This window comes from Equus caballus, chromosome 19 (assembly GCF_041296265.1).
Source record: "Equus caballus isolate H_3958 breed thoroughbred chromosome 19, TB-T2T, whole genome shotgun sequence".
NCBI lineage: Eukaryota > Metazoa > Chordata > Mammalia > Perissodactyla > Equidae > Equus > Equus caballus.
The window spans coordinates 42071505-42359862 of record NC_091702.1 but is presented as its reverse complement, the minus strand read 5'-3'; the positions used below and the strand labels follow the sequence as shown (position 1 = coordinate 42359862).

The 288358-nt window shown below is 39.1% G+C and overlaps 4 protein-coding genes and 1 long non-coding RNA gene across 12 annotated transcripts; 4 read left to right on the top strand and 1 right to left on the bottom strand.

Annotated features, from left to right (window-relative positions):
- Positions 1–5687: 5687 nt before the first annotated feature.
- On the top strand, positions 5688–7929 carry LOC138918942 (small integral membrane protein 29-like). The gene is made up of 2 exons (XM_070242508.1): positions 5688–5737; positions 7578–7929. The coding sequence occupies exons 1-2, from the start codon at positions 5688–5690 to the stop codon at positions 7927–7929; spliced, it is 402 nt and encodes a 133-aa protein (XP_070098609.1).
- A 9245-nt stretch (positions 7930–17174) lies between these two features.
- On the top strand, positions 17175–66676 carry APOD (apolipoprotein D). Of its 2 annotated transcripts, none has more exons than XM_005601895.4 (5): positions 17175–17476; positions 53548–53698; positions 59508–59629; positions 62925–63013; positions 66186–66676. In XM_005601895.4, exons 2-5 carry the CDS (start codon positions 53576–53578, stop codon positions 66419–66421), a joined length of 570 nt encoding a protein of 189 aa, XP_005601952.1. In that variant the 5' UTR covers positions 17175–17476; positions 53548–53575; the 3' UTR covers positions 66422–66676. The 2 variants fall into 2 exon arrangements, with proteins under 2 accessions (XP_005601952.1, XP_001500887.1); XM_001500837.5 differs by lacking the exon at positions 17175–17476 and adding an exon at positions 49620–49925.
- A 17886-nt stretch (positions 66677–84562) lies between these two features.
- Positions 84563–107896, top strand: PPP1R2 (protein phosphatase 1 regulatory inhibitor subunit 2). The gene is made up of 6 exons (XM_001500822.7): positions 84563–85475; positions 95520–95627; positions 97802–97879; positions 98393–98487; positions 103304–103471; positions 105460–107896. Exons 1-6 carry the CDS (start codon positions 85354–85356, stop codon positions 105504–105506), a joined length of 618 nt encoding a protein of 205 aa, XP_001500872.3. The 5' UTR covers positions 84563–85353; the 3' UTR covers positions 105507–107896.
- Positions 107897–133830: 25934 nt separating this feature from the next.
- LOC138919177 (uncharacterized) lies at positions 133831–140675 on the bottom strand. 2 transcript variants are annotated; one of them, XR_011429154.1, is made up of 3 exons: positions 140550–140675; positions 134387–134501; positions 133831–134214 (listed from the first exon to the last, which is right to left on the bottom strand). It is a non-coding gene; the product is annotated as an uncharacterized lncRNA (long non-coding RNA). The 2 variants fall into 2 exon arrangements; XR_011429153.1 differs by having other exon boundaries at positions 133831–134210.
- A 91-nt stretch (positions 140676–140766) lies between these two features.
- On the top strand, positions 140767–284662 carry ACAP2 (ArfGAP with coiled-coil, ankyrin repeat and PH domains 2). 6 transcript variants are annotated; one of them, XM_070243483.1, is made up of 25 exons: positions 140767–141248; positions 192176–192233; positions 212314–212433; positions 213235–213288; positions 230553–230611; positions 232289–232472; positions 234670–234714; positions 238611–238706; positions 244563–244637; positions 249482–249594; positions 254308–254328; positions 257398–257449; positions 258361–258461; positions 259032–259137; positions 263611–263819; positions 264165–264234; positions 266245–266336; positions 267705–267889; positions 268494–268598; positions 268983–269075; positions 270127–270314; positions 270734–270843; positions 272162–272272; positions 274469–274530; positions 280177–284662. In XM_070243483.1, the coding sequence occupies exons 1-25, from the start codon at positions 141196–141198 to the stop codon at positions 280275–280277; spliced, it is 2463 nt and encodes an 820-aa protein (XP_070099584.1). In that variant the 5' UTR covers positions 140767–141195; the 3' UTR covers positions 280278–284662. The 6 variants fall into 6 exon arrangements, with proteins under 6 accessions (XP_070099584.1, XP_070099585.1, XP_005602160.3 ...); XM_070243484.1 differs by lacking the exon at positions 254308–254328; XM_005602103.4 differs by lacking the exon at positions 268494–268598.
- Positions 284663–288358: the final 3696 nt, after the last annotated feature.

The window sequence follows — 288358 nt, the reverse complement described above, 5'->3', positions numbered from 1 at the left end:
AGTCTAAAGACGTAAAATATTAAGCTCAGGAGGTAGCTGGGGAGCTCCCTCAGAAGCCAGGTTTCTGCCCCGTGAACCCGACAAACACAGCTGCCAGGCTGCAGGGAGTGTGAGCGGAGTAGTAAAGCTGACATGCAGAAGTCCCGCAAACAGAGAAGGGGAGAGTCCCGCCCCCACTCCAGCTGTCCGTCCTTGTCATGGGTCTCATAAGACCCTGTTGTTGTCCTTTGGCTCAATTCTCCTTTTCACTTAAACTAGTTCAAGCTGGCTTTCAGTTGCTTACAACCAAACATGTACTACCTACTATGATTTCCCACCATGGAGCACTGTGGAGCCTTAAAAAGACTGAAGTCAAACGTATGAAGAAACAAGGAAAGAGATCCAGGACATATTGTAATGTGAAAAAAATCAAGGTGCAGAACAATAGGCATACCATGATTTCATTGAAAATTGTTTTTTAATTTTAAGAGCACTATTTGTGTAATATACAAAATTACAAACTGTTACTTAGGCATGAAAAAAGATGTGGACTAGTAGACACCGAACTCCCAATAATTATTATTTCTAAGGGATTTGGACGGCAGAGGCAGTGAGGAAATTCACTTTCACTCCAAATCCTGGTGTATTACTTTTTTAATTAAAAAGGCTTCTGAGCCAACCCTGACAGCCTAGAGGTTAAAGTTCAGCGCTCTCACTGCTTTGGTGGTCCGGGTTCCATTCCTGGTCGTGGAACCACACCACTTGTCTGTCAGTAGCCGTGCTGTGATGGCAGCTCACACAGAAGAACTAGAAGGACCTACAACTAGGATGTACAACCATGCCCTGGGGCTTTGGGGAGGGGAATTAAAAAAAGGAAGATTGACAACAGAGGTTAGCTCAGGGCAAATCATTCCCTGTGAAAAACAAATAAATAATAAAAAAATAAAAAGGCTTTGGAGGGCAGGACAGTGCCCTACATCATTTTTTGTTTTTTTTCAATTGCTCCAACATTCATTTATGCATTCTACAAATATTTACTGAGCCCCTGCTTTGGGGAGTTCTAGCCTCTGATCTAGCCCCTGGAGACACAGCAAACACCTACCTTTAAGGAACATCCATTCCAGACCAACACTGAAGGCGCACTAGGTTAAAAAACAAACAAACAAGAGCCTACAGGATCCAAGGAGCTAAGATATGGAACCATAAGTGGAGGTGGGGCATGGACAGGGCACAGAGCCAAAAGCAGGAGAGGAAAGTGGGAGAACCAGAGAGCAGAGCAATCCTGGAGACACCACTGACGCCCAAGGCAGCTCATTGCAACACAGAATTATGCCCAGCACTTGTTGGAACCGGTGAGCTGGATTTAGTCGAAGGCACTGAGCCAACTGGGTGGCATGTGAGGGATTGTTATAAGCAGTTCCGGCCATATAAGAGGCACAGCACAGATATTTGTTAAATGAAGGAATAGCTACATTAAGTAGGCACATTCACCCTTGATCACGTCAGCACTAAGAAAGCCACCAAGACCTTCCAACGTAACCAGCGGAGGGAGAATGTCAACCTTTGGGAGTGTGGCTGCCCCTCACCACCTCAACTCCCGCCTCCAGGGAGCCCCTCCCCTTAGGCATGCCTGAAGCTGCTCCCCTTTACTTTCCACCCAGACACGGGCACTGACCTTTCCCCTATTCCCGCTGGGGCCGGGAGAGCAGAGTTGTTCCGAAACCGGCGGAAATGTTTGCCGGGTCCTGACCCAAGGCTCAGAGCAAACTGAGGGGAACTTCACACCTGAGACAACAGGTAGCCTCTGATTCCTGAGGCGATCTCAAGGGAGTCACCCAAGGGACGTTGAGATAATAGCAAATGCAAAGAAGTCCCTGGGGACAGCCACTCACATCTGTTCCCATCTTTACTTGATCTTCCGAGATCTCTGTAGTGTTTCTGCTCCCTGAGGTTCCATGGGACAAAGAGCGAGTGTTCACCACTTCTCCCCCATCCTGAGGGCAGAGAGCCAAAGGGAAGCCCTGAAGACTGGTGGAGCCCACACCTCCTGTTCTGTTCTTTGCTATTCTTTGTGTGTGTGTGTGAGGAAAATTGGCCCTGAGCTAACATCTGTTGCCAATCTTCCTCTTTTTGCTTGAGGAAGATTGTCGCTGAGCTCACATCTGTGCCAATCTTCCTCCATTTTATGTGGGATGCCACCACAGCATGGCTTGATGAGCAGTGCTAGGTCCACACCTCAGGTGCGAACTGGGGAAACCCAGGCCTCTGAAGTGGAGTGTGTGAACCTAACCACTACACCACCGGGCAGCCCCCTGGTCTTTGCTATTCCTAAAGTGCTCCAAGGGACAGGCTCTCCAAGGGCAGCCTGCATCAAAATGACAAAGCTGTGAAGAACTCCTACTCTAGAGTCTAATAAGAAATTAGCAATTCAGCAGTTCTGAACACTTCTCAGAGTCAAAAAATTGGCATCCAGTTTCTGCCGCTCTCTTGCTGTGTGACCTTAAAACCTCTCTTCCCTGAATCTCCATCACAGCGGACACAGAATGACAAGGCAGGCTTGGGGAACACTGCAGACAGCTTAGAGTGCCGATGTTCCCTCATTTTCATCCAGCGTGATGCCCTCCTGACTCCTCCAGGAACTTCACTGCCCTTTCAAGTTCCCAGGAGCTGTGATCAGGGACGTGCAAGCGGGAGGCAAGGTGGAGAGCCGGAAGAGAGCCCAGCAGCACTTCCCAGCAGTGGGACCAGCCCTTATGAGAAACCACAGCGAACCAAGCTAGCTAGAGGTGGAGCTCTCCATTTAGTTGAGAAAAAGTTAAGCCGTATGTTGAGTTAATAGTCTCATTAAATATTATGGTCCAACAGTGTAGCACCGAACATTTTGGGTAAATAATACTCCCTCAAGTATCAATAGCATCTGCCAGCGATGAGTGACTCACCATGTGTACAGTTATAATAGCCTCACTTCTCTTCTAGGAGAAATTAATCTGAGTGAGACAACTTGGTTTGGGCCAGAAACAGTAAGAAAGTCAATCTAATGGGCTTAAATTAATTAAAATAAGGTTTTGGAAGATGCCTCTAACACTTAGGGCCGAACAAATTTATGTACCATGAAGTTGTAGATATTTATTCCGTTAATAAAATTACCATATAAATAATGCATCATTTCGCTCCCAAATGCTCAATGGTGTTTAAAGCAGCAGCAACCTCAATCCTTGGAGCGTGTTCAGAACCTTGCCTTCCTGACTACTGCTCTACCTCCCAAGTCTTGGAGACTCCAAGCTAAGTGGGAAAGGTCTTTGAGACCCAGGCCAGATGACTGCCCTGGAAAGGCAGTGGCCCTCTCAAAGATCCAGGGCAGCTGACGATGGGTCCTTGGTGGCAGGGACGGCTGGCAAGGAGGTTTAGGCTTGGCAGCTCCTCCTGCAAGATGCATCTGTGCTTCCTCCCACCACCAAGCCACTCGGCTCTTGAACCACGCAGCCTCTACCACTTACTGCTGAGCCTTGAGTGCTCTTGCATGGTTTACGTCATTTGTCCAGAACCGTGCATCTTGACCCATCTCCAAGAGGCGTACCCAACTCCAAGTCCACACTGACCTGTCCTGAACTTCCCAGGTGTGTCTTATTTCCTGTCTTTGGGCTAATCTTACCTACTCTTTAAATCCAATGCTAGTCACCCTTTCTCTCATCTTCGCTTCCATTCCAGCCCACTCCTTTTAGGTGTTCAGTGGTCCCCTAGGGCTAGCAAGTGTCCTACACCATTAGGGAAGAGGGACATCTTATCGTCGGAGAAACCTATGAAGAAGAGGGACTCGAGAGACACTGCTCAGAAGTGGAGCATCCTTCCACAGGGAGGTGCCTTGGAGACAATGGAGCAGAAATGGGCCCTCAAAGCTGTGTCTGCTCCTGGGCATGCGCCCTTTACAGAATACCCATATTCCATCGGCCCCAGCACATCAGACCAAACACCAACTTAGGAGTGTTGTCAGGGGATGCAGGGAGCTGGGGCTTGGTGAACACAGAGCCGCCTGTCTTTTCCACTCCTCCTACCTCTGTCCCCCTCCCACGGTCCTGCCGCCTTTTTGAGTCTCCAAATAAAAATTAGCTTATTCTACCCCTCTCACTCCAAAAGTAGAACTTCATTCATTAAACCAAAATTTATGGAGCACTTACTATTCGCTCTAGGCACTGGGGATATACCCGGGAACAAAGCACATAAAAATCCCTGTTCCCGTGGGGCTTAAATCCCAGTGAGGGAGACAGAAAATAAACAAGATAAATAAGGATTCATATTGCCATGGTGATAAGTGCTGAGGATAAACATAAAGTAGGAAAGGAGGATAGAAGTTGTCAGAGACGATGGGATGGTGGTGCAATTTAAAGCAGTTTCACTCCAAAGGTGATATCTGAACAAAGATTTAAAGAAAGCGGAGTAATGAGGCACACAGATATCTGGGGACCAAGATTTGTGGGCTCTCGTAGATCCAAGATTTGTGGGACCCAATGTTTATACAACTTTGAGACCCTCTTTAAGAAAAAGAATATAAAGTTATTAATATAAAGTTAGCTGCACGGCTTTAGACAGGCCCATGTAAGTTAAGCGCCAGAAGCTCACATTAGCTCAAGAGCAACCGCCTTGCTCCGGCAAGAGCGCCTGCTCAGAGAACAGCAAGTGCCAAGGCAGGCGCATCATGCGCAGTGAGCACAGAGGGGCCAGGGTAGCTGGAGTAGAGCCAACCAGGGGAAGAGCAGGACCGGGTGCGGTCAGAGGGAGCTGGGGCCAGATGACCGGGGATGTCGGACTTTGGCTTTCCTGGTTGGGATGGAAGCCACTGGAGGTTTTTGAGAAGAGGAGTAGCATGATCTGGCTTCCATTTTGAAAGCATCCCTCTGACTGCTTTTTTGAGAATAGACAATATTTTGAAGTAGGTCATGGATGGAAGAAGGGAGAACAGTTAGGAGCCGGTTGGAACAATTTAGGAGAGAGATGATGGTGGCCTGGACCAGGCTGGCGGCCGCAGAGGTGTGAGAAATGGCCTGATTCTGAATATGCTTGGAAGATAAAGTCGGCAGGATTTGCTTCCAGATCAGATGTAAGGGCAGGAGAGAGAGAGAGATGGCAAGGATGACTCCGTGCGAGGATTTTGTCCTGTGTAACTGGGAGGGTGTAGTTCCGTTAACTGAAATGGGGGGAATTTGAGGGCAGATTTTAAGTGGAAGATTAGAGTTTAGTTTTGAACATATTAACTTTGAGATGCTTCCACAGCCCAAGGAAGAGATGGAGTCTGGAATCCAGTCGGGAAGAGACTTGGGGTGGAAAAAATAACTTCTTGAACCTGGCTTAGATCCCTAATGGAGTGAATGTGGACAGAGAAAGGAAGTACTCCTAGATCTGAACCCTGAGACCCTCTGATTTAAAAGTGAGAGAAGAGAGAAGGAACTGGCGGAGGAGACGAAGAAGGAACAGGCAGGAGGTAGGAGAAGAACCAAGAAAGAGTGATCTCTTGTAAGCCCGGTGAACAAAGAACATGAGAGGCAGAAGTGGTCAAGTGCTCCAGATGCTGCTGACAGGTCACGACCCGAGGACTGAGGAGGGCTGCTGAATTTAACAACATGGGGAGATCAGTGGTGATAGGAGGCATACCAGAGGGGATCCAGGTCTTAGCAGAGTGAAAAATCAAGCCACAATTAAACCTTCAGCCTGATATGTCTGGCTGTGCTGCCTTTAGCCCCTGTAAGCAGTTCTCGTCCATCAGGTCTGGTCCCTGGGACCTTCCTCCTTCTCTTAGGACTTGTGGGCTGTTCCTGCCTCCTGGTTCTTTCCAACCCTGCAAGCCAAACTCAGACACCTGGACCAACACTTCACCTACTGCAAGCCACTAATTTCCCAGCCCACCAGGATTCTATATCCCCTGGGTGGGAAAAGAAGACAGAAAAAGCAAGACAGACAAGGAGAGAGAAAGAAGTGAACTGGAGACAAGTGAGTTGCCCATTTTTAGTTTCTGATGTCAGTGAGTACCTACTGCCTTTACTTTGTTGTGAGTTAGCTATAAATTTCAGAACTGTATCAATGACTGTGAAGACGGTGCAAGTTGGTGGGAAGGTAGCTAAAACAACATTTTGTTTTTCTGTTTACAAAAGGACTTTCCTTCTTTTTTAACCTGGTAAAAATAGGTAATCATCAAATGAATGTGCCTAGCTTACCAGAAAGCAAACTGAAAGCCCAAGAAGAGGCCGCTCTAAGGTTTATAGTATAAATCTCTGATTTAGCACAGTTTCCCTTCCAGCGACCTAATGCATGTGTACTCTAGGAACACACAGTAGTCCCCTTTAATTGTTCCCCTCCTGACCTTTCTGTTGCTGGTCTTTACATTCAAGTTTTAAACCTACTATAAAACCTCCACCACATTGTTCTTTTTATTTAAACAGTCAATTGTCTTCTAAAGAGATTTAGGTAATAAGGAAAATATTTCATATATTTACCCATGTAGTTGCTCTTCATTCGTCTGTGTAGATTCATATTTTCATCTGGTATCATTTTGCTTCTGCCTGAAGGACCTCCCTTAACCTTTCTCGAAGTGCAGGTCTGCTGGAGATGAACTCTTTCAGCTTTTGTATGTCTGCAAAAAAGCCTTTATTTCACCTTGTTTATAGGATACTTGTGCTGGCTCTGGAATGCTGGTTAACAGGTTCGAGTTTTTCCTTGCACTGCTTTCCAGAGGTGACCCCACTGCTCTCTTGCTTGTGTTTTTTCCAGTGAGAATCTGCTGTCCTCTTTCTTTGTTCCTCTCCGTGTTTCCTTTTGGCTGCTTTTAAGGTTTTCTCTTTATCACTGATTTTAAGCAATTTGATTATGATGTTCCTTGGTGGTGTTTTCTTCATGTTTCTTATGTTTGGGGTTTATTGAGCTTCCTGGATCCATGAGTTTATAGTTTTTATCAAATTTGGAAAAATTTTGGTCATTATATTTGCAAATATTTTTTTCTGTTCTGCCTTCCTTCTCCTCTCTCTGAAGCTGACCTTTGACTGGCTCAGGAGGCAGTATATGTCCAAAATGTGCTGGGGGAAAAAAGCATAGCCGGGGGCCAGCCCAGTGGTGTAGTGGTTAAGTGTGCTCTCTACTTCGGTGGCCCAGGGTTCGCTGGTTTGGATCCCAGGCACAGACCTACACACTACTCATTAGGTCATGCTGTGGCAGCATCCCCCATACAAAAATGGAGGAAGACTGGCACAGATGTTAGCTCAGCAACAATCTTCCTCAAGCAAAAAGAGGAAAATTGGCAACAGATGTTAGCTCAGGGCCAATCTTCCTCACCAAAAAAAAAATCAGTTTTCTCAGTTCAACTTTTCAGGAGAGTTTGGACATTTATCTTTGAATAATTTCGCTTCATCACTGGTATTAAACCTGACAGTGCATCCTATTCACTCCTAGGGACTTAAAAAAAAAAAGGATAGCTAGTTGTCTTTTTGCTTTTTTAAAAAAAAATTATCTTAGGCCCAGGAACCTAAGGAGGGCATTTGTGGCAGACTGCAGCAGCAGGAGGGAGCTCAGTGGAGGTGCCTCCTGAGACACTACTGCCCATGCCAACTACCCAGCCCTCCGGCTGCCAGTGTCACGAGTAACTCCACAGTGCCCAATGCCACCCAGGCCAATAGTGACTCCATGGTGGGCTATGTGTTGGGGCCTCTCCTCCTCATCACCCTGGTCGGTGTGGTGGTGGCTGTGGTAATGTATGTACAGAAGAAAAAGTGGGTGGGCCACCTTCACCATCACTTGCTCCCCATGTGCAGCTACCACCCCACTGAAGAGCTACACGTGGCTGAGCAGGAGCTGCTCTTTGACATGGGAGACCCCAAGGTGGCACGTGGCTGGCAGAGGGGCTACCAGCACAAACAGATGCCCTTGCTGGATGTCAGACATGATCTGACCTCTTGCCCTGAGCTTTAGAACCTCAGGGTCCTGGAGAGCCTGGGCACCAAGTGGTCTGCTGCTTCCCCCTCCCATTTGCACCCACCCAGCTTCCCCTACTGGGTGCTGGGTCTCCACTCCTCCTGCCACCGGTCCCCAGAAGCACCCATTTCCTAAGCGCCTGCATAGCAGCCAGTCTCCACCACCACCTCACACCCCCCAGGCCTTCAGTCCTTTGTGGGCTCTGAGCCTACGCCCTCTCCCAGGGGCTAAAGGGAAGCTGTTCCTTCTGGGGTGGAAGGGTGGCTGGGAGATGGAGCCTCACCCTTTCCATGGGCACCACCTTTCTCTAGCCCTCCCTGCCTTGGCTTTGGCATTGTTTCCATGGTGACAGGGCCTAATGTATCGTATTCAGTGTATATATTTTGTAAATGAAATTTTTTTTTTTTTTTTTAAGATTTTATTTTTTTCCTTTTCCTCCCCAAAGCCCCCTGGTACATAGTTGTATATTCTTCGTTGTGGGTCCTTCTAATTGTGGCATGTGGGACGCTGCCTCAGCGTGGTTTGATGAGCAGTGCCATGTCCGCGCCCAGGATCCGAACCAATGAAACACTGGGCCGCCTACAGCGGAGCGTGCGAACTTAACCACTCGGCCACGGGGCCAGCCCCTAAATGAAATGTTTTTTGACAAAAAAAAAGTCTTAGAGTAAGATAGATTTTAGAAAAACATACAAATAGCAAGTAAACAACAGCCATTAAAGAGAGAGAGAGAAGAGAAAAGAAAAATGATAGATAAATTTGAAAGCAGAAAATGTTTAAACACTCACGAAAAAAAAATAACCTAAACAAAATCAAAATATAATGACAAAAAGAGGGGAAGAGAATAGAATACATATGACAAAGAACTAATTAGCTTAATACACAAGAAGACATTTACAAATAAAGAAGACAAAGATTTGAAAGAAAGAAAGAAATGAGCAAAGGATATAAAAAGGTAGTGAACAGAAAAAAAAGTGAATGGCTCAGAAACATGTGTAAATGTGTTCAACCTTACTAATCTTAAAGACACACCCGTCACAGCTACATATACAATTTTCACCAACAGATTGGCAGAGATTAAAAACTTGGAAATGACCCGCCCTTAACATTTGCAGGGTTAAAGCAGCAATACAAATACATACCCACATATCATATAATTAAATACTTAAAGGTTATAAATCAAGCAAACTGTTAAATAAAATATGTTCTTTTCTCTTACCTTAACAAAGACATCTCAGTCACAACCTAGAAGGCCAGGTTCAAGTTTAGGATCCTCACACTCCTCAGATTTCTGCACCAGATCCAGCTCCCAGGCTAGCGTCCGTAGCCACCCTCCCACTTCTTTTCCCGCCCCAGCTCCATCCTCCACCTCAAGCTGCCTTATGCCCGTGTGTGTGTGTGTGTGTGTGTGTGTGTGTGTGTGCGTGTGTGTGTGCGTGTGTGTGTGTGTGTGTGTGTATACCCCACCTCATACATCCAAGCCCCCTCTACACTTTATATCTGGTTACCCCTTGGCCACCTTATACCAACCATATACACTCTGAAAGGTGGATCTGGGAAGGGGCCTATGCAGACCCGAGAGGGAAGCTTAGGGCTCTTTGGGAAGGAAATTGTGAGGTCCCAAATCCCCAGAGCACGGTCAAGAAGGGGAGCGCAGGCTCTAGGTGGGCACATGCCCTTGACTCCATAGAGCACAGGCGCTGTGGGAAAGGCACAGCCAGAGGAGAGCCAGAATGGAGCAGGCTACGGCTTGGGGCTCATGGTAGGAGCCCCCCCAGGCCTGGTCCCAGGGCGGTACTAGATGCAGGGAAACAGACAGGTTCGTACGCTAGTTGTTTCCAATAAATTTGGGGTGGAGAGCAATTTGGCAATGTTCTCCAAAATTTGACCCAGCAGTTCCACTTTTAGTGATGTGCCATCTAGATTTACTGGTAAAAGTGCCCAATGATCTATGCATGATTACATTCACTATAACACTATAAAACCAAAAAACCTGCAAACCATATAAACATCCACCTGACGGTGAATGAGTAACTAAATTATGGCACCCTCAAGCACTGAAATATATTTTGCAGCCATTATATAGGATAGGCTGGTGTGAAAGATCTTCAATAGATATATTTTTAAGTGAGAAAAGCAAATTAAGGATCTAATGTGTAGTATGACCAACTCTGTGTGTGTGTCTATTATGTTTACATTTGCTAAGAAATTTCTAGATGGAATTACAAGAAATTATTGAGTTATAGGGAGTTACTGACCCTGGTTAGTAAGAGCAAGGATGGGGGCCAGCCTGGTGGTGCAGCGGTTAAGTTCACACGTTCCGCTTTAGCAGCCTAGGGTTTGCCAGTTCGATCCCGGGTGCAGACACAGCACCGCTTGGCAAGCCATGCTGTGGTAGGCATCCCACATATAAAGTAGAGGAAGATGGGCATGGATCTGAGCTCAGGGCCAGTCTTCCTCAGCAAAAAGAGGAGGATTGGCAGCAGATGTTAGCTCAGGGCTAATCTTCCTCAAAAAAAAAAGAGCAGGGATGGATGGGGACGGTTTTTGCTTTACCCCTCTGTCCGTCTGAATTTGTTGTCAGAGCATTTAGGACTTTCATAATTAAAACAATAACAAAAAAGGCACTGAGTAAAATATCTCAGATACGTCCAATAACAACCTGGCCTCAATCAACTACAGAACCGAGGACCAATCACGTGCAGGCCACATGCTGGGCACTGGGGTGACACAACCATGAGTCTGAGGATCTCCTTTCCAGTCCAGTGGCATTTTGTTCAGCCATTTGCTGCCAGATGTTTCTCCTTCTTCATTTCCAAGGTGTCAGGAACCCTACAGAAACCCAAGAAAGAGTGTGTCACACACCAAAGCGTGTTTTCTTCGTGCATTTCCCTAGAAGGCTGCCAGCACGGGCAGTGGGTCAGAGCCCCTCTAACTGCTGGTTTGCACACAGCTGGCAGGGGCCCTGCAGGCTTAGGGAGGAGCTCAGGCCCTGACCTGCCCCGGTCTCACTGATGTGCACAGCGGATCAGAGGATTCTTCTGTTACTAGGAAAACAACTCAAAGGCAACCCTCCCCAGTAGTGAGTAAATATCAACACCCCCAATCCTGAGAGAGGCCGGCAGAGACGATCTCTACCCAGGCAGAGTCCTCCACGGTTAGTTCTTGGTTATTGGTCCGGGAGCTCCTGGACCTCAGGGACCAGACTAGATTAATCTCTGTACCTCGATGCCTGGCACAGTGCCTGGCACGTAGGTGATGCTGCACAAATGTTTGTTGAATTGACATCAGAGCCTGTCCCCTCCCCCTGCCACATCACACCTCCTCTGCAAAGAGCTGGCGGCTCCTGGGCTTCATTGCTTTGGGTTTGGGACAGTCAGCTCCCTGAAGGTGGTCCATCCTCTTGCAGAATCTGCATCCAGGAGAACTCACCACATGAGGAGCTCCTGATGACTTGCTCACTTTGATGCTGAGAACTTATTCCAGAAAATTTAGAAAATAAAAATTACTAGTATTACGAATCAGATAAAAATTATATTTCCCTTACCTTCCTGCTCTAACAGAACCCCCCATGGGACATACTCCCCTGGTGGATCTTCTGGCCTCACATTATTTGTCCATTCCCGTGTTCCCACTTTCCTCAGCCTTTCTACTCCTTCACTACCATCTGCCAGGGCAACCCAGGCTTTTCCACTTTGGCACCCAGCACTGGCTGTCACTTTCTCAGGCTTCTAGGAGCCACCCTGGAGTTTGCCTCATCTGCTGGGGTCCTTGTCAGGGTTTTAAACTCATCATCCTGGGAACGTGCCCCCAAGTAGCTCCTGCTTCTCTCATCTTCTACCCCAGGCCCGGGCTCAAGCGCCGGTTCCCTGAGCAACCAGCTGTGTTTACTTAAGAAGCCAGGGCCTGTTTGGTACCGAGCCACCTTGTATTTGCTTTGCCTCCTCACCTCCCTTTTCTCCTCACTCTTACTTTCCTGGAACTCAACCCCTCTCCTCAGTAAAGCCTTAGCATGCAAGCTTTGCCTCAGGCTCCGTTTCCTGGGGAAACTGGGCCAGGGCCAAGATCCTAAAGATTTAACCTGTTGTGAGAAGGGAAGAGAGGCTTTCTTCCTGGCCCTTGGTGGGGGGAGTGCCCAGAGTAAATCCATCTAGCCTACGGATGAAATGGAAAACCCAACTTTCATGGAAAGCTGTTAAAAGTTAAGAAGGGTACCATAAAGGCTAATAGACAGACATTTAATGGGTACAAAATGTGGGCCCTCCCTGAAATGACACAGCATTTTTTAATTGAAAACAGCTTGAGGATGGTGCTTTGCTGAGGCATCCCCAGGCAGCAGGGGGCAAAGGAGAGGGGCAAGAGGGGGTACCGTATGCTTCCTCAATGCTCACTTGGTTCACAACCTATTGTATATTTCTGCTTTCCTCATGGTCCATGAGGCTCCAGATCCTGCGAAGACTATGAGGAGTTAGTGAGTGTGGCGGGGTGGGGATAGAGGAGGGAGTAGGGGGACCTGTTTCAGGATTTTTAAGAGGCTTTAGTGTTTAGAAGAGCTACATTGCAAGAAAAAAGGAGGGGAGTGTTCATTAGGCAAAAGCGGGTGACCAGCACACCCAAGGTCCTTAAGACTTCAAAATCACAGGCTTTCTTTTACATACAAGTTCAACCCAAGACCCCTTCCAGGAATGGCTTTGTAGTCAGTGGGAGAGGAGGGGCCTTGTAAAGAAGACAGGACCTCACCATGCCCAGCAGAGGAGAGAAGGGTAGATCTTGTGGTCATAATTTGGCAAACTTTAAAATGGCTGTTTGTAGGCCCTGGTGATATACATTTGAAAGGGGTATTTGTCCCGTGAAACATTGAATCTATCCTATTGTTGAGACTCTACTTTTCTTCAGCTTCTATCATGAAGCATTGTCTCATTTTGGAGAGGCTCATTTGTTTATCATACTCAACCAGAAGTGACCAGGAAGTTCAAAGTCAAATGATAGGTCTGACTTTGTATCTCACTATCGAATACTAAAACCAATTATTTCTTCTGGGACTCCAATGCAATGTTTGATAAAGATACAGGATCCAAAGGGAAATATGGGGTCCTGAGCAAAAGAAGATCAGATTCCATTTTCACTTCACAAGATGCCCCTGATTCTACATGACAGTCCTTAAAGGCCAGAAGAATGAAGAAAATACAAGCTAAGACAAATGAGAAGGGACCCGTGCCCTGATGCATGGTTCTCCTGAGAGAAGGCAGGCAGAACAGTTGCTGGAAGAAGCGGATGCTCGAGAGATGGTTCTCAACCCCGGCTGCACGTTGGAACCACCCAGGGAGCTTTAAAAAGGGCTGATGCCTGGGTACCACGCCCAGAGACTCTGATTAAATGGTCTAAGGTATGGCCTGGTGGTCAGAAAGCTTCCCAGGTGATTCTGATGTGCAGCTCCAGGCTGAGAACCAATGTTCTAGAGGAGACATACTTCTGTTCTTGATTCTCTTGTCTCCATCTGTTACTCTCTTCGCTGTTCTTCAGTCATTTTCCCCTTGCTATTGGCCAAGGCAGCTTGCTCCAGAGCCCAGATGGGTTGTGCTGACTGGTCAAGTCAGGAGTGGAAGTCAGCTCTCCGGTGTGCCCTGTGCTTACTTCCCAGGCTTCAGCTTCTCCTCTGCCACCCTGAGTAGAATACATTCCCACTCTCCTGGCAGCACGGCGAATACAAAATAAAGCTTGAAGAGTGCCATGAGTCATCCACAAAGCTCCACTGGGAAGAAAGACACTGAAGAGGACAATTTGAGGTCGACACAGCCAGAATTCTTTTCATTTCCCTTTTAGTTTACATCAAGTCAAAAAAAGCCCTCAGTGGGGAGGTTGAGAGATTCTTTCCCCATTGATAAGTCTATTAGGCTCCTTATGCCTTGAAAAGTGAATCAGTATTCTTTCAGGCTCAGATAAATGATTTCTGCTGAGACCCATTTGGACGTGGGAAAAGCTCTTTGTAGAAAGGAATAGCAGTTTCTACAGAATTCTGCATTCCGGGTGGCCATAGCTTTCACTTCCTGGAGACCTGATTACCCTTCAAAAATAAGTGGCATCCTTTTTATTTTATTTCAACCAGAAATCAGCCATAGATATCAGAGGCTGAAGAGATAAGCGTTTTATCTTTAAAGCAAAACTAAATTGGGCCATCAGATTATAGTGCTCTAGAATCTGGCACATACGAAGAGCTTGGCAAACCTAGTTTTATTATCCAGAGGTGGTATTGGCTCTGCAAACCATCAAAGGCGAAATTGCTGCTTCACTTTTAAGCAAGTCCAGGTGTGACGGCCACACCTGAAAAAGCAATGGTGAAAGGACAGCCTGCCTGGGAGTAGGGGAGCAGCAAGGGGGAGAATCGCCATGAGTTTGCTCCACTTCTCTCTTTGAAGCCAGACAGAGCTCTAAGAACAGCTTGGAGCAGTGGTTCTCAAACCTTAGTGTACAACAGAATGACCCTCCATTTCTGATTCAGTGGGTCTGGGGAGAGGCCCGAAAATCTGCATTTCTTTTTAAAAATTGTTTTATTGAGGTCACATTGGTTTATAACATTATGTAAATTTCAGGTGTACATTATTATATTTCAGCTTCTGTATAGACTGCATCAGTTCACCACCAATAGTCTAGTTTTTATCCGTCACTAAACATATGTGCCGCTTTATCCCTTTCGCCCTCTCTCCCATTCCCCTCTGGTAACCACCAATCTGTTCTCCTTATCTATGTGTTTGTTTATCTTCCACATATGAGTGAAATCATACAGTATTTGTCTTTCTCTGTATGACTTATTTTGCTTATAATACCTTCGAGGTCCATCCATGTTGTTGCAAATAGCACCATTTTGTCTTTTTTATGGCTGTGTAGTATTCCGTTGTGTGTGTGTGTGTGTGTGTGTGTGTGTGTGTGTATATATATACACATATACCACATCTTCTTTTTTTTTCTGTTTTATCTCCCCAACCCCCCCCCCCCATACATAGTTGTATATCTTAGTTGCAGATCCTTCTAGTTGTGAATACCACATCTTCTTTATCCATTCATCCATTGATGGGCATTTTGGTTGCTTCCAAGTCTTGGCTACTGTGTTTCTAATAAGTTTCTGGGTGATGCTGATGTTGCTGGTCTAGAGACCATATTTTGAGACTCACTGGCCTGCAGAAGGAGAAGTTAAGAGGAAGGTTGTGCTATAATGCTGGAAAACCCACTGATGAAAGTAGCCCCAAAGGACTGTGTCCCTGGAAAGTTTTTCTTAACTTGTGAAAAATAGGTGCCTTGTTCTTTTCAGCCAGGAGTGACTCAAACAAACACCATGAGAAGCTTTTTATTTTGCTAAAAGAAAATCATGTTAATAACATCCTTTTATGATGATGACTTAAAACACCATTTCTAGCCTCTGCGTCTGGGCCACCCAGTACTGTCCAAGGACACTGAATTCCTTTCTGCATTGTCTTCCCACCCCCTGCTCCCAGCCTCCATTGGTGGCCTGATAGAATCTCAAAATGTCTTGGTGAACAATTCTGTAAGGTTTTATTAGCATTGAGTTAAACAGGAGTCTTAACCCCAGTTTTGCCACTAACTAGCCACATCACTTCTCTCTCTCTGGGCCTTGGCTTCCCCATCAATAAAAGGAGGGTTTTGGATAAGATAAGTAGAGTGAAAATGACAATATTTTGATATTCATAGTTTACTTGGCACTTGCACAATATTATCTCAGTTAATCCCCTGTGAAATAGTTTTTATTCCCTCCCCATTTCTCAGAGAGAATTGGAAAAGCACAGTGATTTTTTTAAGACCAATATAAAAAATGGCCACATAGAAAATTCTGCAAAAACTACCACTGAAGATACAGTCCCTTTTGCTACTCAGTGTCCCTTACATAACAATTTATGTGAAAAATTCCTCCTAAAATTTAGTGCCTGATAAGTATGTCCCTGCGGAAGATGTAGCAGGCCTCATTTTACAAGACAATCAGCTTCCTAATCCTTAATATTTTTCTTTTGTTCCAGCTGCCAGGAAGTTTAGAACTAATTATGCCTAGATTATAAAAACCATTTAAATCTCAAATTCCTGGTAACAGTATCTCTCACATCCTCTAAATCCTAGTGCCTCCATGTGTTCTTAGATGGATTATGTGTGATTAGGGTGACAGCGTAATTTACCATCTAAATGGGACCCTTTTCAGAGTGAAAGGGATACTGTAAATAATGACGCCAGGGTGACAGATGTAAATCAGGCCTGTTCCAGGCAAACCGGGATAGATGGTCGCTCTACCCATAACTGGAAATACACCTGGCAAAAATTAAACACAAATAATACTCAATTTGACCTTGCAGGCGCAGCAGCTTGGGGTCTCATTAATCTCAGTAAAGTCACATAGAGCTGAAGATAGATTATGATTCCTAGGAAACGACGGCAACAAAAAGGTCCCAAAGGTATCTCGGAGACCGAGAAGGGAGAGGGTGTAGCGCTGACCTCCCATACCGCTTCGTCTTCCAAAGCTCCGCCTCCTAAGCCCCATGGGTGCCCTGTCCCGCGGCCGGTGGCAGCCTTAAAATTCCTTTTAGGATGGGCTTAAGCAAGGGAATCTGTTTAGAAGGGAAAGGAGAGGGAGGATTTAATCAGAATTGTGTAGCACTTTGTTGAAAATTGGAAAAAATGTGGATTGTCCATCTCAATGAATGGAGCGGCGCTGATGAAGATGGTGGGGTCCTGAAAAGCCACAGTCAGCAGGCAGTTCCGCTGCCTCGCAGGGCTTGCCGCCCCAAATCTGCATGCTCACTGCTAGCTCCTCCCCCCAACCCCGCCCCCGACACACACCCCCGCCCCTGCTGAAGACAGGACTGACCCATGTGCCATTGCAGGACCACGGAGGCACAGATGGAGGCCACCCCAGGAGGCACGGACGGAGGCCAACCAAGGGTTGGAGCTTTCAGCGGACAACCAGGTGCCCTCGTTCATACCCAGACACACTGCTTGAGACCTTTCTCACCTCCCCCTTTTCCAGTCCCAGAGACAGGTGAGCTTGCTGCGTCCAGGTGAGTCAGGGGTGAGGGGTGGGCTGAGTCTTGGGTGTTACAAGAGAGGAGGATCAAGGACAGATGTATTCGTCCATAAACAGGCCTGAGAGGCCAAGTATGCACGGTCGGGCTTCCTGGAGCCCGGGAGTCCCCTCGTCCGGCCTCCCCACTTCTCCCTGCCACACCCAGTAAAGCTCCGCCAGTCTCACTCCCAACAGGACAGACTCCTGCGGTCACCCGGCCGGAGGAAGCCGCTGCGTCTCTTCCAAGAACTAACACTAGAGGTCGCTCTTCTCCAACGTCAGGCAAAGTGCAGCGGAAGGGAAAGCTCCAGCTTCTGCTTAATTGCACTGTGGAAGGCCGGCCAACTGGCCCTGATCAGAGGTGGCAGTCCCGGCCCGCCCTCGTCCCAGGTGGGAAGGCGCTGCTCGGGGCAGACGAGGAGGCTGAGTACACCAAGTTCCAGGGAGGCCCAAGGTTTCGAAGGAGAGGCGGCGCTGGGCTGGACGGTGAGATGTGGGCCCATGAGGGCGGGGGCCCATCTTCATAGTCCTTTCTCTTGTCCCGGCTGATCTGTTGTGGAGAGGATGCTGTGCTCTGCAGGAAGTTGAGTGCCTTGGGATCTGAGGAGCTTCCTGGCGGCAGGGCCGGGAAAGACCCAATCCAGGGAGAAATACTTTCCACAAGAGATGAAACTTCTGGGAGCAAGAAAAGCCTGTGCAATCTGGAGAGCACATGAGCTAATATGTGTGTGAACTGTAAAGCGCTGCCCACACCCATTTTTAATTGGCTTGTTATTCTCTGCAGATATGTGAGGCTGAGGCCTCCGGTAAGAGCCATCTTGGGCCAGGGCTCCCAGGGTGTTCCCCAGGCTGGCTTGCCGGTTCTCTCTCCCTTCTGTTCTTCTTGGCCAGGATTTTCTCACAGAGGCTTGGTTTTCTGTGTAAAAAGGGAGGATGGCTTCCAAAAGGCAATTCTACCAACTTTAGTTTTCTAGTCACAACCTATTTTCAGCTGGAAGCCGGAGAGCTGGTTCCGCATGCAGATAAGAACACTGAGGTTTAGGGAGGTTAACACCTTGCTGAGAGGGGACTGGAACCCCCCACCTGCTCACTCCCCAGGCGGTGTCCCCGCACTCCACCCAGCTGTCTCTTCTCACCGGAGAGCTATTTGCCTTTCTCAGCAAAAGACGCAGAGGTGAAAAGAACACTCTGCCAGGGCTGAAAAGTTTCAGGCTAGGCAAAGGCCTCAAAACGAAAACAAAACAAAAGGCAAACAGAAGCAAGCATTCCCTCTGAGCCCTGTCGACAGTCCCTCAGTCACGGAGCAGTGCCAGTCTCACATCCATGAGCCGTCTGACTTGGGCCTTTGGGATGGGCGAAGAGGTCAACGGCCTGCCTCCGCAGCACCGCAAGCTTTTCTTCATCCAGACCAAATGGCAGAGCTCAGCAAGGGCTGGTAATGCACCACCAGTGCTCCGTGTGTCCCCAGAAGTGCAGCCTCTCGCGTCTTCAGTAGAGAGCAGGTAGGAAATGGTTCCACATAAGGCCCAAGGTAGCCTGGCAGGTCCACAGGTGTGGCACAGTGCAGCCCCCTCTTCCCTTTGGGAGGAATAGTGCAATCTGTTACCCAAGTGTAAAATGACCTAGGGGTCTCCCATGACAGACTGTCCAAGCTGGGCATCCTTGGGGGCTATGAGTCATGCTGATGCTGTTGAACACAGGACGTGTGTCTCTCTGTGGGTGGGTCATGGTAAGCGCTAACCGAATCATTTTTTCCAGCCTCAGAAACCTTTATCTTTGGTCATGGACCTTTTCAAGGAGAAGGTTGTCACTGACAATGTGTTTCTCTTCCCGCTGGTGGGAGGGACATGAGTGTCGTCCTACTGTGTCTGAGTCACCGTGTTTCAGAGGAGAGGGGCTCCCTCTGTTCCCTGTTAGTTCTCAGATTGATCAGGCCCCTATCCCAGGGGAAGTGCTAGAGCCTTCGGGGTTGGTGACAATGTGCTTCTGGATGAGAGGCATTCGCTATGGGGGAACACAAAGCCCCCTCTCCTGTTGGGGTAACCTCCCCGAACCTTGCCTAACAACAAAAATGGGGATGATCAGGATCTCAGCCTTTTCTAACTGAGAATAATGTAAAAACCCTAGACATTCAACACCCTCCCCAACCTAGTCTCCTGCCCTGATGATAGAGGTGTCAATCACGAATGTTTGTTAAGCGCTTGCTGTGTGCCAGGTGCTAAACAGATGTTGTCCATGTGTTATCTTATTTAATCCTCATAACAATCCCCCGAGCTGGGCACTATGTCCACTTTACAGCGAAGGGCACTTGTTTCCATTTTTTGTTTTTTGTGGCTTTATTAAGGTATGATTGACAAGTAAATATTGTATATATTTAGGTAGTACAACATGATTTTTTAAGGTATACAATGTGATGATTTAATATATGTATACATTGTGAAATGATTACCACAATCAAGTTAATTAACACATCCATAATCTCACATAGTTACCTTTGGTGTGTGTGTGTTTGGTGAGAACACCAAATATCTACTCTCTTAGCAAATTTCAGGCATATAATACAGTATTATTAACTATAATCACCATACTATACATTAGACCCCCATGACTTATAACTGGAAGTTTGTTCCCTTTGACCAACATCCCCTTATTTCCCCCACCCCCAGCCCATGGCAACCATTCTACTCTCTACTTTTTTCAATTCCACATAGAAACGAGATCAGACAGTATTCATCTTTCTGTGTTTGGCTTATTTCATTTAGCATAATGTCCTCAAAGTTCATTCATGTTATCACAAATAGCAGGATTTCCTTCTTTTTTATGCTGAATAATGTTCTATTGTGTACATACCACATTTCTTTTATCCATTCATCTATCAGCGGACACTGAGGTTGTTTCCACATCTTGGTTGTTGTGAGTAATGCTGCAGTGAACATGGGTGTGTAGATATCACTTTGACGTACTGATTTCATTTCCTTTGGGTGTATTACCCAGAAGTGGGATTGCTGGATTGCCAAAGCAATCTTGAGAAAGAATAAAGCTAGAGGCATCACACTGCCTGATTTCAAACTATACTACAAAGCTACAGTATCAGCACAATATGGTTTTCACATAAAAATAGACACATAGGCCAATGGAACAGAGTAGAGAGCCCAGTAATAAACCCACGCGTTTGAAGTCAACTAATCTTTGACAAGGGCACCAAGAATACACAATGGGGAAAGGATAGTCTCTTCGATAAATTGTGTTGGGAAAACTGGATATCCACATGCAAAAGAATTAAATCAGACCATTGTATTACATCATACACAAAAATTAATTTGAAATGGATTAAAGACTTAGGTGTAGGTATATTTCTGGGCTCTACATCTTGTTCCATTGATTTGTGTGTCTATTCTTTCACCAATACTACACTGTCTTGATTACTGTAGATTTTTTCTTTTTTTGAGGAAGATTAGCCCTGAGCTAACATCTGCTGTCAATCCTCCTCTTTTTTGCTGAGGAAGACTGTCCCTGAGCTAACATCTGTGCCTGTCTTCCTCTACTTTTTTTATATGTGGGGTGCTTGCCACAGCATGGCTTGACAAGCAGTGCGTAGGTCCACACCCAGGATCCAAACCGACACCCCCTGGGCTGCCGAAGTGGAATGTCTGAACTTAACTGCTGGGCCACGAGGCTGGGCCCTACTGTAGCTTTATAGGAGGTCTCCAAGTTGGATAGTGTCCGTCCTCTGACTTTGTTCTTCAATACTGTGATGAAGAACAATATGTTCTTCAATATTCTGAGTCTGAGTAGCATCTTGATAAGCAGAAATGGAGGTGAGAGCACTCAGGAGAGGAAATTGAGCAAAGGTTCAGTAGAGTAAAGGGGAGATGCATTTGAGGACCAGTGAGTAGTTCCAGTTGTCTGAACCCTGGTTTTATAAAGACTGTGTTTTCTGCAAAATAGATGCTTCCAACCCCAGATGGAATCGTTCTTTCCCGCGGGGCTTGTAAGTACCCCAACCTGGAGAGGAGGGGCGGAGGGAGACCCTAGAAGCTGACAAGGGCGTTTTGCCAGCCATGGAGGTCAAGGGCCCTGATTTAATATCTTAAATTTTTGTTGATAAGATTTCTATCTTTCAGCCTGATGTAAGGACAGAAAGAGAGCCCCCAGAGGATTTTCCAGCTATGAGGAGTCAGTGAGATTTTGGGGAAGACACTGATTTGGAGTCAGGAGGCCTGAGTTCTGGCTTGGGCTCTGCCATTCCTGGCCTCATGATGTGGTACAAGTCACGTCCCCCTCCGTGCCTCAGCTCCTTTGTCCCTGCAGTGCGAAGACGATGGGTGTCCTCTCAGCCTCCCAGGGAGGATATTATAAGGAGCAGTTAGGGAATGTGTGTGCAAGCACTTTGTAAACGCTGAAGCAGTACACAAGTGGAAACGGTTATGAAATTGAAGGAGGTAATCCTGGAGGGCGAGGTGCCGTCAGGCGTCCAGCACATGGTCATCATGTTGCCCTTTTCTGCTTCCCTTCCCAAGTAGGGGGACGTGCGTTTCATCATGGCTTTTCATGAATAATTACAAGCCTCAATGAGGATGCTCCATCTACAGACCCAGTCCTGCCCTCGCCTTGCCTTCATATATTTGTAAGTCCCTTGAAGGAAAAGGATCTGCCATTTTTCTGTATGCCCACAGTGCCCAGCACAGGGTCTTGCATGTAGGAGACATTCCAAGAGTACAATGTTGGCCTTTTAGAAACAGAACACATTGGGGGAGACCTCACTTGATAGGCGTTAATATGACAAAGTTAGCTCACCACAAGCTTGGCGTGAATCAGATGATTAAAAAAGTAAATGTGCCATGTCTGGTAAAGGAGAAGATGCACACATTCAATGACCCAACCATTCTAGCCACAGCTACTGACCCTAGAGAAGCTCCTACACACATGCACAAGGAGCCATGATCAAGAACGTTCACTGCAACACTGTCTGTAATGGAAAATTGGAAACAGCCTAAATGCCCATCAACAGGAGTGTGAATAAACACGTTGTAGAAAACACAATAGATTGCTAAATAGCAGTAAATGAATCAAAGTAGGTAAATCTCAAAAACTTGTTATAGAAAAACATGCAATATGTTTCAATTTATATGAAGTTTAAGACATATAAAACAATGTTATCCAGGGGCTGGCCTGGTGGTGTAGTGGTTAAGTTTGCATGCTCTGCATCAGTGGCCTGGGGTTTGCCGGTTCGGATCCCGGGCACAGACCTAGCACCGCTTATCAAGCCATGCTGTGGCAGGCGTCCCACATATAAAATAGAGGAGGATGGGCACAGATGTTAGCTCAGGGCCAATCTTCCTCAGCAAAAAAAGAGGAGGATTGGCAGCAGATGTTAGCTCAGGGCCAATCTTCCTCAAAAAAAAAAATGCCATCTATTATTTCCTAAAATATACAAAGACATGCATGGGAAAAATAAACACCAAGTTGGTGATAATGGTTTCTCCAGGGGAGACAGGGAAGAGAGTGTGAAGGGAGTGCCTAGGGGGTTTCAATTATAGCTGTAAAGTCTGAAGCAAGTGTGGCATCATATTATTTCCAAAGCAGAGGAGTGGGCTCTTAAGAGGTTATTTTATTCAGTACTTTTTACATACCTGATATATTTCACAATTTGAAAAGCACTTTGTCAACAAGAGGAGGAAAAAAGCTTTAAATGAAGCTTAGCTTAGGCTGCATTCATAAAAGCAATGTGCCCCAGACGAAAACAGTGATTAGTCTCTCAAGTTTGCCACGTGGTGGCACTGCACTCCCCAGGAGGCCTGACAAACCAGAGCCCAAGGGGGAGGGATGGGGATGCTGGAAGGAACCATCTCTTGTGAAGAAAGTTAAAGGAAGAGGAAACATTTAACTTGGAAGAGAGAAGATTCCAAGGGGCATATGACCACAGCCATCAAATATCTCAGGTGGGGCAGGAAGCCGACATACACCTGTGACCCTGCACAAGGAAGTAGGATAGAAGCTGGGAGGGAGAGGAGGCAGACGGAGCTCACCCTCAGTCACAGCTGTTGGACGCTGGACCCCAGCGGGTGGGAGTCTGAGCACCGCCCCGCCCCGCAGGGGTTAGGAAGAAGAGCTGATCTTCCAAGCCTTGGGGATGCTGCTGGGAGGACTCCTGCCTGTGTCAGAGGTTGTCTAGATAACCCGTAAGATCCTTTCCAGCTCTGAGAGCCTTACAAATTCAAGTTGGTATGAGCCTATAGTCGTAAAACTATAACGCAGCATTTGTTTTCTAGTGTTAACATCCCAAAATGTAACAATAACAAATATTATTCTATTGTAATTTATCCCATCTTCTGGGAGTATCTAATCTTTTTTCCTTTCTTTCCCTCTGTTTTTCTCTGACTGTGTCTCCATGTTGCTGGTGGGTTTGCCCCTCTGTAGGTTGCTGTCTGCATCTCTTATGTCTTTGTCTTTTCTTTCTGGTTCTCTCTTTGATTCTCTCTCATTTTCTCCCTGCTTCACTCTCCTCACCCTCCAACACTTCAGCTCCCGCTACGTCATTTCCTTTTTTGTTCCCCAAGGAGCATTATTTCATATATATTTTTTAATCAACTTTATTAAGATATAATTCACATATAATAAAATTTGCATATTTTAAGGATATAATTCATGAGTTTTGACAACGGTATTAACTCTGGAAGCTATCACCACACCCAGACAGAGTATTTCTATCACCCTAACGCGTTCCCTGGTGCCCTTTGTGGTCGGTCCCCTGCCCATCCTCTGGCACCTGGCAACCACTGATTTTCTTTCTGTCAGTATTGTTTTGCTTTTTCTAGAATGTCATGTAAATGGAATGATACAATATGTAGTCTTTTGTGTTTGGCTTACTTCACTTAACATAGTGCTTTTGAGATTCATCTGTTCTTGTGCATATCTGTAGTTCATTCCTTTTCATTACTGAATAATATTCCATTGTATGGATTTATCACAATCTATGATATTCACCACATAGATAGTCATCTATTCACCACTTGGTGGATATTAAGGTTGTTTCCAGTTTGGGTCAATAAGAATAACGCAGCTGTGAACATTCGTGTAGCATGTCTTGATGGATATATGTTTTTATTTCTCCTGGGTAAATACCTACGAGTAGAATTGGTGGGTCATATGGAATGTGAGTGCGTTTAACTTTATAAGAAATCATCAGATTATTTCCAGAGTGGCTGTACTCTTTTGCACTCTCACTGGCAATGTCTGAGAGACCCTGTTGCTCCACATCCTCACTAACGCTTGTCAAGGTCAGTCTTTTTAATTTTAACCATTCTAGTGGGTATAAAGTAATATCTCATTGTGGTTTTAATTTGTGTTTTCCTAATGACAAATGATGTTGTGTAGTTTCTCAAGTGCTTATTAGCCATGCGTTTATCTTCTTTGTTAAAGTGTCTGGTCAAATCTTTGGCCCATTTCTTTAATCGAGTTGTCTTCTTATTACTAAATTGTTAGAATCCTCTATATATTTAGAATATAAGATTTTCATCAGATATGTTGCAAATATTTACCTCCCATTCTGTGGTTTACCTTCTCATTTTCTTAACAGTTCCTTTTGAAGAGCAAATATTTTTAAATTTGATAAAGTTCAATTGGTAATTTCTGTTTCATGGTTCATGCTTTTTGTGTCCTAAGAAGACTTTACCTAACTGAAGTTCACAGAGATTTTGGCATAGGTTTTCTTCTAGAATTTTTAGAGTTTTAGTTCTTGTGTTTAGGTTTACGACTCATTTTAAATTAATTTTTATATACGTGGTGTGGTATGGGTGGAATTTCATTTTTTTCCAAAGGGATATCTAGTTGTACTAGCACCATTTGTTAAAAAGAGTATCCTTCCCCCCATTGAATTACCTTACTACTTTAGTCAGGGATCAAAGGACCATGTATGCATGGATCTATTTCACGACTCCACTTTTTCTTTGATCTATATGTCTATCCTTCATTCTCCTGCCACAGTCTTGATTAATGTGATCTTATAGTAGATCTTGAAGTCAAGTAGTGTAATTTCTCCAACTTGGTTCTTCTTTTTCAAATTGTTTTATTATTCTCACTTCTTTGCAATTCCATATCAGTTTTTAATTAACTTATCAATTTCAACAACAAAAACAACTAACTCTGTTGGGATTTTGATTGAGATTGAGATCAATCTGTAGATTGATTTGGGGAGAACTGAGGTCAAAATGATGTTGAGTCTTCTGATTATTGTTAGTGTGATATATCTTTTCCCATCTTTTTAGTATAACTCATCTATGTCTTTCTACTTGAAGCTGGTTTTCTTTTTTTTTTTTGATAGCAAATAGTTGGGTCTTACTTTTTAAATACAATCTGACAACCTTTGCATTTTAATTGGAGTGTTAGACTATTTACAGTTAATATACTTTTCTGTATAATAAACCAATGAAAAGGAGTCATAAAAAGTACTCCATCTAAAAGAAGACAGGAGGGGCCGGCCCCATGGCCGATGGTTAAGTTTGTGCACTCTGCTTTGGCAGCCCAGGGTTTCGCCAGTTCGGATCCTGGGCGCAGACATGGCACTGCTCGTCAGGCCATGCTGAGGCCACGTCCCACATAGCACAACCAGAGGGACTTACAACCAGAATATACAACTATGTACTGGGGGGCTTTGGGGAGAAGAAGGGAAAAAAAAGAACATTGGCAACAGATGTTGGCTCAGGTGCCAATCTTTAAAAAAAAAAAGAAGACAGGAAAAGGAGAAAAACAACAACAAAGAACATATGGAATAAGAAGAAAACAAATAGTAAGTTGGCAGATTTAAGATTAGATTTTTTTAAAAATATCAATATTATCACTAGGTAAGTAATTTTTGGTTGACAGATTTTTTGTTTATTATAATAAAGATACCACTTCACTGTTTCTGGGCTGCATAGTTCCTAATGAAAATAAGTTTATTGTCACTTTTTTTTTTTAAAGATTTTATTTTGCCTTTTTATCCCCAAAGCCCCCTGGTACATAGTTGTATATTTTTAGTTGTGGGTCCTTCTAGTTGTGGCATATGGGGTGCTGCCTCAGCATGGCTTGATGAGCAGTGCCCTGTCTGCGCCCAGGATCCAAACCAGCGAAACCCTGGGCTGCTGAAGCAGAGTGCATGAACTTAACCACTCGGCCACGGGGCCTGCCCCTATTGTCACTTCTGTCTTTGTTCCTCTGTATTTATTGTCTCTGTCTTTCTTTTTTCTGGTTTGCTTTAAGATTTTCCCTATATCTTTAATTTTCAGCAGTTTGTCTATGATGTGCCTGGTAAGCATGTTTTTGTGTTAATCTTTCTTCCAGTTTTCTCAACTTGTTGACTCTGTGGTTAGTCCTTATTAGTTTGTTTTTGTCTTTTATTAACTGTGGAAAATTCTCTGTCTCTTCAAGTATTTCTTCTGCCCCATATTCCCTCTTTTGTCTTCTTTTGGGGCTCCAGTGACATATATGTCAGACCATCTGACATTGTTCCAGAGCTCTTGAATGTATGTTTTGCATTTTTACTCTTTCTTCTCTTTGTATTTCAGTTTACACAATTTCTTACCTATCTTTAAGTTCACCAATTTTTTCCTTCTCCTGTGTCCATGCTGATGATAAGACTGTCAAAGTAATTCTTCATCTCTGATATAGTGTTTTTCACATCTGGCATTTCCATTTGACTTTTTTTTTTTTTTTTTGAGGTAGTTTTTCCTTTTTTTTTTTTAAAGATTGGCACCTGCGTTAACAACTGTTGCCAATCTTCTTTTTTTTTTCCTCCTTCTTCTCCCCAAAGCCCCCCAGTACATAGTTGTATATTCTAGTTATGAGTGCCTCTGGTTATGTCCATTTGACTATTTTGAATAGCTTCCACCTCTTTGCTGAAATTCCCCATCTTTTTATGTATGTTGTACCTTTTCTGCTAGTTCCTTTAACGTATTCATTATAGTTATTATATGAGTTTCCTATTGCTGGTATAAGAAATTACCACAAACTTATTGGCTTAAAACAACATAAATTTATTGTCTTACAGTTCCAGAGGCCAGTAGTCCAAAATGTCTTAAAGTGCTAGAATCCAAGTGTTAGCAGGGCTGCACTCCTTTCTGGATGTTCTAGGAGAGACCTTGTTCCTTGCCTTTTCCAATTCATGAAATATTGTCATCACAGATGCACACAAGTCCCCCTCTTATTTTATTTATATATTCCCTTTTATCCCACTTCCATCTCTCATTCCTCTCTCTGTCCCCTACGTGGGTAAACATCCTAATATATTTAAGGTAGATCTTTTTGTTTGTGTTCTTATAAAATATATTTTGTTGTTTAATATATATATATATGTCTTAAATTACATAAATGGTAGTGTGATTTATATCTTATTTCATGTTGTACTTATATCTTATTTGGTTTTTTGCTTTTTAAACTCAGCACCGTATTTCTAAGACCATGCATGTCATTATGCATACAACTGATTTCTTGCCTCTAAGCACTGCATAGCACTTCAAGGTGTGCGGACACCATAATTTATCTTTCAGGTACTCCAGTGGCGGACTCAGATTGCTTCCAACTCCACAAATAGTACTGCAATGAATATTCTCTTACATGCCTCATTATAGACGTGTATGAGGTTTTCTTTGAGGCATACCAGGAAAGGAATTGCTGGGTCATAGGATATATAAGATTTGACTAAATCCTGATTCTCTCCAGAATGGCTGCACCAGTGTCCCCTTTCCACCAGCAATTCATGAGGTGTCCTATAACCCACAGCGCCACAACACTTGGCATTATCCAGCTTTCCAACATCTGCCAGTCTAATAGGTGGAAAGTGCTATCTCTTTGTCATTTTAATTCGCACTGCTCTGATCACTGGTTTAAGTCAGTTTGCCTTTTATCTATGTGACTCGGAGTTGTTTTTTTCTCTCTTGTATCCTCAATTGAAAACGTTTCCCAGGCCCTTTTTAGAGCTTCCCACAAGTATCATTTGGTCTTTGTGCCTTGTTTATTGTCATCACTGATGACAATCAGATGTAATCAGAGGCAAACTAGTTCTTTCCTCCAGTCCTTGGCTTATGTGCCGAATGTATTAGGAACATGCAGATGCCTGAATTTCAGTCTGAAGCTTGCATCAGCAAGACTTTTGCCGCCATAGTGTTTGTTTTATTTTTAATTGCAATAAGTAATTAAATAGCAAGACTTGTATTTTTTGTTTCCGCTTTTTCTCCCCAAATCCCCCTGGTACATAGTTATATATTTTTTTTAGCTGTGGGTCCTTCTAGTTGTGGCATATGGGACGCCGCCTCAGCGAGGCCTGACGAGCAGTGTCATGTCCACGCCCAGGATCCAAACTAGCAAAACCCTGGGCCGCCGCAGCAGAGCGTGCGAACTTAACCACTCAGCCACAGGGCTGGCCCCTATAGCAAGACTTTTTAATCACCATACTTGGGGCTCCGTACCCAAGAAGGGAAACCATTCCTTTCTCAAGGTGTTTGCCGTTTATTAATAACATTTAAAAGTCATCATTATACTGTCTTTCCCTTCTGGGTTGCATGAATTATCGGTTTTAAAATCTAAGGCTGTGTCTTGAAAATACGTGCAGTTCTGTGAGGAGGGTCAGGCGTATGCTGTGGAAGAAGTTGGCTCAAAAGTAGAATTTGGAAAACTTAATACTCTGTCCAAATATTCTCTCACTAGCAAGCCAAATAAAAAATGATATAAACTTCTTCTAAATACTTTAACATTTTTAAACAACGTTTTAGGTATCATACTAAAATGCCAGTGCTTACGGCACTGCAGGCTGCGTGCACACGTTGAGCAGGGTCAGGATCAAGCTACATAAACCCTCTGAAAGTAGATTCTTCTAAGGTCTGATGTAGTCAAATTTCCCTTTTCGAGTCCCTGGGACTCTTGTCACACAAAGTCCCAGAAACTGTTTTGCAAATGTGGTCATCAGTTTCCCTAGTCATCTGTCAATGGCATTTTCCATCCTGGATGTTTTCTGAGTTCTACCTAGATTTTCACAACAGAGCGGTCTGTTCCTTCTAGTCTAGTCTGATCTTCTGCACCGGTGGCCAAATTTTGCTATTAGATGAACTACATTTAGCAAGGACAGTCTGATGCTTTAAGAAGCAAAAAATGCCCCTCTCCTCACCTCACCCCACTGATGCTCATCACCTCAGCTATGGGTACGTTAGAGAAGCATAGGGCTGTCATGGTTTTAGAACTGCTCATTGGGAGCCACCCCACTCTTTAGTAGTAGCAGAAGAGAAGGCTGCATCCAAGGCCGCACTATGCAGTTGTACAGTTTGCACATTGCACAAAAAGGCCCAGTAGAGCTGGTGAATAGAGACTGAAATCCAAGCTATGCGTCCTGACTTAGAGATGGGTCTTCTCAGAAGGGGCAACACAAAGGTGCCCTGTAAGCCACGAGAGGCCCCACAGGGTCAGTGTTGGATCCAAAAGGGCCAGATCCAGGACTTAGGGAGGGGTGAGAATAGGCTGAGGTTGCTGTTCTGTCCTGAACCCAGACAATGTATTCTCTGTTGCACCCTGTAAAAATTATATGCTTGCGAGGCTGCCAGAAAAATTGCAGAGTGGCTTCAGATCCTGGGAGAAATGAACTGCATCAATGGTTCTCAGAGGAGGGAGGGGGAATTTTGCCCCCAAGGGACATTTGGCATTGTCTAGAGACGTTTATGATTGTCACAATTAGGGCCTGCTACTGGTGGTTAGAGGCCAGAGAAGCTGCTAATCATCCTACAATACACAGGACATTCTCCCACAATAGAATTATCTGATCCCAAATGTCAATAGTTGAGGAGCCCTGGGCTGCATGAAGGTAAGAGGAATGAATTTCCTCCATTGGTGGACGTGTGGGTAATAACCAACGGTAATAATGTGGTTGTCATTTTAATCTAGTATTTAAGAGGAGCCAGCCGGATACTTTGGTTTTCCCTTGAAGTAAAGGTTCCTCCTCTACCCCACCCCACCCTCACTCCCTTCCCACTTGTCTCCCTATCGCCGTGGAAGACAAGATGCTCAAAAGAAACTTCTACACGTGATTGTGTGCCTGTCCATGTGCATGTGTCTGTGTGTCTATGAGAGGAAGAAGCAGACAGAAAAAGACATTTAGAGATGCAGAAGGAGATGTGCAGAGAAAGATAGTAAGAGAGTCAGGGCAAGGGGTAGATGGAAAGACAGAGACAGAAAAAGTAAGAGAGAAAACAACTACAGAGGACTGACATCCAACTAAATTTTTTTTCAACAAATACCACCTATGATATGCCAGATTCTGGAAATTCAGTGATAACAAGTCAAGGTCCCTGCACTCAGTGAGCCCACAGTCGCTCCAAGAGACAAAGGCAACCGGCTGTGACACGTCGAAAGTGGAAAACTCACGATAAAATCACAAAGAAAGCTGGAGGGGACACGGAGGAGGGTACCCAGGGAGATTTCCAGGGGAGGCAACCATTGAGGTGAATGGGGAGGAGAAGCAATTTGTCTGATGAACAGAATGAGGAGCGAGGATTCTTGGTGTCAGGTTTGGGGAATGGTAGAGCATTGGGAGGTGAGGATGCAGGCTGGACTCGGGCAGTGGCGGTGGCGGAGGTGGGAAATGAGGTTGGAAAGGGCAGTTATGAGCCCCCATAATCCCCAGCGCAGGATTAGACCTTGAATCCATGCTTGAAGTTGTACATGTGGACGATGCTGGAGCTTCTTGTATATTTCCTCACCTCTTTCAAGTTCTTGCTCAAGTGCTGCCTTGTCAGTGAAGCCTACCCTGATGACCCTGTGAAAATTTCAGCCCACCTCCCTGGCATTCCCAGCCCTCTTCTCTATCTTTTTCTATAGTACGAATCATCTAATACTATGCTATATTATCAACTTATTAATTTAATGTTTGTTTCCCTTGACTAGAATATAAGCTTCATGAGAGCAACGATTTTCTTTTATTTACCAATATATCTAGACAAGTGCCTTGTGCATAGTAAGTGCTTAAGAAATATTTGCTGAATGAATGAATGAATGAACCTGGGGGCTGGAGGCATTCTCCCATCTGTGAGCTCCTTCCCAGAACTTTCTGTTTCTGATGGCCGCTCCTCAGCAGGTGAAATCGTTTTCTAGTGTTGTATGACAAGTTACCACAAACTTAGGGGTTTAAAACAACACACACATGTTATATCACAGTGTCTCTGGGTAAGGAGTCCAGGCACAGCTTGGTTGGGTCCTCTGTTTAGGGTCTCACAAGGCTACAATCAAGGGGTCAGCTGAGGCTGGATCTCACCTGAAGTTCTGCTGGTGAAAGGGCCACTTTCAAGCCCCTCGGATTGCTGGCAGAGTTCACTGCCTGTGGCTCTGTGTGTGAGGGCCTCAGTTCCTTGCTGGCTGTTGGCTAGAGGCTGCCCTCAGCTCCCAGAGCCCATGTGCAGTTTCCTGCCGTGTGGGGTTCTCCAACATGGCCACTTTCTTTTCAAAGCCAGTGAGGGAGACAGAGACTCCAGCAAGATGGGCACTACAATTTTAAGTAAAATAATAATGTAATCTCATGCGCATAATCACCCATATCCTGTCACCTTTGTCAAATTCTATTATTAGAAGCAAGTCACAGGCCCCAACCACACTCAACAGGAGGGGATCACATAAGGGCGTGGACACCAGGAGGTGGGATCATAGAGGCCATTTTAAGAGAAAGCCCACCACAGGAGGTGACAGCTGGAGGTGATGCTTCTACTTTGAACGCCAGCAGTCCCCTGGTCACATGCACACCTCAGCCTCTGCGCATATGAGAGTTATTTACGCACATATCTGCGTCTCCCACAAGATTGGGGACAGAGACTGTTCTCACTCATCTTTAGTCAGTTTCTAGCACAGAGCTTGACACATAGTAAGTCTTCAGCTTTGGATGAATGAATAGAAGGAAGGATGGAAAGATGGATGGATGGATGGATGGATGGATATCAAATGAATTAATTTATGGATGGATAGATGAAAGGAAGGCAGAAAAAAAGGAAAATGTGGTAAGAAAACAAGGGTCAAGGCAGAGCGCCTGGACAGAATGAGTGCGGCCCTCACCTGACACTGGGGCCACAGTGTGAAGGAGGAAGATGAAGCAGTAAGCCAGGTCTGCTCATGGTCCCAGCCTGTTCCTGGAACTGCCTCTTGGAGTCTTTCTATCGGGGCAGCCAAGAGACCGGAGGCAGGCAGTCCCTCTTTCCTAGATTTTCTGCTTTCTCCTCAGGAAATGGGAGTGGAAAAAATCATGAGAGATGTCCAAATGTTCCGTGTATGAAGGCAGCAATGAAATCCTGTAGCTCTTGGTGACTTTGGCAGGTCTGGAGGTAATTTCTTAAGAAATAAACTGGAGGAAGAAAGCATTCCTTTGTAATCCTCTCCAAAGCCCCAGGCAGGCTTTTGATAGCAAAGGATTTTAAAAGTGCCTCATGCCGTCAACATTGAGTTTTGAGCTAAACTCCTTGAGCTCCTGTTACAGTGTGGGATGATGAGTCCAGGCTGATCAGGCCTTGGCCTCGGAGTCCAAGATGGAAGGCAGGTCCCTGGCACTCGTAGTTCTAGAGGTAGGATCTCAGGCTGCCATTTCTCTGTTGGAACTGTGAGCAGGGCACACTCTACTGATGATGCTTAGTGTGTTTTCCACACAGTAAGGCCTCATGGGAGGAAAGATTCTGACATCTTTTCTGGTGAGAGCGTTAGACTAGGTGGCCTTGGGTTAAACCTTTACATGTGCATACATTTTTTTCCCCTTTTGCTTGCATTTTTATGATTTCTTTTGTGCCCCTGATCCATGACAGGTAATTTGCTTTCTGTCAGATAAAGGCCATTAATAGCCAAGGTGAGTGAATCGCCACAAGGTCACACTGGAGGCCATGATATTTATGTCTTTGCTAATCAGGGCCAGGCTCTAAGGCTGAGGGACACCGTTGTCTTTAAAGGTGACAGCTGAGCCTTTTGCATGGGTCCGTGTTTGTAAAAACCTTTGTAATGGAAACCTGTGAAATGCTTGGTGCTTAGTCTCCTGGGGAGTAGCGGAAACACAGAAACTCAGGATATTCTGACCCATGAAGAGAATGTCAGATTCCAAGATAAGTTACTAGCTTTAAAATGAAAAGTTTAGCCTGGCTTTCTCTTCCTGTGTTTTCTTTATAACCTATCAGCATGCCTGCACCTGACTGAAGCAGCTTAAAACAAACCCAGAGAAGCCGGTGAACAACAATGGGATGCTGAAATTGCCCTGAGAGCAAAATGGGAAGGAGAACTTGGAATTTCCAAAGCACAGGGCTCATCCTTGTTTTGAAAGCAGTGTCCTCATTTGAGAAGAAAGGGGCTTTAATCTGTTTCTCATCACACTGACTTGTCCCCTAGCTGTTTGCTTGAGTCCTTCCTTTATCTGGAGAACTCCAAACATGAGGAGCACAGTTCCTCTGGATCCAAAGCCGGCAAGCAGACCTGGAGCCATCGTGAGAAACGTTACAAGACCCTCGAGTTCCCTGCGGGGTGTCTGTATTCTGAGTCCACACTTCAGGACCCAACCTCTAAAAGCTGACTTGGCGCAGGTGGAGAGCTTTTGTATAAAGGCTTCAGTACGCACCAGTTCTCCTGCTGGGTGCACAGCGCTTTGCTTGACACTAGGAGGAAACACAAGAGGAAGAAGGTCATGGCCCTTACACTCTGGCGACAGAGGTGAATTATTCCAGGGTCACCAGGAACCCCTGACCAGGGAACTGACTCTTGACTGGGGAACAGTTCCAACTCAGGTACACCTGGTGGTCACAGCCAGTCTGAGTGGACTCATCCTGGGGTCCAGGGCAGTGTCAGAGAAAATTCAGAGCCATCACCTTGCTCATCTTCCCAGAATGGGCTACTCTAGCAGGTTTTCTGTGTAGGAAAAAGAGTGCACACACAAACACACACACACACACACACACACACCCTAGTTGTTCATCCCAAGAATGTTCTCACAGGGTCCACCCTGTAGCCCGTCCCTTCACCTGACTCTTATTTTAATTGAGAGGTTTTTGATGGCACAGCCTGGGCTCACTTTCAATAAGTAATTCTTAATAAATAGTCTCTGTTAGAAAGACTTGCTTTGCGTGTATTCCCCTTTTCAACATTGGAACAAAAGGAAAGAAAAAGACTCATCATCTCCCATTCTCCTACTGAATCTTGTGTGATTGTCTCTTTCCTCCCAAACACGGGTCTCTCGCACTGCTAGCTTTCTATCTCTACTCGTATTGCTTCTTAAGAAATTTAACCTCTGGGGAGTATTTTTCAAATGGACGGACACTTCTAACAAAGACTGCTTTCTTAATGGGTCCGTATCCTTTCAACTTTCTAATATTTAAAAATGCATTTAGATATAAAGGCCTTTCCCATCTATCTTATCTAGAATGAGCCGTACTTTCCTGCCCACCCTGGACCATTTTTCTCTATTTACACAGACTCATTCATTTTTTTTTACCCAGTTTTATTTGTTTACTTGATTTTTTGATCTGTCTTCCTCCACTGAACTGTAAGCTCCACGAGGACAGAGACCACGTCTGTTCTGCTCCGTACTGAGCCCCCAGCACTAGCAGAGCATCTGACATAGAGGAGAATCTCCTTAAAATATTTGTTGAATGAATAAATAAAGTAGAATGTTCATAATGAGTGGTATATCATGGTTTCCTTAACTAATTAAAAGTAAAATCTAGGGCACAGCAACAGTGGAGGGTAAGCAATGCCAGATATGTCAGAATTGGGTTTTGGGAGAGTGGAGCAGAGTGCAAAGGCTAACAGGGCTGACAAGTCAAATAAAGGTGCCCGTCATCATGGAGTTAAATGCCCACAGCTGGCGCAGGAGTCAGAGAATTTGAGGGAGGATCAAGGGGATTGTGGGGCAGTTGTGGGCCTGGTCACTTCATGCCAATGAGGTGGGCCAGCAGATAAACGACAATGTGTATGAGCTACAAAATGGTGGCTGCTTCACTTCCATCTTCTATGTCTCACGTGAGAATCCCTCTTGTAGCTCACCCTAACCAAAAACATACAGGAAAGGAAATTCTGGAAAATGTGATTTAGCCTAGCCACGTTGACACATTACAAAGCCACTGCAGTGGGCTCTCACTATTTATTGAACAAGTGCTTGAATGAACGAATGAATGAATGAATGTGTGAACTGGCATGGCAGCAAGAGGCACTGGCCATCTGGTCTCACTAGAATGAGACCTCCACAAGGGATGGGATTTTTGTCTGTTTTGTTCATTGCTGCATCCCCAACACCTAGAATGGTGCCTGGCCCATGCAGGTGCTTAATAAAACTTTGTGGAATGAATATTAAATGGATCTGACCCAAAGTCAGAGGGACCTGTGTGGAGTCATTAGACGACACAACCACATGAAAACTTTTCTTTGGTACAGGGTTTGGGAAATGTGGTGAGGAGCTGTTTTATACATTTAGCATAAAGGGGCATAAAATGGAACAAAGGAAAAACCATATTTCCTTCTCTTGCAACATAGCTTGGGGGAGCAAAATATTAAACTGTTGCAGTGACTGCGGAACAAATATCGTAAGTAATAAGCCAATTACAGAGAAACGTGGCTGCTGAGAGCCAAGAATCCTGGTTAAGGGATAAAAGAGGGGAGAGGAAAAGTTAGAAGCATTTTATTCACGACCTTCCTCAAGGCTATGTGGGGAGCTACAAAGCAGAGTAAATTCTAGAGGGGCCTTGACCTGCTGTGAAACCTGGACAGGCCACGGATACCCCAGGACCAGAACCATTCAGTTAAAACCAGGCTGCACCCTGAGGTAGTTTAGAAAGTCGCACTCCTGGAACTTAGTCTGGGAAGGCTTAAGGTTTTGCTCGCTCAGCCTTTCCACTTCTCTATTGGAAGGTCTTACATAAACTCTGATGCAATTGCAGCATCTCTTTAACTCCTCTGTCTCCATATCCCTCCATAAGACCTCATTTTTGTTTTGAAAGTTGTATGCCCCTCTACTTCCACGACTCTTATCACTGTATATCAGAAATACCAAATAATAACCATGGTTCTCTCTGGTGGGACTACTGGCTTCTGTGTGCTTTTCTTCTTTGTGCTTTCCTGTGTTTTTTGTATCTTTTGGATTGAACATGAATTACTTCTATAATCACACCCACAAAAGAGTTATACTTTTATGTACTATAACTAAGTTGGCTGGAGCAATGAAAAAGAGAGCTATTGTTTGTACATTTTTAAAATAAATATTGCCAGCAGCATCTTACTTCTCAGCATGAGCCACTTAAAGTATAGATACTGCTTCGAAGCTACAATATCATTGGTAAGTGAGATACCTGTGGTGTACTGATGATATAGTACTTGTACTTGGTACTAGAATTGCTTTTAGACGTAGCTCCCTGGGGAAGTTTATCATCTGCCAAATGTTGTTGGTCTTCGACTTGAATTAGACTTCCTTTGATCTTTCTACCTTATATAAACTAAAAGACTATATACTTTGTCTACAAAAATACAATAAAAAATCAAACAAAAGGAGGTAACTTTGCATTTGTTATGTATGGTATCTGAAGAATCGCATGGCTAGAGGTTAGAAAAAAGATGTCAAGAAGTGGTGTTAGTGGACATGAAAAATGCAGTTATCATTGTGTTGTGGATCTAATGAGCAATATAAAATTTAAAAGAATGAAAACTGATTATTTGGCTTTTAAATTAAAACCAGGGTATATTTGAAGACCAAGCTTTATAATTCATCCCTATTTTCGTGGCTGGTTAAAATCTGACAACGAAAAGATCAAAGTTTCTTCACCTAAATCTCCCTAAACAAAGCACTAGAAGTGGTCTCAGTAAAGTAGATATGGAAGATTAAGATCTTTCTAGACCTTGGAGAGCTAAATTTTATTTTATAAGTTTTCCCCTGCCCTAATTCTTGGTAGAGGTGAGTCAACGAGAGGCGAGCTCATTTCTTCCACGAGTCGCAGTCCTGGCCTTCCTCTCCTCCGCTTCTTTCAGGCTTCTTCCTTATTTTATCCCCATGTTCAGCGGTTCAGCCAAGCAAGGCCCAGGGCCCTCCTGAGGGGTGAAGCCTAGGTGTGGGGACATGCTCACTGCCCTCTTCCATCATTTGTATTCAGGCAAAAGTGGGCGAAATGAGCATCAGGGAAGCCTTGGGAAGGGATGTGAAGGATGGAGACAGACAGAGAGTCAGGAAAGGGACCCTCACTGCCTGGGAAGCATGTGGAAGGGAAAAGACCAGCCTTTCTGTGAGGAGAGAATTGTGGTAACACTGCGTATATGTGCCTGAGTTCCAAGTTTGGTTTGCACTAGATGAGGCAATGACCTCTTTTTCCCACAAAAAAGAGCCTGTCCAAAATTAGCCAGGTGCTTCTTTCTATCCTCTCCAGATGGGCTCAGGGCTCTCACTAAAATCCCAAGGCTGGTTCCAATCCAACCACTAGAGGCTTATCATAAAAAGTCTGCCTTTCTCCTGGGTCCAAGGGCCTCAACTCTCAGCCACAACACTTAATCAGATATCTATAATAAACCCTCCTCCTCAAATAATCAATTCTGCAGTTTGGTAGAAAAACCAACCAGACCATTTGGGTCCTGCAAATAAACTAACCTATGGAATCATGGAATTTTCCCATTCTCAACCAGCCATTTTGTGCTGGAGAGACCAAACTTTATATTCACCAAATGTCCACTAGATTGAGTGCTGAACAAGCTCATAGGGGTAAGACTGTGAGAATGATACACAGATAAAACTCTTCTGGTGTCAAAACAAACTCCATGAGGACAAGATGTACTTGGGGTTTGACTGCAGCTCTTCTGTCTTGTGGTGGGTTACTACAGTTCATCAGGAAAATAGTTTAGAATTTGCAAAATCTTCAAATCCTGCCTTGGAGAGCCTGTGCCTCTTGGCTTCCTTACAGCTCCTTTGTGACCATAAGATAGGTTTAATAATCAGCCTCTTGGTTGCACAACTATTATTATCCCCATCAGAGTAACACAGTTCAGAAAAATAGAACCTGTGTTTGCACTCCCTGTTTCAGATAAACAATTTCATCCAAAGAAAAGAGCAGCTGCTATTTACCCATGACTTTAGTCCTTTCCTGGCGCTGAAGCTGGAGGGCCAGCAGCAAATGGTTTCAAAATAGAAGCATCTTCCCCAACTGCACTCTCCATATGCCCTCCTCCCTCACCCCACAGCCTGTGTCTCTGGCTCTCCTCCCCCTTGGTGAGTGCATATGTAGAAAACAAATGGAAGGGCTGGCCCGGTGGCGCAGCAGTTAAGTTCACACGTTCAGCTTCAGTGGCCCAGGGTTCGCCGGTTCGGATCGTGGGTGTGGACATGGCACTGCTTGGCACGCCATGCTGTGGTAGGAATCCCACATATCAAGTAGAGGAAGATGGGCACAGATGTTAGCTCAGGGCCAGTCTTCCTCAGCAAAAAAAGGAGGCTTGGCAGCAGTTAGCTCAGGGCTAATCTTCCTCAAAAAAAAAAAAAAAAAGAAAACAAATGGAGACCCAGTGGGTCCTGGTGCTTCTGAGGAGGCCCACAGGCCCTGGTGAGAGCTGATGATTTGGGAGGTGGAGCAAAGCCAGTGGGCCTCGTTTAAAGACATAAGCAGAGTTATGCAAGGATCCAAGGGTTTTAATGGTTCCCAAGCTAATCTGACCCTCCCCCAACTTCCCTCTCTGACTCCCCTGACCTGCCTGGGGTGCTGTCTTCTTCCCATACTAGGTACCAAATGACAGTCATGGAATGTTAAAGTGGCAAGAAAGAGGATGAAACTTTGACTGGGCAGAGGCAGTGCCTTGCCAAGGTCAGCCACAAGGTGATGACAGTGCTGTGCCTAGAACCCTCCTGTCTTGATTCACAGACCTGTGCTCTTTCCAGGAGCCCTAACATGAAGAGGATTCTTTAACTGAGCTGTTATGAAGATTCTCCCAGATCCAGTGCCTGGGTATAAATAATAATGGCCTGTCAAGATACCAAAATTGAAATAAGACAAAATAAGATAAACCTTAGTTGGCTATAATATCACTGAGAGGACACTACGAACTGCCCCATCCCCAAGAGTCTCAGGGGATCTGAGTAGGGTCTAGAAACGTGGTGGAGATGGCCAGTCACATGAATTCTTCCTTCCTTCTGCTGTTCACCCAACAACCATCTGTATAGCAGGATTCATCCCTAACACTGTTTAGCACCAGGTCTCTGTAAAATCACAGATGCTCAGGAAAGGAAGGGGCCCTAAAGAGTGTGCAGAATAACCAAGTGTCTGGGTGCATATAAAAGCACATGTGTTAGAAGCAGCTGCAGGTCTGAAGGCAGCTTCCTGATACTTCAACCCACGCCTGTGTCCGCAGATCCGCTTGAGGCCTGCTTATCTGGTTAGTTCCTCTAAATGGGCAGCAGTTAAGCTGTATATTTCAAACCAGAATGTTCACTATGCCACTTGAATTATTCCATTTAGCAGTCTACACTGCAAGACTCCAATAGGAGAACTGGAAGTGACCCTCCACTTATCCATTTTCAAATCTAAAATCCTATGGCTTTCCCTCCGCTCCGCAGGATGTCCTAATGTAGCCATTTATCTCCTGCACCGTTTCCTCAGCCCATGCTGTCCCTGGACCAGAGATGTGCTTCCTCCCAGCCCAACACGGATGCCGTGGGAGGCCTGGTACAGCGACCTGGGTTGGGCTGACCCCGCCACTCCATCTGCTCACAGGGACAGTGCTTCCTTTGTACCATTGTTTGGTTTTTGTTTTTGGTTGCTTTTTTTTTTTTTTTTTACTTTTGTTCCCCCCCAGTTTCAAACCCAGTCCCTCAGGGCCTCAGTTGAAGCAGGCCCTGCCCAAGCACATCCCCACACCAGAACTTGTAATTATTCCCTAAACAGGCCATGAACATCTTTTTAAATGACCCTCTTGAAGTGGGAGGGTCTTGGGAAACCCAGTCACTTCCCCTCAAATGGAGGCACCAGCTTCTGGAAAATTCCACAGCCTTGGGCACTAGTTAGTGGGGAAAAAAGGGGTGAGGAGTGAATTAGGTTGACACCTAAATCTTTAGGCCATCAGTTGGGTTCTTTTGAGTGAATTAGGGTAAATCTCCAGGAATTAAAATTCTCAACCTGCAATAGTTTCTATGACAACGTGAAGATCATCTCAGGATAAACTGTAGAGAAAAAAAGGTAAATTGTATGTGTTTATCCTTTAGGGTTGTGAGGTGGGAACCTCCTTTTGGCCCAGGGGTCTTTTTTCACATGAGCCCCTCCTTGGCCCTTATATTAAAATCACAGGCCTTCTATTCATGACTGAAATTTCCCTATTTGAAACAGATTTGATGAGCCAGATCTTTCTTTCACATATGTTTCTTTTAAAAGTTGAGTTTGTTTTCCTAAATTTTTGTTATTCTATGTCAAAGCAGTCCAGTTCAAAGAAACAGAATGTACCAGAAACAGAGATTTAATCATTAAAGGCAAAATGTATATGTCATATTTACTTGAGGGTTCGTGACACCAAAGATAAAAGGATTCCTGGCCTACCTCAGGCTTTTTGCCCTAGAGACCAGGGTCCCCCTGTGGTCCCAAGGTACCCAGAGTGGTACCTGCATGGCTGAGCTAGGCACCTGAGATGCTAAGGGTCCCTAAACTTTGTCCTTCTCTGGAGTAGGGGTGGCTGGGGGAGGGGGAAGATAAGAGACCACTTGCCGCCCCCAGATGGGCAGGACAGAGTCTCCCAGGGCCCTTCATGGCAGGATGCAGAGTTCCTGAATCTTCGGGAGTTTGTCTGGTTAGTGGCCATGTCTAGCTTTTTCCATAAAGGCCACTGCTCCAGGTGAGATAGGCTGAAGGCAAGAGACCAGAGCAACTACTGCGAGCGGCAAGAAGCTGGAAAAGCACACTCCACAAGGATTTTGTCTTGTACATCTTCCTGGTGCCTAGCAAAAAGTCTAGTCCTTAGGAAGTGCTCAGTAACCATTTATTAAATTAATAGATGATTGACTTATGAGAACAGGTCAAAGATTTAGGCCTGGGGTTGGGGGAGACAGAAGGAAGTCTGACGGATTAGTCAGAAACGTCAGGAGAATCTTAATAAGTCTCAGAATCATTGGCTCAGCAGAGAAAATTCCTTTAATCCAAGACCCAGGTCCAAATGCAGCTCCCACAAAGGTTGTGACATATGGTCTGAACTTAGTGACACTTGAGCTTTCTTCTATCAAATTAGATGGTGGCCTGAGCTAAGGCCTTGCCACTGGGGAAAGAGGGAAGGGATAAATAGAACTTCAAGAGGCCGGGTGGAGAGAATTTGGGGAGTGAAAGTATGTAAGTGTTGAAGAAAAGTGACTCAAAGGTGAAAATAACTTAGAGACAAATATCTCCTTCACAGGGTTCCTGTAGGAGTAAGGATTAACACACGAGTCCCTGCAAGAGGGGCTGTTCGGTATTTGGGGGCCATTCGGTAGGTGCTTCATAGAAGCGGCTTTCCTCATCCCTCTCCATTTTCATTAAAGCCAGGACTATCCTGGAGGCACTGCCGCTGCTGTCTTTATCTGAGTCTCATGACTGAAGACTCGGATGGACACACCCCTGCCTCTACTGGTCCCCACTGAACAGATAGAAATAAAAGTGTCTTCTCTCCAGGGCTGCATCAGGAAAACCCTGAAAGCCATTCTCTCACAGTCAGAATGTTTCCTTTGTTCCTCTGAGACAGAACCAACATCTCTGTGAGGCACAAAGAGGCAGCCTGACTCATACGCTGAGCAGACGCTGTGGGCCGAGTGATGGCTGCACGGTGGTAGCTGGGGCTGCGGCCCTGAGATTCCGGTACTTGTTGTGGTATACATTATGATAACAGGCAGAGGACCTTTTAAAAAACTGAGCATATATAATTCCAAACATCATGTTCACATTTATCCTCAGACCTCCCAAACACGCTCATGCTGAGCTCTCCTGGGATGTCTGCAGGGCCCTTCAGGAACTGGAAAGGACCAGATACAAGTCTGGCCACATTTCTGGTTCTTTCCCCTACAAGTATTTTAATCCCCTTATTTATTTGACAAACATTTCCCAACCTCCTATCTTGTGCCAGGCACTGTTCTGGAAGTTGGGGCTTCAAAGAAATAAGGCCACATCCCTTCCCACATACAGCCTTGTAGGGAAGACAGACAAACCAGACTGGGATGCTGTGTGACGTGTTAGAGCAAGTTGGTGCACGCAGCCCGAGGAGCACAGAGGAGGGCCACAGAGCCCGACCAGGGTTTCAGAGAAGACTTCCTGGAGGACGAGCAAGAGTTGGCCAGGTGAAGAAGGCAGAGAGGCCTTCCAAACAAGGGAGCAGCAAGCAGGATGCACAAAGGCAAGGCAGACCTTGGCTCAGTGGTTCTCCCCCTAGCTGCACATTGGAATCATCGGCAGAGCTTTTAACAGTTCCTGATGCCGGGGCTGTCATACAGATCTATTAAGTCAGAATCCTTGAAGGTGGGGCCCAGGAATCAGCCTTGTTAAAAGTACCCCAGCTATATGTAGCCAGAGTTAAGAACCACTGGTCTAAAGAAGAGTCGCTAACATAAGAAGTTTGGAAAATAAAAGCCTGAAGAATACTATAATAGCTTACTGTCCCAGTAATTCTGAAACAGTGGCTCTTGGACCCAACGCAAAGCATGCAAGGCCAAAGCATGCATTGATCTATTCTCGAGTCTGTGATGGATCTACTATACGGCCCACACCCACATCTGGAAACCAGTGAAATCTGTGGTTCTCAGTCCCCTTCTGTCCCCCACACTCTCCCCTCTGCCTACCCACTTTCTCCCTACAAGAGATGCTGCCCATGAAAAACCACTTGCCATTCTTAATGCAGTGTGCTGTGGTTCTCAAATCCAATAATACTCTCCTCATAGCCCTAAGGAGCACCCACTTATAAATACTAATTTCAGAAACCTTAAAAGAAGGCTTCTAGGCTGAACTCCAGACACAGTACAACACCACCACTTGTGACAAAGCAAATAATGGATCAATAAACCAAACTTGGCCATTTTATTAAAGACTTGGATGAAGACACAGAAATCCTGTTCTTCAGATTGGGGCATGGCCCAGTCTGAGAGGGAGAAGGACCGCCTTGGACCAAGAGACTGGCCGATAGCTCCCCTTCGTGAGAAGGCGAATATGGAAGTGGGTGTGGATCCCAGTTCAGCCACTCGCTGCACCATGTTGGGCAAGATACTGAAGCTCTGTGAGCTGTTCTCTCCTCCATGAAATGGCAACAATCACATTTACCTAATGACTGCTCTTGGCTTAAAGGAGAGAATATATGTCAAGTACCCAGCATAACAAGGGTCCAGTATCCGAAGGCTGGCTCATCAGCCAGTGGTAGCTCTTTTAAGCAGGATTTATTCTAGCATCACACTTCATTATCAGAAATGTGTTACAGGAGGGGAAATAACACAGCGGGTAGAGGACAGGCCAGGTTGTGACTTTCTTCTTGCTGCTGCTCTCCCTCCTCTTTCATCTCTCTCGAGGTAGCACATGGCTCCCACAACATCTCAGTCTGCTCCTCTCTCTCAGGGGTAGTCCCCAAATTCACACTGAGTGTGTGTTTGGTGCAGTCTCTCCACCCATCTTCTGGGTGGGTGGGAAAGCCAAGAGCCTGGTCTCTCCCTCTACTGGCTAGGCCTCTGCCCCTATGTGCTGCTCCATAACCTGCTGTTTATTGACCTCTCTGACCCGCCCTGGGAAATGGCCCTTCACTCCCCAACACTCAGCTGGACTTGGTTAAAAGAAGTTTAGTTCCCAGAAGGTATGTTAATAGAAATTATGTCAAATCCAGCAGGGACCCCAGAGATCCTCTGGCAGATTCCTACCCTTTTTGTGCCACAGACCCCTTTGGCAGTTTGGCAAAAATGTCCATAGATGCATAAAATAAAAGATACAGTATCACAAAGGAGTTCAATTCTACTGAAACACATTCTATCAACTTTCCATGGAGTTCCATGGATTCTATATTATAGACACCCGAGAGCTGAACCCCTCACTGAGAGCCTGGGGAGCTCACCAAGGTCACCCAGCTAAGAAGTGAGAGAGCGGGGGCAAGAGCCCATCTCCCTCTTCCTGGACCTGGGCTCTTTCTGCCAATTTATTTATTATTTTAGAAAATTAGGAAGAACAAAACAGAAATCTTACTGCTTCTGCACGGAAAAATCCTGAATTTTGTTCATGTTGGAAGGTATGGATGAGGCCCTGCTCCCCTATATGTATTCGTGAGAACTGACCTCATTTTGTACAGAATTGCAAATCTGGACAAAGATTGTTTCCCAGCAAACATCTGGAAAATCTTAATGCCACGATAACTTGGCTGAGGATTCATCCAGTGCACTGGTGATGGTGGCAGATGTACCAGCTCCTGGAATTTGATGGATGATACTGTTGGGCTGAGGATTGAATCGATGGGTTCAATTCCTCTGCTTTCAGGTGGCCGTTGTCAAGAAGTCTGGAACACCAGTCTGCGAGCCCACTGCAAAAAACTCAGCCCTCCTGCCTCGCTCAACAGTTGTTAGGAATCAGTGAGCAATTCCTAAGCAACTGGCGTCATCTTTCTGTGCAGAGAAGGTTGGAAAGCATTGAACACCTGGCCTCTCTCCCAGCCGAACCCTTTAACCCCTTTCCCTGCAGGGACAATAGAACATAATAATTAAAAGTGGGGGGTTGCAGTCACACCTCAGGGCTTAGATTCTCACTTCATCACTTTAGAAAAGTTGTTTGACCACCTCTTCCCACTTCAGATTTTCCATCTCGCTAGTGGGAATAGTACAAAGGCCTGCCCTGCAGGATGTGGTGGCAATTAGAACTAATGTATGGAAAGCATCCATGGAGGACCTGATGAGTAGAGTTCAATAGTGAGGAGCTATTATTAGAATCAGTTCTAGGTTGAATGCTGCACCTTCCCCACTATGTCCCTTATTGAATAAAGCAGATGTTAAGGCAGGTGTAATTAGCAGAGTGACTGTGTTCAAAGAAGCCCGTTCACCAGGATCAGAGCAGACCTGTTTACTTTATCCAACATATCTCAGCAAGATAAGCGACTTGACCACAGCCACACAAAGAGAAAATCCTGCATCTTCTCGCCACTAAATCTACATACCTCCCTGCATTTGGTTGCCTACCCTCTGCCTTCCCTCTTGTTTCTATGGACTCAGAACCCTTGCTCCTCTCAAAAGCCAGCCTCTCCACCTCTGGATCCCGCCCCCTCTCTGCTGCTCAAGGCGGCTCTCCACCTCTCTCTCCTACATAGGCAATATTTCTCTTCTACTGGATCATCCCCATGTGCATGCTCTTACGTCTCCCTTAACCCCTACGTCTCCTTTCAGCACTAATTTCTCTACTTTCCTTCAACTTTAAAAGAGAGTGGCTGTCTCTGTGTCCCCTCCTCAATGCACTCAAATTGGGCTTCTATCCCCACTATCCACTGAGACTGCTGTTGTCAAGGTCACCAGTGACCTCCATGTCGCTAAATCCACTAGCCACTTCTTTGTTATCTTTTTTGACCTTTCAGCAAAAGTTGATTATTTCCTCCTTCTTGAAACGTTTTCTTTCCTTCGCTCTGTGATAGCCCACTTTTCCTTCTTTCTCTATTATTGGCTCCTTCTCTACTCAATCTCTACAGGTTAGAAGGTACCAGGGATCTATCCTGAGCATCCTTTTCTTCCATTACTGTATGCCCTCCCTTGGTAACACTATCCAGTCCCATGGCTTTAGTTCCCAAATCTCTACCTACAGCCCTGACTGTTCCCCAAGACTATCCATCTGTCTTCTTAACATTTCCACTTGGATGTCTAATAGGCAACTCAGATCTGATTTATTCGTGAAGAACTCGGGTTTTCCCCCCAAACTTGCTCCTGCCTCAGTCTTCCTAGTTTTAGTGATTCGCATGAGCATCCACCCAGTTGTTCAACGTGTAAGTCTAGGAGTCGGTCCTCATTCCCCTCTTTCCTCATCTTCCATATTCAATCTATCAGCAAGTCTTGTCCACTTTATCTCCAAAGCATGTTCCAAATTCATCTTCTTCTCTCCATTTTTATTGCAATCACTCTTGAATGAGGGTCATAGCACCTCAGCTGATCCCTCTGTAACCATTCTACAATCCATTCTTGACAGGCAAGCCTGAATGGTCTTGTCACACTCGTGCTTAAAACCCTCCAATAGCTTCCCTTTGAACTGGAAATAAAATCCAGATTCCTGAAAGCAAGATATAATATGGCTTCTGCCTACCTCTCCAAACTCATTTTGAATCACTTTCCTCCTCACTCTCTCCGCTTCTGCCACAATGCTCTTTCTGTCTCTTAAAAACACCAAGTCCACTCCCACCTTAGGACATTTGCACGGGCTGTTCTTCCTGACACGCTCTTCCCCATGATTCTTGAATGACTGATTCCTTTTTATCATTCATATCTCTGCTGAGATGTTGGTGCTCAGAGAGGCCCTTCCTGACCACCAGCCTCAAGTAGCCACCCAGTCACTCCCTGTCACATCATCCTATTCTCTCGTATATATTTTTCTGTCCAGGTGTATGACTCTCCTCTGGAAGGTAAGCCCCACGAGGGCTAGGACATTGTCTTTCTTCTTCACCACTACATCTGCCGGACTTAGAACAGTGCCTGAACATGGCATGCTTGATATATGTTGTTGAAAGAGTGAATGATTGGGTGAATGGATTAGTAATAGAGCCAGGACTGGAACCCAGGCCCCCACCTTCCAGTTCAGCGTTCTTTCCCCCACGCCACGTCAAGTTGCAGTTTTCACCACTTTGATTGCTTTCTTGCTGTTCACCAGATGCTTGGCACCATTCAACTCTCGACTGGTTCCGGCTCCTAGTGATAAAAGAAATGGCCACAAGAAAGCAGGAAAGCGAGAAAAAAGGGCATCTGAATAAATCATGAAGTACATAATAATTCCCACAAATAATGAGAATTAAATGTTCTATTATTCATTCAATCATCCAATAACATTTAGTAAACACTTATTATATGCCTGGCATTATGCGATTTACCAGGGGTAAAAAGACAGACCTACTCTGAAGGATCTGACAGTCTCCAGAAGGAGATGGCAGCCTTGTGGTGATGCGTAACATAGCATGATGGGCCCAAGAACAAAGTAACATGTGCTGAGGAAACACAAAGCAGAGAGCGAGGAATGCTGCGTGGAGTGGCCAAGAATTCAGGAAGACATCCCAGAGAGGGGAACTTTTGAGCTGAGTCTTAAAGAGCAAATATGTGTCATGGAAAGCTCTTCCTCTGGGTTTTCACAGCAAAAGTATAGTTGTGTTTCCCCTTTATTTGAACTGACAAAAGAAAAATCACTTTCGAAAGCCCTACAGGATGATTCTGGTAGTTGAAAGAAGCACTTATTAATAAATAGAGAAATTTTCATCAGGGAAGCCTTTTTTTTTTTTTTTTTTTTTTAAGATGGGATAGTTCTCTATTTCTTGCTACAAAAAGTCCACCAAAACAATTTTGCCTTTGCTGAGTTTCTTATAGTGAAACCCTCGAGGCAATCACCTATAGGATGAAAGATCACCCAACCAAAGAATTACTTTCCTGTAAAACCACAGGCCGTCTTCTTGAAGAAATGTGCTGTCGGGTAAGAGCAAAGTTTTGCGACAGGTGAGAGAATGAAGTAGATCTACATGTGTTGATATAGAGAGATACATTATCTCATGAAAACAAGCAAGTTTCAGCACACTGGAAACTGTTGCTATTATTGTTATTATGTTAGGATCTCTGTAAGAATAACCTAGAAGAATGAAGGCAAACCTAACAACGGTTCTCTCTGAGATATGAGGTTATGAGGCACTTACACTTTCTGAGTCCTACATTTTGGTACTGTTTTAATTGTTTACAACAAATGTATACTATTTTGGAATTTAAAAAAATAAAGACTTATTTAGAACATAGGTCTGACTTGTTTTATGATGCTTAAGAACTTGTGCTTGGTTCTATAGTCCAGAAACACTTGAAGAAAGGATTTCCCTGAATTATATCATTTGCCAACATTTTCAGAAAAATATAAACCAAGACCCAGAAAGATAATGTGATTTTTCACATGCTGTGACTCCTACACTCGTACCTTCAGCTCCACAGTGCTTGATTCAATGCTAAGGAGTAAAACACATAATACATCCTTCTCCAGCTCATGCATTTGGAAACTTTAGTAACAGTGCTTTGTGGAAAACTATGCAACTCTTTAGAGTAGAGGGAAATATTCTTTTTATGAGGTTGACAAGAGGCTAATCGTGTATTTCTTCATTGACAGGCAATTCTTGGTGAGAAATGTGATGCAGGTAAAGAAGACACAGAAACTTACAGGCTAGTCCTGTCTCAGGAAAACAGTTCAAATAGAAGTCTCTTGAATGTCACCTCCAGGTCCTTTTGCATATGTTAGAATACTCAGTAAATTCTTTGAATAGAGAGGTCCCTTCCATTCAACTTACAAGTATTTATTGAGCACTTACAACGTGCTCTGGCCACTGGGGGTACAGCAGTAAGTCAATGAGACAAATTCTCTGCATTCGCAGAGCTTATGTCTTAGTGGAGAAAATACAATAAGCAAGAAAATACATAAATGAAGGGTGTAATTTCAGGTAAAGTATAATTAGGATATAATGAAGCAGGTAAAGTGATAGCAACAAAGTTATTATTATTTTTTTTTTGAAAGGTCAGGAAGGCCTGTTATAAAGGAGGTGACGTTTGAGGAGGGGTATGGAGTGAGGCAGGGGGCGTGCAGAGGTCTGAAGGGAAGGCATTACAAGGCACAGCAAGAGTCAGTGCCCTAAACAGGACGAGGAATTCCTTATTTTCCTGAAAAGGTAAGGAACATCCCAAAGAAAGAGCTCTTGAAATTTGATATGTGAAGGATTCACTCTATTGTTGTTGTTTTAATGTTTATAAGACCTAGTGCTGTAAATTTCTATTGCTTACAAAGTTGAGAATGGATTTTATTTAGGAATCTGAATCTACTAAAAGGTACCCTCTTACCTATATGCCACTAATAATACCTCCCGCCTGTCACAAAGACAGAGAATCCAATTAGTAAGAGTCAAAGTTGTTCATTTCACAGAGAGAGATGAGACCCAAGCAAAAGTGCCCCTGGGCTTAAATCTGCACACCCCCACCCCAAGCAGCAACAGGCTGCCTAGAATATGGAGCTGGGAGGATCATAAAAGATACGGAGAGAGGAGCTGCAGAAGACGCCTTCAGCATTCTTAGCTCTTAGCCGCAACTATTACAGAACTGGCATCTCCCCTGTACACCCAGTTCTGGTGGAAACAGAAACGACAGTCTCTACTTCACAATGGGGAGACTGAGGCTCAGAGAAGTCGGTGGCTCGCCCAGGATCACAAAGAAAGCCAACTCTAGTTCCTAACCTTCGCTCTGCTGCCTGAGCCGCACCCCATCCCAGGGACCACACAGGGCGGCATTCATGCTCCATTTCGGGCAGCGGGATTGCTGACTTCTCATTTACACAAAAATGAAAAATAAATACCAGATGTTTGAAAACACGTTGCAACTCATCTTACTGGAACTTAAAAGGGCATTCTGACTGAGAAAATTAAATTAGAAAATCCGCGTAGCAAAAAAGATGTTTTGAATGAAATAAACTTTGTCTTTCTCACACACACACACACACACACACACAAACAACATCTCTTTGTTTCTTCTTCAGGGAGCAGCTGTGAAGGAAATTGGGGGAGGGGGATGGACATAACATCCCATCTTTGTGTTTCATACAGAGCTAAGCTTTTAGGCCAGCCTCCCTGAACTGTAGGGGGTGTGGCATGCATTAAAATTAAACTTCAGTGACCCACTGAAGCTTATAAAATAGCTTGGGAGAAGCCAGTCACCAAGACAAGGCATCTCGAATTGGATGATTTTTGCATGTGGAAACTGCCTTCATCTCGATAAGAAACGGTAGGTACTGTAGTTTTCATTTTCATTTGTGATAAATAATGCTTAAAATAGAGACAGTCTTGACTTTCAATTGTCCTTTTTCAGCTAAAAATAATAACTAACCCAGTTGAGTGCTTGTGCCAGTAGCTCTGCAGACTTTGTCTCATTTCTCCTGAAACAACGTTACAAGACAGATATTATCAGTGCCACTTCTCAGGTGAGGAAACTGAGGTTCAGCTATCCTAAGCAACAGGCCTAAGATAAGACTGCCAACAAATGCCGGAGTTGGCGTTGGGTGCCAACCAATGCTGACACACCTCAAAGTCTTCTGCTTGCACTGTGCGCCCTCCCTCTACACTATATGAGACAATGAGAAAATTCTCCATACACCTATACTGTACCAGATGAATTCTCGGGGAGTTGGTATCCAACTGTGCACTATAATAAAATTAACTGAAAAGTGAACTGGAATTAATTGTGTGAACAGAAAATGCATTTAACAACATGGCACAAAAATATTTTCTTCAGAAGAAATGTTTTCTTGTTAGATTCAACAGCTAAATGGGTTTTTAAGACCAAATGTACAGTGGAAATGTACTTTCTTTTATCACGTGAAATCTAAAAATCTAGTCTTTAATATTCTGCAGCTCCTTGAGAGCAGGGGCGAGGTCTACACTAACACCCAGGCATTAAGAGGTTAAGAGCTTGGGCTCTTAGGAGACCTGGGAATAAGTTCTGGCTTCACGGCTGGCTTACCGGGAAGTAACCTGGGCAAATTAACCTCATTGAGTACCAAGAGAATGTCAGCCTAGGTCCCTTCCATATAGAGTATTGTGGAGATTCAGTGCATAGTACATGTGAAATGGAGGCCAGGCTTCTCCATGGGGAAGCTCAATGAGAGTGAGCAGCAATTTGCAGAGTCAGTGCTGGCCCAGGGTGGATGCACCATAACCTTAGTAGAATTCTTTCCAAATTACTTAATATTCAGTTAATATTTAATCATGTTTTTTTTAGTATTTCAAATCTCCTCCTCAGGACAATCTTCCCATTAGTGTTAGAAGAAGATGCAAAAACATACGTGATACGTACCCATGTTCATAGGTATACGTACATAATGTAATTTACCCTCAGAAGGTGCTCAATAAGTATTGGGTAAATTAAAATGGAAGGGGCATTGAAAAAAGTTATGGGTGCTATCAAACCTTTCTCTCACAAAAAGTTTTAACTATCAGAATAAAACTAGTACAATAGAGAGGCATCTTTGGAAGAAATGCAATCAAGGGGAATTAGCTTTGCTCTGAAATCCTCCTACAGCACTAAAGAACATGTTTCAGCTGACAATAGAACATTCTGTAATAAGATATTTGTCAGGATAAGATGTGGAACTAACTTTTGGTGTAACTGTCACGTGGTGGAGTGAGACTCATCAGGTCACAGAGGTAGGTGTTTTTTGAAAGCCACCAAATGTGGTGCGCAGAGGGAAGCTTGGCTCTGGGGCGCTGCAGAATGGAGAGCTGGAGGAGGGCCGAGTCCCAGCTCTCTGCCCCCTCTGGGCCCTGGCTTCCCCATCTAAATACCTGGGGGGAACAGGTTGGATAAATGACCTCTAAGAGCCTGTCCAGATTGGGGGACCCTGTAGAATGTGCATAATGTGTGGCCATCCTTTGAGGTTAGATCTTCTGGGCAAGGCACTGGGCTTGGAGCCTCCGGGGAGCCAAGAGTAGAGCTCCAGTGTTTCTAAGGAACTCTTAGAAATGGAGGCAATTTTTGTGGGTTTAGGCTGGGTTTCTACAAATCTACCATCCCCTAAAATGTTAAAAGACAGGTGTTGTTTACATGGTGGGAGGGGCTGAAGGGAAATGGAGCCTCAAAAACTAAGGAAGACGTCCCACTGAAGACCTGCTCAAAGGGGCTCTGCAACGATCCTTACCCCCCACACCCTCCCACCCTCCCCCCACTGCCTACTCCCCACCCCAGCTGGCAGCTTGTACTCATTATGTAACTGTTCTTTTGAAAACCAGGCAATGAAATCTCCAGAAGAAAAGCTATTGATTATTACAGGTTATTTGGAGGTTTAGAGACTCATAATAAAGTGGTTATAATTATTCCTGTTATGACACATCCTTTTAAATGCTCAGATCTGAGAACATTTTGCTTGCGTTGATTCAGTGCTCCTCATCCCAGGGAGAAAGGCCAAGAGCTGGAAATAGCTCTTGTGCAACTACAGGCAAGGAGTCACAAGGGAGACTGAAAGCAAGTCAGTGAAAGAAGCAGGGAGCTGCCCGGGCTGCTGTGCTCTGCCAACAGCGCTGCAGCCTCCCATCCCTGCTCGCTGCCTCTCCTCAAAGCAGTTTCCACTGCCAAGGCCGCTGGGCTGAAACGCTTGTTGCACAGTTACATGTCAGCGGCCAGTCCTTCTCTGGTTAAATACACATCATCTATGAAAAACACCTCCAAGAGAAAGTTCAAAAAAAGAAAGATGCTACTCTAAATTCTATTGTCTCATTTAATTCTTGTGAAACTTCATAAGGTTGGTATGATTATTATTCCCACTTCATAGACAAGGACACTGAAGCATCAGTTGGACCCTTACTATGTGCAGAGCCAGAATTCAAACCGGGCAAGGTGACCCTGGGGTCCCCAGCACACTGCTCCCTGTTAAGGCCTCCAGGCCTGCTCCTGGGCTGGCAGACAGCCCAGCAAGATGGGACAGGGGTGGGTGGGGGCCAGGGAGGCATTCCTCTGATGAATCTCATAGGACACTAAATGTTGTGTATGGGTTGTTTTCGTTTTTTTCCTCTCTCATGGTTCCCTGCGTGGTTTCAGTCTTCCCCTTTGCCCATCCCCCCTCCACATTGTTTCTGTTCCTTCAACAAGAACCTAGTGCCCCTGACGCTGTGAGGTTTCTGTGGGTGAGTCCCAGGAGAACAGACATGGTGCCCATCCTTGAAAATTACGTAATTAGGTGAGGGAGGGTTGCAAAATAAATCTAACGAACTCTATGTAGGGGCACGAGCCTAGGGCCCTATAACAACCCTATGTCTTTCTGGCCCCCTTCTGGGCAGGATGCCAACCATCTGGGATTCGCAATGATCCAGGGCCTGGCCAACCCAAACCTTCATTTATCTCACTCAGAGAACACCACGTCTTAAAGGAACACAGAGCCCTTCCACGTGAGCTACTGTCCCTGGGAATGCTGGTTGTATCAAGGACAGTCCCTTTTGACAAGCACATAGTCTTTGGCCTGTATAAGCGACCCCCTCTCTGTCTGTGGTAGCAGTAACTCCATCCAGCTGGCCGCCACTGGACACTCCCCATAAGTAAGACCCCATCAACCCTTATGTCTCGTACACCATCTCTGGGTCTTTTCTTTGGTCTCTCCACAACCTATCCCACCCTGGGCGTGCGGCCAGACACTCTAATACCAGGCAGAGTGTGCTTCCGCGGGGGTACAAACAGTTCTGAGAGAGCTCACAGGGAGGAAGGCCTCACCGTGTTGCTGACAATTCGGGTGGCCCTCTAGGGCCAGGAACTCAGACAGGCTGCCCACGAGGGACCGGCCAGCCCAGAAATCTGTCTCTGGTCCCTGCGCGTCCTTGGAAGGCTCAGAACCACTCCAGCTGCCTTGTTTCCCCCACTGCAGGTTCCACCGACAGCCACCCAACGCCAGGATGGTGATGGCACTGCTGCTGCTCCCCGCACTGGCTGGCCTCTTTGGAACAGCCGAGGGGCAAGCCTTCCACCTCGGGAGATGCCCGACTCCTCCCGTGCAGGAGAATTTCGACGTGACTAAGGTGTGGTAAAAGGCTGAACTCCCCCTGTTTTTCTGTCTCCTGTTTGAATGAGCGTTCTACCCGGTTTAGTTTTATTATTCTGCTGTGAGTACCACAGCAAGCTTTGGGGTAGGCGGTTATCTTACTTGGGGTTCCCCCACAGCAGACTCTGAGACAAGACCTGGGGAGCAAAGAGTTTTTGGAAGATGATCCCAGGAAGCACGAGTGGGCATGTGGGGAAACTGGGGCAGAGGGGGCAGAAAAGCAATCAAAGCAATAAAGGATTTGTTCATGAGCAGGTTACTCTGTGAACAGCGGGGTTCAATCCTGCTGGGGATCCCCCGAGGAAACGTCTAGAATGTGCCTCAGATTGTTCCACAGATGGAGGCAAGTGGGCTGTGGGAGCTCCCGTGGCCCCGGCAAAGCCTCCTGGCAGAGGAGACACAAGGGCTCAAGGTGGGAAGCTGGCAGCGTGTGTGGGAAGTGTCTGCCACGGCTGAGGTGAACTCACAGCGGGGCTGAGCGGGCCCGGGACCAGGTATCAACAGCAGCTCCTGCAGTCCTGTTATCCCCATTCTACAGACGGAGACACTGAATGTCAGAGAGCTTATAGCCTACCCAGGTCACACACACAGTAAATGCAGAGTGGGATTCAAAAGTAGGCTTCCCAGTAGTGAAGGACACCCAAGGATCACTCAAACAGGACCTCGGAAAGGACAGAACTCCCCAAGGGGCTTTCTTGTTACCTGCACTAAAAATATAGCAATATAACCAGCCTCCCCCTATATATGGCTTTTCTTCCTGGGATCAAGCCCAACTTTACTGTATTTATGTATGGCTAGTAGGGAAGGAACAGCAGAAAGAGGCAGCTATTCGATGACATAACTTAGAGGCTCCAATTGCTGCTAATTCACACATAGAATCTTCCTGTTAAGATATGTTCTCCTTAGTAGAAGTTTGGATCTCATTGAAGAAGCGCCAAACTTGTTATGAGTAACATTGAAGTTGCTATCAGTCACTCACACCTCAGTGTGAATGAGTGTTGGGACCTCTGAGGGGATGGTTAGGTAGAGGTATGAGGGAAGAGAGTTCAAAGCCTGAAGAGGGTGTAGAAGGAGCAACATCAACAGAGAACTCCCACAGGGGAGGTAGGAAGGGGAGATACAGTACACTGAAGTCTACACTGATTTACTCCCGTAATGAAGGGCTGATCACTTTATTCAGGCAACCCTGGTAGCCCACACAAGGCTTTACAGAAAAAATCCAGGGAATTTAAGTCACATTTCAGTTTTGGGGTAAAAATCCCCAGACACTTTGGAAATTATAATTGGTCTAAATTTACAAAAGTCCTTTGAGGAGTAAAGCAGGCTGTTTAAAATAACAGTTTTATTGAGATATAAGTCATATACTATATAATTCACCTGTTGAAAGTGGTTTTCACTTTCATGGGGTCTTAGTGTCTTCACAGAGTTATGAAACAATCATCACAATCAATTTTAGAACAGTTTCATCATCCCAAAAAGAAACCCCATGCCCATTAACAGTCACTCCACATCTCTCCCCAACCCTCCCTGCCCCAGGCAACCAATAATCTGCTTTCTGTCTCTATGAATTTGCCTACTCTGGACATTCCATAGAAATGGAATCATACAAACATGTGGTCTTTTGTGATTGAGTTCTTCTACTCAGCATAATGTTTTCAAAGTTCATCCATGTTGTAGTATGTATCAGTACTGCATTCCTTTTCATCCCCAAATAATGGTCCACTGTATGGATTATGTCACATTTTATTTTATTTGTTCATCATTTGGGTTGTTTACACCTTTGACTATTAGGAATAATGCTGCTATGAGCATTCTTGTTCCAGGTTTTTGTTTGTTTGAATGTTTTTGTGCAATTTTTTGTGAACATACATTTTCAGTTCTCCTGGGTGCATACCTAATAGAATTGCCGGATCATATGGCTTCTCCATATTTCACCTTTTGAGAAACTGCAAGACTGTTTTCCAAGACAGCTGCACCATTTTACATTCCCACTAGCAGTGTATAATTCCAATTTCTCCATATCTATGCTCACACTTGTTATTGTCACCTTTTATTTCTAGCCATTTTTAGTGGATACGAAGTGGTATCTCATTGTGATTTTGATTTGCATTCCCGAATGGCTAATTACAGTGAGCATCTTTACGTGACCTTATTAGCCATTTGTATATCTTCTTTGCGGAAATGTCTATCCAAGCCCTTTGCCCATTTTTTAACTGGGTTATTTATCTTTTAACTACTGAGATATGAGTTTTTTGCATATTTTAGATACAAGTCCCTTATCAGATATCTGGTTTGCCAGTATTTTTTTCCATTCTGTGGATTGTCCTTTCACTTTATTGATGTGTCCTTTGAAGCACAAAAGTTTTTAATATTAATGAAGTCCAATTTACTTATTTTTTTCTTTTTTTGCTTATGTTTTTGGTGTCATATATAAAAAAGCTTTGCCTGATCCAAGGTTATGAAAATTTGTTTCTATATTTTCTTCTAAGACTTTTATCACTTTAGTTCTTACATTTAAGTCCTTCATCTACTTTAAGTTAAATTTTGTGTATGGTGTGATACGGAGGTATGACTTCATTCTTTTGCATGAAAATATCCAGTTGTCCCAGAACTATTTGTTGAGAAGACTATTCTTTCTCCATTGAATAGTCTTGACATCCTCGTCAAAAATCAATTGACCGTTTATGTGAGAGTTTATTTTTGGACTCTCAATTCTATTCTATTGATTTATATGTCTATCCTTATGCCCATACTATACAGTCTTGATTACTATAGCTTTGTAGTAAGTTTTGAAATCAGAACACATGAGTCCTCCAACTTTGGTTTTCTAGCTATTCTGGGTCCTTTGCATTTCCATATGAATTTTAGGATCCGTTTGTCAATTTCTGCAAGGAAGCCATTTGGAGTTTTGACAGAGATTGCACTGAATCTATAGATTAATTTGGGGAGTATTGCCATCTTAACAATTTTAAGTCTTCCAATGCATGAACATAGGATGTCTTTTTCGTTTACATAGGTCTTCTTTAATTTCTTTCAACAATGTTTTATAGTTTTCAGAATACGAGTTTTGCATTTCTTTGGTTAAATTGATTCCTAAGTATTTTATTCTTTTGATGCTATTGTAAATGGAATTTCCTTAATTTCATTTGCAGGTTGTTCATTGTAAGTATAGAAATACATTTGACTTCTGCATATCAATCTTGTATCCATTAGCCTTGTTGAATTCATTCATTTGTTCTAATAGTGTGTGTGTGTGTGTGTGTGTATTCCTTAGGATTTTCTACATACAAAATCATGTCATCTGCAAATAGAGATAGTTTTACCTCTTCTTTTCTAGGATTCTTTTTAAACATTGCATTCTGCTTATTTAGGTAGAGACACTGACGCTCAAAAAGATGAAAAGGCCATCACGAAAACAATAGGAGATCATGAGGGAGCATGACATGAAAATCAATCTTCCACCTCTGAGTTTCCTCTTTTCTGGAAAATCACGCTTCCTCAGTTTTAATTGCGGAACACTAGGGTCACCTTAACAAAAATAGAACTATTTTAAATGCCCTATATAAATAATGAAGCTTTTTCTGAGGATGCCTATGAAACCAGTTGACCTCTAACCTTACTCCTGGTGCTTTAAATTAATAAGTTCATTGGTTTTATTTTTTATTTTTATTTTTTCCTAAAGATTGGCACCTGAGCTAACAACTGTTGCCAATCTTGTTTTTTTCTCCCCAAATCCCTCCAGTGCCTAGTTGTATATTTTAGCTGTGTGTCCTTCTAGTTGTGGCATGTGGGATGCCACCTCGGCATGGCCTGACGAGTGGTGCCATGTCCGTGCCCAGGATCCGAACCAGCAAAACCCTGGGCCACTGAAGCAGAGCTCGCAAACTTAACCACTCGGCCATGGAGCCAGCCCCGTTACTTGGTTTTAATTGAAAGGTGTGTTTTAATAAATGAGTGGAAAATTTATGTCACAAATGTAGACATATATTTGAACAGAGAACCATGTGACCGAGGCAATATTGCCACCTATTTGCAGTATGTTCTCATTTCAAATTCTGACTTTTTGAAGGTGAGTACATCTCTTTCACTTCATTCTGTTGAGTAATACATTTTTAAATTTCTAAAATAATTTGAATTAATATTTTGACTAGGTAAATATATTCACATGGTTCAAAATTCTAACGATGCAAAAGAATATACAATGAAAAATTTCCCTCCCCCTCCTGTTACTCCAGCCTTAGTGTCCCTCCCCATTAGCAACCAGTAAAAACAGTTTATCGTGTATCTTTGGGGAGCTACTGTGTACATATACAAACAGATACATACGTAACTGTGGTGGGCAGGATGATGTCCACACCCTAATGCCCAGAATCTCTGAATATGTTCCTTTCCTTGGAAAAAGGAATTTTGTAGATGTGATTCCAGTTACGGATTTTGAGATGCAAGAGTAGTATAAATCCTTAAAAGCAGAGGACCTTTTCCAGCTGTGGTCAGAGAGGGATGATGATGGAGCAAGAGCCAGAGATGGAATGAGGGAAGGATTTGAGCTGCTTTTGCTGGTTTTAAAGGTGGGGGAAATGGTTCTCAAACCAAGGAATGCAGATGGTCTCTAGAACCTGGAAAAGGCAGGAAGACAGACTCTCCTCTAGAGCCTCTGGAAAGCAGCACAGCCTTGCCAGCACCTTGATTTTAGTCCAGTGAGACCCAGGTCAGACTTCTGCTGTACAGAGACCACAAATTTTTGTTGTTTTAAGCTTGCAGTAATTTGTTATAGCAGCAACAGAAAATTAATATAGTAACCTTTCCCCTCATTTTTACATGAAAAGTAGCTCAATATACACACTATATACACTATATTTTTTACCTGGCTCTTTTTCCAGTAAATGTATCTTACAGATAATTGCACATCACTCTTTTAAAAGAGACTGTGTAAGATTCCATTATATGGATGTGCCATCATTTATTTACTCAGTCTCCTACTAATGCTCACTTAGGCTGTTTCCTGTCTTTTATTATTACAAATAGCACTGCAATGAACAACCTTATACATACATCATTTTTTTATTATCAGGAAGGTACATTCCCAGAAGTGAAATTGCTAGCCAAGAGTATATGTATTTTCGGTTTTGCTAGATGTTGCCAAATTGCCCTCCATGAAGGTTGTAAGTCTGTACGTTCTCTTTGCAAGGCAAACATATGGAAGGGGGACAGTGCTGCCTCCCCGCGCCCTCACCCACATAGTGGCACACATCCTTTATGAACTGAGCACGAGCCCAGTGGAAGAACGACACAGGTCTTCTAAACCCTGATCACTTGCCAAAAGCCTTTGTGACCAACTCCCTGTGTGGGATCATGTGAAGAGAAGTTAACCAACACTGGAGCCCCAGCTCCCCACAGTGCACTTATCTGACTTTGCACACAACTCAGAGATTACTTGTAGGATCGTAAAATGTTTGAGATGGAAGGCATCTTACATCATCTAGACCCATCCCTTCCTTTTACAGCGTTTAGAATTTCACCCAGATTTTGGCTGATGGGGACACTGAGAGCATATCTAAAGAAAGAGCACTTTCGGAATAGAATGTGGCATTCAACCAGTGCCCACACATCCGATTCGCTTATGCCCATTTGAATCAATATCTTGTTCAGTTGCTGCTTGAAACAATGCAGCCCATTTTGCCTCGTTTCCCCAGGAAAGGGCTCTGTTCTGAAAGACAACAATGGGGAAGAGTTTGCAGGTCCCTAGAGGGCCACAGGACTTGCTCTGCTTGTGGTTGTCTCTACAGTATCTTGGAAGATGGTATGAAATTGAGAAGATCCCAGTGAGCTTTGAGAAGGGAAGCTGTATCCAAGCCAACTACTCACTAAAGGAAAACGGAAACGTCAAAGTGATAAACAAGGAGTTAAGGTGAGTGGCTGTGGTTTCAAAGGCAGTGCACATCCTGGAGCCAGCCCTTTAGAGAGCTGTCCTGGGGTGCCTGGGTGTCCTTGCAATCCAGTTCACGGAGGACACAGTCATTGCTGGGTCTGGACTGCCTGCTCACAACAGGTCCTGAGATGAAAGCTTTTGTCAGGCAGCACCGTGGAGACTAGATGTCACTCATTCATTTCTGAGCACCTGTTGTGAGCACTTATTTTGTACCAGACCCTGTGAGAGGCACTAGGGACTCAACAGTGACCCAAACTGCAGGGTTCCTGCTCTCATTGCAAAATAGATACCCTGGTACCATCTTGTCTGACCTCCAACCAAGAGAGAAGCCCATTCTACATCATCTCCTGACAGGGGGCATCCACTGTCTGAATACTTCCAGGAAGTAGGAGCTCATCACCTTCCATGACAGTTTATCCCATCTCCAGACAGCTTTAACTATTAGAACACGCCTTTTCTTATTAAGCAAGAATCAAACACATACATAGTCACATTCTAGGTTATGTGAACAGGATAGCCTACAGAAGTGTACTTTTGTATTACTGAGGGCTTCTAACATTGATTTTTGATGCAAAAATTCACACTTTGGAAAGCAAACACAAATTTTAAAAGACCCCCGGGAAGAACTCCTACCAACCTTCCATCAACAAAGATAAGAGTAACAATAAACAATAGCAACTAATATTTATTAAGCACTTCCTATGTGCAAGGCACTATTGTGTATCTGTATGTATATATACATGTGTGTACATGTATACATATATATATATGTATGTAAGTGTACGTAAATGAGTATATTCATTTAATCCCCATAGCAACCCTGAGGTAGGTACTATTATTAATCACATTTTTATGGATGAGGAAGTGGGATACAGAGAGGTAAAGTAATTTGCCCAAGAGTCACACAGCTTATAAGTGACAAAGCTAAGATTCGAACCCAAGGAGAAGTGAAATGGGGATGAGAATAGAAGACAGCTGAAAGAAAGGCTGGGAATGAAGGGCCGTCCTTCCTGTTCCCTACAGGATTTGAGAACTGTGTTCCACTTCAAGAAAATAACTACAACCCAGCCTGGAAATCACTCAGCTAAGACAGGTTTTTGTGACCATCTCATTATCCGCTAAGCTTCTTGTGGCTTGTGAGCCAAAACACAGTGCATAAACTTGACCCTGCACAAACCAAAGAAACAAAATAATAATCTTGAGGGCCTCTAAAGAAAAATCCAGCCCATTTCAGAGCCCAGGAAGGAATCGAGATGCAGACACCCAGAAGATCTCACAGGAATTTTGTAGGCTCCAAAGTTGCAATGATTTCATTTCAAATATTTTGTCTCATTCTAAGACCAAGAGTCAGACAAAGGCGCAGACCCCAAAACCCATGAGATTCCTCCACGCTCCTTCAGAGTTGGCCAGGAGTCCTCTTTACCGCATCCTGAGCTGTAGGTCAGTCTGCCTCTAGGGTCACACTCGTTTAAGGCACAAGGACACGTGGAGAAAGGTTAGTTCAGGAAAATGGTAGTTTCTCCTCCCAGGAGTAATGCTGGGTGAGCCGAGGGCATGCAGGGAGTCTGAGCAGAATCCTCCCGCCAGTGCAGAGAATCTGAGGACCACATCAGCTGGACAGGCTGGGAGCAGAAGGGCTCAGGCTTTGGGACTAGACTGCCCGGTTTTAAATCCTGGTCGTACCACTTGCTCACAATGTGATCTTAGTTTAGTTATGATAATTTTCTAGGCCTCAATTTCCTCCTCTATAAAATGACAATAATAATAGAACCTCCCCCCCTAGGGTGTTTGAGCATTCAAGGAGGTAACCCATGTAAACCACTTAGAACAGTGTTTGGTATGTAGTAATCATTTCATAAATATTGCCGATTATTGTTAGTCTGCTGCTACCCTTGAAAATACAAATGTGTTTTTCCCATGAACGAACTGCGAGTTAATGATCAGACTGGTGTTTCGAAAACTCTTCTGGTGCAAAATAAAAGTGATGGTGAAAAGGGGAAAAGTCTATTGGGAAGAGACTGGTTTGTTGCCAAGCAACTGTATGCAGATAGAAATGGACCATCTTCCCTGGCTGGCTGAGTTCCAGGTGAGAGAGCGGAGCACAGTCTCCAGCCCAACATGATGATAAACAGAAAATGCAATATCCAGGAGCATCAGAGAACATTCCGCACCCTCTCATACCTATTGCTTATTGTCTGGTTTCTAGGACATCCATCACCACTAATCACAGCCTACTGACTTTTTGACACACATTATTGCTCTAATTTTGTTTGTCTGCCCCCTTGAGGACTGATGAACAGGCAGCTCCTCTGTCGGCCTCCTCCGAAGAGCACCCTGACGCCGAGCACCCTCCTTCACCGCCTCCATCCCAGGCCTTTCCTGTCTCCTCCAGGTCCATGGGGTCACTGGGAGTTATCCAGAAACAGGGCCAGCTCCCTTCAAAGAGTGAAAGCATTTCATCCAATTTAAAACCACCACTTTTCAGACATATCACCATTTCATATACCACTAAGAAAAAAACAACACCACCAATTATAGGTGTAAGGTGGCATTACTTGTAAGATGTACATTTCTTCATATTTAGTGTCTCTGATAGCTGGCTGCCCCTGAGAATCACTGAAATGTGGTAAATGTTCCCTCACTGCCTGCTTTTACCTGGCCTACCCTGAAATCTCCCGTGGAAGAGTTCAGAAGTTTGCTGAACTAGAAGGGGTGTCCGAGCTCAGACACAGGAACCCTTTATGGGACAGATGGTGTCACATGGTATCACCGAGGACCAAAGAGGGGAAAAGCTTGCAGGTCTCTAGACTCTAGGTTTTGCATTATTTTCAGTAATCAATTCACTCCTTATTTTTCCTTTGGCCCCTTCTCATTTTTAAAGAAATGATTCTTCTTAGAGTATTGGGTTGTTTTGTTTGTTTTTCCCTCCTCTTTGATTCTCTCTTGATTTGGAGCCTGGGAGCAGGAAACAGCCTTACAGGCCATTGCATACAGTCCAAAATACAGTGTTGAAGTGCAAGGGCCTAACATATTATCCAGTCCTGGAGCATTGCAATTGTTCCTTCTTATCACCCCAAGGCTCTCTTCCTCCCTTGGTCTCAGAGACAGTCACAAAGGAAAGGGGAGAGAATGGAACCAGGGTCCAGCCTGCCTTCAAGAGCCTCTCTAACCAGAAATCACAGGGTTGGCCGCCATGGTACTTAGTGTCATAAATCTTGCCTGCCATTGATTTTTGACTTTCAGTGAGTTCAGATTTTTTTTTTACTCACTGCAGATCTGATGGGACTGTGAATCAAATTGAAGGTGAAGCCACCCAGAGCAACCTCACAGAGCCCGCCAAGCTGGGGGTTAAGTTTTTCTGGTGTAAGTATCCGCTTCTCTCAGGAGGTTTCAGGGACAGGAGATGTACATACTGAAGGCTAGAACCCTGGGTTGGAGCACTCCTGTCACAACTGAGTGTCATCGTATAACGATCAATACATAATGATGTGTGGAGCACCTGCCACATGCCAGGCACTGGGCTGGACGCTGGAGATGCACTGTGAGCAAGACGGCGCTGGCCCTCGTCCCCACGGAGCTCACATCCCAGTGTGGATACTGACAAGTACCCAGGCAATTGACCATAAAACTACAGCAGTTGTTTCTATAGAGGAAGCACAGATTGGAGCGTGTAGTGCACGAGCAGAAGGACACCCAATCTAGGCTTATTTCCCCAAGGAAACTGAGGTCTGAAAAATTAGTAGTTATTAGCAGAACAACTAACATGGGCAAAAGTTTGGAGGCAAAAGACGACAAGAGAGGGGGTAAGTTTGAGTCCTGGCCTTGCCGCTTTCCAGCCACGTTGTTAGGGTCCTTGAAAAATATTTAATCACAGGCATTTGCCCTCTGAGTTCTGGGCTAACTGAGGAATGGACACAGGCAACAGAGAAAGCACTGAATATTAGTTTTTTTGCTGATATAGATACACTGGAGTATTCAGCTCAGAACAGTGAGGGTTTCTGATGCCAAAAGTAGTTGGGAGCCCCTCTCCCCACCTGTGGGGCGGATACTGAAGTCACCGGCCGCAAAAGGAATCACTACCTGCCCCCACCCCCACCCCCAGGCCTCCACAGATCAAGCCCCTAGAGTGGGGCAGAGAGGAAGCTCTTATCTTATAGACCAAGATAAGAACGCTGGGAGAAGGAGAAAACCGTTCTTCCCACGCATGCGACTCTGGGCAACTAACCTCACAGCTATGCCCAGAGGCAGGAAGATAAACTAGATAACACACAGCACGTGCTCTGGAAACCGTTAAGGAACCGTTAAGGTACATGTCAGCTTCTCTGCAAATTAGAAATTTCTACAAATAAGAAAATCAGAGTACAGAAAAGCTGGGCGATGTAGGCAAGGTCACTGCTAATTAGAGGCAGAGTTGGGACTAAAACCTAGGTCTCCAGACTCTTAATTGAGCGATGGGGATGGGAGTGAAGGCCATTCTGTGCACAACCTTCATAGGGAAGCCTGCAACAGGAGCTATAGGAGGGGCAGGAGCTGTTGGCTGGGGAAGCAGAAGGGGAAGAGATTTATTCCGGTTGAAGAGATCAGATGTTTGCATTGGGTCTTGCAGGGTGGGTGGGAGAATATGGAAAAGGATGTTCCACATGAAGGGAATAGCATGAGAAAAGGCCTAGAGAAAGAAGCCTAGAGCATGGGAGGGTCCATGGAGCAGGAGACAAGACTGGGAGGGCCTCACTAACTTTTGTAGAGAGTTTGAAGTGACTTCCATCAGCGATAGGAGACTGTCAAAGTTTTCTAACAAAGAGACATGGCAGTTTTCTATACTAAGAGGAAATATCTAGGTAAATTTGTGCTTGAGAGCTAGGCCATGTGGGAGGAAGATAGAAGGTGCATACCTGGGTGTGTGCAAGTGGGGCGTGACGTTGCTACTTCTGGAAGAGGTGGAAGATGTATTTTCCCCAAATCACTCAGGTCTGAAGAGCTCTCAGAACATCTGGAAATACACAAAGCAGTTGAAATTCAAAGATAGCAGATATATGATGAATATGTACTCTCATGAGTGAGCCGGGCAGGTGGCACCAACAGTTGAAAAGTCAGTCAGAAACAGCCTTCAGTCTAGGTCCTCCAGCCTTGTCCAGGCTTCTGTCCAGACATCCTCCAAGTGTCCTTCTGTTTTCATATTTATAAACAGGTAGGAAGTCAGAAGGAGGAGGGACCTTGGTGGGTGGCCATCTGGACTAGTCTTCTCGTGGTGTCCTGATAACCAGCTGGGTCTTTGACCCTCAGCCAAGCTCTAAGCACTCACAGACTGCCTGCTTTGTCCAGCAGCTTCTCATGGCCGCTCACGGGTGCTGAGGTCTAGTACAGTTTGGCAAACAGAGGGATTAGTTTTCAGTGGAGAAGGTGGGATGCTTAAAATCCAGGAAAGCAAAACACCCCTGACTTGCTTATGTGTGCAGGTCTTTGTTTCTTATGGGGTCAGCACATAGCTTTCTCCCATGTGGGTCCATCTTTAACTTTAACAAGCTGGGCTATGAGTTTTCCTGGCCTTGGACCTTGGTTGTGGAGGTCAAGTTCACAGAGGAGTTTTCTGGATTCAGATGGAAAGGATAAATGCTCCCTCTCTCCTCCTAAGGACCTCTTTAATCTTGGGCTTTCTACTCTATACAGATGTCAACTGATAAATCTCTGTAGGCCCTTTGTGAGAAAGAGCTTATAATCTGTTACCACCTGATTTACCATATTATTAAGAATGGACAGATATTTGAAGGTCATGCAGGAAGAAAAACAAACCAACATTAGCCCCTGCCTCCTCCCTTAGGCAGGCTCAAGAGGAAGCTGAGAGGGGCCAGTCTGGTGGCGCAGCGGTTAAGTTCGCACATTCCGCTTCTCGGCAGCCAGGGGTTCACCAGTTCGGATCCCAGGTGCAGACATGGCACTGCTTGGCAAAAGCCATGCTGTGGTAGGTGTCCCATCTATAAAGTAGAAAAAGATGGGCACGGATGTTAGCTCAGGGCCAGTCTTCTTCAGCAAAAAGAGGAGGATTGGCAGCAGTTAGCTCAGGGCTAATCTTCCTCAAAAAAAAAAAAAAAAAGAGGAAGCTGAGTGGTACAGACTCAGAAAGCCTGGGGCCCTGACCTTATAGTCCTGATTCTGCTTAGCCAAGTGGTGCCTCCATTTGCACTGCTGCTGAGTGTAGCCTGTCAGTCCAGGGAGTCCAGCCAACATCCGAGTTACTGTGGGCTTCCGGAGACTGACCTGCTACCAGGGACAAAGGATCCAAAATGGCTCTGAACTCTTGCTGCACCTTAGAACCACTTTTAAAAGTCCTGACCAGCTCCAGATCAGAATCCAGGGAGGGACAGAGGGAGGTGGGCCTAGTATTTTTCAAAGCTCCCATGTGATTCTCCCACATGAAGCCAGAATTAAGAATCACTGACCTAGAAGAATGGGCCCCAGAGCCTGGCTTCCAGGGTCCTGGAGATGAAGGTTTCTCTTGCATTGGTCCCTCCTAATACTGCCCTCCTCTGGTCCTCAGTGATGCCTTCTGCTCCGTACTGGGTCCTGGCCACCGACTACGAGAACTACGCCCTCGTGTACTCCTGTACCACAATCATCTGGCTTTTTCATCTGGATCATGTTTGGATCTTGGGAAGAAACCCTTATCTCCCTCCAGAAACAGTGACCTATCTAAAAGATATCCTGACCGCTAATGACATTGACATCGAGAAAATGACTATCACAGATCAGGTGAACTGCCCCGAGTCCCTGTAACGAGGCTCTAAAGGGAAGCCGCATTCACTCCATATTCCTTCTTTTGCTTGGCTTTTCCCCCACCCCACTGCACCCACCCACTAACCAGCCCACCACGGCAAACCATTGCAAATACCAGAGGGAAATGTGACAGTGGAAGCCAGTGTAGAGGAACTCACGGAAAGTTGGCCCAAATGCTTAGTCATGCACCCTGTTACCTTGCAAGCCTAATAATAAACTTGTTGCTGACCTGCTGTGCTCACAGTAGATTCCGAATTGGATTAGTTATTATGGGTTTTTAATTATAAGCTATGTTTAGAAATCCTTAAGCAGTTATGTAGGAAAAAAAAAATTAAACCCTGAACAGTTTAACGATAACTACCTTGTTTCTGGAGAAAGAAAGGTGATGGCACAGGCATCTTCTGAATCCAGGTGCCCCCATCTTGCAGTTGGCACTCCTTTAGGGGGACCATTTGGGGGTTTTGAGTCTCTGACAGGCAGTTTCCTTGAAGTATTTACTTTCTCATCACAAGGTCTTCAGAGTCAGGCTGAAGAATGGGACCATCTTAGGGTGTGTGCAAGGAAGAAGAGAATCTATCAGGGAGAAGATTATGGGGATATTTTTTAAGAAAATGACTTTTTTTTGGAGGGTGGGGAGGTTTTTTACTTAACTGATATTTCCTGAGCCCCAACTGCATTCCAACCATTGAAAAACACAGACCACCCTATTCTCCCCCAGGAACTCCCAGACTAGTGAGGGAGACAGACAAGTAAACATGCAGTTATGATCCTGGCTGAGGCGCCAAAAGCAGAGGCCTATGGAGGGGGCTGTGGGAGCTCCGAGAATGTCTCAGCCCCTGCAAGCCACGGGCTCCCACCAGGTTGCACACTCTCGCCTCTGGGTGTGCCGACTTCAGGGAGGCAGGAACCACCTTGAGGGTTTTTTTTACATTGTGACTTTTAAAATCAGAGAGACCTCAGAATTATCACCCTACAATTTCTCTGAGCCCACATGACATTTATAATCTACTAACATTTGGGGAAATGAATAGAAAATTAAGCCATTTGATTTGGTTTTTAATTTTTCAGCATGAATATAAAGTATTAATTTTCTTGAGCACTTGATGCTTTTTAATGCTTTATATTAAAGGTAACAAAAAAAAAATCCAAGGATCTTAATATGTACCATTTTCATTTTACTAAATAAATACGACCACGAAATGGAGCTTCCAGTTCAAAATTCCTAAAGGCTGAAAAACACTGGGTAAAAAGGCGGTAAGGCGGAGGTACGCATTGAAGGAGAAGACCCTCTCTCCCAGCTCTGCGGCCGCTGCCCCTTTGCCCTATCACACTGCCCACCCCGCCAGAGAGCACGTGGCTCCCCTTCTAGTCTGCAGTCATTCCCAAGAGTGTTAAGCTGCCTATCTCTTACGTCATGGTACAAAATAAGTTGTGATTGCGTTTCTCTTAGCTGTCTGGTAACTTCTAAAACAATGAAAGTGACTACGTTTTGCACCTTTTCCAGTGTCTTGCCCAAGACATAGGCTCAAATTTTTATATGAATGGATTACAGAAAGGGTGTATAGATGGATGGACATGGAGGCACCAAGTATTTAGAGGAAACATGGGCAAAACCAGCAAAAAATCCAGAAGGGAGAGAAAGAAAAGGAAAGTGGGAAGTAAACAGCAAAATGGAGACAAGAGTATATAATAAATCCCCATGTCCCCATCATCGGCTCCAACAGTCATCAACATTTCGCCAGCCTTGCTTCAGCTATCACCCACCATCCTCCAGTTTTTTTCCTGGAGTGTTTTGAGGAAAATCCCAGACAGCACATCCTATTATTTGGCTCATAACTACCTACATATAAATCTCTAGCCAATACAGATACTTTTAACAAAAAATACAAGGTTATGTTTTATTTCCTGAAGGTGCTCAGAGAATGTACTCTCTGTGTAAGTTTAAAATTATTCCATATAGGGGCTGGCCCCGTGGCCGAGTGGTTAAGTTTGCGCGCTCCGCTGCAGGCGGCCCAGTGTTTCGTTAGTTCGAATCCTGGGCGCGGACATGGCACTGCTCATCAGACCACGCTGAGGCAGCGTCCCACATGCCACAACTAGAAGAACCCACAACGAAGAATACATGAAGAATACTATGTACCGGGGGGCTTTGGGGAGAAAAAGGAAAAAATAAAATCTTTAAAAAAAAAAAAAAATTAGGGGCTGGCCCCGTGGCCGAGTGGTTAAGTTCGCGCGCTCCACTGCAGGCGGCCCAGTGTTTCGTCGGTTCGAATCCTGGGCGCGGACATGGCACTGCTCGTCAGACCACGCTGAGGCAGCGTCCCACATGCCACAACTAGAGGAACCCACAACGAAGAATACACAACTATGTACCGGGGGGCTTTGGGGAGAAAAAGGAAAAAATAAAATCTTTAAAAAAAAAAAAAATTATTCCATATAATCCAGGTGAAAAGGAAGATGTATGCACAAAAATGTTCATCATGGTTTTACTTATAGCAGCCCCTAAACTGAAAGGAGCTAAACTATCAAACATATAGCAGAGGAATGGGATCATAAATTATGGGACAACCAGTTGATGTAATCTTGTGCATTCATTAAAATTCGTAGTTATGAATACTACACGGCCACATAGGAGCTGGTGTCTCCCCACCCTCACTCACTGCTTGGGGGTGGGGCCGGAGGTCTCTGCACATGGCCTTGCTGCCTGCAGAGCTAGAGTCTGGAGCATGTGCCCCACCTCCCCGGCCACACCCAAGTGGACCAAGATGTGTCCACCTGAGCTATTGACAGCCACTAGGATTCAGCCTTCAATCACAGGCCGAATCGAAACCTCTGATTTTTGTGCCCTAACTGAATGGAAAAGATATATTAGGCCAATCAAATCAGGATTTGACTTTAAGAAAGCTGTAGAGAGAATGATTGAAAACTCAGGAACCGTCAGGTCATATAGTTTGGGGTGGCCATTATTGGCCATGCACAGCTGAAGTTATGAGAGTGCAGAATAGAAATGCAAAGATAAGCAGGGGTCCCACCTATGCCCCTGACAGAGCAGCTTCCGTAGCTAATGGCTTTCCGTGTCCTAGCTCCCATCCTTATGGAGCTTAGCTGTCTTAGGTTCCCGTCCTTGTAAGATTAGGCACATACACACACACACAACGTTTTTCTGAGGTAAATTAACTTGACTAAGTGATTGTTCCTTGCAACCAAATTGGCCCTACGACAAGGATTCACATTATAATGTTGAGTGAAAAAAAGAATGCAGCATTGTAACTACGTTATGTTTATAGTTACACAAAATGATGGCATAAAATCAAGGACTAAAAGTGAACAGAAAAAATGAAAGCAATTATGTGTTACAGTGGTGGAATTACAAGGTGATTTTTTTTCCTTTGCTATTTCTGCTATGGGTGTTTGTAGTGTAGGCCCTAAAACTTTAGACCCTAAAACCTCCTTCTAGTTCAGTCTGACCCTCTGGCAACTCTAGCGCCAAGCTTCAGAGAAATAGGCCTCTTCTTCCAACAATTAGCTAAGACTGTGAGACCTTTCTAGACTATTCTCCCATTCCACCACACTCCCAATACCTCTGAGATGATGGCTTGATTTGTGAAGATAGGATGTGTTATAAAACAGTCTTTACCACCACCAAGTACCTGCGTGCACTTCTAGGAGATATGAAGGGAGATATCGGGGAATTTAGAAAGTTTTTATTTTCACAGTTATCTAAACATTGTGTTATTTTATAAAAGATTTCCCAAAAAAGCAACCACTCACCTTGATCATTATGAGAAACTACTAAGAATTTTTAATGTTTTATTAAATATGGTCAACTTTTATGCTAAAATCAGTATTTTGACTAAGTACTAAGTATGAAATTAAAATAAAGGTATCAAGAGTTATCTAATGTTTTCCGGCAGAATAAGGTAGTCTGAACGGTTGGTAATGCTGAGAGCTGCCGTGGCGGAAAGCTCATGGTGATGGGACCGAGCGCTAGTCCCAGCTCCTGACTGGTTACTTAGCTGCTTACTCCAGCAGCGTCCTCCCCTCACGTGCCTGTCTCCCACCTGCTCGTCGTGGAAAGAGCCAAACTAGATGAGATCTCTCTAAGGTCTCTTCTAGGTCAAACATCTTTAGTTCTATAGTTTTGTACTGATTCATTGAGTACAATTTTTGCTAGGAAGGAAGGAGTACCTGTACCTTTATAGGGAAAATAAGCTATAAACTTAAAAGACCAACTCTTGGGGCCAGCCCAGTGGCGCAGTGGTTAAATTTGCATGTTCAGTTTCTCCGCGGCCCCGGGTTCGCCGGTTCAGATCCCGGGTGCAGACATGGCACCACTTGGCACGCCATACTGTGCTAAGCATCTCATGTATAAAACAGAGGAAGATGGGCATGGATGTTAGCTCAGGGCCAGTCTTCCTCAGCAAAAAGAGGAAGATTGGCAGTAGTTAGCTCAGGGCTAATCTGCCTCAAAAGAAAAAAAAAAGGTCAACTCTGTGCATTGTTTTGTGTCTTCTTCTAATCCTTATTTAACACACACACATGCACATACATACACACACTTTTTAAAATCAACATATATATATATCTTTTTTCACTTGCTAAATTATTTGGATGTACACATTTTTCCATAGGGATATACACATTTTACTCATACAATATGTCATGTTCTATACATGCATTGGAAGTATCATATTTAACTCTCCCGAATTTTCCTGGGCTGCTAATTATAATTATAATATAAAAATGCCAACCATAAGCCAACTCTTCAGCATCTTCCGTGCAACCAGAGACCCAGGGGAGCAAGAGCTCACTGAATGATAAAAGCGACTCTTCAGTGAGCGAGGTTAGAAGGGGAACTTGAGACAAGTGCTGTCACAGGCCAGAGCTTGATACACATGATCAAATACACAAAGCTTTATCCCAAATCTCCTAACCTGGGGGTGCTGAGGCCCTAATGATGCCTCTGGACACCTGCAGAGCAGTAGGTACCCAGCTTCTGCTCAGACGCTTGTGGTGCCCTCGGATTGACGTGCATTCTCCTGGCCTGACACCGCAGCCCTCCCAGCGGTCCTCCCAACCCAGGTCTCCCGCCTCCTCTCTCCCTGCTCCTTCTCAGCTTCCCAGTCTACTGGTTCTCAACCAAGGCATGCCACAATACCAGGGAGAACATCTCAGAACCTTGCAAAGACATCCCAGAATGGGGAGAGAGTGGGCAAAAGAGGGCAAAGATTGCAAAAAATTCCCCTGAGCAATTCAGATTTACTGTCAGGCCTCAACTAAGAACCATCGCTTTGACTGCTTACTGCTCCCTGTGTCTCATAACTCCGTGGCTTTGGTGCACATCATTCCCCTCACTCAGATCTCCAGCTGTCAAAACCCAACCCTCCGAGTACGTCAGTACTTCTTTTTTTTAATTCTCTCCAAAGCCCCCCAGCACATAGTTGTATATTCTAGTGGTAGGTCCCTCCAGATGTGCTATGTGGGACGCCGCCTCAGCATGGCTTGATGAACAGTGCCATGTCTGCGCCCAGGATCCAAACCAGCAAAACCCTGGCCCACCAAAGCAGAGCATGAGAACTTAACCACTCGGCCACGGGGCCGGCCCCTACGTCAGTACTTTTGCAGAACAATTTGACAATATCTAGCAAAGATGCTGAAGGCACAACCTTTGAACTAGTAATTCTATTCTCTGGTAAATATCCTAGAAACACTTCTGAACGTGAGCACAAAGAGACATGTGCAAAAAATGTTCAATGCCTCACTATCTGAAAGACTAAGAAACTAGAAACAACCTAAATGTTCATCAACAGAAGAACTGATTTTAAAATTGTGGGATACACACACACACACACACACACACACACACACACACACACTCTCATACACACACAATGAAATACTACGCAACAGGGAAAATGGAGAGCTACATGTATCAACACATATAGCTTATAAAATATATATTTATATAAATTTGAAATATGCAGAAGGATAAATGCAAAAAGCACTATGCAGAAAAATACAATATACTACATATAAAATGACATTATTTCAGAAGAAAACATAAATAAGAAAAGTGTAAAGAAATTCAGAGAATAATAAACACCAAATTCAAGGTCCTGGTTACCTCCAGAGGGTGGAGGGAGAGGGTTGGAAGTGGGTAGGAGAAAACAAGTGCCTTCCATTGATTGAGTAATTGCATTAGTTTCCTGTGGCTGCTGTAACAAATTACCACAAATTTGGTGGCTTAAAACAACAGAAATTGATTCTCTCACAGGTCTGGAGGCCAGAAGTCCACAATCAGTATCACTGGGTCAGAATGAAAGGGTGCGCAGGGCCACACTCCCTCTTCAGGCTCTAGGGGAGATTCTGTTCCTTACCTCTTCCAGCTTCTAGCGGCTGCCAGCATTCCTTGGTTTGTGGCCACATCATTCCAATCTTCAAATGTCTTTCTGCTCTGTCTTCACAGGACCTTTTCCTGTGTGTGTGTGTGTGTGTGTGTTTGAAACCTCCCTCTGCCTCCCTCGTATAAGAATACTTGTGATGGCATTTAGGGCCCATCCAGATGATCAAGGATAATCTCCCTATCTCAAGTGCCTTAATTTAATACATCTGCAAAGACTCTTCTTCCAAATTTAGCCTTTACAAGTTTCAGAGATTAGGACCTGATATCTTTGGGAGAGGGCATTTTTCAGCCTGCCGCAGTAACGTGTTATTTCTTAAGCTGAATGGTGGGAGATAGCAGACAGAGACTCATGGCCATCCACCTTGAGTTACAGTTATCTCTTACATCAGACACAGAGCGTGAACTTCCCACAGAAAAGAGAAGGCTCCGGAGGCTGCAGAGCAGTGTGATGGGAGTAACTCAGTGAGAAGGTTGGAAGACTGGGAGTCATGCTCTAAGAGTGGGGTGTATGAATTTGTCATTTCAGAGGTGAGGCAATTCTGGTTAAGATGAGAACTCTTGTCCATTTTTAGAATTTTTTGTGAATACTTTTTAAGATGTTAAATTATAATATTTAAAGAGTGGCCCCTCCTCCAAAAATTAATGAGAGACCTGAAGACTAAAAGACAAACAAAAAAAAATCTTTCAAAACTGAATGGATTGGATGCTAATGTCTAGCAGTAGATTTTCAAGCATTGAGGACAGGTCAGGGAAGAAAAATTCCAGTTATATTACATAGGCAGTCACTAGTTCCACCTGCTTTTAATCTAAGCCTTCTGTTTCAACCTCTCCAAGGTCAAAAGAGCTGCCAGTGCTCTGTGAGTCATCTCAGTCCCCAGGAGGTGACAAATGGGCTCAGGAGCTCCCTGGCTCACATGGGCAGGGCTGGAGGAAGCAGGTGGCCACTCCTTTGTCAGCACAGTTCAGCTGTGACTAAGCACATGTTCATTCTTTGCCTGCAGCCTGGTCCAAGCAGGACTGGTATGGCCAAGACATGCACCACAGTGTCAGAGGACTCCCTGCATCCTCCCTTGCCAAATGAGGGTGTGGTTGGTAATAGCCGGGACCAACCCTACTGGAGGATGCTATGGAAATCTATAAAGTTGAGGCTGACATCTGTGGCGTTCTGCCTAAGGGCATTTTGTCAACAAAGTGTCCTGTGCATGGGAAACAGTCTAGACGGGTCATTTTTGCACCTTTGGATCACTGATATGAATAACCTCTCTACCTTGGCAGACTTAGAAGCTAAGGTTGTTGGCATTTCATTGGTCAAGCCTCAGCTCAGATGGCATCTCTACAGGCATCTACCTAGAAGTGATTGCCCCAGTTACCTTCCATCCCATCCCCCTTTTGATTTCTTTCTTACCACTTTTCACAATCTGCAATTATCTTGCTTTCTTATTTGCTCATGTATTTATTGTCCATCTCTCCCACTAGAATGTAAGCTCTCTGAAGACAGGAAGCCTATTTTTTTTGTATACTCATATCCTCAGAGCTTAGGATAGTACCTGACACATACCAGGTACTCAATAAGTTTTTACTGAATGAATGAGTGAATGAACGAACAAATGAATGAATGCAGAGGCTGAGTAAATGTCCCAGGACCAAGAAAGAATCAGTCATAGAAGTGAAGACAGAACCCAAACATCCTATATTCATGTGCTTCAACATATTCAGCTAAGACGGCTTCCCAATTTGCTATTTTCACAACGTTCCCACATTTACCACTAAAATATCATCCCCTTCATATGCACATTCATTTTCCAACTGGAGAAACTGGAGCCCAGCAAAGTGAAATGACTTGAACAAACCTACATGGCTAGTTATAGTTATGACTTGAACTTGGACCCTAATTTCTATCAGAGAAATAATTTACTCATAAGATGATTCGGAGGTTTTACCTTATTTTGTTCCTTTCCCCCACAAAGAAAACAACAAAACACTTCCTATGAGAAAAGTGTTTTTGTCTCCATTAGACAAAAAACTATGGTACAAAGTCAGTGTTACATTTGGCAAGTCAATAACCACTACATAGGGGGTTATATTTGAGGAGTAATTATTAAGGACACGACTTTAGCTAGACTTGATGATATTCTGTGTTATCAGAGATGAGTGAGAGGAGAACATGCTGCTCCCCATGGCTTATCAGGTACACGAGATGATCAACATTGAAGCGTTGGACTTAGACTCTGGTTATTTTTAGCATTAGAGATATTGTTTCATATGGTTAAGGGCCAAGTCTACCAGGAAGCAGAGGACTGACTGACTTCCTGAGACCTTCCCAGCATCTAGGACCATCTGGACAAGGACAGCGCAGGAAGCCTGAAGAACAGGAGCTTCTAATACTCCCTTCTCCTCCTCCCATGAGACTGTGCTGCCTCCTTGTGATTTGAGGGGCAAATGCTGATGGCGTGTACTTAATACATTGATAGAGAAACTTTACTAGTTTCTTACTAAGTCTGAATGTTTTATCTGCGTCCAGTTCTCATTTTCCCTTTGTGTGTTGTTGAAACGATACCCCGGCTCATTCATTCGCCCTATCTTACTTCTTTCTCCTTGAAAATGTCACCTGTCCTGAAGCCTGTTTTGAATTATAATAGAAACGTATCACCATCTGTCATGGGAAGGAGAAAGAATTTTTTTCAGCTCAAACAAATAAAAGCCCTGAGGTGCTATAGCTTTTCATAAGTAAGTTCACTGCCAACCAACAGCAAAAGAATTACCTACAGTAAGAGGAAATCATGAAGATAGGTGATTTACCAAAGAATAGCCAATCTTAGAGAACCTTAGCTCTCAAACAAACCTCGTGGCTTACTGATATTCTTCATTAATTATGTTTAGTATTGTAGTAGCCACTCCCACCACCATCCTAAAGAAAGGCATCACCTTTTAAAGTCACAATGAGCAACCCAGGAGCAGCTTCCTAAGAGACAATTTTCAGTACAGAATGATGGTACCCTAAATGTTAAACACAAAACTGGGGGCAAAAAATCACACAGCAAAGCAACTTAAAATGAAAAATATTATTTCAGACTAATAAAAGAAAAGGAAAAAGAAACTATTCAGGTAGTAGAGCAACTTTCTTAAAACAAAATCCACAGAACATCCCAGAAAACATTGCATTAAACCACCAAATTCAATACAGTCAAGAAACAGTATGGTAGTTTTCTGCCTAAGGAACAAAGATTGATAAGCTATGCCATGTTTTCAGTTATCTTCTCTGAGGACTGGTTTGACTCATTATTTGAATTATGCCTAAGAACGCTGATAGCTCGCGTATTAGCTCTGGTAGGAAGGCAGCATTCCTGTTCTTAGAATTACTGCCTCTGAAAACAAATCCAATGTGTCAACTCTAAATTATCTCCTTGACTCTTAGCTATTGATTGGCTAGCCTGTCTCTCCTACTACGTGGTGAGGGCCTCACAGGCAGGAACCCTGACTTTTCATTTTTATAACCCTTTCTTCTAGTACAGAGAAGCGAAGTTATCACACGGTCAGGCGTGGAACCTGGCTCAAAAGTCAATCTCCTTTTGAGCACTGTTTTTTTTCATCTGTTCTATTCTTTGTTCCTATCTTTTTGCCATTTTAAAGACTTTTAAAAATATTTTGACCAAAAGTACCTCGGATTTTTTATTTCAAATTAGCTCTTAACATATTTACAACATTTTGTGAATGATGGTATTGTTAGTTTCCATATGGCTGTTATTTTTCTTTTATTCACTATGGACCCAAATCTCAAAATCACTAAATAATATACTGGATTCTGAGGTGCTAATTATATATACTATAAATTGTAAATACTAATTTGTACCAAATACTATGGGTGACTAAAAGCAAGTTATTTCAAGCATTTACAGTTGGGATCCACCCACAACAACAGTCTTTGGAGTCTCATATAATCTCCACAACAATGCTTCCAGTTGCCTGCCAGGAGCTCCCTCCCCACCTCACCCAGGCTTTACTGCTCAGCCCCCATCACGGCTAACTGCAAACACCACCTCTTTGAAGGGAGGTACCTTAGAGTCCGCATCTAATGTCTGTGGAAATCCAGCAAGTCCATCAAGAAAAAACAAAATAAAAATGCCAAAAATTAGGCATAAAAAAAAAAGCACAGGCTATTCTCACGGAAGCCAAAAGGGCCGTATTTTAGGTACATTGCTTTAGGAGAATTGACCTGGAGCCTGCTTGAGTTGCTCACGATCTAGAGGGAAAGGTAAGCTAGAAAATCAACCATTACAATATAGGACCCAGAGACCACATAGGATTGGGCTGCTGCTATTGAGGTTAGAATGGGGCATTATGGGAGCACAGAGGAGGGTCAGGGAAGATTTCACTCAGGTGCAAATCCTGAGCTGAGTTTGGAAGAACGAGCTACTATTAGCCAGAAATAGAAGGGTAAGGAGGTGTCATCCTAGGCAGAAGAAAGACTGTCATCCAAGAGAACTCAAAGAATTCGTAGCATCTGGGGTCCAGGGTCTGTGGAGGAGCAGTGGACTATGAAGCTAGATAGGTGGCCAAGGGTCAGACCACCCATAGCCTTGTAAACCATGACCAGGAGTTCAGATTTCAATCTGAAGGTGAAGGGGAGTGATGGAAGGATCTAAAGCTGGCAAGGAATTTAACTTGCATTGTGAAAATAAAATCAGGAGCCAGCCCTGATGGCCTAGTGGTTAAAGTTCAGCGCTCTCACAGCTTGAGCAGCCTGGCTTCACATCCGGGTCATGGAACCATCTCACCTGTCTGTCAGTAGCCATGCTGTGGTAGCAGCTCACATAGAAGAACTAGAAGGACTTACAACTGAGATATACAACCATGCACTGAGGCTTTGGGGAGGAAAAAAAAGAAAGAGGAAGATTGGCAACAAATGTTAGCTCAGGATGAATCTTTCTCAAAAAATAAATAAATAAAATAAAATCAGAATACCAACTTATTAATTCATGGTGAAAAGAACATCCCTAAAGAGCAGATCAGAAGCCGGAGTCCTCTGGGAAGCAAATCTTCTGCCTTCAGGTCGGTTCCAAGGGATAACACAGTCTGATGAGGAAGGAGTTGGTGAAGCTCAGGCAACAGGCTAAGGCAGCCTCATTCACTACCCAGGGGGATCCCCCTACCACCAGCCCAAACACCTTCCCCCTGGGGAGGGCGCTGTCCTGAGCAGATAATATGGAGCAAAGGCTCTGGCAGCAGAGGCAGATGGAGAGAGGCTGGGTGAGCTTGATACAGCAGAAGCCTCCATGAATTAATATGAACCCACCCTTGCATGATGGCCATTTTCCTATCTGCTTGGTTGGAGCCAGCCCACACCATTTTCTACCAAATATTCTGATTATCACCCAGAGGATAAGCAGTTTGCGAGGCATGGAGGCTGGAGTGCCCAGCAGACAGCGCTGAGGAGGAGAAGAAAGACTGAGGTGTCTGGAGATGACAGTGAGGAAACAGGCTGCACAGCCAGGGAGGCGGAGGGTGACAGGGTAAGAGGCCTAGGGAGAGGAACTGGCCTTAGATGTAAAAAGACTTGTCCACCTGGCCGTTGGAACTCTCCCAAAGCTGGCTGAGCTGGGAGAGAAGTGCCGCCAGCCCAGTTGGCTCCTAAAAGCAGCCGTCCCAGGAGGGAAGAGCTTGCCTGGGCCCCAGAGCCTGGAAAGACTGAAAGTGTAGTTCAGTGCCTGGGGCCGGGGGAGGAGAGAGCAAAAGACATTTGTGTTAAATTCTGCTTGGAGTTCTTTTAACATTGACTTAATTTTATTATATTCTAATCAAGAAGTATAATCTCACATTTAAGAGGTATGCTAACTTGATCCACCAGAAGATTTTATTCCTGCCCACTCAGTATAAATTTTCTTTATTTCTATGTCCCTCTGTAGAAGGAGAGAAAGCATGAAACAAAAGCAGTTAATGTTTTTATGCGTTCTCTTTGACCCTGAAAAATCTGAGGGAGTTTCTCCTGCTGCCTTAATGCAGTGTTTCCTATCTGGAGGCATCTAGCAAGATCAAAGTGCGTTTCAGCCATGGTCATCCAGAAAGCACCACAGCCGTGCACCACCGTGTCCGTAGCACAGAATCACACACGCTTCTGGACTCTGTTCTAATGTGGCAAATGCAACTGCCTTTGACGGCACAGCTGAGCAACGTGTTTAAGACTGTCGGAATATTAGGGGTATGGTAGGCCTTTATAAAATTAAGATAAAAATTAGTGTCGACTAAGGGCCTATCTTGGACAGAGTTGGGTTTCCAGATAGGTAAACCATTAACAACAGGCAATTAGAAAGAGCAGTCTGGTTAGTTACCTACAATACAACAGTATTGGTGCCACAGTTGGAAAAAAAAAATGTCTAGGGAAAAAGCTCCTTTTCACTTTGGCTTCATTTTTAATTCAATTCAGTTCAAGATGCTGGCTAGAAAACCCTATAGATGAGAAAGAGTGAGCAAATTCTTTTGTGCCCTAGAATGTTCTTAACAGGAGATATAAAAGAAAAGATTATTGGAAACCAGTATTTCCTGCTTTATGTTTCACAGATGAGAATGTTTGCACAGAAACCACCAACCCATGTGGCCCCTGCCGCTGGTTTCCCAAGCGTGAGCTTTTCTCCACAGTCTCCCTGACCTCTCTCTCTCCTCACTTCCAGTCCCAGGGGGGAAACGACCCAGACCAGTTCTTGTGAGAGCTCTGTGGTTCCTACCACGGATTCCTACCCCGCCCTGCCTCATCCACAGATCACAGATGGTCTGGAACCTTATCCAGAGCACAGGCCCGCTTAATAACATCTGACTGACACAAAGAGGAATATACCTTCACGAAAACAGCAACATTGCCCTCACAAGGCACAGAACCAACGCTCAGAGAGACCTAATTAAAACCATATGTGTGTGTGTGTGTGTCTAAAAATGAAGATTTTTTTTGTTTAAGAAAGGGTTCCGAACCTAAAATGGAAAGAAAGAAAATACCGGCTGTAGTTCAGTTTATGAAACCAAGCAATAGGTGATGCCTAGAAAAGGGCCTGGCGCATAACAAGCCTTTAGTAAAGATTTCCGACTGATTGTTGACAGCACAACTCTCCTTGAATGCCTTCTCTACCGTATTCAGCAGACTTTCTTGTTTCTATTATTCCCTTTACCGCATTGTAGCTGTTAATACCTCACTCTGCCATGTAGAACAAGACATGTAATCAGGTCATTTCCCAAGAAACTGATATTTTTAAGGGTAGTATTATTTGAGGAGGAAATTTCAGAAGAGTTCATTTATTTACTGATTCGACCAACATTCATCAAGAGCTTCCCATGGACAGGCACTGATTCCTTCAGTCATGCTGCCGGGGAGCTAAGAGGAGAAATGCACTTGCTCCCGAAGAGGCTGAAGAGGCAGCAGGAGAGACAGACGCTTAGAGAATTATGATACCATCAGACAGAGGAATGCAAATAGTTCCTCAGGCTCTCGGCGGAGGCAAAGACTACCTCTGCCTGAGTGGATGGGGACAGAAGAGACCTTTGAACTGGGGTGATTACAGAGCAAGAACAAGGGACAGCGTTTCACACAGATGAGTAAAACACGGAAAAGTGAAGGAACATGGGGTGCTCTGGCACCTTGAGAAGCGTAGTGTGACTGGTGTGAAGAACACAGGGAGATGGGAAGTGAATGTGAAAAGATAGGGAGCCTAGAAAAACAGATGGGGCCAGATTGCGAAGGCCCAAGGAGGTCAGACTTCATCCTAGGCAATGAGCAGTCACTGAGGACTGAGCTCCCTGAGTGAAAGACGAAAGGGCAGAAGGGTCTACTTGTTTGCCCTATGCCTAACACCGAGGCTGGGAAAGCAGAGTTGAATTTATAAATTGAAGTTCATCACATAACCCAACTTTTTTTTTAGTATGAGAGCAGTATAAAGAAGAATGGACAATAAGGAAAATGGAGATTGGTCCCTAAACCAATCTGGAGACTGTTACAACAGTCAAATAAAAATAATAAGATTATATATTTGAGAAACTTCAAAGTAGAAGAAATACAAGTAAGCACAAATACAGTTAGTAAAGTAAAACTCTTCCTACTCTACACAATGACTATGTGGGCTTCAGTGTATATGTAGAGTTTCCCATGAGGTGTTGATACTAACATCACGTATATTCTGAATCAAAGTCTATACTCCTTATTCCATTATGAGCTCATAGAATAATAAAATGCAGTCGAATCTGGCAATATTAGCACAATGAGATTACAATAGATGGCATTGCTTGCTTACTCCTTGCAATAATTTACAAACTAGACCAGTGGACACTTACGGAAAATTTACAGTTCCAAAAAACTGAGTGATTTCTGGCAAGCACAGATTAATCTGTAGCTTAGCCAGGAAAGTAATTTACGTTTCCTACTCACCATTCCAAGGTTGTTCACACCACTTATCCCGCCTTTTTTTTCTTTCCATTTTTTTGTCTAATGGGTTTTTTAAAAAGTAAGTACTTCTCCAGATTCCCTCAATTTAACTAGTTTTTAAAGGGTTAGGAAACACCTAGGAACTAAGGAAACCTTTGTATACCCAACAGGTGTGCGTATGCTCTGTGAGTCTCCTCAGAAAAGAATTCTGGCAAGTTGTTGGCTTTTGTGGTGAGGCGAAGGAAACTTTCTGGTAGATATCTTCAGAGAAGAGAAATGGTGGGGAGTTCCACAGTAGCAAATCAAAGCCATTTTTTTAGCAGAAAATGATTAATCTTTGTCCTTGGCTTTCTTTCTCTCTTTTTAATACTTTCTGTATTTTGGCCTTAGTAGCCGATTCCAATAAGCAGAGAGCCAACTGGCTCGGCCGCATAAGGGGATGCATTAAACACGTCTCCTCGCCTCCTCCCTATACGTAGCACTGACTCAGGCAACCGTGATGAAGTCTTCAGAAAGAGAGCAGAAATAATTGTCAGATAGTTTTTAAACAGGTATATATATTTAAATATATGATTTGCCTTGAGCTCAAGAGCTACCTCTAGAAACTGAAACCAGAATGGAAGCTTCCATCACTCGGCAGCCAAAGCCTCGACACGCAGGAAATGTAACACAAATACAGCCAAATTAAGTGCCTGGGCTGTTTGGTCCAGATGACTTCCTGCAAGAGTGGATCTCAGCAGAGGCAAGAAGGAGAGCTCTGTGTAGAAGCACTTGGAAATCTTCTTTGGGCCACAGTGAGAAATAGTGGTTCAATTAATCTAAAACATAAGGAAAAGCTGCACTGGGCTTCACAATCTTGCAGTCAAACTAATATCTCATTAATTGTTAAACATTAAGAAAGTCCTCTCCCTCTGCGTTCACTTTTTGTGGATTTGGGAGTGGAAGAAACAAGGGGCAAAAGTTTGACTTTTGATGAGGGACACATTTTTTTGGGTTCTTCAGAGAACTCATCATCATTTCCTGTTCCAATGCTTTTTATTTTATTAACTGTAATAAAACACATTATGTCATACTGTGGTAACTCTTTTCATTAGAAGGTCTCAAAGCAAGGCCGTGCTTAATTAAGGGCCCAGTTACAGTCAGGTCTAGGGAGGTGACTGCCGGGCCCAAGCAGGAACAAAGCAAATCTGCCTAATAATTTAGAGCAGGAAGGGAAGTTTTTGTTTTCCCTTGAAAACTCGATGACCATCGCTGACCTGGACTCCTGCGGACAGGGCAGGAAAGGCAATGCAGGTGTTGGAAGCTGCAGTAGAAAAGACTCAGGAAGGGAGGTAGCCATTCTGCTTCCTCCTCAATGACAGCCCTCTCTCTGCCCCAGAGGCTGGGCTGGGCAGGGCTGTCAGGGTGTGATGTCAGATCCACTGGGTAGTAGGAGACATGTGGCCAGGAACAGAGGCGGGGCCAGGAGAGGGAGGTGCCAAGGGTGGCTGATGAGGCCTCTGCTGGGGTGGTGGGTGGTGGGAGGGGAATCCCTGTGGAACACGCACAGGCTCTGACTAGAAAAGTTGGTGCCCTCTGCCCTTCCTGCTCACTTCCCCCTCCATTGACACCTTTACTGAGGCCCTGTTCCATGCCAGAAACTCACCTACAGGCTGGGGGCCAGGCAATAAAAACAGAATAGTTTTCAGGAACCCTGAAGTTGTTCCTGAGGAACAGAAGTCTAAGAACAATGAACTGAGTGTTGCTCCTCAAGGAACAGAGCCTGTGCTAAGGGAGATGAGATTTAGGTCACAGAGATAGGAGACTTGAGTGACATTGCTGCCATGGGGGAAGACAGAGTACAGCCCTTCCCCCATCCACATTCTCTCCTCCAACCCTCTACGCCAGTGGCTGGACGTTGCTGGGAACCAGGTGTCAGCTCAATCTAAGGAAGAACTTTCTGAGTCAGAGTTGTCCAAAGATAAAATGAGCTGCACTGGCAGATGGCGAGCTCCTGGCCCCTGGGGTTGTTGGAGAAGAGGCTGTACAGCTACCTGGTGGGCATGACAAAGTCCCTTCCAGACCTAGTAGTCTGTGAATCCACAGGGGCTGGTCTGCTGGAGGCGGCAGTTCTGGGTAGACTAGTCTGCTCTGCTTTGGCCTGGCATGAGGATGATGAGGATAATCAGGGAAGAGTGGTGGGAAGGAGCCTGGTGATGAGGGAGTTGAGACTGGGGGTACGAGTGGGAGGGAAAGGGATCTCTAGGGCTGCCATAACAAAGTGCCAGGAACTAGGCGGCTTTAAACCACAGAAATTTAATGTCTCACAGTTCCGGAGGCTAGAAGTCCAAAATCAAGGTGTTAGCAGGATTGGGAGCTCTAAAGAAGAATCTGTTGTATGCCTCTCCCAGGTTTGGGTAACCCCAGGCATTCCTTGGCTTGTAAATGCATCGCTCTAATCCTCTGTCATCACACGGCGCCCTCCTCGTCTGTCTTCACATGGTCATCTTCTTATAGGGGCATCAGTCATATTGGAGTAGGGTGGGCCCTACTCCAATATGATCTCTTATTTAACTAATTAGATCTGCAATTACCCTATTTCCAAATAAGATTACTTCTGAGGTACTGGGGGTTAGGGCTTCAACATATATTATTTTTAGGGGAACACAATTCAACCCATAACAGAAGGCAACTTGCTTAATCTCTGAGACCTCCTCTCTTTCCATCTGTATAACTCTGATGCTGGCACCGCATGGAGATGGGCTGGGGGGCTGGAGTGGATACCAATCCCTCTGCCGGCCCTATTTTGACTTCAGATACAGCATAGTTCTGAGCTTGTTCCTAGGGCTTTGAACTTCTGCCCTTTCCTTTACTCCACAGAATCCACTTCTCACAATATCCACAGCACCCCCAATCAGGGCATCCACATATCCCGATACTCTAGAGCCTCAAACTCTTGCTCTCACCAAAGTCCTCCCTGAGATCCTTCATTCACGCTCAGAGAGGATAACTGGGGGAGGGTGTGTGGCGGAGGGCTTTTGTTTTTCTCCTTTGGGACTCATCAAAGAAAGACCAAACAGTCCCCAAGGCTTCTGGACTATTTCACCCAGTGTAGGACAGCTGGTTACCTTCAGGGAATTCCCTAGATTTTTTGGAGGAACACATTATAAACCACAATTCTAGGAACTTCTGCCAGTAGTACCTTCCATAGGGTTACCAACATAGAGGAGAATGTGGTAAAAATGGGAAACACTAGACTTGGACATAGTCCATCCACTTCGGGCTATGTGACGGTAGTGGTCAGGTCACTTCCCCTCTCTGTCTTTCAGCTTCCCCAACGGTAAAAATAAGTTAGACTATTTCAACACTGATATTCTATGATGTCATAAAAGTCGATATTCTATGATTTCATAATAGGTCTCCAAGGGCCATTCCAATGCTGATATTCCATGATTTTATAGAGAATTAAACTTTTTATGCAGGTTAACTGAAAGGAAAGAGAAGATAGACATCATTTCTCTGAAAGTCAGCTAACGTCTTTGGGGAATGATGGCACCTTCGAGCCTCAGTTTTCCGATCTATAAAATACAGAAATAACAATATGGACCTCATAAAGCGGTGGGAGTGAGCGTGCTTGGAGAGATGTACAACTCTACACAGGCAAGCCAGGAACGTCCCCAAGTTTCTCCGCAGCAGCTCCTGGGCTCCCTGGAGCCGAGCCGGGATAGGGGCGAGTCCACCGAGAGGGCCGGGAGGGGGCGGGGCGAGGAGGTTGGCTTTGTTCTCGCCCCGCCCCCGCCCCCCCTAGATATCGCGAGAGGGCGGGCCCGCTTGGCTTCGGCGTCGGCGTCGCTCCCGCGCTGGGGCGCTAGGCCGGCTTCTCTGGGGTGGCGGCGGATAAAGTGCCGGTGGCCAAGGGCGGGCGCAGGGCCGCCAGCCGCGCGGCGTCGGCTGGGCGCCAGAGCGTCGGGGTGATTGTGTCGTGACAGCGACGCCGGTAGCCGTCTCCGCGACAGCAGGTGCGGCTGCTTTAGCCCCTAGCGGGCTCGGCGGCTGCTTGGCGAGTGTCTGCTCGCGCCCAGCCCTTTCCTTCCTGGACCCGGCGGGCGCCAAACAGCGACGCTGAGCCGACCGCCGGAGCGGCGGGCAATGGCGGCCTCGACGGCCTCACACCGGCCCATCAAGGGGATCCTGAAGAACAAGAGCTCCACGACTTCCTCGGTGGTGGCCTCGGCCGAGCAGCCCGGCAGGAGCGTCGACGAAGAGCTGAGGTGAGAGCGGAGGGGCGGCCCCTCGTCCCCGGGGCGGTCTGGGAAGCCGCTCCTTCGCGGCCCGCGGCCTCGCCCTCCCTTCGCCGCCGTTACCGCCCCGACCCCGAGCCGGCGCGGGCCCCGGGCGGGCGGGGCGGCTGTGGGTGCGGCTCCGGCGCCGCGGGTCTCCTCCTCCGGCCGGGCCCGGGGCTGGAGCGATCGTCAAGAAGGCAGGAGCTGTGACGTTGATCGTGTTTTCCTTTTTTTTTTTTTTTAATATATACACATATATAGTATTTTTTAAACATCCATCGTGACCTTTGAACTTTCGGAAATTGGGAACGTTAAAGAATCAGATTGAAGTTTCAAAGCTTCACCTGTTAAGCTTTTATTTCTTAACCTCGTATCTGAGCTATTTAAAAATTCTTCAGTAATTAAAGTGTATTTTCTTGGCTTGGGAACCCTTTAAGATCTAGTCTCACGTTAGGGCGACCCCTCCAAAGAAGAGAGACTTTCTCCGTTTTTCTAATTGCCCTTCTTTCGCAGTCATTCCTTTTTATGTGAACATTATCAAAAGCATCATGCCACGCTCTTCTTAGGTCCTCGATTGTCGTTCTCTCTGCACTGAGAGAAACCAAAATTCTCCGAGTCCTTGATCTATATGTAATGGAAAGCTGCTTATTGCTAATTATTTTTGCATCTGCAGCGACAGTTTGAGTGCTTTCTCGTCTTTGTTCCTCTTGAAAGACATATGAAAGCTCAGAACAAATCAGAGTAGCAACTTACAATGATCCAGTGATAATTTAGCTGCTCTTGCATGCTCACAGATACACATGTAAAAAGATGTTGACCCCTAGAATTGTGTGTAATAGTAAATAATTGGAAACAACCCACGGTCCATTAATAAGGGCTGGTGAAATACTAATTATGGTACATTTGTGTAATAGAACAACATACCAGCCCTTGAAAAAGAATGAGATAGGTGTTTATGCACAAAGATATCCAAGGTGCAATGCCCAGTGAAAAAAAGTTGCAATACAGTATACGTATATAGTGTAAAATATACCATTGGGTTAGAAGTTCTAGGGAGCTTGGGTGTTATACTGAAAATATAAGGACCCTACATTCTGGAAATAAGGCTTAAGAAAAGTTATCATTGAATCTATAAAGTCATAAAGCTAAAAATGAGGATGTTTATGAAAACTTAGAATGTTGGAACTAGGGCACACCTGTTTAAAGGATCATTTTAGAACTATAAAAGGAACTACTACTTGGTGGTGGCAAATTTATGGGGATTTGTGTTACCCTGAAGAAAACGAGTTGGATCACAGCTTAGAATCGTGGCTTGTTGGAGTTGGAAAGGACCTTAGTTTGTCTAGCAGCTCCCCCACGCCCACTCTCTTTTGGATGCTTGACTCTTACCTTCTCTAAGATGCTGTTTTCCAACTTCTCTTTGGGGTCAGATGCTTCATATGGGGTTGAGAGGGTGGTGGGCAGTGGTTGTAGTTCATGGAACTAAGAAAGCAGAATCTCACCAGAATATAGCTATAACAGGAAGACCAAGATAGTTCAAAAAGAAAACAAACCATAGAAGGCTCTTAGTCAACTTCAGGGTATTCAGCAGCAGAAGTATGGTTCTCACTGGCATTCATATTATTTAGCTATTCTCCAGTGTGTGCTTCTTTTCGTTTAGCTACCAAGTTCTTATTATTTTCTTAAGTCTTTCTCCGCTTCCTTAACTTGTACTTATTCTCAACTTTGATCTGCTGCAATTTCCCAGGGCCCCAGACTATGGGTTGGCCTCGCTCTATAATTGACAGGGGTTTCCCTACGGGTCTTTCTGCCTCGAAAGCCACCATACTAGACTGACTCACCTACAAAGGGCTCCACCTGTAGGAGCTGCTGGCAGGGAAGATTCACTTAAAAGGGGCCTTTTGCAAGGTGGGTGACTTTGATTGACTGGTCTGTTAAAGGATTATAGTCCTGTCTTCAAAGAGAGCTACCAAGCCCTAATTCATTGAGGTTCATGGTGTTTGCTTCCCAGTAGTAAAAGAGGATGGGCTTTTTCATGATCAGTGTTAGATGATTGTAAAGCAAAGAAACTAACTCTGTTGGTAATATAGTATAGATTATTATTTATGTAACAGCTCATGCAAACAACATTAGTGACTTTATGAGAGCCTCTTTGAACAGAAACTATAAAAGTATAGTTGAACACATTTAAAACAAACTTTTTGTAATGTTTAATTTAATTACAACTAATATTCCCCCTTTTGTATAAAAGGCTGAAAATAGCTCTTTCAATTACAATGCATTTAAAATTCAGAAACTAATAAGTGTAATGGTTTAACTTTAAATGTTGGAACAGAGCGTAAGGCAAAAGAATCTCATATTAATGTGAAAGTGACCAGGGATCTAAGTCAGTTGTCACTGTTCTCTATGGTTATGTTCTGTAGTCACCACAAACACTGAATTAGTGAATACTGAACCATTGCTCCTAGGGGAAGTGCAGAGTTAGGTTCCTGCAAGCCTTTGGTAAAAACACTTTGATCAACCAATCAATACATAGCCTTTTTAAATTTGTTTCTGTTTAAAGACACCTTATTTAATTTGTATTGTTGATTCATTAACATGGAACATGTGGCCAACAGCACTGTGACTCACGCCTGAATGAAACTGATCTAACACCTATTTTCTCCATAAGGCACATCACAGCCTGCTTTTGCTTAGGATCACTAGACAGCACTTCAGCACTGCCCTCGGTTAAACAGCGAATTCACCAACAAAAAGCACACAAACGCAAAAACCATGGTACTAAATAGATTGCAAAAAGGACACTTGTTTATGGTATGATTGCTGAAACAAGAAGGTAGAGTCTCACCTTGTTTAACCTCGGCTGGGAATGTGTGCATCCGGCAACTCAAATTTTTTCCTGTTCTACACATGTCTGGGGAGACCGAGAGAGCTCAAGTGTTGATTTTGGATTTACAGGTAAATTTTAGCAGGAGGCAAATTTGCAAATACAGAATCCACAAATAGCTATACCTTTTATTGGTGCCTTTTTTGTGTAAAATGCAGTGGTAGTTTCCTTTTTCTGCAAACCTCCCCCCATCAGTTGTGAGAGGATGTTATTTAACATAACATTTTATTTAACATAAAGAGATATTACCAAGGGATTTCTTTTTAAGGCCAGAAGTTGAGTTGTCGTATTCCAGTGGTCTCTAAATTTTTTTTTTTTTTTTAAGATTGGCCCTGAGCTAACATCTGTTGCCAATCTTTTTTTTTTTTTCTTTTCTCCCCAACGCCCCCCAGTACATAGTTGTATATTCTAGTTGTAGATCCTTCTAGTTCTGGTATGTGGGACACCGCCTCAGCATGGCTTGAGAAGTGGTGGTAGGTCCATGCCCAGGATCTGAACCGGTGAAACCCTGGGCCACCAAAGCAGAGCGTGCAAACCTGACCACTCAGCCATGGGGCTGGCACTAAGCTTTTTATGGGAAAAAATTCAAATATGTTTGTTTATAATTTATACATATACAATATACACTTAAAATGAGGTTTATATAGGGCTGGCCCCGTGGCCGAGTGGTTAAGTTCGTGCACTCTGCTGAAGGTGGCCCAGTGTTTCATTGGTTCGAATCCTGGGCGCAGACATGGCACTGCTCATCAAACCACGCTGAGGCAGTGTCCCACATGCCACAACTAGAAGGACCCACAATGAAGAATATATACAACTATGTACCGGGGGGCTTGAGGAGAAAAAGGAGAAAAAAAAAAAAAATCTTTAAAACAAAAAAAAATGAGGTTTATATAATGCCATATTTCAAATAGGCCTTAGAATTTTTTTCATACTGTTGTTAAAACTTTTTTGGTGGGGAGGATGTCTCAGTGCTGTTATTTTCTTATTGTTCCCATTGTACTTTGCGTTGGTACTATTATCTTCAGTGAGTGGTTTCTTCTGGTCCATTTGTCAGGTACTCTTTTTTTGAGGGTTAGTTCAATTGAAACTGGGTGGGATCTGTAAATCCACATAATTAGGCATAGAATAAATCTCAGTACATTGCAACACACAGTTCAACTAGTTAAAACACTGTTATCTCCTATGATTGTGGAAGTCTCATTCTTTCAGGATATCTTGAATGTAGTGCAAAGCTTGTGAACGTCTAACCTAACAGACCCAGTAAGTGTGTGCATTTCATCAAAAACAAGACATCATTGATTCTAAGAAGTACCATGATTTTATGTACCACCAAGAAAGAAAAAAATACTGTCAATTGTAAGATGCCATCCATTTTAAGATACAGTCTGTCTTCAGAGATATTAAAATGAGAAAAATATGCATTTGGAGTCATTGAAAATAGGATATTAAGTGTCACTAAAGCTTACCTTATGAGAAGTGTTATAGGTTAGTGATTAATCGGGGGCCAAATTGCCTGGGTTCACATCTCTTCTGCTACTTATTAGTTTGTGACTTGCAGTGAGTTATTCATTTATACCCGTGCCTTTAGTTAATAAATGTAAAGTGTTTCACCCAGTACCTCACCCTCAAATGTTAGTCTTATTCTCGTAGAAATAAATACAGAAATCTCATTTTTCCCACATTTCAGTGGGTGGTTTTACACAATGTGCTTTAGGGTCACTACGTTCAATTCAGATTCTATAGTAGTCTTATGTAATGTGGGCAAATTCTGCTTGAAAAAAATGTGCTTGAATTAATTTCCTTTAATATAATTTTTTATAAGCATGCTTCAACTTTGTCTTTTTCTACCTATAAAAGGATATGGAATATAGTCAAAGGCTCACTGAGTAAAGTTTTCAAAAATGACTTTTTATTTACTAATTGCTTTTATTGTTAAGTCTTACTAATCCTTCAGTAATGGTGTCAAGCTTCAAAGTCTTGTACTTTGTCACCCTACATAAACTGAATCTTCATTTGAAGAAAGAACCATTTCTTGAAATGTGTAATTAAAGTTTAACACCTTGAAGCGAAATCCTGCTTCCCACTCCAAGCTCAGCTAAAACTATCAAAGAGCAAGTCACAAGCAACGAGAAGTACGAGTAGGTCTTCGACATGGTATCATATGAGCTATCCAAGTGAAAGTGAGAAGTGGTGACTTTTCTGGACTAGATTTAGGCTGCAGGAAAACCAGTCACCCAAGGGGGAGGGGAAACTGGAAACAGCAGGTGCTTTCACCCTCACAGCAGATTTGCAGGGTAAGTGGTGGTGCCTCTATTTTTTGTAAGTGGGGATAATGACCCAAAGAAGGTCGCAGGAACAGTTGGTGATCATGTTGGGATTAAAGTGAAGTTCACTCCTTGGGTTTTGTTACTCCACAACTAGCGTTCATTCTACCAAAACTTTAGAGATGCTAATTTCCATATTCACCGTCCTCTGCCACCTGTTTCTTCTACTTCACTACTTTCCACCTAAGAATTCCTACCATTCTTTGAAACCTGTTGTTTTATGCCCTTATTTAAATTCATGTCTTTGCAAGATATTGTTATCTTCTTTGGATCTGAATAATTATAAGGCATTCTTTTTTCTCTTAGTATTGTGTTGAAGTGGAGTGAAGCTTTGAATATGTAAAACTTTAATTCTGTTTAAAGTGGAAAGTAAACTAAATGGCAAACTAGGAAAAATTAGGGCTATAGGTAATGTGCTTTACACCTTATATATACCTTTGGATTATATATAATGTGGTTTAAACCTTCTCTTATAAATTTGTGTGAGTTCTTGACATTTATATAGATGTAAAGAATTGAAATTTATATGAAAAAAACTCAGATTTATAAGAAGCTTTCAATAGATAGGCAAAGATGTAAACATAATTCATACAAGGAAAGTAAAATAACAAGCACTTTTTTATATTACTCATTAGATTATGAACAAAGGAATAACACCAAACATCTTTTAAATACCGATTTGTACCTGCTCAGTGGAAAAAACACACACAAATACCCAATCCTGGCAAAGTTTGTTAATTACCAGGGACATTACAAATAGTCGTCTCTTTTAAAAAAGGTATATGGCATCATGGAGTGAACTCTAAAGCTCTTGACAAATTTTAACCCGGATATGCCTGTCTAAAAACTCATTGACTGGAATATGCACAAATGTGTTCATTTCTGCCTTATTTTAAGTAGGAAAACCTCAGATTCAATCTAAATATCTAATATTAGGTGACTAGTTCATTATTAAATATTATGCTGTTATTAAAAAGGTAAAGAGTAGAAAACACAAGTGGCTTATTATGATAAAATATATATACTGATAGCTTCCATATCAGTATGTGTTTTTTATATACTGTATATACTGTTTTTTTATATATACACAGTATATGTAGTTTCATATATACTAATAGCTTATGTATTTTTTCACATATATTATACAGAGTGGAAAGAATATGAAGAAATCAAAATTGTTAATGGGTTAGGGTGCTGGAATTATAATTATTCAGCTTTATCCTGGATTTTAAGAAAATATTTCTGCTTGAATTGTACAGTTCTTTTTCTTCTGTCATTATCTCACAAAACAGATTTAAAGGGTGTTTGGGTTCCACCATTAGAGATACCTCTTAAAGTCCAAAGGTCCGTCTTCAGTCTTGTATCCTAAGCAATAATGATGATAAATTGTCATTTTGATTCAATATTGTTGACATCATTTAGGAAATAACTTGTTTTATTTTGAGATTAGGAACCACCCAACAGGTCAATAATATGTGCTTTAAAATAAATATTTTAAATTAAATAATTAAATATTTTATTGTAATACACATACAGAAAAGTAATTTTAAAACTTAAGAAATTATTATAAAGGAAACAGTCTTGTAACTACCATACTGGTGAAGAAAAAGAATGTATTCCATCACCTCAGAAATGTGTCCTGCCCTTCCAGTCTCCTCTTCCCCCAATGTAACCACTATCCTGACTTTCCTGGTAATCTCCTCAGTATACATCCCTACACACTTTAGTTTTGCCTGCTTTTGAACTTTATATAAATAGAAATGTGCTGGTTTTATTTTACAGTATCTTTAATAGGAAATATTAATAGGACTGTGTATTAACATAGGTTTTATGAAACTTTTGCCTTTGCTTTTCTGTTTCTGACCTGGTCTTAACTCTGGCTGTCATGTCAGAGGCATGTCTCTCAAGAGGGAACATTTAGTTACTGTATTATGGATCTCCCTTCGTTTATTAATTGAATTGCTTTCTTCATAAAATTAATCTATTTCTCTTAAAACTTGTATATGTTTCTTTCATTAACCTACTAATCGAAAGCTGCTTTGTCATTTCTGCTATCTAACATCTTTAGAGGTGTATCTCTTTTTCACTGAGTTTCCTTATATAGAATATGATCGTGAACAGACTTAATCGTTTATCTACGAATTTCTGCAAATTTAGAAGGCAGACTATTTATAGCAAAATAAAATGTCTGAAACTTAGTTAAATAGACAACTGATTGCTTTTTAGAAAACTCATTCTATGGGAGATCCTAAATATTTCAAAATCATTTAAATTTTGAGTCTTGCAGGACAAAAGTAAAAGGCATTCAGTAGAAAAGCAATTTAAATATCTTTTCAGAATACCTTATCTCAAGCCGTTTTCTACAGTGCTGAGTGAGATCTGATTTCAGGGTTTTTAACCCCAAACTTTATATTTTAAAATCGTAAAAACTCCTTATATTTGTATGGTGCTTTTATGATTTGGTTTCATGGACATTATTTCAGTTGATTCTTTCAACAACCCAGTATCATTAGAAAGACGCTTATTAAAACTCCATTTTGGGCCAGCCCTGGCGGCCTAGTGGTTAAGTTCAGGGCACTCCACTTTGGTGGCCCAGGTACAGTTCCTGGGCGCAGACCTACACCACTAGTCTGTAAGTGACCCTGCTGTGGCAGCAGCTCACATAGAAAATGAGGAAGATTAGCAACAGATGTTAGCTCAGGGCGAATCTTCCTCAGCAAAAACCAAAAAAACACACAAAACTCCATTTTATTATAATTTCCATGTAGACTAAATATAACCTAAGAGAGGATGTTTGTTGGACTTGCCTGTAGTCACAGGACTAGTGGAGGATGCCTGGAACTTAAACCTTAAACATCTATCCCAGTTTTGTTGTGGTTTTTTCCCCCTGCCACAAGACCAAATATTGCTATGATAGACTGTCAGAAACTAAGCATCTAAAGAAATCAGTATTGTAAAGCAAGGTCTGTTTACCCGGTCTAGTTGATCATGTTTTTTTTTTTCATACTGGCAACATTGGAATTTGATTAGTTGAAAATTCAGGTGAGTTCCATGCCAAATGAATAAAAAAGCAGTTTAACGAGAAATCTTGTTTCTGTGCCTAAAATTAATGACCCATATGTCTTAATTTTTAGCTGCTTATAAGCTTTTAAGATTTTGACTATTTCATGGTGAAGAAACATTAGCCAGCTTCTGACTGTTTTGGGGGAAAAGTGGGAGTTGTAGTCTCAGTCACCTGTGGAGTATGTCTAGGCCAGTCTTTGCCTCTTGATAAAACAAAGGGTAAGTAGGCTTGAAAGGAAGTTGTAGTTAAAAGTACTTAGTCTGCCATGGAATATTGCTCAGCCTTAAAAAAGAAGGAAATTTTGACATATGCCATAACATAGATGAACCTTGATGACAGTAAGTGAAATAAGCCAGTCACAAAATGACAAATACTATATGGGTCCACTTACATGAGTACCTAGAGTGGTCAGATTCCTAAGGACAGAAAATGGCGTGATGGTTGCCAGGGCCTGGGATGAGGGGAGAATGGGAAGTTTAGTGTTCAAGGGGTACAGAGTTTCACTTGGGAACGATGAAAAAGTTCTAAAGATGGATGATAGTGATGGTTGCACAACAACGTGAATGTACTTAATGCCACAGAACTATACACTTAAAAAATGGTTAAAATGGTGAGTTTTATGTTACTTATATTTTACCACAATAAACATATGAAGAAAAATTGCTTAGTCTGAAATAGGAACACTGTGGGCCCTTTAGGGTAGAAAGCAAAAGAACGTAAGGTCAGTCTCACCTGCCAGAGTGGGCACATGCAATTTTTTAAGGTGACTCAGAGCATGGAGAAGGGAATATGATGGTAAAATTTAAGTATGTCATTCTTCAGGAACATTTCAGGATCTGGGTAGATTTAGGAAAATTTAAAAATCTGTAGTAAAACCTCACCAATGTGGACCACATGGAGAAAGGATGATTTGAATCTGTAAAATCTGCATTCTTTCTAAAGTAGTTTTATTTTTGAGTATATAACCAACTCAAAAACTGTGTACATATATTGTTGGCTGGCAGAGAGGTCTTTGATGTCCTTTTTAATGCTAGATAAGGATTTGTAATTAAGGCATTTAATTATTGAGCACCTTAGTAGTTGTGGGAATATTTTTTGAATGGATATTAACAGATGTTCACAAAGCATTTCTATTTCTCTTAAGTAGATTTATCCCAAATGATTTGTATTGATACATCATTTCTTATTTTTATAATTTAAAAAAACTGAACTATAAGTTTATTTACAACCTGCATCTTTATTTAGTAGTATCTGAATTTAATGGAGTTTTCTCTGTAGTTTTATGTTCTGATTCTTTTAATTGTTATGGATATCTCCGAAAAAATTAGGTCAGAGAAATATTCCTCTTATGTTTTTTATCAAACTGTCACTAATATATAATAAATCAAAAATCCTTAACTACTGAGATCAGACAATGTGTAAATTTCAGTTTTTGCTGTTTTTAGTTCTATAGGTCAAATGAAAACTAAGCATGTCATAATGTAGTGTTTTTGAATGCCTGGTAAAGATTCTGAATAATGTGTTTTTAATATGTAGGCACTAAGTAATCTATAAAATATTTACTGACATTTTATTGTAATTCTTTATGGCTTTTTCCCTAGTCAATTTCTATTTTAAGAAAGCAGATGTAAAAATAGAAGTTAGCAGTCAAATAGAAATTGATACGTGGGATTTGGCTATTTGTGATTTTTGTATGTGCACATTTTTTATCTTTGACTGCTCTGATGGAGGAAAATTCTTTTTCATTTTAATTTTAGTAAAAAATCCCAGAAGTGGGATGAAATGAACATCCTGGCAACATATCATCCAGCAGACAAAGACTATGGTTTAATGAAAATAGATGAACCCAGCACTCCTTACCATAGGTAATGTGTAGACATCATTCCTTTTCTGACTTGTTCCCTTTTGCCTTTAATATGCGTTTCTGGATAACAGCCAATTTGAATTTGTTTGTTTTTACATTTGTTACTGGAACACTAATTACTAACCCAACTGCATATTTTTATGTAATAGTATAAGTATTATGTAACTTTAAAATTATAGAATCCACTTCGTACATTATAATTTTAGTAGTAAATGTTTATTTGTTGTACCTCAGTGGTCCCTAACTGCTAATGATGCACACAGGTTAGTGACTTTTGCCTTCCTTAAAATAATCTATTTATAAAAAGGAAGATGAAGATGGGCTTGTTTGCTTCCTAAGTAGGAACCAGAAGCTTACTCGGTGTTTTGCAGAAAAGGATAACTTCACAAATGGTAACTCTTTTTTAACCCATTCAATGACAAGTGATCATTACTACTGTGTCTTTATTTTTTAACTTACACAATGTAGTTCAGATAGTTGCATTGTGATTGGCAGTTTTGAGTCTTCTAGAATGTTTTCACTGAACTGTAAAGTGACAGCATGTGGCAGTAATTAGTATTACCCTATACCCTAACTTGTATGGAAAAAAATAAAGATTTCCAGAACTGAAATATTTTGTCATTGAAGTAAGACAACATAAATGCGGAAGTTAGTATTAAAATAGAGTTATGAAATTCTTTAAGTCAGTGGATGAAAACTTTGAAATATAAGTTGAGATAACTTGGTAGTAGTAAAAACAAGAATAAACACAAAGATTCTGACAAGGGTAGAAAGAAATAGTGAAATAGGTACAGATACTGAAACTGAATATTAATAAAGCTTGAGAGAAGGAATAAACCTATCATTTATGAAAACTTTAAATCCTTATTTTTCTCCTAGTTATAAGCATATAGTTTAAAACATATCTTAAAACTTTTATTGTCCCAGAAGCCAAAGTCAGGGCTTTCTTCTTTTTCTGTAAAGGTAGTAGACATCCCTTACTGATCTCTGTTGGTTGGAGATAACTATCCTAGAAGAATTAAAATCAGTCATGGTTTAAAGAAATAGCTGTAGCCGTTATTTTTAGATTGTTTAAAGTATTGTAAATCTGAATGATAGATATTTGATACTGCTTTTTTTCTCTTTTTCACATTACCCATATCCTTCCTCTGAGAGTCGCTAAAGTTATTTGATCCCTAAGCAATCGAGGCTGTATGTATGTACAGATATAAATGTTCAGCTTTTATCAATTTAGTGCTCAGTTTTATCAATTCCTTTTATGGAATTTTCTGTTCTTTTTTTCTTCTTTGAAGACTTTTATTTAACAGAAGATGATACTTTTTATAGAAATACGTTATCCTATGTAAGAATCTCACTCTAATATAGACACACAAACCCATAAATATAATTCATCTGTTAATTTTATAGCATAACCTAGAATTTTCTATGGAACAATTCTACAAATTGACAGATTATTTTATCCTCCTCTGCTTAATCATATCCAGTAACGTACGTGAGTTTATTTCAACCCTTGGAAAAAAAGAGCATCATTTAAACTATAGCACTTATTTAACTTGTCTCCTTAACTAACTAGTAAAGGTATAAACAAGCAATTTTTTTAATATATAACTCAGTTCTGCTTTATACACCTTTCAGTGGCTTGAGAATTAAAGATGCCCAACTTTGCAATTAAGTGGGGAGCAAATTTTCATTAGGGGGTAGATTGGGTAAGCTAAATAGCTTTTAAACTTCTTAAATTAGGTTTTTAGGATCAAATTTATTGTTTTACCTAAGCTTATGTCTGCGTAGATCATTTGTCTCTGTCTTCAGGTTGATGTACAAATACGTTATCTAAAACCAGACCGTGGCGGGGGGGATTTGCATTGTTTTTCCCTCCCACTGGATGGAATAATTGAAGTATTTCAATTTTTTTCAGATGATTCAAGTTTTCAATATTTATTTTCATGGTTGCAGTAGTGGTTTTTTAAATCATTTGAAGCCTTTTCTTGATTTGTGCTATGCTTTTAAATATTTGCCTTAAGTAGAAACTATTTAAAATTAAACTTCAAAGATGACAACAGAGCTATAAATATGTTGATATTTTAACTAAGTCAGTAGAATTATGTTTCTCTACTTTGTTTTTCTGCTTGAAAAGTTGTAGTTCAGGTATTAATTATAATGTGCATGTCATCTCAGTATGGTCGGTGATGATGAAGATGCATTGAGTGATTCAGAAACCACTGAAGCCCTGACCCCAGATATCTTAGCTAAGAAGTAAGTACTGATGACAGTAAAGCATTTTCACTTATGCTGTTTTTAATTGTGCAAACTTAAAGACGTTTTACTTTACTCATACAAGTGTAAATAAAAAATACATGCTAAGTTTATCTTCATTTTTTATAGTCTTGTTTCTAGATGCAAGTGACAGAAGGGTTAGAGTGCCAGAGCCTGGTGCACCGGATTCCTTGTGTCAATTCCCTATGTTTTCTCTTTTTTTAAAAAAAAATATCCTGCCACCTGGGTTTTAAAGATGAAATGAGAAAGGCAAAAATAAGTGAATTTGTAAAACTCTATTCCTTTACTCTTCATTGATTTGTCACCCTCCACTCTTCTTATTGTTTATTGGTTTCTACACCCATTCTCATTCTTTTGCTTTTTATTTTCCTCATCAGATTATAGCTAGCATATTTTGATCTTTAGATGTTTTTATGAGACTCAAAACTTGAAAAAGACACTCAACTAATATGACAGTATCACCATGTTGATTTGTAAATGATTCTTGTACAGATTAGCTGCTGCTGAAGGCTCGGAGCCAAAGTGTCGGCTTCATGAACAAGAAAGCAGTGGAGATGAGGATAGTGACCTCTCACCTGAAGAACAAGGTAGTTTCTTTCTTTTACTGCTTTCAGCATTATGCTAGTAATTTTTGCTAAAGTAAATCCAGTATTTGGGAGATTGTCAAATGATTTTCCTTTTTGGGAAGTGGATGGTGGGAGATTAGGGAGCTTGATATTTATAATTCAGATTCTACTTGTGTGGATTTGTTGTATAACAGCTTTTTTCCCCTTGATTTCAAGAATTTGGGAAAATATTACCTTTTTAAAGTAATTATAAGTGTTCCTTTCTTTGTACTTTTTTCAGTGCCTGATAAAGAGTAAATGCTCAGGAAATACTTATTAAATTAATGGTTTTAGAGTCATTGAGTGTGTGGATGGTCTTCAAGTGGATAGCAGTAAGAACTAATTTCCCAATTGCTTGTGTCTTAAAACAGTGATGAAACTTACCACATGAACCAAGATGGTCACATGTAGAGTGAAAATTTTTATTAGGTCTCATCAAACAAAAAGAACAATAGTGTCCTAGAAAGGGGAGATAAAGACAACCCTCTCCACGGGGCTGGAAGAGGCTCCTGTAGCCCATACAGCACATACACAGTACAGGATTACTACCTGCCCATGGCTTCTGCTTGCACAAGTAACAGTGGCTATCTGTTGAGGGAAGGAGAGAAGGAAGATATTCTACCATGTTGCTATTTATACTTTTTGAACCATGTGAATGTGTAGTCTTCTCAAGAATTAAAAATTGTTTATATGGTTTATTTTCAACTATTTTTAAAACGAAAAACCAAGCCTATATGTAGGGAACAAGCAAAACAAAAACAAACCACACCTTCATAAAAAAGAAGAGAGTAGCAGTGTAGTTGAAACCTTGAAATGCATGACTACCTGTACTGTAAAGAAGTTGAGAAACTTTAGAACTAAGATTCCAAACATTTGCTAGTTAACTGTCAGGATCTTTGTCATGTGTAGCTGCTGAGGTATAATTTGCTGTTCCTTCCTGTGATCTTCAGAATATAGCTTATTCAACAACTATGATAGTCTGAGCTTAATTGTTGTAGAACAGAGCAGTTTTACATATAGCATAATCTCAAGTTGTATTATTATCTCTTCTACCCTCAGTGACTTCCTGACTTATTTCCCAAAAACATATCCCAAAAGGCCCTTGAAAAGACTTTCAAATAGAAATTGTTTCTGGAGCTGGTTTTCATTATTCTCTAAAAACAAGATCTATTGAGAACAAGGAATTTATTATTAACTTGTATTGTCAGTTTTTATTAGGGGGTTTTTCCTAAAGTTGTAGTTCCATGAATTAGCCAGCAGGGGGAACTATTTGACCAGTTACAATTGTACAAATTGGGTTCCCACTAGTAGAGGTATTGATGCATCTAGGTGTTTATTGCTTTTAAATAAATTGCATCTTTGAAAATCTTTGTTTATTGACAGAAATTCTTAGAAAAAATTATCTTGTAACTGATAGCATGATAATTAAGAATTTGGCTATGGAGTCGGTCAGATCTAAGTTTGTCTTAGGTGTCACTTGTCTTATTTTCTTAATTTCTCTGAGCCTCAGTTTCCTCATTTTTATAAATTGGTAGCTATAAAAATTGGTGAGTGTTAAATGAGATAAAGAATTTAAAGCAGTTAACACTGCTTCTGGCATATTGTAAGTGCTCAGTAAGTATTAACTTTTAGTAGCTTAAAATAATTGGTATGGGGGCCGGCCCCATGGCCAAGTGGTTAGGTTCGCGCATTCCACTTCGGTGGCCCAGGGTTTCAGCGATTCAGATCCTGGGCGAGGACATGGCACCACTCATCAGGTCATGCTGAGGCGGCATCCCACCTGCCACAACTAGAAGGACCCACAAGTGAAAATATACAACTCTGTACCAGGGGGCTTTGGGGAGAAAAAGGAAAAATTAAAAAGAAAAATCTTAAAAAAAATACTTGTAACTATTTAAAAGCTATAAAAGTCTGCTATGTACATCGCAGAATTTTACTATATTTTCATATACTTTATTGTCTAAACTTAAAAAGTCACTATTATAAATAGTCCCATCAGACAATAGGCATAAATTGAGACTTCCCTGGGCAAACTGGGACATGTGGTCATCCTAACTATATAGTAATTGAAAAAACAGCATATACAACAATATATGGTTCATTTTTAGAAAAAATCTAAAGTTATAAAATGTTAATGGTAATGTCTTGAGTGAGAAAATTGAGTCACTTTTTTTTTTTAAATTTCTGCCATGAATGTGTGTTACTTTGTAATGAAAAAAAAGGCATTAGCCTTTTTAGTAAATTTATCTGGTATTAGAGCCAGTTAGAACCATTTTTTTGTTTGTTTTTTAGTATTGGCTTTTACATCATCTGAATACTTGAAAGGCATCACTAAAAATTTAGTCAAGAGGATTTGATCTTTTTATTGGTCTCTTTTTTGATTTTACTTCCTCTACAATATGGTGCTCACAAATTGTGAAACAAAGCACAAAAGTAATTTATAGGTAGAGAAGCAGAAAGATGCCTGGCAAGATCTTGGTAGTTTGAAACAAATGTTTATGGGACGATGATATGGATGTTGGTCTCAGAACTTCCCTTCTCTCAACCCAAATAGAGGCTGAAAATTAGTGGAATTTTTCTTTATTAGTAGTGACATGTAGATCAGTAGTGACATGAACTGTAAATGCGTGTTTTTAAAACAAATAAGTATAGATGATGATAAAAACTTGGAATTAGAGGACGTTGAGAAAGTACTTTGATACCCTTATTTTGAGAGATTTCTTTATGCCTTTTTGGCATTAAAATATTTTTATGGGGGCCTGCCCAGTGGCGCAGTGGTGAAGTTTGCATGTTCTGCTTCGGCGGCCTGGGGTTCGCCTGTTTGGATCCCAGGTGTGGACATGGCACCGCTTGGCAAGACATGCTGTGGTAGGCATCCCACGTATAGAGTAGAGGAAGATGGGCACGGATGTTAGCTCAGGACCAGTCTTGCTTAGCAAAAAAGAGGAGGATTGGCAGCAGATGTTAGCTCAGGGCTGATCTTCCTCAAAAAAAAAGAAAAGAAAAGAAAGCTGGGGTAGCTATAATAATTTCAGACAATAGATTTCAGAGCAAATATAATACCATGGAAAAAGATCATTTCATAATGATAAGTCAATTCATCAAGAGGATATAATAATCCTAAACATTTATGCACCTAATAACAAAGCTTCAAAATATGTGAGGCAAAAACTAATAAACTTGTGGGACAGCTCTGGTGGCCAGGTAGTTAAGTTCAGTGTGCTCCACTTCGGTTACCAGGTGTAAACCTACACTGCTCTGTTAGTGGCCATGCTGTGCTGGCAGCCCACATACTAAAAATAGAGGATGATTGGCATGGATGTTAGTTCAGGGCCAATTTTCCTCAGCAAAAAAGAGGAGGATTGGCAGCAGATGTTAGCTTAGGGCTAATCTTCCTCAAAAAATATATATATTTTTATGAGTATCATAATAAAACTATGGTGACTGAGTTTAAATGCTCTTGTTTGGCAAACAGTTGGCAATTTTGCATCAGCCTGCTTTTTTGTTTTTTAATTTACTGGTCTAAGAAATTTTAAATGGTTGATCGTTAAAGAGCTATTAATAAAATATCAGTTATATTGATTTGCTGCTCGTTTTATGTTTCTATGGTGAAGACTATAAATGAAAGAGTAGTCTAGAATCACTTCACTATTCCTTATAACAGGTTTTTCTTAAAATTATTCTGGGAATGAGGTTATGTTTTTAGCCAGCAATGTTTTAAATTGTGGCAATTTCTTAATGGATAATAAGAATTTTTAGTGGAATTTTTCTTTATTAGTAAAAATAAAAAACTTGAAACTATTAAAATTACCCCGTCCTTCCTTGACCCAGAATTCACCACTGTTAATTGTTGAGTCTTATTTTCTCTGTGTGTGTATATGCATGCATGCATGCATATGCATGCAGGCTTTGTACATTATGTATGTTTGTACATTTTATATGTATATATATAATTTTCCTGTATCTTTAAATTTTCTTCCCAAGTATAACTACTAATGGCTTTTATTTCTAGTCTCCCTTTAAGATATACTTGAGGGGGGCCAGCCCGGTGGCGCAGTAGTGAAGTTCACACATTCTGCTTTGGCGGGCCAAGATTCACTGGTTCAGATCCCGGGTACAGACATACGCACCGCTTGTCAAGCCACGCTGTGGCAGGCGTCCCACATATAAAGTAGAGGAAGATGGGCACGGATGTTAGCTCAGGGCCATTCTCCCTCAGCAAAAAAAAAATAATAATAATAAAAAAAAGAAGGATTGGCAGTGGATGTTAGCTCAGGGCTAATCTTCCTCAAAAAATAAAAAAATTTAAAAAATGGCTGGCCCCATGGCTGAGTGGTTAAGTTCACACGCGCTGCCTTGTGGCCCAGGGTTTCACCAGTTCGAATCCTGGGCGCAGACATAGCACCGCTCATCAAGCCATGCTGAGGCGACATCCCACATGCCACAACTAGAAGGACCCACAACTAAAAATACACAACTATGTACCGGGGGCTTTGGGGAGAAAAAGGAAAAATGAAATCTTAAAAATAAAAAAACGTAAAAAAATAAAAAAGATGAACTAGCAGAGGTTGGCAAACTTTCTGTAAAGGACCAGATAGTAAATATTTTAGGTTTTCTGGGCCTAGTGATCTCTATTGCTGCTACTCAGCTCTGCCATTGAGCACAAAAGTAGGCTTAAGCATTACAAACACGAATGAGCATGTCTGTGTTCCAGTAATACTTTACTTACCAAACGTGGGCTGTAGTTTGCCAGTCCTTAAGCTAAAGATTTCCTAAGCCTATTTTTTGTATCTTGTAGAAAAAAAGCGACAGTTTGAAATGAAAAGGAAGCTTCACTACAATGAAGGACTGAATATTAAATTAGCCAGACAATTAATTTCAAAAGACCTACACGAGGATGAGGAAGATGAAGAAATGTCAGAGACTGCAACTGGAGAAAGTGTGAATATGGAAGCATCAAATGAAGGTTAGATGTTTTGAAAATATCACTGAGACTCTTGTGATCCTTTGTGCCTACGTAATATACTTTATTTTATTTTAAACTTATGAAGAACCTCAGAAAATTTTGTTGAGATTCACTTATTATGTCAAAGTTTCTAAAATTTCAACCCTTGTGGCCAGTTTCAAAATAATAAGGTTTTCACGCCCAGAGTGATTTAAAGACCATCTGTTATGTTATACAGCTGGTGTTTTTTTTTTTGGTTTACTTGCCCCTAAGCAATGATGTTTATCTTCGTGTTGAGCTATATTTTGTTTTTAATGTTTCAGGTCATATTTTATCTGTCATAATCTAAATTAAGGTTTAAACTGTTTTAAAGAAACACTTTTGTCATGGAAGATTTGTTTTAATATCCCTTCAGGTACAAAATATGTCTTATCTTTCCAATGTTGATTCTTTTGACTATTGGATTAAGTTATTGGCTGATTTTTGGTTTTGTTTTCTGTCTTGAACAACCAGCCCCTGCAGCCTACCAACTCTTCTTGATCAGTCCTAGGACACAGCTTTTATTTGTTTATTTTTAATAAACTGTTATTCTGATATTCAGAAGGTGAATAGTCTACACCATTAATGGAGATTTCATGCTTGTTTACCTACTCTTTGTATTTGCAAACTTAGGCTTTTCAGTTGAGATGTAACTTATTTGTTGTGCCTTGGATGGTTAAGTCTTAGGAAAGTAAATAATTATTATATTATTGTTTTGATGAGCATATATGAAATATGAGTAATTCTATGATAGAACCTGATGACCGTGTCTCAGGATTACAGCTTTTTTTGTTATTCCATATTTTGCTTTCAGCCTTTCAGTTTGTTCCTTACATCATTTCATTTCTATTTAATACACCATAGTCATTTAGCTTATATTTAGCTTGAACAAACTTGATTTTGAGTAATTCTTATATGTCTCTCTCTTCTTCTTCTTCAATTTATTATCTGTTTTTAGATGACCTGTCTCCTAATTGGTCTTTGGTTTCCCATTGACCTAGGTCTTGGTGATTTCTTTTGATGTATTCAAAGTGAATGTTTCTTTGGTTATAACTTTTCGTCAATTTCTACTCAGACTTTCAGTGTCATTTCTTAGTGACTCTGGCAAAGCACTGAGAATACCCCTCATTTGCCACTGAAATCTGCACCAGCACCACTGTGCCAGAGATTAAAGGGCGTTCTTTTATAAGCCACAGCTTTTGAAAAATAACTCTGGCCGTTTTTCTCTCTCTGCTTGTAAGACATTAGATTTCATACACTTAGTACATAAATATATTTTTTCATTTAAATGTAATAGCAAATGATTAAAATTTGTGTTAGCTTAGTGCCTGATTTTTCTTCAGTGGAATGAAGTACTCCTTACATAGGAGTATATCCTACTTAGCTTCGTAAAGTCCACAAAGATAGGAAAGACTACATAGTAACACATAAGGAAGAAAGTTTCTTATTTATCCTCTACCCTTTTTGGGCCCTTAAAAAATTCTTTACCAGCTTTTAAAATCTCCAGGTTCTATGGAACCCATTAGTCTTTGAGCATTTTCATTCTCCCTCTCCCCCCGCAGCCTTGCCCGTCCCCACCAGTTTTATTTCAGTTTTTTAAAAAGTGTCATGTTTAGACTCTGAGAAAATATTTTACTGTTTTGAGATCATAAATGCAGGTCTTTTTATAGCTCTGGATGTTTGAGTTGTAATAAACTCTTAGCTATTCACCTGTGATTTATGCACAGAAATGTTAAATCTGATTTGTCCTGTCCCCAAGTAGACACTCCTGTTCCGCTCTTCAGAGTATTTAGGGAGTATACAGATTTTCTTTCTCTCAGACTCATTAGCCTGCATGTAATATACCTTATTTGTTCTCTATATTTGTTTATCATCCATGCTCCTGAAAGGGAACTTCAGCGCAGGTAGTTCCAAGGTTGGCAATACACAACAAACAAATTACGTTGACTTTTTTTGTTTTATCTTTGCAGGATCTACTACAAGTGACCAACTGCAAGACACATCACAGAGTTCATAGAAGAGATTTGTCCAACACTGTAACTGTCAAATACAAAACCCTGTTACTATACTATACTGCTTGTTCTCTACAATTCGACTCAAGTACCAAATGCATACCAGTTATTATATATTGCCAAGAATTAAATAACTTTAGAGACTAATTAGACTGAAAATTCCTAATTGATACATATATTCTCGTGCCTAGTACTTCACCACAGATACAGCATAATGCCATCAGTCCAAAACTGCATTACTTTTGTAAGAACACTGGTTAATTTGTATATTATATAGCTTTTTATGCTTTAGAGGTTAAACAGTACCTTTGGGGCGGGGGGGTATCTAATTTATTTTCTTCACTTCTAGATATGATAGCTCTTATAAAAAGTTTTTTTTTAATCAAAATCCATTGGAACAACAGATAATATAGACTGATAAATATTCAGTCTGAAAAGTATTTTAACACGTCTTCAACTTGATTTGTCTGTTTAGTTGAAAAGGATTATAAGAGTTACTGTTGCATTTTCTGACCTCCTACCTTTAAAATTCCTGTTGAGTTGCTTTATGTTTACAAGGAAAGGATTGAACTTTTTCTCATCAAAACTAGCTTTTTTCACAAATTATCAGGTTAAACTTACACCAACGTCTGCTCTGACTTTTCTTTGTACACTCAATGGGCAGACTTCAGATCAGTTTTTAAAATATAGTTCTAATACAGTTTCACCATTCCCTTTATTTACCTTTTTTAACCTCCTGCCTTTGTTTCTTACTCCTTTCCGCACATACGCACACAATCCTTTTTAAGGATCATAAAGATCGTCCTGACATTGGGCACTCTTCCTTCTCTCACATATTCTGTCATTTGCTGCAACAATGAAAATCTTGTTTTGACTATCAATGCCTGTTAGCTCTTCTAATACAGGGAGACAATGGATTGAATAGTAGCAGTACTATAGACAGGAAATATAATTCAACTGCAGAATTTCTACACCTCTCTGATTTACAGCTTGCTTATTAAATTGCTGTTATTAGTTTATTGTTTGACTTAATTAGACCCTAGAAAACAACTAAGAGGTTTTTTTGCATGATGAGAGAACTGTGTGTAACCAGTGATATGATGATAGCTCCTGAATGTATAGACAGAAGTTAACCTGAACACTTTTTAATTTAAAAACTTTAAATAGTCCCTACTTTAAGGAATATGATAATGTATATTATGACAAATGTACTTTATTCTTCTAGTACAGTAAGATTTGAATTTTTTTTCTGAATTGAAGTGCAGGTCCTGTGTATCTTGGTTTAGTGATGGTTTCATTTGTAGTCAGTTATTTGAATCTTAATTTTTTGTTAGTATCAAAAGAATCCATTATTTGAACAGACTTTCTACATAATTTCTGTATGTTGTATATATGAAATGGCTTTTAGTGAACAGCTTACCTTCCACTTGCAAGTTTCTGGAAATATCAGTATGTCAAAATAAAAAGTGGGAGAATTCTTTGGTGTTAGACAAATGTTTTTATTATTTTGAATGTCTTTTTTTTTTTTAATGGGATCCAATCAAAGTACTTCTGAACTGCAGGTATACTATTCCAACTAAAACATATTAGCTAGTAATACTGCTGATTTATAAATAAAACAGTGTTTATCTCTGCTTTCTGAATTTAGAATGTTGAGATATTCTTATCTGTTTAAACCTATTTTGGGGGATTTAAGCTTATGCATATGCTGTGTACATATGTTCGTGCACACAGACCTCTTGGTTTTCTCATTTTGAGTTCTTAGAAAGTATCCACGTACTCTCTATTTGTAGCAATAGCTGCTGCACAGTGAAGAAAAGGTGAGACCTTTAACAACTGATTATTTTGGTGTTTTCAACAAACTTTCTTGAAACTTAAGTCACAGGCAAACTTATTTCTGGTTTCAGGAAGTTCTAGATAGTTATCTCAGAGGAGTAGGACAGGATAATAGCATGTTCAGCAGGATTTTAGGTGGTCAAATGTAACTGAGTATAACTGTTTTCATCAAGTCATGAGTTCCTAATTGACATGGTATTGGATTATGCAAAAAATGAACTTTTAGGATTCAAGTTAGGTTTTCCTTTGGAGAAAGTTATCTGTCAATGTTCAGTTCTAGCCAAGGTAGATTTTACATTCAACTTTTTAATCAATATCACTTCCTCTGCTTAACAATTTTGGTGTCATCTTTTCTGTTTATTCATTTTTCAGTCTGAAATTCAGCAGTGATGCTCTTTAAAATCCAAAACATATAATGGTATAAATGGATTGTTAAGAATAACTTTAAATTGAAGATTAAAGCAAAGTGCCATTTTCCCTAGACTTTCATTTTGTTTACATTTTTTCCCTTTAAATTAGTACACTAAACATGTCATAATAAAATACAGTAATCTGACAATTGCCTGTGTGTGGATTTTATTTCCTTACTACCCAGCTGTGGCAGGGCTGTGTTCCATTGGCCAAGTGTTCTGGATGCCAGGAGAGGCTCTTAGTCTACGTTGTCGCAGAGTAGTTTGTTTCATTGTGATAGAAATGATAACAAGAGCTACAATTTATTGAGAACCTGTTATTTGACCTTGCCCAGCATGATGCTAGGTCTCTAATGTATAATCTTCAAAACAACTGTGCAAGCAGGTGTTCTCAGCACTTCGTAAGTGGGGAAAATGCTCTTGGACAACTTATTCAGTCTCGATTTCTCATACAAGCTAAATGACAGGATTCAAATCCAGATCTAACTAGATTTCATGCTCTTTATCCATGCTTTTTTAGATGTAGAAAATTCTCTCATTTTAGAAGTTACACCTTACAAGTAAATTTTATTTGAATTATTGATAGACATCGTGTGATTTAGGAATAGCATCTTTCACATGTTTAGTGTTTTTGTTTTTTATTTTAGTCTGAAAAATTGGAAATTATTTTGTTTGAGGTTTATATGCCATTTAGGAAAAATCTCAAAAGCACAAATACTCAGTAGTTGGAGATGTCTAAATGCATGTGATTTGGTTGCATTCTGCGAGTTTGTTTCTAAGCAAGATGTTTCAAACTCAGACCATGATTTTTTCATAGAATCAGTGTTATAAAGTAAGTACCAACCTAGCCTATAAAAATTAGCATATACTGGGTGCCAGCCCCATGACCGAGTGGTTAAGTTCGTGCCCTCACCCTCCGCTTTGGCGGCCCAGGGTTTCTCTGGTTCACATCCTAGGCGCGGACATGGCATTGCTTGTCAGGCCACTCTGAGGTGGCATCCCACATACCACAACTAGAAGGACCCACGACTAAAAATATACAACTGTGTACGGGGGGGGGGGATTTGGGAAGAAAAAGAAAGAAAAAATTAGTATGTACTTAAACTAGCATTTCCCAGTGTGTACTGTGGAAAGGATTCCATGAGCAAATAAGTTTTGTGCATGCTATACACTTGATTCCCCTATCCCCTTGGAGATTTATTCTAATGCACATCATCATATTAAAGGGTCTGAGACATCCTGTGTAAAGAACCTGTTTAAAACTTGGTTTAACCTAGGATTTTTCAAACATTTCACCATAACCACCCTTACCCCGCTTTTGCCTCAAGTAGCATCCCAGATAGAGGTAGGAGAATAGGCTAGGGTCTGTAACATCATGAAAGTTGAACTTCCTCCTGAAAGAGGAAAAGATGGAAAGAGAGAAGACATGGTAGCAATAACTATAGTATTAATGGGTTGTATATAATTTGCCAAACATAAAGCCTTAATTTTGGGTAAGTTACACAAGAAACTGTAAAATACGTATTCAGGACAGATAAATTAAAGGTGGTTGATTATAAGCTACCGTGGTTCAGTATTGATATGACTGTTGCTTAAAGACTTGCTGCTCGAAGCAGTTTTCCACAACGCCTTGTCTTCCCCAATAGCTCTTGCATAACTGGTTGACAGGAGCACATCTGTTGCTCATTTGGAAAATAAAAGAGCAGACAGCAAGTGACTCTGGTTTGTGGCTCACACCCCCAAGCCTTGCTTAGCTGCCCCAACAGAGTGTTTGGGGAGAGCGGTGTTTGGCTCCTACACTTTAAATTTGGGTTTGACTCATCTAGTTTTTTATTTGAGGAATTATTTGGGGGAGGTAATGCTGAGAGTAGGTAAGTGAGGGTGGTTTTGGCAAGTATTTAGTCATGATTTTATCTCAACTGCCCAACCTGAAATTTTTTCCAGTAAGTCTGATGAGTGTGCAGCATTTCAGTTCTATTACCAATAGGAATTGGAAGAGAACGCCTATAAATTTTTGTTCTCTGTTTAATTCTTTTTGGATTGATGACAGAGTGTTGACTAGAAATAGAAGAGGGGGGCCAACCCAGTGGTGCAGTGGTTAAGTGCGCAGGTTCCGCTTTAGCGGCCGGGGGTTTGCCTGTTCGGATCCCGGGTGTGGACATGGTACCGCTTGGCAAGCCATGCTGTGGCAGGCGTCCCACATATAAAGTAGAGGAAGATGGGCACGGATGTTAGCTCAGGCCCAGTCTTCCTCAGCAAAAAGAGGAGGACTGGCAGCAGATGTTAGCTCAGGGCTGATCTTCCTCAAAAAAAAAAAAAAGAAATAGAAGAGGATTGTGCAGGCTGATCTTTCGTATCTTGATATCATTTGATCTCACTTTTTAAGCAAAGGGGATTATTTATAAGCAGCTTTGCAGTATGCCTTGGTCTAATCAAATAGTTCAACCTGAAAAAGTGTTACCAGTAATAGACGTAACAAATATAGAAAAAGAAAGTTTAGTGCTACTCTTGTTTAGTTACATTCCCTGGTATCCAAAGTATCTCTTACATAAGCAATTACTTAAAAGACAGAATATGGTTCCTCTCCCGATGTAAGAGTTGCCCAAGTGATAAATAAGCACTGTGTTATGTGGCACCATGCCAACTCATTGAGTCATGTGGACACAAGACTTTCCCTGCCTTCAAAGACGTTCAAATTTACATGGGGGCCGGCCCGGTGGCGCAGCGGTTAAGTTCGCACGTTCCGCTTCTCGGCTGCCTAGGGTTCACAGGTTCGGATCCCGGGTGCAGACATGGCACGGATTGGCACACCATGCTGTGGTAGGCGTCCCACGTATAAAGTAGAGGAAGATGGGCACGATGTTAGCTCAGGGCCAGGCTTCCTCAGCAAAAAGAGGAGGACTGGCAGTAGTTAGCTCAGGGCTAATCTTCCTCAAAAAAAAAAAAAAAACCAACAAATTTACATGTACATACAGAGCAGAGAGACTGCTTTGGGGGAACAAGGAAGGAGTAAATACAGAGCAGAGAGACTGCTTTGGGGGAACAAGGAAGGAGTAAGCAATACATTTACCCTCTCTAGCCGTTCTGAGGAGGCCTTTCTGATGGGGAAGGCTGGGCTAATAATAATTAGCAAGACTTTGTTACTTAGCAGATTTTTATGCAGTTTCCCTGAAAATCAAAGTAAGATCTCTATAGTCACCTACCACAAAATTGTTACTTAGCAAGATAGAAAGATCCTACAAGAATCAGAAATGTCGAATGATTTTTCTCCTTAACAGAACTAAATCCAAAATGTTGGATAGAAGTTGAACTTGAAGCAGATTTGCGGATTGTTGCCACTTAAGCATCTGCTACCATTTCAGTAATCCCTAAGTCAGTTTATTGGGAGAAGGGGAGTGGGGTGGGAAGGGTCTGGGTCAAGACCACAATTATGGGTGTCCCACTGTAGTTTGAAACTATCAGGAAGTATGTTCCAGTCCAGTGCTAACTTTGAAAAACAAATTGGTCTATGCTTCCCCCAAGTGGGACTGTCTTGAGTTTTTCATGTTAAATCACAAAGTATAGAATCCAATCTCTCATTCTAAGCTTCAAGCATTGTTCTGTAGACCTAGAGTCATCTGGAATTTTATGGTCTTGACGAGGACACACTGATAAATGTAAAGATGAAAGGAAAAGACGTTTATTTTTGAGAACCTTACTGAACATTTATTAAGCACCAACTATAGGCCCAGGATTTGCTGGGCAATGTGCATAAAAAGGTAAATAAAACACAGTTCTGAGAAAAAAGCTATGGAATTAGTGTGACCAAAATCAAAACATGATAAAAGAGAGGTAGAATTCTAGAGAGGGTTCAGAATGTCCGTTGCTTCCATAAGATGCTTTACAGGTACCAAACACCATGTCCAAAACTGAGCTGTTTATTTTTCCTCCAACTATTCTTAATTGCTCTATCCCCAAATGAATAACTTAGCACCGTGTTCTCTCTTAATGTTGGTTCGCTTCATGCTCTCAAACATGCAAGAACAGTCCATTGGTAAAGCTTTCTGACTCTGCCTCCATGATGTCTCTTAGATCTCTCTCCTCTCCAGTCCTTACTGCAGTATTCTAATCAAGCTGCCATCGTGCTTTACCTGAACTGTCAACCCTCCTAAGTAATTTCCCACTTCCATTATATCTGTTCCCAATTCACTTTCTGTAACAGCCAGCATTGCTGCCCTACTTAAAGCCTTTCTGTGATTTCTCTACCAGCCTTAAGAGTGAGTCCAGGGACCGCCCGTGGCCGAGTGGTTAAGTTCACGCGCTCCGCTTCAGCGGCCCAGGGTTCAGATCCTGGGCGTGGACACGGCACCGCTCGTCAGTCCATGTTGAGGCGGCGTCCCATGTGCCACCACTAGAAGGACCACAGCTAAAAAAAATATACAACTAAATGCTGGGGGGATTGAGGGGGAGAAACCAGAAAAAAAAAAAAAAAAGAAGATTGGCAACAGTTGTTAGCTCAGGTGCCAATCTTTGAAAAAGAAAACAAAAAAAATGAGTCCAGATTTCTTAGAACGGCTTACAAAACCGTGTGCACTGGCCCCACCCGGCTCTTCAAGTCTTCTTATGCTACTCTCCTGCTTACTTATTATAGTCATACTTTTTTTTTTTTCCAATTTCTCCAATTCACTTTTTTTCCCTTTTTTAGGGCCTAGACACTAGCAAGTCCTTCTGCCTCAAATGCTCTTCAGTAATTCTTCATATGGCTTTTCTTCTCATTATTGAGCTTCAGACATAACTTCTCCAGAGGTGCTATTCCCTGCCCACCCTATCTAAAAAAGATATCTTTCCTGTTCTTCTCAGACTCTTGTTTCCTTATCTGGTGGTTTTGCTTGGTATGTTGCCTGACTTCCTCACTAAATAGAAAGCTCCATGAAGGCAGGAGCTCTTTTACTTACTCCAGTATTCTCAGAGCTTTGTATGGACCAGCTCAATAGAAGCCTGGATAAATGTTTGTTGAATGAATAAAAGGAAGACAATTATTTATAGTGTGATTTACCTTTTCCTTTCTTTTTTACCTTTTCCTTTCTTTTTTACCTTTTCCTTACTATTACCCTTTTGCCTCTTCATATACTTAATGTTTGAATATTAGAACTAGAAACGATTTTAGAAATCAACTAGTCTAATGTCCTTGTTTTTTCAGAAAAGTCAACTCAAGCAAAGAGAAGTGAGGATTACCCAACTGGTTTTTGGCAGAGAAGAGCTTAGAATCTAGTTTCTCAGCTCAAATAAACAAAATCAGAAATGAGCAAGGAGAAATAACAACAGACTCTGCAGAAATGCAACGGATTATAAGAGAATACTACAAAAAACTATATGCCAACAGAATGGATAACCTAGAGGAAATGGATAAATTCTTGGACTCCTACAATCTCCCAAAGCTCACTCAAGAAGAGGCAGACAATTTGAACAGACCAAGCACAAGGAAAGAGATTGAAACAGCAATCAAAATCATCCCAAAGAATAAAACCCCAGGACCAGATAGCTTTCCTGGGGAATTCTACCAAACTTTCACAGAGGATTTAATACCTATCCTTTTCAAGCTATTCCAAAAAATTAGGGAAGATGGAACACTTCCTAACACATTCTATGAGGCCAACATCACGCTGATACCAAAACCTGACAAGGACACCACGAAAAAAGAGAACTACAGGCCAATATCACTGATGAACATAGATGCAAAAATTCTAAACAAAATTTTGGCAACCAGAATTCGGCAATTCATCAAAAGGATCATACATCATGATCAGGTGGGATTCACACCAGGGACACAGGGATGGTTCAACATCCGCAAATCAATCAACGTGATACACCACATCAACAAACTGAGGAATAAAAACTACATGATCATCTCAATAGATGCAGAGAAGGCATTTGACAAGATCCAACAGCCATTTATGATAAAAACTCTGAACAAAATGGGCATAGAAGGGAACTACCTCAACATAATAAAGGCCATATATGACAAACCCATAGCCAACATCATACTCAATGGGCAAAAACTGAATGCCATCCCCCTGAAAACAGGAACGAGACAAGGATGCCCTCTATCACCACTCTTATTTAACATAGTACTGGAGGTCCTGGCCAGAGCAATCAGGCAAGAAAAAGGAATAAAAGGAATCCAAATAGGGAGGGAAGAAGTGAAATTCTCGCTGTTTGCAGACGACATGATCTTATATATAGAAAACCCCAAAGAATCCATTGGAAAACTCTTAGAAGTAATCAACAACTACAGCAAAGTTGCAGGGTACAAAATCAATTTGCATAAATCAGTAGCATTTCTATACTCTAATGACGAACTAACAGAAAAAGAACTCAAAAACACAATACCATTCACAATGGCAACAAAAAGAATAAAATACCTTGGGGTAAATTTAACTAAGGAAGTGAAGGACCTATATAATGAAAATTACAAGGCCTTTCTGAGAGAATTGGACGACGACATAAGGAGATGGAAAGACATTCCATGTACATGGATTGGGAGAATAAACATAGTTAAAATGTCCATTCTACCTAAAGCAATCTACAGATTCAATGCCATCCCAATCAGAATCCCAATGACATTCTTTACAGAATTAGAACAAAGAATCCTAAAATTCATATGGGGCAACAAAAGACCCTGAATTGCTAGAGCAATCCTGAGAAAAAAGAACACAGCTGGAGGCATCACAATCCCTGACTTCAAAACATACTACAAAGCTACAGTAATCAAAACAGCATGGTACTGGTACAAAAACAGGTGCACAGATCAATGGAACAGAATTGAAAGCCCAGAAATAAAACCACACATCTATGGACAGCTACTCTTTGACAAAGGAGCTGAGGGCATACAATGGAGAAAAGAAAGTCTTTTCAACAAATGGTGCTGGGAAAACTGGAAAGCCACATGTAAAAGAATGAAAATTGATCATTCTTTTTCACCATTCACCAAAATAAACTCAAAATGGATCAAAGACCTAAAGGTGAGACCTGCAACCACAAGGCTTCTGGAAGAAAACGTAGGCAGTACACTCTTTGACATCAGTATTGAAAGGATCTTTTCAGACACCATGCCTTCTCAGAGAAAGGAAACAATAGAAAGAATAAACAAATGGGACTTCATCAGACTAAAGAGCTTCTTCAAGGCAAATGAAAACAGGATTGAAACAAAAAAAAGCAGCCCACTAACTGGGAAAAAATATTTACCAGTCATATATCTGACAAAGGCTCAATATCCATAATATATAAAGAACTCTCACAACTCAACAACAAAAAATCAAACAACCCAATCAAAAAATGGGCTGGAGACATGAACAGACATTTCTCCAAAGAAGATATATGGATGGCCAATAGGCACATGAAAAGATGCTCATCATCCCTGATCATCAGGGAAATGCAAATCAAAACTACACTAAGATATCACCTTACACCCGTTAGAATGACAAAAATATCTAAAACTAATAGTAACAAATGTTGGAGAGGTTGTGGAGAAAAAGGAACCCTCATACACTGCTGGTGGGAATGCAAACTGGTGCAGCCACTATGGAAAACAGTATGGAGATTCCTCAAAAAATTAAAAATAGAACTACCATATGATCCAGCCATCCCACTACTGGGTATTTATCCAAAGAGCTTGAAGTCAGCAATCCCAAAAGTCCTATGCACCCCAATGTTCATTGCAGCATTATTTACAATAGCCAAGACGTGGAAGCAACCTAAGTGCCCATCAACAGACGAATGGATAAAGAAGATGTGGTACATATATACAATGGAATACTACTCAGCTGCAAAACAGAACAAAATCATTCCATTTGCAATAACATGGATGGACCTTGAGGGAATTATGTTAAGTGAAATAAGCCAGCGAGAGAAGGATAATCTGTGTATGACTCCACTCATATGAGGAATTTAAAATTATGGACTAAGAACAGTTTAGTGGATACAAGGGGAAAGGTGGGGTGGGGGGTGGGCACAAAGGGTGAAGTGGTGCACCTACAACACGAATGACAAACATTAATGTACAACTGAAATTTCACAAGATTGTAACCTATCATTAACTAAATAAAAAAAAATAATTGATTTTAAAGAAAAGAATCTAGTTTCTCTGACTCCTTATTTTCACAATAAATCTCTCCTTGGCTTGAACATCTGTGGCTCTGTCTTGGCTTGGTGGTTGTATTTTTTCAGAGTGGAGGGAGTTCAGAATTAACTCATTGTTCACGATCATCTGAAAATGAGTACTTCCACTCAAGTAAAATTTCTCAAAACTGAGCCATAGTACCAAAACTGACATTAGGCATTTTGGAAGTAAATCTTGCTTAAAGAATGGTGCCTTTTCCAATATTCACAAACCAAGGATCCCAGACATAATCTTTACTTGTTGACTCCAGTTTGTTCTTATGAACATTGATTATTGTCGTGTCTGAAATACAGTCTTGCTCTCAAGAGCTATTGAAGCAATTTTTCCCAAACCTTAACATGCTCGTCTTTTTCGAAATTAAGACATCTGAGAGTAGTTACCAGCTTCTGGATGTGGGCTTTGTGACTGTTTTCGTTGATACCAAGAGGCTTGTTTTCATTTCCAGCTTCTTGTCTTTGTTTCTGGCTGTAATTGCCAAAAAGCTCACACCAGGATGAATGGGCCATTACTGTAACGTAGTTCTCCTTGAACTGCGCCCAGCCCTTCCTGTTGTAGGAAGCTTTTTAACACTTTCAAAAAGATATCAGTTGTCAGACTCTGTGGTCCAACTAGAACACGGGTCAAAAAAGTTCTATGAATTTTAAGAACCAGACTTTGAATATCTTGAGATTTCTCTTCTGCCCAAATTCCAGAAAATTATTCCATATGTTGATGAGATTCTCCTGAAGAATTCAAATGGAAGGCCATACTTTACCTTATTATTCTTTTAGATATTTTTCTGGATTAGTTATGTAAATGCAAGTGAGTAAAAATATGGTGACTTTTCAATTATTTTAAATGATGAAAAGATCCATTCGCTGGATTTACGTATAGTCAGAGGGTGTTGATAGACCAATAAAAGATATGTTTGGAACCTATCTTGAATATCTCAAACAGTCTACACAGTATATTACATGAATTATTTAATCCCCAAAACGAGGGCTAATGTGACAAAGTCTTCATTAGATTTAGGGTCACTCGGTCATGGTGACCTTGATGAGAATTGACTTCGTTGGCCGTATGAAGCTGGAAGCCATATTGGAGGGGCTGAGGAATGAGTGGAAGATGTGGAAACAGATACTGCCTGTGTAGGAAGCTTGTTCACGAAGTTTAGCTGTAAAAGGGAAGATGGAGATAGAACAACAGACCACACGGCGCAGAGATTTCTATGTTTATAATTATATTTAAAAAATTTTTTAGTATAGACTTAGAAGATAGGAAGGAAAGTTTCACCTTTTGTATATTGGTATGAATGCACACATTACTAGAAAAGTTTAAAAATTAATCACCAGCAATAACAGTTTGAAAAGAGATTTATGAATGCACCTAATCAATAATCATCCCTTACGGGCCAGCCCAGTAGCACAGTGGTTAAGTTCCCACGTTCCACTTCTGTGGCCTGGGGTTCACTGGTTCGGATCCTGGGTATGGACTTATGCACCTCTTGTCAAGCCATGCTTTGGCAGGTGTCCAGTGTATAAAGCAGAGGAAGATGGGCACGGACGTTAGCTCAGGGCCAATCTGTCTCAGCAAAAAAGAGGAGGATTGGCAACAGATGTTAGCTCAGAGCCAATCTTCCTCAAAAAAAAAAAAAAAAAACAAACCTGTGCCTTACTGTTCTGTGAAGTAGCTACCAGCTCATCTGTGCACTTTATAATGTACACATAATGTTTATAAAGCATCACATTGTGGCATCTTCTCAGCCTGTTTTTTTAATGCAATGCCCAAAGCACATCATTGTTTTCTGTAGTGTAGGTTTATGAGATCTATATTAATTTTTTCCATTTATTTTCATGTCATTTGCCTTCAAAAGATCATCTATTTTTAAACCATTAATTAGTCTCTAAACAGATGGCGCAACAAATAAGAAATCTTTTCTAAAGTCAGAGGCTTTGGTATATATTGTTAGGATCCCAAACTTTATGCTTCTCTGTTCACACATCTTATTAACAAAAGTTGTTGCATCCAAAATTTAGTTAAAAGAAAAATTAAAATGTCTACTGATGGCAAAAAAAAAACAGTCTACTGAGAAAAATATTCAAAATTACCACCCCCTATATTCTGTTAAGTGAAATTTTGGACAGTAAAAGTGGCAAGTCTTAGAGAAAGAAGATATTCTAACGCCCCAAAACAAAACACTCGCGCACAGAGCTGACAGCTCGGAGCTAATTTTGGAACTCAGCAGTCAAAGCAAAATTTTCCAAAAAGATATCCGAGAAAAAGCAGACTTTTTAAGTTTACATTCTTTTGTTTAAACTCCATGTGTACAAAACTAAACTCATAAAATTTCCCTACCAAACAATGCCGTAATTGTGGAGCAGCGTCTTCCTGTCACCCGTGTTATGCACAGGCGTCTTTAATGCCCTCCTTCCCTCATCCTTACATCTTATAAATTACCAAGCTCTGTCAATACTACCCTCAGAATAACGCTGGACTCTGTCCTTTTCTAGCTTCTCGGTAACTGTTCTCACTCTAACCCTTCCTATTCCCGGATGTTAATTTCCTTTTAAAACAAATGTAACCGTACAGTAAAATACTCCACGTTTAGAAGCCCCTGGCTCCCTACAGCCGGCAAGATAAAATCGAAACTCAGGCCCTCAGGTCCTTTATGCTCTGGTCCTGATCCAGCCGTATTCCTACCCTGTAAATGTCTCCTGAGTTTGGGTGAAGTTGGACTGCTCTTTTTTCACTAACATAGCTCTCATTTCCTTCCGTCTTTTCTATATCAACCCTCTATCATTCTGATCTTCTCTGTCTTTTACGTCAAGTTCCACCTCCTTCATTAAGTGCTTTCATATGTGATGTTTTTTCCTTTGAATCCCTATTACGTTATGCTTATTTCTCCCTTACTACGTTCTGCTCTGTGTTATAATTATTTGTGTACCTGTCTTCTCTTTCCTGGATTAACCACGTCTTTCTTATGTTTTTCTAACACATAGGAAGGTGCATGACAAATGTTTAATTATTCTTGAGTTTGGAGGTGTGTGGACTAGTGAAGTGTTAGGATGTGATCCAGTCTGTAATGACGGAGCCCTTGTATCAATTTATAGCTGGGTGTGGGTGGAGGGACCAAGAAGAAAGTTTGCGTAGATTCCAGCGCCTTGGACCTGTTTCTCTATTGGATGTAAGAAAACATTACAGCTGCATTGCTCTTCCTTCCTCTTTTCTCTAGATCTGGGCACCAAGCAAACTTGCTGGATTGCCAAGGTATTATCCATGTGTGGAGTCCAAAGATGGGATTTGGGCTACCACAGACACCTCTATTCAGTTCAGTTAGAGTTGAGTTTATCCAGCCTGAGCAAGGCCTTACACTATTCAAAGGAGATAGATATTAGTGATAACAGGGTACCTCAGAGGACTGGAGTAGGTTTGGTTTGAACAGCTTCTGCTTCCAAATGCTGGTTAGCAGAAAAACACAATGATATTTTATATTTTTCAGTGACATGTGGGTCCATGAGGATAAAAATGTTAATTTCAGCAGATGTGTCGATTTTACTCAGGGAAAAGGTGTCAGAACACTGTACCATCACCAAAAATAGCTCCTTGAAGGCACTGGGTGCCTGCTTCAGAAAGGTTAAAAATAAAAAAAAATTTTTTACATACTTTTCAAATGGTGGTAAAATATGCTATGCTTTACACAAGGACTTTTTCAGTGTGCTTATTTATTATTAGGATAGTTTCTTGCATAACCCAAGGGATAAACATCTCTGCCAAGTTTTCATAAATTCCCAGGGATTTTTCATCTGCCTCTTCCCTTCCAAGCTATTTATTGACATAGGAAGACTTGTTTAACAGCATTTTGTTATCCGCATGCGTCGTAATCCAGTTTTGAAAAGATCCAGTTTTGGCCGCTATTCAATTCCAAGAGAACAAATTAAGTAAGGTAGGTGACGGAATAGCTGGTTGGCAGCTGGATTTCAGAATAGCTTTCTTCTTAATCTGGTTTACTTCAAAAATACATTACTCCAATTTCCTCCTTAGTTTCAAACAGCAAAAAAAAAAATTTGCTAAATATTCTGAAAGTAAGAGAGAAGTTATAAAAATATGAAATAGGATGAATTTGTGGATTTGGAATCACATCACACTATTGAAAACAGATGATGCTTTTTCATCACTACGCAAAGTGGCAGAAATAGCACCACCATGGTACTACATGTATTAGGTTTTACTGAGATTGAAATCACTTTCCCTGGAAAGCAACAAATACAATGAAAGCTTGAGATAATGTAAGTCATTCCTAAGGTGGCTCCAATGCTAGCACGAGGTCCTCTGTAGTTCTGAAAACTTGGGTTGCCAACACATTGGCAAAGTCTGTGCCTTGGTTTATCAGCAAACCTAACAGCTGATATCTAACTTTCATCTTCATTCATCTTGTAACATGAGTATTGATTTTTGTTTAATTTATCAGAATCTTGAAGCGTTGTATAAAGAATGTTGTATAGACACAGACTATTACAGATATCTTAGAAAATCAGAAAGCATCTTTCATAGAACGTATGTATACTGAGAGTCTTTTGGTGCAAGTGACAAAAACCAAATTTTTAAGCAAAATAGGAATGTATGGCTCACATAACGGTAAAGTCCAGGGGTCGGTCTGACTTTAGACATGGCTGGATTCTCGGCAGGCCTTGGTCTCCACCTTTGACTCCGCCTCTCTCTGTATTGGCCTCATTCTCTCCGCCTGGAGGTAGAATTGGCTGCTGGTACCTGGTGTACATCATCTTTAGAGGCTTGAGATGCCAGAAAGAGAGAGCATCCTTCCCCTACAGTCTGGCAAAAATCCCGAGAGGACTCTGATTTGGCTCAGTCTGGGTCTTGTGCTGCTCCTTCTTGGAACATCACTGTGGGTGTACGTTGGCGAGGGGGCGGAGATGGAGATGGCAGAGTGCGGATGTGGGACTCTGGGCAGACTTGGGTGGCATCTCCACTCCTCACCAGGACTACATGGACCAAGAAGAATCACTAGGGAAGAGGGCGGGCTGGTCCCCTAAAGGAAGGAGCAATGGGCAGATAAAGCCCTTCGGTATGCTTATTCAAGCTCTTTATATTTAAGCATTTTAATATCATTCAGAACTTTGGGGGAGGCCGAGGTTTCATTTATTGTCTGAATGCTACAACACTTTACAAGAAATACACGTTGAGTTTTTCTGTTTAAAAACGTTTTTTCTTTATACGTAAATTTTCTGTTTAAAAAATATATTACAGATTCTGAACTAGAGAAGTCCACATTAATGAACTCAATCTGTTGTACACCTCAATAACTAATAGTAATAATGGCTAACACTTATTTGTTCTAGAAATTACTATAAGGGTTATATATGCAATATCTCATTTAATCTTCAAAACAACGTTAATATGGGAGGTACTATTATTACCACTATTTACAAGAGGGGAGACTGTGGCACTGAGAAACTAAGGAACCTGTCCAAGGCCACACTGTAAGTGGTGCAGCCAAGATTCCAACCCAGGCAGTCTCTAGAACCTATGCTCTTCTTAACAGATGGGCCATATTGCTGCCTAAGTCCATGTTACACCCCCACCGTCTACTTTTGTGTTGCTCTTGCATATTTTTGCTTCCATTAACTTCTTACCACAGACATAAAATCCACTCTCTCTGCCATGACCTGCAAGGCTATGCACGACCTGGCCCCTTCCTACCTCTCCAGCATCATTCACCACTGTCTCCCCCCTTGTTCACTCCTCGCTATTCCTCAGATACGAACCCCAAGTTCATTCTGACCTCAGGAAATTAACAAATTCTGTTCCCTCTGCCTGGACGGCCTTTTCCCCAGATTACTGTCCAGCTTGCTCTCTTTTTATTCAAGCCTCTGTCCCATGTTACCTCCTCCTGGAACACCCTGGAATGCCTGTCCTGTTTTATTTTCTTCCTAGCGTTTATCACTCTTGAAACGACCCGCCTGTCTGCTCTTGTTTTTGTCGGTCTGCCTTTCCACTAGAATGCCAACTCCATGAGGGCGAGGATTTTGTCTATTTTGTTCCAGATGTGTCCCCTGTGTCCAGAGCAGTGCCAGTCACACATAGTAGGTGCTCTGTATTTATTGAGAGAATAAATTTAGTTTATCCCAAGAGTCTATGAGGTAGACAAGGCAGAAAAGATCATATTCTTTTTATGGTTGAGACGGCCTCAGAAAGATGAAATAAATACCTCAAAGGTATTGGCTAATAAGTGGTTGGGACTAAAATGAGATTAAAATTGCTCCCTCAGCGCTCTCGGGTCTGGGCATTTTTCACTGTACCACCATAGTCTGCCTGATGTCATCTGTTTTTCTCTTCTGTGCCTCCAGAGTGGTTACAAAACATTTCTGAAATTACTGTCTGCATCGCTCATCACAGCAACCAAACCACAGCTCAGATTGACAATAGTCTGAGAATTCTTAAGTTAGTGGCGTTCGCATTTGCTGTTTCTTGACACAACTTTTCTATGGCTAAAACTTTGAAATACGTATAAATCTGTGTCCTTTACTCCAACGCCTATTCCATATGCAGTCAGAATATTTAGTGAAACCCAAATCTTCACTTAATTTGAAGGAATTTAATTCATTTATTCAATATGGGTTTGAATTTCACCCTTCTATTTACTGGCATAAGTCATTTAATCTCTCTGGGCCTCAGTTTCCTCATTTGGTAAATGAGGATATAATGGTACCTACCCCATAAGGCTGTTTTGATGATGAAATGAGACGACGTAAAGTGCCTGACACACAGCAATGGCTCAATAAACAGGAGTTGTGAACTGTGTTCTATGCACTCAGTGGTGTGAGAATACAACGAACAAGTCAGATTGGAGCCCTTCTTCCTCAGAAGTTAGGCTAATAGGGAGATAGTTAAATAAACACAACATATTTCAAGTACTCTAAAGGTGGAGGAGAGAGTGTCAACCTTGGAGTTATCCTTGACTCCTCTTCCTCTCTCTCACCCCACATCCAATCCATCGGCAAATCATGTCAGCTTTCCCCTCACAAAACATCCGGAATTTAACCACATCTCGCACCTTTCCTGCTGGCACCCTGGCCCGGCCGTGACCTACTCTCACCTGGATTACTCTGACAGCCTCCTACCCGGCTTCCACCTTGTCCTCCACAGCTCTTTCCCACCAAGCACCCGGGACGATCCTGGTAAAACTCAGGTCAGATCATGTCATTTGTTGTAGGCAGAATAATGCCCTCCCCAAAAGATGTCCATGTCCTAATCTCTGGAACCTCTGAATGTGCTACTTTACGTGACCAAAAGACTTCACAGATGTGATTAAGCACCTTGAGATGTGCAGATTATTCTTGAGTATTCTGGTGGGCCCGACCTAATCACGTGAATCCTTAAAAGTGGATCCCTACCCTGGCTGTGGTCAGGCGGAGATGTGGCTACAGAAGAATGATCCCAGGAATGTACGTTGCTGCCTCTAGAAGTTGGACAAGCCACAGAAACAGATCCCCCCAGAGCCTCCAGAAGGAACACAGCCCGGCTCACACCCTGATTTTAGCCCGGTGACACCTGTGTCTAGCTCCTGACCTCCAAAACGGCAAGATAATAAATTTGTGTTGTTCTAGCCACTAAATTTGTTACAGCAGGAATAGAGAACTAATATACCACTCTTCTGCTCAGAACCCTCCAGTGCCTCCCCATCTCACAGTGAGACAAAGTGACCATGCCATCTGGCCCCCTGTCCCTCTGTGACCTCACCTGCTGCCGATTTCCCCCGGCTCCCTCTGCTCCAGTCACACTGGCCTCCTTGCTGTTCCATGACCCTCCAAGCACGCTCTCGACTCAGGGTCTTTGCACTGGCTGTTTTCTCTTTACAGACTACTCCTCCTCCACAGACCCACACGGCAGTCTCTTACTTCCTTTGATCTCTGCTGAGATATCACCTCCTCGATGAGCCCTTCCCTAACCTCCCGATATAAAACAGGCGCATGCCCCTTGTCCTGGGCACACTCTATCCATGTGACTCTGCTTTATTTTTCTCCTGAACATTTATTACCACCTGATATATTATTTATTACTTATCCCCCCCACCCATTCTGGAAAATATGAGCTCACGAGGGCAAAGACTTGGTCACTTTTGCTATCTACCTCCTCACATGGAGTAAGTGCTCAGTAAATGTTTATCAAATATCAAATGAATTGAATGAATGAATGAGGGGAAGCGAGGAGGAAGAAGGGAAAGAGGGAGCTATGGGAACACAGAGGGCATATCTAAGGTAGCTTGGAGGAATGAGGGAGACCTAAGTGAAGCTGAAGTAAGAGTGAACCCATGCACGAGGTGGCTTATTTTAGACGTAGGGAGCATCATGCATGCGGTCACGTAACTGGTCAGGAGGCCAGCGCACACAGGACAGCATGATGAGGCTTGGAGGCTATTTTAAACAGCTGGATCCTCTGTTCATCACTGAGGGCAGCATGGCTAAGTGGCCAAGACTGCTGACTCTGGGACTAGCTGCTCCTTGGCCTAGCAAATCCTAGCCCTGCCTGTTACCAGCTGTGGGTCTTTGAGTTCATTACTCATCATCTTTGTAAGATGAGTGTGATAACAACCCATACTTCTAGAGCTGTTTTGAGGAATACATGAGTGAAACATATGTAAAGTGTTTAGACAAGGGCCTGGCACATTATGAGCATGCTGTGAGTGTTAGCTATTATTATTACTGTCAACCAGGGGCCACTGAAGAGCTTTATGCAAAGGACTGGCATGATAGTACTCATGTTTTAAAAGCCTTGCTATGGCTGTGTATGCGTGCTTGGAGAATGACAAGCATGGAAAATAACTGTCTTCTGAAAAGGGCTTTACATGAAATATGAGACCTTTTAAACTAAGAGTGCTGATTACTCCTACTTTCAGAAACTTTTACTACATAGTTAGAAGTGAGTTAGATGGCTCAGTATGAAATAACACGAGGAGTTTTTGCTTATGTGTATGGTGCTTTTCAGAATGCAGGTTGTGCCTCATTAGTGGGCCATAGACCAATTTAGTGGGTCAAAAATAGCTTTTAAAAAACAATAATAGAAAAGAAAGCAGAAGGGGCTGGCCCTGTGGCCGAATGGTTAAGTTCGCGCGCTCTGCTTCAGTGGCCCAAGGTTTTGCTCATTTGGATCCTGGGCGAGGACATGGCACCACTCATCAGGCCATGTTGAGGTGGCGTCCCACATGTCACAACTAGAAGGACGCACAACTAAAATATACAACTATTTACCAGGGGGCTTGGGGAGAAAAAGGAATAAAATAAAATCTTTAAAACAAAAAAAAGAAAGAAAAGAAAAGAAATCAGAACCTAGCATTTGGAAATGGTAATATTGTGTCATGCCATTCCTGTTTCAATTACATATATGTATATATTTATCCTCACATATGTATATATGACACACTCACTGGTCAACACGTAAAATGTATTTCTGACTGTGGATCCTGGTTTCACAAGTTTGAGAAACACGGCTCCAGGGGAGCGGTTCTAATTCTTGTTTAGCGAGCTAGCTGTGTCACCCTGGGTGAGTCCTTTCGAGGATCTTCAAGGTTCTTCTGGCTCTGTAAAATTATGACTCTAAATCCTCCCTGTTTGGCTATGTCGCCAAATGTCTTGCTGAGACCTATAGCGAGTTAAGAGGCAAAACTCAACCACTCCTTAAGAGACGGCCCCAAGGAAGCAGTTGGCAAAGCACGAGCCATAGCAGAGCAGCTGCGGGAGGCTGATTTCAGATCCCGAAGTACCTTGTGTTTCCAAGTTAGGGAGTGGGAGGAAGGATGGGGAGGTGTGAATTACTTATCTCCATAGTGCCACCCACCTCTGCTGCCTTCGAGAGTCACGTCGACAAGCTGCCAACAGCTCAGTGGCAGTGCCCCTGCCCACCCTGGCCCCTTTTGGCCACCAATTATGGAATCAGCTGAGGAGAACAGTGGGGGCTGGTATGTCCCTCAGAAGATTGGAGGTCCCCACATGCCCGATGGTCATCTCTATGGAACTTCTTTGCCAGAAGTTGCCTGGCAGGTCAGCTGCTCCATGGGTGGAGGGGAGGGTTGACTGTGGCTAATTATATGTATGTAGCAATTTAACCAATGCCAGTGGGGCCACACCCCTTTGTCAGTGGCAGCATGCCACTGGCACTAGCCCACCTATGAGTTTTGCTGTAACAAATCTTCCAGCTGTCCGAGACAGGTAGAAAGCTGGGAGTCAGACTGTGAGGAACTGGGGTAGTGGTGACAGGGACCAGGGGAGTTGGACTGTTCTTTGACTTGAGCTATGTTGTGACCAATCACGTAGAAATCACCGTACATTGGATGGCATTGTGCTGCGAGGCACTGAGGCCCCGGGCTTGTGGGGGGGCGTTTTGCCCTTGGACTCTGCCACTTCTCTGACAGTTTATTCCTTGCTCTGGCTATTTTCACTAACTTGAAACAGCCTCCTTCCCCTTACACTCCCAGAGCACACACATCTGCTGTTTTGAATGTGTAGTTTGGGATTTATAGCGTTTGGCAGGCATTTGTTTTGGTGCAAAAGGCTATCAGTAATGCCAACATTACAGTATTCTAAAAATGAATGCTTCCCTCTGGTGAAACAAAATCCCTTTGAAACAGACTTTTTTCGAAGTCCTAATTGTAACGTAGATCTGTACCATGATGTGTGTTCAAAGGAACTGATAAATAGGGAAAATTCATCAGCTCCCTCTCCTGCCTTTTTTTAAACAACAAAAACAAGAAGCCACCTTGTCATTAGGAGAGATTAAGGAAAGAGGCTTCTAAAATCATGTTTGGCAGATACCGCAGTTCAGGGAAGGTAGCTTCTTAGCTTTTCTAGTAAGGGATATATTTGGCTCTATTCCTACTGTGGACAAAAATTGAAGAAATGTTTTTAATTTCAGCTACGGAAGTCAGTAGCTTGGTTTTATCTATCAATGCCAATTTTACTACATAGAGGAGGAAGAAGAAAGATTTATTTCTATCCCCTTCTACTTCCCTAGCGTCTCCGCCAAGAATCTAGAGGCAGTCAAAGGGAGAAGATAGATATTCAGAAGAAAAGCAGTAAGTGTTCATGCTGAAGGGTGTGAGTGGCCTCTGGCAGTTAAGAAGAGAAGCAGTGAAGTTCAAGACCTCAGCAGCCTTGGTCTCGAAGCAGTGGGAGGGAGACCTAGTCCTCACTGCCTGGCCCTTTGCATCATGTACAAATGTTGAAAGTATTTAAATCATAAAGAATAGCAACAAAACTAAAGTCCCCTACTATTTGGATTAAACCTTCATTTTCATATTTGGGAATATCAAATTTTCTTTAAAAAATAAAAGCAAAGAAAATAGGGCATGTGTTTAGAGGCCCACTAAAAGGAAGTACCAAAATGTCCTTGTGATAATTCCACATCCTCGTCTGTAAGCACTTTCAAGGCCAAGGCTTCAGCACCAAAGAGAGCTTTCAGCGGAAGTACATGTTCGTTGGCTACTAGGTAACAAGAATAGAAATTGTTTGTATAAATTCCTCTTGGAACTCAGGAAAATGTTTGTCTTTCCTGACATACTGGTATGAGTTCTTCCCACAGTTAATTAGAACATAACAGTGTATTTTATTTTTAACCTTGTCGGAAAAAAAAGCCTAGGTTCTTGACATAACATTTCTTTCTTTTTTTTTTTTTTTTTTTGCTGAGGAAGATTCACCATGAGCTAACATCTGTGCTAGTCTTCCTCAATTTTGTATGTGGGTCGCTCCCACAGCATGGCCACTGACAAGTGGTATATGTCTGTGCCCAGGAACTGAGCCCAGGCTGCCAAAGCAGAGTATGCCAAACTTAACCACTAGGCCATGGGCCGGCCCCTCGATAACTTTTTTTAAAGGTAGCTATCTTTCACCATTTACAAAAATTGAGTCCATGTGAGATTAAAGACTTACATGAGAGAAACAAAATTTTTAGAAGATTGTATGAAAGAATGTCTTCATAATCTCAGGGTATGGAAGAATTCCTTCAGACACAAGAAGCACAAATCACAAAGGAAAAGATATATTTGGCTACATTAAAATGAACTACTTCTGGGGCAAGCCCTGTGGCCAAGTGGGTAAGTTCCCACGCTTTGCTTCAGCAGCCCAGGGTTTCGCTGATTCAGATCCTGGGTGCAGACGTGGCATCACTCATCAGGCCACGCTGAGGTGGTGTCCCACATGCCACAGCTGGAAGGACCCACAACTAAAATATACAACTATGTACTGGGGGAATTTGGGGAGAAAAAATAAATAAATAAAATTAACTACTTCTGCTTATCAAAAGTAATTGTATAAAAAGAAGAGCATCCACAACTGGGAGAGGATATTAGAAACACATATAATTGACAAAAGATTGACATCTAGAACATATAAAGATGTCCTGCAAGTAACGAAGAAATAACTCTAATAAAAACTGCAAAAGACCTGAATAGACACTTTGCAGAAGAGACAACATGAATGACCAGTAAGTGTGTGAAAAGATGTTCAACCTCACTAATAATCAGGGAAATTTGTATATATTATTTTATATATTTTATATAAATCAGGGAAATTCAAATATATGTACATTATAAACTCAATGAGATGGCTTTTATACCATCAGATTGGCAAGAATTAAAACATCTGACAGCACCAGATATTAGAGAATATGGAGTAACGGAAGCTCACACAGGATGGAGGTGATACAGAATGGTTTAACACTTGGCAAACAAGCTGCCCCTGTCTTATAAAGTTGAGGAAATGCACACCCCATGGCTCAGCAATTCCGCTCCTGGGTCTATGCCCTGGAGATACTCCTGTAAGTGTGTACTAGGAGACACAGACAAGAACGCTCACAGCATTCTTCCATTTCATTCTGAAAACAAAGAACTGTAGACAACTTAAATATTCACAGGAGAATGAATAAATGTTAAAATATATTCATATAGCAGGGAATATGAATGATCTAGAACTATAGGCATCAATATGGGTGAATTTCATGAATATGATTTTAAGCTTAAAAAAAAAGGGAGGGGCTGGCCCTGTGGCCTAGTAGTTAAGTTCACACCCTCTGCTTTGGCGGCCCAGGGTTTCGCTTGTTCGGATCCTGGGCACGGACATGCCACCACTCATTAGGCTATGCTGAGGTGGCGTCCCACATGCCACAACTAGAAGGACCCACAACTAAAATATACAATTATGTACTGGGGGGATTTGGGGAGAAAAAGCAGGAAAAAAACAAGATTGGCAACAGTTGTCAGCTCAGGTGCCAATCTTTAAAAAAAAAACAGGAAAGAAAAAAGTTACAGGGGAATATGTATATAGTATTATACCATTTATATAAAGCTCAAAAGTATACAGCTCTAAATAATATATTGTTTAGGGATGCAAATAAAAGTAGAAAGAAAAGTAAGGAGTAATGAATGCAAAATTCAGAGTAACAATTTCTGAGGGGGAGGTAAGGAAAAGCAATCAAGGAGGAATTCTTGGGGAGGGTGACAGGGTTGGTAATGTTCTATTTCATATACTGGGTGGTGGGTACAAGCCATTTATTATATTATTCCTTATACTATGTATTTATCCACACACACAAATATATACACATATACACACATATATATATTTTGGGGGGTGGTGAGGAGGAGGCAAGGTATTTCTTGCATGAAGAGAGCAGCATGAAATGAGCAGCATCTGCAGGGACCCAGAAACCTGAAACAGCACAGTACGCCTGGGAACTCTGGACAGTCTGTCATGACTTGAGCATAAAGTGTTAGAAGGGGAATGGAGAGAAACTCCTTCAGCACACATCTGTAGAGCATCTACTAAGAGCTGGGCACTGTGCTACAGACTAGGACACGTAAATAACAGAGTCAGTTCCTGCCCTTGAGCTCACAGTCTGTGGAGGGACAGTGTGGTATGTGTTACAATAGGGGAGTATACACAGGGTGCACTGGGAGTGCAAATAAGGGCCCCAAATCCAAAGGGAAGGTTTCCTGGAGAAGATGGCACCTGAAGTGGATTCTGAAAGATGAGTAGCAATAATGCTGCCGAAGATCTGAGAAGGCTGGTCTGAGTGCAGGGCATGCTGTGTGTTAGTAAGCAAACAGGGTAGGTCAGGGTAATGAGCGATGTCATCATTTTTGGGTCACTGTTGTGAACTGTGTTTTGGCCCCTCCCCCAAAATTCGTATGTTGAAGCCCTAACTCCAAGGTGACTATATTTGGAGATAGGGCATTTAGGGAGGTAATTTAGGTTAAATGAGGTCATACGGGTGGGGTCCTAATCTAATATGACTGGTGTCCTTATAACAAGAGGAAAGGCTACCGCGGACACACGCACACAGAGAAAAGGCCAGGTGAGGACACAGCAAGAAGGCAGCCTTCTACAAGGAGAGAGGCCTCAGGAGAAAGCAAATCTGCCAACACCTTGATCACTGGACTTCTAGACTCCAGAACCAGGAGAAAATAAACTTCTGTTGTTTAAGCCACTCAGACAGTGGTATTTTAGTGGTATTTTGTTATGGTAGGTCTAGGAAACTAATACACTGCCAGTCTCACTCTCTCCGATTTAGTCTCTGTTCTGCTACTAAACATTATCTTTCTAAAAAGCGAATCTGGTCACATTACTCCCTGGCTGAAAATGCTATAGTGTCTTCCCACTGCTTTCTTTGCACGGAACACAGGAGATCTGGCCTTTCTGGGCAGCCTCACTTTTTACCCTTGCACCACCACTTCCAAAACTTCAGTCATACAGGCCATTTCAGCCATGGTCTTCAAGTTGAACAAGCAACAGAAACTGCCTCTGGCTGATTTAAACAGGAAAGGAATTCCTTAAAATGCTGTTAGGTGTTTGCATTAGTCAGCTCGGGCTGCCACAACAAGGTACCACGGACGGGGTGCTTAAAGAACAGAAGTTTATTTTCTTACAGTTCTGGAGGCTGGAAGTCCAAGATCAAGGTGCCAGCAAGGTTGAAGTCTGGTGAGAGCTCCCCGCCTGGGTTGCAGATGGCTGCCATTTCCCCGTGTCCTCTCATGGCCTTTCCTCTGCTCATGTGGAAAGAGGGAGAAAGAGAGCAAGCTCTCTGGCCTTTCTTCTTAAGAGGACATCAATCCTATCTGATGAGGGTCCCACTCTTATGACCTCATTCAACCTTAATTACTTCCTTATAGGCCCTATCTCCAAATACAGCCACACTGGGGGTTCAACATACAAATTTTAGGGGATACAAACATTCAATCCATATCGGTGTTGATAGAAGCTTTATTCATGATAGCCAAAAACTGGAAACAACTCAAATATCCATCAACAAATAAAAAGATAAATATGGGCCAGCCCAGTGGCACAGCAGTTAAGTTTTGATGTTCCACTTCAGTGGCCTGGGGTTCACCAGTTTCGATCCTGGGCGTGGACCTACACATTGCTTTTCAAGCCATGCTGTGGCAGAGGTCCCACATATAAAGTAGAGGAAGATGGGCACAGATGTTAGCTCAGGGCCAGGCTTCCTCAGCAAAAAAGAGGAGGATTGGTGTTGGATGTTAGCCCAGGGCTAATCTTCCTCAAAAAATAAAAATAAAAATAATAAATAAAAAGATAAATAAATTGTGGTATATCCATATAGTGGAACACAACTCAGCAATAAAAAGGGACAAACTACTGACACATACAACATGGGTGATTTCCAAAAATGTTATGCTGAATGAAAGAAGCCAGACATAAGAGTATACACTGTATGATTACATTTATATGAAATTCTAGAAAATACAAAACTAATCTACAGTGACTGAGAATATACCAGTGATTGTGTAGAATGGGGAGTGTGGGAGGAGTGACTACAAAGGGTCCCAAGGGAACTTTTTTGGGTGATGGGAATGTCATATATCTTGATTGTGGTCAAGACATCAAACCATACACTTAAAATGGATTCACTTTAATTTATCAAAACCATACCTCAGTAAAGTTGATTTTCTAAAAAATTATTAGAAAGCTGTCAGGTGGTTCCCAAGATCACGAGGAGGGTAGAGATCTAGGTTTGGGCTTCCCAGAGGACAGTGATGGTACCTATAATCACAGCCCAGAACAATCCAGTGAAGATGCCAGGCCTCTGCCACCTGCTACAGACATTACAGCCTGTGCCAGCCCCAACACTGACCCTGGACATTGCCACCCTAGGCCACTGCCACTGAGCCTTGGAAACCAAGATGCATCTCCCATTGCTGCCACTCTGGTCCCCAGATTGGATCCCGAGCAACTGCTGCTGCGTCTATGACTTGAGACCAAGTCTCGGCAATTGCTTCTCATTGGCCAAGCCTAGGTCACAACCCCTCTCCCTGTGTGTGAGGAGGGCCGGGAAAGAGAATGACAACCATCTTCCAGCTTTGAGAGTGGCAGGTGGACTCTGCTGTGTAAAGTGGAGGATTCCCCACACATTCAGGGCATTCAAAGACAAAGACTGTATTAGTTTGCTAAAGCTGCCATAAAATACAACAGTCTGGGTGGATTAAACAACAGAAATTTGTTTTCTCATGGTCCTGGAGCTTAGGAGTCCAAGATCAAGGAGTTGGCAGGTTTGGTTTCTCTTGAGGCCTCTCTCCTTGGCTTATAGACTGCTGTCTTCTCACTGCATCTTCACCCAGCCTTTTCTCTTTGGGTGTGCATCCTTGGCATCCCTTCCTCTTGTTATAGGACATCAGTCATACTGGATTAGGACCCCACCCTTATGACCTCATTTAACCTTAGTTACCTCCCTAAAGGCCCGAACTCCAAATACAGTCACATTCTGAAGTACTGGAGTTCACAGCTTCAACAACATATAAACGTTGTGGGAACACAATTCAGCCCATAACAGGCAAGGAGTCCAGTGAGGATGTTACTTGAAATGATCTAGGCAAGAGATATTGGCGGCCTGAACCAAGGCAGTGGCATTGAGGTTTGGAAGGGGGGCACAAATTCAAGAGCTATCATGTCGGAAACAGTTAACAGGATCTGACGATCAACTAAATGTGGTGGTTATGAAAGAGGAAGACTTCCAGGAAAGCACTCAGAGAGACCACAGCCAAATCAAGAAGTCAGGAAACAAATGCTTAGAAACCTTGGTGTTTTCAGGCCCAGCCCCGTGGCCGAGTAGTTAGTTCGTGCACTCTTCTTCGGCGGCCCAGGGCTTCAAGGGTTTGGATCCTGGGCGCAGACATGGCACTGCTCATCGAGCCATGCTGAGGTGGCATCCTACATGCTGTAACTGGAAGGACCCACAACTAAAAATACACAACTATGTACCGGGGGGCTTTGGGGAGAAAAAGGAAAAATAAAATCTTTAAAAAAAAAAAAAAAGAAAGAAATCTTGGTGTTTTGGATCTATGAGGATTGTAGATGGGCAAAGAGTAAGTCGTCTTAATATGTAATAAACGCAGCTGTGGTCCAGGCCCCTTTAGCCTAAATCTACCCTTTCATCTCAAACCCTTGGCTTGCTAGATATAAAAAATGTTATGTTCTGAATGTTGAAAACATCATATATTTAAATTTCAACTCAATCTATATTTGGTGAGAACCTACTACTTTGCTGGTCTCAGTGCCAGCTCCTCGAGTTACAAAATGAACATCAGCTAGCATTGATTGAGTTTGAATTATGAAGGCTGTGCATCAGAATCATCTGTGGGACTTATGCCCAGGCCCCACCTCCGGAAAATCTCATTTAGGAAATGGGGCTCATGAATCTATATCAAAACAAACAAACACAAAAAGACTTTACAAGGGATTCTGTTATACAGCTAGGATGAAAAGCTATCAATAAGTCAGGCATTATTAGGACTTTTCTGTATATCTTGTTTGATTCTAATTCTAATCACCCTAACACACAAGTCTCATTATTTGAGTTTATAATCTGGTGGAGAAATGCATACATGTACACAAGTAATCACAGGGATTTTAATAAGGAAAAAATCACTTTGGGGGAGAAATGCATCCATTTATTCAACATTTATCAGACACGTAGTAAGGGCCAAGCACTGGGCTTGAGTTAGAAAGATGAAAAGAACATAATGTCATCAGCCAGAAGCTCCAGGTCTGAAGAGATTATGAGTATAAAAATCTCAAAGTACAGGGGCCGGCCCGGCGGCACAGCAGTTAAGTGTGCACATTCACCTTCGGCGACCTGGGGTTCGCTGGTTCAGATCGTGGGTGCAGACATGGCACTGCTTGGCAAGCCATGCTGTGTTGGGCATCCCACATATATAGCAGAGGAAGATGGGCACGGATGTTAGCTCAGGGCCAGTCTTCCTCAGCAAAAACAGGAGGATTGACGGCAGATGTTAGCTCGGGGCTAACCTTCCTCAAAAAAAAAAAAAAACTCAAATTATAATACTGAACTGAATTCTATTCTAAGAATTATGTACAACAGGTGACAGAACAACCAAAGCACAAAGGAGAAGACAGGTCACTGTGATAGGGAAGTATTTGAGATTCCACTTAAGCCAAGTTTTAAATAATGAATTGGAACTCACCAGGCACACAAAGGGAGGAGGCCTATTCAGGCAGAGGAAACATCATGTACCAAGGTGGGGCTGAGAAAGAAGCACACTGAAGCAGATGAGAGAATTCCTTCATGGATGGATGAATCTGTTTGGAGTAGAGAGACTGGCATCAAAGAAGGTAGGAAAGATGGTAGGTGCTGCATATTGAAGAGACCTTATATATGAAATTAAGAAATCTGGAGTTTATCCTACAGATTCGTGGTTTTCAAATTATACTCAGTGGGGCTATGAGTATTCCTTGGAGTCCACTGAGAGTGAGGAGTGGGGTGTGGGGCCAGGTGGGCAGGGCTCTTGGTCTCCCACCCTTGTTTCAACCACACCAGCTCTGTTTTTATCCATGTAACTGTGGGCATCAGTGAAAGACTTCTTCTTTTAAACAAAGGATTCCATGATAAAGGAAAGTTTGAAAACCATAGCTTTAGGTGATGATAAACCATTGGAGAATTTTAAGCAGGAGAGTGCAGTGAGTGAAAAGAATTGCCAAAAGTGTCAGATGCTGAAGAGATGTCAGGAAAAACAAGTTCTAAAAAGTGTCCTTTAGTTTGGCAACTGGAAAGTGACCTTATTGAAAACAGTTGATGGGGATGGGTAGGGAGTGGAGAACAGAATGCAGTGGATAGTGGAATGAAAAGGAGGAGAAAAGGTGGAGATTATGCTCTTAAGAGTCTTAGATAGTAAGCAATGGAAGGAGTTTGGCAATAGTCAAAGTGGAATTTATCCAATTCACAAGTCCCCCGCCTTTGCTAAATGATACTCCATCCACATGGTCATAGGGTGGGCTTCTGGAAGCCATGTGTGTACATGGCTGCCCTCTTGGCTGTAGTTTACTGGCCCTTGATGGGGTACGTCATCCAAGCTGGGTCAACACTTCCAGCAAGAAATTTAGAATTTGGGCCAAGAGAGAAAGTCCTTTCTCTCCAGTTGGTTGGTTAATCTTGGGAGCAGGGCCTGGAGAGTGAGATGAAGTGAGCTTCAAGTGTGCAGAAGAACGAAGAAGATGTGTGGAAAGGACAGAGCGGAGGGAGCATCCAGGGTTTACATGCCCTGGTTCCAAATCCTTCTCGTGGTCCATGGAAAGCCCGTCATCTGGGTTTGGGGTGAAACCATCATATCTTATCATTTTTGCCTTACTCAAATAGTGTCTCTTACTCACAAAAAAATGATTCTTTCTGATACAGAGGTGTATGCTTTTATTTCTTCCTCTCTTCTTCAAAGAGAAAAGAAAGGTCAGTTGAGAGGTAGGGAAAGGGGATAATTGATAGAGTCATTCTCAGAGAATGGAAGGGGTGAGGTCCGGGCACAAGGAAGAGGTGCACTTTCCTCTGAGATAGGTGGGTAAGAAGTAAGGAAGATGGGAATGTAGATGAATATATGGGTTAGGGTTAGGAAGAGTGTTCCCACCTAATGACTCCTATTTTCTTTGTGAAGAGTCAAAATTATCTACAGATCATGAGAGAGGTGGGCTACAGCTTGAGTGGCAAAGGTTGGGAAGAGCTATCATGCCAGTGGGCCAGGGATCTGGCCACAGATAAATAATACAGACAGTTGAAAGTCCTAAGTATGTAGTTTCTAGTTCTTGTATCACTAAATGCAGTGAAGCAGAGCCTCAGCCCTAAAAGCCTTCACCTCTTGCCCATTCAGTCCCCTTTAAAATACAACACTGGGGCCCAGTGGCGTAGTGGTTAAGTTTGCAGGCCCCACTTCAGTGGCCTGGGGTTAGCAGGTTGGGATCCTGGGCACAGATCTAACACCGCTTGTCAAGCCATGATGTGGTGGCATCCCACATAAAATAGAAGAAGACTGGCACAGATGTTAGCTCAGTGACAATCTTCCTCAAGCATAAAGAGGAAGATTGGCAATAGATGTTAGCTCAGTGACAACCTTTCTCACCACAAAAAAAAAAAAAAGAGTCTTGGGGTGAGAGTTTGGGGGTGTGAAGTGAACATGTGGGAGCCAGATAGCAGGAGACATTCAAGGTTGAGCTTGAGCATGGAATGTTCTGGATGAGACAAGTTTTAAGGTGGGAACATTTAAGGACTGTCTGAAGTGACATATTTTGAGACAAAGAGATAAACTTTCTTCTTTCTCTGTGAATGGCACCACCTCCCACCAGTCACCCAAACCTGAAACCTGGAGTCACCCTAGGAGTTTAGTCCTTTTTTCCTCCCTCATATTCAGTTGGCTATCAGATTCTTTCAGTTGTATTTCCTAAACACCTCTTGATTGCAGTTGCCTTGGTTGAAAACCTTGATATTGCTTACAGCATTTGGTTTCAGTCCCAATGGTCCCACCTCTTGCTCCACTCTCCTTTAAAACTCAAATCAGATAACGTCACTCCTAGAATTAAACTCTTCCAATGGCTTCCCATTGCCTTAAAATACAAATGCCTTAGCATGGCTGACAAGGTCCTTTGTATCTGGTCACTGTTGACCTCTGTGCTTTGGTCACATAGTTCCCTGTGACTAAAGGTCCTTGCAAAGACCTTCCTCACCTTCCCTTGGATCTTACTTTTTCAAGACTCCTCATATCTGCAGAGATATGAGAACCCTTATTTCCTTCCCCAGGAGAAATGGCTGTCAGAGTATGAGTAGCCCCCTGCGCATACTCCTGGCCCAGAACTTACCACACGCTTCCCCCTCTGGTTTGAGAGCTCTAGAGGGGAAACATTGTTTACTTCACCTGTAAACTTCAGAGCCTACCATATGGGTCTGGCCACAGTACATGCTCAATGGATGCTATAGAACGAATGAATGTTGACATCACCTTAGCTGACGGTAGGAGTTGGGGTGGAGGACTGTGAGTCATAGGCCAAAGTCCTGGATGAACATGAGGGTTCACCAGCTGTGTTTTATGGGGCCTGGCCATCAATAAACTCTTCTAGGGAAATCGCATTGTCTACTTGTCAGCTGTCCTGCAGCCCCCATCCTGACCCCATTCCTGTACAAATGATTAGTTGAGTGATCCCACCCTTCCATTGGCTTGCCAGGGACCTGTGTGACCTGTCATGAAAAGATGAGCTGCGTTAATCCAATTTTCTCCTGGAATCTGGGAATTGGGAAACAGATTAAAGTGATAAGCTCCAGAAGCAGAGGGTGATAGGCTATAGCAACAATTGTCAAGAAATATAGAGCAGAAATGGCAGTGTGGCCCTGAAACTTATTTTTACGACCTGTGAAATGTTTTCTAGTATTTTGAAAGTGTTGCCAAATTTGAAAATTGGGAGGTATCACGTTAAAATCCGGCTATTGCTTTTCTTGTACAATCTGAAGGTCTCATACGGCAAAAACTTACTGGAACTGAGCAGTACACAGGGCATGTGCTTTCCCCTTCACCATGGCTGAGCCCCCTCCATACTGCTTACACTTGGCCAGCTTCATTCCTTTACATTATCTGCTTGGCACCTACAGCCATCTGACAACCAGCTTGTTGAAGGAACCAGTAGTGATGAGGGATTATATGCAAGCCAGGTTGACAGGGGAACAGAACCCATAAGAGAGCAGAGAGGAAACTTGCCATGAGTCGAGGAGTAGGTGAGAAAGAGAGAGATACAGCCACCAAAAGAGGGAAATCATTTCTCAGCAATGCCTGGGTTCCTGGGCTTCCCAGTTCCAGTACCTGCCCCTGGTTACTCTCATCATAACTCCCTTTTCTTGAGATAACTTGCAATGCAATTAGGCAAGTGAAGGCAGGGAGTTACTAGGAAATTGGTGGATAACAGCAATGAGGAAAGTGAGTGTTATAGCTGGATGACATTAGCCTGAAAAAAGAAGAAATTCCTGCATTAAGGTGAAATGTGAACTGTAAGTTGCTGTCAAGAGTTTGACTCTTGCTGACTGTATCCTGGCCCAGGAGGATTAAGGAGGTGGGGACTGGACAACTTTGCTCAAGAGGATGTATAATCAAAAGTATCCTCAAAGGAAATCCGAAGCATTCTGGGAAGGGCTATGGGCATGCAGGGTTCCAGACGGTTTGGAGAAAGGGGCTGGGAAGTCTGAGGAGAAAAAATTTGGCAGAGATTTAAGGTTTGATCATTTATATCCTTTAAGACTGTAGACTGGCCCTGGTAATTAACCTTCACTGTGTGTTGAAAAGAGAGGTCTGTATTTCAGCAAACAGAGAAGGCTTCCTGAAAGAGGTGGCATTTGAGCTGCATTTTAAAGAGGAGAAGAAAAGGAAATGCGTCACAGGCAGACAGCCACAACTGCAAAGGTCGAATTCTAAAGGGGAGAGTTGGCAGTTTGCAGTTAGAGTCTGTCGTCATGGGACCTGTGTTTGACCCAAGTCACCTAGCAGGTTATTGTTATATCTTGGGGCCTTGGTTTCCATTATTATAGCAGTTAAGTTCTCACGTTCCGCTTCAGCGGTCCGGGGTTCGGGGTTCACCGGTTCAGATCCCAGGCGCAGACCTACACACTGCTTGTCAAGCCATGCTGTGGCGGCATCCCACATACAAAGTAGAGAAAGATGGGCATGGATGTTAGCTCAGGGCCGGTCTTCCTCAGCAAAAAAGAAGAGGATTGGCAGCAAATGTTAGCTCAGGGCTAATCTTCCTCAAAAAAAAAAAAATTATATTTCTTCTATTCTAAGACTCACTGTTGCCACCCCATCCCACTTCTAATATTTCTTAACTTAGGAGATATCTTATAATAGATACCCCAAAATTCTTGCTTTACCACAGGGCAGAAAAGAAAAATTGAGACAGTGTTATCACTAAATGGGTATATTAGCCGTCCACAGAAAGATGTTCATCTGCAAATTAGCTTAGTTGAGTTATTTGCAGTGATGGTGCCTTGCAGTTGAATTTTAATTTGACTCCCAAAGTGTGACTTTAGGTGTCTTCCAAAAGGTTACATTGTGTTGAAGCATTGAAACAATAAAGTTATTGTCTATACAGATTACATCAGGAACACAATTAAATGCAGAAATGGCCTCTCTTTCTAAATTTGACATAGAGTTTACAAGTCTGGAAGCGGCTGGCTTGATCAACTGAAGTGTCTGAAGACACTGAAAGTTTACCTGTCAATGGTTTCTAGCGATCAAGAGAAGCTGTGTAGATTCCAGGGATATGTAATGCAATTTAAAAAAGAAACAAAGTTTATAACCAAATAAGAAACATACAACGCTCGGCTATTCTTTGAACTGTCTCAAAATTGTATTGTTATTTTTTAAAGATGCTACAGAGATCAAGATATAACAATAGGTTATGAAAAAAAAGCAAGCCATCATGCTATAACTAGCCGATGGTCAAATGGGTTTTATAAGACTTTAGGCTGTGGAAGTGAGGCGGCTTAAACTTAACCTTTGATTACAGTACTGAAGAAGAAAGTGGTACAATTATGATAATAGCCAACATTTACGGGATGATTACTATGTGGTACTGTGTTAAGTGCCTTTAGAGTTGTTATCTATTTTAGCCTCAGGACAACTCTATCAGATCACTGGTGTTATCTTCTTTTTACAGAGAGAAAGCCAGGAGCTAAATCCAGGATGTTTGCCTCTAGACTCATTCAGAGCCACCGTGCTGTCCGAACACCCTTACCTGTGCGTTTTTACGGATATGCCTATGCTTTTTAGGTTGTTTTAAAAAGTCTACATTTAAATATAACGTATCCATGGTACTTTTTACAATCAGTGGCGTCTTAGAATCAAAAGGATGGTAAATACCTGCCTTGCAGGATTATTGTTAGGATCAGATGATGACCATCTTGCAGTGTTCCTAGAAAAATCGTGGATCAGAGGGCAAGTCTTGCAAGTCAGAGAGAGCCTGATTTTGGAAACTCTATCATCTTAGAACTGGCAAGGCTACTGAGAAAGGTGTCAGTAAGGAGGAATGTCTCCCGCGGTTTTGAGAGCGGTTCCTCCACCTGGAAGGCCCTACCTCTCATACCTGTCCAAATCCTTCCGATCTTTCCATGTTCACCCCAAATGCCAGCTCCTTCAGCAAGTCTCTGCTTATATGAAAAGATATACATGGGAGATATTTCCAAATTATTAAGAGATGAAGCCAATAACTGAAAGGCGGATTTTATCATTAAAGTTACCCTTGCGCCTCTCCTGGCCTCAGTTTCTCTAATCTGAAAGGTCGCGGTGGTTTAGGCTATCTTTTTCTTTTACAATTTCTACTCCTACCTACCCTCTTCAGATTTCTGCCAAAGCTGCCTTAAGAAGCTACTCTCCTCAGACCTGCAGGCGGCGGCTCCTCAGCGTAAGCAGCTCAGCAGGGCGGGGCTGAAGAAGCAGGAGAGGCGGGGGCTCCGCGGGAAGCGCGCCGCGCAGCCACGTGACTTCCTTCCCAAGGAGCCTCAGCGGCCGGCCTCCCAGCAACCGGTGCGTCCCGCCTAACGACGCTCGCGCATCCCGGTTGGCCCTCGGGGACGCCGGGGGCAAGGAGGCACCCACGGTCGCGCTGCTCATTGGCTCGGGCTGCCGTCGCTCAGGCGCGTTGCCGGAGCGCCCGCAGGCGGTGCTGCCGGAAGCCCCGCCCATTAGCCGCCGGGTTCGTGGCTGGCTGGCTGAGCCTGTCACTCCCGGGCCGTTTCCCTGAGGCCGGCGCTCTACTGGGGGCGGGAGGAAGAGGGGCCGGACTGGGGCCTGACGAGCCGTAGCTGTTGCCGCCGTCTTCGCGGCTGCTATGACCAGCGGGCGAGGCGCCTCCTGCAGCTCCGCGCGGCCCTAGTCGCGGCAGTGCGGCCGCCGTAGCCGTCTGGGTCCCCAGCGCGGCCGCTCCCGCGGCTCCCTCGGCCCTTCCAGCGCCGCCTGCGAGGCGAGGCAGAGGCACGATGAAGATGACGGTGGATTTCGAGGAGTGTCTGAAGGACTCGCCCCGCTTCAGGTAACCGGCGTGGCCGCCTGGCGCCGGGCCGGCATCCCCCAGAGCTGCCTCCCCCGGCGGTGGGGGCGTGAGAGCCGGCCCGCGGGACGCGCGCGGGGCCCCGCAGCCCGCGCCTTCGACGGGGCGAGCGGCCGATGCCGCCCTCCCGACCGCGAGGGCACTGCAGCCCCGGCCACCCCTCCTGAGGGGCGAGGCTGGGCCGGGAGGGGGACGTCGCCTCCTCATCCCCCCTCCCCGCCCTGTGCCCGGGGCGGAGCGCCGCGCTCCGAGGAACCGGGGTGCAGCCGCGTCCCCGAGGACTGGTGCCCTCTGCGGGCGCGCGCGCTCGGCCCTTCCTCTCGCAGCTCATCCTTTCCCCTTCCTTCCGCTCCTGCTGGGTTTCCACCCCCACCCCACCCCCTCCTCCAGGGAGCCCGCGGGCCCCCCTCGCGCAGTTCACTTAGTTCCTCTTTGCGCCTTTCCGCTCCCCTTACCCCGGGGAGGGGGAGTGGGGGCGAAGTGGGACGGCGCTTACTGCCGCTTGCGTGTCCCCCCTGCCGGAGGGGGCTCGGGTGGGCGCTGGCGGTGGATGTGCCCGGGGGCCGGGGGCGGGAGTGCAGTGACCCGCCACCTTCCGTCGACCCCGGTCCGGGAGATCTGCTTTTCTCTTGCGCCTGAGCTCTTTGAAGGGGGCCCCGCCGTCGAGAGGTGCTGGGTCGAGGGGCGAGGACGAGGAGCAACAGTGCATTTCTGTCTTGAGAACGGAAGTAGGAGGGCCCTGAAGACTGCATTTGTGTTCCTCTTCCAGCAGCGTCGGCCCGGGAGGGCCCTGGATCGCAGTCGGATGCTCCCAGTGGATCTGTCACATAAACTGACGTGCTGGCACTCAGATTCACATGGGCCCGCCCTCCCTCCCGAGTGGGAGGCGGCGGTCCTGAGGGTGCCCGGAGTGCATGCTCTTTCCGTTTCGCGCATCGTAGGAAACTCTTGAATTGTTTTGGAGAATGGAGCTGTGCTAGGTTGCGTTTTACAGTGCATTTACAAGGCTGTCCTTAGGCGTTAAGAAAATAAGGCCTTAAAACTTCCGTTAGTAGTGACATTTCTTGAACGCTTCCCTAGAGCATTGGTGTGTGTGTGCCCGCTGATCTCTGTGCCAAGCCTGGGTTGTAAATTCATGCATCCTCCGCCTGAGAACTCACTGTTCTCATCCTCATCACTGTTAATTTGATTTCCCATTCTCTTTCCAGTGAAAAGCAAAGAGAAATATTGTAAAGTTAAGGAACTCCTACTTTTAAGAGAAAATTTAAGATCGTTTTTTGGTTTTGACTTTTGGGTTTTTTGTGGGTTTGTTTTTGGTGTTAATTTTATTTGGAGCTTAGCGTCCTTGCTTGTGAAAAGCTGCACTTGGTTTGATTGCTATTGTTGGTATTAGTTTTTGAAACTTTTATGCTCTGAGTGTAATTGAAGGACTGGCAGGAGACACAAATGGATTGTCTAGGATAGTTCGCAGGTTAAATTCCAGGACCATGTGCAATTGAAGTAATTTTTAAAACGTACCTTTGAAAGTTCTGCTTTTTGTGAAATTTTTATTAATATGACTCAGCTATTTATGTTTTAGTGAGTTAATCACGGCATTTTTCTCCTAGAGAATGTGGCTTTGTGCTCAGTTTGTTTCACATTTTAAGTTTGACTTTTTTAGAAAACAAGTTGAAAGAAGTGGTTTGGAAATGCTTCCAGCCACTGATGTTGGTCACAAACCATGTGATATCTTTGTTTTTGAAATAAAGGAATCATTGAATATAAAATAAGAAAAGGATACTGATTGAGTTATATGGAGTATGATACTGAACTTTTGTTAAACTTGAATATAATACCTGTTCTATTTTAATTAAGATATTAGAGATTTTCAAGAGTTGTTTCCAATATTCCAACTATTATGGGCTGCAGATTGGGAAGAAAAACCAAGATTCAAAGAGCTCCAATATCTTGCATACATTTTTGGCACTAGATTAGATTTGCAGTAGAGCAAAGAATGCCAAGGAATAAAAGTCTCATCATTTACATTCCTAATTTTTTGTGTGTGTGTGTGTGTGAGGAATATTGTCCCTGAGCTAACATCTGTTGCCAATCTTCCTCTTTTTGCTTGAGGAAGATTGTTGCTGAGCTAACATCTGTGCCAGTCTTCCTCTATTTTATGTGGGTTGCCACCACAGCATGGCTTGACCAGCAGTGCTAGATCTGCTCAGGGATCCGAGCCTATGAACCCTGGGCCACTGAAGTGGAGCTCGAGAACTTCAGCACTACACTACTGGGCTGGCCCCTTACATTCCTAATTTTTACAGTTTTTCTATAACCCTATTACTTTGTAGGTTTCTATAGCATTTGAAAAGAATATTTCAGAAGTCTTTTTCTTCACATGCTTTATATATAAGAGAAACTTGGCTTTTAAGAGTATTGTGCATGTTAACGAATGGTATATTGAAACTTTCCTATCAAAATAGATTTGTGAGAGCTGGGCTTCTTTTTTTTTTCTTTTGAGAGCAAGGCAGCTGCACTGTTTATGCCTTTTAGTGTCCTGATCTATTGTGCTGTTTTTAGACTAATTACTATTTTTCTTTTCTTTCACAAATGAATCTTGTGGTATTAAAGTCAGCCACGTGGATGTAACTGCCTTGAGTGCTGTAGAATTAATGCAAAAGGCAGGTCTTGGTGAAGAAAAATTTCACCAGTGCTGAACTTTAATCATTAATTTCCTGTTAAACTGATAAAACATGACTGGGGACTGGTTGAAAGCTGGGGGGGGGGGGGGGGGGAAGGATCTTGCAGTTGCAACATTGTCTTTAGTAATTTGAATAAAGCTGGTGGTTACTTTTACATTCCAATGAACTTGTTGTTTCTTTGTTTGTGTTTGTTTTTAGATTGGAAGGCACATTTCATTGTATAATTTTGGGTTCTCTTTTTAGTTTTTTAAAAACCAATCTAAAGGTCAAAATCTTGTTCATCCAAAAATCTGCTAGAAAGTAAATGCGTCTAAGTGTACTTTTTTAAAGTGGGAATTTTGCCATTTTGACTAACATTTATTGGAGGAGTTTGAACTTGTTTGGGCCGTAAATTGTATATGTAGCTGCTGTTTAAAATTTTATACAATTTTAGTAAAAATTGTGTTATGCTTCACTCAAGAAGTGGACATTTTGTTTGAAACAAAAAGTTGAATTAATCAGTGCTTTCTGAATTGTGAAAGATTTTTGCTCTGACCAATGCTCAAATATAAAAAATGTTAGCATTAGTAAGCCTTCAGACACTTCAGGCTTTATCCAATACAATTATTTTTTATCCTTAACAATGTTTGTTATGCACCATTCTGAAGGTTTTTTGTTGGTAGATTTTATTTCAGATGTGATCCTTGTTCAGTAACTTAAAAATCCTTGAAAAGCGTTTTGGGGCAAAAAGTTTTAAAGGGTGAAAGCCATTGGAATAAAATGTAACTATATACATATATATGTTGGTTATGTTTTGCTGTTAAGGTGGTATCAATCCTGGCTGCTTTGTACTTTGCCTTCCATCTTTAGAACAGGTACTAACAACTGGCACTTTTTTATTTTTAAAGATTTTATTTTTTCCTTTTTCTTCCCCCCCCCCCCCCCCCAGTACATAGTTGTATATTCTTCGTTGTGGGTCTTTCTAGTTGAGGTATGTGGGACGCCGCCTCAGCGTGGTTTGATGAGCAGTGCCATGTCCGCGCCCAGGATTCGAACCAACGAAACACTGGGCCGCCTGCAGTGGAGCGCGAACTTAACCACTCGGCCACGGGGCCAGCCCCACAACTGGCATTTTATACATGTAAAACATAGTGGGCAAGGGATGAGGGGAAATATGTTTTTATCTCAGAAGTGGTAGAATGGAATTATAATGTAGTTTTATCGTGAACCACAATATAGGAATCCTGCTATTCTTCATTGCAGCTTCTAATTCTTTTTTTTTTAATTTAAAGATTTTATTTTTTTCCTTTTTCTCCCCAAAGCCCCCCCACCCCACCCCTGGTACATAGTTGTATATTCTTCATTGTGGGTCCGTCTAGTTATGGCATGTGGGATGCTGCCTCAGCGGTTTGATGAGCAGTGCCATGTCCGCGCCCAGGATTCGAACCAACGAAACACTGGGCCGCCTGCAGCGGAGCGCGTGACCTTAACCACTCGGCCACAGGGCCAGCCCCGCAGCTTCTAATTCTTCATTTAATGTAATATCAACTTAAGTTGACATAAGGAAGAACAAGCTTTTTATAATGCACCAGACTTCATGCTAGATGCTTTTATACCTACTCTCTCATTTAATGTTAAAATATGTTGTGAGGTAAGAATTATTATCCTCATTTTTAACACGTTAAAAAAAATCCCAAACTGGATATTTTGAGAAGTTAAATTGACTTTCTTAATGGTGAACTTTCAAATGGTGGAACTGGAAGTGAATTCCCTCTTTTACTCTTTCTCTCTCTCTCTCCAAGGCTTTAATTGCATTAATTAAACTTGCATTGTTTGTGTATGTTGTCTTTTATCGTACAGAAATTTAAAATGTGGCTTTGGTGTATTGCCTAGAACAGTCTCCTCTATCCCATTATTGTGGGATATTTTTCCAACATTTTGTAGTAATTTTTAGTTTCATATAATGCACCTGGATTTTAGTTTTGAGTGTGGGAGATAATCTAATTTTAATTTCTTCCTAATGGAAGCCACTTGTCCTAACACTTTTTTTGAATAATCCATCCTTTCCCCATTGATTTAAAATTACACACACATATACATACATACATGCATACATGTTTTTTTTCCCCTGGATTCTACTTTTCACTAGTGTATCTGTCTATTCTCCTCTAAATACCATTAATATTTAGTTACAATACTATATAGTCTGTTATGATTTCTGGTGGGATAAATTTTTCCTTTTTATTGTTTTTTTCAAAAGTTTAATTAGTATTGTTAAGATGACAATACTCCCCAAATTGATCTAAAGACTAAATAACAATCCCTATCAAAATTCCAGCTGGATCTGAATCAAGATGCAAAAGAATGAAGTTGGACCCATACACCACTTGCAAAAATTAACTCAGAATGGATCATAGACCTAAATGTAAAAGCGAAAGCTATAAAATTCTTAGAAGAAAACATAGGAGTAAATTTTTGTGACCTTGAATTAGGCAGTGATTTCTTAGATACGATGCCTAATGTACAAGCAATCAAAGAGAAAATTGATAAAGTGGATTTCATCAAAACTTAAAACTTGGACTTCAAAGGGTATGTCAAGAATGTGAAAAGACAACCCTCAGCATGGCAGAAAATCTTTGCAAATCATATCTGGTAAGGAATGTCTATCCAGAGAATATAAAGAACTCTACAACTCAACAATAAAAGTGCGAATAAGCCAGTTAAAAAATTGGCAAAGGATTTGAATAAACATTTTTCCAAAGAAGACTTACAAATGGTCAGTAAGCACCTGAAAGATGCTCAGCATTATTACTCAGCAATCAGATAAATGAAAGTAAAAACCACCATGAGATACGCATCATACCCACTAGGATGGCTCTACTTGAAAAGACAGACAATAACAAGTGTTGAGATGTGGAGATGTTGGAACTCTCATACATTGCTCATGGGAATGTAAAATGTTGCAGCCATTAGGCAGTTCCTAAAAAGTTAAACATAGACTTACCACATGTCCTAGCCATTATCCACCTAGGTATGTACCCCAGAGAATTGATAATAATATGTCCACATAGAAACTTGTACATGAATGTTTATAGGAGCATTATTCATCACTAAAAAGTAGAAAAATCAAATGTCCATGAATGGATAAATGGATTAAAAAATATTGAATGACCATGCCATGGAATTCCTCATTAAAGAGGGGTGAAGTACTGATACATGCTACAATGTGCATGAACCTTGAAAACACTATGCTGAATGAAATAAGCCAAACACAAAGGCCACATATTCTGTGCATTTCACAGAAATGGAATCATACAATAGGTAAATCCATAGAGATAGGATATAGATTAGCAGTTTCCAGGGGTTAGAAGGAGGGGAAATGGGGAATGAGTACTAACGGATATGGAGTTTCTTTTTGGAGTGATGGGAATTTTCTGGAGTTATATAGTAGTGATGGTTGTACAACTCTGAATATACTAAAACCCACTCAATTGTATACTTTAAAATGTTGAATTTTATGTGAATTATATCTCAATAAAGCTGTTATTAAAAAAGATTTGAAGTATAAAATTTATAATCAAAGGCAAAAAATAGAATAGAAAATATTATTGAGCTCCTATGGGTATCCTTCACCTTGCATTAACATTTTCAATGCGTAGTGACCTTTACCACCACCTTCCCCATGTCCTTATGTGATTTTGAAGCACATCTCAGTGTGTAATTCCATCAGTACTTACATATGCGTCTCTGAAAACAAAGCCTTAAAAAATACATAACCACATACCATTATCACATCAGGAAAAAGTGGTGATCATTTCTAAGTATCCATTAGTCTTCATAGTTTATTTGGGGTTTATTTTGTGTCCTTTGTCATTTCAGAGGACTGTCTGTCTTCCCTTGAGAGTGAATTTGTTTCCTGAGACTCTCACTGTAGATCAGAGATCCCTGTAGATCATCTAGGAAGGAAAAAATCATCAGAGAATTTTATTTGGCAGTCATGTATGGACTATTTTGGACCTGTTTTCATCTCATCTTCCTCTCCAACTTGGACTAGTTGTTCTCTGGGTCGGCTGCACTTAAAAAAACTCTTTTTGGAGGCCTGCCTTGTGGCTCATTGGTCAAGGTTGCCGCTCCGCTTTGGCTGCCCGGGCTTTGTGGGTTTGGATCCTGGACACGGACCTGCACACCGCACATCAGGCCATGCTGTGGCAGCATCCCACATGGAGGAACTAGAATGACCTGCAAGTGGGATATACAACTATGTACTGGGGCCTTGGGGAGGAGGGAGAAGGAAAAAACAAAAGGGAAGATTGGCAACAGATGTTAGCTCAGGGCCAGTCTTCAAAAAAAAGGGGACAGACTTGGTATAAAAAACCTTTTTTTTATTCCTGTGGAAAATTTCAAATATGCACAAATTAAACAACATATAAATGAAACTTCATTACCCAGCTTCAACAAATTTCACCGTTCTGCCATTCTTATTTCATCTATATTTCTCCTCACTTCTATCTCTCCCCATTATTATTATTATTTAGTTCTTTTTTTTGAGGTAAAATTTACATGCCTTGAAATGCACAGTTCTGTACTTGTGTGTTACCCACACTTCTCTCACCATGTAGAATATTTCCATTTCCCCAGGATGCTCCCCCTACCAGAATGAACAACCACTGTTCTGATTGTTTTAAAACCTTAGATTGGTTTTGCCTATTGGAGAATATTATAAATAGAATGATGCAGTTTTTTGTATACAAATTATTATTCTCAGCTTTTTGTTACTTTTGCTCAGCATTTTGTCTATGAGATTCACCCATGTTCTCTGTATCAGTAGTTCATTCTTTGTGCTGTATAGTATGCCTTTGTATGAATTACCATAATTTGTTTGCCATTCTTCTATTGGTGGACATTTAGATGGTTTCCATTGTTTGGCTATTGTTAATAAAGTTGTTATGAATATTCTTGCACAACTCCCTTTGCTATAGTCATAGGTTTTCATTTCCTTAAGATAAATATTGGGGCCGGTCCGGTGGCGCAGAGGTTAAGTGCACACGTTCTGCTTCTTGGAGGCCCGGGGTTTGCCGGTTCGGATCCTGGGTGGGGACATGGCACTGCTTGGCAAAAAGCCATGCTGAGGTAGGCGTCCCACATATAAAGTAGAGGAAGATGGGCATGGATGTTAGCTCAGGGCCAGTCTTCCTCAGCAAAAAGAGGAGGATTGGATAGTTAGCTCAGGGCTGATCTTACTCAAAAAAAAAAAAAAAGATAAATACCTAGGATTTTGCTGTGTTGAGATTTTGATATATGTTTACTTTTATAAGAAACTGCCACATGTTATTCCAAAGTGATTGTACCACTTATTTGTACCAGTATTTGAGAGTTCCTGTTGTTCCTCATCCTCACTAACATTTGATGATTTAACTTTTTTTTTGAGGAAGATTAGCCCTGAGCTAACATCCACTGCCACTCCTCTTTTTGCTGAGGAAGACTGGCCCTGAGCTAACATCCCTGCCCATCTTCCTCCACTTTATATGTGGGACGCCTGCCACAGCGTGGCTTGCCCAGCGATGCGAAGGTCCGCAGCTGGGATCTGAGCCTGTGAACCCCAGACTGCCGAAGCAGAGTGTGGGAACTTAACCGCTGCGCCACTGGGCTGGCCCCACTGATGTCGCTTTTTAATTTTACTCATGTGTAGGTGTGCAGTGATCTCAGAGTGTGTGTGTTTTCATTAATAAACTTTATTTTTTAGAGCTGTTTTAGGTTCACAGCAAGATTGAGGGGAAAGTACAGAGAATTCACATCTAAGCGCTGTCCCCACTCATGCACAACCTCTTTGACTATGGACATCCTGCACGACAGTGGTGTACTCTTAAAATTGATGAGTCTGCATTGCCACATCATTACCCAAAGTCCACAGTTTACATTAGGGTTCAGTCTTGGTGTTGTATGTTCTCTGGGTTTTGACAAATGTCTAATTCCTCCTTCCTGTCCTTTGTATCATTGCTGTCATTCATTTTATTTATACATAAGCATACATAAGTGTGTGTGTACAGTCAGTCCTCTGTATCCATGGACTCTGCATCCACAGATTCAACCAACCACAAATGGAAAGACGTACTATGGTTGTGTCTTTACTGAACACATACAGACTTTTTTTTCTTGTCGTTATTCCCCAAACAATACAGTGTAACAATTATTTACATAGCATTTACATTGCATTGGGTATTATAAGTAATCTAGAGATGACTTAAAATATATGGGAGGATGTTATATGGTTATATGCAAATACTATGCCATTTTATATGAGGGACTTGAGCATCCTGGGCTTTTGGTATCTGCAACATCCTGGAACCAATCCCCTGTGGATGCTGGAGGACAATTGTGTATGTATACATATATATTTATGTATATATACACACGTAAGTATGCATCGTCAAATCCATTGTTACTATTTTATTTTGAGCAAACTGTTATCTTCTTAGATCAATTAAGAATAAGAAAAATTAAAGGTTTTATGTTACCTTAACTTATTCATTCCAATAATCTTCCTTTATGTAGATATGAGTTTCTGACATATAATTTTCCTTCTCTTTGAAGAAATTCTTTTTTTTTTTCTTTTTCTCCCCAATTCCCCCAGTACATGGTTGTATATTTTAGTTGTGGGTCCTTCTAGTTGTGGCATGTGGGATGCCGCCTGAGCATGGCCTGACGAGCGGTGCCATGTCCGCACCCAGGATCTGAACCAGTGAAACCCTGGGCCGCCAAAGTGAAGCACGCGAACTTAACTGCTCAGCCACAGGCTAGTCCCGGAAGAAATTCTTTTAACATTTCTTGCAAGGCAGGTCTACTGGCAATATATTCCCTCAATTTTTGTTTGAGAAAGTCTTTATTTCTCCTTGACTTTTGAAAATGCCATTTTGCCTCTGAAGCATCATTTCACAGGGTACAGAATTCTAGGTTTGCAATTATTTTTTTTTCTCAATACTTTAACTATGTCACTCTGTTCTCTTCTTGCTTGCATGGTTCCTGAGGAGAAGTGGATGTAATTCTTATCTTTGCTTCTCTATGGGTAAGGTGTTTTTTTTCCTGTGGCTTCTTTCAAGATTTTTCTTTATCTTCAGTGTTCTGAAGTTCGAATATCTTATACCTAGGTATAGTTTCATACCATATCTGACTCTGGTTCTGATGGTCATTTGGTCTCTTCAAATTGTGTTTTTTGTCTTTTAATATGCATTGTAATTTTTGTTGAAAGGTGGACATGATACGTTGGCTAAAAGGAACTGTGTAAATAGGCCTTTTGTAATGTGACAGTAAGATGTAGAGGGAGGGGAAGTGTTCCGTAATCTTATGGTTTGGTCTCGGTCTTTTGATGAGCCTGTGTACCTGGACTGGACTTGATCAGTGCTTTTCACTGTTTCTTTTCCCCCATTAGGTGGGACAAGATGGCTAGAAGGGGCTGGAGTTAGGTGTTTTTCTTCCCCCATATGGAAAGCTAGAGCCCAGTAGAGTTGGGTATTTCCCTTACCCCAGGTAGTTCAGGCTCTGGTAAAACCCCAGGAGTTAGACTCTGCTAAAATAGTTTATCCTCATGGCAGCCCTTGTTAAAAAAACATAATGATCTGAGGTATTTCCAAATGGTTACTTTTTTCCTTCCCCTGCCAGAGCATGAGGGGATTTTTCTGCATAGTCACTATGAGGACCTGGGAGAGCTCCTAGAGATAAAACTCACAGAGTTTTGGGGTCACCCATTCTGAATCCCCTTGGAGTTTTTAAGTCTCAGACTTGTCCACACTGAGCTTCATGAAGTTTTTCAGCTGTAGTTTAGGTTTTCCTACCTTGGCACTGGTTCCAGTAGAGGTTTCTACTCAGTAAGTTGTCATTCTCTGTACCTGCCTGCCTGTCTCTCCACTTTTTGGGGCAGCAGTTTGCCCTGTGACCTGACTTCTCTGCTGGACTAAGAAGAGTTGTTGATTTTTCTGTTTGTTCAGCTTTTTACTTGTTAGGATGGAGTGGTGACTTGTAAACTCCTTACATGCCGATCCAGAAGTCTTCAGTGTGATTTTGTTTTTAATTTTCCTGTTAACTAATGATGTTGAGTACTTTTTGAAGACTTATTAGACATTTGAATATCTTCTTTGTGAAATGTCTGTTCAAATCTTTTGTCCATTAAAAAACATGGGTTGTCTTTTTATTTTTTATTTTTTTGAGGAAGATTAGCCCTGACCTAACATCTGCCACCAATCCTCCTCTTTTTGCTGAAGAAGATTGGCCCTGAGCTACTATCCTGCCCATCTTCCTCTACTTTATATGTGGGATGCCTGCCACAGCATGGCTTGATAAGTGGCACGTAGGTCTGCAGCCGGGATCTAAACTGGCAAACCCTGGCCACCAGAGTGGAACGTGCGAGCTTAACTGCTGTGCCACCTGGCTGGCCCCCGTCTTTTTATTTTTTAATTGAAGTTCTTTATGTATTCTGGATACATGAATATGTATCTCAGACACATGTTTTGTGACTGTTACTTTTTTTTAATAGACTTTATTTTTTAGAGGAGTTTTAGGTTCACAGCAAAACTGAGAGGAACATACAGAGATTTCTCACATACAGTCATTCGTTGCCTAACAATGGGGACATGTTCTGAGAAATGAGTCATTAGGCCCTTTCATCATTGATAGAGTATACTTACACAAACCTGTATTGTATAGCCTACTACACATTTAGGCTATCTGGTACTAATCTTAAGGGACCACTGTTTATGCAGCTCGTCCTTGACTGAAACATCATTATGTGGCACATGACTGTACCCCCTACCCCATTATCAACATCCCCCACCAGAGTGGTACATTTCTTAGAATCCGTAAACCTACATTGACACATCGTTATCACCCAGAGTCCATGGGTTGCATTAGGTTTCACTTTTGGTGTTTGTACATTTTATTGATCTATACAAATGTAGGATGACATGTACTCACCACTATAGTATCTTACATAGTAGTTTTACTGCTCTGAAAATCCTCTGTGCTCCACCTATTCTCCTCCCAACCCCCATGCCCCAGCCACCGATCTGTGTGCTGTCTTCATAGTTTTGCCTTTTTCAGAATGTCATATAATTGGAGTCATACAGTATGTAGTTTTTCAGATTGACTTCTTTGACTTAGTAATATACATTTAAGGTTCTTCACACCTTTTCATGACTTGACAGTTCATTTCTTTTCAGCACTGATTAATATTCCTTTGTCTGGATGGACCACAGTTTATCCATTCACCTACTCAAGGGCATCTTGGTTGCTTCCACGTTTTGGCAATTATGAAGAAAATTGCTATATACATCTGTGTGCAGGTTTTTGTGTGGACATAAATTTTCAACTCATTTGGGTAAATACCAATCAGCAGAATTGCTGGATTGTATGATAAAAGTATGTTTAGTTTTGTAAGAAACTCCCAAACTGTCTTCCAAAGTGTACCAAGCTGTACCGTTCTGCATTCCCACCAGCAATGAAGGAGAGTTCCTGGAAAAAAAAAAGAGTGTTCCTGTTGCTTCACCTTTTCACCGGCGTTTTGTGTTGTTAGTATTCTGGATTTTGGTCATTCTACTAGGTGTGTAGTGGTATCTCGTTGTTTTAATTTGCATTTCTCTGTCATATGATGTGGAACATCTTTTCATATGCTTATTCACCCTCTGTATATGTTCTTTGGCAAGGTGTCTGTTAAGATCTTTGGCCCATTGTTTAATTTAGTTGTTTTTCTCATTGTTGAGTTTTAAGAGTTTGTATATTATGAATAAGAGTCCTTTATCAGATAGGTGTTTTCCAAATATTTTCTCCCAGTCTGCGGGTTGTCCTTTCATTCTCCTGATTCTCTTTACTTTCGCTATGGGAATTCCCTCCGTCTTTCCTATATTGGATTTGCTTTTTCTTGGTTTTCGTATTGTCTTTTCTCTTTACTTGTTTTGGCAGACCACACTTTCCATTACTCCCTTGAAAAGGTGCATTCTTTTTTAAACTTTTTGTGTTTTTTGTTCTATTTTCTGGGTGATATGTCCAATTTATTTTCTAACCCTAGTTTCTGCAAGTTCTTTCTTACTCTGTGGATATTCCTTTTTAATATCAACTCATTGTTTAAGGGCTTTTCTTAAACATCTGAAGAAATTAATCATAGTTTAAAATTTTTTTCTCTTTGAATTATCTCTCTTTCCTCTTAAATTGTGTTTTTGTTGTTGTTTTCGTCTCTGATTTTCTTTTAGAAGTTTTCCTTAAATGTTTCTGTTGATCCTTGTCTCTCTGTTCACATCGAAGAATGAGGCACTTAAAAGGTTATTGGAAAATTGGAAATATGGTCTGCTTTCTTATGACTTGTTGACTGATAGGTTTCACTACAGGGTAGTAGTTTCATTGGGGCCACTTCCAAATGTATCTTTAGGTTTCTTCTCGTTTACCTGACAGATGTCCTTAAAGAGCTCTCTTCTGCCTGGTAGATATAGCCTATGTGTTTGCTTTCAAGGAGCTGAACTAGGGAGGGGGGTTGGAGAAGGGCTGTGGGATAGGGAGCTCTCACTGGAGTTTCTCTCTCATTGGGAAGTTTACACTGACTTTTACTCAGTATTTTTGAAATTGAGGCTGCTCCCCTAAATCTCAAGTTCGTGTGCCAGATGCACAATAAGCCAATCACTAAGACACCAGTGCTTAGAGATGGAGAAAGGTTTATTTGAATTGGCCAAAACGAGAAGGCAAGGGGATAGGTTCTCTCAAATCTCCCTTAAAAAGAGAAGAAAGTGGGGGTCTTTATAGAGCTAAGGGGCTTGGGGGTGGAATTTTGGAGAAACAAAGGGGAAGTCTGCATTTCTTTTACTCCAGATAAGCCCTTGGACAACCAGACTTCTTGGCCCTAGTGGCAGCTGGGGGCTGGTTGTCTGGTAGTTGTAACTTCCTTAAAGGCATTCTTTTTCTTCTGCAAAACAAGCTCATAAATCCTTGTGACCCTTGAGTCACCCCTCAGGTTAAAGACGAAAACAGCAAATTAAGAAGATTAACTTTTTTTCATCTTTGTGTTGGGAACAAGGTTAAATGAATGGTGATCATGTTCTTATTGAATATTTACAGTAACCCTCAGGTACTCAGCTTTAATATCATTAAAACCTTACAGAAAATAAAGCTGCCATCTTTTGTCAGGGTGGGGAGCTGTGGTTATGTTGAGATGGAGGAGTAGAGTAAGACCTGAGCAGTCTAATTGCTTTCTGTACATATAAGATTTCAACCAATCCTCCTGTTCCCCCCCATCCCTGCATTTTGATACATATGACGTCTTCATGCCTCTAACCATCTTGGGATTCTGTGTTATGAATCTTCTTGCTTCAAGTTGGCTTCACCAGTGCACTTCGAAGACTTAGGTTTTGGCTTTCTCTGGTCTAAGTGAATTACTGTTCTTTTATTTGCTTTTCAGTTTCCAGAATTGTGTTGCTACTGTTATTGCTTCTGTTTTTTGTCCTGTGGATTAGCAATTTTTTTCCTTTTTTTGGTCATTTTAATTGGATTTTTGGAGAAAATGGAGATAAATGTGTGTATTCAATCTGTGATGTTAACTAGAAGTGTCTGTGCTGTTGATAGGCAAAGCACAATGTATACTGGAGAACACTCTTTAGGGTAGTGAATTTGACAAAGTATGTGGGCTCTGGTGACAGATTACCTGTTTGACTTCTGTCTTTTTCACTTGCCAGTTGAGACCTTGGGCAGATTTCTTACTTTTTCTTAGTCTCAATGAATGAGAATGATACTGCATTAGTGGGAATTCAAAATGCCTTTCACGGAAGTAGGTAGGGAGTACCCACTTAATAATGCTAATTCCCCTTTCTCTTGTATCCTTGAAGAGAAGCTTGGATGATTAATTAAAGTACTGGCTTTCCCTTGTGGGAATAAACCATTGGTTGGAAGCATTTAGAATGCAGGAAGGATTAGGCATGTTACTTGTAAATATGAAAATCATCTATGTTGTGGATGATGAAACAGTGAAAATAGACAGACAAACAACTTTGTAGAAGGAGAGTAGTAAAGGTTTTAGAAAAAGGGCCATATATGGATTTTATGTTTAGAGTATTTAAAAAGGTAGAGTGAGCAAGAGAAGAAGACGAGAAACAAATAACCCCCCAAATGAGGGCACGGTGCTTTAAAGCTTTACGTCTGAAATGACGTCAGTGCAAAGGATAAGTGAACCTAGAGGTCATAGAAGAAAACTTCTGTGAGGAAATATGTATGTGTATTAGAGATTACATGAAGTGTCTTTCCATTGAATTTTATTTAGAAAGATGTGGAGTAGACAGATGAGAAGCAATGTGAATTAAACCTCTATAAAGATTTGGGTAATACATCACTATTCCTATTTCAAAGATGAAGAAATTCTCATAGAAGGAATTGACTTGATTATAATCTTATAGTAATTTTTCCCTGAAATAAGTCAGGATTCTTTATTGAAATATGGTCAGTTTTTCCCTTTAAAGTTTTTATTTTCTATGATGCCACAGACATACTCAAATTTGAATGTAAAAATTTTCACTGCTTAAAAAAATACAGTCTAGGGGCGGGCCCCATGGCTGAGTGGTTGGGTTCCTTCGCTCTGCTTCGGTGGCCCGGGGTTTTGTTGGTTCAGATCCTGGGCGCTGCCGTGGCGCCGCTCATCAGGCCATGCTGAGGCGGTGTCCCACATAGCACAGCCAGAGGCACTCACAACTACAAATACAACCATGTACTGGGGGGCTTTAGGGAGGAAAAAAAAAAAAAGATTGGCAACAGTTGTTAGCTCAGGTGCCAATCTTTAAAAAAATATATAGTCCAGTATTGAAGTGTAAAATATGGTAAAATAGTTTGACAGGCAGTGGAGAATGGGCATTAGGACTGTTAATATCAAGGATTGAACTTTATAGTATATTAGAGTCATTTTTAGACAAGATGTGAGTGGAGTATATGCTTTTTTTATTGACTCATGCAAAATTAAAGTTGATGGGACTAACCATGTTGATTTTTGTAGTTTTAGCCAGAAATGTGTTCATTTTTAAATGAACCAAACTTGTCCTTTTGATTTTTTTAAAAAATGGTTTTTAACCTGTTGATATGTTATTTTACTTTGATTTCCATTGCTCATTGAGTATTATAGCAAGTTAAAAAAATCTTTCTTTTTGGATTTTTGAATCAACGTATTTAAACTAATATAATAATAAAGAGACTAGGTTTTATTGGTCATTGTCAGGTAATAGTTTTATTTATGGATAAAACCAGTTAAGATACTTCCTAGCACATTTACCATTTAATTTAAAGATGTCCTTTGTTATTTCTTTTAGGGCTTATCTGCTGGCTAAGAACCATCCCAGCTTTTGTTTGAAAACGCCTTTGTTTTTCTTTGATCTTTGAAGGCTATTTTCCCAAAGCATAGAATAGTTGGTCGGCTGTTTTTTTTTCTTAAACACAATGTCATTTCATTGTGTTTTGTTTATGCTCTTTATGTGTTTATCATTTATGTTACTAGTTTATTAGTCTTATTGTTGCTCTTTTGAAGATAATGTATCTTTTTTCTTCAGGCTGCTTTTGAGATTTTTTTTCTTTGATTGCGATTTTCAGCAGTTTTACTGTGATATGTGTAGGTGTGGTTTCTGTTGTATCCATCCTGCTGGGGGTTTGTGGAGTTTCTTGAAGCTCTCTTTTTAGAGTATCTTTCATCAGTTTTTAAAATTCCTGGCTATTATCTCTTTTAAATATTGCCTCTGCTTTACTTTCTTCTCTCCTTCTGAGACTCAGTTACACGTGTTAGAATTGTTTGCTGTGTCCTACTTGTCTCTTATGTTCTTTTCTGAAATATTATACTTCATAGAGAATTAAAATATTTTCTGTTGACCTATATTCCTGCTAATTAAACTCATCTTCTGCTGTGTTTAATCTGCTATTAAACCTATCTGTAGAGTTCTTCAGTTTTTTTCACTTTTGGAAATTTCATTTGATTTTCTTTTTTATTCTTGTTCTTTGTTGTTTGGTGAAAATTGTCAGCTTTTCATCTGTTTTTTGCATGTTTTTCTCTGGTTTCATGAACATATTAAAAATTTTGCTGCTTTTAAGTCCCTGTCTGATAAAACCAATATCTAGATCATCTGTGGGTCTATTTGGTTTTTATTCTTTCTTTCCTTTTCTTAAAGTTCTTTCTTTTGGTGGGCCCGGTTTTTGATTTAATGCTGTACGTTGTGTATGAAAAGTCATAGATGCTCTGGATGATACTATCTTTCTCTAGAGAGGGTTCACTTTTTTCTCTGTTAGGTAGGTAGAGTAGCAGATGGTCATCTTAGTCCAATCACAGAATAAGCTTTACTAGTTTCCTATTGCTGCTGTAACAAATTATCCCAAATTTAGTGGCCTAAAACAACGCAAAATTATTATCTTACGGGTCTGGAGGTCTCACTAGGCTAAAATCAAGGTGTTGGCGGGACTACATTGTGTTCTAGAAGGGCTAGGGGAGAATCTTTATTTTTTGCCTTCAGTTTCAAGGGGCTGCCCACATTTCTCGGCTCTTGGTCACCTCCTCTTGTCAAAGCTAGCAGTGACTGTGACACTCTGTTTGCCTGCCTCTTTCATTTATAAGGAACTTTGTGGTAACATTGGGCCTACCTGGATAGTTCCAGGATAATCTCCCAATCTCGGTGTCAGATGATTATCAACCTTAATTCTATGTGCTGCCTTAATTTGCCTTTACAGTGTAACCTAACATATTCACAGGTTCTGGGGATTAGGATTTTGACATCATTGGGAGCCCATTATTCTGTCTACCACATTCTACCCCTTGGCTTCCAAAGATTCACCTCTGTCCCACATACAAAATATGCTCACCCCATCCCAACATCCCCAAAAGTCTCAACTCACCTGGGTTGCAGTTTTGCCAAAGATCTAGTCTATGTTCATAAATTTATGCATTACCTTCTATAATCATAGTGTAAATTTTGGGTAGCTTTGCTGTTTTTTGTTAGTATGTTATAAATTTTCAATATTGCTAGGAAGTTTTTATGATTTGAAAAAAATGGTTGTGTCATATGTTCTGTCAAGATGTTATGGCATAAGACTTATTGCTGTTTCTTATTTTGGATGTATAGCTCCTCTACTTTTCTGGATTATAGATAATGTGATAACTAACAATCTCATGTTACTTTTTTTGAATAGTGTAGGAAGCTTATCTTGTAGAGTATCCCACATTCTGAATTTGTCTAATTGTTCCCTCTGAATGGATTTGGTTTAATTTAAACATTTTTGGCAAGAATACTCATAGATGGTGCTATATTGTGTCATTTTCGTTTAGAGGCCAATGAAGTTTGGTTGTCTTCTTGTTGACAATGCAAAGTTTGATCACTGGTGGCATGGGTAGGGGTCCAGGGGGAGGCAGAGACTTGTAGGTCAAAGGCCTTGAGTCTGGGAAGGAGCTTTTATCTTCAAGGAACAAAAAGAAGGCCACTGTGGGCTGGAGCAGAGTGAGCAAGAGGAAGAATGGTGGGAGATAAGTTTAAAGAGATAGGCAGGGACCAGATCATGTTAGGCCTTGTAAGTCATTCATGGTAGGAAGTTTGGATTTTATGATTAGTGCAATAAGAAGCCTAGAAAGGTTTTAGCAGTGCTAAGAAATGATAAGGCTTATATTTAAAAAATATTTTGACTACTGTTTGGAAAATGCGTTGTAGAGGGGGAGAGTGGATGTAGAGAGACCAGTTTGGGAAGCTGTTCCAGAAAACTAGTTATCAGGCTAGGCCAGCCAAGAGTTGACTTGGGAGGTAGTGGAGACAATTTTTGTGGTAGAATCAAGAAGAACTGCTGTTGAATTGTTTGTAGGGAATGAGAAGAATAAAAAAACACCACTTTTGGCTTTAGCAACTGAGTAGATGGAGGTATTGTTTACTGATAATCGGAAGGCAAGGGAAGAACAAGTTTTTGGTAAAAAATGAAGAGTTCTATTTTTATACTTGTTAAGTTTGAGATACCTAGTAGACACCTAAGTGGAGCTGTTAAGTAGAATGGCACTTCTGTGAAGCTTTTTGTAGTTTTGCCTTTCAAACTGATAGGATCCTATCCCATACTCCCGTTTAGATTATAAACTCTAGTACAGAGACTCCTGGTGTCTTTGTATTCTTTCACTCTCAGCACAATTCCTTGCATTTAAAAGTTAGGCTGTATGCTTCTGTTGCCAAAAATTACTTTCATAAAATAATCATACATTCTCCATTTTCATATGACATTCTAAAATTTTTATTTTAGGAATTTTTGTTATTGTACTCTTGATGAATTGCAAAACTGTAAGTAATATATGACAGTGGCTAGGGCTTATTTAAATTTTCTTTCACAGTGTAGTAATTAAGTGAAACGGAAATCTTTAGGTCCACTTGGGTAGTTGTCATAATTCTTGAGAGACTCTATTTCTTTTGTTTCCCTTGCCTAAGTAGACATGGTATTCGAAAAGATGCTGCTAAGACGGATGTCCAACAGTATACTGCCTATATTCTCTTCTAGGAGTTTTATGGTTTCAGGTCTTACATTCATGTCTTTAATCCATTTTGAGTTAATTTTTGTGTAAGGTGTAAGATAATGGTCTACTTTCATTTTTTTGCACGTGGCTGTACAGTTTTCCCAACACTGTTTATTGAGAGACTTTTCTTTCTCTGTTGTATGTTTTTGGCTCCTTTGTTGAAAATTAGCAGTCCATAGATGTGTGGTTTTATTTCTGTGCTCTCAGTTCTGTTCCATTGATCTGTGTGTCTGTTTTTGTGCCACTACCATGCTGTTGTGATTACTATAGCTTTGTAGTATATTTTAAAGTCAGGGATTGTGATTCCTCCAGCTTTGTTCTTTTTTCTCAGGATTGCCTTGGCTATTTGGGGTCTTTTGTTGTTTCATATAAATATTTTTGTTCTATTTCCGTGAAGAATGTCATTGGGATTCTGATTGGGACTGCATTGAATCTGTAGAATGCTTTAGGTAATATGGACATTTTAACTATGTTTATTCTTCCAATCCATAAGCATGCAATATCTGTCCATTTCTTTGTCTTCTTCGATTTCTTTCAATAATGTCTTATTGTTTTCAGTGTATAAGTCTTGGTTAAACCTCCTTGGTTAAATTTATTCCTAAATATTTTATTCTTTTTCTTGTGATTGCAAATAGGATTGTATGGAATGGCAAAGTTTTGATAATTGTTGAAACTAGGTAATGGATATATAGGAGTGAATCGTACACTTCTCTCTATTTTTATGTGTGTTTGATTCATTTCATAATAGGTTAAAAAGACATAACCACTGACACTCCATTTTTTAACATGAAAAGTTAACTAGAAGGTTAACTTATATGTGAAAGTTGTCTGGTATCCAAAACTTCTGTTACTTTCCAGAGGAGTTCTTTATATATAGATATATATACCAAAAGATATGTGTACCAAAGAAGCTTATTTCTAAACGTTTGATTAGAAAAAGAATTCTTAGCAAAAATAATTTATTATGTTTCTGAATCTCATGAAAAGAATCTAACATTTTAAAGTATTAAGAAATAATCTTGCTCTTACGGTATCTATTTAAAAACTGCAATCTTTCAATTATGGCAGATAGCTGGCTATGACAATAGAAAAATTCTGTACACATTACGAAACTAGTTATGACAATAGAAAAATTCTGTACACATTACGAAACTCTTTAATTCAAATCACTGCTCACAATTGTGGAACACTGTTGTGGAGATTTTTTGCTTATCAATCAGCTATTGTGTAAATTGTGTGTAGTCTTTCCTCTGACTACAGCACTAATGCATTACTAGTACTGCTTTACTATGATTCCAAGAGATATAAACAATGGCATCTCTTTTGATTTGAATCTGGCAGCTGTATTCTGGTTACAGGTGCTGGTAGCAGTCATTGAAGTAAAAATATGACAATATGAAGGTAGAGTTTGATTCTTCTTTTTCTTTTTTTTGTGAGGAAGATTGGCCCTGAGCTAACATCTGTTGCCAGCCTTCCTCTTTTTTGCTTAAGGAAGATTGTCCCTGAGCTGACATCCATGCCAATCTTCCTCTGTCTTATGTGGGATGCCATGACAGTGTGGCTTGACAAGCACTGCTTGTCTGTGCCTGGGATCTGAACCTGTGAACCCCCGGCCACCGAAGTGGAGTGCCGAACTTAACCACTATGCCACTGGGCTGGGCTGATGCTAGAGTTTGATTCTAAGAAAGAAAGTTAGCAGATGACTTAGTGTCAAGGCCTTTGCCGTCTACATTAAGAATGTTTTAGTTTTTATTTTTGTGTTTAATTATTTGAGAAGCCCTCCATGTGATCAAATAAGCATTTTATAATCAGAGGTGCACGTCAGAATCACCTGGGAAGCTTTTTCCAAAATGCCTTTGTTTGCATTCTGCTCCAGACCTACTGAATCAGAACTTTTGGGGAGAAGAGGACTCAGGCACAGACACTTTGAAAAGGCCTTTAAGGTGATTCTGATGTGAACCTTTATGCAAGGACTACTGCTCTAAGAGTGTCAGAATTCTTCTTTAATATATGTAAACAGATGATCATGAAGCACAGTGATTTTCAGTCCTCTCCTTGTCTTTTTAACCCAATGGTTAGAGGCAAGGCACAGTTTCCCATTGGCTGTCTAACTCCTTTCCTTATTCTCTATCTCTGGAATAAGTAAATCATCCAAAATTGCAGTGGGTAGCCATTAAAGTCTTTTTATTTAGCAGGCGAGTGATGTGATAACATTTGTATTCCTCTTATTAGTAGTGTAATTATTGTGTCACACCTCAGACTGGTCTCAATAACCACTCACTGTAGACAACATCATGGTGCTTCATTAGGTAACCCGTTCCCTGCCCAATTCAGTGCTGCCTATTATTATTGTATTGCATTAATAGTTTTCTTGAGATACTAATATTATCATTTTTACTTTTGTACACAAAAATTCTCAGTGTATTTACATGCCTTTGAGGTAAACTCTGCTAAGGCCTTCTGATTTACTCCCTCCTGTTTCTTCTACTCTAATTTTTTTCATGTCTCCTAAACATTGCCATAGTCACTACTTCAAACTTTCATATGCAATGCACTTTTCTTCTGTCTTTATAAAATTATGAAACTTTATTTTTTCTCGTACAAGTTTTAAAGACAATTTATATTAATTGGAAAAACAATACAATGCAAACATTTAAAATAAATTGTAAGTGCTAACAACGTGGTGTTTGTGCTTTCAGATGTTTTGCTCTATGCTAACACAAGCATTTTTCTTGAATGAAATCACGTTATATCAAGTCTGCTGCACTTGACTTTTTTTCTCTTCACATATAATATTCATATTTCTTTGTTAGACAGGTCTACCGTACTCTTTAGATGGCTGCATACTCTTTAAATGGCTGTGTACTAATTATTGAATGGTAATTTGATTAGCTGGTCCCCTGATGAGGTTTCCATTTTTAGTTTTTCTTTCTATGCACTTCCTTCTATACTCCTGATGTATTTGTCTTGTTATATCTGTAGCCAAAGTACCTGAGGATCATAATAATTTGGGTCAAAGAGGTTGTATCTTAAGATTTTAGAAGATATTGCTCAATTTTGCTCCATAAAAGAAGAAAAATGAAGGCGGACTAGTCCAACCAAATATAGGTGCTTTCTTTCTTTTCTCTGTGTGTGTGTATCATCGTAAAGAAGTAACTATTTTTAAATAAATAGGGTTTTAGGGGCTGGCCCCGTGGCTGAGTGGTTAAGTTCGCGCGCTCTGCTGCAGGTGGCCCAGTGTTTCATTGGTTCGAATCCTGGGCGCGGACATGGCACTACTCATCAAACCACGCTGAGGCAGCATCCCACATGCCATAACTAGAAGGACCCACAACGAAGAGTATATAACTGTGTACCCGGGGGCTTTGGGGAGAAAAGGAGAAAATAAAATCTTTAAAAAAAAATAAATAGGGTTTTAAATCAGGAACGGATGTTTAATTTTGTCACCTTTTTTTTTTTTATCATCGGAGACTGTCTTAGTCAGTTTGGGCTGCTATGTCAGAATACCATGGGCTTAATTAAAAACAAACACTTATTTCTCACAGTTTTGGAGGCTTTAGAGGTCCAAGATCAGAGTGTCAGTATGGTTGGGTTCTTGATGAAGGCCTTTTTCTTGGTTTACAGAGGGAGTTTTGGTTCCTTCTTTTTGTAAGGGCACTAATCCCATCATGAGGGCTCCACCTTCATGACATATTCTAACCCTAATTACCTCCTAAAGGCCCCACTTCCAAATACCATCACATCTGAGATTAGGGTTTCAACATATGAATTTTGGGCGATACAAACATTCAGCCTGTAGCAGAGATAATCATATTGCTTTTCTTCTTTGACCCATTAACAAAGTATAAATTAAATTAATAGATTTCCTATTTTTTTTTTTTTTTGAGGAAGATTAGCTCTGAGCTAACATCTGCTGCCAATCCTCCTCTTTGTGCTGAGGAAGACGGGCCCTGAGCTCACATCCGTGCCCATCTTCCTCTACTTGATATGTGGGATGCTTGCCACAGCATGGCTTGCCAAGCAGTGCCATGTCTGTACCCAGGATCTGAACCGTTGAACCCTGGGCTGCCAAAGTGAAACGTGTGCACTTAACCACTGCGCCCCTGGGCCAGCCCCATAGATTTCCTAATTTATAAATATTATTACAGCCCTATAAGTAATCTTCATTTGTTCATAATTTTTAAAAACACAGCTGGATCTTGTTTGTTAATATTTTATTTATGATTTTGCATTAAGATTCATAAATTACAATTGGCTATTGTTTTCTCTTAGATTTTGGTAATGTTAGATTGACTTTTTAAAATGAAAAACAACAACAAAAACACATTTCTTCATGTTCTAATATAATTTGCTGTTGAAATTATTTGTTCTTGAAGCCTTTATATAATTCACCTAGATTAGGACTATTGTGACTGCACTCTTTAGTAATTTATTTTACCAAAAAGTGTCTGTTACCGGTTGAATTGTGTCCCCTTCCAGAAGATATGTTGAGATCTTAACCCCTAGTACCTCAGAATGTGACCTTATTTGGAAATAGGGTCATAGCAGGTGTAATTAAGTTAAGATGAGGTCATCCTGGAATAGGGTGGGCCCTTACCCCATTATAACTGATGTCCTTATGAGAAGACAGAAGGTGATGTGAAGACAGACACACAGAGAGAACACAGCCATGGAATAATGGAGGCAGAGATTGGAGTGATGCAGCTGCAAGCCTGGAATTGATGGCCACCACCAGAAACTAGAAAGAAGCAAGGAAGGATCCTATTGTACAGATTTCAGAGGGAGCGCAGCCCTGCCAGCACCTTGATTTCAGACTCTAGAATTGTGAGAGAATAAATTTGTTGTTTTAAGCCACCTAGTTTGTTAACTTGTTACGGGAGCCCTAGTAAACTAATACAGTATTGTTGACACAAATAACCAATAAACCATTCTATAGATAAGAGAAAAAGGTGAGGTTTACTTGAGCCAGAGTGAGGATTATAACTTGGGAAGGCCTTAGAAAGGGTTCCGGAAAAGCATGGTTTTCAGTACAGTCTTACATCCTTTTAGAACAAAGAATGTACATTAAACACACCCAGGATACATTTTCAAAGTTTCAAAAAGGTATTTAGTTGCAAATTAGCAGGTCAACATGATCCTGTTGTCAGGGAGAGGGGCTAATCCAGGCTTTGCCAATAGGGTGTTACCAGTAGGGTGTTAACCAATAGGTGTAGGAGAGGAAGTCTGCATTCTTATTTTAAGAGAGGGCATTCTTTGCTTTAATGGTTAAAGCAGCCATACAGCCTTGATAGGCCGTAAATCAGGCTTCAGTTCAAGCTGAATCAGTTTAGAATCAGTTTAAACCTGAATAGTTACCCCATACACCTGAATATGTGCACATCTCTTCACAGGATGTATTTCACTCAGGCTTTCAAGTTTTCACAACATAGGATCATGCAAAATACTGTGACTTCTTGTCTTTTTCATTCTTAATTTTTTAACTGATGCTTTTGCTTTTTTATTTTGTTAAAATGGTGTCACATAATATTTTTTATCTACCTCCCCAGATTCTTGAGTTTATCAATTCTCTTTTTTATTGTACTTGCCTTAGTCTTCATAATACTGTCATTAAATTCTACTTTTCTTAGAAAACAAAGTAAATCTAACTTTGAGTTCATTTACATTCTTTTATTTAATGTTCAGCATAAAGTCTTCAGAATTTTTCTTTGAGCTTAGTTTTTGTTGGAGTTCACCTATTTTGATGTAAAATGTTTAAATAGAAGGTGTATACTTCTATTTAAGAGTATAAATCTTTGATAGCTGTATTTTTATTGGATCAACTGTATTAATGATCTTATTTTGTTCCTTTCTATTAGAGGTTACAAACTGGCTAATATGGTCGTGTTTGGCCCATAGACATATTTAGCTTGTCATACGTTGTGTTGACCTGCATAATGTTAAAAATTAACATTGATTAAAAAGTTGCCAATTTATAAAAATTTGGAGATTTTATTTACGTATGTGGCTTTCTAGTTTCCTTGAAAGGTCTTATTTCAGCTTCTCAAGCAGCTCCTGCTGTCTCCTGCCTGCAGGCTTTGAACAGGCTGTTTGTTCCCTCTGCCTGGAAGGCTTTCTCCACTCTCTTTTCCTTGCTTACTCCTATTCATCCTTTCTGTCTCAGTGTAAGTGTCACGCCTCCCAGAAGTCTGCCTTCATCTCTCAGGACCAGCTAAAGAAGATATAAGAATAGCAAATGAGCATATGAAAAGATGCTCAACTTCTTTAGTCATTAGGGAAATGCAAATTAAAACCACGGTGAGATGGCACTACTCCGCTAGTGTAATGGATAAATGAAACTTAACTGACTGTATGGGTATTGGCAAGTATATGGAGGAACTAGACTTCTCATACACCACTAGTGGATGTGTAAAATGGCAAAACCACTTTGAAACACAGTTTGGCAGTTTCTTAAAAAGTTAAACATATGCTTACTATATGATGTAGCCATTCTACTCCTAGGTATTTACCCACGAGAAAAGAAAGCATATATCCATAAAAAGACTTATACATGAGTGTTTATAGCAGCTTTTTTTGTAATAGCTGAAAACGGTAAACAACCCAAATGTCCATCAACACGTGAGTGGATAAACAAACTGGTGTATCTTTAAAACGAAATACTACTCGGTAACAAGGAATGAACAATTGAAAAATGCTATAGTATGAATGAATCTCAAAAATAAGTATGCTGAGTAAAAGAACCCAGATCAGAAAGAGTACATGTCATACCAATCTATTTATGTAAAATTCTTGGAAATTTAAATTGATGTATAGTGACAGAAAGTACCTGGGGAAGGGGGAGAGACAGGAGGCAGAGATTACAAGGGGGAATGAGAAAATTTTGGGGATGATGGATATGTTTATTCTCTTGATTGTGGTGATGGCTTCATGGGTGGCTATATATATATATATATATATATATGTCACAACTGATCAAATTGTACACTTTAAATATGTGAAGTTTATTGTATGTCATTTATGCCTCAGTAAAGCTGTTTTTAAAAAAAAAAACCAACCCAGGGAGTGTGTTAGATTCTCGTGACTGTTACTCCCCAACCTCCATCAGTGGGGATCTCTAACTGCTTTTCTCTTATCATAGGTCAGTGCTTCTAGTTGGGTTGGTTGTTTACAATATTTCTGTCAGTCTCTTGGCATGCAATGGTACACTTCCAGCCTCTTTCTGCAGAAGTCTCATCATTCCAGGATATAAAACAAGCCCAAGACAACTCTCAAGTGGCTCACATCTTTACATGGGGAACACTCACCGTGGCCTGCTATCATGACAGTGCAGCTATTTTGCACTTGTGGCCGTCTGCTCTGCTGCCATGGATCGCTTCAGTCAACTGCTCTTAAGATTTCTCAGGGAGAAGCCAGATAACCAGTCTACAGAGTCCCTAATCTCCAAAAGACAGTTATCAAACTTTCAGAGTGGTCTCCTCTTACTAGCCTGGAGGTGAGAGTAAAGTACCAATCCATCCTTTTGATTTGAGAGTCATATTGACAGTTCTCTCTAAAGAAATCCCTTCTGCCCAATTCTCATCTCCTTTTTGGATGTCTCCAACTTCTTCCCACCTTCATCCTTTTAAAAAATAGTTGGAGGTGGGTGATTAGGGAAATATTGTAAAACTTCCTTTGCAGGCCTTGTCTGTGTGGTCTAGCACTTCATTTTGTGTTACGGAGTAGTTGGCATAGAGTGCCTTGGAACCTCAGCTAAGACTGAGACAGAGGTTTATTTGGGTATCGTGTTATATGCGTTAATAGGACTTTCCTGAACTCTGATTTAGTTAAGAAATCTGCACTTTGCTTGAGATTAGTGAAATTGTGGGAGCTCTACTTTTCATTTTGTCCTTATTTCATGGTATCGGATTTATATTTTTATCTGTGGTATGGGATTGTAACCATTCTCTAGTTTCATGTTACGTGGAGTTTCCTATGATTACTGTTTTTTCCTTTTATTAATGTTTGTAAATTTCAAGTAAGAAAGTAAACTTACCCCTACTGCCTCTCCTTTCTTTTTCTTTTTTCTAAAAACTGAAGTCTCCTTGTTAAAACAGCCATCTCATCATTCCAGCCCTCACTGACCTCTATCTTCTGTAAACTTCTGTAGGATTTATTTCTTAGAAGTAATTATTCTTAGTGTTTTATTCTTTTATATTTATTTAGTTCCTTTCAAGTGTTTTAGTGGAATTGTTTTATTTTCTCTCTTTTTAAAAGAAAACAGTTAAAATGGGTTATCTTTGCTATCCCCCTACTCAGATTTTAGGATTCTCCAAAGTCTTTTGAGAGAAGTTGGGTAGGTGATATTACTTGTTGCTTTTAAAAAAATCTTAAGCATTTAATTTAATTTTTTTCATTTTTTAATTGAGGTCACATTGGTTTATAACATTATTTAAATTTTAGGTGTACATCATTATATTTCAGTTTCTGTGTAGACTACATTGTGTTCACCACCAAAAGCCTAATTGCCACCTGTCACCGTTCAAATGTGCCCCTTTACCCCTTCCCCTTTCCCCAACCCTGCTTTCCCCTCTGGTAGCCACCAGTCTATTCTCTGTATCTATGTGTTTCTTTATTGTTGGTGTTTTTTTATCTTCCACACATGAATGAGATCATATGGTATTTGGCTTTCTCCGTCTGACTTATTTCACTTAGCACAATACCCTTCAGGGTCCATCTGTGTTGTTGCAAATGGCAAGATTTCATCTTTTTTTATGGCTGAATAGTATTCCATTGTATATATGTACCACATCTTCTTTATCCATTCATCCATTGATGAGCACTTAGGTTGTTTCCAAGCGTTGGCTATTGTGAATAATGCTGCATTGAACATATAGATAATGAATAAGTCAAATTTAAAGTGGTTGGCCAAAATGACGTAGCAAATTAATGACAGTGAGGATTGGAACACAGGATATATCAACTCCATCCTGTTGTTTGGGTGCTAGAAATTTTAAGATTTGTTCTGTACGAAGGGATGTCACCTCTCCCCTATAATTGGTTTATTACTGCTGAATGGAGTAGTAGGTAATGTAGGAACAGGGATTAAAGGTCTCATTTATTAGATGTTTTATATTCTCTGTTTTATATCATGCAGTGGGGAGTTATCAAAGTAATAAGTTGATTGGAAATGGCCATAGTACCAATAAATTTACTTGAATCCCAGGCTAACTGCTGAATTTTGTGGATATTTCTTTCTATTCTTCTTTAACTGTACAGGCTGCAAAAGTATAATTTGAATAATAAAAAAGTAGTAGTTGAGTAAATCACCTGTGTTTGAAGATAATCTGTCCTCATGAACATTCGTATGACATAGACCTGACTGGAAACTAAATAAAACATTGAAGACATACAAGAATGTTGTCAGCATGAAACAGGAGAAAGATAATAGGAAGCAGTGCTTTCTTTTTGCCCTGCCTGCACTAGTACTGGGCACCTCTGACAGTCTTCATCCCGGGGAAGCCGTTAGTGTGGCAGGTTTCTAGGATGATCCGCATAATTAAGTCGTTTACTTTGATCATGAGTCTCAAAAAGAAAGTGTAACCAAATGCCTAAAAGAAGGAAAAGCAGCATTGTCACCCTCTTTGCCCCAAATTAATAGTGTAACATAAAAATCATTCCAGATGGTTCACCACTGAAAAGATTTTCGTGATTTTTCTATCATAATCTGTTCCAGATTTAGTGAGATTCCTCTTAAACAATGATACATTTTTGTGGCATGACTTTTTTTTTCCTGGGAAAACAAATATGTGTTATTTGTGACACAAATTTAGTATTTCAAAGTTAAGTAGTAAGTCACATTTTTAGTGGATTCTGAGTGGAATAAAGTTCTTTTCTTTCCATCCATGGTCCTCTTCTCCCAAGTTCATGGCTGTGTAATTCTTTTTGCTCCTTATTTGGAAATGTCTCTGGTCTTCCTTGAGAAATTTAGCTCCTTGAATGTGGTCAGAAGTGAATACATTTTCTAATTGTGTTCCTATATGCCTTTTTCAGCTTATAATATTTAGGTCTGGTTAAGTATAAGGCAGATATAATGAAAATTAATAAAATAACTCAAAAAGGCCTGTGAACATGTTTATACATTAAACAAAGTTAGTAACTTTCCTGTATACCAAAAAACATAGAAATAAAAACATTATGGGGGAAATCTCATTTAAATTAATAACAAAAGATGTAAAATAAATAGAAATGAAGTCAACATAAAATATCTGGGGCTTTATAAAACAACTATAAAACTTGATGGCAGAAAGGGAAAATATGACTGAGGAATCATATGTTGCTTGAAGATTCAACATTGTGAAAGTGTAAATTCTTCTTAAATTAATTCATAAATTTAAATGCAATATAAGTGTTCTAAAGGCTAGTAAACCTAAGAACAAATGTATGAGATTAGCCAGGAAAATTTTGAAAAATAAGAGCAATAAAGACGATGTCCTCTATCAGAATTTAAAATGTATTATTAGATTGCCAAGATTAAAATAGTGTGGGTGAGCTCAGAACTGACAGGAGAAAGGAACAGAATTTTAAAAAACCCAGAGACAGACTCAAATGTATGTAAGAGTTTAGAGTATGATAAAGGTGGTATTTCTAATCAGTGGGAAAAAACGATAGTTACCTGAGAAATAATGAGGGACAGCTGGCTCTTTGTTTGGCAGAACACAAAGTGGGATACATACACTTTTCCAGAATAAATTTTAAGTAGAGTAATGATTTGGATGTTAAAATTGAAACTATGAATGTACTAATGGAAAATACACATGAAATATATATTAACTTGTGATCAGGGCAGTCTTTCTAAAGATAAAAGCCTGAAAATAGATTTGACTATATAAAAATATTACCCTCCCCACCTTAAATGAAAGCTGGAAAAATACTTGGAATATGTGAAATAAGTTTCAAATCCTGTGTATTCAGAGAGCTCTTAGAAATGTCTTGCAGTTCCATTTATATGAATTGTCCAGAATAAGCCAATCTCCTGAGACTGAAAGTGGATTAGCGGTTGCCTAGGCCTGGGAGCAGGAGAAGGGGGAATGGGAAGTGACTGCTAATGCGTATGGTGTTTCTTTTTGAGGTGATGAAAATGTTCTAAAATTAGATTGTGATGATGGGTGTATAGCTCTATGAATATACTAAAAACTATTGAATCGTATACTTTAAATGAGTATGGTATTTGAAGTATGTCTTTATAAAGCCGTTAAAAATTTTCCAAAAAATTTCTGGGGCCAGCCCTGTGGCCAGGTTCACGTGCTCCCATTCAGTGGCCCAGGGTTTTGCTGGTTTGGTTCCTGGGTGTGGACATGGCAGCGCTCATCAAGCCATGCTGAGGTGGCATCCTACATAGCACAACCAGAAGGACCTACAACTGGAATATACAACTATGTACTAGGGGAGCTTTGGGGCGAAGAAGAAGAAGGGAAAAAAAAGGATTCGCAACATATGTTAGCTCAGGTGCCAATCTTTTAAAAAAAAATTTATTTCAAACCTATCTCAGTAGATAATGGGCTAATAGCATAAACAGGCAATTGAAAAAAAGAAAAATGTAGATGGCTAGTAAACCTAAATGTTTTTCACCTTTTGTGTTAATTAAATAAATGGGAATTTAATCAAAATTAAGATGCCAATTGGGCCGGCCCAGTGGTTCGGCGGTTAAGTTCGCACGGACTGCTTTGGCAGCCCGGGGTTTGTTGGTTCGGATCCTGGGTCTGGACATGGCACTGCTTATCAAGCCATGCTGTGGCAGGCGTCCCACATATCAAGTAGAGGAGGATGGGCACAGTTGTTGGCTCAGGGCCAGTCTTCCTCAGCAAAAAGAGGAGGATTGGCAGCAGATGTTAGCTCAGGGCTAATCTTCCTCAAAAAAAATTAAGATGTCATTATTTTAAATCTTTTAATTCACAAAGATTAAAATGGTTAATACCCAGGTTATAGAGATATGGGTATACTCATATGTTGCTGGTGGGAGTGTAAATTAATTCAGCCTGTCTGAGGGGGCTGGGAGGGTAGATAATGTATCACTGTGTAGCAAAAAAACCTTAAAATATTCATGTTCTTTTTATTTTCTTTTTTGTGAGGAAGATTGGCCCTGAGCTAACATCTGTTGCCAATCTTCCTCCTTTTGCTTGAGGAAGGTTGTTGCTGAGCTAACATCCATGCCAGTCTCCCTCTATTTTATGTGGGACGGTGCCACAGCGTGGCCTGACGAGTGATGCTAGGTCTGTGCCTGGGATACGAACCTGCAAACCGTAGGCCACCGAAGCGGAGCATGTGAACTTAACCACTATGCCATTGGGCAGGCCCAGAAAATATTTGTATTCATAAAACATTTGTTTTCAGCAATTCCACGATTAGAAATTTAGCTGAGGCTTTTTTTCATTTAATGATCTATTGCAAGTATTCCCATGTTACATAAAGTCTCAATATTTTAAATAGCCCCAAACATGGACATATTTAGGGGGTGGTATTCCTTACAAAACACTTTTATAAGAATTACTGTTGTTATCTGGACTTGTTATTTATCCCTGTGATTGTCGAGAAATTATTAAAAACAACACTCCTTAAGATGGGTTTCACGTAGGCTGAGCAACCACCCAAGAGCGAGTTAATTGCAAATTACAAGAAATTGCAGTTTCTTGGTTTTTGATGAAAGTTCAACCTGTGAATCCTTTGAGCTAGGTTTTGGAGCTTTGATGGTGGACAAGACTCAGTCTCTGCTCTCATGGAGCAAATGAACACTTAAATTATAGTGTGTTAAGTGATAGAATTGAAGTAAACCCTGGGGGCAGATAACAAAGATCTCTGTCTTGCATGGGCAGTTAAGGCTTCCCAACATATGGAATGTTTAAGCAGACAGGTGAAGGACAAATTGGGCATTACCAAGGTGAAAAGGATTTAAGAGGAGAAGGGCTTCTGGCTGAGAACTGCATATTCCAAGACCCAAATGTAGGTGAGCATGTAGAATGGTGAGGATAGAGGCATAAATAAGGGCCAGATCATGGGCCTTTGGGTCACATTAAGGATTTTAACCTGAGAATAGTAGAGAGCCATGAAAAATGTTAAGTTGGAGGGTGATGTTTCTTGATCATGTTTTGCTTATTAAAGAACATATTGATTGCAGTGTGTTGATAGAATTAACTTAATTGGAGCAGGAGAGTCCTTTAGACAGTGCTTGCTGCAATCCAGGTGAGAGGAAATGATGATCTGCTCCAGGTAGTTGGTGGAGATAGAAATGGGGTAGCATCAAAGTATTCAGGAGGCAGAATGATAGGACACTGTGTTTGCTTGGATATGAGGAGTGAGGGAGAAGGAGTCCAGAATGATGTCCAGATTTACGTCTGGATTAACTGTGCGAATAGTGTTGCTGCTCACTGAGATAGAGAACAGATTTGGTGAAAAGGATAATGACCAATGCATGGGCCATTTGGGCAGATATTATACTCAGTCTGAAGCTCTGAGAGAGATGGGATAGAGGTAAAGATTTGAAATTTTGATATTTATTTCAAATTGGTAAATTAGTTTTTTAAGTTGGATTAATTTTCTTTTATATTTTATGACACATACATGTTAAGTTTAGGCTGAAAGAGCTGCTTGCCAAGTAACAGGCTAGCTGAAAGTGTTTTGTTGGACATGTTTTTACTTCCTGTGTTAGAATTGTGAGATTCAACCTAATTAATGCATGTTTGTTTTGTTTATTTATTTTCAGTTTTCATGCATTTGGAAATCCATTGTAAGAAAATCCTTCATTGTATTTATCCATTCTTCTGTGGATAGAAGTTAAAGTTGTTTTTTAAACAGGAGTTTAAACAACTCTTAAAGTTGTTTCCTATTTTTCTCAGTGCTACCATGTTCTTAGTATTACCATGAAATTCCTATGCATGCCTACACATGTGAGAGCTAGGGATTGGAACTACCAGGTGGAAGGGTATGTACATCTTCAATTTTACCAAAAATTGCCAAATTGCTTTATAAAGGGGTTATGTCAACATACACTCCCACTAGCCGTGTATGAGACTGTATGTTTCATATCCTCCTACATTTGATATTGTCAGACTTTAAAATTTTTCCCAATCTGATGTTATCTTGTGATTTTAAATTTGTTTCTTAATTGCTAGTTAAGTTGAACATCTTTTCATGTTAATAGTCCGGTCACGTTTCTTCTTCTGTAAGTTGCCTGTTCATATTTTCGCCTTATTTTCTATTGGCTTGTTTGTCCTTTTCTCTGATTTGTAGAATATTTGTACAGATGAACTAATCCTTTGTCAATGAAAATCTCTCTTCCTTACCTGTGGTTTGTCTTCACTTTTTTATGTTTTCTTTTTTACCCTAAAACTTCATCTTCTATGATTTGAAGCTTTTAAAATTTACTCCTTCATGAAATATACTTATTTTGCTTATATACATATCTTATTTCTTTTAAAGAAAGTTACTTTTATCTTTCACACATAGAAAAATTTATCAAATCAATCATATTGAATGGTCATCCATTTGAAAATATCTTAAAATTATAAATGATGATACAGACATCAGCAAGTTTTTTTTTTAATTTTTTTTTTTTTTTTTGCTGAGGAAGAGTAGCCCTAAGCTAACAGCTGTTGCCAATCTTCCTCTTTTTTTTTTGCTTGAGTAAGATTAGCCCTGAGTTCACATCTGTGTCAGTCTTCCTCCTCTTCATATGTGGGTTGCTGCCACAGCATGGCTGATGAGTGGTGTATGTCCGTGCTAGGAATCTGAACCTGTGAATCTGGGATGCTGAAGCAGAGCGTGCTGAACTTAACCACTATGCCACAGGGCCAGCTCCAGCAAGTATTTTTTTAAACAGACTTTATTTTTTAGAGAAGTTTTAGGTTCACAGAAAACTTGGTCAGAAAGTAAGAGAATTGCCATATTCTCCCTGCCCCTGTACACTTACAACCTCCCCCGCTATTGACATCAGGCACCAGAGTGGTATGTCTATTAGAATTGATGAACTTACATTGGCCCATTATTATCACCCAAAGTCCATTGTTTACATTAGAGTTCACTCTTGGTTTTGTACTTTCTGGGGGTTTTGACAAATGTATAATGACATGCATCCACCGTTGTAGTAACATACAGAGTAGTTTCACTGCCCTAAAACATCCTCTGTGCTCTGCTGAGTCCATCCTTCCCTCCCCCTTAACCCCTGGCAACCACTGATCTTTTTTAATGTGTCCATAGTTTTGTCTTTTCCAGAATGTCATACAGTTGAAATCATATGGTATGTAGCCTTTTCGGATTGGCTTCTTTCACTTAGTAATATGTGTTTAAATTTCCTCCATGTCTTTTCATGGTTTGATAATTCATTTCTTTTTATTTTATTTTTTATTTTTTTTTTGAGGAAGATTAGCCCTGAGCTAACTACTGCCAATCCTCCTCTTTTTGCTGAGGAAGACTGGTCCTGAGCTAACATCCGTGCCCATCTTCCTCTGCTTTATGCATGGGATGCCTGCCAGAGCATGGCTTGCCAAGAGGTGCCATGTCTGCATCCGGGATCCGAACCAGGGAACTCCGGGCTGCGGAGAATAGGAACGTGCGAACTTAACCACTGTGCCACCACGCTGGCCCATAATTCATTTCTTTTTAGTGCTGAATAGTATTCCATCGTCTGGATGTACCACAGTTCATTAATACATTCACCTACTGAAGGACATCTTGGTTGCTTACAAGTTTTGGCAGTTATGAATAAAGCTGCTATATACATCTGTGCGTAGGTTTTTGTGTGGACATAAGTTTTCAACTCCTTTGGGTAAATATAAAGGAGCACAGTTGCTGGATTGTATGGTGAGAGTATGATTAGTTTGTAAGAAACCCCTAAACTATCTTCCAAAGTGGCTGTACCATTTTGCATTCCCACCAGCAATGAATGAGAGTTCCTGTTGCTCCACATTCTCACCAGCAGTTAGTGTTGTCATGGTTTTGGATTTTGGCCATTCTAGGAGGTATATAGTGGTATCTAATTCCCTAATAATTTGGCAGTATTCCCTAGTGATATGATGTGGAGCATCTTCTCATATGCTTATTTACAGTCCTTATATTTTCTTTAGTGAGGTGTTCAGATCTTAGGCCGTTTTTTAGTCGGGTTTTATTTTTTCATTGTTTAGTTTTAAGAATTTTTTGTATATTTTGAATAACAGTCCTTTATCAGATTTGTGTTTTGCAAATATTTTCTGCCAGTCTGTGGCTTGTCCTTTCATTCTCTTAAGCTATATTTATTTTAAAATCAATGTCAGGCACTTTTGTGTCTGTGGACTATAATTGTCTAATTAATTGATTAGTGTCCTAACGTAAGAAATCAAGACTGTGGAGTAGCCTACCAAATAAAATAAGGCAGAATCAGTAAAATTTAAGTCAACAACACTTTCTAACTAAAACTAATTACAAAAAGAACAAAGTTTTAGTGCTTTAAGGGGTAAATTTAAATATGTATACGAAACTCCTCTCTATGGAATGTAATGAAAAGCACATTTATTCAACTATTTTCATATTTTCTTCAATTTATATTGTTGAAGCAATTTCTTTCTATTCCTTAGTATATTTCAGCCATGAATATTTTTTCTTAAATATTTGAAACTAACCCCCCTTCTATCACTCTATATCCACTTATCCTGCTTTTAAAAAAAGTACATATACACCTGATGTAAGATGTATACATCTTTTACATCTGTTCATTAATTATCTTACCCCCACTTAGATTCCTTTTGTTTATTTTGTTTACCACTATATCCTAAGTCTCTTGTACAGTGTCTTACATCCAATAAATGCTAAATAAATATTTGTTACATGATTAAAAAACATTACTGATGTTTTCATATACAAGCTGTTCTTAAAAATTACTGTTGATTTCAAAGGCAGTTGCTGTCTTATTTTGTTATTATCTGCAAGGTTGATTTTATAATTACTGCTGATTTCAAAGACAATTGTTACAGTTTTAATTTGTTATTATCTCCAAGATTGATTTTACAAGGACTTCTTACAGTTTGAAAGGGCTTAAATCTCTACTCAGAATTTCAAATTTCACATTCTGAGCAACAAGTTATGCTACCTTACTAGAGTATGCTAATTCTTATTTTTAAGCCAAGCATAGATTCTTAAGTGGTTGATCAGCAGGTCTACGGAGTATGTGATATAATCCTTTACCATTATCAAGACCCAGTTTCAAAAAAAATTTTTGGCATTCAATATGAGTTTTAATGCAACATTATTATGTTAATTATCTGTAAATCTCTCAGTGGTTTGGCTTATAAATTTGTCTGAAACTGGCCAATACTTGGAATATGCCAGTAACAGGAAAAAGACTAAAGATTACCAAGGAAATAACTAAATAAAATGTTTATCATGTCTTTTGATGTGAAGAAATCTTTTAAATTTACATATTTTCCATTTTTTTATGGTGGTAAAATATGTATAACATAAAATGTACTATCTTAACCATTTTTAAGTGTACAGTTCAATGGTATTAAGTATATTCATATTGTTGTACAGCTGTTAACATCATCCATCTCCAGAACTATTTACATCTTGCAAAAGTGAAACTCTGTACCCATTAAACAATAACTCCCTACTCCCCCCTCCCTTCAGCCCATGGCAACCAACATTCTGTTTTCTGTCTCTATGATTTTGGCTACTCTAAGTAGCTTGTCTAAGTGGAATCATACAGTATTTGTCTTTCTGTGACTGGCTTATGTCACTTGGCATAATGTCTCCAAGGTTCATCTGTATTGTAGCATTTGTCAGAATTTCCTTCGTTTTTAAGGCTGAATAATATTCCATTGTATGTACACACTACATTTGCTTATGCATTCGTTTGTTGATGGATAGTACAGTTTTTGCTCCTTGTCTTTATCCAGATGATGGATGCTACCTTAGCACTTGCCACTGGGAATGACTTTACCATTTAGGAAAGCCCCTGTCCCCTATAGGAATGCGATTTTATTCTCATAGGTTTAAATAATATAGCCTCATCAGAATATGTTACAGCCCTATGTTCATACAATAAATACATCTATTTAGTGTTGGGCTGTTTCCTTAAGAAAGATGCTTTTTACTTTTCTTCAGCAATGTGGAAACAGTAATAGTTTAAGGTAGTCACTAGAATTTTAAAACTAAGTGTAGTTTCTGTTCCCAACACGTTAACATACATATGATTTCTTTCTATTTTAAAATATTATATGGTTTATAAGAAGTAGTTCATGTTTGTGTGTTGCAATGTATTTTTATTTTTGCCCTTGGAGGTAGCCACTTTTTCTGTGGCTGACTGCATCAGAGTCACCTGCGAGCTTAATAAAATGATACATTCCTCAACTGTGAAGATTATATCAGAATGAGTTGGGATAGGCATCCAGGAGTCTGTAATTTGATGTGCTTGTTATTTGGTCAGAGATAGGTTTGGTTACCATTATTCCAGGAGACTTTCTTACTGGCATCTTTATATGTTCTAGATTTTAGTGTATGTCATATACACATATATCTCCATTCCTTATGGCATTAAATGGAAGACGAATTTAAAATAGACTTGTCAGCAGTTATTTTGAGACTTCAGCAGAATCCTCTTATAATGTGGGTTGTTAGACACAGATTTAGATGTGCTGTAGGTCATACCGTAGGACAAATAAGATTTAAGCCAGTAAGTCTGTAAAAGTTTAAGTAGTAGTTTGTGTTTTTTTCCCTTTGAATTGTGTTAAACACAAAATATTTTGAACTTGTAGGGTATCTTAGTTTATACTTACTTCGAAGTGTCACATTAACAGTTTTGTGAAGGTAAATACGTCATCATCATCGTCTCTCTCTCTTTCTCGCTTTATTTAGTTCTCTCAGTTAAGTCATCTGCTATCGTAGAATGAGTAGTTTTCTGTTATGTAGTTGGTAATATTAAGAATCACCAGGAATGTGAAGCTAAGATACTATAGATCAACAGGTCTTTAATGAGAATCCATTGTATCTGTCGTCCTTTCTTAGCCATCGTAAATAGTGGATTAGATCTAGTGATGAAGTATGGAATATGAATAAATGCTCAACTTAAATACACATACTACCAAAAGTTGTACAATCTCTTACTTAAATTGCACAGTCTCCTTTAGAGTATAAGGATGGTTAAACAAGAGGATGAGGACTTGCTGTAGAAAATAAAATTTGAAGTATAAAGATTCTTGGCTCTTCAGCAATAAAGTTAATATGATTGCATTAAAGTTACTGTAGCTAGATTATTCAAATGAAGATAACCCAGTCTTCCAGTTTTGTTTACTTCTGAAAGACATGACTGTTAAGTTTGTGGTGCAGAATTATAATCCGTCCGTAAACAGTTAATGAAATTAATTTGAAGTGATTGGTCTTGTGTGTATATGTTGCTTTTAATTTTGAGAATTTATCAGCAAAGGATGACAGTAACTGTAGCTATACAGAATGAACCATAGAGTTGGAATGTAATCAATCCTAATTTTATGGAAAGACAAGAAAGCACAAATCTTGATCTGTACCTTGTCTCATGGAGAGTTAGAGCTAGATTAGCAGTCCTTGTATTTGTAGGAGTTAGGTTGTGTTTAATATTATGAGTGGCAATAGAACTTTTACGCCAGACTTCCTGAGAAAGAATATGAAGGTTTCTTTTTCATTTAATTAATTGCTTTTAGCTTCCAGGTAGGGTTTGAGAATGGAGAGGAGAGGGGGGAACCTAGCTACTTGTTTTTGTTGATTGCTTGTATGCATTTTCAGAGTTTCTATTTGGGAATTTTTTTTTACTCATTTTAGTTTCATGTTCCTTATATTCTTGTAAAATTTCCAAACTTTTGTTTTAAAATATTAATCTGTTTTGTAGGAGCACACTCTTGGTTCATCAAAGTATCAGACCAGAAATGTTTTCCAGTGTTAAAAATATTACTTTTCAACCACTTTGACTTGTAAAATTGGTGTTTATTCTTAGCTCTTATTTTATTTGATCTGTCAGTAGCTTTTGGCATAGTTGATCTCTCCTTCCTCGTTGATATGCTTTTTTCACTTCCTTTCTACACCACACACTGTTGGTTTTCTCACTAGTTGCTCTTTCTCGGTTTCTTTTGCTGTTTCCCCTTGTTCTTCCTGACCTTTAGTATCCAGTGCTCTAGACCCCGGTCCTTAATCCTCTTTTCTGTCTTCACTTTTTTTATAATGTCCAGTCTCATGGCTGTAAATAACTATTTTTATATGCCCATGATTCCTAAATTTATACCCCCAGCTCATTTCTTAACTCCAGGCTCTTATATTTATCCACATATTTGATGTAAATCACTTGTGTATCTAATGAATATTTTAGAGTCAAGTCCAAAACCGAACCCCAGATCTTTTCTCCCCAAACCTGTTCTGCCCGTAGTCTTCATCTCAGTTGGTTGCAACTCTATTCTTTTGGCTGCTCCACCCAAAAACTTTGAATCCATCCTTGACTAAACATCTACCTGCTCACCGGTGTAGCTGGTGATGCTCACACACCACATCCAATCCATGAGAAAATCCTCTTGGCTCTCTCTTCAGAATATATCCAGAATCTGAGCATTACTTACCACTAACTAGTGTTTAGTTTAAGCCACCTTCGTCTCTTACCTGGACGATTTCTAGCCTCCTGACTGCTCTCTTTCTTCCTCTTTTGTTTCCCCACAATCTTTTCCACACAGCAGCTAGGGTGATTCTTGAAAAAATAAGTCATATTTTGTCTCTTCCCTGTATCAGATCCCTTGGTGGTTCACCATTTCAATACGTATTTGCTCCTGTTTGTTGTTAGACAAAAGGAAGGGAAATCTTAAGTTTCTTCATTTATCTGAACTTTTCTAGTAGTGTTTCTTTTCTATGTTTCTTTAAAAAAATTTTTTCCCCACTTTTGATTAGTATGGCTATTTTGATTCTTCTCTTTGAATGTTCAAGAATTCTATCTGAATATAAGTTGAATGCAGTGAGGGAGTCATGGTAGTGTAATTTTGTCCTGGTATTGGAGTGAATTCCTCTTCAGCTTTGAGGTGTTGGGGAGAGGGAAATTTTCCCCTTAACACCTCTTGAATTCTTGTGACTGGACTAATAATAAAATTAACACAAGACAGATTAACAGGAGAAAAGCCATTTTAATACATATGCATGGGAGATGATAAAAATAATACTCAGAGAGTGACCAAAAAGCAGGCAGCTTTTATATCTTTTTTCAGAAAGAAAGTAAATTCATGAGGATTTGTAGGACAAAGAAACCTAGGTTTGGGTGCTTAGTTAGTAAGGAATTTAAGCAGAGTTTGGGATGGGGTAATAAATTAGTAAAAAGTAACAAGGTTTGTTTATATAGGCTTCTCAGCCCTGAGTTCCTTGGTTCTCGTGATAAGGATGTCTCTCTATCTCCTGGTTCGGGGAAGGTATCTTTCACATGAGAGATTCATTTCCTGCTTTCAGGGGGAACAGAGAGGGTCAAAATGCCCTTTTTGTATTGGCTGCTTCTCAAGTAACTTTAATTCAAAATAATCGATATGCCATTGTGGGATATTTGGGGGCAGATTGCCTTGGGCCCCAACAGAGGCTGCATTTAAGGCCTGTTGTAGAAGGTCAAATCCTATATTACTGTACGTGCTAGAGTATTATAAAAATTTCCCATTTCTCTCAACTTTATGAGAAATTACAGGTATCGGAAGGGTTAGATAAAGGTATCTAGGCTCATCCTTAAATGTGGAAAGAACTGGCTTTTTCCTTGTAAATCTAGTTTTGAGGTTTATGCAATTATTTGTGTGTTCTTTTTTTTATTTTCTCTGAAGATTTTTATAGTAACATCTATGTGAGGCTGGAGAGGTCATGGCAGATTGGAATAACTAAAAGCTGAAGTAAGAGGAAATTCAAAGTTACACATAAATACATGTACATTAGATGCAAGTATAACCATTGTGAGTGGCCCCGGGCCCCAGATTACATGATTGTTTTGAACGTTGCATCTCTCCATCCATCTGGTGAACAGATGTTTACTTGGTAATTAAGTGAACTAGGGCTGTATAGCTAAATGAACGATAGTCTCTGCTCAGGGCCTCTCAGTATAGGCATCCAGACCAGTAGTTGAATTATCATATTTAGTGCCAAGTGCTCTATTTGAAGTGAGCATAGGGTGCTTTGTGGAGGTGGTGGTGGTGAGGTGCTCATTCCACTGAGGGTTAGAAGGCCCTTCAGCATTAAAAATTTACTGTCCTAAGAAGGTTTATCGTGTGAACATTGTCTTCAAAACCCTGAGCCTATTAGGCTCTTAAATTTGTCTTCTTCTGCATCCTGTTTACAGATCTTATAAAATTGCAGGGTTTTAATAGAGGTGGAATACTATGTGAAATGCTTTTCTAAACACAGCTGCTCTACTTTCATTAAACAGTTCTGACATTTAGCAATTTGCTAAGGTTTCTTCTAATTTAAGATTCTGTGATTCTGTGGTTGTCACTCATTTCCTCTTAATGTTTTTCTTTGTCACTTCACTTTACTATTCTATATTCTTCTCTTAGTAGAACAAATGCTGTATCATGTATGAAGGTGCTATGCAAACTATAGAACATAGTGAAGACATGAGGCAAAATTCTTTTTATCTATTAATATGGGTTTTTTGTTAATAGAGGAGCCTGGGAAAGTTACAGATATGATTTGTGTAGCAGCCTATGATACGTTATGGAGAGAACCCTGAGAGGCCCGGTATGTTGATAACCTACCTGCTCTGATTTGCAGGATATCCTGTGCCTTAAGTACCATTTCCAGTTCCTGAAAATAGTAGTGGGGGAAACAGCCGCAAAAGGGGGAATATGGCAGGTCTCTGATTTTTTGACAGTTTTGTCTGGACGCGGTCCTAGATGTCCCTACTGTTGTGAGTTTGCTGAGAGTCCCATCTTATTTGAAATCTTGGTCATCCTGACAGTGTTATCAGTGACAGTGTTCTTTCCTCATAGAAATCTCCTCTCCTTTATGAACCATGAAGTTTACAGTGCTGTCTTCTCCCTAAAGGTGTTGCCCATGATACTCCACTAATATGATAAGCATTGCAGTTTAACTGCTTTGGTTGAACATTTGGTTCTAAGCCTTTAAACAGTGATGGTAACTACTTTATTTTCCTATCATGTCAAAACCTACTACAGTGATAAGAATTCTTGGGATTGGACTGGCTTTGTGGAAAGTCAACTTAAAATGATTTTTTTAAGTAGACCTGCTTGAGTTTGTGGTGATTTCAAAACACAAATATCTTCCTCTTCAGCTTTTCCCTTTCTGGGCCCAGTTGAAGGCAACATTATATAATCTTTGAGTTAGTAGTTTTTCTCCCCTTAATCCTCTTCTTTTCTTATTAAGGTGAGCTTACCCATCTTTAGATGACTAGTGCCTTCATTCTAGCCTTACACCTTCTACTGTGAAAACTAGAAGGACCTGATAGCCTGTCATATGTCACTATTGACTTATTGATCCCAGCATAATAGAGGGACCATCTCTTCTCCTAACACCTTCTTTCATGGCATGGCAGAATGATGTTAACACCCACTGTAAGTCTAGTGCCATTTCACCTGCTTAACTCTCTGGACAAGAAATTCAAACTGTTAGAAGAGAAGGATGAAATGGAAACAGCTTTCTAACCTAGTACTGATTTTTTGTGAGGAAAAAATATAATTTCCTATCTGATCAAAATAAAACATTCCTAGTATTTCTTTAGACCAGTTTCCTGTAAATAGTGAATATTTGCCACTGCACGTGGTAAAAAAAATACCTTTGTATATAGCGCCTTTCTGCTATGCAGAGCAAATTCTGGAAGTGATTATTGAAATCATGCCCCTGTTAAGGAAAGAACCTGGAGCCCTAGGAACAGAAGATCTTGTACTTTCTCCCTTTCTCCCACCCCTACTTGTCTGTGCAGCATGATGATCCTAGCATTTTGAGCGTTAGCTTTTTTACGATGAGCTGGAACTCGCAGAGTTCTTGACGCCTGAGTAAGGGCTTGGGAGTGTGGCATTCCTTCACGTGGAATGCACTGCCTGCATCTTGGCTTTCGGCTTTGGTTTGGTTGCTTTTTCAATTACGCTCTTCTCTGGCCCTGATGGTTTTTCTTTGGATACTGTGTATGGACAGGGGAGAACATGAGGGGAGAAGAATTCCTTTAGCTACTCTAACATGGTTCTTTAACTACTTTTTTTTTGAGTTCTTTTCCCTCTGGGAAATGGCAGAATAATGTTTACAGTCTTTTTTTTCCCTAAAGATTTTATTTTTCCTTTTTTTCCCCAAAGCCCCCCAGTACATAGTTGTGTATTTTTAGTTGTGGGTCCTTCTAGTTGTGGCATGTGGGATGCCGCCTGAGCATGGCTTGATGAGCCATGCCATATCCGCACCCAGGATTCGAACTGGCAAAACCCTGGGCAGCCGAAGCAGAGCGCGCGAACCTAACCACTCGGCCAAGGGGCTGGTCCCTACAGTCTTTAAAAAATGTATATAATGGAGCTTGCTCAGAAAGATACATGTTTGGATAGAAGATAAAATCATTTTTTTCCCTAAAATTTAAAGCTGAATAAAAAACTTGGAAAAACCCCCCACTATTTTCACGTTTATTCATTATCTTGCCTTTTTTTTTTTTTTTTTTTTTTGAGGAAGATTAGCCCTGAGCTAACTCCTGCCAATCCTCCTCTTTTTGCTGAGGAAGACTGGCCCTGAGCTAACATCCATACCCATCTTCCTCTACTTTATATGTGGGACACCTACCACAGTGTAGCTTTTGCCAAGTGGTGCATGTCTGCACCCGGGATCCGAACCTGTGAACCCCGGGCCGCTGAGAAGCAGAAGGTGTGAACTTAACCACTGTGCCACCAGGCCGGCCCCTACCTTGCCTTTTAAGGAGTACGTAGAGGAGGTTTTTGAAAGGGGTGAGTGAAACTTAATATAAATTTTGGTAAGGGTTTTCATGGCTTATAAGTTTTTTTTTCTTTCTTTTGAAAGCATGAGTGAAGACCTGGAGGAAATCTTGCTTGAGAGAAGATAATCAAATGCAGGTTCTGCTTTCCTTTGAATGCTTATGCTAGAATAATAGAATTAAGATCTGGAAGTGATATTAAAGATGATCCAGTCTATTCGTCACTTTTTATGGATGAGAGAACTGAGGTCTGGAGAGATTAAACGACTTTCTGAGGGACTCGTATTAGTTGGTAGAAAGTTAGACTAAAATTTTGGTTTCCATTTCTGGTCCTATTTCTGCTATTCTCTTTTCCATTACAGAATTGAATTTCTCATGAATCTTGCCAGATTTTCTTAGTGTTCCAATCTGAGCAAATAGGAGCAGTTATAACATTTCTAATGTAATATTTGGAGAAGAAAGACCTTTTAATTTTACTGAGAGTTCTCAAAAATAAAGACTCAGACTTTTTAAAAAGGTGGGTTATTATTATTGTGTAATAAATATACATTCAGACCTTCACTCCCCTTCATACTGATTGCAGTGTTGGTTCTCCTCTGTTTGTAGGCTCTTAGAGGAGTCAGGACAGAACTGACCTTGATAATTCTGGAAAACCGAGTGGATTTTCAAATAAAATTTGATCATGTTATATAGTCCTGTGGCCTAGATTGAAGTTAGGAAGAGGTTAGGAGAAGACTCCAATGTGTATTTGATGTGTGATATTTGGAAGAGGGCAAGAGAACTGAAGTGTTTCCTCTTCAAGGAATTCAGACTTGCTGTTTTATTTGCTGTTAGATCTGTTGTAACGTTTTTTGCTCATTTTTCAAACTATTTCAAATTCTTGTTGGAAGTATTTGATAGTTTGTTACTGCTTTCTTCCTTCTTGGCCTCACAAAATGAAAATGAAGACTTGTGTATTTTCTTTAGCACTATATAGATCATTGTAGCTGACATTCACTGATTATTTAGTGTCAGGCACTGTGCTGAAGTTTTTATATGTATTTTAAAATTTAATTGTCATACATCTCTATGGGAGAGACTGTCATTATCTGTATTTTATAGATGAAATCGAAACACACGGAACTTGCTTGATGTTACATAGCTAGTAAGAAGTAAGGTATGGATTCAAACACAGGTTGTTTTTAAAACTCTACTGCACTGCCTCTAAACATAAATGTGTTACAGAGATGCAGTTATGAAGCCCAGAACCTACTGAACAAAATAAAGGGTGGCACATTCACATTACAAACTGATTTAATGAGAGATTTCTTTTAAAAAGCAGGTTTCCAGGGTGTGTTCTCTGTTCTCTGGTCAAAAACCTAAAGGGATCTGTGTCATTGGTATGTCAAGTTTTGGTCACCTGGTTTTGCTACCTGTTGAGTTACAAGACTGTCCTTGGGTCAGTGGGCTATCCCTGATCCAGCCATTGTCCTTTCTTTGAAAAGAATAGCCCAGCATTGCCCGTGACGGATAAGGCTGTTGAGCTGAAAGAGGAATTTGGTTGGGGATTGTAGGTACCAAGATAGATGTACAAGTAACCCCACTGAGTATCTAAATGGTTATTCAATTTATATGCAACTTTTAGGACTATATCTATTATATAAAATAAGGAATATAGGTTATATTTACAAAATCTACATTATACTTTGATTATTTTATCTCTTTGGTAATTCTTTAGGAGGTAGTTATGACATAGAGCCTCAAATCTATCTTTAATTGTTTGAGGATATTTAAGTGCTTATTAGTAATCTTGAATATCCTTTGTTACATTTAGATTGCATCATCATGTGACCTAGTATTAGATTATTCTGATTTAAGGATATTGCCAAGGTTAAAATGAAAGTAGTTTTTTTTTTAGGATCTCAAATGAATGGATAGAATAATTCCTTATCACACTTACTGTTTCTTTCAAAAAATTTTCTTTTATAAAGAAAATGTAACACTCATTACACATACTAGTTATTTTTATGGATAATCTGGTAAAAATAGTGATTTAAAAAGTTTATTGCTGCATCAAGGGTATGTAATTATCTGGGTGGGGAGAGTTCTATTTTGGTACTTCTCAGAGCGTCATCTACTTCACAGCCAAAAGCAATCACCATGTGATTAGAGCTATCTCACTGTTAATATTTGCTGTTAGATTTTTTCCTATTCTAGTTTTATGTTTTTAATTAACTGTTTTCTGAGTTGATCATAAAACACTGTGATGCATGAATAGATAAAAGAATGAAAGTGTTATTATTAAAAATAAAGTGACCTTTTTCTCTGAATTCTGGGCTTGTTCAGCTTCTTAGGGTACAGCCAACCAGAGCTAAGTCCTAAAAATTATTTTATGTATTTCATATATGAGGAAGGATTTTCGTTCATGTTCTTGTATTTGATATTCATAATAAGGAGTCAACAAACTTTTTCTGTAAAGGGCCAGATAGTAGTAAATATTTTAAGCTTTATGGGCCATATGTTCTCTTTTCCAACTACTCAACACTGCCATTATAGCATGAAAGCTGCCGTAGACAATATGTAAATGAATGAGCTTGCCTGTGTTTCCACAAAACTTTATTTATGGGCACTGAAATCTGAACTTAGTATAATTTCTATATGTCATTAAATATTATGCTTGTTTTGATTTTTTCAACTATTTAAAAATGTAAAAACCATTTTTACCTCATGAGCTATACAAAAACAGGTTATGGACCAGACTTACCGGACAGGCTGTAGTTTGCTGATGTCTGCTTATACTAATCCTGTGAGACTTTGCTGACTGCCTTCTGTTATTTCCTGTTTCTTCTAACATCATTTTATGTTTTGCTTATTTTGCTACTTAGTCATATGTTTTATTTCATTGTTAATGTGTATGTAACTTTAATAATTTTAAACGTTTTAATAATGTTTTATTAAATCTTAAGCTGTGGAGTGTAGGGTCTATAATATTGGCCTGTTTAACACTTCGCACATTTTTTTTTTTTGAGGAAGATTAGCCCTGACTGACATTGCTGCCAGTCCTCATCTTTTTGCTGAGGAAGATGAGGAAGATTGACCCTGAGTCAATCTTAACCGCTATGCCACCAGGCTAGCCTCCAACACCTTGCACATTTTTAAAAGTTATATGCTCAATACTACATATTTGGGAAAGTTTGAAAGGAATAATATCTGTCTTCCAATATTTGAAGGACTTTTGTGTAGATTGTTTTATTTCACTTATTCATTCATTTATTAAACATATGTTCCAGAATGGTTCTCTTGTATTAATGAATAGAAGTAATAGGGAGGCAAAACTCACCTTAGAGTGCAGGGCTAAGTAAAAGGAGAGGGGCCTACCTGGTGGTGTAAAGGTTAAGTTTGCGTGCTCTGCTTCAGCTGTCTGGGCTTCATCTTTTCAGAACCGAGGTGGGCACCTACACACTGCTCATCAAGCCACACTGTGGTGGTGTTCCATATACAAAATAGAGGAAGATTGGCACAAATGTTAGCTCAGGGCACATCTTCCTTAACCAAAAAGAGGAAGATTGGCAACAGATGTTAGCTCAGGGCCAGTTTTCCTCACAAAAAAAAGAGAGAGAAAGAAGCTCTTATTGATTGTATTCTTTGTGTCATAGTATGTACTATGGTCAGTGATATGGACAGTCCCCTATTTAACCTTTACAACTTTTTTAAATAGGTATTTCTTTACTCATTTTACAGATGAAAAAACTTAGATAAAATATCTTAGGCTTAGCGGTGGAGTAGAATTTGAACTGAGACCATGAACTTTCCATATACTTTTCTTTTTATACTAAAGAATATTGAGCAATTAACCAGGCTGCCTTAGACACTAACTGTTTACCTAGTGCTACAAGTTTTCACACACATCTTAGATGACCAAGGACAGAGATATTTTTTAGAGAAGGTGAAAGTTAAATTGAAGAACCTCCAAGATAAACTTTCAGATTATTTGAATATATGACTACAAAGGGCTTTATTTTTAAATGACTGGTGAAATACATTTTACCACTGTTTTTGTACATAAACTCTTACCTCTCTTTAAAAGTGTTCCACAAAAGTGAATTAGTGGAATTGGGGAGTGAAATAAGATTGAGGAATTTACATGATGTTTCTATCAACCTGTCTGTTTAGTAGAAACTACTGATTAAATCAAACCTTAAAGCCGGCCATTTCAGCTAATTTGCTTCAAAGAAATATAATTGAGTGAAGCTAAAATAAAGGTTAAAAATATAAATTAGAGTTTCTGACAAAGTAAATAACTGTGGAAATTCTTGATTCAACAAACATTTTGAGTGTCTATGGGGAGCAGACTAGTGACAGAAGTGAAGAGAGATAGAGATGTGAATAAGGTGATGTGGGGGCACCAAAGGGGTATGTAATCCAGCCTGAGTGGGTGGGGGAAGAGGTTTCAAGAGGACCCACCTCCTAGGAAGGGATGTCTGAACTTATTTCTCTTCCCTCTTTATTAGCTTTAAAAATTATTTAAAGATACATAGTTATTGCAAATATTAAAACAATCCAGAAGTATAAGTAATAAAAAGTGTAAATCCCTATTTATGCTTTCTGCTCTCCAATCCCTGTTGTTCAAACTTAGAGTTAATGGTAAATATGCTCCCAGATCTTTTCCTCGGCATATACCAACAAGTTTTTTCCCCCCACAACATTGGACTCACACTGTGTATAATTTTATAAAGAATAGTCTATTATGTACATGTTTTCATGTCAGTAGATATGGACCAATCTCATTTAAAAACTTGCTGCCATACATAATGGGATGGATATATACCATTTGTTTCAATTGTTGGACATATAGGTTTCAACCTGTTATAGACAGTGGATATCCTTGTACTGATATATTTGTTTTCTTTTATGAATTGTTTTAAATGAAGATTAGCATATAGGAGGTGAAGGGAGTAAGGATTAATATGAAGGGGAAATATTTTCTAGGCTGAGGGGACAATGTGTAATTTGAAAAACACTACTGAAGAAAATGACAAGCTTTTAGTTAGGGGAGAAGCATTTCCACTTCTATGCTGTGGAAGTCTAGCACCTGTTGTTTTCTTGAACTGTATACTAAGGTATCTCATTTTATGGAATAGGTATCTTTTTACTGCATAATTTTTAGTTATATAATTTTCATATTTTGGAGATTAAAAACTATGTTTTCAAGGGGCTGGCCGCATGGCCGAGTGGTTGGGTTTGCACGCTCCGCTGCAGGCGGCCCAGTGTTTCGTTGGTTCAGATCCTGGGCGCAGACATGGCACTGCTCATCGGGCCGTGCTCAGGCAGCGTCCCACATGCCACAGCTAGAGGGACCCACAATGGAGAATATACAACTATGTACCGGGGGGCTTTGGAGAGAAAAAAGAAAAAAGTAAAATCTTTAAAAAAAACCCACTATGTTTTCAATAAAATACCAGACGGGGAAGTAGAATCACAAACTAATAAAAATGATTATTCTGCAATCACACGGGTTAAGTGGGTATTTCTGGGAATAGAGTATATCTTAGCTATATTTCTCTTCTTAGTTCTGTTGAGAATTTCTTACCCAGAGTTCAAAATAACTTTTTGGGTGGCTAGTCCCCCAGTATTGTCCAGCTGAAACAAATTTTGGTTAATTCAAGAAGTAGCTTTGGGGAAGTTGCAAGTTTATCAAGGTATCTCAAAATGGCATAGAGGGCTTAAAAGTAGATGAATTGCATTTTGTTACATAGTACTCTTATGTGTAAAATCTTATCTTTAATAAGTTTTAGTTGTTGCTGTTTTGTTCCAAATTTCCAGTTTTGGAATGTTGCCCCGTAGTGTAATATCAAGTGCTAACATTATATTAGTTTTATCATTCTCTTGACAAATTAGAGTATCCGCTACTCTTAAAAATACATTGAAAACAAAATGGTGCATTAAACAAGAGTAACATCATTCTGAACTATTTCTAAAAGTAAAAACCTTTCTTTTTGATTGCCAAGGGTGCTTTGCTGTTTGGTTACATGTGATTTGTTGAAAAGAAATCTGAGTCTTTGTATGGCTCAATTTTTTTTTCCCTGCTTTTTCTCCCTAAATTCCCCCAGTACCTAGTTGTATTTTTTAGTTGTGGGTCCTTCTAGTTGCGACATGTGGGACACCGCCTCAGCATGGCCTGATGAGTGGTGCCATGTCGGCGCCCAGGATCCAAAGTGGTGAAACCCTGAGCCGCTGAAGTGGACAGAGCATACAGACTTAACCACTCCGCCACGGGGTCAGCCTCTGTATGGCTCAACTTTTAAAATTTCTTTTTCTTTTTTTTTTTAAAGATTTTATTTTTTTCCTTTTTCTCCCCAAAGCCCCCCGGTACATAGTTGTATATTCTTGTGGGTCCTTCTAGTTGTGGCATGTGGGATGCTGCCTCAGTGTGGTTTGATGAGCAGTGCCATGTCCGCGCCCAGGATTCAAACCAACGAAACACTGGGCCGCCTGCAGCGGAGTGCGCAAACTTAACCTCTCGGCCACGGGGCCAGCCCCTAAAATTTCTTACTCATTAAAAAAAACTAAAACATGCTAAGTGGTTTTAATTAGTATTATTAATTTGAATAATATGAATGCTTGAGTAAATCAACCTAATGTATTCTCTCATTACCTTAAAGAATAGTTGTATTATCTGTTGTATTGCATAATTATAAAGTATTTATACTTCATCCTAAGGTGATTATTAATTTATGTGAAGTATAATTTTTAAGCATTCATACCTATTTTTTCACTTAGAGTTATTTTTCAAGAGTAAAGTATACATTTAAACATATAAAACAACTTATTTTTTATTTAATTTTTCTAGAGCTGCCTTGGAAGAAGTAGAAGGAGATGTGGCAGAATTGGAACTAAAACTTGATAAGGTAAGTTTTACATTTTTAACTTTTTAGAACATTAATTCTTGTTTTCCATAAATAATGATTTATGCCTATAATACTAGGTGGTTTATGTTACTTCTTTTATCTCTATAGGTTATTATCCCAATTTAACACATGAGGAAATTGAGGCTACATACATTAAGCAGCTTGTTGAAAATCTAATCTAAGTGCCAGAGCAAGAACTTGAACTGTGTTTGACTTCAAAGCTTACTAGACATCCTTTATATTGTTGGAAGTTTGTTTTCTTCTTCTCCATCAAAAAGACTGCATCTATCTTTCTTTGATGCTTACTGGGTTTCATACATAACTTGACCATTCTTGTGTATAAATTTAGGTGTGGCCTTATTCAAATATAGATAAAATTTAAAATATTCTGTTTTTTAAAGCTAATGCCGCAAATGCTTAATATATGTTTAATAATTGATATTAAATTGTCATATTCTATGTAAGGGTAAATGTAAATTGATTCATATCTTCTATATAAATTATTGATAATTTTTTTTTGCCTTTACCCAAGAAATTTTGTCTGTTATATAATAGGCAGAAATATGAAAATGAGTAAGACGTGGCTTCTGATCTTAAGTAGCCATGTTTCAATGAAAAATATCTCTCTTAAAGTTTTAGGAGATAAATCAGATGCATATATTTGAAATACCTTTTCTAAAAATAATTTCCTATTTGTACAATTATGACTGTAAATAATATTGCTATGTAAAGCAGTACTTTTTTAACCTTACTGTGCATAGGGATCACCTGGGCATCTTACCTTGTGAAAATACAGGTCTTGATTAAGTCTGGGGTATCTTAGATTCTGTGTTTCTAACTAGATTTCAAGTGATGCCAATGCTGTTGTTCCATGGACCACACTTCATGTAGCAAGGATAGAGAATAGATTAATTAGACTGGTTTTTCAAATGTTCTGAAATTTTGATGTATAAGTGTATAGTGTAAATAGTGTAGAAACTGTATAAAGCAGTAGTATTAGTTATATTAATAAAACAAATAAAAGTTTTAGAAAATGTTTAGTAATAAATTATTTTTGTGTAGTACTCTGTAGTTTTCAAAGCACTTTGATATACAGTGTGTTTTTTTATTTTCACAATAATCCTATGAGGTAGGTAGGCAACAGGAGATGTGGTTTTGTTTGTTCTATTTATGAGGTAGTATATAGAAGGGAAGCATTTTTAAAGAATAACAGAGAAGGAGAGTGACATCAGCAACATGGTGGTGTGAGTTCACCTGGGACTCTCTCCTCTCCAAGTCACAACCAAAAAGAGCAACTGCTTTCCAACCACAAAAAATATCCTAATAACAGAAATCGTCAGAGACCCACAGCAGCCAAATGATGGAGGGCGGAGAGGCTGGAGCCGCCCTTGAAGGAGCTGGAACAGGGTAGGAGAGAACTTGGCTCCCTCCCCTAGAGACCGGGATCACTGCCACGGGTGAGGGAAGTAGCTGGGGAGGGTCTGCGCATCCAGGGATCATCCACGACTCCCACCGCCTGTGCAGTGGAAACCCTCTTATTGGGGAAAGCTTTCGCTTGTGGGGACCCCAGCAAGCCAGGGCTCTGGGAGACCAGAGAGCGAGAGCTGACCCGAATCCAGGTCAGGGCATAGGAGAAAGTGCCCCTCCTTCCCCAACCCATGCTGCACTCCGCCATAAGGGCTGAAGGTGGACGGCTCAGAACGTGCAGGTCTAGACCCTCATCTAGTGGCGACAGGCTGTAACTGGAACCGAATAATAACATCATGCGCAACAACCGCTCCTCTACCATCCAGCAATTTATAAAAGCTCCAGTCCAAAAGGAAAACAGTAAAAATACAGAAGTATGTCCTGAGGATTTGGAAATAGGTAAACTAAGTGAAGATGAGTTCGAAATAGCTATCATCAAAATACTCGATGAGGTAAAGAGAAATATGGAGAAACAACTCAACGAATTCTGGAGTCACTCCACAAAAGAGACTGAAAACATAAAGAAGAATCAATCAGAAATACTAGAGATGAAAAATACAATGGATCAGAGAAAAGAAAATACGGATTCCCTGAATGCCCATGTAGACACCATAGAGGAGCAAATTAACATAATCAAAGATAGACAGGCTGACTGGCTCCAGACAGAGGAAGAAAGAGAACTAATAATTAAAAAAACTGAAGAAAATCTCCGAGAAATAGCTGACTCAATTAGAAAATGCAACTTAAGAATAATCAGAATTCCTGAGGGCATGGAAAAGGAAAATGGAGCAGAAAGTGTGCTCAACGAAGTAATAGAAGAGAACTTCCCAAATCTAGGGCTTGAGAGAGGAATGTGTGGGGAGGAAGCTTTCAGATCTCCTAGCTTTGTCAATGTAAAAAGACCTACTACAAGTCATATAGTAGTAAAAATGGCAAAAATGAATAACAAAGAATATTCAGGGCAGCTAGGCAGAAGAAAATAACCTACACAGGAACCTGTATCAGACTTTCAGCGGATTTCTCTACAGAAACCTTACAATCTAGGAGAGATTGGAGTGACATATTCAAAATTTTAAAGGATAAAAATCTTCAGCCAAGAATATTCTATCCAGCAAAAATATCCTTCAGATATGAGGGATAAATTAAATCTTTTCCAGACAAACAAAAGCTAAGGGATTTCATAGTCACAAGACCTCCACTACAAGAAATCCTCAAGAAAGCTCTCATACCTGAAATAAGAAAAAAAGGGAGAAAGCTGTCATAAAATACAGAGTAGGGAGACAAACAGATAGAATCGGAATAGGATAGCAAATATTCAATGATAGCATTAGGATAAAGGGAAGTAAATCACTAAAGCAAAGACAATCTTATCACTCTAACTACAAACTCACAACACAAGTTGGAATAAGAGATGAAAATAATAATTTAGGAGGGGAGGAGAAAGGGGACTGAAACAGTCTAGGCTAAGGAAGTGAGAGACCACCAGAAAATGGACTATGTTATACACGAGAGTCTAAATACAAACTTCAGGGTATCCACTAAACTAAAAAACAGAACAGAGACACAAAGCATAAATAAGGAAAAATCTAAGAAACCCAGCATAAGAAATTGCAAAAGTCACTGGGTAGGCTAAAACACACAGGACGAGAAACAAAGGAAACACAGGAAAACCAGAAAACGAGCAACAGAATGACAGCATTAAGCCCTCATGCATCAATACTCAACCTCAATGTAAACGGATTGAACTCTCCAATAAAAAGAGTGGCAAAATGGATTAAAGAACAAGACTCAACAATTTGTTGCCTCCAGGAAACACATCTGAGCTCCAAGGACAAACACAGGCTCAGAGTGAAGGGGTGGAAGACAATACTCCAAGCTAATAGCAAATAAAAGGAAGCAGGTATCTCAATACTTATATCAGACAAAACAGATTTCAAAATAAGGCAGGTAAAGAGAGACATAGAGGGCCAATATATAATGATCAAAGGGACACTTCATCAAGAAGAGATAATGCTTATAAATATCTATGCACCCAAGGCAGGAGCACCAAAGTTCATAAATCAACTATTAGCAAGCCTAAAAGAAGATATCAAAAATAACACACTAATAGTAGGGGACCTGAACACCCCACTCACATCAATGGACAGATCATCCAGACAGAAACTCAACAAAGAAACAGTCGAGCTAAATGAAAAGCTAAAGCAGTTGGAGTTAATAGACATATATAGAACACTCCATCCAAAAACAGCAGAATACATGTTTTTCTCAAGTGAGCATGGAACATTCTCAAGGATAGACCATATGTTGGGAAAGAAGGCAAGCCTCTACAAATTTAAAAAAATTGAAATAATAAGAAGCATCTTCTCTGATCATAATGCTATAAAGCTAGAAATTAATTACAAGAAAAAAACTGAGAAAGGCACAAGGATGTGGAGACTAAACAATATGCTATTGAATAAGCATGGATCATTGAAGAAATTAAAGAAGAAATAAAAAAATACCTGGAGAAAATGAAAATGATAACATGCCATACCAGCTCATATGGGATACAGCAAAAGCTGTGTTAAGAGGAAAATTCGTCACCATATAGGCACATCTTAACAAACAAGAAAAATCCCAAATCAGCAATCTTAAACTACACCCAGCTGAGTTAGAGAAAGAACAAACAAAGCCCAAAGTCAGCAGAAGGAGAGAAATAATAAAAATCACAGCAGAAATAAATGCTATTGAAACAAAAAAGGCAGTAGAAAGGATCAATGAAACAAAGAGCTGGTTCTTTGAGAAGATAAATAAAATTGACAAACCCCTAGCCAGACTTACAAAGAAAAAAAGAGAGAAAGCTCAAATAAACAAAATCAGAAATGAAAGAGGAGAAATAACAACAGACTCCACAGACAAACAATGGATTATAAGAGAATACTGCGAAGAGCTATATGCCAGCGAAATGGATAACCTAGAGGAAATGGATAAATTCTTGGACTCCTGCAATCTCCCAAAGCTTAGTCAAGAAGAAGCAGGCAACTTGAACAGACCAATCACAAGGAAAGAGATTGAAACAGCAATCAAAATCATCCCAAAGAATAAAACCCCAGGATCAGATGGCTTTCCTGGGGAAGTCTACCAAACTTTCACAGAGGATTTAATACCTATCCTTTTCAAGCTAGTCCAAAAAATTAGGGAGCATGCAGCACTTCCTAACACATTCTACAAGGCCAACATCATGCTGATAGCAAAGCCTGAAAAGGACAGCACGAAAAAGGAGAACTACCGACCGATATCGCTGATGAACATAGATGCAAAAAGTCTGAACAAAATTTTGGCAACCTGAATTCAGCAATTCATCAAAAGGATCATACATCATGATCAAGTGGGATTCATACCAGGGACACAGGGATGGTTCACCATCCGCAGATCAGTCAATGTGATACACCACATCAACAAACTGAGGAATAAAAACCACATGATCATCTCAATAGATGCAGAGAAGGCATTTGAAATGATCCAACAGCCATTTATGATAAAAACTCTGAACGAAATGGGCATAGAAGGAAACTACCTCAACATAATAAAGGCCATATATGACAAACCCACAGCCAACATCATACTCAACAGGCAAAAACTGAGCACCATTCCCCTGAAAACAGGAACGAGACAAGGATGCCCTCTATCACCAATCTTATTTAACATAGTAGTGGAGGTTTTGGCCAGAGCAATTAGGCAAGAAAAAGGAATAAAAGGAATCCAAATAGGGAGGGAAGAAGTGAAACTCTCGCTGTTTGCAGACGACATGATCTTATATATAGAAAACCCCAAAGAATCCATTGGGAAAATTTTAGAAGTATCAACAACTACAGCAAAGTTGCAAGGTATAAAATCAATTTACATAAATCAGTAGCATTTCTATGCTCTAATAACGAACTAACAGTAAAAGAACTCAAGAACACAATACCATTCACAATCGCAACAAAAAGAATGAAATACCTCAGGGTGAATTTAACTAAGGAAGTGAAAGACTTAGACAATGAAAATTACAAGGCTTTTCTGAAAGAAATGGATGATAACATAAGGAGATGGAATGACATTCCATGTATATGGATTGGAAGAATAAACGTAGTGAAAATGTCCGTTCTACCTAAAGCAATCTACAGATTCAACACCATCCCAATCAGAATCCCAATGACATTCTTTACAGAAATAGAACAAAGAATCCTAAAATTCATATGGGGCAACAAAAGACCCTGAATTGCTAGAGCAATCCTGAGAGAAAAGAACACAGCTGGAGGTATCACAACTCCTGACTTCAAAACATACTACAAAGCTACAGTAATCAAAACAGCATGGTACTGGTACAGAAACAGGTGCACAGATCAATGGAACAGAATTGAAAGCCCAGAAATAAAACCACACATCTATGGACAGCTACTCTTTGACAAAGGAGCTGAGGGCATACAATGGAGAAAAGAAAGTCTTTTCAATAAATGGTGCTGGGAAAACTGGAAAGCCACATGTGAAAGAATGAAAATTGATCATTCTTTTTCACCATTCACCAAAATAAACTCAAAATGGATCAAAGACCTGAAGCTGAGACCTGAAACCAGAAGGCTTCTAGAAGAAAATGTAGGCAGTACACTCTTTGACATCAGTATTAAAAGGATCTTTCCGGACACCATGTCTTCTCAGAGAAGGGAAACAATAGAAAGAATAAACAAATGGGACTTCATCAGACTAAAGAGCTTCTTCAAGGCAAAGGAAAACAGGAAGGAAACAAAAAAACCGACTAACTGGGAAAAAATATTTGCAAGTAATACATCTGACAAAGGCTCAATATCCATAATATATAAAGAACTCACACAGCTTAACAACTAAAAATCAAACCACCCCATCAAAAAATGGGCTGGAGACATGAACAGACATTTCACCAAAGAAGATATACAGGTGGCCAATAGGCACATGAAAAGATCTTCATCATTGCTGTGCATCAGGCAAATGCAAATCAAAAGTACAGTAAGATATCACCTTACACCCATTAGAATGACAAAAATAACTAAAACAATTAGTAACAGATGTTGGAGAGGTTATGGAGAAAAAGGAATCCTCCTACACTGCTGGTGGGAATGCAAACTGGTGCCGCCACTATGGAAAACAGTATGGAGATTCCTCAAAAAATTAAAAGTAGAGCTACCATATGATCCAGCTATCCCACTACTGTGTATCTATCCAAAGAACCTGAAATCAGCAATTCCAAAAGTCCCATGCACCCCTATGTTTATCGCAGCATTATTTACAATAGCCAAGATGTGGAAGCAACCTAAGTGCCCATGAATAGATGATTGGATAAAGAACATGTGCCATGTATATACAATGGAATACTACTCAGCCATAAAAAAGAACAAAATCATCCCATTTGCAGCAACATGGATGGACCTTGAGGGAATTATGTAAAGTGAAATAAGCCAGTTAGAGAAGGACAATCTCTGTAGGACTCCACTCATATGAGGAATTTAAACATGTGGGCCAAGAGAATAGATTAGTGGCTACCAGGGAAAGGTGGGGTGGCGGCTGGGCACAAAGGGTGAAGGGGTGCACCTACAACACAACTGACAGACAGTAATGTACAACTGAAATTTCACAGATTGTAACCTATCGTTAACTCAATAAAAAAAGGCTAAAATGGCAGAAGAACACAAAAGAATAACAGAGAAGTATAATAAGGATATCTATGCTCTTTGGGTAGAACTGCGTCTAAATCATATGAAACATTTTGTGGTGGGGGAACCTCAAAATTGCAAGTATTTAAGCAGATAAAATCCACCTACAGCATTTTTGTTAATGATTTTTCTTTTATGAGCAGCTGTGGTTTTTTCTTTTTTCTTTATATAATTTGGTTGGGGTTGGAAGACTGGTAGAACTTGCAAACCAAAAGATACAAATCCAAAACAAGTTATTAAAGTACTGACATTCAGTACTAAGAACTCTAAGCCCTTTCTAGAATCTGTATTACCCAGAGGGCTACTAAGGGCATCCTGGAAAGTTTGACATCTTTTAAATATCATCTTCCACCCAAATAGAAGTTCCATAGTTACTTTTATGCTTCTCTAGTTTTAGATTTTGATCCCTTATAAATTCTTAAGCTCTCATCTGTCATTTTTACTTTAGGATTATGAGGAGTTAGCATAGAGAAGAGAATCTGAGAGGAACAAGAAATGGTTGTTATTGAAGGTTGTGGCATTGAAGGACTATGGAGGGGAGGGGTTGCCAAAGACTAGTTTATTGATTTCATAACTTTGTGCAGGACAAGTTCCACCTGTAATTTCATTGTAAATTATTCCAGCAACAGGTTAAACTAGCTCGATGACTTTGCTTATATTTATTTTGCTTATAGCTTATGCCACCAATAATTAGACTCTTCCTGATGAATAATGCTTCATGAATGGCATTGTTCCACTGCGTCCAATTGTTTGTCCATTCTGCCAAGTATTTTAGCATTGGCAGCATCACAGAGCATCATAGTTGCCATGTAGATATAATTTCTGTATCTGTTGCTGCTTCTTGCTGGAATTCTCGCTCCCTGTTTGTTAAGCAGATACCCTTTAAATCACAGCTCAAGTACCACCAAACTTAGGTTCTTTTCCTTGTATTGCATTGTTTCTTGCATGTACTTCCATTTAGGTTATTGTAATATTATTGTAAATTTTGGTTTGTAGCATACTCTACTAGTTAAGAGCACAAAGCCTAGAGCAAAAATCTGACTCTACCACTTTCTGAGCTGTATGGCCTTGGGCAAGTTCCTCAACCTTCCTATGCCTCAGTTTCTTCATCTCCAAAATGTGGAAAATGAGAGTATCTATCTGTCTCATAGGGTTTTTATGAGAATAAGATGTGTTAATACATGATAAGTGCTTAGCATGGCTCTTGGCACATTGTTAGTTCTAAATAAATGTTAGTGATACTGGTGTCTTTTCAATATGCTGTTGGCTTCTTGAAGAGAGACTGTCTTTAAAGGGGAAAAAACCTCTCATTTGTTGTGCACTTCCTGTGTACCAAGTCCTATGTTTTGCTTGTATTATCTTCAGTCTTTATAACACTGTTGCAAAGTTGGTATTATACCCAATTTGCAAGTGAAAAAAATGAGACTTGTAGAGGATATTACTTATTCAAGGATGGTCAGCAAATAAGTTGTTTGTATTCCCATCGTCTAGCAAAGTGCCGATGACATAGTTATCACTTGAGTAAAAAACTGTTGAATGAATTGGGGCTACTAGCTTGACAATTTTGACTAATTTTACATTTACTCTTACTCTTAGGTAAAAATCTTCTCTCTTTGTAGGCTTATATTATTCAGTTATATCTGTCATTACTGTGGTCTAATAAGGATTTTGATAGTTGGCAAAGTATCTATCGTCAAGTCTCTTCTTCCTCTTGAATAGCTGCAGTGTATATGTAGTCCAGCTATGTGAAACTTCATTTTCTCTCCAAATCCTGATATAGTGACCTCTGTTCTAATTCTCATACCTATTTTCATGGCCTTATTCTATGCCTCACCACTCAAAGTTCTAATTTCTGAAATCTGGAATGCTGATACCTTATTTCCTTTTTTTTAAAAAAAATTTATTTTACTGAAGTCATATTGGTTTATAACATTGTGTAATTTCAGGTGTACATTATTATATATCAGTTTCTGTAAAGACTGCATTGTGCTCACCGCCAATACTCTAGTTTTTATCTGTCACTGTACATATGTGCCATTTTATCCCTTTCCCCCTCTCCTCCTTCCCCTCTGGTAACCACTAATCTGTTCTCTTTGTCCATGTATTTGTTTATCTTCCACATATGAATAAAATCATGCAGTGCTTGTCTTTCTCTGTCTGGCTTATTTCGTTTAACATAATACCCTCAAGGTCCATCCATGTGTTGCAAATGGGACAGTTCTGTCTTTTTTTTTGGGCTGAGTAGTATTCCATTGTATATAGATACCACATCTTCTTTATCCACTCATCAGTGAGTGGACACTTGGGTTGCTTCTAGGTCTTGGCTATTGTGAATAATGCTGCAATGAACATAGAGGTACATAAATCTCTTTGTATTGTTGATTTCGTGTTCTTTGGATAAATACCCAGTAGGGGGATAGCTGGATCATATGATATTTCTATTTTTAATTTTATGAGAAATCTCCATACTGTTTTCTGTAGTCGCTGCACCAGTTTGCATTCCCACCTGCAGTATATGTGGGTTCCCCTTTCTCCACATCGTCTCCGACATTTGTTATTTTTCATCTTGTTAATTATGGCCATTCTGACAGGTGTAAGGTGATATCTCATTGTGGTTTTGATTTGCATTGCCGTAATAATGATGTTGCATATCTTTTCATGTGTCTGTTGGCCATCTGTCTATCGTCTTTGGAAAATGTCTGTTCGTATCCTCTGCCTATTTTTTGATTGGGTTGTTTGTTTTTGTTGTTGTTGAGTTGTATGAATTCTTTATATATTTTGGAGATTAACCCCCATTGGATATATGATTTGCAAATATTTTCTCCCAGTTTGTGGGTTGTCTTTTCATTTTGTTCATGGTTTCCTTTGTCTCACAGAAGCGTTGTGTGATGCAGTTGTATTTGTTTATTTCTTTTGTTCCCCTTCCTGAGTAGACATGATATTCGAAAAGATGCTGGTAAGACTGATATCAAAGAGTATACTGCTGGGGCCGGCCCAGTGGCGCAGCGGTTAAGTGCATATGTTCTGCTTTGGCCGGACCAGGGTTTGCTGGTTTGGATCCTGGGTGCGAACCTGGCACTGCTTGGCAAGCCATGCTGTGGCAGGCATCCCACATATAAAGTGGAGGAAGATGGGCACAGATGTTAGCTCAGGGCCAGTCTTCCTCAGCAAAAAGAGGAGGATTGGCAGCAGATGTTAGCTTAGGGCTAATCTTCCTCCAAAAGAAAAAAAATAAATGAAAAAAAAGTATACTGCCTATATTGTCTTCTAGGAATTTTAAGGTTTAAGGTCTTACATTCAAGTCTTTAATCCGTTTTGAGTTAATTTTTATGTATGGTGTAAGATAATGATCTACTTTCATTCTTTTGCATATGGCTGTCCAGTTTTCCCAGCACCATTTCCCAGCACCTTTCTCCACTGTATGTTCTTGGCTCCTTTGTCAAAAATTAGCTGTCCATAGATGAGTGGTTATATTTTTGTGCTTTCAGTGCTATTCCATTGATCTGTTTGTTTTTGTGCCACTACCATGCTATTTGGATTACTATAGGTTTGTAGTATATTTTGAAGTCAGGAATTGTGACACCTCCAGCTTTGTTCTTTTTTCTCAAGATTGCTTTGGCTATTTGGGGTCTTTTGTTTTTCCGTATGAATTTTAGGATTCTTTGTTCTATTTCTCTGAAGCATGTCATTGGGATATTGATTGGGATTGCATTGAATCTGTAGATTACTTTAGGTAATTTGGACATTTTAGCTATGTTTATTCTTCCAATCCATGAGCATGGAATATTTTTCCATTTCTTTATGTCTTCTTTGATTTCTTTCAATAATGTCTTATAGTTTTCAATGTATAGATCATTCACCTCCTTGGCTAAATTTATTCCTAGATATTTTATTCTTTTTGTTATGATTGTAAATGAAATTGTATTCTTGACTTCTCTTTCTGCTAGTTTGTTTTTATTGTATAGAAATGCAAGTAATTTTTGTAAGTTGATTTCGTACCCTGCAACTTTGGTGTAGTTGTTGACTATTTTGAATCGTTTCCTGGTGGATTCTTTAGGGTTTTCTAAAATCATGTCTTCTGCAAACAGGGAGAGTTTCATTTCTTCCTTTCCAATTTGGATTCCTTTTATTTCTTTTCTTGCCTAATTGCTCTGGCCAAATCCTCTAGTACTGTGTTACTAGGAGTGGTGAGAGTGGGCACCCTTGTCTTGTTCTCGTTCTCAGAGGGGTGGCTTTTAGTTTTGCCCATTGAGTAGGATGTTGGCTGCAGGTTTGTCATATACGGCCTTTATTATCTTGAGGTGCTTTCCTTTTATACCCATTTAATTGAGAGTTTGTATCATAAATGGCTGTTGGATCTTGTCAAAAGCTTTCTCTGCATCTACTGAGGTGATCATGTGAATTTTATTCCTCATTCTCTTAATGTGGTGTGTTGCATTGATGTGTGGATGTTGAACTATCCCTGTGTCCCTGTTATAAATCCCACTTGATCATGGTGTATGATCCTTTTAATGAATTGCTGTATTCTGTTTGTCAGTATTTTGTTGAGCATTTTTGCATCTATGTTCATCAGTGGTATTGACCTGTAATTTTCCTTCTTTCTGTTCTCCTTGTTTGGTTTTGATATCAGGGTAATGTTGGCCTCATAGAATCAGTTGGGAAGCATACTGTCTTCTTCAATTTTTTGGCACGGTTTGAGAAGGATAGGTGTTAAATCTTCTTTGAATGTTTGCTAGAATTCTTCAGAAAAGCCATGTAGTCCTGGGCTTTTGTATTTTGGGAGGTTTTTGATTACTGTTTTGGTCTCTTTACTTGTGATTGGTCTGTTCAGATTCTCTAGTCTTGATTCAGTTTTGGCAGGTTGTATGAGCTTAAGAATTTATCCATTTCTTCAAGGTTATCCAATTTATGCTCATATAGTTTTTCACAGTATTGTTTTCTAATCCTTTGTATTTCTGTAGTATCTGTTGTAATTTCTCCTCTGTCATTTCTAATTTTATTTATTTGAGCCTTCTCTCTTTTCTTGGTGGGTCTGGCTAAGGGTTTGCCAATTTTGTTTATTTTCTCAGAGAACCAGCTCTTAGGTTCAGTATTCCTTTCTACTGTTTTTTTTTTTTTTTTCAGTCTCTATTTCATTTATTTTGACTGTAATTTTTATTAATTCTCTCCTTATGCTGACTTTGGGCTTTGTTCTTTTTCTCATTTTGTTAGGAGCGGTTTAAGGTTACTTATTTGAAATTTTTGTTGTGTGGTGAGGTGGGCCTGTAGTGCTATGAATTTCCCTCTTTCAACTGCTTTTGCTGCATCCCATGCATTGGTATGTTGTGTTTTCATTTTCATTTGTATCCAGGTATTTTTTGCTTCTTTGATTTCTTCATTGATCTAGTGGTTGTTCAGTAGCATGTTGTTTAGTCTCCACATATTTGTGACTTTCTCAGCTTTTTTCTTGTAGTTAATTTCTGTTTTCATAGAGATGTGGTTGGAAAGATGCTTGATATAATTTCAATCTTCTTAAATTTATTGAGGGTTGCTCTGTTTGCCATCACATGGTCTATCTTTGACAATGTTCCGTGTGCACTTAGGAGAATGTGTATTCTGCTGTTTTTGGATGGAATGCTCTCTCTATGTCTATTAAGTCCATTTGATCAAGTGTTTCATTTCAGTCTACTATTTCCTTGTTGATTTTCTGTCTGCATGATCTGTCCATTGATATAAGTGGGGTGTTGAGGTCCCCTACCATTGTGTTGTTGTCAATTTCTCCCTTTAGGTCTGTTAATGGTTGTTTTGTATACTTTGGTACTCTGGTGTTAGGTACATATATATTCATAAGTGTTACATCCTCTTGGTGGAAAGTCCCTTTTCTCATTATATACTGCCCTTCTTTGTCACTCATTGTCTATTTTATCTTGAAGTCTGTGTTGTCTAATATAAGTATAGCAAGACTTGCTTTCTTTTGTTTGCCATTGCTTGTAGTATCATCTTCCATCCTTTCACTCTGAGCTTTTGTTTGTGTTTAGAGCTGAGATGTTTTTCCTGGAGGGAGCATATTGTTTGGTCTTCTTTTTTAATCTTTCCACTACTCTGTATCTGTTTTTTGTTTTGTTTTTTGTGCTGAGGAAGATTCACCCTGAGCCAACATTCATTGCCAGTCTTCCTCTTGTTTTCTTTTTCATGTGGGCTGCTGCCACAGCATGGCTGCTAACAGAGAGGTAGTGTAGTTCTGTGCCTGGGATCCTAACCCAGGCCACTGAAGTGGAGTGTGCCAAAATTAACGACTAGGCCACCAGGGCTGGCCCCAGCTCTCTATTTTTTGATTGGAGAATTCAATCCGTTTATATTTATAGTGATTGTTAATATGTGAGGGCTTAATACTGACTCTCATTTTGTGGTTGTTCTATGTTTCCATTGTTTCTTTTCCTTTGTATTTCTGACTGCCATTTTGTTTTGGAGGTTTTCTGTGAACGTTTTCTTAATTTTCTCTTGCTTTTTGAATTGTACCTCTGCTCTAAGCTTTGGTTTAGTGATTACCTTGAGGTTTGTATAAAAGATCTCATAGATGAGATAGTCTGTTTTCTGAAGGCTTCTTATCTCCATTAGGTGAAGCAGGTTCCATCCTTTTCCTCTTCCCCTTTTGAGTTATTGTTGTTACAGATTATTCTTTTTTGTGTTATGAGTTTCTGGCTAAGTTGAAGTCTGTATAGTTAGTTTTGATGCTCTCCTTCCCTTTATCTTTTGAGTTATATTTACTTATTTGCTTCCCTGTTCTGAAAGAGAACTGGAGTTTTCTGATTTTGTCTGTCTATTTATCTCCTTGCTCAAAGCTTTGTAGACCTTTGCCTTTTTGTGTCAGGTATGAGGGCATCCTTGATCAGTTCTTGTAGGGGAGGTCTAGTAGCGATGAACTCCTTCAACTTTTGTTTATCTGTGAAAGCTTGTATTTCCATCATATCTAAAGGATAGTTTCATTGGATAGAGTATCCTTGAGTGAAAGTTTTTGTCTTTCAGTATTTTTAATATATCATTCCATTGTATCCTAGCCTGTAAGGTTTCTGCTGAGAAATCCACTAAAAGCTTGATAGGGGTTCCTTTGTAGGTTATTTTCTTCCATCTTGCTGCTCTTAATATTTTTTCTTTGTCATTGACTTTTGCCAGTTTTACTATTATATGCCTTGGAGAAGGTCTCTTAGCATTGATGTAATAAGGCATTCTATTGGCTTCGTGTATTTCTAAGCTTGGTTCTTCCCCAGGTTTAGGAAATTCTCAGCTATTATTTCTTTATCAAGCTCTCTGCTTCTTTCTCCCCTTTTTCTTCCTCTGGAATACCTATAATGCTTATTTTGCTTTTCCTAGTTGAGTGAGATATTTCTCGAAGAATTCCTTCATTTTTTAGAAATCTTAGATCTCTCCTACACTTGAGGCATTTGTGTGTTTCTGTCCTCTAAATCACTAATTATTTCTTCCATAACATCAGTTCTATTTTTTAAAGGATTCTAGATTATTTTTTATTTCTTTGTTTTTCACATCCAGAATTTATGCTTGTTTTTTTTTTTTTTATAGTTTCAATCTCTTTGGTGAAGCATTCCCTCTTCTCATTAATTTTATTCCTGAGCTCATTGAACTATCTTTTGAGTTTTTTTGTAACTCATTGATTTTCAATATGAGAGCTATTTTCAATTCTCTGTCATTTAGATTGTAAATTTCTGTGACTTCAGGGTTGCTTGATGAACTAATTTTTTGCCAGACCATTTGTGGTAGTATCAGGTCACAGATTTTATCTGCTTCTACTTGGGAGAAGCAGGAGCTATGTTTCTGATCCCACTGCATCTCCTGAAAGTTGTGGGGTATTTATGGGTGGTTGTGCTAACCAGGAGAGTGCTCACCTGGGCATGAAGATCTGCTGCTGCCTCTTTTCATGGTTGTGCCAGAGTCTGTGCCTGGTGGGTGGGTTCATCACGCCATCCGAGCCTGGGCGGTTCCTTGGGAACCACAGTGGCTGGTTGGTTTTCCAGAAATGATTTGTATATCCTTCTTTAGTAGAGAAATTAGTCCCTTGTGATTTGTGGCTGATATTGTTTTTGCATGTTGTTGTTTGCCTTTTGACTAAGTTTATTTATTTATTCCTTGTAGAAATGTTTTGTTTGTATGTAGTTGAATTGATCAGTTTTTTCTATGACTTTTGAGTTTTGCATCCTTCTTGGAGAGACTTTTTCTGCTTTGAGGTTATAAAACATATTAACTCCTGTTTTCTCTTAGTTTTCATCATTTAACTTTTTTTTGTGTGTGGTCATAATAACTTACAATGTAGTGAAGTTTTTGTACATTATTATTTGTCACACACCACATAAGTATGCCCCTTCACCCTTGTGCCCACCCTCCACCCCCCTTCCCCTGGTAGCCACTAATTTGTTCTCTTTGTCTATAAATTTGTTTATATTGCACGTATGAGTGAAATCATATAGTGTTTGTCTTTCTCCATCTGACTTCTTTTGCTTAACATGATGCCTTCAAGGTTCATCCATGTGGTTGCGAATGGGATGATTTCATCCTTTTTTATTGCTGAGTAGTATTCCATTATGTATATATACACCATGTCTTCTTTATCCAGTCATCACTTGATGGGCACTTGGGTTGCTTCCTTGTCTTGGCTACTGTGAATAATGCTGCAGTGGACATAGGGGTGCATTAGTCTCTTTGATTCGTTGATTTCAAGTTCTTTGGGTAAATACCCAGTAGTGGGATGGCTGGGTCATATGGTATTTCTATTTTTAATTTTTTGATAAATCTCCATACTGTCTTCCAAAGTGGCTGCACCAGTTTCCATTCTCACCATCGGTGGATGAGGGTGATTAGTCATGTTGAGCCTCTTTTCATGTGCCTATTGACCATCTGTGTATCTTCTTTGGAAAAATATGTGTTCATATCTTCTGCCCATTTTTTTGTAGTTCGTGTCAGTTCTTTATATATTATGGAGATTAACCCCTTATTGGATATATGATTTGCAAATATTTCCTCCCTGTTTGTGTGTTATTTTTTCATTTTGATCTTGGTTTCCTTTGCCTTCCAGAAGCTCTCTAGTCTGACGAAGTCACATTTGTTTATTTTTTCTTTTTGTTTCCCTTGTCTGAGTAGACATGGTATTTGAAAAGTCTGATGTCAAAGAGTGTACTGCCTATATTTTCTTCCAGAAGTTTTATGTTTTCAGCTCTTACCTTCAAGTCTTTGGTCTGCTTTGAGTCTATTTTTGTGCATGGGGAAAGATAGTGGCCTACTTTCATTCTTTTGCACATGGCTGTCCAGGTTTCCCAGCACCATTTATTGAAGAGGCTTTCCTTTCTCCATTGTATGTTCTTGGCTCCTTTGTTGAAGATTAGCTGTCCATAGATCTGTGGGTTTATTTCTGGGCTTTCAGTTCTGTTCCATTTATCTGTGTGTCTGTTCTTGTACCAGTACCATGCTGTTTGGATTACTATAGCTTTGTAGTATATGTTGAAGTCAGGGATTGCGATTCCACCGGCTTTATTCTTATTTCTCAGGATTGCTACTTGGAGTCTTTTGCCCCATATGAATTTTAAGATTCTTTGTTGTATTTCTGTGAAGAATGTCATTGGGATCCTGATTGGGATTACGTTGACTCTGTAGATTGCTTTAGGTAGTATGGATATTTTAACTATGTTTATTCTTCCAATCCATGTGCATGGAATATCTTTCCATTTCTTTGTGTCACTATCAATTTCTTTCAGTAATGTCTTCTAGTTTTCTTTGTATAGGTCTTTCATCTCCTTGGTTAAATTTATTCCTAGATATTTTATTCTTTTTGTTGCGATTGTAAGTGGGCTTATATTGTTGAGTTCTTGTTCTGTTAGTTCGTTGTTATAGAAATGCTGTTGATTTTTGTAAGTTGACTTTGTACCCTACAACTTTGCTGTAATTGTTGATTGTTTCTAATAGTGTTCCAATGGATTCTTTAGGGTTTTCTATATATAAAATCATGTCATCTACAAACAGCGTGAGTTTTACTTCTTCACTCCCTAATTGGATTCCTTTTATTTCTTTTTCTTGCCTAATTGCTCTGGCCAAAACCTCTAGTACTATGTTGAATAAGAGTGGTCAGAGTGGGCACTGATTTAATTTTTTATGTTTAAATCTTTACTCCATTCCTTCTAAAATTAATTTGAGGGTTTGGAATCCTGCTTAGTTTCCTTCTTTCTTTTTTCCCTTTAGATGGCTATCCAGTGTCCCTATGTCACTTATTGGATAATATCATCCCATACCATCTCCCCCTCTTCTGCCCCACTGAATGTTACTTGAGTCAAGTACTGCATATTTTTATCTGTTTCTTGATTGACCAGTTTGTTTGTTAACATCCTTTATGAGACTTTTCATTACTTATTTGTATACTTTTATATCATAGAGGGCTAATGTCCTTACCTTGTTGTTATTTTTCAAATTTCTTTTTGTTTTTGCATGTTGATTACTACCTATGAATTTTAGAATTAGTTTCTCTGTTTTTGTAAACATCTTATTGTTATTACTATTGTTTTTTTGGTAACTGGCAAACTATTTAAAAGACTTACCTCTGCCAGCATTTCTCCTAGTGGATCTTTAACATTGGTCTTATGAGAATGCTTCCTCTAAAGAGAATTTCATGTGAAATATTTTTGAGAAATGCTGCATGTTATAACTCCTCTATAGGATTCACAGTATACAGTAATATATCAAAAGTTCTCAAAAGTTTAGCAGTAAAGAAATCTGGCTTAACTTTTAAACTGAGTTTCCCAGACTTGTTGGATCCTGAATCTTTATTTTCATACAGAATGTTCCTGCAGGATATTCTGTAGAATATATATTGGAAAACATTGAGCTATCATTATGTCTTCTTCATCTACAGTTCATAACTCACTGTAATCTGGCTACAATCCCCCAGTCAGTTTCTCTTAAAACTATTCTTGACAGGGGTGATCGTGTATTTTTGTCACCAAACTCAATGGATATTTTTTAATTCATTTTGAAACTTGACCTTTATGGATTTTCAGCTTTTTTATCATCCATCTTTTGATGCTTTCTTCTTTCTTGGCTTTGGTGAAAAATTATTCTCTTGCTTTTCCTCCTATCTTTCCCTCTTCCTCTTTTGTCTCCTTTCTGTCTAGTCTACATGCTTTGCCCTCTGCTTTCTGTCTAGGATTTGGCACTGTGGCACTCTTGCTGTATATTTGCTGATGACTCCTGTATCTGTATTCACAGCACACTCCTCTTTTCTTAAGCTTCAAACATCTGTTTTCACTTGTGTTTGATAGACTTTCCATTTGGCTTATCTCATACGCCCAACACAAAAACAAGAATCTCTGCTGGCCAGAATAGTGTCTTTGTGTGAATCACTGTCTTGTAGCCCATATAGCCTTTGGCACTCAGAGCTCAGGCTGGATTTCACCCTCTACTTTTCCCCTTGGTATGATGCAGTCTGCATAACTGTACACGTGTACTTGCCTGTAGTTCTTGAATTTGTCTCTCCTCTTCTCCCCCTGCTTGCTGCCTGAATTCAGGTTCTTAGGTTTTTGGTCTAACCTTGTCTTTATTCTTCTATTTCCTTATCTTTATATTTTCTCCTTTTAGGTCATCATTCTGAATTGGAACTCTGGTTAACTCCCCCAGTTAATGTCCGTAATTATTTCCCATTACTTTTCATGTACAATTGAATGCCTTAGTATTGCACACAAGAATTTTCCTAATCTGGGCCTTGTCTACATTTCCACACTTCACGAAGTTGCTTACTGCCTCTAGTTTGCCCTGTTCTCTTAAGCTTCTGGGCCTTAGCACATGCTGTTCCTTGAGTAGTGTCTTCTCATTACCCTTGTCTGATTGGCTAATTCCTGTTGTTCTCTAGGGCTTTTGTCAAGTGTTGCCTTTTCTGGGAATCCTTCCCTGATCTCTGTAGTCCTGGTTAGATGTTCTTCCTTTGTTCGCTCATGCATGGTTTTGTCATGCATAGCAGTTGTGTTTGTACTGTGTAGAATTTATCTGCTTGTCTACTGGTTAAGTTAGAGCTCCTGAGAGCATAGATTATATTTTCAATTCCTGTTCCTCTAGGCTCTAGGGCCGCAGTTTTAAATTATACTCCTAAGATCCTTTAGGTGTTTTCTGAAGTTTTTCTGGGCTCTTTATCCTTTTCTTGGTTCCCCTGCCTGCCCATCCCACCCCTCAGTACCCTTCTCCCCTTCATCTATAGCACTCCACTTTTATCTTTTTTATGTTTGTTATTCATCCAAGATTTTGTTTGTTCAAAGAAATGTTTTGTGTCTAAATGAAGGAAAGAAGGAAGGGAAAAAAAGAGAGGAAAGGAATGAAAGAGAGAAAGATGAAAGAAAGAAAGAAGAAAAGAAAAAGCTTGGTTTTGAGACTTAACATAATGCTTAGAACAGTAGGCAATGGAGAAATATGGTTGATTAATCGATTTAGACATCTGCTTTGATAGACTGATATTGAAATGACCAGCATTATTAACCCATCATATCAGTTTATGCCCCTTTCCTCTAACATACCACAGTTGTTTTAAATTTAAATTTTCTTTATCATACTACTTGCTCTGCCTGATGTTTCCTTTTCTTTGAAGAGGTGCTTAATACATTTTTACGGAGTTAATTAATGGGATTGAATTTGACTTGATAAAATGATTTTTTATTGTTGTTATCAGCTCACCTGAAAGATCAGCTTTTTTGGTACAACTTTCCTATGAGTTTACTTTATAAACCAAAGGAAAAAAGAACAATTTTCAATTAGTCTATTTTGGGTTTATTGATGAACCATAATTTATCTTACCTAGGCTAACTCATGTGGTTACTGCTAACATTTGTTCAACTAAGTAATTTGTAAAATTGTTTTCAAACTGATGTAATGTTGGTCTTTTTCAGCTTGTGAAGCTTTGTATTGCGATGATTGATACCGGAAAAGCCTTTTGTGTTGCAAATAAACAATTCATGAATGGGATTCGAGACCTGGCACAGTATTCTAGTAATGATGCTGTAGTTGAGGTTAGTATTATTAAAATTAATTAAAATGATAAATGCAACAAGACATTAAAGAATTATGCATCATTTACCTTATTGATAGTTACAGTCGTTATTAAAATTAGAAGTAGAAAAGCTATCACCATAAGTGTTGTCTTGTAAAATTTTGTTTTCTTGGATAGTTAGAAGTTGATGTTGATTTGCATTGTCAGTGTAAGTTTACGTGCTGCTAGGTGAGCTGAAGCATGGGCAAGAGGGTGTGAGCAGAGAGAGCAGCATGCATTTACTGGCAGCTGCTTCTGGGGCAAGCAGAGAGCATTAACCTAAGAATAGTATCTAACTGTACGTAAAGGGGGCTGCATAGGAAAGTTCTGGTCAGCTAGCTATGCTGGCTTAACTTAGACCCCTTGCTGTACTATGTGGTATTTTGATATTTCTTTCATGAGGAATAATAACTGGTGAAGAAATGGGTGTAGTTTGATGATTATTTGATGCATAGATGCTTAGATAGTCACAGACTTGATACACTCAATTTTACCTTTATGCTCATGTATGCCATTCCTATTTGTTAGCAGAGTACCATTGATATGGCAGTACTAATTTTTTTTTTTTTTTTTTTTTTTTACTATTCTAGTGTTTTATGTTACTACATAGACTTGACCTTTCTACAGAGCATGCCCATGAGGTAGTGAGATTGTCCTTGGAAATAAATGTATTTTACAATGGAACTTGATCTTGCTATTAGAAATGCTGTAGTAACATTTTTATGTCCTATTTTTGAGGCTTTTTAAATGACTTGGTTTTCTTTTGGTTTCTTTCTTATAGACCAGTTTGACCAAGTTTTCTGACAGTCTTCAAGAAATGATAAATTTTCACACAGTAAGTGTCAGTAAGTAGGTGTTATTATGACCATGTTAATATTTTAGTACTTTTCTTAAGTGGCAGTGTATTATAAAATTACTAAAGTTGGAATTCAGTGACTTTGATTTACCAACAACTTTTTAGTCGAGTCAACCTAAAATGTGTGTGTGTGTGTGAGAGAGAGAGAGAAAGAGAGAGACAGAGTATATACATTTTATTTCCCATTCTAAAATAGTGAACTTAAGTATACACCCATAAAAGCTATTTTTCCCTTTAAGTAGTGCCTTTGTAAGTTTTTAAGCAATTATTTCAAGAATAAAGAAGTAAAAGTCATAATTCTACATTTAGCTATTTCTTTTAAGATACTTACAAATGTATCTTGTCTAATCAATTACCAATATTAAAGACTGTTGTAGTCTTTGAGCTATTTATATGTGTGTTTAAGATTTGAGGGCATTTATCCTTCAAGAACGAGGGATATATATTACTTCTGGAATGTCAGGAAATTCCTTTATAAATTTTGTAAAAGTTTACTGAAGATATGGTGACTTATAAACTATATACTTCTTATAATTTTTAAAGAAGCTTAACGTATATTGCTGTCATATAATCATTCAGTGCTTCAAAATTTATTAGTAGCTGTCTGTAACAAAAATATCAACGTTTATATTCTTTATCAAATCTGCTAATTTTTGGTTCTTTGTCAATTTGACTTTCTTAATTTTTTTCTGTCAACATATTAAGGATGAAGTTATCTGATAATATTTATTTTAATTGTAGTAAAAATTTTAGTTGTACCAAAATTAGCATGTACAAGTATCTGCTTCAGTTCCTGCTTTCAAAAATCAGATTTGTTTGAAGCAAGGTTTGTAAGTATAGTTTGCTTCAAGAGGATAGAGATTGGTCATTTTAGTGCTAGTGCTGTTAATGTGCGCCTAGTTTCCTGAACTGATTCAATAATGTGTTTTTTTCATTTTCTAAAATTGGAAGCGATCAATGTTTTTTGACTTTAACATTGTAAAAAGAACACAGGATTTAGATAGAGACAACTTAGATTGAGTTTAGGCTCCACTGTTATTAGCCAAATAATTTTGGTCACTTAATCACTTTCACTTTTCAGTTTACTGTTCTATAAAAAGGTAATAGAATTTGCCATGCCTGTATGTAAGGGTGTTGTGAGGAACAAAATATGTGAAAGTAGACTCTGGGGAGTGATATTTCTTTCTTTACTGTATTAATTGGCATCTATTCAGGGAAATAGAAACCACTTAGAGTATTTCTGATAGAAAGGTTTTAATACAGTGAATCGGTTACAAAAGTATTAGAAGAGTTGGAGGAGTAAAAAAAGCTGGGGTGATGCCACGTAGAGGTTAGATATTGCCAATAAAGCTATTGGGAAGCAGCTATTGCCCCTAGGGCTGGAGAACAGAAGTGAAAGTCATGTTACCAGAGCCTGTAAGTACTGCACTGTTGAGAATACTGCTGTTGTTACCCATCCAGGAAGCCAGGAGCCCGCCCTCTTGTTGCTGCTGCAAGAGCCAAGGAGCCTGCAGTCCCATTGACACTGCCTGGATTGGTCACGACTGCTGCTGAAAGTTGGAGTAGCTCATAGTTGCTCACTGATGGCTGTGTCAGAACAGAAACAGAAAAAAAAATGGCTGCTTTTTATCTCCTTCCTCTTAACCTAACATCAGCTACCATTGGCAGAATCTAACCTCTTAGCTTGCAAGGGGGTCCTGGAAAAATGCTTTGCAGATGTCTAGCCCCTGGTAGTCTAGAGGAGACTATGCAAAGGTGATGTAGTAGTGACAGCCCACAAACAACCAGCACATCAACTATAAAGGCTATAATTTTGAAAATATTTTTTTGGTGGCAAATTATTGTGTGACTTTTTATCCTTAAAACTTTCCTATGAGGCGGCTGGCCCCATGGCCAAGTGGTTAAGTTCATACACCCTAGCTTCAGTGGCCCAGGGTTTCACTGGTTCGGATCCTGGGTGTGGACGTGGCACCGCTCATCAGGCCATGCTGAGGCGGCATCTCACATAGCACAACTAGAAGGACTGACAACTAAAAAAATATACAACTATATACTGGGGGGATTTGGGGAGAAAAAGCAGGAAAAACACTCCATAAAACTTTCCTATGACTTTTCTCTTTCGATGCATTCCATATCTAACACATTAGCAAGATATACCCCAAATCCACCTATCAAAAGTTTCTCTGCCACCTCCAAGTCTAAACTACTACCACCTCTTGTTTAGGATTGTACAACAGCCTCCCAACTTGCTTCTTTTCCTGCCCTTCTACAATGAGTTCTGTTTACAGCAATCATAATGAACTTTTAAAAATGTATTGGGCCAGCTCTGGTGGTCTAGTGGTTACATTCAGTGCATTCCACTTTGACAGCCTGGATGAAGATCTACACGGTTCTGTTAGTGGCCATGCTGTGCTGGTGGCCCACATACTAAAAAATAGAGGAAGATTGGCATGGATATTAGCTCAGGGTGAATCTTCCTCAGCAAAATAATAGTAATAATAAAATAAAATAAATGAATTCACAGCGCTCTCCTGCTGTAGCTCCCATCACTCTCAGGATAAACTTACTATGGCCTACCACACGCAATATGATCAGGCTTCTGCTGATAACTGCCTGATCTCATCTTTACTCTCTACCTGGCTGTAGCCACTTGGATTCTTTGTTATTCTTTGAACATGCTGAAGTAATTCTCATCTTAGGGCCTTTGCACTTGCAATCTGTTTCGTGTGGCATGCTCTTCCTTCACATCGATGTGTGACTAATTTCCTTACCATATTCCTTCTCTTTCTACAAGTCTCTCTCACTTCATTTAGGTCACTCTCTCTCAGAGAAGCCTTCCTTGACCACCCTACAGTCACTTTTCATCATTTTACACTGCCTTTTACACACACACTCACACATACACAGATCATGTGTATGCACATGGTCTAGATCTTCCATATATATACTTATTTTATTGTCTGTTCTGAGTTTCATGACTGCGGGCACTTTGTTATATTTATCTCTCCTCCGACCACAACTGCTTCTCCTACTGCTACTGGAAGAGTTCCTGGTAGAAAAGAGTTACTCAAAGCAGGGTTAAGAGACTAAGGTTATGAGCTTAGGAAAACTCTTAAATGTTTTTTTATAGTCAGTAAATGAATAAAAATTTGTTAAATCAGTGACAAAGCACAGCAAATAGACAATTTAAAGTATTAAACATTTTTTTGAAGTATTTAATTTTTCTTTTATTTTTCCTTGCACTTAAAAAACTGCAGGATCTCTGTTTTGACTGTAGAATTTGTTGCTTTAAAAAGATAATTTGCAAACTAAGAGGAGATCATTATTTGTCTGCCTAGAGGTCTGAAGGCTGTGGTTGGCGAGCTTGTGTGTGTTTACGTATCTGCTTATGTATATGTATAGAGAGAGAATTCTGTCTGATATGACACCCAGATGTCCAGTGCCTTTCTGATTTTATTCCCATATTCCTTTTTACTGCATCTCAGAAATTTTCCTACTAATAGATATAAGTATGAAATTGTGAGACCTTAGTTTACTTTCTTTTAATCTTCTTTCCTTTTATGGTTGCTATGCTGTCTGCTTTACCTGGCCTTTTTGCTGCTCACTAACGAATACTTTTTTCTTAATTTTTCCCAGTAGGAGTGACTGGTGTACTTGAATCAGAATTCTTATATTTGTGGCAAAGGTTCTTCCCCCATCGTAACACGATATACTTCACTTTAACTAGAATGTGGATAAGGATGACATATCTTGTTTACAGTTATATCTCCAGTACTTGCATAATTTTCATCCTGGGGATGTCATTTAATTTTTCTAAGCTTTACATTCCTCCTCTGTAAAATGAAGGGGGTTTACTAGATGACTTTTAATTATAAAAATTCTAAGATCATAAAGCATTATTTATTATAAGATTTAAGTATGACCTTTGTTAAAATGTGGAGAAAGCCTAGTTATATAAAATGCTTTATTGTAGTAGCATTCTCTACGATGAAATTTTAATTACACAGCGTTACAGGATAAAGGAGGAGTCTTTATAGGATAAGAAAGTGCTTTCTAAAAGGCGATAAGCAATGGAATCTGCTTTACATTCTATAGCAGAGTTCCTAAGACTTTGGTTTTGGTGTATCAGTTTGTGTCAGGATAAAAGGCTAGATATTCTAGAGATGTCATTTATGAATAACTTTGTGGGCTTAAGTAAATGTTTGAAATAATAGAATGATTTGTATTATTAGCCAAGTGAGATTAAGCATAGATTAGGATTAGATTATCCAGTCATTTAAAAAATATTTGAATTCTTTTGTGATTTATTTCTTCTGTAATAGATAGTACTGTTTCTTATTCCTTATAGAATGAGGATTTCCTAGGCTTGCTCTTTAACTCATGTCTTTATAAGGTGTCGACTCATGACTTTTCAGAGCAGGTCATGTGTGCTACATTCTGCTACGTACTAGACTTGATTTGAATGCTGACTTGTTTTCCTGGGATTTAGGGATTTCTGTAACCTCACTGATGACTTTTGGATTCTAATTTGCCGTTGGTATAAGGAACTTGGACTATTTATTTGATTGTCATCTTTGCTGAATTTAAAGTTGAGTTGCTGCATAAATTCTGTGAAAACGTGTGACCTTTTTTGTTTTTTCTGTTTGATTTTCCATATTATTTCCATATTTCCAGTTATTCCGTAACTACTTATTCACTCAACAAATGGTTTTAGCAAGTCAGAATACAGTAGTTTAGTGACTTTCCACTGTTCTTATGGCACAGAGAGAAACTGATGGTCGTATTATTGTGGGACACTGGAGAAAACTGCAGGGGGACATGAGGGTGTCATGTCCTATTTGGGTGTTGGTGAAAAATGCTTAAATTTCTTTTTTATGGAATTATGTCAAAATAATTTAATTAATATGTAATAAATAACTTCTTTTTATAGAATTATGTTAAAATAAAACACAGTATAGGGAAGATATTACATACAATTCCAAATATTTTAAAAATATTTTAGTGAGAAACTTGAGCTAGCTTCTGTGAACATAACTTTTTAAAAAAATAGATCTTATGCATGAAATGGTTTCAAGAAATTCCTCATCAAGATTTAAAAATTGACAGTCTCTTAAATTCTTGGTGGTTGTCATTGATGAGAACTTCTTCTGTGTAAGTAGGCGTGTTAGTGAAAGGCAGACGAGTGTTTATTGCCCTTTCCACCTGATTGACGGGAGCTCATTTATCCCATGTAATTAGAATTTAAATAATTCCATCTCTTTAAATTGTACTTTAAATGGGCAGTCATTCATTAAGTGGGACTGCTCTTCCTTTTGTTTCATTGACATATGTGATGCTTAAATTTTCTGGCATAAGTTGAATGGATTTTGAGTAAAATAATGATAAAGCTTTCCCGCAGGTATTCACAGAAGTTGCTCTCCCTACTTCCTCCCACCTTCTACCCACTTTAATAATTCTCTATGTGGATTCAGATTATAGCACTGACTCATTAGTGACTCATTCTCAGCCTCTCATTTCCAACACTTTGAATCCATAAAGTTTGTCAGTATATGTTGTCAAAAATATTGAGGATTGCTTTGAAATAAATTCATCAGATTGAACTTCACACCATCTTTTAAAGTCAGTAACTAGCATTAAACAAATCTGCAAGTTGAGATTTGTTCCTTTTAAACTTTTTGAATTCTACTTTTAACTCATAAATTTAGGCAAAATTTTTTTGGGGACAGCCAGTACACTTTTGCATGAGACAGCAGAGTGATATTCTCGTGTCATTTCTTTACAAAAAGCTGAAAATGGATGAAACTAAATGTTTTGAATATTTTTAGATTCATGCATCATTTTGATAACATTTAGTTTGGAATTTGTATCTACATGCAGACTTTTACATATGAGAGATCCTTTGTGAAATAACATATTACTAAATCTTTAGAGTTTTCCAGATGAATTCTTAATGTAAATTTACATCCTGCTGTCATTGTGGCTGCACCATCAGTATGCACAATTACAATGTTTCCGTAATGTCTTTTGTTTAAAGTTTTCTTCTAGCGTTTTGAATATTTCATCCATAGGAGTTTGTTTTGGTACTCTGCAAAACAATCACTGCTCTTCCAAGATTTCTATACAGAGATTTTAACGATTGCTGTTAACTTGAGCATAGTTATTAATGTGTAGAATCATCACTCAGCAATGAAAATTTTTTGATACAGTTGTCTTCTGGGTTAGTGATTATTGCTGTGTTTATCTGGCATACCATCGAATGCATCTGTTAATTTTGTTATTCAAATATGGCACCTTTTCTATTTCTTTGCTTCTTTGAAAATTAAAAAGTTCTGACATTTTCCTTGCATGCTGGTATATTGTGCAAGTTTGCAGTTGTATGGGGCCTTCTGGCTCTACCTCTTAATTAGGTAACCTTGTAACTATCTTCTTAATATAGTATTGTAACTAATTCCATAAAAGAACTTTGTTTCTTACTTTGTGTTTGCAGAAATTTAGAGTACAAATCTTTTTCTATATGAAATGGATATTTTGTGTTGATGTCCTGTATGATTTGCTTCTGCCATTGCTTTATTTGATAACTCTTTGATATAAAAGGATATTTAGGTCGAAGAGGAGAATTTTGGACCATTCTGTTTGTCTTCTGAATGTAATGACTTTCCTGCATTATTTAATGAAAAAGTTGGCCATTATGGTAGGAAAACAACAATTAGTAAAAAGCAAAGCTATCTAAATATGAAGTGAAAATAGTATATGTATTAAGGTTCAGAAATTGATTATGTGTCAGTATAATTTTCTGCACCATTTAGTAAAATAGGAAATATTAATTCATTTTTGCCAATTCAATAAATATTACTCTCATGTATGATTAAAAAAATCAAATTGTTAAAATCTTTTGAATCTGCAAAGACCTAGAATTCCATTTAAAATGATTTAATTATCTGCATTTAATTTCATCTTCAGAAACAAATGTTTTTTAATAATTAAAAATAAAACAGTGAAATTTCATCAAGAGTCAGACTTTGGCTTATTAACATCAAAAGCCAGTAATAAATAAACACTAAGAAGAACAGCCAAAAAAATAAAATCACTTACATTCTAATAGGAATATCTCAAAACAAATGATGATAATACTAAGGAAACAACCCTACATACCTTGTTAGTAGGAAAATGAAAAATAAGAGCAAAAGAAAGATGAAATATTTGATAATGGTTATAAAACAAAGAAGCGATGGCAAACAAATTGTGACTAAAATAGTTTTGGATGATTCAAATGGTAATGTCAGGGGAAAAGTTATATATTTGCCAAAGTGATAGTTATTGCATTTAAACACTTAGAGCAAGTCATACAAATAGTATTAAAATATAGTTTCAGCAGTTGTTAATTTCTGAATGGTTGTACTAAATAGTTTATAACTTTTTAAATCACTATAAAAACTTAAAACATCAGTATTTTGTGTATGACTGTTGACATCTTATCAGTTATCTCTGTTTAATAGCCACCCCCAAATTTAGTGATTTAAAACAACCATCATCATTTATTTGGGCAGGTGTGGAGGGACCTGCTTGTCACTGCTCCAGGTGATGTTGGCTGAGTGCCTTGTTGTGACTGGAGGATCCAACATGACTCTTGCCTCAGGTCGGGTAGCCAGAATGGCTGGAATTGGCCAGGCTTCTCTGGCCCTTTGGCTTCTCTCATTCTCTAGGACTTTTATAGTGTGGCCTCTCTCTAGCAGGGTAGCTCAACTTCTTAATGTGATAGTTAGCTTTCCAGAGGGTGAAATCAGAAGGTGTAAGACTGTCTGACTTCCAGTCACACAGGAACACTTCTGCCTCATTCTTTTGGTCAAAGCAAGACTCAGGGCCACCCCAGATTCAAGGGAAAGGGAAATAAACTCTACCTCTTGGTGGGAGAGTGGCATGCTTGTGGAGAGATGAGAGGAATTATTGGTGGCCGTCTATATAGACAGTCTACCATATCTTTCAACACAGTTGTAATGTATGCCATGATCCAAGCTTTGAGTTCCTTAACAGTAGTAAATTGGTCCCTATCCCCAGGGATTTTGATATATGTCATCTGGAGTGTAGCATTAGAATTTTAAAATCTCGCTTGGTGATTCTAAAATGCATTGAAGTTTGAGAACCATTACTTTAGATCAGTGATTCTAGAATGTGGTCCCTGGACCAGCAGCATCAGCGTCACCCAGGGACTTGTTAGAACTCCACCATCTCAGAGCCCACCCAAATCTACTGAGTCAGAAACTCTGAGGCTGGGAGTCAGGAATGTGTGTTTGAATATGCCTTCCAGGTGATTCTGATGTACTTGAAAGTTTGAGAACCACTGTTCTACAGCAGGGGTTGGCAAACAATGACTCGCAGGCCAAATCTAGCCATTGCCCTTTTTTGTTTTTGCATGTAAGTTTTTGTTTTTCCGAGAGAGATTAGCCCTGAGCTAACATCTGCCAATCCTCCTCTTTTTTTTTTCCTGAAGAAGACTGACCCTGAGCCAACATCTGTGCCCATCCTCCTCCACTTTATATGTGGGACGCCCACCACAGCCTGGCTTGTTAAGCGGTGCCATGTCCGCACCCAGGATCCGAACTGGTGAACCCTGGGCTGCCGAAGTGGAATGTACGCACTTGACCGCTGCACCACTGGGCTGGCCCCTGCATATAAATTTTTATTGGAACAGAGCTATGCTCATTTGTTTCTGTATTGTCTATGGCTGCTTTCGCAGTACAACAGCGGAGTTGAATAGTTGTGACAGAGATCACATGGCTCACAAGCCTAAAATGCTATTTAGCTCTTTACAGAAAAAAATGTGCTGACCTCTGCTCTAAAGGGCTACTTTATTTTTGCCCCCCTCCAGGGACTGTATCTGTCATGACACTCACTGAAGAAAGGCCCCGTTCTGCTTTAGTGAAAGTGGTTTAGCTGCCTTGATGCATTCTTCTCAGTGGAGTGGTAGTGGATGAACCAAGGCTGCAACCCAGACTGGTTAAAATCAGAATCGCCAGGAGTAAGAACCAGGCATCAGTCATTTTCCAAGCTCCCGAGGTCATTCCAGTGTGCAGCCCAGTTTGAGAAACAGTGCATTGCTTTCTCTAAACAAGCTACTTGGAAATCTTGGTAAATGCAGATTCTGATTCTGTAAGGGGGGGCGGCTGGTTCTGGAGATTGTTCATTTCTAACAAGCATCTAGGTGAAGTGGATCATGCTGGCTCACACCTGGGAAACTTAAAAAATTCCTAAGTTTCACCACTGTTTCTAATTATCTCAGCATCAGGGGATTTAAAACTTCCCCAGGTTATTCTAATGGGCAACCAATGCGAGAACCCCTGGGTTAGAGCATTTTCTCTCAGTCTTCCTGTAACAGAATCGTCTAGCAAACTTACTGAACATACAGAAGGATCCCATCCTTCTTCAGCAAGGTTGGACCTTTGTATTTTTTGTTAGCTTTGCAGGTGATTTTGATTCACATACAAGCCAGTGAAGAAGCAGTGCCTCACGGGAATGAAGAAAGGGAGAAAGAAGTTTAGAGACACAGGTTAGGACAAGCTGAGGATGTAGAAAAAGAGGAGCAAATAATAAACATTCATTTACGTATTAGGACCTGTTCCTGATGATAGCAAAGAAGAGTCCTCTTGATTTATTATACACCTATTTATTGCAGGCCTAATGAGATTAACCAAAAGATTCAATGAATCCACAGTGCCAACGGCCACAGCCCTGTGCCTTTCTATAGATTCTGGAAAGGACAGGAATGATTATATCATGTAGAATCATCAGAACAGAGTGCTCTGGTAGCTTGTAATATTTAAATAGATTTATAAAAAAGCCACAAAATTTATACCTCGAGCCAATGGGACCTAAATGATAAGAACTGGAAACAGGACTAATATTATTTATAAATGTGTAGCCTATTTTACCAAACTTCCTAGAGTGTCTGCCATCTGTGTGGTGCATCTCAGCTTTCCTCTTTTCCTGAATGCAGCAGAGGTAGTGTTGATTTAACTGGATCCAGACATGAATGGGGAATAACTGAGAGTAAGCCATTACTTTTTAACAGCCATATATTATCCATGCACTTTAGTAAGATCCTTTTATAATTAGCAGATAGGTCAAGTGACGTATTGTTGATTATTTGTCATACGTATGTTGCTAGGAATACTACTATTAATTTCCAGAAATGGAACTGAACTGTAGCTTTTGTGTTGGTATCTTGTTTTTTTCCCCCAGAATCTGTCAGTGTGGTTTTATTATACCATCCCAGGTTTTGTAGTATGGAAACGAAAGAGAAGACCTGAGATGTACTCAGTTCTGAGAATAAAACAATTTTTTTGGTCTAAAAACCTAGATAAAGTTTTTGGGTGGTTGCTGAGCTCTTTGAGTAAGATCCAGATCAGAAGCCCCAACTAGTGAAGGTAGTAGAACTCAAGGAAAAGGGGGAAATGAGGTCAAGGGCAAAATCTTAGGGAAGAGTCTTGCAAACTTCATTTGGTACCTAGCTTCAGGGACATTGCCAAAGCTACTTTTATTTTAGTCTCTGATTCTTTAAAGTCTTTTATTGCTTTTTACTTTGAGCACATTAAAAGGAATGCTGTGAATTCTCTCAGCGGGGTATAGATTAGTGACTTAGGAAATGAGGCTGATTGAGGCAGCTCTGTGCAACAGTTCGCCACAGAAAAAAAAGGGTCAGCTGTGAGGTAGCTGTGTCGCTTGAGTTAGCAAGTAGGAGATAGAGCTTTTACTTGGTTGCCTTTGCATTAACGACATACTTTCCGCTCTAATGGAGGTGTCAAAAATGTGTTAGCTAGATTATCACACTTTCCTGAAATACTTCTCATTCTATTCAAATATAAAATTTAGTTTAGGTGATGCTGTATTTTGGAGGATGTGGATAGTAATATTTTCATAGTTTTAAAACAATGACAGTACTATGCAGAAAAACATTTTTTTCTCTCTGGGATGTATTGATATTTTTTAAATAGCATTACTGAGGAATAATTGACATAAACTGCATATTAAAGTACAATTTGATAAAGGTAGACATATATATATACCTCCATGAAACTGTCACTTCAGTTAATTTAATGAATAAAACAATCACACTCCAAAAGTTTCCTGTGCTACTTTATAATTTCTTTACCTCTTCCTTGTTCTTAGTCAATCACTGATCTGCTTTCTATCGTTATTGGTTAGTTTGCATTTTCTAGACTTATATGTAAATGGAAACCTTTTTCTTTTGTCTAATTGCTTTTTTTAACCCTCTTTTTTTTTTTTTAAAGATTTTATTTTTCCTTTTCTCCCCAAAGCCCCCCAGTACATAGTTTTTTAGTTGTGGATCCTTCCAGTTGTGGCAGGTGGGACACCGCCTCAGCATGGCTTGGCGTGCGGTGCCATGTCCGTGCCCAGGATTCGAACCGGCAGAAACCCTGGGCCACAGAAGCAGAGCACACGAACTCAACCACCTGGCCACAGGGCCAGCCTTGTCTAATTTCTTTGTAATTGTTTCAAGATTCAGTCATGTTGTTGTGTGTATCAATAGTTCATTCTTTTTTTTTTGTTATCGCTTAATAGTATTGCTCTGTATGGATATATCATGATTTGTTTATCCATTCACCTGTTGATGGATGTTTTAGTTATCGATTGCCGTGTAACAGATTACCCTAAAACATAGTGGCTTAAAACAACAAACATTTATTATCTCACAGTTTCTGGGCCAGGAATTTTTAGAGACTTGGCTGAGTGATTCTGGCTCAGTCTTTTATGAGGTTGCTATTAAGATGTTGGCTGGGGCTGCAGTCATTTGAAGGCTTCACTGGCGCTGGAGGATCCAATTCCAAGATAAGGCTCATGGCTCCAGGCCTTAGTTTCTCACCAAGGAGCCTCTTTCTAGGGCTGCTTAAGTGTCCTTACTTCATGGAATCTGGTTACTCCCAAAACAAGTGATCTAAGAACAAGGAGAAACCTGCAATACTTTCCGTGACCTAGTCTCATAAGACACACATTGTCACTTCCTCCATATTACTATTTGTTAGAAGCAAGTTACCACAACCAGCCCACTCTCAAGGGAAGAAGGATCAGGCTCCACTTGTGAAGGGAAGAGTATCAACTAATTTGTAGATGTATTTTAAAGCCACCACAATGAACGTTTGAGTTGTTTCTGGGCTTGGCTGTTACAAATAAAGCTGCTTATAAAAATGTATGTAAAAGTCTGTATAGACGTATGCTTTTATTTCTTTTGTGTAAATAGCTACGAGTAGAATGGCTAGTTTGTAAGATAGGGTTATGTGTAACTTTTTACAAAACTACTTGTATAGTGAAGACTGCAAAACATTGCTAAGAGAAACTAAGGAAAGAAGAGTTTCTTTTCTTTTTTACTTATTTATTAATGTTTACAATAATGATGTTAACATTATTTTATATGATAAATTTCTAAAAAATTCTAGTTTCTTTAAAGAAATTAAAGAAAACCTCCAAAAATTTGGACATTATTTTCCAAAGTTGATTGTATCATTGTACACCAGCAGTGTGTGAGAGTCCTAGTTGCTCTGCATGATCACTTGGTATGGTCATTCTTTCTAAATTTAGTATGGTTTAAATTTGCATTTTCTTAGTAACTAATGATGCAGGGCATCTTTTCATGTTTGTCATGCATGTATCTTCTTTGGTGAAATGTCAGGTCTTTTGCCTGTTTAAAAAAAAAATTGGGTTGTTTATTTTCTTTCATTTAGTTTTAGGAGTCCTCTCTATATCCCAGATATGTCTTTGTCAGATAAATGTTTTACAGATATTTTCTCCCAGACTTTGGCTTGTCTTTGTCATTTTTGTAGCAGTGTCTTTTGAAGAGCAATAGTATTTAATCTTGATGAAATCAATGTATTGATTTTTTAATTTATAATTTTCTTTTTGTGTTCTATTAAGAAATCTTTGCCTAACTTGAGTTCACTAAGATTTTATTCTGATCCATTCTGAGTTAATTTTTGTATATGTTGCCTGCCTGGTAAGGGTACGGGGTTGAGGTTCTTTTCTTTTGCATATGGCTCTTCAGTTGTTTGTTTCAGCCCCATTTGCTCCCCAGATTTTTTCCCTATTGGCACCTTTTGTTAAAAAAAATTGACCTTATGTGTGGGTCATTTCTGGACTCTATTCTGCTTCATTGATCTTTTTGGCCATCTTTCTTCCAGTACCTCAACTGCTTTGATTATTGTAGCTTTTATAATGTCTCAAAATCAGGTGGTGTAGGTATTCCAACTTTGTTCTTTGTTTTCAACATTAGTTTGGCTGTGCTAGGTCCTTTATGTTTCCATATAAATTTTAGAATCAGGTTTTCACTGGTATTTAGAGTGGGATTGCATCAAATCTATAGATCAATTTGTTGAGAATTGACATCTTACTAATATTGAGTCTTCTGATCCATGAATGCAGTATATCTCTTCATTTGTCTAAGTTTTCTTTAATCTCTCTTGGCAATAATTTGTAGTTTTCAATGTACAAATCTTGCATATCATTTGTCAGATTTATCCCTAAGCATTTCCTATTTGATGCTATTGTACATGATATTTTTTTAAAAGTTCAATTTCTAGTTAGTCATTGCTGGTGTATAGAAATACCACTAAAAAAAAGAGAGAGAAAGAAATACCACTGATTTTTGTATACTGACTTTGTCTCTGCAACCTTGCTGAATTAACTTCTTGGTTCTAGTAGATTTTCCTGCAGATTCCACAGTGTTATCTATATAGTCAATCATATTGTCTGTAGATAAAGGCAGTTTTATATTCTTCCTTTCTAATATGTATGCTTTTTATTCATTTTTCTTTCTTGATTGCATTGCTAGGATTTCGAGTTCAATGTTGAATAGAAGTGATGAGAGCAGACATCCTTTCCTTGTTTCTGATCATAGGGGGAAAATTGCCTTTCACCATTAAATATGATGTTAGCTGTAGGTTTTTTATATGTGCATTTTATTGGGTTGAGGAAGTTCCCTTCTGTTTCTAGATTCCTGAGAATTTTTATCAGGAATGGGTGTTGGATTTTGTCAAATGCTCTTTTGCATCTATCGAGATTGTTATATAGTTTTGTTGTAGTCAGTTAACATGGTGTATTATATTGATTGATATTTGAAAGTTAAATCAGTCTTGCATTCCTGGGATAAATCCTACTTGGTCATGATATATTGTCCCTTGTATATACTGTTGTTATATGTGATTGCTATATATAGTTAAGAATTTTTGCATCTGTGTTCGTTAGGAATATTGGGTGTGGCCTTCTTCTTTTACAATGTCTTTGTCTGGCTCTGTCCCTCATAAGAATTTTCTCATAGAACAAATTTTCTGATAGAAGAGAGTTTTTGGGTAAGAGTTTGAATAGAAGTAGTATTTTTTCTTCCTTAAATGTTTGGTAGAATTCACCAGTGAAGACATCTTTGTGGAGTTTTCTTTTAGGAGGGGTTTTTCTCTTTACTTACTTATTTTTGGGGGGAGTGGCTTTTTCTGATACTTTATTACCAGAAGTTGAAATAATTTTACAATAAACATTCAGGTACTCACCCACTAGCTATATTTGCTTTATCGCGTATCTGTCCATTTATCTTCCCTTCTATCCATACATCAATCTACTTGTTTTTGATGCATTTCAAAGTAAGTTGTAGACAACAGTATATTTCACTCCTAAACAGGTTTCCACACATAATTATGAGTTTAATATTTTTACAGTTTTTAAAATTTTTTTGAGGTTAAATTTGAATACGGTTAAATGCATGTCTTAATGTGTACCGTTCCATGAATTTTGACAAATGCATGCACTTATGTAACCCAAATCTCTTTTAAGATAAAATCATTACTGTTACCCAGAAAGTTCTCCCATACTCTTCTCAGACAGACTCAACCCACACGCCCTAAGGCAAGTACTGTTCTGATTTTTGTCCATAACTAGTTTGACTTGTTCTATAACTTCATAGAAATGGAAACCTGCGGTATTTGTGTGTGTGTGTGTATGCGTGTGTGTGTGTGACTTCTTTCATTTGGCATACCATTTTTGAGATTGATCTATATTGTTACGTGTATCAGTAGTTCTCTCCTTTTAGTACTTTATAGTGTAACTTAATTTCATTGTGGTCAGAGAACATGTTCTATATGATGCCATATTCTTGCTTTATGCTTATTACGTGGTCAGTTTGCATAAATGTTAGTAGTGTTCCTCAGAAGAATGAGTATTTTCTTTGTGTTGGTTTTTTGTTTCTTTATCTGTCCTTTGAATCAACCTCATTAGTCATGTTGTTTGTTTCTTCTTAATTCTTTAAAAAATCTGTTGGTTTATATCTGTATTGTTCTTCATATTTTAAAGTCATTTTAAAATTTAAATATAGCAAAACTGATTTCCTTATGGTGTACAGCTTTATGAGTTTTGACAAATGCATGCTACATTTGGGTCTCCAGACCACAATCAAGATGCACAACAGTTCCATTAACCCTAAAAATACCCTCATGTTACCCCATTGTTAGTCAACCTTCACTCCCACCCCCTACCACTGGAAATCACTGGTTTGTTTTGCATCCCTATAGTCTTGCCTTTTCCTAAATGCCATATAAATGGAATCAGACAGCTTGTAGCCTTTTGAGTATGACTTATTTTGCTTAGCAATATGCATTGAGATTCATCTATGTTGTTGCATGTACTAATAGTTGTTTTTTTTTTTTTCTTATTGCTGAGTAGTATTCTATTGTATGAATGTACCATAGTTTGTTTCTCCAAGGACATTTGAGTTGTTTCCAGTTTTTGGCAATTAGGAGTGAAACTGCTCTAAACGTTGGCTTACAGTTTTTGGTGTGAACTTAAATTTTCATTCTCTTGGGCAAATACCTAGGAGTGGGATTGCTAGGTTTTATGTAAGTGTATTTTTAACTTGATACAATATGGCAAATTTTTAACTATAGATTCGCGTTCTTTAATTCTGTTTAGGTTATTGATTTCTTCTTGAGTGAACTTTGGTAGTTTTTGTCTTCAAAGAATTTACCCATGTTATATGTTTATTTTTATAGGCGTAAAATTGTTCGCCAACTTCTCTGATTATCCTTTTTAATATTGTAGAATCTAATGAAGTCACCTCTCTTCTTGATGTTTGAAATTTGATTCTTCTTTTTTCCTGATCACTTTGGCTGGAGGTTTATCAATTTTATAGATCTTCTAAAAGAACCACCTTTTGATTTCTTTGATTTTGGCTCTTGATTTTCTGTGTTCTGTTTAGTTCATTTCTACTCTGATCTTTATTATTTCTTTCTGCTCACTTTGGATTTAATACTTGGGTTTAACTTAATAGAGAAAAAATTTTTTTCTATCTGAAAGTAAATTGGCAGATTTTGAAACTCTGTACTCAATTCAGATTTTGTGTGTGTATGTTTGGTATTTAGGCGAGAACGTAAGACTTTTGTTAATAGCAAAAATTAAAAAATTCTCTCTGCAGAGAGAATGAAATTGGTACTGTTTTTAATTAGTAGAAGGACATAGGATTTTCTTTTTATTTTGAATATTGGTTTTTCTGCCTGTTCATCTGGCATCTGTTTCAAACTCTGAATGAAGTTTATCTGTAAATTATGAAAGTACTTGAAATTCCCGTGACAAGCCTGTGAAATTTACCATACACAGAGCTATCTGAGTTAAATATGTGGCCTCATTTAAGTGGGGCAAATTATTGTCCTGAGGAATAAAATTTTATTCTTGTCTCTAATCTCAGCAATCATTTAACCTAAAGAACTATATAATGTTTACTTGAACTCAGAATGTAAAACATTTAAATCCCCAGGTCTCCCAAATGAGTAACCTTTAACTAAGATATAAGGCAATTTTGGAGTTGTTTTCACTTGGTATGTTTTGATATATGAGAGTAAGAAGTTTCTGTGGTGGATAGAGTGGAATTTGTATTATTACTCTTTTTAGGTTTCTTCTAAAGCCTGAGTTAAAATCAAGGATATAAATTACACTACTGTTGGAGCATTCTATTTAAATATTAAATCAGATTTTATTTCCTCTGTAGATGAAAGTAATTTTATGTTTTAGACAGATGAAATTGGCTTGAAAATTAGTTTGTTTCTTTTTAAAATGTTTATTTCTTATGTAGCCTTCAGTAAGAAATATCGATGTTATTAGAAATTAGAGTATTGATGGAGGGATGTGATATTTATAGAACTCCATGAAATTATTTTATTTCCTTTTCTAATTGTTTAATGTTACCTTTTATCTTTTAGATCCTATTTGACCAAACTCAGAGATCAATTAAGGCACAGCTTCAGAACTTTGTTAAAGAGTAAGTCAATTGCAGTGGAAAGGAAAGAAAAGCAACCAGTTAATGGTCACATCTGGGAATTGAGTTCTTTTGAGAGAAATTATGAACCATGAATTACCGAAAATATTGGAGTTTTTGTTGTGGTTTTGCTTTATGAAATCTTTAAGAAATCATGCATTTCTTCCTGAATTACTCTGTTAAGGGAATCAGATTTTATGCCTTTCTGTGGATCATTTATCCTCTGAAATGTGTGTTTAGCATACGTAGCTGGAATTGTTACAGATTACAAAAAAGTTTTTAATGTAAATAAATAATGTAATGACCTTTCACAATAAAAGCAAATCCCAAAAGTGGTTGAAATACTGTCAGTTATTGTAGTTGAAACTAAATTTTTCGTTGTCTCAGTATGGTATTTTCTTTGAAGAGAGGATAATGTAATAGATGAGAATGAGTAATGAAAGTGGTTGCTTTTTGCTACCTATGAGCCTTTTGAGTCACATTCATCACATTTTTTATGTGAAGTAAAATGAAACTAGAAATAAGAAATATCTGAACTTTCCAGGTAGGAAAGTTTTACTTTCCCACATTAGTAATTCAGCTTTTCTCTTTTAATTCCTAGCTGAGAATATATAAAATTACAGATAAAGTTGATGATAATACAGTATTCAGATAAATTATAGATGTTGTAAGCTGTAAGTAGTAGCAGATCTCATGAATATCATGCACAGCTGTTTTAGTAGGTTAGAATTTGTTGTCTTGGAGGTGATGTCTTGCAGATTCTTTATAAATTTCTTCATAATACACTAACCTACAGAATGTCCTTATAGAGTGTATACATGTAAATTTATGGCTTTTTAAAGGAGTTTAAAATCTTTCTTAGGTATACTTTATTATTATTTTTAAAAAATCGCTTGTCTTCAAGTTATCTTGCTTAGTTCCCTGGTAGAAAAAGTAAAAGCAAAGGGATGGCCCGTACTTACCTAAGATCGTTAATGAATCATGGGTTTCAGATTTTCAGACTATTGAAATGGATACTGTTACCCTTTACTGGTACACAATTCTTTTTGAAAGCATTATGTGTGTGTATTTTAAGAATATATTGATACCCAATATCAATATATTGATACCACTACTATTGGCCCAGTAGTTCCCTTAAACAAGAAATGAATGTTGTTTGTTAAACTGTGGTGTGTAGACCACCCATAGCGGTAAAATCAAGGGTGTATCTTAAAAAATTCTCAGATTCTGAGACTTATTCTAAAGACTAATAAATTGTAATCTCTGAGAGAGAAGCCTTGGAATTTGCATTTTTAACAAGTTCCTTATGGTGATTCTTATGTATACTACTGTTTAAAAAATCTTTTGGTTAAATAAAGGTACATGTCCCTGAATTTGTCTTCAGAAAAAATAAACTTTGCCTTTTATGTTCTGTAATTTTAATTTTATAATTTATTTTCACCTCAAATTTTATGGATTTAAGTACAGAATTGTTAGCTGACTATGTCAGGATAATATATAATTGAAAGACAATATATTTTAATTATATATTGTTTCAGTTATATATTGAAAAATGTACAAAAGCTATTGAGTTTCAATGCACAGTGAATCAAATAAATAGAGGGAACATAGGGCTTAAATTCTAAATGTTATTTTGCTAAAGTTTTTGATCAAGAAAGTTTCACTGCTTTTATTTTTTAGAGATCTCAGGAAATTCAAAGATGCCAAGAAGCAATTTGAAAAAGTCAGTGAAGAAAAAGAAAATGCATTAGTAAAAAATGCTCAAGTACAAAGAAACAAACAGCATGAAGTTGAAGAAGCCACAAACATTTTGACGGCAACAAGAAAATGTTTTCGACACATAGCCCTTGACTACGTACTTCAGGTATATTTATTATATATTTTCAAAAAATGCTTACTAAGCATGTCATTACTTTTGAGTGTGCACTGAAAAGAATAAATAATGGGTTTATTAATAAACTCAGTAAATAAAATAAAACTGACAATAAAAGTAAATTTTGAATTTAAACTTAAAATATGATCTTTTGAAAAAATTTTCACTTGTCTATATATCTGTCTGTATATGAATATATGCGTTTGTGGATGTGTATACCTTTGGTTCTCATTTCTTTTCAATTTCCGTATTGGGATTCTCTCCTTTGTCCACTTTTCAGTCTCTTTTTCAGGATTCCTTCTTTGGTCCTATTCTTTTCTGAGTATGGTTTCCCTCACTGTCTCATCATGCCCCTTGCTTGATGATTATCATCATACATAGATGACAAAATCTGTTTTTTTGCAGAGATACCTTGTTCATTTTGTGTGCAAAACTGAAATCTTTCTTCTTCCCAAATGGCTCCTTTTTGCCCTTACCTAGCTGAATGGCATCACCTTCTTACTCATAGATATTCAAAATTGGAAAATTATGTTAGGTGTTCTCATTCTCAGCTACTATATTTAACAACCAAAACTGCCTTGAAAAGTTCTATGTACATCTTTAATCTATTCTTTCTCACCCTTGCTGTATCCCTAACACCAGTCCTTGTTTCTTGTCTAGAGTATTAACATGTTCTCATGGAATTGGCCTTCCTTGCATTGCTTTTACCTTCCCCATTACCAATTCATTCTCTAGTCTGTGGTCAGAGTTACTCACACTTCTCCAGGCAAAATGAATCATTCTTGCCTCTGCTTCCTCTGTGCTGTCATAATACTTAGAGCATTTGAAAGTTAGTATTTTAGTTCTCAAAACTGAATAGGCCTTGAAACAGACATGCAGAAGAAACTAGTGCTTAGTTAAGCAAAGTTATTTGGATTTTTCTGGGCTTGTTTTTGTTTTCTGATTAGTGCTTTAAAATTATCTTATAAAACAACAAGCAGAATATTCAGTGGAAAGAACATTTAAAAGGCAGATATTCTGTAATCGTTTGAAAGTATTAGCAAAGAGTGAATGATTCCTGTGTAACATTTAATTAGGTTGATATATAAAAACAGACAAAAATAAAACATTTATTATGAATCTCTAGAGTTGGGAGAGGTACCATAGGAGGCAAATTTCATAATTTACTGATTTTTCAGTAAGTTTAATCTAAGTAAAATATTTATTTAAGATCTATTAATTTATTTAACAAGTATTTATTGAATGCTTACTGTGTACCACTTAGGGAATACAGGTGGGAATAAGGTAAGACCCTCATCTCATGGAGCTTACACTTTAGCTGGGGAAAAGATATAAATAAATAAGAAAATATAAGGTAGTTATGAATGCTGTGAAGAAAATAAATAGGGTTGATGTACTAGAGTGCATAAGGGCCTACTTTAGACCTTTGTAAGGAGATAGTATTTAAGCTGGGAACTGGTTGGGAAGAGATACCTCGTGACCACCTGGGCAGAAAATCATGACGTGAAGACAGAACAACTAGCATGAGGGCATTGAGGTGAGTGTAGTCTTGGCTTTTCATTGGAGCACAGAAGGGGGCAAGTAGGAGAAAACTAGGTTGGAGAGGCAGGCTGGAGCCACATCACAAGGTCCCTTAAAGGCTACCATAGGGATTTGGAATGTTTTAAGCTGGACGTAACATGATCTTATTTATATTTTGAAAAGAGCACTCAGGTTGTTATGTGGAGAGTGGTTTATAGGGAGTGAAGAATGGAAACAGAGAGACTAGTTCATAGACTCTTGCAACAGTCTGGAAGAGATATGATGGTGGTTGGTGGGAGTGGTAAATGTGATGAGAATTTGCCTTAGGATATATGTTGAAGGGTCTTGGTGAGCAATTAGATGAGGACGGTGGGGAAAAGATGGAATTCTAAGAAATTAAAATGTCTATCAGAGTGATAGTTTGGTCACTACAGTATTTAAACATGGCCAGTTTTTCTTTGAGCTCAAAAATGGATGAGAAATTCATTGGTATGTTTGTCTTAACTGTTTTCGCAAAAAGTGGGTTGAAGGATGAAAAACTTGAACTTTGTTTTTAATTTTCTGGAAAAATGTTAAACCATTAGAATAAGTAACTTTTACAAGATTGCATTATAGATTAGTTTTTAAAATAATGCATGGATGATTAACAAAGTGTATTTTCCCTCAGATTAATGTCCTTCAATCAAAAAGGAGATCAGAAATCCTAAAATCAGTAAGATATTTATCAAAGTGATATTTTAAATATTTTAACATGAAACTACATGTACATATTTAAGTGTTTAAAGCAGCATGATGTATATAAATATATGTGAGTATATATATGTGTATGTGTATATATATTTTTTCCACGTTCATAATTAATCTTCTTATTGATCTCACTGTACTTCTTATATGTCTCTTAACCTCTTTTTTGTCTCCTTCATTTTATAGTTATTTATGTGTGTCTTATCTATTAATACTCTGTGAGCTCCTTAAAGTAGACATTTAAAATATTGGAGATTGAGGACATACATAAATAGTATCATTTAGAGAACTTTTCTCTTAGGGTTGTTGATGATGTATCAGCCTTTTGGTTTATTTTTTGGTGTGCAGTTAGAAAACAAATGGGATAAAATTTGAGGATCACTTTTATTTCCTCAGCCTCGACACCCATGATGACAGTGATTCTTTTTTTTTTTTGCCCATTTTTTTTAATTAAGATTATGATAGTTAACAACCTTGTGAAATTACACTTATACATCATTATTAGTCATGTTGTAGGTACATCACTTCACCCCTACTGCCCTCCCCCCACCGCCCCTTTTCCCTGGTAACCACTGATCAGTTCTCTTTATCTATATGTTAACTACCTATGAGTGGAGTCATACAGAGTTCGTCTTTCTCTGTCTGGCTTATTTCACTCAACATAATACCCTCAAGGTCTATCCATGTTGTTGTGAATGGGATGACTGTCCTTTTTTGTGGCTGAGTAGTATTCCATTGTATATGTATACCATATCTTCTTTATCCAGTCATCACTTGCTGGGCACTTAGGTTGGTTCCATGACTTGGCTATTGTGAATAATGCTGCAATGAACATAGGGGTGCATGGGACTTTTGGAATTGCTGATTTCAGGTTCTTAGGATAGATACCCAGTAGTGGGATGGCTGGGTCATAAGGTATTTCTAGTTTTAACTTTTTGAGAAATCTCCATACTGTTTTCCATAGTGGCTGCACCAGTTTGCATTCCCACCAACAGTGTATGAGGGTTCCTTTTTCTCCACAGCCTCTCCAACATTTGTCACTCTTGGTTTTGGATATTTTTGCCATTCTAACAGGCGTAAGGTAATATCTTAGTGTAGTTTTGATTTGCATTTCCCTGATGATTAGTGATGATGAGCATCTTTTCATGTGTCTATTGACCATCCGTATATCTTCTTTGGAGAAATGTCTCATCATGTCCCCTGTGCCCATTTTTTTTTTTTTATTGAGTTATTGATAGGTTACAATCTTGTGAAATTTCAATTGTACGTTAATGTTTGTCAGTCATGTTGTAGGTGCACCACTTCACCCTTTGTGCCCACCCCCCACCCCACCTTTCCCCTGGTATCCACTAAACTGTTCTTGGTCCATAGTTTTAAATTCCTCATATGAGTGGAGTCATACACAGATTATCTTTCTCTCGCTGCCCTGTGCCCATTTTTTTGTCTTACACCTAACAAGGAAATGGGCAGGGGATGGTAGTGGTATGGTATTACACTCTTTCATATTTTGAGAACCTTAGAAATAATTTCTCCTCTCTGACTTTGTTCACCAAAGTTATTATTATTTGTTTCTGAAAGGGTATACTTAAATTGGTTTTGATCCTTGTTTCCATCTAGCTTTTCCCTAAATTCTATCTTTGTTTCTTAATCAGATAAGTACATTGTATTTCATGTTTACTCCCCCACCTCCTTTTCCAGGTTGAGAGTAATATGTATTAATTGTGGAAAATTGGAAAAGAAAATGTATGAAGAGAAAAATAAAAATACTTATAAATCCTACTACCAAGGGAGAACCACTGTTAATATCTTGGTGTATATAATGCAATTTAATTTTTTTAAACAAAATAGGAATCATTTCTATATACTGTTTCATAATTTTCTTTTTTCACTAATTCACTCCAAAATCATCCTATGTCATTAAATATTTTTTATTTAATGATGACTTTTGTGGCCAGATAGAACTCTACCATATGAATATACTAGGAGTGGGCAAACTTTCTTTTCAAGGATTGAGTAGTAAATATCTTAGGCGATATGGTCTGTGTTTCAGCTACTTAACTGTGCTGTTGTAATGAGAAAGCCATAGACAACATGTAAATGAATGGGATGGCTGTGTTCCATTAAAACTTTTTTAGTAGACATGGAAATTTGAATTTCATGTAATTTTCATATGTCATGAATTTCATGGCTGCTTTTTATTTTCTTTCAACCATTTCAAAATGTAAAAACTGCTCATAGGCCATCCAGAAACAGATGGTGTGCTGGATATAGTTTGCTAGTCATAGGTTTCTGACCTTGAATATAGCATAGATTAACTTCACCCATGAATGGACTTTTAATTTCCATGTTTTTGACAATAAAGCATAACATTATAGTGATCATTCTAATGAATAATATTATTTCCTTAGGATAGATTAAGATAAGAGATTACTTAGTCATAGGGCTTAAGCATTTATTAAGGTTTTAAAAAAATGTTGCCAAATTTTAAGGGTTTTACAACATTTCCACTAATAATGTGTGAGAGTGAACATTCCTCCGTGTTTTGCTAACACTGGATATTAGTTTCCCCCACCCTACCCACAGTTCGGTAGATAGAGAATATGATCTCTATTGTTCAGTTTTGCATTTTTTTAATACAAATGAATTTGAACATTTTTTTCCATATTTTTTTGTCTACTAGTATTCCTTGTTTGTGTTCTTTGTCTCTTTTTCTTTTGGATTGTTCATCTTTTTCATACTGATTTGTAACATCTCTTGTGTATTAAGACTATTAACCCTTTGTCATGTATTTTTTTTACTAGTTTATCATTTATATTTTAGTATGGGTATTATGTGTTTTGATGTACAGACATTTTACGTTTTTATATAGTCATAGCTATTAATCTCCCTTCTTATATTTCAGGGTTTTTTTTTTTTTAATATTTGCAAAGATATACCAGCTCTGTTATCTAATTCCAGAATAATCTTTTAGTGAGCTTTGTCCTTTTGTCTTTGTGTTTTACTTAATTGGTTTTCCTCTTCAAAAAGAAGATTCCTTTAGAAGGATACTTGAGTGTTAAGGACTTTGTGACCTATTTTAGAGAGAATTAGAGATGCCTCTTCTTGCTAAATTTGCTAAATATTTGCTAAAAATAACATGGACATTTGGAAAATTCTCTCAGTATTGTGATTGAATTATTTAATTCCTTTTCATGTAACAACTTAACTAATAAAAATAAGGGTAACTTTTCTCTCATGAACAGGTGAAATCTCAATCCATTAATGACATTTTTGGGCTTTTGGAATGAATATAAAGAATCCCCCATATTGGCAAAGTCTGTTGACTCATTTTATTTTGGTATCTTGAGAAAAAAAATGAGCATTCTCCTACTTTGGGTTGTTCTTAATCATCTAATTGATTATAAAGTGTGATTGTTTTATTTTGAGAGCTTCGTATTTCCCCCTTCTAATCTTGTAATGTTTTATTTGCAGTTTGTTTTGTCAGTGAGTTTGGTTGAAAGGCACGTAGATATTTTATAAAAGTACCTAGGAAGATGATGAAGCTATTGAAAACTTGATTCTTTGAATTATTACCATTTAAATTTTGATCATTAGTATATAATCTAAACAACTAAAATTTGGGTCATTGTTAAAATTTTAAACCACTTGGAAATTTCTTTTAAATAAAATTTATTTTCATATTTGCAAATATTTCTGAAATAATTCTTTTAAGAAAAATGACTCAGTTTAATTTTAAAGAGATTTGGTATTTTGTGCTCTGGTGGAGTAACTTTTAAACATTAGCTAGGATCAGCATTTTAAGAAATTTCAGAATATTTATCTAAGAACTGATTTTAAACTATCAATCTTCTTTTCTCCTATTAGATGTTATCCTTCATGTATGCCCATTTGGCCTTCTTTCATCAAGGATATGATCTGTTTAGTGAACTTGGACCCTACATGAAGGATCTTGGTGCACAGGTAATGTTGTACTGTGTTTCTTGATTCTGTATTATACACTGATATCTGTATTTTTTTTATTGAGACATAATTGACATATACTGGTTTCAGGTGTGGAAAACAGTGATTCAATATATGTATATATTGGGAAATGATCACCACAGTAAGTCTAGTTAATATCCAGAACTCCACTTAGTTACATATTTTTTTCTTCTTGTAATGAGAACTTTTAAGATCTACTCTCTTAGCAACTTTCAAATATACAATGCAGTATTAATAACTATAGTCACCATGCTGTACATTACATCCCCAGGACTTAGTTATTTTTTAACTGAAAGTTTGTACCTTTTGACCCCTTTCACCCATTTTGACCACCCTCTACCCCCTGTCTCTGGCATGCTTCAGTCTGTTCTCTGTATCTATGAGTTTGATTTCTTTTTAGTTTCCACATATCGGTGAGATCCTACAGTGTTTGTCTTTTTCTGTCTCGTATATTTTCCTTAGCATAATACCTTCAAGATCCATCCATGTTATTGCAAGAGGCATGATTTCCTTCTTTTTTATGGCTATATAATATTCCATTGTGTATATATACCACGTTTTCTTTATCCATTCATCTGTTGATGGACAATTAGATTGTTTTCATGTTTTGGCTATGGTGAATAATGCTGCAGTGGACATGGGAATGCAGGTATCTTTTCAAGTTAGTGTCTTTGTTTCCTTCAGATAAATTCCCAGAAGTGGAATTGCCGGACCATATGATAGTTGTATTTTTAATTTTTTGAGGAACCTTCATACTGTTTTCCATAGTGGCTGCGCCAATTTATGTTCCCACCAACAATGCACAAGGGTTTCCTTTTCTCCACACCCTTGGCAACATTTGTTATCTCTATCTTTTTGATGATAGCCATTTTAACAGGTATGAGGCAATATCTCATTGTAGTTTTAGTTTACATTTTCTTGATGATTTATGACAATGAGCACCTTTTCATGTACCTGTGTATTGGCCATCTGTATGTCTTCTGTGGAAAAATGTCTTGTAAGATCCTCTGCCCATTTTTTAATCAGATTGTTTTTTCACTATGGAGTTGTTTGAGTTCTTTATGTATTTTGAATATTAACCCTTTATACATGATTTGCAAATATTTTCTGCCATTCAGTAGGTTACCTTTTTACTTTTGTGATGGTTTCCTTTGCTGTGCAGGAGCTTTTAGGTTTGATGTCATCTCACTTGTTTATTTTTGCTTTTGTTACCTTTGCTCTGAAATCTGTACTTTTAAATAAATTTAGCATATTGGGAAATTTAACATTTCATTTATTTAATGAAGAAGTTTGATGCTACAGCAGATTTGTATATGGGTTAAATATATGACCAAAAGTGCGATTAAATTAAAAAATATGTTATAGATAGTATGTGAATGTACTGAAAAGAAGAATTTAAAAACAAAGTGTCTGTTTTACAGTATACATAGCTGAATTTATTTTTTCATTTCTTACATTTGGATAATTGAGTTACTCTTCTAAGTGGTTTTTCATTTGATTTATAGCTCTTTTTTATTTTCAAAAAATCTGTATTTTGCTATTTTCAATAATAAAATTTTAGCAGCTTAAGATTATAGAACTCTTAGGAACTTCTTCATTTTATACACACACGCACAGGTGTGAATTATACATATATAAGAACATTATTTAGAAATTTCATTATTTTCAAATTAATTTTGATATCTGATCAGAGCTTTATATTAGATCTGTTCTGGAACATTCTTTTTTGTTGATTGGTGAGCTTTCTGGATTTAATAGTATCAATTTTTAGGTGATTTTCTTTCCCAAAATGGTTCGGCTTACATTTTGAAGAGAGGGGATTAAGAATGAAAAATAGAATTTAGGGAAATGGGGAAAAGGTAAGAGCTGAATGAGAATTGCGTTCATTGACCAACAGTAAGTATGGTGCTTGCAGGGGTGTGTGTGTGTATGGTGTGGGAGAGGGATAGCAGGGCTTAGGCCATGAATTTCAGAGATACTGTTCCCTGCCTCTGTAGAACTTAATCTCTAGAGAACTTAATCTCTTGGAAAAAACTGACAAGTCACCAGACTATGCAGACTGTGCTAAGTGCCCTGTCTGGATATATAAATTGAGATTATGTTTATTTGCATATGATAGAAAGCTGAAAATAGTAGTAGCTTCAATATAGAATTTTATTCCTCCTTTGTAAAATCAAAGGCCTGGTATGGTGGTTGCTTGATCTGCAGTGACCCGGGCTTATTATATTTTTGATTTTCTCTCATGGTTCAAAGTGGCTGATCAATCTTGAGACATCATACCCAAATTCCAGCTAATAGGAAGGAGGAAAGGGGCAAGAAAGTTGCATTCCCTCTGTTTAAGGCTATTTCCTGGAAATTGTATAAGCCACCTCTACGTACATCCCAATGTCACACTAGCTGCAAAGAAAGCTGGGAAATAAGAGTTAATGCCAGTAACCATGTGACCTACTAGAATTTGGGGGTTCTCTTGTTAAGAAAGAAGGAGAGAATGGATATTGGGGGACGGTTAGCTGTTTCTGCCACATAGTGGAGGATCAGAGTGTTACAGCAACACATAGATAGAACATCTAACCCAGACTTGGGAGGACGACAAGACCTTCCTAGGCTCTAGGCACTCCTCACATCCTATCAAACGTTAGATTCCACCCTCGTCTTACATTAGGTATAATTGATTAAAAAGAATGAGTTGGATTTTAATTGACTAGTTTAAATAATTGTGTATTTTAGATATTTATTAATTTTAGTTTTGCAGTTTTCCCCTCCCAGATCTCAAATAATTTTGCACGTCCTTGAAAAGCATCTAAGCCCCTGTGCCTGTAGTGTCTCATGGATAACATGGCCTGCTTGGAGGTGGTCAGTTAGGGTATTCTTTCAGTAATTCAGTTATGAGATAATAGCATCTGGAACCAGGGTCATAGCAGTAGGGATGGAGACAAATAGATCGACTTAAGGGGTATTTAAGATATAGCCAATTTGAGAGTGGAGGGACATGATGAGTTCAGGTTTAAGTGTGTTGATTTTTGAGAATAGGACATCTAGGTGGATGTGTCTGGAGCTCAAGAGAAAGATGTAGAGTAAAGGAGTCAACAGCATATAATTGCTATTTGCAGCCACTAGAGTGGGTGGGTGAGTTGACCAAAGGAGAGTTAATAGGAATCTCAAAATGCTGGAGCTATTTTAAAAAAATTTAAGTGACAGAACATCTTGCCTAAAGATTTTGATTTTATAAGTTACGGTCAAGGTCCACTAGTATAGAGTAAAAAGAGAATTTGGCTTGGGACAGGGCTCTAAGAATGACCAACTTTTAAGAGGTGGCTAGGTAAGAGGAACTCCATGAGAATATAGCTGAGAGAGGAGGTGGAAAACTGGAAGATTGTGGTAGCACAGGCCAAGGAAAGAGTGTCTCAAAAAGGAGGGAGTGGTTGTCAGAACAAATACCAGAAAGAAGGTCAATTAAACCTAGGACTGAGAAATACCTATTGGCTTTAGCATCAAGAAGGTTGTTACCTTTTTTAGAGTTGAGGGTCCAGGTGACAGAAGCTAAGTTACAGTGGGTAGATGAATATGAAACAAGCAAGTGGAGAACAGGGAAAAATTTTCAAGAAGTTGTGTTTTGAAGGAAATAGAGCAGGTGGTAGCTAGAGAGGAATATGGGTTGGAGGAAGGTTTTACTTAAGGTGGTATGATTTGCACAAATTTAAAAGCATATGGGAATGGGAAAAGTTGAAAAGCAGAAAGAGAAGTGATGACATCTGAGATGGTAGGAGTGGAAGGTACTCAGAACACAGGTAGAGGATTGGAGGCACTTGGCTAGTTACAGGAACCTGTTAAACTCATAACTGAGAAACTGGGGACACATCCTGCTGTGCTCCAAACTCTCTCTTCCTGATGCAGCCCCCTGGCCTCTAGGAGACAAGACTTCCAGTCTTCACACCTCTCCAACTCATACCTCCCCCAATCCTCCACCATGTTGAAAGATATTTTTTCTTTATGCTTCTGCCCTGAGAGAGAGAGCAGAATTTTCTCTCCTTCCGCTGCAATAGCAGTGGGGTGGGATACAGCAGAGGAATTTACTACCAGTTTGACAGGCAGAAAACCATTATTTGCATTGCAGTACTGGTGTGGAAGGTACATGCACGCAGGTTTATAAATATTAGTTTGAATCTTGGGTGTTGCCTTATACTGTACTTCCATCTGAATGAATGAATAATATTTATATGCCATTCAATTAAAGGCTGTAAAACCATAGTATAATGATTATTCCACTCATTCAATATGAGAAACTATTGAGGGCAAATATTTTTCTAGCGCAGCATATACCAGCATTACCCATTAAATCAATGTTACACGTCACCAAGGTATGTATGTGTTAGATCCTAAAGTGGAGTGGTGTAGTTGCCATCTAAATCACATATTTTATAATAGTGATACTGGTTCTGTTTCAGTGTGTTTTCTTTTTTCTTTTTAATTACTATTCAGTGATATTAAGATTCTGTGGCTAGAATTATACTTCTGTAGAAAAAACACATCATTTGTGCTAGTGAATAAGAAAATAGTTTTTTAAGATGGCTTTTTCAATTTAGTTTTGAAAGGATATCAATTCAAACGTGGACATTGAATACCTTATCGTCCTCCATATTCCTGTTGACATTTACATTTTTGTTTATTCCCTTTTCACACGTTTATCAGTTAGAGGTGATGGAAGTTCAAAGATGAAACGATGTACATCACAGTCTAGAAGAGTAGACCCACATAATGGAGTATTTTATGACCCAACTGTTTGTTGTTTCAGCAAAGAGGAATTGAAGAAGCCAGTGCATTTGTCATAATATTGGAAATCAGATACTTTTCTTTTGATGGAAAATCATCTTTTCTGATGGAAAAGAACAAGAAAGAAATGAGATTTTATGATTTCTTAAGTTTTTTGAGCTTTTAAAAAAGAACATTAAAAATTGGTGATTTTATTCCCTGGTCTTATAAATGATTATTCTCTTATTATTATTTTTAGCTTTCTCGTTTATCTGGTGAATTACTTTTTCTACGTTTTAGATTTGATTATAACATTAGGAAGCCAGCTTGAAGACATGAAGCATCCTGAGTGATTGGAAGTGTCTGTTGCGTTGAACTTGTGAGAGCTGGCCTGTGCTAGCTTAGCTGCTACTTTTTGCCATTTGGGGAAAAACATCACTAGTGTATTATTCTTTCTATCTTTGATTTTGACTACCAGAATTGCTGAGTGGGTCAGCAGGCAACTTAAGCTTGTCATTTTCCTTATTCAAGGAGTGAACATATTATCACTCTCTTTTTTATTATTATTTTTTTTTTTTGAGGAAGATTAGCCCTGAGCTAACTGCTGCCAATCCTCCTCTTTTTGCTGAGGAAGCCTGGCCCTGAGCTAACATCCGTGCCCATCTTCCTCTACTTTATACGTGGAACACCTACCACAGCATGGCTTGCCAAGCCGTGTCATGTCTGTACCTGTGATCCGAACTGGCGAACCCCAGGCCACCAAAGCAGAACGTGCGAACTTAACCACTGCGCCACTGGGCTGGCCCCAAGATGTTATCACTCTTGAGCCCTTGATAAGGCCTCTTGTCACATTTACTTGGCACCATGACTGTTCTTAGAAACATTTCCCCTAGAGGAGGTACAGACCTTCTAAAAGAAGATTTGATACCAGAGAAGAAAATAACTTCCTCTTTAAAGTTGTAGCCACAATGCATTTTTAGGTAAACTTAAATTGACTCGCTTATCAGGAATATGATTTAAAAAAAAATCATACCTTTTAAAAAAAATTTTTAAGTCTGTATAATTTCCTTTTTTTCCCTTTTATAGTTGGATCGACTGGTTGTGGATGCAGCAAAGGAGAAAAGAGAGATGGAGCAAAAACATTCAACCATTCAGCAAAAGGTACTGGAGGGGAAAAGTTAAGGGAGATTAATTCCCATTTTACACAAATTGTTTGATTATTGGTTTCAGCAAGATACCATTGTGTTGAAACAAATCCTTGAGTTGCTTTAGTAATTAAATTGTTTAGAATTGTTTAGATAAATTCCTCCTTTTTTTGTGAAAAGTAAAATATTTTTCAGATGTTCAGACATGTATTATTCTTTTACATCAAAATATTTGAAAGCCATGCTCTCAAACCAGCTGAAAAATATACCAATCTCTTAGAGGCTTAAGTAGTTTAAAAGTGGCCCTTAGTTGGAATGTAAAACACTATTCATAGTTTCAATTAAGATATCACCAATCCCTGTAAAGTGTGGGGGGGTGGGGGAAGGAGGGAGGGAGGGAGAAAGAGGTGAGGGGGTGGAGAGTGGGGGGGTGGAGCATCAATGTGTGTGTTTGGTGTTATGCACTTTCCAGTTGCAGTCACTCTAAGTCAGCACCTCTGTCTCCTGTGATGCTGAAATTTCACTTGCATTTCTTGTTAATTTGCCTAAGTCTAGCTAAACTCATATTTCAAAAATATGTTTTTAAAAATGAAAATTTAAATATGAAACCAGTCTTTATTTTTGCATGCTAAAAGCTTTGAAAATGGCATACTTGGAACTCAACCTAATAATATTTTGTCTTATATAGTTAGTGATATCTTTTGTGTAGTAATCTGAAAATAAGAGGAGAGAATTGGAGGTTGAATGTAATAATACAAGTAGGTTCGGATCCTGGGCACCAACATGTCACAACCAGAGGCACACAACTAGAACATACAACTACATACCAGGAGGCTTTGGGGAGAAGAAGGAAAAAAAAAAAAAGAAGATTGGCAACAGATGTTAGCGCAGCTGCCAATCTTTAAAAAAAACCGGTAAACTAGATCTGACATAGAAGATATCAGTGGAAAAAAGTGAAAGTAAGGAATAAAAGTACTAAAAGTAAGGAAAACTTTATTGGTGATGGGTTATTAATATTCAAAGAGAAACATTATTGAAAAAGGGTAAGATTTGCTATCAGACCATCTTTAAATTAGTTACTTCTAGTTATAGTCAGGTAAGACTAACTTCATGTTTTGTTTTGTTTAAAATTAGAATCACTGTTGGTTGGGTAACTTGTTTTAATGACATTACTGTGGAAAGTGTTAAAAATTGGGACCAATGATTTCTAATTAAAACGAGACATCATGATATTTGTAGAAATGTGACTATTGGTTTAAACTCAATTATTTAATGAATATTATGTGTCTTTTAATATCTTTCCTTCATGTATACTCAGCTCAATGTTGTACTGAACATCCAAAGTAGGTTATTAAATCTGATTAATTTATTTGATTTTAAATAATAGTCAATTACTGTTTTCCTTTAAAGAAAGTAATGCTATTCTTGCTCATTTTGAATACTTACCTTTTTTCTGCCCTTAAATGCTGACACAAGGCTGCATTACAGGTAACAAAAAAAAAAAAAAAGAAAGAAAGAAAGAAGGAAGGAAAAGATCCAGTCACTTAAAAATTGAGGGAAAATGTGTCTAGTATAGTTATTTAGACTTTTCAAGAATTGAAGTTGATCAATTGAAGAAACATTGGTGCTGTGCACATTCGTGTACATGCCTTTTGGATATGTGCACACATTCCTGATAGATTTATGCCCAGGAGTAAAACTGCTGTATCAGAGGGTATATAATATGTTTAGCAGTAGATGATGCTAAATTATTTTTCAAAATGTTATGCCGTTCCCACAGGGAGCACTGTGTGAGAATTCCCATTGCTCCTTGCTACTTCATTGTATTATGAGAGTTTTTGATTTTTGCCAAATTTGGTGGGTCGATAGTGACAGCTCATTGTGGTTTTAATTTATGCTTTAATCACTAATGAGCTCAATCCCCTTCCCCTTTGTCTGTTGGTCGTTTGGATAGCCTGTTTGTGAAATGTGTTAGTCTTTCTCCCATTTTTTCATTGGCTTGCCTGTTGACCAGATTCTTATACATTCTGGATATAAGTCCCTTTTGGGCGTTTATGTGTTTTTAATTTTCACATAGTTTTTTTTTTTTTTTATGACTTTTATGTTTGGTACCTTTTGTGGCTTGTTTAATAAATCCTTCCCAAACAAAGATCATGTACATTTCCTTTATAATCTTCTAAATGTTCACAGATTTGCCTTTTGTGTTTAGATCGTCAGTCCATTTGTAATTGGGTTTTTGTGTTTGCTGTGGGGTAGAGATCCAGTTTCCTTTTGTTCTCTCATTGGTAGCCCGCTGATCCAGATCAGTTATTGAAAAGTTTGTTCTTTCCCTGCTACTCTGTGTTACATCCTCTGTTATACATCACATTTCGCTATTTTTGAAGTCTGTTTCAGTCTCTCTATTCCATTTCATTGGTGTTTTTGTCTTAATTGTGCCAATATTGTGCAAATATTATTTTAGCTTTACAGTATATCTAGATATCTGACAAAGCAAAGCCTCCTTCCTACCTTCTCTTCTTCAAAAGTGAATTGCCTAAATTTTGCATTTCCGTATAAATTTCAGGAGCACCTTTTCAGGTTGCATAAAAATAGCTTTTGGGATTTCGATTGGGATGGCATTGGATCTATGAATCATTTGGGGAAGAACCGATGTCTTTATTTTAAAATGTTTTCTAATCCATGAGCTTGAAATATTTCTCCATTTATTTGTTTTTTAAAATATCCTTCAGAAAGTTTGATAATTTTCATGTACATCTTTTTTTAGATTTATTCCTAGACATTTGTGTTGCAAATGTTTTTGTAAATGTTATATTTTAAAATTTTCTTTTCTGTTTAATTTTGTTATATATTAGAGTAAAGTTTATTTTTCTGTATTGATTTTGTAACCAGTAATCTTGTTAAGCTCTTTGTAATACTAATTTATCACTGGATTCTTTTGGATGTTCTGTCTACAAAGTCGTATTGTCTGCAAATGATAGTTCGTTCCTTCCTTTCCAATCCTTTCCTTTTTATTATCTTGCTGGCTATGCTCTCCAACATAATCTTGAATTGACGTGGTAATAATGGTCCTTCTTGTCTTGCTTGCAATTTCAAAAGGAACGGTTTCTATTAGATTTCCTTTGTTGGCCAACTTTGGTCTTGCCTTGTATTCCCTGGGCCCCACACCAAAGCTTCAGGTTCTCCTGATGGGGCAAATGCCCTTAAAGATGAAAGCTGGCTGCCTTGCTCTGCTTACCTCTTTGGCTTCCAGTTTTCACTTAATCTTTTGCCTTTAAGTATTCCTTCCTAATTTGTCAGCTCATCAATGTATTTAAGTTCTAATATTATGTTTTTTATTCAACATTATTAGTTGCTTTCATTGTAAAATCATATAATCTGTTACATTTTAAGTACTATAAAATATTAATTGATATTAATAGTAATTAAATTGAAGACAGTTTATCTCAAGAAATATAGTTGAAAATTAGAAAAATACTTATAATTCATTGCATTCTCAAGGAAGTTTTATTTTATGTTTTAAATAGCATCAGGGTTATTAAAAAAACTGCCGATGTTACAAATGAAACCTTTAGAATGTTGCTAAGCTCAGTTATTGCTGACTTAATCCTATCTGTGTAATTAAATAAATTATAGCCTCAAATTTTAAATGAGAAAATTAAAAGGTTCCCTGATTTTTTAAATGTAGCAATTCATTTACAGATTCTATTTCACTTGATTATTTTAGATTATCATGTCTTTTTATGGTTAGATTTTGAGACATGTCAGGAGAGTTTTTGTTTTTAATTCTGAGTTTAGTCTGTTTCCTTTTCCCATCCTTCAGACTCTTAGAATTGGAAAGCCCTTAGGTGATTCTTACTCTGCCTCCTCTCTGGTGCAGGACCCCCACATTCTTGGCAGGTGGTCATCCAGCCTCTGCCAAAATCTTTCTCAGGACAGAAAGTTTACTACTCCCTAATAGGATAGCATTCTAAATTTGATCATTGGTCCAGAAGTAATTTTGAAAGTTCTGAGACTGATTTTTAGAGTTTTAAGTTTGGGGATAGCAGCAGTCTTGAAGTTTTGTTCAAATTACTTCAGAAGTTCATCAGGAAATATTTTAAATATAGGATTTCTGATTTCTAAACTTCGTGAATCCTTGGAAAGTTTAAATTGCATTCAAGTGAAAACTAGAATGATTTGAATGATAGAAGAAGACTATGAGTGACTCCATAGTCCTCATAAAAAAGTGAGTTCAGCATGCCCGCTTCAAACTGTGATTCTTTTCCTTTTCAAAGCTAAATTTTATTTTAGGAAAAAGATGCCTTTATCCTACTTCTGAACTCCCAAGTGGTGGAGTTATTACTCCTATCAGAATAAAAAACTATCATAATAGTAATATTCTTAGAAATTAGTAGTAGCTATAAATAATTCCAATTAAATATGTTTATATTCCCTTTTTTTGTTAGCATACACATTACCATGAAATATTTGGATAAAATGAAAACATTTTAAACATAACACTGTGTATAATATTTAGTTGTTCCCTTTGTCTATTTGTATACATATTATTTTGTGCTGTAATCACAGTGTATACACAATTTATACTCTGTTTTCTCTTTTAGAGTATATTCTATATAATCATCTGTATTTTTATATCATCATAATAATTGCATAATAGTCCACTGAATGGAAATACTTTAATATATTGAAGCATTCTTCTATTATTGAACATTTAGTTCTCCCTCTTTCTTATGAATATTGTTGATGTAACCATCTTAATACAAAGCTTTTCTACCATTTGAGCTGTTTCTCTAGGGTAAACTTATTGTCTAGGGAACTTAGTCAAGTCACATGAACTTTTTTATGTGTTATTTTGTCTAGGATTTCTCCAGTGATGATTCTAAGTTAGAATATAATGTAGATGCTGCAAATGGCATTGTTATGGAAGGATATCTGTTCAAACGAGCCAGCAATGCCTTCAAAACTTGGAACAGGTAATATATTTCAAATCCTAGTCTTGATCTTTCCATATTCACAATTTTCTGACTTTTCCTGTGATTTGGCAACTCTTTCCTTCATAATTCTCTAAATTCACAGTCCATAGTAACTTTCTTGAATCCAGTCCATTGAAGATAACATGTCCTTCTAGGAAAGGAGACCCTAAGAAGCAAGTGAAAAATGACAGCACTAATTCTAAATTCTAAAATTTAAGCAAAGTTTAAACCAAGAAGCAAGGAGAATCCTTATAATGCTTGGTCTATGGTGACTAGACTATTTACTTATTATAATAGGTAAATTTGAATGTGAGCTGTCTTCTGTATTTGTTATGAAATAGATCTGAGTACAAATTATATATTGAACATAACGGATGAATGGGACAAGTGAGCTTTTTTACCCCTTTGGGTTCCTCCCCTATATCATGTTTATGTACATTTTTACTTCGTGTTTGCTTATGAGTCTTTAAGCTAAGTGATCCTGATCTTTTTATCTTTGCAGTAACTTTAACCAGGAGTTTTAGGAAATGAGATTTTTATGTATGAAGTGTCTGTGGCAGTTGGTGCTCCTTTATTCTGAACTTGATGGTTACCAAAAACTTTGAATTTTTTGCTAAACTGATTTTTATAAAATATAATCCAGTAAATGTCTGTTAAATGAATGTATAAAATATTTTATTGTATTTTCCCATGTTTAAATATACTAAAGTCAAATAATTTCAGACATTAAGGCATAAAAAAAAGTTGGGTTGTCTCAGGATCTTCCTTCTGAAAAGCAGTGATTAATCTTTTATTCAAAGATGCCTCTCTTTTTGCAAAAAAATTAATTTTGTAATAATTGAGAGTAGTATTGGGTTCTGGTTAATTGATTTACTATTATATTATTGGTTGAATGTGTATATTTTATTTGCTACTTGAACAGGATATGAATTCACTTAATGATAGAGAAGATTTTTTCTTTTTTAAAAAAGTGGACATTAGCAAAATAAATAGAATTTTCTCGGTAAGTTTAATTTAGTATACATTTTTGTTAATTTAAATGGAAATGGTTATGTTTGAATATTCAATGTATCAAATGGGTTCCTAGTCTACCTACTTTGATCTTTTGGTGATAAGGCTATATAGAAAAAATATTCACTGATATTTTCAAATGTCATTGATTTATTGAGGCTTTCCGTAGCATTTGATATTGCCAAATGTTTAAATGGTACATGGTGTGTTTTATTTGAAATAATTTTACTTTTCCTGAGAATGAATATAAACTGGAAAGAATAATGATTATATTTGCTATTAAGTCTCTTTGAGTTATGTACATCTTTTAGAACAACAAGTGAATATAAAAGGACTAACTAACATGGTCTGGTTAGAAATAATGTTTGCAGCTATTGTAAAGTGAAAACGAAAAATTAAAATTCCATTTTCTAAGCTGTAAAAATTAAGACAATAATCTTTTAAGCCTTTCCTGGCAAATTTCTATAGCCAGAGTAGGAAATTAAAATAAAAAATAGTGTGATGGGGGCCGGCCCTGTGGCCGAGTGGTTAAGTTCACACACTCTGCTTCGGTGGCCCAGGGTTTCGCTGGTTCGGATCCTGGGCGCGGACATGGCACCACTTGTCAGGCCACGCTGAGGCTGCGTCCCACATGCTACAACTAGAAGGACCCACAACTAAAATATACAACTATGTACTGGGGGGATTTGAGGAGAAAAAGCAGAAAAAAATAATAAGATTGGCAACAGTTGTTAGCTCAGGTGCCAATCTTTAAAAAAAAATTAAAAATAAAATAGTGTGATGGTCAAATTTTTATAAGGAATAAAGATTTCTCAACCAATATGGTTCATGAGATAATGTTAGAATTGAATTTTAACCTTCAGATTTCAAACAATCTACTTAAAGTTTAACACAGTGAAGACACAATAAATCCATAGAAACTATGCCATTATGTTAAGAAGAAATGAAATGAACTTCCATGGACTACTCCCATAAGGAATAGTATCAGACTTCAAAATGAAGCACAGTAAGTGATAGTGGAAAACTACATTACATTTAGGGCAATAGAAGAAAATTAATTCTGATTTCAGCATGGACTTTTTCAGTTTTTATTATTTGCTTATGAATTCTATTACTTGACATAGATACTAAAATGTAACTAAAATCAAGTAGGGGATAACTATTACATTCTCAATTGTAGACAGGTTACCTACCATTTGCAAAGTGAAAAAGACGCTACCTTTGGAAATGGGCCGCTTTTTAAAGGAGATACCATCTGTGTGTAGTGGGATAACAGTTACTAACTAGAATCATAGATTGTAGTTCTGTTTTAAAACACCCTAATTTTTAGTAAAGAAATGGAGGTGCAGGGAGATGGTTGTTCATTCAAGGTCACATAGCTGGTTTATGACGAGATTGAGGCCCAAAACCTGACATTTTTTTGACTTGCTATGGAAATTCCAAACAATCTGTATTTTGATAAAACAAAATACAGCTTTATTTTAAAAAATAGTTTAAAAATTATTTTAAAAACCTACCTAGTTCATTTGCATTATTAGGAAAAAATTGTGGATAGCAAATTAATTTCATTTTCCTATGCCTTTAAAGAACATTGTGATGAGAACACTAGTAAAAAGTAGACTTACAGGAATATACCATGTAAACATTATCTAAAACTCTTCACAAACGAAAACAAAAGTCAAACCATTGTAATAAAAGTCATAAATATTTTCTAGGTTATGTCAGTAACTATAAAAAGGAGAAGAAAGTAATCTATTAAATGTTGCTTAGAATTTTCTTCTGCTTTTCAATTTTAAAAATTTGGGCTAGGGGCCAGCCCCGTGGCCGAGTGGTTAAGTTCACGTGCTCCGCTGTGGCGGCCCAGGGTTTCACTGGTTGGAATCTTGGGCATGGACATGGCACCACTCATCCATCAGGTCATGCTGAGGTGGCGTCCCACATGCCACAACTAGAAGGACCCACAACTAAAAATACACAACTATGTTCCAGGGGACTTTGGGGAGAAAAAGGAAAAACAAAATCTTAAAAAAAAAAAAAAATTGGACTGTATCAATTTCTTATATGAAGCTTATCAAAAATCTAGTCTCCAGAAAATACTTGCAAATAATTTCCCTTTATCTGTATATGACTTTAAAGTCTGACCTATTTCTCTAGTTCTCTATCCAGTTTGATTTAGTGAGTTCTACCAGCCTCTGAATATAAGACTGTATGTTTGTTATATTTGTGCCTTAAAAATCCAGGAATCCAGCTATTCAAACATAAAGATTTTTCTGCCCACTAACTATTTTGTTTTAGATTGTTTGTGGGTTAGTTTTAGGGAAGTTTTTTTTTTTGTAGTCACCATAAGATACCAATCATATGAAATGACTAATTTTCCATTATCTATAGTTTTATGGAATAGTAGTGTGTAATATTTTCAAAATCAACTTTTTGAAAAGACCTCCTTCCTGAGGGAAATGTGAATTTGACTAGGAATTCCCAATAGTTTTAAAACCTGACCCTGTGCTTCATAAAATCTAGGTATAACTTGAAAGCATCATTCTGTAATATGAAATTTAACTGAAGAGATCATATTTTGTGTGATGTGATTGAAGTAGCATAAAAAGTGAAACGTTTTGTATCTTATGTGAATTGTTGAGCTTGTTTCTGCTTGCTTTCAAATCTCTAAGTTTGTTGTGTCTATGAAGATTCTTACATGTCTATAATGTATATTTTTTGGAGACGTGAGATCTACCAAAGTAATCTTTCTGTGTCAGGCCATTTTCTCAGTGTGGCAGCTTCACGATAGGCTCAAAGCAGAGCTAGATAGATTACTATTAACCTGCATTTCTCTTCTGTTTTTCGTGATAAATTCATGAAAGATGAATGAAAAAGGAAAACAATTAAATATTAATATAATTTATTTAGTAATAAGCTGGTAAAACTGGTAAAGATGCTGAATAAGTATATGCTATGCTCAGTCTTTGTTGAACTAGAAAATATAGCTCAAAGCACAAAATGTATTATACAGTTTCTTAAAGCATTTTGTATGCTGCTAGTACAGATATAAATTTTTATTTTTATTTGCTTTTTGTTTTAAACTCAGAAGTGTATACATAGATTAACGATAAACTCTACTTATGTGTGGCCTTAGAGTCTCTGCTATCATTTAGTGACAAGTGGGTGAGCAGGTGGGAGGAAGGTTTATTTGGCTGATGATATCTTACAATCTTTGAAATTCTTAGTGATCCCACTTTCCTTGTGAAAAGTTTTCTTTTTCTCAGGTTTATATAGATATATCCATAGTGATTATATCCCTTAATTTTTTAGGAGCAGCTTATTAAGTTAAGGCGGTATCTATATTTCATAGCTGTGATGATAGAGTCAGAAAATAATAGTAGAAGTATGCCCAAGTGTGCTAAGTCCTACCAGAACTTTCTGTACTATAACACTTGAAGAAAATGTTTGAATATGCTGAAATATTAGTGATGCAGATTCCTAGCAGTTGGAATTAATTGTACAAATGCATATATGTATAAAATGTGAACAAAATGCAAGATATTTTTGACTATTTTATTAGGTTATGAGCTTAAGCTTATTCCTTTAATTCTTGCTTTATTTTCGTATCATGCTAGTCCTTTGCTTATTTTGCACATTTGCGTTTTCATTCTTTTACCACCTTTCCCTTATGTTTTAATCCTGCCCCATTTTTTCACATGACAGGAAAAAGCCCGATCATATCAGGTACCAAATGGCTTCCTTCCCCTCACCCTTACCTTACTCCACTTTCCTCTTTGGCACGAGAAAGCTCATAATTAACCTGCATTTCTGTTGGATTACTTGCAATGGATATAAAATCTCTTATGTTTTAAATTGGGAAGAAAACAGAAACATATTTGAGAAATGGAGTTATAGCTTTTCATTGCCCATCTCCTCAATTTGTTTTAATCTGGAAAAGAACGTTTGATGTGTTTATAGCTACCAGAAGAAGATATAGATTGAGTAATTTGAATACCTTTATATCTTTTTTTTTTTAAGGGTCATAAGCTAGTAAAGTTTCTTGAAAAATTTTAAACAGTAACTAGGAAATAATCCCTTTGAGAATAACCATATTACTTATGTTGTAAGGAAACATTGTCAGTTCCTAGATTTTTTTTGTTTGTTTACTATGTTGGTCTTTTTCCCTGTGAAAAAGTAAATTCAAATTGAGATAAAGGAGCATACATGTTCAAGCTTTTAGTTTTGTTAAATGTTTACCTATTTGGCACCTATATGAATGTGTGCACAAATCCATCATCTGTACAGTTTTATTGATAAAACTTCTACATATTTAGAAGTTTGACTTTTACCCATATTCTTGATACCAAGTACAGTTCTGGGACTGGTGGTCAAATGTGGTAAAAGATACCTGATTTATTTTTTATATATTTTTTCCCTCCCTCCCCCAAATTTTGCCATCTGGAAACTCTTGTTAGACTTTTAAAATTAATAATATTTGTTTATGAATTTAATATTTTGGTCTAAAATATTATTTTATTGAGTTATTTCAATGTGAGATAGATATACTGTGGTGTGGAGTGGGTGTTTTATTTTTCTTAATGAACCAAGAAATTTCCTTTTTAAAAAACTGTCTTGTTTTTTGGCTTCGTGGTCAGTTTCTGAATCTTGTAGAATATAGTGTAGTTGTCAGCACAATGCTTTCCAAAGTTTGTCTTTTTTGCTATTTAATTGTCCTTTTAAGTAACTTCAAATTGTACATGGCATGAGCTTAAATTCTTAAGTACTTTTTCTGTTTTCCATGGTCTATGAACTATCTCATTTTTTCTTTTATTAGAAATGTTGCTGATAATCACTAGGGTTATCTACAGAAGCAATTAAAAATTATAATCCTTTTTACTTAGCTATTAAAGTCTTGATCAATGTAAATGAGTATAGTTTGTTTTTTTTTTAATGGCAGAGGAGGGGAAATAATGTCATAAGACATACAGATCTTAGTAATTGAAATTGAAAATTTTTTTCTACCTAGCATGCATCATGATTTTTTTCCTTAGGAGGCATTGTCAAATTAAGATGAATTTATAGTATCTTTCCTGAGTGTTCAAAAACTGCTGATGTGAGAAAGTCAGCCAAAAGCTGTTCGATGGCAGGGAAAGTAGCTTTCAAAAATGTATATGATCTGTAAAGTTAATAATCAGAGGAAGTGGTCTCTGACAAAAGACATAAGTTTTTATCTAGTATTTTATTATTATTTTTAGAGGCTATTAGCCTAAGATGCTGCAGGTCAAAAGAAATTTATTTTTTGAAAACCTCAGAAGCATGAAAAGTTCACATGGTTTTATGGGTGTTTCTCATTTGTGCGATAAAACTCTTCGTAGTTTTTCATCAAATTATATGAAATGATTACTATAAAACATAAGGATTTTTATTAATATAGTTCACCTTACTTAAAGTGATTTTTTAAAAAAAACCACTTTGTAATCAATACCAGAGATTGTTTCCATTGCGTGTCATCCCATGTGGCAGGGCTGCACCATTTTGTGTGTTTGTAGGCATTTCCTTTAACACTTCTAACCAACTATGTGTCCCAAAGCAAAGAAACCCGGAAGTTCTTCCTTTTCTAGCCCGCCTCTTGATGATTTGCGTTTAGAGGCAACTCACTTGGTTTTATCTAGATGCTTATTTAACAAATCTCTATTTTAATGGTAAAGATGATACTTTTTTAAGTAGCAAGAAAACCTAACAATCTGTCTAGCTTAAAAATAGGAAAGCATGTAATTATTTTCTCAGCTTTGGAGAATTAACTTAACTGTTTAAAATAGAAATTCTAAATATGTCTAAATACAATTTCTAGTGCTTTGTATTAGTATCAGTGAAAAGGTAGAATCTCTATCTGCTAATAGATTAATAACTAATGTTTACAATAGGAATCATCTCATGAAACTAATTTTAAAATAATGACTCAAATATTGTTTTACCTTTCATGCTTGATGAGAATTTTTGCTTCCTTTTATGAATGGCTTTTGGCTGTAAATTTTTTTTGTAAGTCTTTAGGTCCTTTTACTGTTTTAATAAATTAGAATTAGTAAATATGTCATACCTAGTGTAGCTTTTTCTTCCAAAGAAGATTGCAGTAAATTGTTTGCATGATAATTTACAATAAAGAGCAGAAAAATATAAATAGTTGGGTGAAGCATTTTTAGTTAACTTTGATTATTCTGCTTTGAAGTAGTTTATATGAAAGTAAGGCAAAGTAAATTGGCGATTATCTCCTGTTTGATATCAGTTCTAAAATGATGATTTAATTTCACGTTTTGCTTAACAAATCAAATGCTTGCTGAATTAGCTACAGAAAGGTTAAAAACAAAGCACCATTTATTTCAATGTCTTACTGTATGCAGATGGATAGTCTTATTTACAGTATAAATTTATTCGTACTTTATAATAAAAGCAATTGTTTGAGGGGAAGGATTTTAATTATTTTTGAGGAACTTCAGAAAACTAAGTTTTTACTTTAAAACAGTTATTTGGTGATAGCATAAAGGATAACAGCTTTTGTTAGCATTTAAATTTCTGACATAAAATGAATCACAATATAGTAATTTTATTTTCCTAATCTGTGGTTTTAAAATTGTTGTTTACTTTCAGTAGTTATCTCATTGACATCAGTGTATATAAAGCAAAAGAAAACAATACACTTCTCAAAACATAATTACCATAAACTGACTTTCTAGTGCTTTCCCAAATATTTCATTTCTAACAACAACTGAAATAAATTATGTTTGTGAAAACTTAATCTATTTTGTATTTATTTAGACGCTGGTTTTCAATACAGAACAATCAGTTGGTTTACCAGAAAAAGTTCAAGGTAGGTGTCTTATTAGGTAATGAAGTGAAAGCCCAGTGAGTGCCCAGTTTCAGTTCTTTATCTCCTTGTCTTGATAAAGCGTTGAAGTTCATAAATGCTCGTGTGCAAAGTTATTATTTGCATATTAGTTTTATCTTTGGACGTGTTAAAGAAGACTCAAAAGTGGAAAGCATCAGCATGCCATCCTTAAAAGCAGAGTGATTATGAGTCCTGAATTCATAATTCACAGCTTTGAAATAGACTTTTCTGTGTCCCAGAATTATTATTTTTATTTCTTCATATATTTCTTTGTTCAGCTGTGTGACAGGAATAACACTACCACTCCGTAGTACTATTTTGAGGCTGAAGGAAAAGATGTCTTTTAAGAAATATCACCTTAGGGCCAAAGGTGATAATATAGAAAGGTTAAAAATGCCGTTAAATTTAGTAAGCTTGAGGTAATTTAGATAGCAACCTCTAAATTTGTTAATATTGTTTTTATGTATTTGTTTTTCTGAACTAAGGGTGAGGAATTTTTATTTGTTTAAAAGTCATACTGAGATTACGTGTGACTTGAGAATATTAAAAATAGAAACAAAGAACCACTAGTTAATTGATGACTTGATTTTTACCTAGTTAGCCTTTGTAAATGATATATTCAACTGTAAATTAATTAAGCTCTTTTATATAAGCTATTTCATTTAATCCTTATACAGCAGTTTTATGAGGCAGGTAAAATTATTAACAGGACAGAATTACTTTTATTAGTTCTATCTATGTTGATAACTTCTATCTCTAATTTAAAATAAGATAAAATATAAATCTTTAAAATCGGACCATTTATTCCAAGTAATATTTCTAAGTATGTCATTGTTGGTAGTAGGATTTAAAACCTAGGTTGAAAACATGGGAGTTTTGTTTCGTTAATGTAGGATAACCCCACTGTGGTAGTGGAAGATCTCCGGCTCTGCACAGTGAAGCATTGTGAAGACATAGAACGACGATTCTGCTTTGAGGTGGTCTCTCCAACAAAGTGAGTGGTTCTAGAGAATTTGGAAGTTGCTTTATGTTTCTATAGTTTGTCTTAAAGAACTTTCCAGAATAGAGAAAGATTTGTGTTTCACTAGTGAATATCTGTGCTAAAGAGGAAAAAAGTATTTTAAAAGGAAATTTCACTAATGATTATAGGTATTACAGTCAGATATTTATGTAATTTCTGCCCGGTATCATGTTCTTTATATTCCATAAAGATTATTGATGTGGCCATATGAAAACTTTTTAGCTTTCATGATGATGAACTGAAGTCATACATTAGATCAATTTCTCTGATAACTATCATTTCATATTTCTACCCAATAGAAAAAATTAGTAGTGGTAGTATGTTTCTATGGTAAATTTAAAGTTTGTTTTCAATAGGTAACTTATTTCATTGGTACCTTGATTGCTTTTTGAACATACTCTGTCGTGAAGATAGGTGAAATAAAACCTTTCAACAGAAATTATTGTTAGAAAATTATTAAATAGCAAAATGGGCAAAAAAAGTAAACCTTATTTTTTGGGGGGTTAATTTTGTATCTGAAAAAACGACGTCATTTCATTTTAGAAGCTGTATGCTTCAGGCGGATTCTGAAAAGCTGCGCCAGGCATGGATTAAAGCTGTTCAGACCAGTATCGCTACTGCTTATAGAGAGAAGGGTGATGAATCAGAGGTTAGTAAACAATACTGCAATACCAGATGATATATTGCCAAAGTTTTTAACTTTAGTTGCAACATTGTATGATTATAACATTCTTTTTTTATTGAGATATTGAGAATTGACATATAACCTTATATTAGTTTCAGGGGTACTACGTAATAATTTGATATTTGTATACACTATGCAATGATCACCACAATAAGTCTAGTTACCATCTATCACTGTACATAGTTACAAAAGCTTTTTTTCTTGTATTGAGACCTTTTAAGATTTACTCTCATAGCACCTTTCAAATATGCCATACAGTATTAATAACTATAGTCATCATGCTGTACTTTACATCCTCATGACCTATTTATTTTATGACTGGGAGTTCGTACCTTTTGACCACCTTAACCCATGACATTCTTTTTTATGGAGGATGATTTTTGTAATTGAAATGGGTTTTATATGTAAAATCTAGATTCAATTTCTCTTTTGTTTATTTCTCTTGACTTTACCTATCATTTTAATTCAATATTTGAATATATGTCCAAAATTGACAGGTATTCTGATGTATTTTTCCCCACAATATTTTATTATTTTAATTAATAAATAATATTTTAACAAATAATAAAACAATATTTTAATTAATAAAATAATGAACGTGAAGGGTATTTAAAATTAAAACTAGGTAAGAAGCAAAAGGGGAAAGTTCAAATTGTCTCTTAGTTGAAGTCTCCCTGGAGAAGGAAAGCTGGATATGGAGTCTTAGGGCATAGTCTGCCTTCAGCTTCTTCCCAATGAATTTACAAACTCTTTTGAGCAAGGCCATGAGTAAGTCTTGAGAAATGGAACTCACCACTTGCTTCAGTGGCTTCCTGAAAATGAGGCTTTTGTGAGTCCCTGCATGTCTAAAAATGTCTTTATTTCATTCTCACATTTGTTTGATAGTTTGGTTGGGTGTGGAATTTTTAGTTTGGAAATAAGAATTCTTAAGAATTTTAACAGCAAAATAAAATCTTTGGGAAAAAAAAAAAGGGGGCTGGCCCCGTGGCCAAGTGGTTAAGTTCGCGCGCTCCACTACAGGCGGCCCAGTGTTTCATTGGTTCGAATCCTGGGCGCGGACATGGCACTACTCATCAAACCACGCTGAGGCAGCGTCCCTCATGCCACAACTAGAAGGACCCACAACAAAGAATATACAACTATGTACTGGGGGGCTTTGGGGAGAAAAAGGAAAAAAAAATAAAATCTTTAAAAAGAAAAAAAAAAGGTTCCGCACATGTCCCCAGCACGAGTCGGCAACCTAGTCCGCAGCTCTCTGAGCCCACAGCCTTTTTCCGCCGCCGTGTTGCCAAGATGTCGCTTTCAAACAAGCTGACGCTGGACAAGCTGAACGTGAAGGGGAAGCGGTCGTCATGAGAGTGGACTTCAACGTTCCTATGAAGAACAACCAGATAACGAACAACCAGAGGATCAAGGCTGCTGTCCCAAGCATCAAATTCTGCTTGGACAATGGAGCCAAGTCAGTTGTTCTTATGAGCCACCTGGGCCGGCCTGATGGTGTCCCCATGCCTGACAAATATTCCTTGCAGCCAGCTGCTGTTGAACTCAAGTCTCTGCTGGGCAAGGATGTTTTGTTCTTGAAGAACTACGTGGGCCCAGAAGTGGAGAAAGCTTGTGCTGACCCAGCTGCAGGGTCTGTCATCCTGCTGGAGAACCTTCGCTTTCATGTGGAGGAAGAAGGGAAGGGCAAAGATGCTTCTGGGAACAAGGTTAAAGCTGAGCCAGCCAAAATAGAAACCTTCCGAGCTTCACTTTCCAAGCTAGGGGATGTCTATGTCAATGATGCTTTTGGCACTGCTACTTTAGTGAGTACTTCCTACAACCTAGGACATGCTCCTATATAATCATGCTGTAGCCATCAGAATCAAGAATGAGCACTGAAACATTGCTATCATTTAATTCCCAAAGATCAAGTTTTAACATTTGTCCCAGTAATTTTCTTTTTTTTTTTTAAATATTTTTTTAAAATTATTTTTCCTTTTTCCCCCCAAAACCCCCTGGTACATAGTTATGTACTTTTAGTTGTGGGTCACTTCCAGTTGTGGCATGTGGGATGCTGCCTCAGCATGGCTTGATGAGCGGTGCCATGTCCACACCCAGGATTTGAACTGGCGAAACTCCGGGCCGCCGAATTGGAGCGTGCGAACTTAACCACTCAGCCAGGGGCCGGCCACAGTAATGTTCTTTACAGCAAACAATCCAGTCCAGAAGCACAGGTAGCGCTTAGCTGTCATGACTCTTCAGTTTCTTTCAGTCAGGAATACTTCCTTAGTCTTACCTTGACCTTCTTGACCTTGATAACTTCGAAGATTATAGACTAGTTATTTTGTAGAATGTCCCTCAATGTGGGTTTGTCTGATGTTTAGTCACAAAGTTATGCATCTTTGGCAGGAATATATATAAATGATGCTGTGTTCTTCTCACTGCATCCTCTCAGTGGCACTTGATGTTGATTTCTCCCATTATTGGTGATGTTAACATTGATCACTTGATTAAGGTAGTGTCTGCTAGACTTCTCTGCTGTAAAGTTACTTTGCTAGGTAATAAGTATTTTGTGGGAGAGATACTTTGAGACTATGTAAATAATCTGTTCCCCATCAAGCTTTACATTTTTTTAATGTAATTGTGTTAGGATAGGCCCCTATTTTGTTCAGTGTGTTATAATCCATTACTATTGTTATTTATTTTGTTGCTTAGATTGACCTAAGTTTGGCCAGTGGAGTTTTGGCTTCTATATCCTTTTGACATGCTCTCATTAATCTTTCAGTTCTTAATTTCTAGGCATGATGAGGTGTTCCGGGTTCATCTTCTTGTACTTTCTTTGTACTAGCTCTGAAATCAGCAGTTTCTCCGAAGAGCTCTAGTCCCTTTTGGTGGGGAATGTTTTTAGAAACCAAGATAAAGGAATATATGTATGCATATACACATATATACCTTTACATCTATATTTCTTTATATATCTATTTATATTGAAAACCATTAGTATGTGTATTGGTATCTCCAGTTCTAATCTAATACAACAGAGTTTGTTCTAATTCTCTCCCTTTCCATATAAATAACTCCTTTCTTTGCAGAGACAAATCTGGCTCCCATTTATTTTTAACATGTTTATTTATATGATCAGTATCCCCTGTATGTAACCAGTATCCTTTCTCTGCTGCCACTTGCTCCCTCACCTGACTCAGACTCTGACACCTCCCAGTTGTGGCACTCCCACTCCACATTCCTCTCCTCCTCAGGTTCTCACTTTCCTTGCTGGGCCATCTCCCTGTGCAGATACCCTCCTTATCCTGCTTGGATCCAGCAACCTGTATGGGGTTGCTCTCGTTTGGGGATATGCTCCTCACCTAGCTCAATGATCTCTGGAATGCCGTCTCCCCACACTTTCTTTGCTTGGCCCCACCTAATGGCTATTGAATTGAATTTTCAGGAAGGACAAGGCAAAGGCCAAATTATATTTCTAATGACTCTATACTAAAATACTGGCTTGTTAAGGTTGAAATGTTTTTAAACCAGAAGACTTTTTAGGTCATGTTTTGTTTGTTTGTTTGTTTTTGCTGAGGAAGATTTGCCCTGAGCTAACATCTGTTGCCAGTCTTCCTCCATTTTATATGGGAGCTCCCGTCACAGCATGGCCACTGATAGACAAGTGGTCTAGATCTGTGCCCAGGAACCAAACCCAGGCCGTTGAAGTGGAGCACGTCAAACTTAACCACAAGGCCACCAGGGCTGGCCCTAGAACATGTTTTTAATTGCTTAGGATCCCCAAACTGTATCTTTGTGTTTGGTCATTATTGGTATGGACTTTGCTGTGCACTTAAAAAATTAGCTTTTTACTTATCCACCACCTTTTGCTTTTCTCCTGGTTCCCTAATAGCCCATGAGATTTTTAGACATTGTGTATTCTATTGTTGATATGCTGCATAATTATAATTATGTAATCAATCTGTTCTTTAGTAAAAGGCAATACTGTTTCCAGGTTTTCACTGCACTAATTGAAACAGCTTGTTTGCAGTTCATTGAATACTTTGGAAAAACTTGGTATAAAATATTTATTTTATTCTTGAGTTTCAATAATCTAGTGTTTACTCCCTCCATCTCTCACCATGCATGTTTAATTAGTATTCCCCTTTCTTTTTGCCCTCCTATCTTGTACATATGTTCATTGTGTCAGTTATTTTTTCTGTATGTATACACACATGTAATTTTCAATGTTTGTATGTTTCTCCCCACGAGGCTAAAAGCCAATTGATGGAGGAACCTGTATCTTTTTATCCTTGAATCTCTAATGCCTAGAACAGTGCCCAGCTTAGGCCCATTATAGGCCTTCAATTTATTGATTGGAAAAGCTTTTGTTAGGAGCATGTAGTGTGCAGTATAGTATTACAATCTTTTTTTTTTTTTTTTTTTAAAACAAGTAATTCTTAATTCTTTTAGAAGCTGGATAAGAAATCATCTCCATCCACAGGAAGCCTGGATTCTGCAAATGAGTCAAAAGACAAATTGCTGAAAGGAGAAAGTGCGCTGCAGCGAGTCCAGTGCATCCCTGGCAATGCCAGCTGCTGTGACTGTGGTCTGGCAGACCCGCGGTGGGCCAGCATCAACCTGGGCATCACCCTTTGTATCGAGTGTTCTGGGATTCACCGGTGGGTAGGCCATCCCAGTGTTGGAGACTTCTTTCGGATAAACACGCATTATAAATTATCATGTCCTGTTGGTTAGAGAGCCCCTTTCAATTGCCCAGTTTGACTGCCAGTTTGTATCTCTTTGTTATTTTTGTAAAGTGGTTAAAATTTTGGTTTGTGAAATCTTTTGAGGACTTTGGTTCACCATTCATTATAAACCAGAAGATCTATCCCTGCTTATACACGTGTTGAGGGCTATATTGGAGACTATGTCACATTAAAAGAGAAAAATAATTTGCATAATCTGCAAATAGAGTAGAGACTTGATAGTTTCATATATTAATAGTCTTTTTTTCCTCCACTTAGGAGTCTTGGAGTTCATTTTTCAAAAGTACGTTCTTTAACTTTAGACACCTGGGAACCTGAACTTTTAAAGGTAAAATAAATATTTGCTTAAGAACATGTCATATTTTCACATAAAAAGTCAGAATTTTAGAATCTTAGTTTACAAATATATGAGTTTCTCAATGTTAACAATGAACTAATTTGTGTTGGAACACATCTGAAGGTATTTTGGCAAATCTGGTGTTTTCATATTGGATTTTAAAAATTGCTAAGTTATATAAAACTCTTAGCTCCAAGTCAGTTCACTTTTTAGGAAACCAGGGTTCCTATATTTTTATGTTTTCTCAAAAAATATCTTAGATTCTGTGCCTTAATTTTAATCTTTCATAATTATATAAATTCTTGTTAAAAACATGAGATATAGTGCTATAGTAAGCTCCATAATGGATTGGTATAGCATGTTGTTATCATTGCGTTATTTTAGCATAGGACCATTTGCAAATTTATATTTGTCAGGGTAGTAGTCATCAAACCAAGACATCCCTTTTCCCTGTGTAAGGATTCATATCTGTGAAAATGTCATAAATAATTTTAGATCACAACTGGATTTCTAATAAGATTTACAAAACTGGTATCAGTTAATAGTGTATTTCTTTTAATTCCCACCACTTAGTTTACCATATTGTAAAAAAAATACTTCAGTTTAAAGGTTGTAGTATACTCTCCATTTGTTTCTTTCTGAAAATTGTGTTCTTAATGTGCTTGTGTTTTTATTTCAAGCCATAGATAAGCTGGTAATCCTGTCTGTTGTGTAAACTGAAAAATTTGCTGTGTGTAATTATTGTGTAAACACCTAATGAAAGTGATAAATTGGCTCGTAAGGTAGAGCCCTATTTAGATAAATTCTATTAATTGTTATGAATTCAAAGGAGAAGAAAGTGGAGGATTAAGAGGTAGAAATCTAATATCTGCATCAACTTTATGTGTAGATGTGAACTCAGTGGATTCAATTTAGGAAATTTGGTTGAAACACAAGTGTCTGATACATTTAAAAAAATGACCAAGGGGCCAGCCCCAGTGGCCTAGTGGTTAAGTTCAGTGTGCTCCACTTTGGCAGCCTAGGTACAGTTCCTGGGCGTGGACTTATACTCCTCTCTTAGTGGCCATGCTGTGCTGGTCGCCCACATACTAAAAAAGATAGAGGAAAATTGGCATGGATGTTAGCTCAGGGCGAATCTTCCTCAGCAAAAAACAACAAAGACCAAAACTTTTAAACACTATGTTTTGAAATACTTTTGTATAAACTGTAAGGAGAAAATAGTTTACTTCAATTCTGAGTTGTTTAAAATTTCACCTGTCTTGCCATAGGCTTCTTTTGTCAGTTAATTTCTCAGACATTGTGAATGATATGCAGTATTGTGCTAGTCATAGCGGAGGGATAGAAAACTAGCAAAAGATGGGTGAGGAGAAACCCTTTCTAGTAGGAGTGGTAAACTTCTAGAGGAGGTATTCTGGTGAAGAACGGCAGAATGGTGATACTGCTCTCAGTCCTTGTCTCATTTTGTTTTAACTTTAAACTTTGTAGAATGAGCAGTTACAGAATATACAAAGGAATTAATTAGCTGTACTTCCTTTAATGGCCAGCTCTGGTGGTCTAGTGGTGAAGAGCTGGCTCTCTCGCTGCTATTGCCTAGGTTTGTTTCCCAGTCAGAGAACCACACCACCCATCCTACTATGACAGCTGCATGTTGCTGTGACACTGAAAGCTATCCCACTGGTATTTCAAATACCAGCAGGGCCACCCATGGTGGACAGGTTTCACTGGAGCTTCCAGACTAAGGCAGACTAAGAATAACGACCTGGCTGCACACTTCTGAAAAATTGGCCATGAAAACCCTATGAATAGCAGCAGAGCATTGTCTGATACAGCACCGGAAGATGAGAAGATGGTGCAAAAAAGACCAGCAGAGTTCTGCTCTGCGGTACACAGGGTTGCTAGGAGTCAGAATTGACCGGACGCATTAACGAGAAACTTGCTTTAATGACTTTTTTAGTATTTTAAGGAATTTATCGCTTGTTTTTCTATTTTCCTGCCAAACAGCTTATGTGTGAGTTGGGGAATGATGTTATAAATCGAGTTTATGAAGCTAAAGTGGAAAAAATGGGAATAAAGAAACCACAACCAGGACAAAGGTACTATTTCACCTGTCTTCATGTGTTACCTTTTTTTTTCTCCTAATCAGGAATATAGCTATGATTTTATTTTACTGTAAGTAATATGTAATATTGAGATAGACTGTTTAGAAGAGATCATTACTGTTTAAGTGTGGCTGTCTCTTTCTTGGGTATGTTAATTAGATAATTATGTTTTATTGATCAGATAATCAATTATAGTCTCCAGATGAAAGAGAATCTTAAAAATTAAGGCTACATATGAATATGAAAGCGCTTAGCAGTTAAAGTAGACCAAAGTTATGTTAGTGGCAGGCCTTTTAAAAGGGAATCTGTTCATTAATGTGTCTAAGGATCAAGTTTCTACTACCTACAATGAATAATTTTACATTCTTTGACTTAGTTCAGCAAATATTTGTTAATCACATACTTCATACATGGCATTATGATGTTGAATTAAAGGTGAAAAGGGTAGCTTCTTTTTGCAGATAATACTTAATTGCTGTGTTTGAAATTATACTTCCATTTCTACATATGGAGGCTCATTGAACCAAGTGGCTAAGAGTGCTTTCAGGGTACATGCGCTTTTGTTGTTGATATTGTTTTTAGTCTTTATGATTCTTTGTTTTTAGCATTAAAATTTTATTTGCCGTAATCTTATGTTGAGATTTTATGTTTGACTAAATCTTTATGTATAATCAATACTATTTTAAAATTATTGCTCTCTAAACTGGTATCACTTAAATCCGATTATTTATTTGCTAAAGCATGGCTGTTTGAGGTATTTCAGACCTTGAAATATCCTGTTTTAGTCAAAGACCTAAGCATTTTAACAATATATAAGAAAGGAAAGGTATAAAACAGATGTAGCTTTTTATGATTGTATCATAAATCAAAAGTTTAAAATGTGACATCTTTTTTCCCCCTTAAGTTAGGAATGCTATATTGTTTTAAAGTAGTTGTCTTATGAAAAATTATGACCATCAATAGTGATAGTTAATACGTGTCATTATTTATTGGAGTAAAGATTAAATTTAATTAATTTCTATAAATTTCTATAGTTTTTTGGTAATGTTTTTCATTCTCTAGAAAAGCACAAGGGAATATTTAGATAGAAGTGAATGAACACAGAAATTAAGAGAATACGAGAGTGCCTTGTTAATACTTGTGATTTTTTTTCAGTTAATTATTTGTATTTTATTTGGACATGAAATCATAGTGCATTAAATATTTGGAAGGAAAATATGTTGCACACTGTCACAAATTCAGTTTTAACTAGAATTACATTTAGTGACTTTATTTGAAATAGTCAGTATACACTGGCTTCTTTTCAGTAGTAGCCATGCTAAGAGATTAAGCAGAACATCATGACATTTTTATGTATACCAGACAGGAGAAAGAGGCATATATCAGAGCAAAATATGTGGAGAGGAAATTTGTGGATAAATATTCTATGTCATCATCACCTCCTGAGCAGGAAAAAAAGATTATCTCCAAAAGTTGTGAAGAAAAGAGGCTGAGCATTTCTAAACTTGGGCCAGGTGACCAACTCAGAGCATCTCTCCAAAGTTCAGGTATTACAGCTTACCTGTTGTGCAGATAAATCTTAAGCTGAAGTCTCTTTCTTAATCTCTGAATTAGTAGCTATTGTAGATTTTTTAAATACTAAAAATCTGTTTACTTCTACATATTCTAAGAAAACGTTGTGTCTTAAAGCAATTAAATTTAAATACAGTCACGCGCTGCTTAACGACAGGGATACGTTCTGAGAAGTGCGTCCTGAGGTGATTCCGTTGTTGCACGAACGTCACAGAGTGCACTTACACAACCCTGGAGAGTAAGCCTACTACCCAGCTAGGCTATGTGGTACTCATCTTATGGGACCGCTGTCGTATACGCAGTCTGTCATTGACTGAAAGGTTGTTAGGCAGCCCATGACTGTAGTGTCTTGGTAATTCACATTTCTAGGTAATGTGTATGTTCTAAGGAGTAAAACTGCTTAAAATGCGAGGGGAGATGGGATTATAAATCTATCATAGTAAAAAGCCCTAAATATCTGATTAACCACTTAATATCCTTCCTATTTTTTTCCTCCTAAATTTTTCCCAGTAACGTTTTTTCCTGCCCTTTTCCCTTCTTACGGCCTGCTTTGTGCTTTGCTAACTTGCATGTCCCCAGTGGTTGCTGTAAATAGCGACGAGGCCAGGCGGGAGTCTCTGTTCTGTCCTGATGAGCTAGATTCACTCTTCTCCTACTTTGATACTTCTTCAAAACTACGTAGTAGTAAGTACTACTCTTGTGGAGCATTCCAAGTCTGTGCCAGTGGTCATTGTGCGGTGTGGCCATTTCTCTAGATGTTACCCATTGTCTCAGAATTACACATTACTTATAGTCGTACAATAAACTAAGCTCTTACTGTCCCTGGCATACGGGGTAGTGAGATGTGTTATGACTCTGAAGATAAGTTTATTTTCAAGCTTTGTGATTGATTCATATTTTGATAAGCTAAGCATTCGAAAGGATTAAAGTTGTGTTAAATGTATTCTCCTGGTGGTGGTTGAGTTCACATTGGTGTATCAGAGCTCATTTTAAAACCTCGTTGTTTGTGGCAGATTGTTTTCTTAATGGCTCAAACTTTAATCACTAGCTGATTTTTCTTTAAAACAGTTAAAAGTAATGACAGTGGAATCCAGCAGAGCTCTGATGATGGAAGAGAATCTTTACCCTCTACAGTGTCAGCCAATAGTTTATATGAGCCTGGTGAGTTTTGGTGAAATACATTGTTAATTGGTATTGTTGGCTGAAAAATGCATGTGGTAAATGCTTAGTCTTGATTAGATGGTTTCTAAAGGAAGTGGTTAGTCTTTTAGAAGGTACTAAGGGAGGAGTAATATAGTCAAATGAGAAAGCAGCTATTTCTTTTCATATGTGGAAGCTTTCTCCAACCTGTACATTCTCCTAAACTTCATGATTTGTTTTAAAAGTGCCTTGTTAATAGCTAAGGATAATTTTTAATCCACATGAACTTTATGTCTTATTACTCTTTATCTTTTCTTGTGGCTGTCTTTTCTTATCAAGAGAAAGAAATCAGCAACTCCCTCCCCCTTAGGTTTTTCTTCTGACCTATGCTTTACTCCATTCTCTCTTTTATGATTTCAGTGATTTTGGTCTTCCAGAACACTCAGGGTAGTAAGCATTCTTCTAACTATTTGAATTGCTTGTACTGCAAGTTGTGACGGTATTGGACCATCCTAGGAATAAAGTGAAGTTTGGTCTATTAGTAAAATTCCTTAGGAATTCTTACTGCCTCTTCTGAGTCCTTAAGTTCAGGCTTATAGGAATATACCTAATTTTAATCTAGTACAGGGTAATTAACCTAGCCCTTGAATACTGGCAAAACCACAAAGTCCTGGCATACCAATCAGTGTCTTCATAAGAAAAGAAAGGTGACTGGGGAGTGATTAGTTTATTGGAAATAAAATGTCTTTGTGAAAATCTCCCATTAGCTCATTTTGTTAAATTAGTGCTTTCTTATGTTACAACTTTTACTTTGTGACACAATTAAGGGTTTGTTTTTTAAAAAATTGTGGTAAGATACACATAACATGAAATTTACCATCCTAACCATTTTTAAGTGTACAGTTTAGTGACAGTAAGTGTGTTCACATTGTGCTGCCACAGGACTATCCATCCATGGAACTCTTTTCATCTTACAAAACTCAAACTCTGTACCTATGAAACAGTAACTTCCCATTCTCCTCCTCCTTGCCAAGAGCTCATTTTTATTGATGTGTTTGTGTTTGCTTTTCAGAGGGAGAAAGGCAGGATTCATCTGTGTTTCTTGACTCCAAACATCTTAATCCAGGACTCCAGCTTTATAGGGCTTCGTATGAAAAAAATCTTCCTAAAATGGCTGAGGCTTTGGCTCATGGTGCAGATGTGAACTGGGCTAATTCAGAGGAAAACAAAGCAACACCACTTATTCAGGCTGTATTAGGGGTATGAATTTGTACATTGAGATTTTCAGTGGTAGTGAAACATAAGAAATCATAATTCATTTTAAACATAGCCTTAGCATCATTCTTTGCTTTAAGAGATGGGTTGAAAAATAGAGACAGCTAGTAGTGATTTCTAAGCTTTGCTTTGATTATGTAGGCTCCTTTTTCTTTTTCTTAATGGAAGAGAATTCTGGTAATGAAAGTAGTGTGTTTTGCTAGATCACAAACTGCATATTAAATCCCTATTAGACGTAGTTCTTGGGAAGAAAATAATATATCATTTCTCTGCTGTTACTGGGTGATATTTTTTCTTTTCGGGAGAATGGAATAGAAAGGCTATTAGAATGAAGTAAATACTCTGTTTTTAATAGAAATATATCATTGATTGCTTTTTGTACGTTATCGCCTTTCTCCTTTAAGGGCTCATTGGTGACGTGCGAGTTTCTTCTGCAGAATGGTGCTAATGTGAACCAAAGAGATGTACAAGGGCGGGGACCACTGCACCATGCCACCGTCTTAGGGCACACGGGGTAAACTATAGTGCTTACACATTTAACTAGATTTCACTTGAAAACTTATTTTGAAATAAACTTTTGCTTCTGCTCAGATTAAGGCCGTTAGGGTAGAGTTTGTAAAGTGATGCTTTCCTATGGCTTATATTGTCATGATGGAATTTGAAATTTTAAAAATCTCATTCAGAAAAAAGCTATGGTTACTTTTCAGATAAGAAAATTGCAAAGTTTACTTTGAATTTCACTTGTCATTTTTACAGATCAGCTTTAGTATTTCAAACTGTACTGAAATTACAGTGATTTTGTTTGACAGCTTAAGTCTGTGTTTGTATGTCTTTGTGCAAGTACACATACATTATGAACATGGCACACACATTTTGGGAGAATTTCGTAACTTTGGACATTTTAGTTTTCCCATAGGGTAGCTAAAGTCAAGGTTTTAAGTAAATTCTTAGTCTGTACTATTGATGTTGTGGCTTCTGGAGTAATATTTAGATTCACAGAATAAAGCCATGAAAATGGACTATTTATTAGAGGGTGTTAATGAAGTCAAAATGTCAGCCTTATATGAAAAGTTTGTGTCACAGGTGATTGTTTTTTAATAAAACATCTCAGGATATCCAATTTTTATTACCTTGACAAGCAAGAAGCTGCCATTTTTGTTTATTTATGGCACCTTTTATTTGGATCATAGCTTGTTTTCTTTCCCTCTATCAGCAAAGAGATTCAGTTCAATAACTTCATCATAAAAACTTTTCTGTACTTCAAACAATAGTATTTAACTCATCCTCTTTGTTTCCTTCTTAAACAATCATAATTCTTTCCATTTTACTTCATAGTCTTCATTTACTCATCCTTCCAATTTTTTTTATTTTTGTCAATTTCTTCAAGTTATGCATATTTGTGGAATACAGCAGGAGGATTCCTTCCCACTCTTCGCTGTTGTATTATCATTAATATATTATGATGTTAGCATTGCTTTGGCTTCCTTCTTTCCCAAATAATCACTTTGAGTGATTTTTGTTTTGTTTAAGTTTATAGATATCTGTGAACATCTTTTTATGCTATTCTTTGAGGATAAGGACCATAATGTATAAATCCCATTATGCTATACAATACCAGGTTACATGTGAAAATATCTCGAGATTTGTAAAATGCTAATCATGGTAAATTTTTATTGTGAGAGCCAGTGTTCAATAAATACTTATAGAATGAATCAAGAATTTCCTAATGAAAATGTTATTTCTTTAAGTTGGTTAGTGCTTTTTATTTTTTAAGGTGACTGCTAATTTTTTTCTTATTGGCACTATCTCAAAAATGCTGTTTCTTTAAATAGGCAAGTATGTTTATTCCTAAAACGAGGTGCCAATCAACATGCCACTGATGAAGAAGGGAAAGACCCTTTGAGTATAGCTGTGGAAGCAGCCAACGCTGATATAGTGACCTTGTAAGTGTTTTCATTTTACTTGACTATTTCTCATACAATATATTACTTGTACAGGGTTTTAACAGGGTTTCATGCATAGGTGTGAACTTTAAACCTGGGTGGTTGTTTGCTATATGCCGTGTACTTCTCTAAGCACTTTAAATGTATTAAGCTCTTTATTTACGTGAACTTATTTGGTTCTCACAATAACCCTATGAGGAAGGTATTATTATTATTAGCCTAATTTTATAAGGAAGCCAAACCACAGATAATTTGAGATACTAGTAAGTGCTGGAGCTGGAATTTGAAACCAAGAATTCTGCATCTAAAACCCGTGTTCTTAGCCACTTCTGTTATATTGCCTGACCAGTAGGGGCAGAAAACTAGTGACTTCTCTAAGATGGATTCTTTAACTGTTAGTACAGTCCTGGGGTGAGGGTTGGACTGGTCCTGGAACAGGCAATTGTTCTTCTATGTCAAGAATCGGAGGATTATCAGTAGGGAGGAAGCTGCACTGATAATAGTAACTTTTGCAGTTGCATTGCCTTTGGGCGGTGATACTTAGGGATCTGTTTGTGCTTATTTTTTTAAAGAATTATTCACATGAATAGTCTATTTTAAGATAAAAATACTTGTTTTTGAATGTTTGACTACAACTTAATATGATCTGTTAAAGAATTTTGAAGTCCTTATTTGATTTTCATCTTAGATCAGAGTTGTTTGTTACACTTGGAATCTAGAAATGTGACTGTCACCTACACTTCATTGTTATGTAGGAGATCTCAAGCATGTGTTGTATGAAGTCACTTATTCATGCTATTCTGGGCTAGATGAAGCCCAGAATTGTTGATCCCCTATTATATGAGTAGAGAGAGTTCCATCCACACTACTGAATCTTAGTCACTTACAAAGAGAAAGTCCTGTGACTGCCTTGAACTCCTGAGCTCCCGCTGAGAATTCTTGACTTGCCGTGTATCACCCCTCCCTGACCCCTGCCAAATAAACAAACAACGAAATGGCAAAACATACTTTGTACTCAACTTCCTTTCCCCACTAGAGGAGGAGTTGTTATTGTGGAGGCTATCGTAGGCAAATTTAGAACTATTAAATTATTAGAGAGTTATAGTTGGAGAAAGATAAGTTATTAAAGAAAAGATATGAATAGCACAGAGAAGCGAACCCTGGCTCTGCAGGGCTCCCGGCAGTTCTTATAGTAGTGGCCCCTCTTCCCCAAAAATATCTGTTCCCAAATTGTCTAAGTTTTCTCATTATACTTTGTGTGAGGACTTCAGTTTCACTTAAACGTTGTTGAAAATAAATGTCTTCTTTGAAAAGTTCAAATATCAAAGGGAGACTTATGGTGCTATTATTAATTCACACAGTGGTTGAGAAAGGAGATGGGAGAGGATTGTGGTACTGAAGATAGGAAAGTCCATGTCAGACACTGCAATTGCCAGAGAGCATGTTAGAAGAGGGAGATAGAGGTCTGGGAAGGCAATGAGTATTTGGTGGCCTGAAGGACAGGCAAGTAGTGCAGAGTAGGAGAGTGGCACCAAAGGCAACATTTGCCTGTTTCAAAAGTAGTAAGTTAGTAAGAAACTGGGAGGAAATTCTTCTTAATCCAGTGCTACATGTCTTCCTGCTGCCAGGGTGAGTAAACCGAATAAGAATGTATAACCAATATGGTAACTTTGGGAAAATCTTAGTAACTTATGGTCATTTATTACAATGTTTGTATATCAAAATATTCCCACTATTTAGAGATAACACATGCTATTTATGTGTCTGGAACTACCTCATCTCTGGGTGAACCAGAATGTACTTACGACAGACTATTGCTTCCAAACTATAGAAGCAGTAATTTCAGCAGTTGGCAGTTAAAGTTTGACAGGTTGCTGTAGAAGCCAGGAGTTCTCTCGAGTCTGGAGGAAGCAAGGTGCTGGAGGTGCTGCAAGGATCCTGCTTAAACAGAGCTGTAGTGCACTTGTTAGAAATCTTTTACTGTCTTCTCTCATGAGAATTCTATAAAGTAAAATAGTTATTTTTGTATCTCAGATTGCTGGGTCTGACAAACTGAAAGTCTGTTTATTTTAGTGGCAAATACTGGTAAAAGAAAAAATTACGTCTGTGCATGTTTTGCCTGCCTATATAATTCATTAGTTTGCAAATATTTATATTGTATAACTTCATCTAAAAACTTCTTTTCTGTAATTTTAGGTTACGTTTAGCAAGAATGAATGAAGAGATGCGGGAATCAGAAGGACTTTATGGACAGCCAGGTCAATATTCTACTAATAACCATACCGAAATGCAGTATAAGAAATGCATTCAGGAATTTATCAGTTTACAATTGGAAGATTCATAGTTCTTTAGCAAACTGACTTATTACTATAGAGGTTTTATAACTTGTAAATTGTGAGTTGTTAAGTATGTACTGCTTACTGAATTCCTGGGGGTGGTAACTCCTGGGCCTTTAAAAATCCGTAACTATTCCTATTACAGTACACATTTACTTGCTGTATTTAAACTCTGGCTGCTGACTTCTTTATCTGCTGTACAGATGTCTTCCATATACATTCCAGTGAAGTGAATGGAATGATAACGTATCTTTATACACTTACAGCAGCACAATAGTTGTTTTCTTTTTGGAATTCTCTTTAGCTGTCACGTGAATATAACAAAATTGTTTTCTTTTTGTTATTCAGGGAATTTCTATAAATTGCGTTCAGGGAAAAAACAAATTACCACATGTTGGCATATAAAAAGTCAGTATGGAAAATACCTAGAAAAAGTTTATTGCATTAAGAGTTTCATACTCTGACCTAAAAATGAGTTGAAAGTTTAAAAATAAAATTTACTAGTAGGTTAAGAAGAGCCTATAATGGAAGTAGAATTCCTTTAAAAGGCATAGGGAAAAGGTCTCATTTTCTCTTGTAGCTTTGCCCTAAGCAATTGGACAGTATCTGTTGGATAAATGGAAGTATTTAGAACAATATTTCATAAACCTGATGGCAAAGTAGACTTGTTCTTGTTAGAGAAATATCAGCTCAGGATCAGCTCACGTCTCATTTTGAATAATATTTACCTTTGAGTCAAAATATGAAGAAAGGTGGCTGATCAGCTTCCTTTGTTTGAACACATCCTAATTAGACATTCTTTACAAAGGAGAGAGTAATAATTGGATCTCTAGTTTCATTAATTTGAGTATATGAATTTCTAATTTATCTGTTTTAAATTCATATACATATTAGTAAAATTTTAGAAATTCATGACTAAAATGATTGAGAATGTTCAGTATATTTGATTTTTTTCCAATGAAAATAATATAGTATTTTAAAAATGGCTTGGTAATATCATCTATTTTTGTTTTAATATATTTTGAAATTTCTGTACTTTATACTAACTTCAGCCATTTACTTTTATTTTAACCAGATTAATATATAATTAATATAAATATAGGGCCATTCTTTTCTCAGAGGACCGCGTTTACTACTTTTTTTGGTCTAATTTAATAGGAAACAGTACGAACTTTGAGAATAGAAGCACTTCTGCTAGATAGTTCTAATCTAGGGTGTCCCATTTTAATCCTATGGATCAGACAGTACTACTGGCTCATGACAGACCAAGATGTGAGAGTGCTGAGTAAGGGTGATGTCTCAGAGTTAATTCTGAATGTCACCCGTATGTTTTAAACTTGAATGTTAGATTTTAAATAAGTTATAATTTTGTAACAGATACACTTAAGTGATAGTATTACTAGGCCATTTTTGAGGCCTTTGTGTTTAAGCACTTTAAAAATTACTCAAAGGATATGACCTGACATTTGTGAGATAAGTGTGAACTTCAAGATTTCAAGTTAAATAGTTTTCTTTCCCCTGAAATTTTATACTTAAATGTTTGGTCAGCTGCTCTTTCCTCAAGGTGTTTGCTGATGAAGTTACACCCAACTGATTAGTCAGAAGGTCAGTGGTCGACTTTTCTCTGGAGTTGGGAAGCTTGAAAGGAGAGGGCCTCTTATGTTCTTGCAGCTTCTAGTTCCACCCAAGTTGCTTGGGCTTCTGCTGCCACCTTTTAAGGGGCATTCAGATGTCTCTTTCACTGTCGTTTTATGTATAAGTTTATGAGTATTTACCTTCCACTCATCAGTAGAAAAATAGATTTTTATGATTTATTTGAATGAAAATTTGAAAAAAGCCTCCTTTTAAAAAACAAGCTTTCTTACCGCTCTCAGATTTTAATTTAGCAGTTAAAAACTAGATCGGAATTCTGGAAATGGTGTATCAGCAGAATAAAATGAGATTTTGATCTATTTGAGGACCATCTTGATAATAATTAGATTTTTAATTCATTTAGATGGTCTCATATTTAAAGTAGAACACTTTTGTACTTACACAGGTGATGTGGTGAAATGGCACTGCAATTGCTCTCTGGCTACTTTTCTGTTCCTCTGTGAGTCTTTGGAGGGCAGACGTGTTTGCTCAGGCAGTAGGTCTTTATTTTACCCCTCCACTTATCACTGTAAATTTTTCTCTCATAGATTTTGGTTGATTGTTTTATCTAGACCCTTTTTCTTTTGCCTAGCAATGGAAAGAAAAACTTCAGAATTCTGGGTAAATTTTAAATGCAAGTATTTTCAATCTTTTGATAATGAAGAGCTCACCATATAAGACTTAGATGCTATCTTTGGGAATCATAGACCTATTTCTAGGAAACCCCACTTCTGAATTTTCTATCTACAGTCCTAAGGGCCTGAGACTCTATTTTTTGCAAGGTCATGTAAAAGCACACGTTTCCCGAAGGGAAGACGTCTCCCTCTTGAGCAGTTCTGCAGCTCTCAGGAGGCTGGGTGGGTGAGTGAACTATCATGCCCTGCTCTCAGTCATTGGAAACCATTTTGGTGGTTCCCACAGTCTCTGGCTCAATGACTCCTCTTGATTGTTGGCAGAGTTTCTCAGCCAGTTGAAAATCGTTGCTTTAGTCAACTACTGCTGGTTATGTGACTGTGTCGCTGGTAAAGGTTGGTCACTGATTAGTCAGTTATAAAGAGGAAGCTGTAATCAACCCACAAGGGGCAGGATCACACTTGATCACCTGGGGGTGGGGTCTCACATGCTGCCATCTCTTTGAGAGGAGTACATTTCAAGAGCAGAATCTTGGATCATCATAACTACTGTTGAAATGGATATTCTGAATACCAAAAATCAAAAACTATTTTAAAGTATCAGTGGAAACACAGCAGTCCACATTTTTAAAACTCAGAACTGTCCAAGCACATAGAAGAGTTAGCTTTCTGAAGAGAAATAGAATGTGATTAAGTCATTTAAAGGATATAACTTAGCATTACAATATTGGGTGATTAGTTGTTTACCATTTATAATAAACTGTTAAATGTACTTCTGTGAACTTTTCATGGCAACATATTCTCGGTTCTTGTTTATGTATTCTAGTGTAGACAAGTTATATTTGCCTTGGGAAAAATTCTAAATGATCAAAATTATATTTAAATTTTAAAGAATCACATTGAAGTTCAATTTGTGTTAACTATATTGAATATCTTAGTCACTGTTGTTATTGTAATGTTTGCTTTTTGACAACACATTTTGGGGCCCAAGAAAGGTATTATATTGATAGTCCATTAATTAATGTTTTGTTAGAAACTGAATGTTAACAAAAAGTTTTGTGTGTGTGAGTGAAGGTGAGACTTCCTTTTGTATTGTATTAACACTTAAAATGTATTCAGTAAGTGAGACCAATGCTTAGTGTAGCACCAACACTTGCTTCAAGGAAGCATTTAATTCAGTGAATAGAAGATCTTATAATTTGTTTTGCATGGTACAATGGTTCTACTAAAATGTGCTTGTGTAGTATGTACTAGATGATTTAAAAACAAAAACTGGAAAACCACAAAAAGAAAAAAAAAATCCCACGGCTTGTTATAAAAAATATGCATTGCTAATAGTAGAAGCCATATATTGCCATTGTACTGTTGTAATACTTAATGCTCATCTGGTGCTATATGTAAACTATTTGGCATTAGTGTCTGCTAGATCCTTTCTCCTATTTCTTGAATGTATAACGTGTGCCTTTTAAGTTACTTCTGGTGTTGAATGGTAAAATCAGTGTGGTATTTTTGTATTATAATCTGCACTTTACACTTTGTTGGAAAGTAAAATTCCACACTCTCCAGTTTAAATAGTATTTTAAAAATATTTATAATGTTTACAATAAATATTTTAAATATTTTAATTCAACATCTAAGAATAAGAAAAATTTTAAAATATTTTGTATGATTTGTTAATTGATATTTAATGTTGGTCTCTTCTCAGTTTATTTTATATATTTTAGAGTGGCTAAAAATGGGAATAGATTGTAGTTTGTCTTTTAATGTGGGAGTAAACTTTTAAGAAATCATGGTGTATTGGATTGTCTTACTAGTTGTTCCAGCATATCAATCTTTATTTTTATTGTATTAGTAACAATAATATGAGTTAGATGTTACTCTTAGCCAGCCTGTTAAGATTCTCTTCTTACTGTATTTTTTCTTTTTAAAGTAGATTGATTGATTCAGGTCATGAGAAAATTTCCAGGGCTAAATGAAAACTATATAGAGATTTTAATAACTTGCTTTTTACATAGACTAATGTTAAAAGTGATTAAATAGTAGAAGTATTAAAATTTTTTATTGAAAATCTTGGGTTATGCTGTTAAACCTTTTTACTAGATCTTTTTCTCCCTCCCCCATCTTTTTTCTAATTCTCTAGCTTTTGGTATGAATCTCTTGCCTCAGAAATCTCGCTTTTTAAAAGCTGACACAACTTACTGCACTATTAACAACAACTGTAGTAATGAATTTGTAATAAGATGGATGCAAGGTATGTTAGGGGAAATAATTATAGAACCATGTTGCAACAATAATTATCCAAAATAGTATTTGATGGTCTAAATCTTGAAAACAGAACTATGCCAAGCTTCTATATAAAGCGAATGTTTAACAGGAAGCATTTATGATGAATGATTCATCTTGAAAATAAGATTTTGCTTTGTACAAATCCTTTGTATGAGGAATTAATCTGTATGTGTGTATATATTTAGTTTCTCATGGCAAGAAAAATATCATATTCAATCTGCTATAGTATCAATATCTATAATCTACTTCTCTGCAGGCATATTTGTACATATATACATATGTGTATTACTCTAATTTAGCAGATGTCTTTGGTATTTATTCCCCTTTTGTCATAGCATTCTTGCTCATATGACCAACAGTAAATAAAAAACTTCTGACTAAATGTGAAACTATGATTTTATAGTCATCTTCTAGGCTTTATTACTTTATAAGCTTAGTAAGCAGTGCACTAGGTGCATTAGTTTTAGTTTTAAAGTTTGAGTAAAGAATTACTTTTTTACATGCTATTTAAATTAAAATGCCTTTTAATTAAAAGATAATACTAAAATTGGTTTTTTTTCCCCGCCTGATTATCAGTTTACCTTTGTTAATAACTTGCATCCATCAGAAACATTAGTATTTATTTTTGGTCCTTTGTTTTGGCCTTGATCAAGGGAAATATTTATTTAAAGAATGCCTCATTTACTATACCTCATTTAGAATGACTTTTATTTCTCATGTGTTAATAAATGTATTTCTTTACATTGCTTTAAAACACTTGCATCTTTGCTCTTTTCTAACTCTGAGCTTTCCTCTGTGGCTGCACCTGAGGTGTTTTTCAGGTATAGTTTTTTTTCTTTCACTATATACTTTCCAAATATTTATATTTAGTTGGTCTTTTTCCTTCCAAAAATGCTCATCTGAACAAAATTTTAATGTAAGGAATTATAAAATAGTTACCAGTTATAAAAATGAATGTTGTCTATGAATATTTTCACTGTATAAGTTTTTTAAATGTCCTTATTTTACTTTCATACAGGTGATGAAACTTACCAGGACATTTTTCGTGATTTTTCCCAAATGGCATCCAATAATCCAGAGAAACTAAATCGTTTCCAGCAAGATTCACAGAAATTCTGAATTTTTTTAATAAGGAGAAAATATTAAATCTTTTGACCCCCTAATGTATACATCTGAAAATTGACAAATTTTTACTGCTTTAATTCTGCTTCTTAATTTTAGTAGATATTGAGTGGTTTAGAAAAAAGGTACCCATTTATTGATATTTTTATAAATTAAAACATTGATCTGTAGTAGTTGGGAGAGGAACCTACCTTAGGACCTCTTTTATTAAAAAAAAAAAAAGCCTGTTTAAAGGGCCATTTTTTTAGGTGACAAGATGTTAAGAGTTTAGACAAAACCTCTTTTATTGCCAGTGAAGTAGCATTGATGTTTTTCCATGCATCGTCCCAGGATCGTTCAGTCTAGCATGTCTGCATCAAGTGGAAGCTGACTGTCCTGCCTGCTCGAGAATATGTCTTTTCTTTAGCTTCCCTAATGATTTTGGTGGTTCAGAAATAGTTTTTTCGCTGTCTTGGTAGCCTAGCTATCATACCCACAGTATGTAATTTAATTATTAGAACTAGAGAATATGTTTCCCCCATTTGCTCATAAATGCAGTTGTACTTCTTACATGTCTGGTTATTGGCCAGTACTTTAACAGGCGTATAATGGCTCTATAGGTAGACATAACTCAGTCCTTTAGATTTGTTCCAGTTTATAAAGCAAAAAGAAACCCTTAATCTTTTTTAATCACCAAAAGAATCTCAGTTATAGAAGTTGTAATTCTTCGTTGTTGGGCTGATTTCCTAAAACCTTGACAAATTTATTGATGTTATAAAACTCTGTTTCAGAGGTTACTTGAATGTTGCAAAATTATGCTTTCATCAGATTGTAACTTTTAAAGGAGAAGTTGATTTATAAAATAATGTAGAGCATTTTTATATTTGAAATTTGTTCTTTTCAGGATACCTTTTTGCTATTGCTCCTAGTTGAGAGAAAAATCTCTCTAAAAGGAGGAAACAACTCATGTTTTTCTTAATTTATACTAAAATATACAGCAGTAAATTACTTTTTAACTTTTCCAACATCTGTCCTGTGTACTTGTTATACACAGTGTACATTGTCTTAAATTATAGCATCTCTATAGCTTTAATATTTGGTTACATGAATCATAGAGCCTTGAATTCCAAAATATTATGGATATACTAATTTACATGTATATGCTACAAATTAGTCTGATTCTATCTTTGATTGACGTATCTTCTTAGAGTATAAAATAAGTAATTTGCCTTATGGTTTCTTTCTAATATAGTCAACAATTAAATTTAATCTTTTACAAGTTACATGTAAGTAAATATTATTGATACTCAGTTTCTAAATAAGAGAAATTTTTAAACTTGAGTTATGAAAGAAGTGGAGAAATTATATTTAATTGGGTAGATAATAAATTTTGTAACATTTACCCCCCAATAACTAGAATTTTATAAGTTGATTAAATGGCAAAACAGATCTATCTAAATAGGAATTATACTGAAATAAATTCACATCACAGAAAGTCTTCCATATTTGTTTGGCCAAATTGCATGCATATAATGCTTATTTAGTAATAATCACTGTATATTAGATAAGGATAAAAATATATTTATGAACTATTTCTAAGAAAATGCTAACTTCCAAAGCCTTGTATTTTAATTACAATAATAAGAGGAACATTAAATCTTTCATGTTTCACCTCAGAGTCACAGATCATCCAGCTTTGCAAAAATCTGATTCATAACATTTTTATTAGAGTGTACTTTGAAATTAATTATCCAAAAAGCTCAAGGATAAGAAAATATGTCGAAAATGAACAAATAAACAGAAAGAAAGAAAAAGAAAAGAAAAGAGAAGCCGCATTTTTCCTTTGTAGTGCCTATTCCTGTTTTAATTCTAGGCTTCTCTCCTAAAGCTCCTCACCTTTATCTGAGGAGGCCTAAGCAGTTTTTCTTTTGGATCCAACTGTTGGTGCTTCAGCTCACCTCTGAGATCTCTGGTTGTGAAGGCAATTCTTTATAGCGCTCTTACCTCCTATGGCTTGAGTTAGGAGTTGTAATGTGGCGGTCATTAGTGTCCACTTAAATGTAATGGTTAGAGTCTGTAATTGAAGTGCACTAAAGATGATCATGGTCCTGAATATCTTCAGAGAAAGCAAAATCTTTAACAGAAAGGGAGCCTGGCAATACAAAAATACATTTCTGTGGCTTGGTTTGTTGAATATATTGAGACCCAATTTGCATTAAATTTGGTGGAAATGATACAGTAAACAGCAAGGCTTTAAAGTAAATTAATAGGTACAAGTAGTTACAAAGTAGGTTGGCTCTTACCAAGAAGAATTTAGCTGTGTCAACTAATAGCTTTTCTATAGTGTGTAACAAATCTGAGTGTTGTTATGCTGTGAATTATTCAATGCATTATGAGAAATTATATTGTAAGCAATGTTAATCATACTCTTGGGCTTCATAAGTCGATGTGATTGCTCTTTGTTTTCTTTCCTTAACTGATTCGCTGATTTTAGTTTCTGATTCCTTTTCATCATTCTTTTAGCTCAGTATCATTAGCTCATTGACTTAAAAGTTAGATTAATATCAAAGAATAGCAGTGCTATGAGAAGTTCATAAAATACAGTTTCACGTTAGAACTAGACTAAAAGTAATTGAGTAGTTATTTGCACTTTTTCGTTGTAACACTTATATGTTTAAGATTTCTGAGGTTTTAAAAATTACTTTTGGTACAATCCTTAGAAATTCAGAAATTTCCAGGGATTCACTACATTACAGTGTTTGCCTAATTTATACTAGTCTTCACTGTGGATTTTAATGAACTTTGGTGTTTACTTTCCAAAACATATAGATTTAATTTGGAATATGTACTTGGTTCTTCATGTGTGCATTTTGGAAAAAAACTTATACTTTCATAGTCTGGAAAACTTAAGTTTGTGATATGTTAAGCAGTATTTTACAAATATGATTTTACACATGTATGGTCACAATAAACCAAATTATATTTAGACTAATTATATTTAGAATAATAAGACATTCCCATATCACTCATATTGTGAAATTAACCTCTCTGATAGCAGTTTTGACTATGGACATGAGCTGGAAAAATGATATATTTTTATAGAATTGTATATCCAGAATGACTTTAGACCTGCATGATATCGTGGAAAACGCACTGACTAGTAGTTACTGCTCCTTTTGGATTCACAGCTCCTCACAAATCAAACGAGTGGATGAGACGAGGAGAAACTGTAGCAAGATCCCTTTGTGTGCTCTTCTGCTGCTCACGGTGCCCTCCAGAAAACAGCACTGTGACACGCTACTTTATCACCCTGATTCTCACAGTAAACTTCTGAGAGCTTAGTCTAAGAGCGCCAACACTGTCCTTTCTTTGATCCTGGGCTGGTCCTCTTGTTTTACAGAGGGGGTCACTGGTTTGCTAGTTGATAGCAGAGCTGAACGAGAACCACTGTCTGACTGACTGCTGGTCAGGGGCAGTTTACTTGTATCATGAAATGATTTGAAATCATTGTAAAGCAGCAAAACCTGATAATGACTGCCAGCTTTCCCTGTGTTTTGATAACAAAGACTCTAAATATTTTGGAGAACCTGGGTATAAAATTACCTTGAAGGAATAGATTAGGATTTGAAGACATTAAATTATACATTTTTGCAATAACAAACATTAATGAAAGCAAAACATTATAAAGATAATTTTAATTCACCATATACTTATGAATCTCTTGATGCTTCCAAATGAATGATAACTAAAACGGGCTTGGATTTAGTTTGGCTGAGTCCTGACATCTATAAATATGGTTTTGTGGACATCCTTTTCTGTTTACATAGATTTGTCTACTTAAAATAAGATAATGAGGGGAAGGAAGCAAGGTTTGATTAAGTAAACTTTTCTCTGCATTGATCTTTTCACTATCTTATGTTCTAAATTTTCTCGTTTTTCCTCCACACCCCTCCCCACCTTTTGGGTGTTCATTTTAAACAGGGAAAGCTTGCTACATCATAAAGATTGTTGGCACCATTTATTTTACACAAAGGCTTAAAAGGTTAACTTGGAAATGATGAGCTACTTTTCTTTATGTGTTTACCTGTGCTTTGTGGTATTTCTGGATCATTCCAGTCATAAAGACTTATTACATGTAATATTTCTTGCTACCTGTGAAAAGGTATATTTTAAAGAATGTATAACCAACTCTCCATTTACTTTTTATTAGTATGTAGAGAATTTGTATCTATTCGTGAACGTAGTTTTACCGTAGTTTGTCATTGTAAATGGAGCAAGTACATTATCTTTATAGTTATTCTAAAATGTACATTATGTAAGAATTGTAAATATTATACTTGATTAAATACTTTGTATGCTGAAAAATTATGATAATGAGTCAATAAAAATCTCACCTGGCATAATTCCTTTATGCCTCAGACTTCTACTTTATTGTGAACATAATTGCAGACATATCTGTTAACGACCGTCGTGTTTAACGTTCTGTATTCCTTTCCAGCCCTGTCAGATTGATCCACATTGCTCCTATTTGCTGATTGCTTCAGTCACGAAATCCATTTTGATCTTTTAAATATTTTATTCTTCCTGACCACAGAGCTGTATCGCTCCCAATTAATTTATTAGCTAAAAACCACAAAGGCGTTTTTTTGTCCTAGCCCTAATTTTTTTCCACTATGATTGATATATCTGTTGAAATTCCTAGTCTAGGCAACACATTCACATTCAGTCCTTTTAGTAAACAAATGAAAACATGTGTTTATGTGAATTGAGATCGAAGGAATGTAGGGTTGAAAGAACAGACCTGGAAGTGTGAATTGCCTGCTTTTGTCTTTCCTTTAAAAGTTAATTGAAAGTAGAAACATAAATTTTTTCTATGTAACTTGCTTTATTTCACCTCATTTTCAGAATAGTTCTGTGGAGAACCCTCATCAATAGTCAGTCAGTGTTTTAAATGAAAACAAACAGCCCACGTTTTCCTTATTGCAAAACAATAAGGAAAATGTTTAAATAATGATAAGTTAAAAAGAAGACACCATCCATAATTCCATCCTCTGGCTGTGCTGTGCAATGTGGTATCCACCAGGCACATGTGGCTACTGAAATTTAATTAAAATTAGGCAAAATTAAGAGTTCAGTTCATCTGTCACAGTGCCGCATTTTAAGAGAGCACTAGCCATGTGCCTAGTGACTACTGTTTTGAATAGGTCAGATTATAGGACATCTATCATCATAGGAAGTTCTACTGGATAGTATCAAGGAGGAAACTTACTTCCTCGGTATATACCCTTTTAGACCTTCGAGTGTATGTATTTTTATTTATATACAATGGGATTATACTGTTTTGTTACCTGCTTCTTGCACTTAATAAATAAGGAATACAATTTTAAGTCCTAACTTAAGTATTCTACATCATTTTAGGGGGAGTATAAAAAATATTTATATTATGGAAAATTTCAAACATGCAAAAGTAGAATAACTTGAGTAGCTATTAGCTCATGGCTAACGTTGTTTTATTTGTATTCCCACTCATTTTTCCTCTTCCCTGGATTTTTTTTAAACCAAATCCTAGAAATTGCACCAACTTGTTCAGTATGTATCTCTAAAAGAAGGGCTCTTAAAAAAAAAAAAACCAATCATAATAGCACATTTCCTTAAACTATAAAACTATGTAGTCAGTATTCAGATTTTCCCAATTATTTCAAATGTGTTTTTTAAAAATAGATTCTTCAAATCAGAATTCATATAAGTTCCATTTATTGCAGTTGGCTAATATGTCTCGAGTCTCTAAATCTATGGTTCTTCCTCTACTTACTATTTTTGGAAATTTCCACTTGCAGTTTGTTGACTGCATCACTTTTAATGACAGCTTCCTTATTTAAGTTTAACCAATTTATTCATGAACATTTGATTCCAATTTCTTACCATCATAAACCGAGTTCTGCTTTATCCTTATGGCTAAACATTTGAGTACATTCTTAATTATTTCCTTAGAATGAATTCCTAGATGTGAAAATGCTGGTTCACAATGAGTGAGTGTATTTTTGAGGCTCATTCAGTGAGTCAGGCACTGTGTTAAGTACTGGGGATATTATGGTAAAAAGGTAGACACACTTCCTGTTCTCTTGCCTTCTTGGGATGGAGAAAGATGGGACTGGGTATTTTATAGGTGGTCCTCACGGGATGGTTAAAGATGGTGGCTCGCCTGGATACTGGATGTGTTGGTGTTTAGACACCACTTGTCCAGGCAGTGACATCTAAGCAAAAGTCGGAAGCAGAAGGAGAGGTTGGCTGGGTGAAGGTCTCGGGCAGTGCTTTTCAAACTTTGGTCTGTAAAAGACTCACCATCGAGGCCCAGGCTCAATGAAGATAAATAGGGCCTGAGCCTTTGTGTTTTTACCAAGCTCCTCAGGTGCTTCTAATGCCAACCAAAAATTGAGAACCACTGTCTCCGGGAGAGACATTCCTTTGAATAGGAGCGAGAACTAAAAGTTCTCTTAGAGGCCGGAAAGATTTTGGTATTGCCAAAGTCCCTCCAGGAAAGTTGTACCAATATACAAACCCTCGTCTACTGTAGAGAAGAGCACTAGTTTCTGTGTATTCTTGGCAATGTTGGTGGATTTGGGGGGGTGGGAACCCGAGGACTGGACCATGGGGCTCGGGGAATTGAAAAAAGATGCACGGATCTGATGGCTGTGTAGACATGCTTTATTCTCTTGGGCCTACAGGGGGAGGGAGCCCCCGGTGGCTTCTCCAGCCGCTTTTATAGGACTTCCACACAAAAGTGGCACACAGTCAGTATGCAGGTTACATAAGATTATATACACGGGTAGCGCATGCGCTGCCTGCAACGGACATGCTGAGTCACGTCTGCCCGGAAACTGCTCCGGTCTAATTGTCCACAGTGCCTCCATTTTCCCTTCAATTGGGTAATAGTCAATACAGGAAAAAAAAAAGATAATCTATCCAATGTTTGAGATGTACAAGTTACACCACAGGAAAACCAATTACCTCTATAATCTTCTCAGGTCAGAAGTCAGAACTTGGCTGAAGTTAGAACTGAAGGGTTATTGTGCTTACCAGAGTTCTTTATCTACTTATTGTGCACCCAGATGTATTTATTTTAAGCTGAGAAAATAGCACATATATCCTTCAAACACACTGCATACTTTTTCTTGTCTATTTTCCGCTGCTAGAATGTAAGCTCTCTGCGGGCAAGGAGTTGTGTTTTTTCACTGCTGTATTCCCAGGTGCTACTATGTTTGGCATGTAGTAGTCACTTGATATCTGTTGAATAAATGGCTACCTTCAACTCACTATTTTAGCTGCTGGTCAGCTATATTCTTCAGAAAGCTGCAACATTAATTTTTCCTTATGGTCAAAGAATTGGGAATGAAGAAGCTGGAGGCAAGACCAGTCTCTTGAGTATTTTCCTGTGTCTACTGACTTTCTGCCAGTCGTTAAGATCTGGCGCTCTCACTGCTGCAGCCTGGGTTTGTTTCTGGTCAGGGAACCACACCACCGGTTTGTTGGTTGTCAGACTGTGATGGCTGCTGTTGCTGTGATGATGAAAGTTCAAATATCAGTGGGGCCACCCATGGTCAACAGGTTTCAGTGGAGCTTCCAGACTACACAGACTAGGAAGAAGGACCTGGCCACCCACTTGTGAAAAAATTGGCCATGAAAACCCTATGAATAGCAGCAGAGCATTGTCTGATATAGCACCGTTAGTGAGAGGATGGCACAAAAAGATTGGGCAAGGTTCTGCTCTGCTGTCCACAGGGTCACTAGGAGTCGGAATCCACTCAACAGCACTAACCAAAAAACCTGACTTTCTATGTAAAACTTAAATTATCTTGTGATTCATTTCTTATCCATAAATTCCAGGAGCAGTGATCTTGTAAGAGTCTGAAAAATAAAATATTTGTTGAATAAATTTTAGAATAAGTGGCAGAGTTAAAAAAAAACACTATTGATGATATAGGTGGGAAGACTAGAGGGCACAATTCCAGAATTATTTCTCCCTTATTAATGAACAATAATTAGCATGTAATAATACAGCTGTAGCACACTGCTGTGGGGATTCTGTGGAACACGTAGTA

Excerpts from the sequence above, each read along its gene's own strand:
- LOC138918942 (XM_070242508.1), top strand. The coding sequence starts at position 5,688 with ATGTCTGGCTGTGCTGCCTTTAGCCCCTGTAAGCAGTTCTCGTCCATC. Across the intron at positions 5,738-7,577 it reads AAGCAGTTCTCGTCCATCAG|CCCTCCGGCTGCCAGTGTCA; the intron begins GTCTGGTCCCTG and ends CCAACTACCCAG.
- APOD (XM_001500837.5), top strand. The coding sequence starts at position 49,882 with ATGATTTTTGCATGTGGAAACTGCCTTCATCTCGATAAGAAACG. Across the intron at positions 59,630-62,924 it reads GTGATAAACAAGGAGTTAAG|ATCTGATGGGACTGTGAATC; the intron begins GTGAGTGGCTGT and ends TACTCACTGCAG. Across the intron at positions 63,014-66,185 it reads GGGGGTTAAGTTTTTCTGGT|TGATGCCTTCTGCTCCGTAC; the intron begins GTAAGTATCCGC and ends TCTGGTCCTCAG.
- PPP1R2 (XM_001500822.7), top strand. The coding sequence starts at position 85,354 with ATGGCGGCCTCGACGGCCTCACACCGGCCCATCAAGGGGATCCTGAAG. Across the intron at positions 95,628-97,801 it reads CCCAGCACTCCTTACCATAG|TATGGTCGGTGATGATGAAG; the intron begins GTAATGTGTAGA and ends ATGTCATCTCAG. Across the intron at positions 98,488-103,303 it reads CCTCTCACCTGAAGAACAAG|AAAAAAAGCGACAGTTTGAA; the intron begins GTAGTTTCTTTC and ends TGTATCTTGTAG.
- ACAP2 (XM_070243483.1), top strand. The coding sequence starts at position 141,196 with ATGAAGATGACGGTGGATTTCGAGGAGTGTCTGAAGGACTCGCCCCGC. Across the intron at positions 232,473-234,669 it reads CCCTTGACTACGTACTTCAG|ATTAATGTCCTTCAATCAAA; the intron begins GTATATTTATTA and ends ATTTTCCCTCAG. Across the intron at positions 264,235-266,244 it reads GGGAACCTGAACTTTTAAAG|CTTATGTGTGAGTTGGGGAA; the intron begins GTAAAATAAATA and ends CCTGCCAAACAG.